Here is a 247,871-nt window from a genome sequence, read left to right as displayed (position 1 = left end):
TTGTTCAGTTTTACCCAAGTTTAAGTACATATTTGTGACTCCCAAAATTGAAAGTTATATTTGTCAGCTGACGTGAAGTTAAGAATCATATTTATATATTATATCGCAAAAGATTCATCTAAATTACATTATATATAAAAACTAAATTTACGTATACGCGTTATATTTTGAATCCTCTATGCTTCTTCGCTTGTTTAAATTTTTTAGTGAAAATCTCGACTCCGCCTATTTTTTTTTCCCTTCTTCTTAAACCTCACGTATCATACTCCCACGCGTCTCTCTACCATTCCCCCTACTAACCCCCACCCCACAACCAACCCCCATCTCTCATTGCTTATATATCTCTCACCTTCTCCTTCCATTATTTCCATATACAATCTTCTTCTCATTCTTCCATTACTCAATTCACAAACCTCTACATCTATTACAAACCAAATTCACTCCAAAAAATCAACAATCATAATTTGTACATATTATCATTCAATTCATCTTTGTTAAAAAAAAAATGACGAGAAAAAATAATAGTATGGGAGCGATGTTGCTACAGAAAGAAAGCTTTCGAAGAACAAAATTCGGTACCCTTTTGTACTCCGATCCAATCAGTGACCACGAAGAAAGCAGTAACAATTCCGCTCGCAGCAGCAATGCTTCTTCTGCACCCAGTCCACCTAGAACGTCGTCGTTTAACGGCACAAACACTACTGCTAACAATTCCCCAAATTACTTCATGTCTCCATGGAACCAATCTGGTTCGCCTTATGTAAAATCTCCATGGATTCACCAACCATTACTCGATTCCTCCGAAGAATCAGAATCCAGCGACTTCAAAAATGGTCTAATCGGATCTCTTGTTAGAGAAGAAGGTCATATATATTCATTAGCCGCATCTGGAGATTTGCTGTATACCGGATCAGACAGCAAAAACATTCGAGTATGGAAGAACTTGAAGGAATATTCCGGGTTCAAATGTCAAAGCGGATTAGTAAAAGCCATTGTTGTATACGGAGACAAAATATTCACCGGTCATCAAGATGGTAAAATTCGTGTATGGAAATTTTTAGGGAAAAAAAGAAAAGCATATAAACGTGTTGGTAGTTTACCTACCGTTAGAGATTATTTAAAGAGTTCAATTAATCCTAAAGCATATGTTGAAGTAAGACGAAATCGGAATGTTCCTTGGATTAAACATTTTGATGCGGTTTCTTGTATGAGTTTGGATAAAGAGAGAGGATTGCTTTATTCTGGATCTTGGGATAAAACACTAAAAGTTTGGAGATTATCAGATTCGAAATGTATTGAATCAATTAATGCTCATCAAGATGCAATTAATTCAGTGGTCGTTGGATTCGACGGGTTGGTTTTCACTGGATCAGCTGATGGAACAGTTAAAGCTTGGAGAAGGGAATTAGTTGGGAATAACGCAAAGCATGTTCTTGTGGAAACACTGTTGAAACAGGACAATGCTGTGACATCACTGGCCGTAAACGCTGCAGCAGCGACGGTAAGAGCACACTTTTATTTATTTAGTTAATTAAAAAGTTTTATGTTATTAAACAGAACACACGTCTAATTATTTTATGTGTGAAACAGGTGTATGCCGGATCCTCCAATGGACTAGCGAATTTCTGGGAGAGGCAAAAGCATTTTTTGGAGTACGGAGGTGCGCTGAGAGGTCATAAATTAGCTGTGCTGTGCGTGGCGGTTGCTGGTAGTTTGGTATTGAGTGGATCAGCTGATAAATCTATATGCGTGTGGAGAAGGGAAGAAGGTGGTATCCACAGCTGCTTAACGGTGTTAACAGGACACAACGGCCCCGTTAAGTGTTTGACCGTTGAAGAAGATTCAAATGGCAGCGACAATGACAGCGAAGATGAAGCTCCGGTGGAGAAGAGAAGTGACAAATATTGGAGAGTGTATAGCGGGAGTTTGGACAATTCCGTGAAGGTTTGGAGACTATCGGAGAACAGCTTTAGTGGTTTCGAGGAAATATAAAAAAAAATTAATACAATTTGAAAGGCAAATTCAGAATTAAAAATTTAATTAGCCCGCGGAGGAAGTGGTGGGAACGAGCTGCCGAGTAGGAAGTTGAGTTATTGGTGGTGACACATAAAAACAGTTTTCCGTTTCACACGAAGAAAAAACTGTTTTTTTGTGCCGTTAAAAAAACTGTAGGTGGGGGACCAATGAGCATAAATCTTCATTACTAAGGAACGTTAATATTGAAGCAGAGAGGAACTAACATTATTCTAAATACATTTTGGTTAATATTAACGTTTTGTTTTTCTCGTTTCCCATATTTTGGTTGTAAGTTGTCTTGTATAAGTTGTATATTCTAAGTAATTATGTGTTTGAAAGTTCTCAATCATCCAATGGAACATTTTGTTTATTAATGAATAAATTTTTACTTCTTGCATATAATTTTTTTTGTTATCTATTATGTTCAATATTTGGTAAATTATTTCGAATTCGTAAGAATTTTGCGGGATAGAATGTTAAAAGTATTTTGCTAAATTAGAGATGATTCTACTTTTAAGGTTTTGCCGCTACATGTTAATGTGTAAAGCAAAGCCAAGAAAAAGAGTCTTTTTTGTTAGGTTCAAAATCTTTCCAAAAGATATGATAAGCAAACATCAGTAAATGTTTGTCGCCATTCTCTTAGGAATTCTCTAACGTTTGCGCATATTTCATTGAACATCTTAGTATTAAATCAGACATGATGTTACTTGTGACGAACATGTTTTTTTAATTCGTTAATGTATAGTATAAGTTAAACTCTAAAATATATAGGTATGGTTTGTTTCTAATTCCTGCATTTACAAGTCTAATCGATGGAGAACCACCTAGAGTTGGGTGAGCCTATAAATTAAAGATGCGGCACACACAAAAAGCAAAAGAATTGCTCAATATTTGAAAAGAATAAGTTGAAAGTCGTACTTTCTGGTTCTTTAGAGTAATTTATAGTTCAATATGGCCTAACATAATACTAATCAATATTAAAAAAATAGTTGGGTCATGATAAGAAATACTTAGAAAATGTGACAAATATTTTACAAGGAATAGTTCAAAGCAAAAGAAGAAAGGAGGAATGAGATATTGTCAACTATAAGCTTTAATTAATTAGCCGGTGAAAAGGGCCGGTGGGCATCATTAAGATGTTTGAAGAAAATGATCACTTTTACCTTGTTCATACTGAATTTATTTGGTGTGAATTAAGAAATTATATTAGTAAATTTTAAATTCGATAGATAATTTGTTTTAAAATAATTAAATTACTAGTATAAAAACAACTCTAATAATAGTTCGTTGTATGATTGGTTGGCTGGCCGATGAATTCCCATTGCATAATGGCCCCAAAGCTAACTTTAATGGCAGAAAAGTCGCAATGTACACCTAACATAGAGAATCAAGTACGCAACAAAATTATTTAATACATACAAATTGAAATTATTTATCTTGTTTATGAATTATTGTTAATTCTCTCTCCCTTTCCTATTTAGTATTAGATATTATCCCACATCTTATGTTAAAGTTTACACCAATTTTGATTATATCGTTTAAATTCTTCATATGTTATCAGGGTCATAATTTAGATTTTATACTGTAAGATTTATGTAAGTTATACTACAAATATTGATTGGAAAGTGAGGACCCTCTTAGGCTTGGGCTTCAATTTCATGTCTTTCACAAGCCCTCTATTTCGGATCCTTTTAGTCTTGGGCCTACTGTCCTTTTTGTATTGGGCTTTGTTTGAGATTCCTTTTGGTTGGCCTTCAATTATGCTAGGCTAATTTCCTTGTTTAATATCAAACTCGATCATTTGAACGGATAAGTGTAGACAAATAGTAATCAAATTGATACTTGAATGACGAAATTATAATTGAAGCAATGAAAATAAGATAGTTAGGAACACTAGACTAGAGAAGTAGGAGATGATATACTTGAACATAGCACAAAGATGAGAGGATAACAGACTTTGCAAGTTACGTTGTTAACCCGTTGTTATTTTTAACTAGTACGTCTGAATCCTAATTTAACCGTTTTAAAGGCTTTCTAGCCCTATGGTTTCTTGTTGGCCCAATATCTATTTGTGTGGCATTCTTGTTGACATCCATATTGAGTTGGGATCAATCCATGGCTAAAGTTTTTAAGTAATTTGTTTTAATTGTCTTAAATTAAAAAAAATTAAATAGATTTTGCTGTACTTGACCCAAGTCGAGCTAAATTAAAGTTTGGCTAAATTAATCCATAAAATCATAATTCGTTCAAATAATTCAAGTCTGATCGATTATTGACTCGTTTATTTATTAACTCAATTCATTTCAATTGAATATCTAACTCAAATTGCTCAATGATAAATCTTGTAAAGATATTTTTAAAAAGACTTTTTTTTTTGAAAAAAAAAAATTGATATGTTATCTATAATCATAAGAAAAAAATTAGCTTTATTAGGTACTAAAAATTAAAAAAAAAAATTAACAAATAAAATTACTAAAAAATTTAGTAAGAAATGGCCAAATCAAATTTTTATCCACAATTTAGTTCATTTCATCCGAATAACTTTTAAACGAATTAATAACTGCTTTATTTATTAATACAACTCAACTAAATCAATCCATCCACTCATTTAACACCTCTAATCTGTAAATCCAATGTAACCTTTGAGGATCTTTGTTGTTGATTTGGTATTTGTCATTTACAGCTAGAGAGAGAGGTTGAGAAAAGGTTAATTAGTGTGTCTAATAAAATGACACGAAAAATACGACAATTCGTTTACTTGACCCAATTTGTTTTTGATGGACATTGTTATGTACTTTTTTTTTCTCCCGTTGGTGTGAAGTTTAATGAAGCAAGTTATTTTTTTTTTAAGAAAAAAATATTTATGATTTAAGACGAGGCAAATATTTCCGTAGCTATATATATTTTATTAAAAATAATTGTATTAAGTTAAGTTATTTAATAGAATATGAAAATATGTCATATTTTTTTTTTAAACATCTTGGATTAAAAAAAATTCTACACATCAAAATTATTCGTACACTAGCTGTGGTTTTGGTGGAATTTACTTCAATTTTTTTTATGTTAACTCGATTGAATTAGAATTAGCTTGTATATGATCAGAGTGTTAATCAATCAAGCTGAACTTTTATCTATAGAAGATGAAAGTAATAAAAATGAAAATACCGCAATGTATGTGTAAGCATACCCATATGTCTTAGCAAGCGTGTTAGAATGGAGAGTGAAGATTAAACATGACATAATACACCTGCAACTTACCGAAGACATGATCCTAAATGTAATGATATGTATTTGAAGATTAGGATAGATATTGAATAGGTAGTTGAGCATCGACTAGTTATTATTACTCTCCTACAACTTATTTCATGTTTTTTTTAATTACTTTCTACTTAAATTATCACATTATTATTCTTTTCTTCATTATTTTCAGCATGACTTCTTTATTACGACATTTCTTTTTCATATCTTCTTTTTTATGCGATTACCTGGACAACTATCCTTCGGATACTAGATGAGTATCATGTTGTTATTTGACCTCGAAGGAACTTAGGATTAACTCAAGAAAAATAAAGAAAAAGACTCAAGACTTGTGGTTCCTAATTAATCGCCGGGTCAACAACGTGATTGCTGTTTGATTAACATTCAAACAACAATAAACTGAACAACTTTACTAATAAAAGAAAAAAAATGATAAATATACCCTTGAACTATCGTAAATGACATACACGTGTCACAATTTTATTTATTGATCCGACTTTTATCAACAAATAAGATTGCACCACGTGTCCCTATTTAGTGTTCCATTAGAGCGAATGACATATATGCTTTAGTTTTTTTGACGATTGGGACACCAATGTGTCAAAAGTATGACGGAGGGTATCTGCATATTATTTACGATTGTTCGAAGGTATATTTATTCTTTTTCCCTTAATAAAACACACTTATCATTGAGATTAATTATTTTCAACTTTGATTAGTAAAAATATTAAGAAAGATGGACTTCACCTAATCAAGGATAACTCAGATCCCAATTTTCCAATTCTTGTTCACATGCAAACTGATTTGCTGATACTATGCAAACAGCAACAGCGCCAAAATTTGAAATCAATTGTCAGAAATACCCCTCACATTCCTACCCTCATTGTCCAAAAAAATTAAAAAATTAAAAAATTAAAAAATTCAATGTTTTGGACCAATTCAAAGTTCAAAAATGAGGCAACCATCCATCAGCCTCAGTAATAGTTGATCATTTTTTTATACATTATTTCTTGGAAATGTTTACTAAACGCGTTGATCAATAATAATAAAAAAAGAGTACAACTTTGATGAATTGAGAAGTTGAAATGGTCTACGCAAAAAGAATTGGAAGACTTCTTTTGTGGTCTCCAGTCTTGAAGTTCTACTGGTAAGAGTTATGACTGAAGTTTGAAGACCAGAAGAACACATTATATACTCCAGTCTTTGTTCTCTACCGCCCAAAACTGTAAAGAATCAAAAAAAAGTTCAAATTTTGGCGTTTGGGTATTATCAAGAATCAGGTTTTTAGGCTTGTAATCATCAGTTGACACAACTTTCAAGAACCCTTTTTGGATTCTTGGAAATTTTTACTGGTAAGGTTCAAGTTCAAGGCCAAATACTCCTTATATTGTAATCACTGTATTTTTTAGTTTCTATTTCTAAGCTTTTATTTATCCCTTTTCCCCAAAACAGGAAGGAGCAAAGGGGTTTACATTTTGGATTCTGGTTATATCAAGAAACAGGTTTTTTTCTGGGGTGTAAATCATCAGTTGATTACCCTTTTTTAGGTAGAAGCCTAGGAGTAAAGTAAGTTTCTATCTTTTAATCAAATTGTGGTTAATGGGGTTTTGAGATTAGGACTTAGTTAACAAGTATGGCTGCAATCTTGAAAAGTCTTTTCCCTGTTTCTTCCTCAAAAAAGGAGGATAATCATGAGGAGTTTGATGTAGAATACTCCTTTGCTGAGGAGTATTCTGGTCCTCCTGTTGGTTATGACATTCCTCAGGTGGTTCCGGTTGATGTACACCGGATTCCAACTGCCTCAGTAGTTGCTACTGCAGCTATGTTTAGTAGAAACTTGTCACTACCAGTTATTGAACCAATTGTCAAGAGTGATTCCAAATTAATCAAGAATCAGAAGTCAAAGGAGACGGATTTAGAATCAGAATATGTTGAGAATGATCATGCCTATAGACGATCAGATGGAATTGAAAGTTCTGGTACCTTAGGATTTTCTGACAGTCATGATAACTCCCGAGAACTGTCAGGAAGTTCGGATGTTGAGGACTTAGTAGATGAATGCAAGGAAGAAGTAAGATTTGTGAGTCATCCGAATTCTGTTGCCTTAGAATCTGAGGAATCAATTTTGAGCTCTCCAGATGTTGCCTTAGAAGTATTGTCTTGTGAAGAGGCGGAGGATTATGCTGATGAAATTGCTGGCAACCAAGGTTGCAGAAATGTTGTAACTTTCTGTGAAACTCAATCAAGTGATGTTTCTACCGACAGTGATGAAGAGGAGCCAGGAATGTTTCCTGAAAAACCAATAGTAAGCAGTGATTCCAAGAAGTGTTTCCGATGTCATAAAGGGAAACGATTCACTGAGAGAGAAGTATGCATAGCTTGTGGTGCAAAGTATTGTATCGATTGTGTGTTGAGAGCAATGGGGGCAATGCCGGAAGGAAGAAAGTGTATTACTTGCATTGGTTACCGTATTAATGAATCAAAGCGAAATTCTTTAGGCAAGTGTTCTGCAATGCTTAAGAGGCTGTTAAGTAAATGGCAAATTGATGAGATTATGGAATTGGAGAAGTTATGTCAAGCTAATCAGCTTCCACCCCATCTTGTGAGCGTGAATGGTAAACGTCTTTCCCTTAGAGAGTTGTTCGACTTGCAAAGCTGTGCATATCCACCAAAGAAGTTGAGACCAGGGAAGTACTGGTATGACAAGGTGTCTGGATTATGGGGAAAGGTAAGTGTTAATTAGATCCTACTTTCATTGTTTGGCATTGAAATTAATATTGTTGTTTGCCTGATATTTTTTTTTTTTGGTTTGGCTTAATAAAACAGGAGGGACATAAGCCCTGCCAGATAATTTCTCCCCAACTAGCTGTTGGTGATACAATTAAGAAAGATGCTAGCAAGGGAAACACAAATATTATGATAAACAATCGAGAAATTACTCAATTAGAGCTGTATATGTTGAAGGTTTGACTTCTGAACTACTTAAGCCTTCTGAAATTATGAATGCTTGCGGTTGGAGTTCTTAGCATGTTGTCAAATCATTTCAGCTGGCAGGAATAAACTGTGAAGGAAACGTTTGTTTTTGGCTCAGTGCTGACGGATCCTGCCAGGAAGAGGGCATGAACAATGTAGTTGGAAAAATATGGGACAAGGTTGGTTTTTGTTCATCCATTCATTTCTTTTGACCAGTTTACCTACTTTTTCTCACATTCTCTGATAATCGTGATCTTTTTACAGACTACACACAAGATGCTTTGCCATGCTTTGAGATTGCCTATTCCTCCTGTGTCTGCAAATTCTTCTGGTGAAGAAGTTGGAAGTGGATTGGAGGCAGGTGACCCTTGCAGCACAGTTAGCAAAAAACTAAATAAACTACTTCTTGCTGGTTGTGATCAATCGGGAACAAGTACTCTGTTCAAACAGGTACAGTATGGGTGGAACATTTCACTTAAAAGGAAGACATTTCTCTATGTTTCTTTGGGTTCTCCGTTGATAGCCAGCTTAACTAAATCTGTGTGGTTTATTCATCGGAATCACTTGTATAAGCTGGTTACTTACATAGTTATGCTAGATCGCAAATAGAATGCATGATGTGGTTACTAATGAAGTCAAAACTGCAACTGTTGGGTTGTTACCATCCTGGCTTATGCTAATAAGAACCCAAATAATCGATTTGATCACATAATTAATTAATAATATTCTGAATCAAGATGTATGTATTCTGATTAAGTGCATTTATATCACCTAAAATGTATAGAGGATGAGTGATTCTTGATAACATATGTTGCTAAGACAGACATTTATTTCTACTTCAGGCCAAAATTGCATATCACGTTCCTTTCTCAGAAGAAGAGCATCAGAACATTACATACACGATTCAAAGAAATTTGTATAGATATATTGCTATACTCCTCGAAGGACGTGAAAGATTTGAAGAGGAGTACCGTGTTGAAATGAGGAAAAAACGGCTTGATGAACCTGGCCCTTCAGGTATAGAATTTTATAGTTCTTCCTGACCTCCGTATGAACTGAGCTTTCTGTTACCTTTTGTCTCTACCTCTTTAGAAATGCAACGTCACGTGTTCCTCAGAACCCTCCTTTTGTCCGCTTAAGTCTGCATCGCCTTAAATATTAACTTTGAGCAATTGAGCAGTATAAAGACTGATATATAGAATCCTAAAGATGTAGATGTCAACGATCTAAAGACTGTTGATATGTGGATCTAGTGCTGTTATAGTTATGTTATTTACTAGTTTGAGTTCTTTCGCTTCTGAGATACAAATCATAAACATGATTTTCACAAGTATTGTATTTTTTTCACAGAGAGTACAAAGAGTTTTAAGTTTTCTCATGAAGTATACTGTAAAATTTTTGTTTCAAATCACTTGTATCTGTGAAATCATTTTATCCTATCAAGCATTAGTATCTGAGTATCATCTTTACTAACAGCGCTTCCAGACCTGATTGAAGAAGAGATTGAAGGAGAGAATGTCTATTCCATCAGCCCTAGACTGAAAAACTTTTCAGATTGGCTTCTTCAAGCTATGATGTTAGGAAATTTGGAGGTCATTTTTCCTGCTGCCACTCGAGAGTACTCAGCCGTAGTTGAGGAGTTATGGAAGCATAAAGCATTTCAGGCCACATATCAGCGGAGAAATGAGCTAGAAATGCTTCCTAGAGTGGCCAATTATTTCTTAGACCATGTAAGTTACTGTCTTATGCCTCATTCTCAGTTAGGGATTGATAGGACACTCACTTTTCTGTTCTTTGTTTCCATCTACAACTTACATGATTGTTTTCTTTCGTAGGCTGTTGAGATTTCTAAGGTAGACTACAACCCTTCTGATATGGATAAGTTATACGCTGAAGGAATTACTTCATCCAATGGTGTAGCATCCATGGAATTTTCGTTCCCTAATCCAACTCAGGATAGTTACATGGAGACAGTTGATCAACATTCGTCCTCAATGAAGTCAGCTCTCTCTCTCCCTCTCCAAGTTACAAGTTTCATAAGAGCACTTGCGAGCTCTCTTCCATCAACTCATCCTTTTTCTAATGTAGGTACCAACTAATAAGAGTACACGCGAGCTGCATAGGGAAAAACTGCAAGTGGTTGGAGATGTTTGAAGATGTTGACCTTGTCATCTTTTGTGTTTCCTTGACGGAGTACAGCGAATATCTAGAGGATTACAATGGATTTTGCACAAACAAGATGATGGAAAGCAAGAGGCTCTTTGAGAACATCGTCAGTCATCCAGCTTTTGCCCCAAAACACTGCCTCTTACTATTGAACAAGTTTGACATACTGGAGGAAATAATTGAAGAATTTCCCCTTTCTGAATGTGAGTGGTTTCAGGACTTCAATCCAGTGATCAGTCGTCATCCCAACAGCAAAACCAACAACAACAACCCCTCGTTGGCTCAACGTGCTTATCATTACGTAGCTGTGAAGTTTAAACGCCTATATAATTCCATCACAAAGCGAAAACTGTTTGTTTCACAGCTAACTGCTTTAGAGGCTGAAAGTGTTGATGGAGCTCTTAAATACACCAGGGAAATTCTTAAATGGGACGAAGAAAGGCGTAAAGTTATGCGCGATTGGACAACAGAAAGCCCTGAGGCTAGCACAACACTGGAGGCTAGCACAACTACATAGGAACTATCATTCTTTTGTTGAGTACACTTCTCCTTTTGGCTGTACATAGTTTACAACATAGCAGGAAGTCACTTTACTAAAAATGTTTAGTTTTGAGTCTTCTCTTCTGCATTTTGCAGATACAATCTTGTAATACATTCTTTTTAGCTTTTACTAATAGGCTCTCGTTTCGACTTTGAGGACTCATTTGGTTCAAGGTATAATGTATAATAAATCTGAGCGATATGATTGGAGGTATTAGGCAAGTCCTCAAGTTATTTATCCCACCATTTATATCCCATATAAATCCATGGTGAAATAACTTATCCTGGAATTATATATAACTAGTTCTCAATCAAACAACCCCTCATTGTTATAGTCATGATCGAGTCGCAGACAAAAAAATTTAATATATATAAGAAAAGAAAATCTTACATATACATATACAACAACATTTATACATACAACTAGTATAAAACAATGTAAGAAAAACTATAAATACTACAATTTGGGTACTTGATGGTATCAACAAGGTGCAAATCGATCCATTAGCAAAAACATAGTTGCTTCACACATTGTGTTATCATTTTTGCTCTCTGCCATTTCTGAAGCAGAAGAAAATTTCTGCCTTTTTTTGCTTTCTTCAACATTTTCCCCTGTTTTTTTCTTCTTCAACAACAAAAAATGACTTTTGGCTCTAACCTTTTCACTTATCTTTGTAATCTCACAAACACAAGCATCAACTACTGTTGCCATTTTTCTTTTCTTGAAAAAAAAAAAAAAGAGTTCCTCTCTTTTTCTCTTTCTTTCTTGCTTTTGTATTCTTGAAAATATTTAAAACTGAGATGTGAAATTGGAAAGTGAAAAAGGGCCTACTTATAAAGTATGAAATCAGTGGAATGGTCCTGCTGGTATTGAGTGGTTTTAGCATCTGCCCACCAGTTTGGTATATTATATTTTACTAGAATATTCTCAAATTTTATACCTTAGTTTGAGAGTATATGCAATAATTTTATGAATATTCATACTCAATTTGTAACTTGGCTTCAAGTCTAAATGAATTGCATGGCTCATTTCTAGGCAGGGCTTTAACTTGATTTAGGTCTCACCGCAATTCATCTTAGATAAATTTCTAGATATCGATTGAATAGTCGATTTTCTTAAACTAAAATCTACGGATCTGGAAGGTACATGAGCAACCAGTTCCAGTATTTTGTCATTAAAAAGAAACATTTGAATAATATTTTCATATAATATGTGAAAAAAATAAATAGAAGGGAAGATAATTACAAATGATAAAATAAAATAAAAAGAAAAAAAAGGAGGAAGAAAATGACTAGGTTGTCAGTTTGTTAGATTAGGACCACAAATGAAATTATACTTTTTTTCACTCTATTACGCAGAAAGTTGTGGAATAATTGACAAAATAGTGTTCCATAACGCTACGCCTCTTCAATTTACAATTTTTGCGATAGTAATACCTCATTATTATATACTACAAGCCATCTGATCCATTAAATTATTGAGAGGACACATGTAATCATTTTAAAGAGTTAATTGAGTGATCCCCTACAGGAGGATAGCTAAATAAATATCGTGATTGGTGGCGTTTTTATTCGATATACGATTTATCATTCACTCAAAAGAATTAATAATTGAAATTTATGAAAAAAATTGTACATATACTCTTTCTTTTTAATTATTTGTTTAATTTTTTTGATTGTTCCTAATTACTTGTCCGACAAATTAATAAAAGATAAAAAAAATCTATGATACTCTTAATTTTACTACTTTAAAAAATGTAAAACAATTTTAAAAATTTATAGATTTTAGTTCATTCACTTTATAATTAATAAAAATAAAATAACAAAATTTACTATATTAATTTTTTTTTAATATATATATCTATATCAATTTAAAAATGAATAAATAATTAAAAACATAAAAGTATATTCATTTTTAGCTACATGGAAAAAAGTAAATGTACACAAGATGAGTTCAACACAAGAACAAAGAAGATGGATAAAGAAGTCGTTGAATTAATCATCTCGTAATTAGTTATTTTATTGTATATATAAATTAATTCATCACATCACTATAATATAAATGATTTGATAAGTTATTTTTAACGTATCAATCAAATAATATATCAAAATTTTATTTCATGATAATTCATTATTGTTCCTCACGAAACAACCGCTAAGACTTCTAGAATATAATAAACTATTGAGGCGACTTTCTAGAGTTTGAGATTAAAAATAGGTTTAAGGTATGAAATCTCGATCGAATTCAATATAATGGAAGCATGAGTTTGATTTGATTGAATTGAATAATATTAAGATCTAAACAAGAAGCTAAATGATATATAAAAAAAAAAGAACAGAAATTCATATTTATACATACCATATACAAGAAAATTTACATTTATACATAGTACTAGGTAGGTGCAAAACGATCCATAAGCAAAAACAAAGTTGCTTCACACATTATGTTGTTATCATTTTTGCTCTCTCTCATCATTTCTAAAGAAGAAGAATTATTCTGAGTTTCTTCAACTTTTTCCCCTTTTTTTTCCTTCTTCAACAAGAAAAGGCTTTTGGCTTTAACCTTTTCACTTATTTTTGTAATCTCAAAAACACAAGCATCAACAACTGCTGCCATTATCTTTCTTGCAAATTCTTTTTTTTTTTTTTTGAAAAATAATCCTCTCTTTTTTCTTGCTTTTGGTTTCTTCAAAGTATTTAAAACTCACATATGAAAATTGAAAAGTGAAAAGCGTTACTTATATAGTATCAAATTATAAGGGTGGGGTGGGGTACGGAGGGGGTGGGGTTGTCCTGGTGGAATTGAGTGGTTTTAGAAGCAAAATATTTTATTTTACTTTAAAAAAAAATCTCCTCGTTACACGGATTAGTAGGATATTCCCATGGGTATAATTTTTGAACTTTGAGTTCACACCTTTTTTATTTTTTATTTTAATGAATTAGTCAACTTTATTGAGAATCATCAGGTTTTTTTTATTTAATTTATAAATTTGAAATAAAATGATGTCATCCATTGATTTTAATTATGATAATAATTAGATTTATCTAATATCTACGATAATAGAAAAATAATGAATTCAATGATACAAATTTCGCTAAAACACACTGTCATTTATTTTTAAAAAAATGCCAATATTTGAAGTATCCATAGTCAAAAGTTTTGGGCATTGTCCTAAAATTTTCATTTCTTAGCATCTGGAAGATAAATAATTAAGTATATTATATATTGCAATTTCTTGTCATTTTGAGAAATATTTGAAAAATAGTGATATGAGAAGAAATTGAGAAAAGTATGAATAAACTGACAAGTTTGGACCACAAGTAAATTCCAAAAAATCATTTATTTCTACTAATTTGTAATAATATTATTACTTTACTACGTAGAAAGTTCTAAATAATTGACAAAACACTGTTCAATTTCTACGGGCGGTGTCGCTAATAAAGGCCTTCCACCACGTGATTGGTCATCTTTAATTCTTCTTCTTTTTTTTATTCACTTTCTATTTTATTTAATTAAAATCTATTTATTTGAATCTTCAAAAATAAAAATAAACTTACTATGATATACACACAATGTGTGAAAGACATTTCTATACTTTCTTTCACACGTCAATTTAGTGATCTGATTTTAGCTTCAAAGTAAAGCTGTAATAAATCAAAAAAATTTCGATGCATACAATATTTTGTTTAAGCACATATAATTTTTCGTGATTTTATTAGTGAGTTATTATTTGTAAAAATAAAGATATTTATCTAAAAGATCAATTTTCAATGGTTCTCTTCATAATTGCTCATCCTTTTTAAAATCAATTACCCTTACATAGTTGTTGATGTTTGAAAATTAATAAAAATTCAATTCTAATTTAAAAATAAGATAATAAATATTTTTAATTTTAAATTTTAAAATTGTAAGTTTAAGTAAAAAAAAAGAAATCCGAAATTTGACGTGTAGGCATGATTCATAAATAATTGTTTATGATCTTATCCAAAGCTCATTCCAATAATGTATATGAAATTATTGCATTCCAAGTCATTACAAAGAGTATTGATTGAGGTGACTTTTCAGACTTGTTTGCTAAGAATTATCTATTTGCCTAACTTTTTATTTTTGTTATTTATGACTCTTTTCGTTCAAAATTATTTGTCATAATTTCTATTTTAAAGTTAAATTATAAAAATTTTGACTAACATTTAAAGATGTAATTTTTTCATTATATTAATATGCAAAAAATTGCAATTTATAGTACTTTTCATATAGAATTAAAATATTTTTTTTTAAAAAAAATGTCGAATTAATATGATCTAATTTAACTTTAAATCAGTTAAATTGACTTTTAAAAAGCATAACATGACAAATAATTCCAGTCGACTGAAGCAGTAAATTTTCATCTATTAATTTGCCTAATAATTGCTGTCTGCTGAGCTGTGATGATAAGAAACTTCAATTATTTATTGTAAAATAAAGCAACTCATATTTGCTACTTTTAAACTAAAGTTTATGAAAAAATTTATTAAAATATCTTTTAATCTTTTGATATTAGATATATGAAATTACAAGTTGAAATTAAAGAGTTGTGGGAAAAAGAAATACACATTCTTTTTAAAATGAACTAAAGAATAGAAAAAAAGACAAACTAATTAATAAACATTATAGAACACGAATAAATATTAATTCTCAAATTTTATACTTATTAATTAAAAAATTGTTGGAACAAATTCTATTCATCCGGCAAATAAGGCGTACATAGTATAAATATGGTATTTATGAGAGAAATTAAAATAACGTAGGGGGGTGTAGCTCATATGGTAGAGCGCTCGCTTCGCATGCGAGAGGCACGGGGTTCGATTCCCCGCACCTCCATAATCATTTTTTTTAGGTATTGAGTTATTATTAACTAAAAATTCTAAATTCGTCTGGTTAATTACGGTAAAAATAATATTCTAGATTCGTCTGGTTAATTTGAGAAAACGGGTTAAACAGCTACAATTTGAGCCCTATTGCGTGACTAACTTGGCATACTCATAAATATCACATTCTTCTTCTTGTCTTTATTTTCCTTTCTAAAACCTCACATCACAAGAGAAAATTGCATAGATATTTTTATTCGAATATCTCATGTCACTGTTCATATATATCATTGAATGTGATGGAAAGCAAAAAAGACTGTAAAGTGAGTCTTTTTCTTTGAGCTTTGTTAGTTCGTTATACAGATTCACAAATATCTGTGCGAATCAACCCCAGTTTAACACATTGTCTAATTTACAAACTTGACATGCAATCTGAGCTCCTGTAAAGCTGACTGTTATCTTTCTATGAGCTCTTGTAATCTATTAAATTACTTACTTCCATTTATACAATACTTGAAGGGCCATTTGGATTCCACATAAATTATGAGCTGCTGTAATCTATGAACATGGATCTATACCACTCAACTTCCAAGTTGTTGCCTTTATCTTATTCCTAGTTTGCCTTGCCCCAAAAGGCCACTCTGTGTCCACTAGACCCAAGCAACCTCCCAGAGACTTGAAACAGTGTATTTATGTCTTTCCTATCTCGTCCCTGGGAGCATCCAGTGGCCAATGACAGGATGATCGAGAGATGGACGATGGTGGCAGGCACGGATCAGGTTTGTTCCAGCCACTTGCTCCAATATGGTTGTGTAGGAATATCTCTTGAACTAGTCAGCATTTACAATCATTACAGATATTTACAGGATACCAAGTGCTTTATGGTAAAGCCAGACCCCAACTAGCAAACAGCAGGAGCTAATAATGTACCCACATTGGATCTCTCACTGCCTCAATCAAAAGTCAAATTTCTCATGACATGTGAATGGCATTAGCCAACCCTCGTAAAAGTCTATAAGCAGCTGTTGTAAGTGCACATTGCTTCGTCAAGTGACCAATAGAACCTATCAAACAAATAAACAAGAGGCAGGGTCAGAACAAAAACTTGCACAAACAATTGAAGAGTAGTGTAACAAGTCTTAAAGAGTATGGCATACATATCCATGCATAAGTACATCTAAATTTAAGCTAACACCTACACGTTGAAAGGTCATTCCAGACAGTTCCAAAAGCTATTCAAACATTTACTCATTGATAAATGCTACACAATCATACAAAGGAATACTTGAGAGAAACCACAGCTCGACATCCACATTTTCATCTTACCAGATGATACTTTGAAAAGGTTATTATTGCCAATTAGTGGATATGGATGGATCATGCTACCCTTCGAAGCAACATTATATTGTCTTCCAACTGTGTTTGTACCATGATCAAAGTGCTGCGAATTGTAGATTTGAAGTTCCAGTATTGCACATATGCAGATTCAAATAAGGAACATGCAGCAGTTTCTCAAAAGGCATCATAAAAAGGAAGAACATGCAGATGGAGAAGATGAGAGCGCTCTACCTCAGCCTTCAAATTGGATCCTCAGATTCGCTTGCACAGACTGCATCAGAAAACTACCAATCCTCCTAGTTAGTTACAAGGAGATGGAGGATGTATAAACAAAATTATCTAGGTATACCTAGAAAAAGCATTAAACAAAATTAATAAAATATTTTTCACCTATGTTTGCTTGCCAATTGCCACGTCTCTTCAAATGAGGAAGTTAAAGTTCCAACATGCATCTTGTGGTTCAGGAGACTAAGCTCCAACATACCTCAGAGCTTCTTCAATGTATCGCAGAATATCATAAAAAGAGCTCTCGTATTGAAAAAAGAATAATGTTCACCAGCTCAAATCCAAGGTGTCCAACCCTCATACATGTTGCAAAGATTATCTACACTTGTTGCTTGCTTGAGCAGATAATCCACTTGTTCTGCAACACTAATTGCCCTGAGGAGAAATATAAACCAACATGGTCATTCACATTTACTACAAGATACTCATCTAAAGTTTCCATGGGAAGGATATACCTGTTATCAGCTACATCTCGACCATCTAACTTCATCTCCACTCTCCTTAAAATTGATAGTGCATATGAATTTTTACCTAGGAGAACAAAACCATATATTTACTATATGAAATGTCACCATTCATGAAATGTTATTGAATAATCAAAAACTATATGGACAATTAAAGAGCCAGAGAATAAATACAACCAATTACTAAGACTGTTTTAGCACACTGTCGGCTAGTACTTCGGTATTTTGATATGGCAAAAAAAGGGAAATTTTTTTATCATTAAGATAGCACCATGAAGTACCTAACAGCAGGAGTTTATCAATACTTCCTTAGTTGTTCAAGTTTAAGCAACAAGTCAACAACAACATACCCAATGGAATCCCACAAGTGAGATCTGGGAGGGTAGAGTATATACAGACCTTACCCCTATCTCATGATTTTAGAGACTGGATCCGATATACCATCGGTCAAGTCAAGCATCTCAAAGCAGTTTGAGAAAGAGAATACGGAAATGGAAGCAGTAACAACAACAAAAAGACGTAAATGGCTAATGAAGAAAATGCAGTCGGCTGTTGGAACTAATACGAAATAAGTATATAAACCACTTCTCGTGACTGGTAACTACTCATTCAGATGTGTAAGCCTATATCATGATAGGACAATCTGTTGATTGATTATGCCACAGAAGTGGTTTTTAAGTTGCATTATGTTCATTCAGTAAGAATAGGAAAGAAACAGTTGATAAATCCTCACCTCTGGTTGTTCTGTTGGCAGCCTCTACATTGATAAGTGAAGTTTCATGAGCAGCCTCCTCAACCCTGTCTTTGCTTGCCAAGGGTTCTTCATTTCCAAGAGAGAGTTTCATCTCAAACGTCTCCTGATCCAATCAATAACAGTATCAATAACGGGTGGAATTCAGACTGTCACATTGTGCAAATACAGAAACAAAACCTGTGTCTTTTCAGATTCCAACTGGGGCAATCCTGGGAGTGCATTTCCAACTGAGGAAAAATTATTAGAATATTCTCTTCTTTCTGTGTCATCAGAACAATATGGAGTAATTGGATCAATTAAGTCTGGCCCATCGGAACTATTTGCAAGACTAACTTGAGATGATGTAGCTGCAGATTCTGAACTGCCACTGGTCATGCTATCAGGAGCAGACATCCATCCTTTATCTTGCAAAGACAGTCCATTCACATCAAGAATATCCATGCTGCTTTCTCTGTCTGATTGGGAGAAGATCTCATTCTTGCTATCATATTGATCGGCAAGATCTGGCCTATACGAGTTGAGATCCTCTGACCTTGCTTCCTGACTTTCTCCTAACCCCTCAAGAGCCTACATCAAATAACAATTTGATTAGAATCTTAGAAAGAGCACCGTGAAATGCATGTTTATTCTCTTTACAACCTTATGCAGATTCCCTGCATGCAGACTTGCAGATTGGGCTAGCCTGGTCAACATTGAATAAAGTCCCTCAACAGAGATTGTGAGAGATTGAACCAAGGGCTTAAAAACTTCATAAGTTTTTTCAACTTTAACATGATAAGACTGGAATATAGCTTGTCCATGAACAGGAGATATCTCCATCGTTGCCTCTCTTTCCTTTGCCATAGCTTCAGTCATGGTAGCAACATCCTTGCATAACAAAGATTCAAGTGGAAGTAGGATGCCATTTGCCTGTCCATCGAGAAAATAAAATAAGTGGTTTTCTTAAATGAGAAGGTTCCTAGGGAAAAAATTCCACTCTAATGAGACCCTGAAATCATCTCTCTATCTAGTATCTACACCTGCCTCGACGTATCATTCCCCAATAAGAAAGTAATCCTTTAAAGGGAAATCACTGTTAAACTACATGCTATGTTCCCAATATGATGGAAATTATTTGGTCGGAAACTGTAGGAAAGACCCGAGTAAATTAACAAGGAAATTGAACATGAATAGGAAAGGGAACAGATACAGGAAACATCATCCCTTTCTGTTACTGTCACTACACAATTTTATCTTACCTCATTTTTTTCAGTGACAGACCACAAGGTAAAAAATGACACCTATAACTTTCATAATATGCAGTATCAGAAATCAGAACTAGGGTCTGCTCGGAATAAGGACAAATTACAAACGAAACAATGTAACTACACTCTGCTGGGATCTTTTCTTGAACCCTTGCGGTGTCAAATGGGCTATGCCTCGGGATATTAGGAGCCTACTGGACAGCTGGCTAGGCAAAAGACAGCAAAGATCTAGAAGCAACTCTGGAGGACCCATCCCTTTCTGCATTTTCTGGACCATTTGGAGAGAAAGGAACAGTGCTTGTTTTAAGAATAAAAAGAACCACAGTTCAAAAGTCAAAAAACTTTTATCATCACAATCTGTTATTTTGGTGTAAGAGGAGTAATAGAGAGTATGGATCAGTATATGGAATTTTTTAATTTGCTAGGAAAAATATAACTGGATGTTCTTGCAGGTGCTTGTCTGTTTTTGTTGTACATATATGTACCGTATTGGTAGTTCTATTAATAAACTTTACCTTAGCAAGAAAACAAGATAAATCTGCCTCCTGCTCCCCCACCTCTCAACCCCCCACCCATTTAAAGATGAAAGAAAGGAAGATAAACAAATGAGAGTAGAGTAAAATAAAAAAACGAAACCTTTGATAGATCTTCCATTAGAGACAAGTGCAAAGCAGTAGCCTCTTTTGCTATACTGTGAACATCATGCACACCTTCTGTTACTGCCAGAACCTTTAGGAAAGGATAAATTATTAAAAACAAGAAAAACTATAAGATAGCTGACACAAAACATCAATAATGTTAGGTGATTTCATCTGGATACTGCAGGTACAAAAACTCTTTAATCATATAAAATGACTCTTTATTTTCTTTTGAAAGCGAATACAATGCCTCTTTTTCATGTATGCTTGCCCAAGATAAATTATTTATACATGTGATCAACAATACTCAAAAAAGGTCAACCTAGAGAAAGTTTGACCACGATTCACATCAAGAGTGACATCCAGAACGATGCTATAACAAAACGACAACATTATGGCAAGGTAAGAGAATCTAGGATATTATTGTATGGCCAAAAAATACATTTAGAAGGAGAAATCCTGCAAAAGCAACTTTCATAGTTGTGAAAGGTGAGACAACTTGCTTAGTTTGGCCTAACTTGTATAAAGTTATTCTGTGATTTTTACAGGTATAATCTTCAAATTTTCTGGAATTACTTACTGAAACCTTCAAGATGCAACCCTTGGTCTATGGCATTGCTACCGATTCGTTTTCTTAGGTGTATTCAAATCTACTCTTGCTCCTTTATTAGGAGAATAAGCTATGCAGATGAAATTAAGCATGCATGTTCTGCTTCAAAAAGGTATATATGTAGGTTAGGAGAAAAGGCTTAGCAGATGAAGTCAAATATTCATGTAGCTGAACAAGCCAATTTGGACACCATTTGATTGAAAGCACCGACATAAATGAACCTTCATAAGAACTTCAATTTAGTTGTGAGCATCCTACCTCTTCAAGCATCGAACCACATTCAGATGTCAAAGCAGTACGCCCCCTTGTAATGGACCCAAATGCAGATAGTGCTACACTTAATTCATAGGAACAATCCCTCATTGCAAGCAAGGTGCTTTGCATATCCCCTTGGAGAAGAGAAAAGTCAATGGCATTAAGAAAATAGGGGAAAGACAACTCTAAAAACATCTTGCTCCAGTTAGTTATATATTAAGAAAACATTAAAGAAAACTATGTTATAGATTACAGGACTGCGGACTAGTAATATGTGCATCCCCTGTTATAGATAAAAAGATGAATGAAATTGAGTGGTTTATTGAACATAGGTACTGTGGAATAAATATATAAAATCATGCAACAACCATTTCAACTTATGGTAGGCCGAAACTCCATCTCTTGCTTTTAGCAGAGAAAATTCAAAGTTTTCGTTTCACAGTGACCAATTGTAACTATAGTTCCACGAGCTTGGTAAAACTAATAAAAAGCCCCAGCAGCACATGTAAGAAGTAGACCATCAAGTTAAAGAGCTTGATTCTAACACAATTAATCAGCTTAAGATTTAAGGTAGGCACACACTGAACTAGCTACATAAATACCATCATAAAGTCATCCTTACCTGATGCTGACTTAGCTTTAACAGAAGCAACACAGAGTTCGTTGGTTGCAGAGAATAAAGCACTTGAAGCCGCCTCCATGTTGGTCTGTGCAAGTTTCCATTCTTGTTCAGTATCTGATGCATAAAAGACAAAAAGACGATTTTTGCCAATGAGAAGCATGCAACACCGATAGCAATGCACTCTTGTCATTTATAAAATAGAGAACATACAGATCTGAGCCTTCATTATTTTTAAAAATTCAATTACCCAGATTAAGGTCATGTGGAGACTTACGATTAAAGGAATGATAAGTAACGTCCAAGTTTGTCAGAGCATTTAAGTAAGCTTGCTGCCAGGTCCTGCCATCTGCCATGCTCCTAGATGGATAAAATTCTTCTGAAGTTTGGAAAAATCCATCTCTCGATAATTCAAACTTCAATATGGAGATGCAAAGTTTCATCACATCTGATGCCTTTTCTCGAACTTCACATATTAACTGTTGGCGCCTCCTTAGATGATCATGGAATTCCTGAGGTATTCCTGGATTCCTTGCCAAAGCACTTCCAGCAGAAGTTGAACTTGCACCTCCACAAGCCCAGTTCATAGCTCTCTCAAGCTGCCCTTCTGCTGTGACAGAAGTTTTCTCACAAGCTTGCAGGCCATCTAGAGCCCTATCTATTTTTGCAATTGATGATTGAAAATTTTCAAGCAATTGAGGTCTGCTGATGTTTAGAAGAACTGGAAGGAGTCTAGCATCACTTGGAAGATACTTGTGAGAAATCAGCCTTCTCTTTTGCAGAATATTAGCATTTATATCATGCATCCATTCAATCTGAACAATTTCAAGGGTGGTCTTAAAAAGAGCCTCCTTCAACTCACTCACCTGCCTCTTCATGAGGGAAGCAGCTGATTTTGCTGCTCTGACAGTTTCATGTGCATTGCAGTACTCCTCAAGCATGATTTGCACATTTCTTACAGCTGCAAAGTTGTTATTTCCTTGATCACAAGTAAGATCTTCTGTTGACTCCGTCACTTGTTTCAAATATTCACTTTCTTTTTCTAACCTTGTTATTAAAACAGGCACAACTTTCTCTTTCAAGTACTGCTCAACATTTTCTTGAAGCTGAGATTCAAGTTTTTTCTTCACTATATTTACAAGTTGATCAAATCCCAAACTTTGATCAGCTTGTAAAGCTATATTTTGCGTGCATGAATCAAGGAAAGAGTCCACTATATAAACCTTCCACACAAAGAAGGCATGATTGCTCCATATGCCAGGAAACTTCCAAATATATTCCGATAGCGGGCATCCTGAATTAAATAAATTCTTTAGGTGAGAAATCCTAGTTGAACCAGATTCAACAGGTGCCCCAAGCAACGATAATTCTTGATCAACTGCTTCCAACTCAGAGAAAGGCTGCATTAGTGCAGCCATAAGAGCTCTGCTTCTGAAAAGATGTAGTTCCTCATCATGTTCATGAGAGATCATAGATTGCAGATCCTGTTCCAAAGAAACCAGAGAACTTCTAATGGCCGTTTCTTTCTGTATAAGAGATGAAAACCGGAAGTCCTTCTGGTTCCAACTTTGGTGGAGCTTGTCAAGTTGGGCTCTACATGCTTCTTCTTGAGAGGCTAATTCCTCAGCCTCTTCCCAAGATAAGTGGTCTCTACCCTTAACAGCAGCTTCTTCAAGAGCCAACTGCTGTTCAGTGATGTGACCAACCTTAACAAAGTAACTCTGCTCAAGCTCAGCTAAAGAAACTCTCTCTAATTCAACCTCAATAAGCTGCTCTAATGCTGTATCTATGGATCTCCTGATTTGCGAGAGTGATGCAAACACATCCATGATTTCCGTATTGAACAAAATCACCGATCTGATGACCTCTGGTAGAACAACTTCAACCATTTGGCTAACCAAATTTTTACAGGAAAGCAAACAGGTTTTAAAAATTGAAGTCCAATTACTATCAAATAATGATTCAGACGTGTCAACAACTGTATCAATACTCCTATAATCCATGCGGACATACTGCTGAAGCTCATTCAGAAACTTTGCTACTAGCATGCATTTTTCTACTTGCTCCTCAAATTCAGAGAAAGAAGTTCCAAGATCAGAGCACAATATCATGTCCGTGTGTCTTCTCGTAGTGAAACGACTCAAGTTATTGAGTATTTTATGTTTAATGTCATTATAAAGAGCACTGAAAGCTGCTTTCAAAACTGATAGAACTTTTTCCTTGGTCTCTTGAAAGTTTCCATGCAAACCAGCATCCTCTTTCCTCTCAATACCAGCAGACTCCATGTAGTTCTTGAAAGAAGAGAATAGACTATTTCTAGCTCTTAATTCAGTTTCAGGACCAATTGAGTTAACGAGCTCTGCACACTCTTCTTCTATTCTCTCTATTTCTGCTGCATACTGACCCACTTTTAGGCAAAGATCATCATATCTACTTTTAACAGAATCAATACCATCAGCATGCGCCTTTCCAATAAGTTCAGCAGCCTGTCTTCGGCTGAGCGATAGAATGTCAGAGGACAGCGTATTTATTGCAAGCTGAAGAACTTGAGCCCAACCATGGACTGGACTGGAGGTGTGGTAGTTGATTGGCAAGATCCGTTGCAAAGACAAAGAATATGTTTGGATTGTTGATATTGCTGAAGAAAGTCCATGATCCAGCTCAGCTACCAAGTGAGAAACTTCTCTATCTATATCATTGCACTGAGCTTGGGTGGGTTCAGGGACAACTGTCAAAGGAACACCAGCTACTAGAACAGCAGATACAAGAGATAGAGATTCCTCTTTACCAGTTAGTTGCATGCAGGCTCTAATATCTGGGATCGAACTGCTTCTTAGAGCATCAAGGGTCCTTCCATGCTGTTCAATCCAAGTTGTTGCTTCTTGAGCTTTCTCCATTACCACAGCTTGAGCTTGTGCTAATTCTCGAGCTTGCATTTCAAGAGAAGCCCGGATACTCTCTGAAGTAGAAGTAGCGTCAGCAACAAGTGACTTCGCAGATGTCTCACGTAGAACAAGGCTAGATCTCTCTTGATCAGCACGACGGTAAAGACCAGAGACAACTTCATATTGATTCAAGATGTTTATGAATCTCTGCAAATCAGTATAAAAAGCATTAAACTAAGTTCATTTTAACTAGAAACTAAATTTCATCACTAGCAGAAGGAAGTTGACAACATACCTCAAGACCAGATTCAACAGCTGGTAAGGTAGATAGTAGAAGGTCATGATGCTCCTAGATAAATTTAGTAAACAAAAGAAAAATCATTAATTACCGTTTCATGTAACACTCTGATTGCATCATCTTGCATGTATTTACGGTTTGGTTTGCCTTACACTTAACATCATAATGAGAAGGCAAAAAGAGATCACACAGTTAAACATCAATCTATTATATTAAATGATGTACATTCTGAGTGTTCTGCACTTCTTATTAAGATATAAAACTTAGATTTAGTTTACCACTTAAATGACCAAGATATTAGTGCAAAATATGGAATTCTTATGTGATTTTTTTCTAACGAATTTATACCACTTGACAGGGTGTCTAGCAACATTTTATTAATACAAGTAAAAAATCCTCAATGGAAAAGTATAAGCAAGGGGAGTTAGACCTCACCTTACCAACCCTAATGAGATAACAGACCTCTATTAATTAACAAGCATGCAAAAATAATACTCCCTCCATTTCAATTTGTTAGCCTGATTTTGACTTGACACGGAGTTTAAGAAACTAAAGAAGACTTCTGAAATTTTGTGGTCTTAACTAAAGATATGTTGAATTTACCAAAATGTCCTTCAATCTAGTGCTCTTTAATATGCCAAGTGGAAAGTACGAACTAAAGTGTTGCAAGAAAAGGAAAGAGACATTTTTTTAAACGACACAAACAAATTTAAATGAAGTAATAATTTGGACCATTTATATGATTAAATTCCAATATTCCTAAACAAAATTGAAGTAATATATAAGAAACACAAAAACATCCAAAATCTCCGTAGCAAGGAGAAGAGTACAAAGGGGTGAAGCTTTTTAGTTTTTCCTTTGGTAATATGTTTAACTCATCGAATGTTCATTCTGTCTTAATTTTTTTTGTTTTGATCTTTTTACCTGGATTATGTCTGTCTGCCCCAATATGGATTATCTTCACCATCCTTGTCCATTAAAAAATAGAACGCACATCACTTTACCGATGTTCAAAAAAATAAAAAATAGAACACACATTACTTACATTTTTTTTTTGAGAATGGTAAAGTTGTATTCATCGACAATGGGTATGTTGGCAAACCAAACAAAAAATTCCTAGGCAAAGTAGTCATGATTCCAAAGCACATCACTTACATTTATACGCGTTAATTGACTATTGTCCATATACTTATTTCATACAACACGAATTTTGAAAAAAATATAGATTTTTGTGTGGAAGAGAGCGTAAATCATTTAATCTAATTCTAACACTCAAATTATAGTACCTGCAGTTCCTTGATTCAAATATTTAAAATACGGAATCTTATGTAATAACTATCAATTTTTATCTTACCAATTAAAATAATATACTCCCTCCGTTTTAAAAAGAATGACCTCCTTTCTTTTTTAGTCTGTTTCAAAAAGAATGACCTCTTTCTTTTTTTATAACATTTTAATTTCAACTTTCCACGTGGCATGTTTAAGGCCACAAGATCAAAGGGCAATTTTGTACATTTGACCTAACTTTAATTTAGAACCACAAGATTCAAAAGTCTTTACTCTTAAACTCCGTGCCAAGTCAAACCAGGTCATTCTTTGTCAAACGGAGGGAGTAACAAAACCTCCAGAACATTGATAGCTTATTCCGTGAAAATAAAAAGATCAGTTTTTTTTCTCATGATGAATGATTCCTGAATATTTACTCTTTAATTTATCTACTTGGTTTTCATTTGGATTATGGATTGCTCTCCCAGATCTGGGTTGTTGTCATCATTTATCCATTAAAAAGAGACAGAAGAACAACCTTTATCACAATGTACAAATTTCTCTGCATTCTTTTTTTTTTGAGACAGAAATTTCTCTGCATTCTCTTAGTGTCATATCGAATACAATACCTTAAACTATCTTGAAAGAAGAAAAAACAACTCAAGGAAAGTAGCTGAAGAGTGAAGACAGCCTAGAGAGCAATGGCTAAAAGAAGGGGCTGTGAACAGGTAAGACTTTTCATTGAGTAGCAGCAACAAATCCACTATGTAGAGAGGATAGAAGTGGGGGAAGCAATATACTGGGAGAAAGAGGTTAAATGGGCAATAGTAAAGGAAGATAGTAGAAATGGAACTAGGGGATGTGGTCAAGAGTTGTGCCTAAGATGAAGCATCGGGGCACGATAGATTTAACTATGGTTTTTTCCAACGCGTGGTGGTACAGGATAAAAAATGACGTGGTGGAGACAGCAAGAGCTATAGGATATACTCTGGAATTAAAAAGAGCCTTGTTTATAGCATTTCCTTCAAGGAAGGAAAGAACAACTAACATCAAAGAGTAGATACCCATAAGTCTAATTGAAAGAACTTGCAAGATTATAACAAATGCAATTATTTCTAACAGAAAGTACCTGCAGGGGAATACGGATTTCTTGCATGCGGGAGGCAAACAGACTCAAACTGACAGCGAGATCCATACCCTTTCTTTCCTCCCCAAAAATTGCTGCATCATCATGGAAGTCTCCACGTGTCCATTCCACTAGGGGATCCCACACAAAGACCTCAAGTAACATCAAGATTATGTCCTTGTTCTTCTTTAGAACGCCAAGAACGGCTTCACAATTAGCTCTGAATGTACCCTCTACGCCAGTTAACCCTAGAGCTGCTTCAATTGTCTGGGTTAGGCGAAAAGGAACTATTTCTGGGATCTTTAATCTTTGCCCTTTATCAAAGCAGACATTGTAATCAATATGCACAATATCCCCAGAGCAAAAATCCATAAGAATATTATCCAAATGGCGATCCCCAAGGCCTAAAACGTGGCCAATGATACTCATGGCTGCCACACTACCTGAATATCTGCAAGCAGATAAAATTCAATTATTTTAAAAGCCACCAAGCCAAGATCCACCGACAGCCTTGCTATAAAATGGAAACTGCATTGACACGAAAAACTACTCTCGCTAGGATGACAACAGTTGACCAATTTCCTTTGCAGAAAATCTTCTAGGACACAGTAAAACTCATATCGGATGCATTGCATTTACAGAAGACTATTGCAGGTAAATAAGGAGAAAAACGTTACCTCTTTAGTTTCGAGCTGAAGGCCTTGAATCCCTCACTCGCACACCAAAGTTCCTGGTAAAGAAGTTTCTTAGGAGCTTCCTTCATGAGATCCAAAAGTACCTTTCGTTTAACTTCATGAGGCCAATCTCTTCTTGATATTACTCTTCTTATTCCTTTCTCCTTAAGTGCAGGTATGATCTTACCATAAAACATGTCCATTGGCCGAGGAACAGGTGGAGGAACTGTCTGTTTTGCATTAGCACCTAGCGCAGAAAGTTGTGCCAGCTGAACCCGACTCTGCCATGCCTTAAAGACACTGTAAATACTTACTACATTATCCACCCACTGGATGAGACCAGCTCGACCACTAATAGGTGTGACGGAGTAGAAGCGTACACAGACAGACTGACTCTGTACTGCAGATGATGAATGCAGAAAATTGTTAACTGCTTGTAGCAGCTGCATTATTCTGGCATCCAGCCGCAGATCTTCACGCCCTTTCAACAGATATGTGTACTTCACCCCATCAGAGCCTACTATAATGATCTTTTTAGGCTTTGTCTTGGTAGATAATATTGCCACCTGTTCACAGAAAGAAGCAATTGTGACAATTCCACTGGAAGAAGTATTAAGTCCCCCTTCTGATTCCGAAACCATAATTTGCTTCTCAAGACCAGGCATTGGAGCATCAGATGACGAAAGGAGAGCCAGTTGTGGTGCAACTTCTCTTAGTGATACTGCGGATTTCCTTTGATAAGATGCCAAGGATGCAGCCACATTATCAAATGGTCGCCAAACATCCCCAAGAGCCACAGCAGATGCAGGAGGGTTCTTGAAAGTTATGATAGCAGATTTTATTTGTTCCTTGTACACCTCATGAAACCAAATTTCATGAGGAGTTTCAGGTTTACGAGAAGTAGAAGCAAAACGACGCTCTAGGACAACAACAATAGGAGCCATCATGGCTGAGTACTTAGCAGCATTTATCTTGTTCTTCTCTCCATGGCTAAGAGTTGGGTTTTCTGCAATTCGTGCAGCCTCCTCTTTCAGCAAAATTATGCGCCTCATTACATCTGGTAAATTATATATCAATGTAGAAAACAAGAAGAGGTAAGACAATTGCACTAAATTTACTGCTCTCCTTCCCAATTGAATGCTCATTGACTTGGAACAAGTACTGCGGTACATCTAAGTATTGATAGTTTATTTCATAATCAAGAAGTTAAGATAATGCTACTTTTTTATTTACCATGAACTAAAACAAAATGTTGAGGAAGTTAACCATCACAATTTTTCAACTTGTCTTAATATTGAGAAAACCAATTATTCACCCTCAGAGTTTTCTTATGCTTCTCTTACGAGGTGAGCTTTGACTTCTATTTAACCTTTATGGACTTCAAAGATATGAAGCACCCATCCCTTCGTTTTTTATATTCAGAAAAAGGTAAACCTCACTTAATGGGGAACCCCAGAACCAAAAACAGTTCATGGCTAAATAAAAGAGCAACAGTTACCTGCATGAAGATCTTGAAGTGTGCTGAGCCATAATTCCTCCCAGAGGACTGTTACATTTTCAAGCTCTGTTATCATCAACTGGACATCCTGAACTAACTTAGGATACAGCTCATTCTGCAAATCATATAAAGATCTAATTATTTTTTCGTTTCCAAAACATACTTAAGTCGATATAACCAAATCTGGAATGATTGTATCTGCATAAACCTAACAAACTAATGCATCAAAGGAGAGAAGAAGAAGATAGTATCATTTAGGTCTTACCGTCTTAGTGAGATTGAGGGACAAACTATTTCAAAAAATATGTCTAAGATTGCAAATCGGAGATTAAAGTAGGAGACCAACAGAAAAAAAAAAAGAAGGCGGAAAAAAAGGCACTCTGCAGCTAGCACAATATTTATTTATTTATCCTTAGGGGGGATATCATTTCGCAGAAAGTTGTATTGGTCACCTAGCTTTAGTTCAGGTACAAAGCTGATCCACTACATTTGGGCAATAGGACATAATAAACCACTATAAGTGGACTCGAATTTGCATCAATTTATCCTTTTAGCTTACAAGTAGAAAGGACTTTCTCTCATAACCTACCGATAATTTTTTTATTTTGGAAGTTGGGAAGAATAATTCCAGAAAGATATCATAGTTCAATGAGATACTTTAACAGGTGAAGAGTTTATCTACCAGAAGAAGTGACGGAAATTGTCAGGATTGCACAAAAGGTAAAATAAGTCCAAATACTTCCATTTAGAATCCAAATGACAACAAAGACTAGATCAATGTAATGCTGGAAAATCCCTTGGAACATTTTCCAGTTAGCTACAGAAGTATCACTTCACGAAAGCAGACTGAAATCCCAGATGCAGAACCACAATTAACTACAGGAAATTAACTCAATTTAAAAAGCTATGATGTCAGATTGCCTTCTGACAATAATTGAATCGAAAACACATTTGCATGAAAAAATTCTCTCATCATAAAGACAATTAGTTAGATACAACGCAAAGAAGGATTTTACCAAACAAGCCAGTATTTTCTGAAGCTCCTCAGAAGGTTCTCTTTCGTAAGAATTTGCATCAACTAGAGTTGGATAGACAACAGATCTAGGAGATAGCTTAGCCAGCTTTACTATTAAGGTCTCCAATTGTTTTCTAACCGCTTGTTCAGGGTGGGAACTTAGACGAGCAAACAGCTGAGGTATTATCTCCTACAAAAGGAAGATATCATTAAAATATGACAAAGCAGTCAAAACCAAACCATAAGTAGAAAGTGAACCTACCTGCCATGGTAGCAAGGGAACTGCGGAAAGTGCAGGTTCAAGTGTGTCTTTCAGCTCAATCCCATAGTTGAGAAGAATATGTAACACATAAAGTGTGGATCTAAGTGTATAGTTCAGAGACTTATATTTTGACTCCTCACTACAGCTGGTTAATTGTCCATCTAAAGATCTGGAAGATGCACATGAAAGAAAATTCACAAAAGCTTGGGCCGCATGGCCAAAGAGAGAGACCCTTCTACGCCGCAAAGACCACCAGATATTAACCAAATCAGTAACTAAGGATTTGACACTTGTTTCTTCTAGAACAACATTTGCTTTAACTAAGCATTGCTGCAACTTAGAAGTCAAAGTATTGGGGAAGAATTCACCATTATAATCTTCTACTCCAGGGGCTCCAGCTTCAGCTTCGATAGTATCTACTACCTCCTGCAACAGAGAGCTAGCAGTGCCATCACTTTGAATGCTTTCAGAATTTCCAGAGCAGAAAACATCAGATTCTCCATCTTCATTCAATACTTCACCACTCGCAAGAAGCTTTGAGATAATATCTTTCACTTTCACAACTTCTTCCTCAGTTAACTTATATCTTGCTGGTTGGATTTCAGAATCAAGAACAGCAGAAAATGAGCAAGAAAAAAGGGTAGCTTCACAAGGGGCACACAACGATAACCTAGCTTGATTATAACACCAAGAAGCATATGAAATCCAAGATTTTCCTAAAGTGGGACAGAGTTGGGACGACAACTTTGTTGCAGTGCCCACAAGTTCCTCAATAATAGCATTCACATTCTCCTTAGAAGTCAGATTATCAAGAATGAAACTAGATTCCTCTCTGCCGGATGAGGTGTTGAAATCACATCTTATTTTGAGAATAATGTCTTTCATCCATGAATTTGAATAATCTTCTTGCAACCAATTAGATAGTTTCAGGCATGCCTTCGCCTTAAGAACTTTATCAGTAGTGTCAGATGCTATAAATGAAGATGAGATCATCGAAGGTCGGATAAATGACCAAAGACTAGTTAAAGCATCTTCAAATTTGTCTTCAGCATGCATCAACAGTACTCGCTCATACTCCAAGCCAAGAGTTACATGATCACGGATACCTCCATCAGGGAAACTAGAAAGATGATCTTTGAGATAATTGTCAAGATGATTTGCCAAACGGAAGTTCTTTTGCTTACGAGCTAGACTCATCAAATTCCTGCAAAGTTTGAGAGTCATGGATGATGAGGGGTAAGCCCTTTGATATATTCGTAGGACCTTTAACCATATATTGCAATCTTGACAATCTTTGATAATGGGAGACTTCATCACTTGCATATGAGAACTTAATAGTGATGGAAAATGCTTGTCCAGGCTTACATTGAGATTATAACACTCTTCAAATGCAGAGATGCAGTATAATTGGTTGACATGTGATGCTGCCTCTACAAGTCCATCCAAAGGCAAGACAGACAATGGTTCCATCAGCATTCCCTTGGCCTTCTGCAATTCCTCTGACACCTTCTCTGGTCTTCCCTCAACTTGATGAAGCATAGCTTGCAACAACATTTGTTCACTTCTTTGCAAGGCCAACTTGGGATCCAGAGTGAGTTCGCTGCTACTTTTAGGGGTCAAATCAAGACAAGCCCAAGCTGCCTGAAATTCACCCTCATCAAAGCGTGCCAACGCTTGAACGGAATTTACTTCATTGCCAGCAATTGTTAAAGCACCAGAATAACTTTTTCCAGCATGCTTAGCACGAAGTGTTTGCAGTTCCAACAGCCAGGATTCCAAGGACTTCCAATCAGAAACTGCTGAGTAACTCTCAATAATACGTGCAATTGAAAACTGTACACCATCAGAACCCATAAAAGTGAGTGAATCCTCAGTCTGTAACAGATGAATAAAGTGAGCTGCAGCTTTTTCATGCTGACCTTTAGTTTGATACACAAGCCCAGTAATCCATGAAAAATGTCCAATTATTCCACTATCATCTAAACTTTGGTTTTCATCAGTAAACAAAGGAGAGAATACTACTGTTGCCCAATTTTGGATTCCAATTAATGCCTCTGGCTCATGCGCTTTACAAAAAGCCAAACACATGTGCCGCAAAACCCTCAAGATATCTGCAGCATACCTGGCTCTGACATTGTGGATATTTTCAGTCAGTTGCACTCTAGGCTTGTCTTTAATAGCTGAAGCCACAAGGCTCCTCAGCTCCTGCAAGCGCAATGCGCAATAATATATTGTAGCATCATGACATTGGAGCGCCAATCCTGCATTCATCATAGGCTCACTTATCCGAGAAAACCACTCCTCACAAACCTTCCTATTTGCTCGAAAGAACAAGGAACTTTGCCGAGAAGCACCGGGTAAAACAGTTGACCCTTCATATGCATTGTATACATTTTTCTTAAGAGCCTCAACAAAATCAAGCAACAATCTCATAGGTAACAAGTGAGCATAAGAAGAACCAATAATATTTAAGTTTCCATCACTTTGATCAGCATCAAGCTGCAGGACATGAGCAACATCAAGAAGCATGCGCTCCAATGCTGCAAAAGTTTGAGTTGGACCACCAAGGTTTGTTCGAAGGCGAGTGGTAATACAATATCGGGCAGCTTCATGTATTGCCCACCATGCACCAGCAAGGGTGTTAACAGAGCAAATTCTCTCAAGAATATCTTCATCAACTTTGATATCCCACAACAGCCCATTTGAGCTAGAATTAGAAGTTTCCTCAGGCTGAATCAAAGCGACATTTTTGGTACGCCCACAGCCACAAATGAGCCTCTGGATCCATGAAGAAAGAGGAACTTTCCATCTCTGTGCAATGTAACTAAGTATGGTAACAAGTTGCTGTGAATGAAGTTGCTGAGGCAGTTGCTTAAGTGCAAAAAGTTGCTTCCAATGCAAGTTCGATCTATTGTTAAATCTAAGAACACCCGGCCAGCATGCAGTAGCCAGTCCATTGTCACGGAGACCACATGCATACACTGTAATAGGTAGCACATTAGAGAGCAACCTGACAAATGCATTCCGTATACCTTCATCAGGATCACCAAGTTTTTCAAGAACTGCTTGAGTAGTAATTATAAAGTGTGTAGGATGAATAAGCTTTGCTTGTAGAAGCTTCTGAAGGACTAATGCTACAAGAGATCTCAATTTTGGTTCTCTGTCTGATGCAACATCCAGAACTGAGAACAGCAAATCCTGGACAACATCTGCATATCCAAGTACTTCATATGGAAAATATAATGCTTCCTCATTCTCATATATGTCAACAACTTTTCGACAGAATTCATGTATCCACTGTAGTGCTACTGTTTTAACTGCCAGAGGAGAAGCGACATGAAGAGCTCTTATGAGAAGGATAGCGTACATTTTCAGATGCTGTAAGACTAGCCCAGGAAGTTCAATCCTCCCACTCTCAACCTTTTCGAGTTTCTCAGGTGTTGCTTGCTGCGAAATTGTGGCACTAACTTGTTTGCTTAGAGAGCATTTGCTTAAGAATTCAAATGCAGCTAGTCTTTCTAACGTCTTGAGAACTGTGACTTGCAATTCTACATGCCCAAGGACAGGTAACTCAAAAGGGTTGAAATTGCCAATAATGCTTGATATTAACTTTCCAGACCTGTTAAGATACAGAGTGTAGATTTCTGCTTGGCCAATCATGCTAGTAGCTCCACTGCCTAAAGAAACACAACTAAGTAAGACCGCCAAATCAAACTGAACCAATGCAAATAGCTCAGATCTCGAGTAAGATTTAAGAATTTTGACATCATATCCCAGATTCTGCAGGTCTGATTTTTGTCTGAGCATACACCTCAACAAATCCAGCTCCTCAAGCAGTACAATTACTGATTTTTCAACAACCTCAAAGTTCCCATGTTGAAGCAAAAATATGTAAGTAGCTGCTGAACTTCCGGGTACTAAGTGGTTGGGATGCAAACGCAGCTGAGATATAGGCGCATCAAATTGTAATATCTTGTGCACAGATGATGGAGAAAGGCCAAGCTTTTGCAGGGACAACAATTGCAAATTGGTTTTAAGAACTCCATGAACCTGAAAGGAATCAAGCCTCTTCATCCTCATAGACTGGTCTTTACATTCCATAACCAAGCTCTGAAACAAGATATCAACTGCAATAGGGTAATATGTTGCAAATCGTGCACTCAAAATTTCAGCAAGCAAAGTCAAGCATCTCCAAGAATCATCAATCCATTTTGACCACCCAAACTTCTTTCCTATCATAGACATGCATCCTAATAGAATAGGAACCATTTTACAAAGAGGTTCACTGATCTGCTCAAGCATATTCATCTCTAGCAAACCTGATGCCGTGGACTGTAACACTGTAGAAAAACAAGACAATAATGCAAGTAATCTTTGGAACTGCTGGGAGCTACCAGGACTTGCATCCTGAAGCAGCACGTCCATATCACCTAGAAACTTTGAGAGCAATCCCAACGGGAACTGCATATTGTTCACCCAATATTTCTGAAACTGCAGGAAACTATCCATAATAACGCGCCTATCAGACTCTGCAAGGTCTGGTACCATCGCCCACCCAAGGAGGAGATCGACAACATCAACAAAATGGGGCTGAAAGCATCTAAAAAACTTCAAGGATATAAGTGTTAAAACAGCGAGAAGTCTGCGCAGTAAGCTCAAGGAGGTTCTTTCATCCTCAAGAAGCTCTTGGCAAGCCTTGAGAATTGGCAATGCAAATCTCTCAACTGCAGAAACATCCCCAATATTAAGAAATTCACGCAAGCCCTCCAATGCAAGATCAGTTGTCCCATCCACTACAGTGCTAAGCAATGGCAATGCCCAACCAATGAACCGATCAACCAAACTGACAAGAATGACATGGTTCTGCCTTCCATTTGGAGCTATCGAGATTAAACATAGTACAGAACACAACGCACCATAAGCAGTGGCTGCTGCCTGGCGCACTGAATATGACCTGAGCAGCAGTTTTTACGCCAAACAAAAATCTTCATCAGATGATTTTATAATTTATAGTACAAATTATTTAAAAAGTTGATGTGGAAACACATTAGTAGGCTGTCAATTTGATGGTATCTAATCAAAACACCTGTATGGCAGCTTCTTCACAATTGATTGTGTAATATGATTCCTCACAAGCAACTAACAGAATTGTGCTAATAGCACCAAGTCCCAGGAACCCGATGTAAATCCAAAAAGAAAAAAAACTACAATACAAAAAATTTCTTCCGAGACTTGTCCGAATATATGGAGGAAGGTGATTATTTTTTTATTTTTTTAATGACAAGGAAAACCCGCAACCGCCACCCTTTGGATGCGCATAGGGTAAAATTTCCGCTCCTATGCAATAGCTAGCAAACCCCGTAGGAGAGGTAACCTGCACTAGGCAAACCCGGTGCGACAAGCTCAACCCATTCGCGAGCAATTGGTTTCGAACTTGAGACCTCTACATGGAAGTCCCGAGTGTAACTCCAGTTATGTGATCTTCAAGCGGTCAAGCCCCAATAAAGGAGTGGGCTAATTTTATAACCTAAACACTTCTGATTATGGACAGAAATTCCATCATGCTTCTTACTTCCCAGTCATTACCTTCTGAACTTGACGCTCTATGTATCTGCTAAACTAAGTTAATTCACAGCAGCTACAGGGCTATTCACAAAACTAAATATTCCTTGATGCCTTTTTCAATTCAATAACTTATTTCATCAAAAAAGAAAAAAACTAATATATCTAAAAACTCCTCCTTCAGTGTTGTGTTGCGCACCTATTTGTCCAGACAGAGTAGTGTGGTCTCCCCATCACCTATTTTAATTTGAATGTTGCTGCTAAATGTTTGCCATAGTTTTACTAAAACCTATGTGTTTTGAAGGAAACACCCCATGAGGACCCGGTATTGTCCTGGTGCACCAAAAACTGTTTCCACTGTTTTACCTTCACAGCCTTCCTCCAGAAGGCATTCACTTCAGTTCTATATCTTCTTAATCATTTCATAAGTAGGCTTTGCCATGCATTGTCAGATACCTTAATCCCAATCTCCTTTATCCTTGGGTAAATATAAACCTTCCCATTACGCCAAATGAAACTTGTGATGAGTATTTTTGTCTTCCTACACCTATGTCCTAATCTCAAATTAGGGTCAGTTGAGTAAATCCTCATTATTGATTCGGCTTTGTTGAACCAGTTTTATCTGAATACTTAACAATTTATGTTTTGGGGGAAACTAGAGGTTCTCAAACACCAGAGGTTCTTTACATTTTCTATTAGCACAGAAATCTTTAAATAAACTAAAAAACTATTAGCAAAGTGTATTGACACGACAAGCTGAATCTGAATTAATCTGTATTTCATCTATATAGGTATTTTCCATTGTGTACTGGATTTCAAGAGATTGCAAGCTCTTTATGACAATTTCCTTCATGCGACTTAGGTTTATTTACCTTAAACATAACAATGATACACCAATTACATCAAGGCAAAATGGATTAAAATGTTCAACTACTTGCTGTATCTACCATTTTGTAGTTTGTTAGCATGGTCATGAGTACTTCACATTAAATCTTCAAATAGTGTCAGACCTTGCTAAATATGAACACACTCATGTAAGATCTATGCCCGTAATGCATACTCATTGTTAAACAACTACCATAAAAGTTAAACCAAGAAAATGTATGCGGAGTATCTTAAACAACTTATCCGTGACAAGTCCTTCCTCCACTACCCTATAGACCATTCAGGTAGCAATAATGATGGCAAAGAGCAAATTAACTTTCTCCGAAACAGTGACTACAAAAAATCCATTACCAAATTGTAAAGCCTATTCAAGAATAACCAACCCCTCCATCACAAAACTAGCATTTACCAATGAGCCTATTTTATTAGGGGACATTGGTCGAAAACATGGCGTGCATATATAAGAACAAGTGAGAGAAAAAGACATACTTGTCGGAGAGTAGCTGAGAGAAGCCCTGGGCAAGAAAAGAAGCGGAGTGAGTTATGAGGAGAGAGTTTGGAGGGTACAGAATGGCGCGTTGTAGGGAAGTTATAGCGGCAACACGAGAAGAGTCGTCATCTTCAGTAACAGAAGTTGAAGTGGATTTGGAAGGATCGTCTTTGGGTAAAGCGACGGTGAGAAGTGCCGCTAATTGCTGCTGCTGGTGATGAAGCCCTTGCATCATCCCTTATTCTGATGATGAATTCTTCATTGTCTTCTTCGGCACTTCTTGAAATTCCGTTCTCCGGCGACCAACCTTTCAATTTCAACAAACGTCGTAATTGTTAATGTATAAAATAAAATAAAAAAATGAAAATGCACCAGCCCGGCCTCTAAAGATTTTTTATTATTCATATTACGCCCCACAACTTTCCTTATATACATTTACAAGTAGAATATTTGGAGAAAATGATCTGTTATGTTTGGGGTAGATATAAAATGGTTCTTCCTATTTTTTTTTTATATTAGATATTTTAACTTAAAGAGGTTAGGTTTATATTATGAAATATCTATTAGGAAAATAAGTTAAATTTCAACGAGTAGTAAAACTTCATATTTGTTCCAATTAATGTTGATGTGAATAATTAACTGTTAATTAGATACTAAAGATATATGCGTAAATTTTTTCAAAATATGAGTCAGAAGCATTTAATAGAAATAACTTTTATTATGAGTTCAATTGAATACTTTTATAGTTCAAATATCTAAATAAAATTTACTGATAAATTTAAAATTCATTCACATATTTAACCTTCATAATACATGCTAAGATCCTGTAAAGTGTGTGTTGATCATCAGTATAACCCTGACTCGTTAATCACTCGATTGTGAAATTCTTGCTCTTGGAATTCAGGTACTTGATCAGAGCTGGGACTTAGCCACAAGACCAACTTGGTTAGTTCCCTGGTAGATTGGTGAAGTGACCATATCTAGAAACTGTTCCTCTGTTAAATTGTCCAGAAAACAGCTGTTCTTGGTGCACTTCTATAATTACTCAAGTTGCAGACAACCTTCGAAGCATTATAACTAAACACAGCTACATTTTTCAACTTCAGCATGAACGGAGAAAGTAGATCATAACAACAACATAATCTGTAATCTAAACGCAAACCTTATGTTCAAGAAAAACACAAGATGCTTCCTAATAATATAGTTTGAAGAAGCGCAACACTTGAAAAAATTGCACAAATTTAGTAAAACAATTACCAGATAAACAGCTCCATAATAATATGTCAAAGTTCAACATAATTGTTTGCTAGGAATATATCATACAATAATTTATCGCAATTCCAATAGTATTCAGAGGACACACTTTAAACAAAACCATAAATTCCTTTCTTTTCCAAAATTGCAAAATTTCAGGCAGTTAATGCCACTTCAAATCACTAGGTATTACAATATGATACCAAATTCATGAAAGAAAAAAAAGAAGCACTCAGCGTGAACCTCAAGCGACAGCAACTGGCTGTTGTTTCGAGGGCTCGACGGGTTTCTTGGAATCTCCGAGGAAATCTTCGAGATTATAAATAACGGTGATATAAAGGGAACAACTAGGGCATCGAGCGATCTCTTCCCCAATCTTCAGTTCTTCCTTCGTGATTTGAAACAAGTCACCGCACGGACAAGGATAAGTATAAGATTGGAGCTCATCGTTCCACTCCATATCCTCAATCTCCACGTCGTCGTAAGACATCCTTGGTGATTTATTTCTTCCTTTTCTTGGAGATTAGGGTTTTTGGCTCGGCAATTTGGTCGAGGTTATAAAGTCCGGTCGTCGAAGTTGATTGGGTTTTAAAGAAAAATGAAATTGCACCTCAAGTCCTTTTAATAACTTTTAAAAAAATGTACAATATGACCCCCAAACATTAGTAAATTACCACTTCAGCATGACCAAGTAAAATGCTCCCACTCTCGTTTAAAAAAGATTGTCTCTATTTCTTTTTTAGTTTGTTTAAAAAAGAATGTCTATTTATTTTCTTTTTTTGCCAACATTTTAATTTTAACTTTGTAGATCACACAAGATTAAAGAATGTTTTGATACATTTGACGTAACTTTAATTTAGAATTACAAAAAAAAATCTTTTTTTAAACTCCGTTTCAAATTAAATTAGATGTTTTTTTAAAAAATTATATTATTAGTAGTAAATGTACAATAAGACCCTAAACATTAGTAATTTACCACTTCACCCCACCGTCCGTATACAGCGCCGGCGGCAGCGTCAGCGACATGAGAAGTGTGGAACTACTCCGTTCGCTTTCACTCCGGCGTTTCTCTACACTTGGTCTATCCAAATCTACTTCTCCTACCATTCCGATTACTGCCGAAGTTCTGCGAGAATCAGTTACTTCTTCTCAGTGGCATTTTATCAAACATGTTACGGGAGAACTAAACCCCACCTTGATTTCAGCTACTCTTCCAGAGCTTCGTTCATCTCCTGACCGAGTACTCACTTTCATCGAAAATCTCGGTCCTGATTGCTTAGACATATCCTGTTATTGTCTTGCCATTTCCATACTCTCTCGTCTCCCCTCGCCTAAACAAGCCACTCACCTTCTCAAGCAAGTGATCAGTTCTCGCTTTGCTTCGCCTAATGAGATTTTTTATGGGCTTGTGAGTGCTCGGGAGAAGCTGGTGGTGAAGAGTTCAATTGTGTTGGATTTGCTTGTAAGGGCGTATTGTGAATTGAAGAAGGGGGAGGATGCATTAAAGTGCTTTTATTTGATGAAACAGAAGGGAATTTTGCCAAAGGTAGAGACTTGTAATGATTTGTTGAGTCTTTTTCTTAAATTGAATAGGACCCATTTGGCTTGGATTGTGTATGCCGAGATGTTTAGGATGAAAATGAGTTCTACTGTATGTACGTTTAATATAATGATCAATGTTTTGTGTAGAGAAGGAAAGTTGAAGAAGGCAAAAGAGTTCATTGAACACATGCAGTGTTCAGGGGTTAAGCCGAATTTAATATCTTTTAATACTGTGATTCATGGTTATTGTCTGAGAGGGGATATTGAAGGAGCAAATAAGATTTTTGAGGCGATGACAGCAAAAGGAATTGAGCCTGATTCGTATACGTTCAATTCTCTAGTTAGAGGGATGGTGAAAGAGGGGAGGGAAAAGGAGGTCTCTTCCTTGTTAGAGAAAATGAAACCGTTTGGGTTGATCCCTACAGCTGTGACTTACAACACTCTGATAGATTCATGCTGCAGTAAAGGGGACCTAGAAAAAGCATTTTTTTACCGAGATGAGATGGTTAAGATAGGCATCGTGCCGAGTGTTGCTACCTATAACTTGTTGATCCATGCATTGTTTCTTGATGGCAGAATGGTAGAAACTGATGATTTGCTGAAAGATATGTCGGAGAAGAGAGTACTTCCTGATGGTATTACATACAACATATTGATCAACGGCTATTGCAGGGTGGGAAATGCAAAGAAGGCATTTAAGTTCTATGATGAATTGTTGAGTAGGGGTCTCCAACCAACTATTGTCACTTATACATCTCTAATCAAAGTCTTGGGCAAAAGGAATAGGATGAAAGAAGCAGATGATTTAGTTGTTGAAATATTGCGGAAAGGGATATTTCCAGATCTGATTATGTTCAATGCATTAATTGATGGCCATTGTGCCAATGACAACGTTGAGCGTGCTTTTGATACACTGAACGGGATGAATAAAATGAATGTTCAGCCTGATGAAGTTACCTACAATACTCTGATGCAAGGGTATTGTAAGAAGGGTAAAGTTGAAGAAGCTTGTATGCTTCTCGAAGAGATGAAGGGAAGAGGAATTAAACCTGATCATATCAGCTATAACACTCTAATCAGTGGGTATAGTAGAAGAGGCGACATGCATGATGCATTCAGAATTCGTGATGACATGTTAAGTGCAGGGTTTAACCCCACTCTTCTCACTTACAATGCTCTCATACAAGGTTTATGCAAAAAGCAGGAAGGTGTACTTGCTGAGGAACTTCTCAAAGAAATGGTTAGTAAAGGCATTACTCCTGATGATAGCACTTATCTTGCTTTGATTGAAGGGATTGGTGATGTTGATAGTTTCTTGGGGAGAAAAGACATTTCATAAGGTATCTGTCATGGTGTTTGTTTATACATACAGATACAGATAGAGAACTCCGAGGACGGTGTCTATTGTGGTTAATGATGGTTATAAGGGAAATAGGAAAGACATCTGCGCATGCTGATAGTTGTCATTTCCATAATGCTGACAACTCCTTGGTGATTCTTTGGATAAAAGGGGACTCGCGTGGCTTGAAGTACCTGCTGAAACTGAAAGATTCACACTGTTATGGTTCATCCTTTCCAAGTGGCTTGCATCTTCAGATTTTTTCTGATCAGATCGACATGACTGTCTGACTACATAGCCAGTTACGCATTGCTTCATTGCCTCATAGCTTTTGGCCGGAAAGAGACTGTTTTCCATGTGTATTTTGCAATAATTATATCCATGTTTAGCTTCTTTAACCTGTTGTGCCTCCAATGACAACTGGCTGATCAAAAGAGAAAGGAACTTATGGGCTTCCCTCAATTTTTGGTTTAGTGAGACACTTCAAGTTCTCTGTAATCCTAATCACTGGAGTTGCATATGTTCTTGATCCTAAATCCACACACAACAAACAATAAATGATCTATTGATCCAGATTCCAGCTGCTACCTTAATTACGTCTTTTTCTCGAAAGTGAAGTTTGGATCATTAATAGAAACCTGCTGTTAAATAATTGTAGAAATTGGTTCTTTCTTAAGATGTCTCGTTTGACTGAACACAATATTCAAGAAAAAGAAATTTTTTGAATCTTACTTCTAAAATAAGTAAATAGACATTTTTGTAGCTACAAACTAATCTTTTTTCAAAAAAAAAAAGAACTAAAGATAAAATTAAATTATTTTCAAAAAAAAAGATTCAATTTTTCTGAAACCAGCTTTTAGAAAAAAGGATTTTAAGTTGACACTACAATCCACTCAAAAAATAATTGCTTTCCGGCCAAACTTACGAAAAAGCAAATGAAGCCCAATAAGCATTTTTAGTGCGCAAATACCTAGATCCCATTTGACCATAAGATTTTCAAAAGAAAATTTTGAAAACAATGTTTGTTTAAGAAATTTGGCAAGTTCATACAAATATTTCCCTAGTTAGTCAACTTCAAATTTCACAAACTCATTTTTCCAAATTTCAACTAAAATCTACAGCCAAAAGTACAAGTCGCCATTAACAAAGTTCAAGGTGAACAGAGAATGAAGATAGCAGAATCAATAAAATATTTAGCTTCAAGTTGTTTTTGTCTCGAGATCCAGGAAATACATTAAACAACTTCACTTCTGTTTTAGCCCCAACTTTACTCCAATGTTTTTTTCTCTTCTGATACAACAACTCAGATAGATAGTTTCTGACCACTAACTCCAATCCCCATGGCTAGATTTTCATCAAGAAACAGATGTTCATATCCTTTACTGGTTTGTATCTTGGTGGGGTTCTTGATTTTGCTTCATTTCTCATCTTTGGGTAGTTATAGAGGTATTCAAAAAGGGCAGATTCAAGAAAGATATGAAGAGTTGGAGGAGATCCAAATTCCTCAATCAAGTGGAAGCCAATCCTCAGAAGCCAACATGCTAATTGATGAATTCCTTGATAAGTCTTCTAAACTCAGGCACATTTTCTTTCCTGACATGACGACTAGCATAGACCCTAGAAAGAATACTAAAGATGACACCTTTTACTATTACCCTGGGAGAATTTGGTTAGATACTGATGGGCATCCTATTCAAGCTCATGGAGGTGGGATTCTTTATGATGAAAGATCAAGAATGTATTTTTGGTATGGAGAGTACAAGAATGGTCCTACTTATCAAGCTCGCGGGAAGAATGTAGCTCGAGTAGACATCATTGGTGTTGGCTGCTACTCTTCTAAAGATTTGTGGACTTGGAAGAATGAGGGTATTGTACTAGCTGCGGATGAACATGACGAGGATCATGACCTTCACAAGTCTAAAGTATTGGAGAGGCCTAAAGTAATCTACAATGAGAAGACAGGTAAATATGTAATGTGGATGCACGTTGATGATTCAAATTATACCAAAGCCTCTGTTGGAATTGCCATAAGCAATTCCCCTACTGGTCCTTTTCGATATCTATACAGTAAAAGGCCTCATGGTTTTGAAAGCAGGGACATGACTTTGTTCAAAGATGATGATGGTAAGGCATATGTTATTTACTCCTCTGTACACAACAGGGAGCTTCATATTGGTCTTCTTGATCAAGATTATGTAGATGTTACTAATGTTATGACAAGGGTTCTCGTGGGGCAGTATAGAGAGGCCCCGGCCTTGTTCAAGTACCAAGGAACTTACTACATGATCACATCAGGATGCAGTGGTTGGGCACCAAATGAGGCACTGGCTCATGTGGCTGAATCAATTATGGGTCCATGGGAGACTATAGGCAACCCATGTATAGGAGCTAACAAAGTTTTTCGAGTCACCACATTCTTTGCTCAGAGCACATATGTGCTCCCCATTTTTCCTGGTTCATTTATTTTCATGGCAGATCGCTGGAATCCAGATGATTTGGGTGATTCTAGATATATATGGCTTCCTTTAACTGTGGAGGAAGTAGCAGGCAGTCAACGACCAAGAGTATCTATCTTTTGGCACAAAAGATGGAAGCTCTTTAAAAGTCCAGTATAGAAGAATGAATGCTTATAGTTTTCTCATCATAGAGCAAGTTGCTAGCTTTTTGTGGATTATTAGAACTAATGTGAAGTGATTACAAGAACATCTATTAGAATAACTTTTACCTAATTGGAACTTGCATTACACACAATTTTATGCCATGTATATCAAGATGTATGATTGCAGCTTCTTATTTATGCATTTTCAAGCAACCAAAAACTATCTCCAACTCAAGGAGACAGAAAAGACTTAATTTTTTTCATCAGTTTTGCGACACACAACCAAATTGTAACCTCCAATCAACTTGCAATTTGGTGAGCTTTTCAAAGTCATTTTTTCCAATTTTCCTTAATCTTGAAGTAAGACTAGAGTTTCATCCCATGACAGGGAATTCAATTACATTCTTACAATGAATGAGTAAGCTAGATAGATGGTATTGCTTATATGGTCAGAGCCCTACAGGTGAAAATCTTGCCAGGCAACACATAACATTTAGAAAGAAGTGTATACAATAAGAGGGTTAGAGTTTCTGGAAGAACTCATAGTTTATAAGTTTAACATATATATCCAAAACAAATCAATTCTACCTCAGAACAGAGGATTATAGGAATTAGAAAGAGAGTGAATCTTGATGCAGGAAAAAAGAAAATGTTTTAACAGACCAAAGTTTCATTCAGATTCCTCTACAGCAGTTTCAATTCGGAGGAGGACGAATCCAACAGCAACTCCAACAAGAACCAAGCCAGGAATAATGGAAGCAATCCTGAAAATCTCAAGAGCAGCATTGCAGGTAGAGGACAAAGCTCCACCTTTGGCTTGTGATGATGGGGTTTTCAATGAGCTAACAATCTTTGCAAAAGATTGTTCAGTGGACATAGGGAGGCCTAATGAGGCAACATGGTTGTTTGCCTTTAGCCCTTCAAATGAATTCAAACCACTAATGTACTTCACTTTGGTTACTTTCTGGGAAGAGCTTCTGCCTGTGCCTATAGTGGCTGCTGAACTTACTGTTGCTGCAGAGAATGTTGTCATTGTTGCCATTGTTTTCTGACCACCAACCTATACACAATAAATAAATAAATTGAAGTTGTAATAAGTTTATACAAAATCTTTGAAAAGAAAGAACTAAAAAGATTGTGTTTTTACCTGGTTGTGATGGCTTGTGGAGTGCTTTAAGTTTGCCAAAGTAGAGAGATAATAAAAGGGTGAACATGGGATATTATTTTTTGTGAGGTGAATATGAGAGCAATGGATAAGGGGAGTGTTGAGATGGTTGGCTCACAAAGAAAATTGGATGAGGCATCTTATAGCTCATCAACTTGTAACACTGGCCAGGAAAGTGGGTGGGCCATGGTACTTTTGTCCAAATTTAGCCTAAAGAAGCAGCGTAATGGACTCCTTTCTCCTTTATTTTCTTAATGGAGATATTTCCAAAGTTGCACAAATGATATGTAAGCATTTAAAACAGAAGAAAATCAAATAATAGATGAACATTCAATTCAAATGTATATAAACCAGACTTTAGTTTTAACACCAATTTAACAGACTTTTAATTGTCAGAGCTTTCAATACAAACTAGATAAATCCTAAATATTTGACAACAAACAACACTACTTGTTACAAGTTCACTACTTGGAAACTAATACTTCATGGCAAATAAAGGCTTTTTTTGCCTTTTCCTCTCACAATCACAAATGCATCTGTCATCTTTTTCCACAAGATTCCACCTGCATAAACTGCGCCATCCGCCAGCTAGCCATATTCTACCATCCTTCCAATTTTTGAGTTTCGTCTCAAATTCTCTGTCAGCAGAATCGCGAATTATCATTCTTGAAGGGAGTTCAAGTTTGTAATCTCTCACCACATCAATTGAAATGTACTGGAATTAGGAAAAACGACTTTGTTAAATGAGAATGCTAGAATATTAAATTATAAAATCATTCACTAGAATATTTAGTTATAGGTTTTTCGCTACCAGTTGATCTCTCCTTTTTGCTCGTATTTTCGCTACAAAGTAAGGATTTTTTGGCTGAGTTGCGCATCCACTTTTGAATATATCTGCACCATATTGGTCGGGGATATCCCTCACCTTGCAAGCAGTGTCTCTTTTGCATCCAACTGAATCAAGAAAGTTAACAAGTCAGATTCACAAATAAAAATTTCATGCAAACTCAGTGATACACCATCCGTTTCATTTTACATGGTGGTATCTTATTGAACATGAACTTGAGAATGAAAGACGACTTTTGACACATATCAGAAGTGTTGATGTTTAACTTTATTCTTCCCTGCTGTTCCAAAAACTAACAAACAGTGCCCTTAGGCTCGTTTTGTCAATGAACCAAGCAACCAAACCTTTTAAATTCTTTTTAGCACTTGTAATCCTAAACATTTTATGGCATTTATATGACTACAAGATATCATGTATAAATATACAAAGATGTAGTTTTGTAGTAACATACTAACAAAAAGAAAAATTGAATTGTGTAGAAGATGAAATAGACGAGTAAATATAAAGATCTTTGATTTGTGTCGACCTTCTGAACGTGACACATTTTTCTTAAATGTACCAGTCCTTTCATCCTCTTCAGTTTCTTCCTCCTCTTCATCATCATTATCTTCGTCTTCGTCTTCCATGTGTCTGGCCACATCAACAACGTGTTTAAATAAAATTTCAGAACAAGATTGTTATGGATATATTTCCAATACTTGATGACTATAAACAACACGCAAATGATATATAAGCATTTAGATCAAACTTTACCCCCCCTGAGCATTTAAAACAGAAGAAAACCAAATAATGTTTGAACATTTAAATGTAAATTTACCAGACTTTAGTCTTAACAATAGTTAATAGACTTAATAGACAGAACTTATTAATACAAATTAAACTAGAACTTTTATCATCAAACAACAGTACGTAGTCTTAAAACCTACCAACTTATAACAGCACTTAAAGCCATAAAAATTTGAAATTCTATGTTAAGTAGCAATAAACAATTTTCTTATACCTCGTGTTGGAGTTGGAAACTGATCCTTCGTGAAGAACTTGAACTTGCAAGTAGAGGACTTTATTGCCTTTTCCTTTCACAAATTCGCAAATACACTTGACATCTTTCTCCACAAGGTTCCACCTGCATAACTTTGCCATCCTTCAGTTAGCCATATTCTACCATCCTTCCAATTCTTGAGTTTTGTCTCAAATTCTCTGCCAGTAGAGTCGCGAATGGTCATGCTCGATGGGAGATCAAAATTGAAGGCTTTAACCACAACAGTTGGAACGTACTGCAATTAGAATAATTTTTTTGTTAAGTGAGAATGCTATAAGATTGAACTACAAAATCATTCTCTAGAATAGTTATAGGCTTTTAATTACTAGTTGGTCTCTCCTTTTTGCCTGTAATTTCGCTATAAAGTAAGGATTTTTTGGCTGCGTTGTATGTCCACGTTTGAATATATCTGCCCCAAATTGGCCATGGCTGTGCCTCACCTTGCGAGCAGTGGCTCTTTGGTATCCAGCTGAATCAAATAAGTTAACTGGTCAGGTTCACAAACAGAGATCGCATGAAAACTCAGAGATACTTCATCCGTTGTATTTCATTGAACATGAACTTTAAAAAAGAAAGAAGATTTTTGGAACATATCAAAAATGTTAGGCTCATTTTGTTAACAAACTATATCTTTTAGAAACTTGTAGTCTTAAACATTTCAAGACATGAATATGACTACAAGATCATGTCCAAGTATACATAAAAGATGTCATTTTTTTACAGTAACATACTAACAAGAAAAGAACTGAATTGCATATAAAATGAAGCAGGGTGTAAATATAACGATCTTTAATTTGTGTCTACCCCTTTGAACATGACTCATTTTTCTTAACTATGCCAGCCCACTCATTCCATTATTTTCAGAATTTTCATAGTTTCCTTACTTAGTTATCATATAGCAATGAAGAATGAAGATAAGATGCAAAATTTAATACCAAGAAAAGCATGAAGATGGAAAATTTTCCTAAAAGAAGATTAAAGGAAAAACGGAAAAGGCCTAAAATACCCTCGAAGTATTGAAAATGATACACAATTACCCTCCATCCACCTATTGGCCCCCAAATACCCTTCACATCCACCTTTGGGTCCAAATTTACCCCTTCATTAACAGACCAAAATTAAAAATAATTAAATAATAATTTTTAATGACGTGGCACTCAACCATTGGTTATAATTTAATTATTTAAAATAATTTTAAACCCACCCATTACCCACCCATTTTAACTAAACCCACCCATTTTAACTAAACCCACCTATTACTTTTTAAGTCAATATACTAGTGTTTATACTAATGGCTTTGATCTCAAGCTTCTGCATCTTTTTTTTGGTAGCACATTTTGCCACACCGATTGTGTGTATTCGCAACCCTATTAATCAAACACCTGCCCTTTTCGTGTTCGGTGATTCAGTTTTCGATCCTGGAAATAATAATTACATCAACACCACTACTAACTTCCAAGAAAATTATTTGCCGTATGGAGAATCATTCTTCAAGTATCCTACAGGCAGGAACTCCGATGGACGCCTAATTCCTGATTTTATCGGTATATTTATTAGCGTTTTCCCCAATTGTTTGAAAAGTTTTAACTGTGGTAGACCTGAACATAATTGTTGGTTGTATTTTGCAGCTGAATATGCTAAATTACCATTTATTCCGCCGTATTTTGAAATTGGGAAGAAGCATTTGGTACATGGAGTAAACTTTGCATCAGGTGGTTCGGGTTGTTTGGCTGAAACCGCTCGTGGCTTTGTAAGTCACAATATTTCCTTTTAAACTTATTCTCTTACTTTTATGTAATTATTGTTTGAATTTGATAGTTAGATCAACTTTTTTATGAAATGTTTGTTTCCATTTGACAAGTTATAGATCTTCAAACTCAGTTGAAATATTTCTAAAATGTGGGAAAACTGTTGCAGAAGAAAGTGGGTGAAACAGAGTCGAAACAGATCCTCTCCAATGCTGTATATATTTTTAGCACTTTCAATAAGGATATGGTTGCCCCTTTATTTGCAAATTCATCTTTTCCATATTCCGATACAGAATATTTACAGATGATTATGGGCAACTTAACTTCTGTTTTAAAGGTAATATTGATCTTTTCTATTTCTTTCGATTTAATTTACTCGTTGTAGTTTTTATCAAATGAACAAGTTATGGTAACTATTTGTACTCTGTTTACAGGGAATTTACAAGGAAGGAGGGAGAAAGTAATAGTTTTTATCAAATGACCAGTAGTATGTTGACTTAAAAGTAATAGGTGGATTTAGTTAAAATGATGGGTTTAAAATTATTTTAAATAATTAAATTACAACCAATGGTTGAGTGTCACGTCATTAATAATTATTATTTAATTATTTTTAATTTTGGTCTGTTAATAAAGGGGTAAATTTGGTGGATGTGAAGGGTATTTGGGAGCCAATAGGTGGATGGAGTGTAATTGTGTACCATTTTCAATACTTCAAGGTATTTTAGGCCCTTTTCCGAAGGAAAAAAATAGAGCAAGAAGTTAATACTGTTTCTTTTTTACAAAATTTGGAAGGTGGGACAAGACCACCATAATAATACTCCCTTGGTCCGAAATTGTTTGTTGAAAATTAATTTGATTAATTTTTAAAGCTAAATTAGATCATATAAATTTGATATTTTAAATCAAAAAATTAGATATTTTAAAACTATATAAAAAATACTATAAATTATAATATTTTGTATATTAATATGATCAAAAAATACATCTTAAATTGTTAGTCAAAATTTTTATGATTTAACTCTAAAAATAAAAACTATGACAAATAATATCGAACGAAGAGAGTAATAATGAAAGCAGCTAAAAATAGCGCCTGCAATACATAAAAGGATTGACAAATGAGCAAACTATACAGGGCAAACCACAGATTTTTATGGCGTTCAAATGTGATAAACTAAAATGCAAGACATTATGTTTCCTCCTTTTGAATATTAACTCTATATATAGTTAAATTGTGTGATTTAATATAAAAATATAAATATCGGAGTACGTATTATTTGCAAACATTATAATCATATTATATTTTTAAATGCAACTTATATATATATGGTTAATGTACATGATTTTATGATACCAGAACAGTTTTGTATTTGTCATTTCGTGCTTGATATCGATAATGACATATAATTAACTTTTAAGTGATATTAAAAAGACATAAAATTTCAACATCCTTTTTATCACCAACAATTTTATTGGTTCAATATCAAGTAATTTAGCATTGATTATCAATTAAGGAGTCATGTCAATGCTAAAATTAATCATCTCAGTAGCGGCTAGATCAAATATGTGTCTATTGCAGACATAAATCCCTTACTACTCACTTCCAAACTTTTAATAAATGTATAATCACTGTAAATTAATGTAAAATAATATTTATTGTATATGAAATACAATCGATATAAAATAAAGAACAAATTATAAAAATCACAGATCTTTAAGGTAAAATTATAATTTATCTCTTAAAAGTTTATAATTACAGAAATCCCTCAAACGAATACAATAATATAAATGCCGATGCATTAAAAAGAGGGTCGGGTACATTAATAGCCAAAAATCAAAACGTTGATATATTAAAAAGAGGGTTGGATACATGCACCGATACATTAAAAAGAGGGTTGGATACATGCACCGATACATTAAAAAGAGGATCGAATACATTAATGGCCCAAAAAATCAAAGCGCTGATACATTAAAAAGAGGGTCGAATACATTAATAGCCAAAAATCAAAATATTGATACATTAAAAAGAGGGTCGGATACGTTAATAGCCAAAACTCAAAATGTTGATATATTAAAAAGAGGACCGGATACATGCATCGATACATTAAAAAGAGGATCGGATACATTAATGGCCCAAAAAATCAAAGCGCTGATACATTAAAAAGAGGGTCGAATACATTAATAGCCAAAAATCAAAATGTTGATATATTAAAAAGAGGGTCAGATACATGTGCATGTGCCGATACATTAAAAAGAGGATCAGATATATTATTGGCCCAAAAAATCAAAGCGCTGATACATTAAAAAGAGGGTCGGATACATGATACATTAAAAAGAGGGTTGGATACACTAATGACATTTTTTACTTAAGAGAAAAATAAGGGATTTTGGAGATTTGTAAAACTTATAGGGGATAATGGTAATAAGTAAACTAAAAGGTGAGATTTTTGTAATTATTTTAAAAATGAATATGTAATATAATTTAAAATAAATACAAATTACAATTCTTTGTCACCCTCTCTTGATCTCGCTCACCTTTCTCCCCTATCTCTTGAGACCTCGCTTACCTCTCTACTTCTTCTCTCGATCTCACTCGTCTCTCTCCTCTTAATATGTATTCATTTCGATACAAACTAGTTTGTATTTGTATTTTTTACCCTCCAAAATTCATGAAATACACTTTCTCCTCTCTCGATCTCATATTTTGCTCGCTGTTCTCATCCTTCATCTCCTAACATTGCTATTATTCATAGTTAAGCGAGCTATAACTACAGAGCCCTATTTAAGGTCTAAATGTTTGCTATTTTGAAAAAAATCTCTAAATAAAAACGATACTAATTATGTTTATAGCAATTCAATAAACATAAGAAGCATATTTTAATACAAGTCCTAACCTCACCTTAACATTTCATCACAATCACTTAATGTAATTGGCAACAAGCTAAACACTAGAACAATAAGATCAATAAAAACTTTGTTTGTGAAGCTCTCACTTTTAGTATAGTTTGGTGAGTAAGATTAAATCAAATTTGCTCAATTCTTTTATCAGAATAATAACACTGATAAAAACATGAATTTTATGGGGGGAAAAAAAAAGCTTTTAGCATTATACAAAAAGTATTGGAAAAAAATATTGACAAAAATGAAGATTATTTTAGTCAATATTATTGTTATGATAAAAGAATTAATAAAATTTCCATTTAATCTTACTCATCATGCTGAACTAAAATAAGGAGCTCCAAAAGTAAAGTTTCTTCCTATTCTACTATTTAATTTGTTCGCTAAATTTTATTAAGTGATTATGACAAAATAATTCGGTGAGGTTAAGATTTGTATTAAAGTTCACTTCTCATGTTTATTGAATTGTTATAAACATAATTAACATGTTTTTTTATTTATGAATTTTAACTAGTTTTATTATTTTTTTCTGTTTATCGTTATAATATATATATATATATATATATATATATATATATATATATATATATATATATATATATATATACTGGAATTAAAGTGATCAATTTCATTTTCTTAACATTCTTTAATTTTTTTAGAAAGATATCTATTTCTTTAATTTTTCTCAGTTATTTAATTCTTAGTTAAAGGAAACATATAAGACTATGATAAATAAGAATTGTTTGAAACTTTAATAAGTTGAAATAAATAAAGAAATTTGCCATAATTATTTTGACCTAATTAATAAAGTAGTTTTTTTTTTTTGTAAGAAAAATATATGGAAAAAGATGTTGTAGAAAGCCGATGAACTACCTATGTGGGCGACCTCTTCTTCTTCTGAATCCAGTCATGACGACGGAATCCGGCCACGACGACGGTAAAATGATCGAGTCTTACTCCCGTGCGACGGTAAAAAAAGATTGAATCTAAGGATTTTTAGGTTACTAATTTTTCTTGTTTCTTTAACTGGTCATTCCTTGTTCTTGAGTTGTTGAATTAATGTTTTGCTGATAATCGTACTCCCTTTCTTTTTATGTTAAAGCTCGGTAAGATGTCCATGATTCTTGAATTCTTGATTGAAGTTTCCGGTTCTTTACTTCTTGAATTGATGTTCCTTAATTCGTTTTCTTCCCATTGTTTTACTTGCTTGTTCACATGGTTGTGGCCAGATCATTTCAGGTTATGCACATTGTAGTTTTTAGAGAATCCTAGTCAATTTTCTTTGGCATGTATCAGAAGAATCATCTCATTCTAAAGTGTCTTTCTAGGAGGCACTTAGAATGTGAAACTACTATGTGATGGAAGGGGGCTTGCTTTTCTTTCATCAGCATTGCATTCAGCTTTACAAATATCTGCTAGTATGTTTCTGCACTTCTTTTATATCTATTTGTGCCTTCTGGTTGCTTTAAATGTTCTTTCTCTATCAGGATCTCTTGTCAATTGCCAATGTGGCTGAGCAACATGAATGTGGGATTTCTTAGGGCCTCTTCAAGGTATATATTTCTTGAAGTTCGTTACGTCTTATACCATCATTTCATATAGATCTAGGCTGTTTTAACCCTAACTAATACCTGATTTATGTCTATGAAGAACTACTCTTTTGGAAAATCTTCTTCAGTGATTTTTCCAGCCAACATGTTTGTTTTCTTTATCTATGTGATGAGTCTGGTATTTACATTACCTCTATATACTCGTATACATGGAATGTGGTAAAAGGGTAGTCCTGTTGATGACTGCAATAAATAAATCTCCATTTAATGGCCAGAATAACTTGTACCGAGTTTCTTTGCATAGGATGCAGCGTGGGTATCTGATTCCAACTCCAGATAATGCTTAATTCTTGAAGTGAGTTGGGAAGTCTGCTTTGCTAAATTATAAAGCTTAAGTTTGAACAAAGTATTGTACTATTAAATCACAATCTGAGGCGACACACTTTGTTACTTTTCTTCACATCATATAATCTGCAGTCATGAACTTTAAGTAGTGTGCTTATTTAATTGTGTTATAATAGAGTTAAATTCTTAATTCACATATTGTTCCGTGTTGGAGAAGTACCATATGTATTATATTTGAAACCTATAAATAAATAGGCGTGTTGTATTCACTGGATTGTCAAGTTATCAATATGTTTTTTCTTGTCTCATTCTCTCACATGATATCTGAGTCCACCTTTGTAGGGTTTCCTCGTACTGATAAGTCCACATTCAAATACATGAGTGAACCCCAAAAGTTGTTACACATGTGGAAGGTTGTTGAGTTATATAAAAGTGGCGTATAAGGTCTTGACAACTTTATTTTTTTCTTAAGGTTTGCTCAAACTTTCACATGGCATCAGAACTCCTAGATCTTCATAGACCTCAACAGGGCAGTCTTATGCTGGTTTTCAGTCTAAGTTCCTTTTCTTTTCATAATTGTCATTTTCTTGTCCTTTCTTGGCACCACCACTTCTTTCATAATTGTCATTTTCATAATTGCCATTTTCTTGTCCTTTCAAGGTTACTGACTAGGAAAAATTATTGTCTGTTCTTGGCAGGGATTAAGTAGAATAATTGTTTAATTGTTCTCCTTTCTGGTGTATTTATGCATAAGAATCCTTAATGGCACATTCGATCTGTCAGCGTAGTGAATAACTACGTAAGATGATTATTTTTTTTCCTTAATATACTTTTACGTCTTTCTCTGATTGCTTAAAAATGAACATAATGAGTGAGTGACATGGTATATGGTAGTTACTTAATTTGTTGTAATCTGATTGAACTCATCCTTTGTGACAGTTAACGTGGATGATTCTGTGGATGATATTGTGCGTCAATTTCGAGGCGTTTCTGATAGCTTGATGCGTAAAGTTTTCGGCTATCCTTCATATTCTTCTTATGAACCTACTACCTCTACTTCAGACATAAATTTGTTTTGGAATGTGGAGAAATACATAAACTGGCTTTAACACAAAGCAACTCTGAGTCAGTTAATAGCTTCTCTTACAATGATAACGGTGAAAAGATGGAAGCCACGGGGATGAGGAAGTAGGACCTAGTTCAGAAGACAATGGGTGGCATTCGGACAATGAGTTGAATTCAAAAGGATTTACCCCTTAGGTGGTTTAACGTGACGTAGAGCCAATAAGTTCTGCGGTGGACTTGAAGAATGGTTCTGTGCTCCAGCGTGAATTCTTCAGTTCTGGAGGATTCCCTGGAGACAAGTTTGGTAGTAGCTCCCAGTTAACAAGAGGTCCAGTTAACAAGGTATCTCTTACTTCTTCCCCTGTTTCTACTTCTTTTGAATGGTATATCTTCATCGGAAATTTATTCTGCTGAATACATGAAGGATGACCAATAGACGTACTACAAGACATCTGAACTAAGAAATTGTTTCTTATCAGAGGGCTGCTAGTAAATATATATGAGCTCATCTTTCTTCTGCATATTCGGATATTTTACTTGTATGAAGGAGTCGATTAACATGCTTTATTAAGGTTCATATTATGTGTCAGTCTGGTCTAATCTCATGTCTGGAATGCTCCCAGTTGGATTACTTATACGGTAGGGCCAGGGTTTACCCGAGGATAACTTTCGCTTCAGATATGGGGCAATGAAAGGGTGTTAAAGTGATTTCAGTTTTAGCATGAGATATTTACAAGTTAGGTTCTTGTCAGCCTTCTGAACAAATGATATCTACTGTATTTTATCTTATCTGATATATTTCAGTAGGGATGGCAATGGGGCTGGTTGAGTCTTAACCTGCTAAAATTCAACCTGCCCCACCCACCCTACATAGCTTTTTTTTCTATCTTCAACCCACTCGCTTCACCATGCCCTATTTTAGTATCTGTCATTTTTTTCTTCGTTTTGTTACTTTGCTAAAAAGACAAGTTTACAAATTATATATCCGGGCAGGGGAATTCTTGTACGATTGGGTAGAAAGGGGTAGATCATCATTAAGAACATGATTTTAAGCAAGAAAGTCTTACTTTGGTCGTGTCATTTATTGTATTTGGAATATAATTGATACAAGATTAATACATAATACAATGTAAAAAAAATGCAAAATACAATTCTCTCTCCACCCTCTCATTACCTCTCCTCTCTCCTTCCTCTGTAGATTTCGCTCGCCTCTCTCCTCTTAATATGTATTCGTTTTAATACAAAATCAGTTTGTATTTGTATTTTTTCTCCAAAATTCGTAAAAAGATACACTTTCTCCTTCTCTCCTAGGTTTTGCTCACCTCTCTCATCCCTGCTCCCCTAACATTTTGTTATTATTCATAAATAAGCAAAGTATAACTATAAAGTCTTATTTAACGCTTAATATTTGCTATTTTTGAAGGTTTCCTGTTGCTAATTATGTTTATAGCAATTCAATAAATATAAGAAGCAGACTTCAATGCAAGTCCTAACCTCACCTAACATTTCACCAATAATCACTTAATGTAGCATAACAATAAGATTAAAGTAACTTTTGAAGCCAACTTTTAGTATAGTATGATGAGTAAGATCAAATAAAACATTCTCAATTCTTTTATTAGAACAATAATACTAACTAAAACAACCTTCATTTCTTTTCAACAAACAACAATATTTTTAGTCTTCAAAATTTGTCAATAAACAACAATGCTTATTTTCATCAAATCTGTCAACACATAATAATACTTAAGCCCTAAAAATTAAAATGCTATGATAAATAGTAATAAACTATTTTATTTATTTATTGTTGCGATGAGAATTTGATCCTTCATAGAGAACTTGAATTTGCAATTAAAGGACTCTGCCACATTTTTCCCTCACAAATTCACTAATACACCTGTCATCTTTTTCCACAAGATTCCACCAACATAAATTGCGCCATCCGCCTACCAGCCATGTTGTTCCATTGCTCCAATTATTGGCTTTTGTCTCAAACTCAATTCCAACAGAGTCGCGAATGATCATTGTTGGAGAGAGTAAGTTTGTAGTCTCTCACCACATCAATTGGACATACTAATTATGAACAAAGACTTTGTTAAATTAAAATGTTACATAAATTATTCTCTAGATCAATATATAGTTATATAGCTTTTAGTTACCAGTTGATTTTTCATTTTTGCTCGCATCTTTGCTACAAAGTAAGAATTTTTTGACTGAGTTGTGCGTCCACTTCTGAATATATCTGCACCATATTTGTCATGCACATTCCTTACCTTGCAAGTAATAGCTTTTCAACGTCCAGCTGAATGAAGGAAATTAAGATCAAGTTTACAAATAGATATCCCATGAGAACTCACAAATACTTCATTTGTTTCATTGTACGTGGTGATACTTTATTGAACATGAATTCTATGAAAAAAGAAAACTTTTGGCATTATACCAAAAGTGTTAGAAAATGGTATTTAAATATATTCTTCTCTAGTATTCAATAAAACCTAGCAAAATATTCCCTTAAGCTCGTTATGGTAATGAAACAAAAAACCAAACCTATTTTAAATCTTTTAAAACTTATAGACTAAAACATTTCATGTCATTTATAAGATTACAAAATCATATCCAAATATACAAATACGTTATTTTTGCAGCAATGTACTAACATTTATAGAATTGATTTACATATAAAATCTAACAGATAATTAGATCTAAATATTTAATTGTATTTACCTTTTGAAGATTACGTGTCTTCTCCATCTATTTCATTCTCCTTCCTCTCCACCACTTCCTCTTCCGTTTCATCCTCTTTCCCTTTATCCACCTCCTCCTCTGTTTCTTTCTCCTCCCCCTTCTGTTCATTATTTTCTAACTCTTCCTTTTCCACCTCTTCTTCATCATTATCCTCTTCTTCTACCATATAGTTATCAGTGCTATCATCATCAAATGAGATATTGTTGTTATCTCTAGTCTTGTTTTTCTCTTTTGGTTCTATACTTTGTCGATGTTCAACATTTACTTCTTCCTTCTTGTTGTCACATTTTAGCTCCATTTTTTATACATCCATTTGGTCCAAGTAATTTTATGTCAACTATTTCATTGCCATCATAATCGAATATTATAATGTTTCCAAACTCTAGACTGTTGTCCTCGATATATTTCTCCCATCCATTCAGAAAATACAAATCTTTTTCTATTTTGATTGCTCTTACAGGCCACCACATATTGCTAAACTGATTCCTAAGGAAAACCTTCCTATGTTGCTTTCCATTCTTGTAATTTGTATATGCTGTGGGAATTTTCTGTGAAGAAAAAACATATTTTCGAAAAAAAGGGTAAAAACAATATTAATTTCTTTAAATTAGATTTATCGTATCATAAAAAGCAACAAATATGAGTAGAAAAAGTAATTTAAATAAACTCAAAGTTAGGGCTTTTTGATGTTAGAAATATTAAAGAAATAGAATACTTGTATGTGCATATCTAAATTTTCTCTCCGTATTCATTGCCCAATCTTCATAAAGTGTTTAATTTACACAAAAAATAATTAAAAATGGAGTTAGCAAAAATAATAAATCAAATACTTGTATTTGCAAATCTAAATTTCACCAAGACTTTTCATCTTTTCATATCCATTGCGCACATTTTCAAAAGAAATAAATTCAAGAAACTAAGTCTCAAAAATCTATTACCACAAGGAGAAAGTGTATTTACCATCCGTTTAGCATTAGTTTGAGGATTGAAAGCCTTGAGAAAACCCTTTCCCATGTTCACTTTTGTTGTCAAGCAATTAGAGAATAGAAGAACTTGCCACACAACCTAATTCCTATAAGCGCCTTTATATGTTGAAGTAGTGTCATTACTCAAGCATATATATATATATATATATATATATATATATATATATATATATAAATTGATGTCAGACCTAAAAGGTGTATTTATGTCATTTATGTAATGACATAATTATATATGAGTTTTTCACATATTTCACGTGGATATATCAAATAATAAGTCACAAAATTTTACGGTATATTTGTACATTCACCTTTATTTTATTGTTACAAGCGTTAAAAGTCTTTAAGCTTCAAGCAAAAGATCATATTTTTTGGATCCATGCAAAAGTTCGCACTTTCAACACAATTTCTAACACTTTTATCTTTTTTGGATCCATGTAAATGTTCACACTTTCAAACCAACTTTTGACACTGTCACGTTTATCTTTTTGGATCAATGCGAAATTTCACGCTTCCAACACATCTGATACCAACAATTTATCGTTTACTGTCACGTTTATCTTTTTTGGTCCATGTAAAAGTTCACACTTCAACATAACTTTTGACACCAACAATTTTAACTTTTTCTGTTACGTTTATCTTTTTTTGGATCCATGCAAAAGTTCACACTTTCAACTCAAGTTCTGAAACTGTTGGTGTCAGAAGTTTGTGTTGAAATTGTGAACTTTTGCATGGATCCAAAAAAGATAAACGTAACAGAAAAAGTTAAAATTGTTGGTGTCAAAAGTTGTGTTGAAGTATGAACTTTTACATAGACCAAAAAAGATAAACGTGACAGAAAACGATAAAATTGTTGGTATCAGAAGTTGTGTTGGAAGCGTGAACTTTTGCAAGGATCCAAAAAAGATAAACGTGACAGTGTCAAAAATTGTGAATATTCGCATGGATCCAAAAAAGATAAACGTGACAGTGTTAAAAATTGTGTTGAAAGTGTGAACTTTTGCATGGATCCAAAAAAGAGCTTAATAAGTCATAATGTCATATGATCTTTTGCGTGGAGCTTAAAGACTTTTTATGCTTGCAACAATAAAATAAAGGCGAATGTACAAATATACCGTAAAATTTTGTGACTTAGTATTTGATATATCCACGTGAAATATGTGAAAAACTCATGTATAATCATGTCATTACATAAATGACATAAATACACCTTTTAGGTCTGACATCAATTTATATATATATATATATGCTTGAGTAATGACACTACTTTAACATATAAAGGCGCTTATAGGATTTAGGTTGTGTGGCAAGTTCTTCTATTCTCTAATTGCTTGACAACAAAAGTGAACATGGGAAAGGTTTTCTCAAGGCTTTCAATCCTCAAACTAGTGCTAAACGGATGGTAAATACACTTTCTCCTTGTGGTAATAGATTTTTAAGACTTAGTTTCTTGAATTTATTTCTTTTGAAAATGTGCGCAATGGATATGAAAAGATGAAAAGTCTTGGTGAAATTTAGATTTGCAAATACAAGTATTTGATTTATTATTTTTGCTAACTCCATTTTTAATTATTTTTTGTGTAAATTAAACACTTTTTGAAGATTGGGCAATGAATAAGGGGAGGAAATTTAGATATGCAAATACAAGTATTCTATTTTGTTGTTTCTCAAATAGTTATAAATATTTTTAACATCAAAAAGTCCTAACTTTGAGTTTATTTAAATTACTTTTTCTACTCATATTTGTTGCTTTTTATGATACGATAAATCTAATTTAAAGAAATTAATATTGTTTTACCCTTTTTTTTCGAAAATATGTTTTTTCTTCACAGAAAATTCCCACAGCATATACAAATTACAGGAATGGAAAGCTACCTAGGAAGGTTTTCCGTAGGAATCAGTTTAGCAATATGTGGTGGCCTGTAAGATTGATCAAAATAGAAAAAGATTTGTATTTTCTGAATGGATAAGAGAAACTTATCGAGGACAACAGTCTAAAGTTTGGAAACATTATAATATTCGATTATGATAGAATTGAAATAGTTGACATAAAATTACTTGGACCAAATGGATGTATAAAGAATGAAGCTAAAATGTGACAACAAGAAGGAAGAAGTGAATATTGAACATCGACAGAGTATAGAACCAAAAGAGAAAAATAAGACTAGAGATAACAACAATAGCTCATTTGATGATGATAGCACTGATAACTAACTATATGGTAGAAGAAGAAGATAATGATGAAGAAGAGGTGGAAGAAGATAATGAACAAGAGGGGGAGGAGAAAGAAACAGAGGTGGATGAAGGGAAAGAGGAGGAAGGAGAATGAAATAGATGGAGAAGACACGTCAGCTTCAAAAGGTAAATACAGTTAAATATTTAGATCTAATTATCTGTTAGATTTTATATGTAAATCAATTCTTTAAATGTTAGTACATTACTGCAAAAATAAAATATTTGGATATGATTTTGTAATCTTATAAATAACATGAAATGTTTAAGTCTTTAAGATTTAAAATAGGTTTGTTTCATTAACAAAACGAGCTTAAGAGAATATTTTGCTAGGTTTTATTGAATACTAGAGAAGAGTATATTCAAATACCATTTCTTGACACTTTTGGTATAATGTCAGAAGTCTTCTTTTTTCATAAAGTTCTTGTTCAATAAAGTATCACCACGTACAATGAAACAGCTTGAATATTTGTGAGTTTTCATGGGATTTTTATTTGTAAACTCTTATCTTAATTTCCTTTATTCAGCTGGACGTCGAAAAGCTATTACTTGCAAGGTGAGGAATGTGCATGACAAATATGGTGCATATATATTCAGAAGTGGACGCGCAACTCAGCCCAAAAAATCCTTACTTTGTAGCAAAAATGAGAAATCAACTGGTAACTAAAAACAATTATTATATATTGATCTAGAGAATAATTTTATGTAACTTTCTAATTTAACAAAGTCTTTGTTCATAATTACAGTATGTTCCAATTGATGTGGCGAGAGACTACAAACTTAAACTCCATCCAACCATGATCATTCGCGACTCTGTTGGAAGAGAGTTTGAGACAAAAGTCAATAATTGGAGTAATGGAACAACATGGCTGGTAGGCGGATGGTGCAATTTATGGTGGTGGAATCTTGTGGAAAAAGATGACAGGTGTATTTGTGAATTTGTGAGGGAAAAATGTGGCAGAGTCCTTTAATTGCAAATTCAAGTTCTCTATGAAAGATCAAATTCTCATTGCAACAATAAATAAAAGAAATAGTTTATTACTATTTATCATAGCATTTTAATTTTTATGGCCTTAAGTATTATTATTATGTATTGACAAATTTGATGACTATAAGCATTGTTGTTTGTTGACAAATTTTGAAGACTCAAAATATTGTTGTTTGTTGAAATGAAATGAAGGTTGTTTTAGTTAGTATTATTGATCTTATAAAAGAATTGAGAATGTTTTATTTGATCTTACTCATCATACTATACTAAAAGTGGGCTTCAAAAGTAAAGTTTTACTTTGATCTTATTGTTCTGCTATTTAGTTTGTTTACTAAATTACATAAAGAGTCTGTTTGGTATGAAGGAAAACATTTTCTGTGTTTTCCAATGTTCCCATGTTTGATTGGGACAAAAGTTTCGAAAAATGTTTTTCAAATCAACTCATTTTTTCCTCAAAAATAAGGAAAATGATTTCCTTCAAAAATTAAGAAAAATATTTTTCATAACTCTCCGCCAATTTTAAATTATATTTTTTTGGGGAAAAACATCAATTTAAATAAATATTTTCAATTTCAAAATTTTATTTTTTCACCTGATCCTTGACCCTTCCCCCACCGGCCAGCCCCCCCCCCCCCCCCAAAAAAAAAAACCTCCCCAAAAAATTAATTTTGTTTTTTAAAAATATTTTCAACTTCAGATTTTTATTTTTAAACTCCTCCCTCTCTCCCCCCGGCCAGCCCCCCACAAGTATTTGATATATTATTTTTTCTAACTCCGTTTTTTAATTATTTTTTTTTGTTAAATTAACACTATTTGAAGATTGGGCTATGAATAAGGGGAGGAAATTTAGATCTGCAAATACAAGTATTTTGTTTTGTATTTTTTCAAATAGTTACATTCTTAAATATTTCTAACATCAAAAAGTTCAAACTTTGAGTTTATTTAAATTAATTTTTCTACTCATATTTGTTGCTTTTTATGATTTGATAAATCTGATTTAAAGAAATTAATATTGTTTTTACCTTTCCGAAATTTTTTTTTTTCTTCACAGAAAATTCCCACAGCATATACAAATTACAAGAATGGAAAGCTACCTAGGAAGGTTTTCCTTAGGGATCAGTTTAATATTGTGTACTTTCACCAACATCATTTTATCAGAATTCGTAGGTCAATTTATTCAATCAAGTATTAGTTAATGTAAGTATGAACGTTAGCCAGCTATATAATAGTTGATGAATCATCCGTCGATACCATTCTTCTGTTCCTTGACGTGAACCTTTCAAAGTGCACATTAGTGCGCGTAACATTTCAATCTGTCGGATTAAAAAACTTTCTGCAACTACAAATTTCTAAGCACAAAATAGTCTCCATAGGGAAATTTGACTTTAAATAAGTTCCTTCACATTTGCGTCGTCACATTGTTACCCTTTACCTACCAGTTCCTAGCCCATACCCCTGAGATTTCTTATCAATGACAGTGTTGTTGCCGGATAATGTATCAAAGTTTGACTTCCTTATGGAAGTATGCTCCTCTATTCATTTTGTTTTTGGTTCGCTTCTTCACATAGGTTGCGTAAATGATGTGTTCATAACCAACTTTGTTCTGCTGTGAATTAAATTATAAATTATTGACATCTGCTTTCCCCATGGTGAATGTGATTTCAATGCTGGTTGTTTGTGCAATGTATCAAAGTCTGCCATTGCTTCATCTTCATATTGATTTTAGAGAATCATTCCATATTGTCTCATAAACTCTTTGAGCCTGATTTTCTTATGAATGTACTTGTCAAAGGAGGCTTATACTCTCCGACCGTTGAGTTGTAGACCTTCCAGCCATAAAACTGCCTGTCATGTAAGCTAGAATTCACTTTTTGCGGATCTCATACAGTGTCTGAATCCAGTCGTTCTTTTGCTGATAAAATCGGCTAACCATCTTCGACCCTGTTAAACCAAATTTCTCATCGGTTGCCAACTTAAATATACACTTGCTGAATTTTTTCATGAAATTCTCATGCAACTTTTCTAGATCAACGGGTATTTTTTCCAGCACATGCCAAACCACAAAACAGTGACTTGAACATGGAAAAACTTCTTCAAGAGCGAATCTGAGTGACTTATCTTGATCAGTGATTATCACTTTTGGAGCCTGTTCTAAGCCACGTCTTCATTAACCTCACACATCACTAGGCATATACTAATGTCAGTGTGTATAGCTTAAAGCCGTTATATAATATGAGAGGAAGATAGATTGATGGAACATACCAAATTATATTAGTCAGAGGTGGTTCCTCCATTAGCTTTGTATTTGGGGAAGGGCACCATACCATTGTCAATAAAGAAAAGATCACTCACAAGGATTTCATCTCAGGGGGTGACTGGAAAGAAGGGTGGGATATGTAGCGAAGTCCTGGACGATCTCAAACCTGGTGTTGAAAGGACAGATATCATGAATACTGCACCTCCAGATTTGTTCAAGTCAATAGAAACTAAAGACATTACATCTTTGAGGGAAAATGATAACCTGGAGAAGGATGAGGATGGCTCCCTATTTGAAAGCTCATCAGATTCCTTCATCAACATCATTTTACAAGTACACTCAAACCTTATATCGAAGAACAATCAACTATCCTGTTATTTTTTATTGCCCTCATGAAACTAGCGTAAGTGCTATGCCAATTATAATACACATATCTTTATTATGTAACACACTAGTATCCCTCAATAATTTTATCAGACTATAGTTGGATGCTTATTTAATCAAATTTGTATTATTTTCAGTTTCAACGCTAAATGTCTATAAAACATGTTTTTGAGACATCTTTAAAGATATCTTCCAATCTCAGAATTCAGCAAAAGTGGTGATGTAACCATTCAACCTTAACTTTAACATTTGTTTGCCAAAAATATCATCTGTTATCGCATCTTAAAACACTCTAAAATTGCAATTACAAAATTGTATGCTTAAAAAAGGTTACCTGGCCGACTCCAACTTAAAGTAAGATCATCAGCATGTATAAAATGTGTATAATCAAAGTTCATTAATTTATAAATATCAAACAAAACAGAGTATTAATTAAAAAAAAATTGCACGCTAAATCTCATAATTAAAAACTTCATTTTTATGTGGTCTGAGGCTGAATCATTAAACTATAGAAATTTAATCCATCATATTAGTGAAGTGTTTTCCCAACTTTTGACAGCGGCTATTTAGTTTAGAGGCAAGACAATTTCATGGACAATTTACGTAGCACCCAGTTTTTCCCTCCCTCTACCTGTAATTAGATTTATTTTAGAATAAAAAGTTAACAAATAAAAGGTTTTCCCCTTTAAGTTCAATCTACTCCAAGACACCCATTCACGTTAACCCCTCTCTGCCTTCCTTTTCAAACAAATAATTGATCTTTGTCTAACCATATGGCCTAAGTATACTCAAACGTTAGAGAGCACCAAAAAATGGAATGATGATGACTGAAAAGGGAACCACATTATAACACTTAAAAAACAGGTCAAATAATGCCGCATTATACAAAACTTCCAAAATTCAACACATTATATAGTCTAATATCACCCACCTAAGGCCCATGCAAAGAGCAGGTGGATTCCCTAGTATATAATATATAGGAAAAATAACTTAAATACACAACTATAATTTTTACATTCTCCAATTTTCCCTACTTTTTTTAAATATTACATAATTTTTTTTTTAATTTTAGTGTAAGTTTTTAAATACATTACATTCTCTCTCTTATAATACACATTTATCCATTTTAATGTCTATTTTTTCTCCATTAAAACACTCAACCTCTTAATTAAATCAGTTTTTGAATTTTAAATTTTATCCATTTAAATACTCAACCTTTTAATCAGCTTTTTGATTTTGAATTTTTAAATTTAATTAATTTTAATTAAAAGACTAAATTTTGAAATTTTGAATTTCAAAATTAAAAAAAAATGAAATTTAAAAAAGTAAAAATATCAGGAAGCACGACAACTTCCATTAACTTCTACCGTCTTCTTCTTACTCCATCAAGTTTCAGTTCTTTTTTTTCCTTAATCATCTTCATTCATCTTAACCCATTACATTTTTTTCTTTTCTTCTTTTTATTCATAATCCATCATCGTCTATTTCTTCCTAATCTGTAATAGTTTGAACCCAGCATCTTTTTATTATTAATCCATCATCAATTCGTATATTCTTCCCTTTTTTGTTTTTGTTAATTGTTCTATTACATCATAGTAATGGATCTGTTAATTAATAGAAGGATATATGATTCCGACGATAAAAATTGGAAAGAAAATAGGAAAAAGTCTTTGCATGATCCTATCAATCTTCAGAAGGATTCAAACAAAGACTCTGGCGAAACATCAAAATCAAAGGTTGTCAAAATACAACAAAAAAGGAAAAAAAAGCAACAAACATTATTGTTAGGCCTACATTGTCTCGGGTTAGTATTTTGGCAAAACCAAATGATACATATATACCAAACACACACTAAAAATAACTGATACATTGGCTAAACCGTATGTATCATGTACAATATGTTACCCTATAATCCTTAAATTTTACATGATATTTAGGTAAATTGAATAGCATATTCATATGAATTGGTATTATTTTTTAAAAGTAAAATTATTTACAGTATATTTCAAGAAAAGCATAACAAAAAAAGCATTACACAAGTTAAATTATATAAATTCACATGATACATGATTTATAGTCATTGTAAAGTACACAATAACCTCAATAATATTTTTGTATTTTTTATCTAATGGAGATGTATCATTGTGCAAACCAATGATACACACTAAAAAGTACATGATACATTAGATAAACAATGTGTACCAAAAACACACAATAAAAGTACATGATACACTAGATAAACCATATGTATCATGTACATTATGTTACCTAATAATTCTTAAATTTATATATCTTACTGTAGCATAAGATTTATAAAATTTTATATATTTAAAACAAACATTGACACAAGTATATTTATCAACACCAATAATAACAAAGTATTTATAATCAAAAGCACGACTTCAAATTTAATTACCACATGTTTGTAAGTTTATTTATCTAAACACAAAGTGTTCAATTTGCAGTTGTAATGAAAATTGAAATTCATTAAAATGTTTACGTTATAAATTATTCTTGATATCATAGAAACATTACGACTAATTCACTTCTCTTTTGGGTAGAAAGTACAAGTTCTTCTGTTGTGCCCTTCTTGTCCACATTGTCCACAACAGTTTGTGTTCACCGAAATCTTTTCATCTGCATTCTTTTTTCTTCTTTTTCTTGGTCGTCCAGATGATATAATCTTTGATATTTAGGTAAATTGAATAGCATATTCAAAATAGATGATATAATCTTTGATTTTCAAATTTTGAAATTAATATCCAATTAAGTGTTGATTTAATGCTGATTAATGATCTGTTACCACAGATTAAACTGTTTTAGTAACAACATTAACTTTACCGTTTTTCTCCCCTATTTTTTCTTAACAGTTTTAAATTACCATGTATCATTTATCATGTATCACTACAGTCTAAAGTATCACGGCTCAACAAATTTAAGGTAATTTTTGTAATTAGTAAACTTGTCGGGGCAGAATGTAATTATTGAATTACACTATGAGATTCCTTAAATTTATACTAATATATATACAAAATACAATTCTTTGTCACCCTCTCTCGATCTCGCTCGCCTTTCTCCTCTCTCTCTAGACTTCACTTACCTCTCTACTTCCTCTCGCGATCTTGCTCGTCTCTCTCCTGTTAATATGTATTCATTTTGATATAAACCAATTTGTTTTTTTTCCCTCCAAAATTCATGAAAATACACTTTCTCCTCTCTCAATCTCATATCTCACTCGCCATTCTCATCCCTCATCTCCTAACATTTTGCTATTGTTCACAGTTAATCAAGCTATAACTATATAACCATATTTAAGGCCTAATGTTTGCTATTTAAAAAAATCTATAAATAAAAAACGATACTAATGTTTATAGCAATTCAATAAATATAAGATGCAGATTTTAATACAAGTCCTAACCTCACCTTAACATTTCATCACAATCACTTAATGTAATTTAGCGAACAAGCTAAACAACAGAACAATAAGATTCTTCTTGCTCTTAGCTGCTTTCTCCGCGTCACCTGATATGGCAAGCGGACCTGAAAGACCGAAAAGAACTGTTTAAAAGTCTCTTGCAAGACTTTTTCAAAATAAAGTCTTTCTATTCTACTATTTAGGGCTCGTTTGGATGAGCTTAATAAAAGCAGCTTTTAAAAAGTACTTTTGAAAGTGCTGAAACTTATTTTTAAAATACGCAGTTATGCGTTTGGATAAAAGTGCTGAAGTTAAAAAAAAGAGTTGTTGATGTGTTTGACAAATAAGTGCTGATAAACAGCTTTTTAAATCAAAATGTCTGAAATACCCTTAAAAGCTGTTAACATAATAAAAGTTAATTAATTTATATTTTACAACCATAAATAATTATATTTTGCTATCATTCACATATTTCTTTCTCATCACGAATTATTTATAAGAGGAATATAAACTTATTATAGATTTTAAAGATATATAATTTGAATATATTAAAGAACGATTTAAGATTTTATTTTAGTTTCATCCATAGGTAGTAATAATTGTCTATCATTCACATATTTCTTTGTTATCACAAATTATTTATAAGAGGAATATAAATTTTTATTTAAGTTATATGTGCAACTTATTTTACATTTTAAAAATATATAATTTGAATAGATCACTTGAAAGATTTAAGATTTATTTTATTTTCATTCATTAGTAATAGTAATTGTCTATCATCCACACGTGAAAAGGGAAAAATAGAAGAAATAGATGTTAGGGTTATGTGGGTAATTTAGAGATTGTATAAAAATATTAAGGGCAAAAAGGTAAAAATGTGGTCAACTTAAAACAGCTTATAAGCTGGAAAAAAAAAATACCTCTACCCCAGCTTTTAACTTTTGGCTTAAAATAAGTTATTTTGAGTATTGTCAAACAGCTAAATAAGTCAAAAACCAGCTTTTAAGTCAGTTTGACCAGCTTTTAAGTTGAGCCAAACAGACTCTTAATTTGTCCGCTAAAATTTAGTGATTATGGCGAAATGATTCGGTGAGGTTAGGACCTGTAGTAAAGTCCACTTCTCATATTTATTGAATTGCTATAAACATTACTAACATGTTCTTTTATTTATGAATTTTGATATATTAATTCGAACATTCTCTTTTGTGGTAAGGATCTCTAATTCCTTAATTTTCTCATATATTTAACTAGTAAAATAACTCGCCTTTCGCGCAAGAATTTATTATCTTGGAATTTATAATATAATACTTTTTATGTCGTAATTTTACTATATTTAGAAAAATTACTTTTGAAATGTTCTATGTATAAAAATATTTTTTTTTAAAAAAAATACTTAGAAAAGAGTGGCCGCTTAATTTTTTAAAGAAATTAAGAAACTCAATTTAAAAAGATTTTAACAGATAAACCTTTGAAAATTTAGAGAAAAGAGTAAGAGGTTCTTATTTCTACTTTAAGAATGTATTAGTACTTAAAGTAGCCACAAACACGTGGTTATCCAACGACTTAGGTTAAATATATTTTGACTATTTTCTAGAAAATGATTAATTTGAGAAAATAATTATGCAGAAAATAATTTTTAATTTCTAAGAAAAGAGGATATTGATTGAAATATTTGAATTAAATTGTAGAATTTTACGAAATTAGATTGATTAAAACTTATTTAATTATTTTTTTAAAATAATAATTTGAACCAATTTTAGTTAATTAAAGTATGAAAACTATGAAAATTAATTATGAAAAAGAAATTGACTATAGATTTTCAAATAAAATACACGACTTGATAAAATAATTTACTAATATGAAGAATATAGTCATCTTTTTGGGAATAATAATTCTAAAGTTAGAGTTAATAAACAAAACAATAAATAATCATAATTAAGAGCGGGGGGGGGGGGGGGGGGAGTTGAATTTGGACTCCCTTTTTGGGCCAATTTCATCGAAATTTTTAGGTTTTAACCTAATTCCCATTTTTGTATACACTTGTCGTGTATCGAGTGTATATAACCTATTTTTCTGCTTTCTAAGATCTGTTTCAGTTTCCAATTTCTCCGGACATCGAGGAGGCTAACTCAAGAGGAATTCAACTCAACGAAATGCAGGGATGGAATCCGAAATGGACTCAGATGGAGTTTTCACATGCAAATAAAGAGTAATAAGATTAGAATTATTATAATCAATAATTAAATGAGAAACCAATAAACTATAAATTAATACTAAAATCTAAGAAACAAAATAAAAATGATGTCATTAAATAAATAAGCAAAACTAATTAAGGAAATTTACTATATTTTATGGAAAACAAGTATACAAAACACATTCTTTAATAAAAGAGTCTATGTGGAGCAAGTTGGATCATTATAGGAAAATAACTATTTCTTGTCAATCAACATGCCAACACATAATGAAAGTAAAGTCACATGTGAATGTCAATTCATGATGAAAGTAAAGTCAAGTTAAAGGAAAGAGTGGAGCATGCACTTTGCATAAGAACTCTTTAACAGTCTAGGAAAAATTAAAAAAAAAATAATAATAAAAAGTTAACCCAATTAGCTCAACTAGATAGTGAAACACATACACACAGAGAAAATCGTATTTGAAATGACAATACATGACCATGGATGTTAAAGCAAAAATCAAGATGAATACATAGTGTGGGTTCTCGAAAATAGGATAAGAAGAATTTTAAACAATTACTCATACTTAAATGGTAAGAAAATCACATCTTTGCAATAAGGGATGTAACCCATTTAAACATTCATACTAAAAATTAACAAAGGAAAAAAAAAAAGAACTAGAACTCAAAATGACGAGCAAAGAGCTCAATGTTAAATAATCAACATTATAAACCTTGAGATGTTGAAAACAACATGTTTTAATATAAAAGATGGGAAGAACATTTATAAAAGAGGACGCGTTACATTTTTCGGGCAGCGACTGGGACAAACGAGCTGAGCGAATTCAACTTCGGCCACTAACAGGTGAGCAAAATAACTTGAAAGAAAAATAAAAAATTTGAAGCTCAAACCTTCATGGGTTTGATTTCACAAAACACTATATGCTCTAACCTTCTAAATCCTATTCCCTCTCTGTCTTTTTTTTTTTTCCGTTCCTCTAAATGGTATCAATACCATGTATTTATAGCAAAAATAAAGGCTTTAATTCAAAATGATCGTTTTTAGGGGTAGATGAGAGATTGATAGAAATAATAGAGGAGAAAATGAGTAAGAGAAAAACATGCCCCAAAAATTCATATTTGATGTGATATCTTCCGATTCAGATTAAACTAGGACAAGATTTTATTTAAGCCAAAGTCAACAAATCTAACCCGAAGTCTACAATCTTAGAAATTTAGAGAGGGGCTGACAAAAGTAAAATTGCTTAGATGAAGATATTAGGGTTTTTTGCTTGACTTTTACGTCTTTGGGAAGAAAAGTGAGAGGAGTGTGTCTTTGTTTAGAGGGTTAATTTAGAAAAGGAAAAGAGATAGGAGAGTGTGTTATTGTTTATGCATGCAAATGTGCAAGAAAAAGAATGACCATTATATTTAAAATTTTACCCGTTTAGTTTCTATTCTAATCAAATTAAATTTAAATATAGCCAAATTGAGTCAAATAACTAATTCGGCCTAAATTAAAATAAGATAAATAATCATCAATTAATTATTTGAGCTTCTTAATTCAAACAAAACAAAATAATTATCAACACTTATTCATCACTTAAAATATAGAATTAATTATACAAAATAATAAATTTCACCAATTCAAAGAAATAAATGTGTAATTATGTTAAACACTATTTTAGGCTATTTATTAAATATTCTTATAAAATATGTAAATTGTAAAAACCAATATGTAAAATAATATAGTTAATTATGATAAATACTAACCAGAATTTATTAGAAAAAGATTTTAAAAAATATAAATATTTTAAAAAAATTTCCAAGACAATTATTTCAAATTGTTTGAAATTTGAAGAAGTTTGATAGTAGACTCGAATTGCATAGGTCAAAATTGGGTGTCAACAGTCCCGTGCGACAATAGAAAAGATTGAGTATGAGGATTTTTAGGTTACTACTTGTTCCTGATTCTTGAACTGGTCATTCCTGGTTCTTAAATTAATGTTTTGCTGATAATTGTACTTCCTTTTTATGTTAATGTCCATGGTTCTTGAATTCTTGAATTGAAGTTACCGGTTCTTTAATTCTTGAATTGATGTTCCTTCTTTCGTCTTCTTCCCATTGTTTTTCCTTATTTGTTCACATGGTTGTAGCAAGATCAATTTTAGGTTATATGCATATTATAGTTAAATTTTATTGTTTTTAAATTGACGTTCATGGTTTCTTGAATTGTTTTCGATTTAGGTTACTACTTTTTCATATTTATGTTTCTGGTTCTTAAATTGATTTACCTAGTTATTCAATTCTTGAATTCATCGTTCATGAATTAACTTACCTGGTTATTGAATTCTTGAATTCATGTCCTGCATTTAATGTTAATGTTCAATTGGTAACTTCTTTTTAGTAAAAGTTCGGGGATATGTTCCTAGTTCTTGAATTCTCGAATTGAAGTTCCCGGTTCTTTAATTCTTGATTAAAGTCCCGGGTTCTTTAATTCTTGAATTGATGTTCCTTAATTCGTTTTCTTCCCATTGTTTTACTTATTTGTACACATGGTTGTGGCCAGATCATTTCAGGTTATGCACATTGTAATTTTTAGAGAATCCTAGTCAATTTTCTTTGGCATATATCAGAAGAATCATCTCATAAAGTCACTCTAAAGTGTCTTTCGAGAGGCACTTAGAATGTGAAACTACTATGTGATGAAAGGAGGCTTGCTTTACATAGGTTGGAAGAAATTTCAGGAAAATTACCAAGTAGAATATGTGGACTTTCTCATGTTTAGGTAGAATGACACTACTATTTACAGTAAGAATTTTCAGCAATATTGACTTGAGAGAAGTATGAAGTTAAAACCATGGAAAAAAATCAACAAGCTTCGATATATGATGAGTGAAGGAAGCGAAGAAAGCAAGCAAAATAACCTTACAGTTCTAAATTCCCTAGTCAGACATGTGACGGCACAGGTTTATGAGCAAAGATGGTGGATCCATTATATCAGAATTCTGTAGTGCAGATTTTAGGAATGCAGTACTTAGCACTATGAGTGCTTCGGACATGGTGATTCATGGTGAGAGACATCATCGTCCAAAGCTTGAAGTGCATGGTTTGTGAGTTCTCCTTAATCGTTCCCTCATACTCCAAAATATGTCCCAAGAACTCAAGCTGGCAACCATAAGAAAGAAAAACTTGTGCGGTGTTGTATAAACAATTCATGATCTATGGTCTCAAATTTTGATTGTTTTACACACAATTACCTGTGACTTATGTCTTCTAAGATTCTTGTTTCTCAATACTGTTTCCTCCTGCCCCAAGTGTGCACATTTTGAGAAGCTGGGCTCAAAATCTTTTTCTGTATATTCAATTGCAGTTACTGATGCCAATAGCAATTTTTTTCTCATATTCCTCTGGCTCTGTTTAGCTGATATCCTATTGGGTGCCGTTTAAGCAGATGCAGGAACTTCGAGAGATTGCATAGTCACCTGAAGGATATTCCTATTTACACATTGCATTTGCTTCCTAAGAGGATATTTTCGTCTCTTACAGAAGATACATTCTTTCATCAGCATTGCATTCAGCTTCATAAATATCTGCAAGTATGTTTCTGCACTGCTTTTATATCTATTTGGGATATTTGTGCCTTTTGGTTGCTTTAAATGTTCTTTCTCTATCAGGATCTCTTGTCAATTGCCTATGTGGCTGAGCAACATAAAATGTGGGTTTTCTTAGGGCCTCTTCCAAGGTATATATATCTTGAAGTTCATTAGGTTTTATACCATCATTTCATTTAGGTCTAGGCTGTTTTAACCCTAACTAATACCTGATTTATGTCTATGAAGAACTACTCCTTTGATAAATCTTCTTCAGTGATTTTTCCAGCCAACATGTTTGTGTTCTTTATCTATGTGATGAGTCTGGTGTTTACATTGGATATTTTTACATCTATATACTCGTATACATGGAATGTGGTAAAAGGGTAGTTCTGTTGATGACTGCAATAATAAATCTCCATTTAATGGCCAGAATAACTTGTACCGAGTTTCTTTGCATAGGATGCAGTGTGGGTATCTGATTCCAACTTCAGATAATGCTTAATTCTTGAAGTGAGTTGTGAAGTCTGCTTTGCTAAATTGTAAAGCTAAAGTTTGAACGAAGTATTGTACTATTATATCACAATCTGAGGCGACACACTTTGTTAGTTTTCTTCACATCATATAATCTGCAGTCACGAACTTTAAGTAGTATGTTTATTTAATTGTGTTATAACAGAGTTAATTCTTAATTCACATATTGTTCCGTGTTGGAGAAGTACCATATGTATTATATTTGAAACCTATAAATAAATAGGCGTGTTGTATTCACTGGATTGTCAAGTTATCAATATGTTTTTTCTTGTCTCGTTCTCTCACATGATATCTGAGTCCACCTATGTAGGGTTTCCTCATACTGATAAGTCCACATTCAAATACATGAGTGAACCCCAGAAGTGGTTACACATGTGGAAGGTTGTTGAGTTATATAAAAGTGGTGTATAAGGTCTTTGACAACTTTATTTTTCTCTCAAGGTTTGCTCAAACTTTCACATGGTATCTGAACTCCTACGATCTTCATAGATCTGAACAGGCAGTCTTATGCTGGTTTCATTCTAAGTTCCCCTTCTTTTCATAATTGTCATCTTCTTGTCCTTTCTTGGCACCACCACTTCTTTCATGCAAAAAAATAACGGCATAATACATATATTAGACCCTAAACTTGGCGTCAAATTTTAACTTTGACGTCCAACTTTCATAATGCACAAACAAGCACTTTAACTATCCAATTTTTAAATAAATAAACACATGAGTCCTACATGACACAATACACGTAGGACAAAAAATGACATGTAGGATGACATGTGTGTCTATTTGTTCAACTTTATATAAGTTTAAGTGTCTACTTGTGCACACCCAAAGTTGAAAGGCATAAATGTGATTCGAATACAAGTTAAAGGGAACATTTATGTATTATAATAAGGTGGAGGATGGATTATGTTCAAGGCTATTGACTAGGTAAAACTATTGACTGTTCTTGGCAGGGATTTGAGTAGAAAAATTGTTAAATTGTTCTCATTTGTGGTGTATCAATACATAAGAATCCTTAATGGCACATTCAATCTGTCAGCGTAGTGAATAACTACATAAGATTATTTTTTTTCCTTAATATACTTCCACTTCTTTTTCTGATTGTTTAAAAATGAACATAATGAGTGAGTAACATGGTATATGGTAGTAACTTAATTTGTTATAATCTGATTGAACTCATCCTTTGTGACAGTTAACGTGGATGATTCTGTGGATGATATTGTGCGTCAATTTCAAGGTGTTTCTGATGGCTTGATGCGTAAAGTTTTCGGCTCTCCTTCATCTTCTTCTTATGAACCTACTACCTCTACTTCAGACATAAATTTGTTTTAGAACGTGGAGGAATACATAAACTGGCTTCAACACAAAGCTACTCTGAGTCAGTTAATAGCTTCTCTGACAATGATAACGGTGATAAAGATGGAAGCCACAGGGATGAGGAAGTAGGACCTAGTTCAGAAGACAATGGGTGGCATTTGGACAATGAGTTGAATTCAAAAGGATTTACCCCTTGGTGGTTAAACGTGACGTAGAGCCGATAAGCTCCGCGGTGGACTTGAAGAATGGTTCTGTGCTCCAGCGTGAATCTTTCAGTTCTGGAGGATTCCCTGGAGACAAGTTTGGTAGTAGTTCCCAGTTAACTAGAGGATCCAGTTGGAGTGCCACCAGAGGTATCTGTTACTTCTTCCCCCTTTTCTACTTTTTGTGAATGGTATATCTTCATCGGAAATTTATTCTGCTGAATACATGAAGGAAGACCAATAGACATGCTACAAGACATCTGAACTTAGGAATCGTTTCTTATCAGAGGGCTGCAAGTGAATGTATATGAGCTCATCTTTTTTCTTCATATTCGGATATTTTACTTGTATCAAGGAGTAGATTAACATGCTTTATTAAGGTTCATATTAGGTGAGATAAAATCAGTCTGGTAGTCTCATGTCTGGAATGCTCCCCCAGTTGGATTACTTATACTGTAGGGCACTAGGGCCAGGGTTACCTGAGGATATGTTTCGCTTCAGTTATGGGGCAATGAAAGGGTGTTAAAGTGATTTCAGTTTTAGCATGTGAGATATCTACAAGTAAGGTTCTTGTCAGCCTTCTGATCAAATGATATCTACTGTATTTTATCTGATATATTTCAGTAGGGATGGCAACGGGGCTGGTTGAGTCTTAACCTGCTAAAATTTTAACCTGCCCCACCCACCCTACATAGCCTTCTTTTTCTATCTTCAACCGACTCGCCTTACCATGCCCTATTTTAGTATCTGTCATTTGTTTTCTTATTTTTACAAATGGAGACTTTATATTGCTTTATCAAAAGTTCAATGCTACTGTAAGTAAAATTATAAATCCAAAAATTTCTGAACACATAGTAAATAGTTCTCCATTACGTTCATTAGTATTTACTATTTAGTAATATAGTTTTGCTAACCAGTCTAAACTATATGGCTCTTTTTATGTATTGTACGACATGATTCACTAAAAAATATAAGAGAACTATAGAAAGAAAAAAACCCAGCTGTAACATAGAAGGAAGTAAAATCCTCCCAGGCACGTTCCGAAAACTCTTTTCTCTCCTACTTTTTAGGGGTGCAGAACACCTTTTCTGGTGACTCTTCAGCCGGATAAAGATCCTTTATTTGTCTAATTTCTCTAAGCTACCACCTTCGTGGTAACTTCCCGCCTTTCACTCCGTCAACCAGCCAAAGGGATTACAAATTATATATCCGGGCAGCGGATAAATCATATGACATTGTTGAGAGCTATTCTTCTTCAGAATTCTGGTACGATTGGGTAGAAAGGGGTAGATCATCATTAAGAACATGATTTTAAGCAAGAAAGTCTTACTTTGATCATGTCATTTAATGCGTTTGGCGTCCAAAGCCAATGGTAACAGAATCAATAGATGGAGGATGAAGGATCACCCTTCCAACTACTTTTGCTCTCAGAATTTAATAGGGTAGGGGGGTTCATCAGCATCATAGCAGTCCAAGGTCAACGGAGGTATGTCATTATTATACCAGAGTCTGTATTTAATGGGGGTTGAGAGATGTTGGCACAGAAAATTGAAGTATTCATTAATAGGAGGGGTCCCCCAATACTGAAGGAAATTTTACTTCAACCAAAGAGGAGCTCAACCTTTGCAGAATCTATTACAAGAAACCGATGGCAGTCAAAAAATGGGAATCTGGAAGTTTCAAACAATGAAAACAGATGTATCGAGATTAGTGGTTTTTCTGGTCTTTCGGAGAAGGACATACTCAACAGATGTTTTCTGGAGATTGCTATCCTGTCCCCGGGGTGTCAAGCAAATGGGGTATAACACAGTTGGTGTCTTCGACATGAACGGGTTTCAATTTCTTTTCGAATTCCCCTCTCGATCTTTAGCAGAGAAAGTCAAGCTTGGCCAGTGGAGTATGCAGCAAGCTACACTTGACCTTTCATGGTGGACTGAATTCTAGTTTATTTATATTCGAGTGTCAACCATTATCTGGTCTACTTCTGTAACAAATGCTATGTTTGGTTGGAAAACTTGGAATGACCATGAGTTCACTTGCAAAACACTGAATTGTTTATGGATTTCTCTGTTCATCCTATATATTTGAATTAAATCTAGCTTTATAGATTTGGTGTTAAAGACAAGGCAAACTGCTATTGTGATGTGGAAAAAGCCTTCTAAAAGAGCAATCTTTGTCAAGAGGTTTCATTCTACAGTCACTAGTGAACTGGTAATATTCTGCTTCTGTTCATCATTTACAAGCTTATAAGTGAAACCCAGCTCATTTTCGTGCTGTTTTTTCCTTTTCTATTGACTCTCTTAATTTGTAGAGGACCATATGATTTCTTTGGCATATATCAGAAAATTTACCTGATAAAGCCACTCTGAAGTGTCTTTCTGGAGGCACTTGGAACGTGAAATTACAATGTGATGGAAGAGGGTTGCTTATACACAATGGTTGGAAGAAACTTCAGAAAAATAACCAACAACAAAATGGGGAATATCTCGTTTCAAGGTAAGACGGTGCTCTGCAATTCACAATAAGAATTTTCAGCAAGAAAGGACTTGGAAAGACAGGTGAAGTCAACAAACATGGTAAAAACCAAAAAGCTCCAATATATGGAGGCAGCAAGCGTAAAAGGCCAAAAAAATACCCTCACACTTCAAAATTCCCTAAACAGACTCGTGCTAACAGTGGAAATGGCGCAGGTATGATGATTTAACTCCTACCCTTCCAATTCTTCTTGCTGTTGTTGAAAGTTAGCATAAAATGCAGTGATAGCGATCAAATTTAAACTTTCATCAACTGGAATTTCCTTTGCAGAAGACCTATTTTAACATGTGATGTACTAATGGACTACTATGTTGTATTCCCTTAGAAAAAGAGCTGCACTTGAGAAAGAAGACGACCATCTCACAGGTCTCACTCCAAATATTCCACAATTTGTGAAATGCTTGAAAGGCTATAATGTGAAAAAGTCCTGGTGCTTCCTGGTAAGTGTTATCTTGAAGTAAAACTAGTTCATGCTTATTAGTCTCTGTCACCATTAATCTATGAAATGTGAATGTATGTAAACCAAATACTAAAAACTTCTAATGCAGTATGTTATTTCCGTGTGTAGCCAGATACATTTGTCAATAAATCTATGTTCATGTTGATGATTTCTAGACTGGTAAACTGTTTTTTTATGTGAACGAGACTGTCAAGGTGATTTCTTGAGTGAAAAGAACTGCTAAAATGATTTTTGGTGTGAACTTTGGCTTCATCATTCTATCGGCTATTGATAAGCTTGACAAAAAACGATAAAATTGTTGGTGCCAAAAGTTTTGCTGAAAGAACCAAAAAAGAGTTTACTAAGTCATACGAACGTTTGAATTGAGCCTAAAGACTTTTATGCTTGCAACAAAAAAAGAAAGGAGAATGTGGAAATATACCTAAATTTTGTGATTTATTGTTGATATATACCCTCATTAAAAATGTGGCCGACTCATTTGTAGCCATTCTATTACATAAATGGCACAAATATACTTTTTTCGTCTTATACCAGTTTATCTATATGTATACACACACGCTTATAGTTAATGAAACTCCTTCAACATTAACGACACTTGTAGAGTTTAGGTTGTGTGGTGAATTCTTCAACTCGCGAGGGGTGATCTTTGAAATTATCCCTAAAGAATACGATGAAAAATAAATGCAAAATACAATTATTTTATTTGGAGTGCAATTGATACAAGAAAAATGCAAAACCAAATTTATTGTATTTGGAATATAATTGATACAAGATAAATACATAATACAATGTAAAATAAATGCAAAATACAATTCTCTCTCCACCCTCTCTTTACCTCTCCTCTCTCCTTCCTCTGTAGATCTTGCTCGCCTCTCTCCTTTTATATGTATTCGTTTCGATACAAAATCAATTTGTATTTGTATTTTTTCTCCAAAGTTCGTTAATAGATGCACTTTCTCCTCTCCCTAGATCTCTCTCACCTCTCTCATCCCTCCTCCCCTAACATTTTGTTATTATTCATAATTAACAAAGTATAACTATAAAATCTTATTTAAGGCTTAATATTTGCTATTTTTGAAAGTTTCCTTTTGCTAATTATGTTTATAGCAACTCAATAAATATAAGAAGCAGACTTCAATGCAAGTCCTACCCTCACCTAACATTTCACGAATAATCACTTTGGGTGTGTTTGGTATGGAGTAAAATATTTTCCATGGAAAATGTTTTCCTAGAATATGTTTTCTTGGAAAACAAGTAGATTTTGGACTTATTTTCTCATGTTTAGTTGGTGAGTAGAAAATATTTTCTGGAAATGATTTTTAGTGTTTGATTTATGAATGAAAAATGTTTTTGAGAGACATCTTTTATTTTTACTCGAGTAAAAAATAATTTATGACATTGAAAATATTTTTTGAAGCCCACTTTTAGTATAGTATGATGAGTAAGATCAAATAAAACATTCTCAATTATTTTATAAGATCAATAATACTAACTAAAACAACCTTCATTTCTTTTCAACAAACAACAATATTTTGAGTCTTCAAAATTTGTCAACAAACAACAATGCTTATAGTCATCAAATCTGTCAATACATAATAATACTTAAGGCCATAAAAATTAAAATGCTAGATAAATAGTAATAAACTATTTTTTTATTTATTGTTGCGATGAGAATTTGATCCTTCATAGAGAACTTGAATTTGCAAGTAAAGGACTCTGCCACATTTTCCCCTCACAAATTCACAAATACACCTGTCATCTTTTTCCACAAGATTCCACCTACATAAATTGCGCCATCCGCCTACCAGCCATGTTGTTCCATTGCTCCATTTATTGACTTTTGTCTCAAACTCTCTTCCAACAGAGTCGCGAATGATCATGGTTGGAGGGAGTTCAAGTTTGTAGTCTCTCACCACATCAATTGGAACATACTGTAATTATGAACAAAGACTTTGTTAAATTAGAATGTTACATAAAATTATTCTCTAGATCAATATATAATAATAACTTTTAGTTACCAGTTGATTTCTCATTTTTGCTCGCATCTTTGCTACAAAGTAAGGATTTTTTGGCTGAGTTGCGCGTCCACTTCTAAATATATCTGCACCATATTTGTCATGCACATTCCTCACCTTGCAAGTAATAGCTTTTCGGCGTCCAGCTGAATAAAGGAAATTAAGATAAAGTTTACAAATAAAAATCCCACGAAAACTCACAAATACTCAAGTTGTTTCATTGTACGTGGTGATACTTTATTGAACATGAACTTTATGAAAAAAGAAGACTTCTGACGTTATATTAAAAGTGTTAGGAAATGGTATTTGAATATATTCTTCTCTAGTATTCAATAAAACCTAGCAAAATATTCTCTTAAGCTCGTTTTGTTAATGAAACAAAAAACCAAATATACAAATATGTTATTTTTGCAGCAATGTACTAACATTTAAAGAATTGATTAACATATAAAATCTAACAGATAATTAGATCTAAATATTTAACTGTATTTACCTTTTGAAGCTGACGTGTCTTCTCCATCTGTTTCATTCTCTTTCCTCTCCACCACTTCCTCCTCTGTTTCATCCTCTTCTCCTTCATCCACCTCCTCCTCTGTTTCTTTCTCCTCCCCCTTTTGTTCATTATCTTCTTCCTCTTCATTTTCCACCTCTTCTTCATCATTATCTTCTTCTTCTACCATATAGTTATCAGTGCTATCATCATCAAATGAGCTATTGTTGTTATCTCTAGTCTTGTTTTTCTCTTTTGGTTCTATACTCTGTTGATGTTCAACATTCACTTCTTCCTTCTTGTTGTCACATTTAGCTCCATTCTTTATACATCCATTTGGTTCAAGTAATTTTATATCAAATATTTCATTTCCATCATAATCGAATATTATAATGTTTCCAAACTCTAGATTGTTGTCCTCGATAAATTTCTCCCATCCATTTAGAAAATACAAATCTTTTTCTATTTTGATCACTCTTACAGGCCAAGACATATTACTAAATTGATTCCTAAGGAAAACCTTCCTAGGTAGCTTTCCATTCTTGTAATTTGTATATGCTGTGGGAATTTTCTGTGAAGAAAAAACATATTTTCGAAAAAAAGGGTAAAAACAATATTAATTTCTTTAAATTAAATTTATCGTATCATAAAAAGCAACAAATATGAGTAGAAAAAGTAATTTAAATAAACTCAAGTTAGGACTTTTTGATGCTAGAAATATTTAAGAATGTAACTATTTGAGAAACTACAAAATAGAATACTTGTATTTGCAGATCTAAATTTTCTCCCTTATTCATTGCCCAATCTTCAAAAAGTGTTAATTTATATATAAAAAAAAATTAAAAATGGAGTTAGCAAAAATAATAAATCAAATACTTGTATTTGCAAATCTAAGTTTCATCAAGGTTTTTCACCTTTTCATGTCCATCGCCCACATTTTCAAAAGAAGAAGAAAAATAATCAAGAAACAAAGTTCGAAAAATCTATTACCAGAAGGAGAAAGTGTATTTACCATCCGTTTCGCACTAGTTTGAGGATTGAAAGCCTTGAAAAAGCCCTTTTCCATGTTCACTTTTGTTGTCAAGCAATTAGAGAATAGAAGAACTCGCCACACAACCTAAATCCTATAAGCGCCTTTTGATGTTGAAGAAGTGTCAATACTCAAACATGTGTATATATATATAAATTGATGTCATACCTAAAAGGTATATATTCGTAAGTTCACTTTTCTTTTATTGTTGCAAGCATAAAAAGAGAATGGAAGAATACGCCGCACACCTTAAACCCTATAAGCGGCTTGAATGTTAAAAGAGTGTCAAATACTCATGAGCGTGTATATGTATATAAGAGAAGGGGAGATTATAAGAATCTTAAGATGTTCTCATGCATAGTGCATTCTAGTTTTTGGTGTTCTATTATTTATAAGTACTCGAAAATATCAATTTCCATATTTTTTTTATAGTATCACGTAAAAATTGATGTATGACGGAAAAGGTATATTTGCACATCCCCTCTTCTTTTTTCGTTGCAAAAGTTCACATGACTTAGGTGAACTCTCTTTTTGGCTCCATTCACACTTTAAACACAACTTTTACCATCACCAAATTTGTCGTTTCTGTCACGTTTACCAATAGCCTACAGAACGATTACCAATCTTCTTCACACAAGAAACACCTTACCAACCATTGATGTGGCTATAACCATGTGAACATATAAAGGAACAAAAACTAGAAAGAAAAAAAAACAAATGAAGGAACATGTCTAACATGGGAAGCTAAATGAATGTTACTGAACCTACATCACGACAAGATGTAGCGCAAAGTATGCGTCAGCACTTAAAAGATACTAAGTATGAAAATAGAAGAAAGTTGAATAAAACATATAACTGAATAAAGCGATAAAGCAATGATATAATCTAAACATGATAATAATAATGAAACATACTGAATATTGAGCTAATTGAATGCAATGACCAAGTACATAATACGCAGAGACTGAATACTAACTATACTGATAACCTGGTCAATGCACTAGAACTTCACAGTGGGATCTATTGTTAACCGTTATAAAACCACAAGAAATATCCGTGGAGTCTGATGTATCGCCCCATCGAGAGGACCCAATATACCTTGCCAAAGGTATAAAGGCACGACTGACGTGTTCACTGAATATGTTGCCAACATAGGGAACTTATCCTAGGGGGAACGTAGTTCTAGGACTGAGGATGACTGACCCTTAGTCCACTCGGTATTAAGTCTACTCTCAACTGATTGTATAAATAACACAGTATGACTGAATAGCTTAAAATACTGACATGTTAACTCTGAAAATGCAACATTAATATACTGATAATGAAATATTCTTAACTTAGGCATGTATATTAGAATAAACTGATTTAGCAAAGTGTAATTCATGAATTAAATGAATCTACACAACTAGGATTCTGAATTTCATGCAACGAACTAAGCAACAATTCCACGAAAACTTGATAATCTGATTTGTATTAGTCTAACAACTAAATCTCAACATAAACTTTAAAGTTCTAGAATCCCCAGGTCTAGCATGATATAAAGAATCAAGAATGTGACCGAATACTAGGTACCTAATGGGTGAAAGGAACCTAGTAGTGAAATCCACATACCTGGTGACGAAATTCATGGAGAAATCTTCCAATTTCGAGGATAAAACTGAAGGAAACTTGATGCGTTCTTGGGGAAGTCTAAGTGGACTTTTTCTCGTTCTTTTCGTTCAACTTGATGAATTTTTGGAGATTGAGTTGACTAGGGTAAGTTCTAATTAAGTTACTAGGCCAAAACTAATTAAAACTACGTAGTTTAGGAGTCGCATAAAGAATAGACCAGTGTTTTGGACGGCGAGAGGCGACAAGGGCCTGCCTCGCCACGCGGCGAGGCGCTAGCCTTTTTGACTCGAGGCGCCAATTAATACCAAAAATAAAAAAATATTTAATTGCACATATAATATTCAAAATTTCAATAGCAATTACATATATTACAAATACTATAATAATTACTATAGAAAGAATTAGGTCGCCATGGGCCGCCTTTTGCATACCGCCTCACCTCAGTGGGGAATGGCGAGGAGGCCTCGCCTCGCCTCTCGCCAAAGGCGATGAGGCGCTCGCCATTCACAACACTGGAATAGACCAAACGACCCCTGACTTAAAAGTTGTCGGGGCCAACCGGTGGTCCGTGGACTGACCCGCGGTTCGTTCAGTCAACCGTCGAAGGGCAGTGAAGTTGAATTGGGGTCTGAACCATGACCTGGACCCATAGGTGCTGGCGTGGGTAGACCCTTAGACAAATTCTCTGGACTTCTCTTGGAAGGTCTTTCCCGCCTACAGTCCGTGAGTCAGTCTACAGTCCGTGGGTGGTGCCCGTCGAGCACGTGCAACTTGTGAAATCTCCATTCTGGTCTTTCTAAGATACGGGGTGTTTCAGAAAATTGGTGGTGGAGAAGATAGAGGTGATGCCATTTTTGAGTTGTGTGGAGCTTGGTGGATATTGGGGATTGAAATGGTTGTTGATGCAAAATGGGGATTTGAAATTGTTGTTGATGCGAATTGGGGAATTGAAATTGTTGTTGAATGCAAATTCGGTGTGTTGGGGAGTATATGTCATGTAGAAGATTAAAGAGATGAGTTTGAGATTTATTTTGGTACGACTTCATTTGGTTAAGTGGGTCGAGTTTGGGTAAAAACATGAAATTGGATAATTTTTAGTTGATTTGAGACTTAACGTCCAATTGAAGGGTATGAATGATAAGTATAGTAACAACATGGGTAACAATTACTTTACTTTAATGTAAGGGTAAAGTCAGCTAATAATTAAAGTTGAAGGGTATTTTTGACCCTTTCCCCGCTATATAACCATGTGAACAAATAAAGAACAACAACTAGAAATGGGAAGCTAAATGAAATGTTGAATTTCATGATGTAAATCTCTTACTTGCTCCCAAACTTTTACTTTCATTTGCACTTGTGAATCAAGCAAAAATGGGATCAGTTCCCTTAAGTGCAGAACATCGATTCAAAAACCAGGTGACACAGTTAAATAACTATGACTCATAATAATAAGCCATGTACAAACATCACACAGTGCATGAATTTTCATATGTGGGATCGTTGTTTCACTTATGTACGCAAATTGAAATGTTCAATTACTAATTATGAAGAATTATATAGGTCTCTTATGTGCTGCACCCATTGGCTTCTGATTCTTAATTTGGGATCCACTTCAGGGACGGAGCCACCAGTCAAGATACGGATTTTGCAACCATTACACTTTTGGGTTCAGATGAAACCGTAGACTATATGGTACATCCACCACTGACTATAAGACAGTTTAAATACATTTATTGGTATTTGCACCAGATAACTCTAGGTGAATCTGTTCTCTGGAAAAGTTTTCTAGACATTTTGTGCATCCTATTCAATTATATTCAACATTACTACATCTCTTATTGTAAGCTGTAGGCAAAGTATTGTAAGCTTCATTTCAGCTGTAACATAAAGAAGTTAAACAACTCTAATTACTCAGATACAGAAAAAGGAAAATGAAAACAAGGTTGTCCATGTTAGGCAGATCAGAGTTCAAATTCCAAAATAATATCAAATTGTAGCAGTTCAAAACTAAAAATTTATCATCTTTGTGCAGCAAGTTTCAACAGAGATTCTGAAGTATCATCGAAAACAGAAACCTTCAGCTCATTTGCATTGACAAGCTGACAAACATCCTTCCTTATTCTTATTATAACTCACAAACTGTTTTCATCCTCCACAAAACGCGCGATATCCATTGTGTTATACAATTCACGTTCCACCTTTTTCCTTCTGAATTACGGAGGACAACTGTTGTCTTATTGTCTGATTTTGGAAGTTGTTCACAGAAGGATTTTGGAACATACTGCATGACAAGTATTAAGTATTTGGTTTACATACATTTGACACACTTCATAGCTTATTGGTGACAGAAACTAATAAGCATGAACTTGTTTTACGTCAAGAAAACACTTACTAGGAAACAGGACTTTTACACATTGTAGCCTTTCAAGCATTTCACAAATTGAGGAATATTTGGAGTAAGATCTGTGAGAAGGTCTCTTCTTTCTCAAGTGCAGCTCTTTTTCTTGGAGTTGCATGTTCTAAGGAAACACTACATAGTAGTCCATCACATGTTAAGATAGGTCTTCTGCAAATGAAATTTTGGTTGATGAAAGTCTAAATTTGATCACTATTACTGCATTTTATGCCAACTTTCAACAACAGCTAAAAGAATTGGAAAGGTATGAGTTAAAAATCATCATACCTGTGTCGCTTTCACCGTTAGCAAGAGTCTGTTCAGGGAATTTTGAAGTGTAAGGGTATTTTTCTGGCCTTTTACACTGCTGCCTCTATCATATATTGAAGCTTGTTGATTTTTGATCATGTCTGTTGACTTCACTTGTCTTTCCAGTCCGTTGTTGCTGAAAATTCTTGTTGTGAATTGCAGACTGCCATATCACATTAGCAGTTGCACTTGTGTTTGACACCAAATCTTTAAGGCTAGATCTAATTCACATATATAGGATGAACAGACAAAAACATAAACAGTTCAGTGTTTTGCAAGTGAAGCCATGATCATTTAAAGTTCTCCAACCAAGCTTAGCAATTGTCACACAAGTTGACCCGATAAGGGTTTGACATTCAAATGTAATTAAACTAAACTTCAGAACTTGTAGTCTTATACATTTATATGACTACAAGATCGATCGTGTTGAGATATACAAGTATGTCATTTTTTTCTTGCTCCTCCACAGCCGATTTTGAACCTTCAACTCATTGTCCTCTTTAGCGATGATCATACAGTCCATGCTTGACTGATTCTACCATAGCTTGATGGTTAATGATTTTGCTTGTGTATCTGCAATTTATCAAGTTAGCTCTCAATAAGATGCAGATAAATTTTCAAACTTGCAATATTTTGTTGGATAAAAAAACTAGCCGGTCTTGCAATTGGTTTTATTTGAAGATACAACCAAATATTATCATCATGTTTGTATCTAAATTTATTTAATTATATTAAAGAAAAATCATATGAAGCAATATGTAGAAGAAGAAGAAAAAAAGACAAGAATACATGCTTTATAAAAAGAAAAAGAAACAATGTAGTACTTGCCAAGACAGAGAAAAAAAATTATATCGTTCCTCCCCTAATATTTTGCTATCATTCATAATTAAGCAAATTATACCTACAGAGTCCTATTTGAGGCGTAATGTTTGCTATTTTCGAACTTTTCCTAAAATATGTCAATTATGTTTATAGCAATTCAATAAACATGAGAAGCAGACCGAAATAACTTGTATGTTTACACCAAGTCAATGTAATACGTGATTTAATGAGGTAAAACACATGTAAATTAATTATGGTTAAGTACAATGAACTATTAATTTAAACACATAGCATGTATGTATTGACTTGATGTTAACAATCAGTGTGGCTAAATTTTACACCATAATTACTTAATATGATTTAGCGAACAAACTAAATAGCAGAGCCGTAAGATCAAATCAAAACTTTACGTTTGAAGCTTCCACTTTTAGTATGGCATGATGAGTAAGTTCAAATAAAAACTTCATCAATTCTTTTATAAGAACAATAGGACTTACTAAAGCAATCTTAATTATTTCATCAACGAACAACGATAATTGAAGTCTTGAAAAACAAACAATAATATTTATAGTCTTCAAAATTTGTCAACATGAAATAATACTTAAACATTAAAATGTTATGGTAAATAGTAATAAACTAATCTCTTTTATTTATTATTGGGATGGGAATTTGATCCTTCTTGGAGAACACGAACTTGTAAGAAGGAGATTTTGCCACATTGTTCTCTCACAAATTCACAGATGAACCTGTCATTTTTCTCCACAAGGTTCCACCGACATATACTGCGCCATCCGCCTACCAACCATATTCGGCCGTCTTTCCAATATTTGACTTTTGTCTCAAATTCTCTGCCAGCTGAGTCGCGAATGATCATGCTAGGAGGGAGTTCAAGTTTGTAGTCTCTCACCACATCAATTGGAACATACTATCATCAAGAATAAAGAGTTTGTTAAATTAGAATGTTGCATACAATCATTCTCAAGATCAATATATAATAATAGGCTTTATTACCTGTTGATTTCTCCTTTTTGCTATTATCTTTGCTACAAAGTATGGATTTTTTGGCTTAGTTGCGCTTCCACTTCTGAATATATCTATACCATGTCGGTCGATCATATTCCTGACCTTGCAAGTAATGGCTTTTCTGCGTCCAGCTAAATCAAGAAAGCTATGATCAGATTCACAAATAGAAATCTCATGAATACTCACAAATACTCCATTCTTTTCATTTTATGTGCTGATACTTTATTGAACATGAACTTTATGAAAGGAAAAAATACTTTTGACAATAAACCAAAGGTTTTATTATAAAATGACATTTGAATGTATTCTCTCTGATATTCAATAAATACTAACAGAATGGGCCCCTAGGCTAGTTTTATCAATGAACCAAACAACCAAACCTATATTAAAACTTATAGTCCTAAACATTTCATAACATCTATAAGATTAAGACTATAAAGTCATGACCAAATATACAAACATAATCATATAAAATGAATAAGCTGAGTAGAACAAAATATTTAATAATTGTTTGTACCTTTTGAACCTGACCTCCTTTTCTTGAATGTTTGAGTCGTTTCAATCTCTTCTTCATCTTCTTCCTCCTCAGCTTCATCCTCCACTTCCTCCATAGTTTCTTTCTCCTCCCTGTCTTCTTCCTCTTCCTTTTCCACCTCTTCTTTAACGTTACTTTCTTCTTCTTCTATCATGTAGTTATTAGCATTATCATCATCAGATGAACTATCATTATTATCTCCAATCCTGTTTTTTTCTTTTGGCTCTACACTCTTTCGATGTTCAACATACACTTCCTTTTTCTTTTCACATTTAGCTCCTTCTTTTACACATCCGCTCATTTCAAGTACTTTGAAGTCAAATGTTTCATTTCCATCATAATCAAATATCATAAAGTCTCCGTACTCTAGAGTGTTGTTATCCTCAATAAATTTCTTCCATCCATTTTCAAAATACAAAGCTCCTTCTATTTTGGTCACTCCCATAGGCCACATATTATTAAATCGATCCCTAAAAAAAACATTCCTAGGTAACTTTCCATTCTTGTAGGTTGCATAACTTGAGGGAATTTTCTGTGAAGAAATTTTGTGAAAGAACATCAATTTATTTAAATCAGACTGATTATATCATAAAAATAATTAATATCGAAAGAAAAAATATTTTAAAATATTCAACAATGTGGGTATTTGAGAAACTACAACATAGAATGTAAGGCATTCTCGTAGTTCTATTGCAAAATTACACTATCAACACAAAGTAATATGATCATTTGGAAATGATAGATACAATTTTATGACATCAATTGATTGAATAATTAATCATACACAATGCCAGTATAGATCTAGAAAATTTCAACATATATAAGTACTATGATATAATAATTACTTGCACCACACAAAAACATTGTCCTCCCCTTATTCATAGCCCAAGCTTCAAACGTATACAAGACAATAGTCACATAGAAAATGAATTAATGAGAGGGAAAGTAAAACTTTAAACAACTGTAAAGGGTCATGATTTCTAAGTTTTGCAGATCTAAAATTTCACCAAGGCCTTTAAATTCTCATATCTGTTGCCCACATTTCCAAAAGAAGAAGAAAAAAAAAATGAAGAAACTTACCATTCGTTTTGCACTGGATTCAGGATTGAAAATCCTGAAGAAACCCTTTTCCATTTTCGCTTTTATCGTCAAACTATAAGAGAATGGAAGAATACGGCGCACAACTTAAACCCTATAAGCGGCTTTAATGTTAAAAGAGTGTCAAATACTCATGAGCGTGTGTGTATATATATAAGAGAAGGGGAGATTATAAGAATCTTAAGATAGAAGGGGAGATTATAAGAATCTTAAGATGTTCTCATGCATAGTGCATTGTAGTTTTTGGTGTTGTAATATTTTTTAAGTACTCAAAAATATCAATTTCCATAGTTTGCTATTTTATTTTTATTTTTCATAGTATCATGTAAAAATTGATGTATGACGGAAAAGGTATATTTGCACATTCCCTCTTCTTTTTTTGTTCACATGATAAGCTTAGGTGAACTCTCTTTTTGGCTCCATTCAGACTTTCAACACAACTTTTACCATCACCAAATTTGTCGTTTCTGTCACGTTTACCAATAGCCTACAGAACGGTTACCAATCTTCTTCACACAAGAAACACCTTACCAACCTTTGATGTGGCTATAACCATGTGAACATATAAAGGAACAAAAACTAGAAAGGAAAAAACAAATGAAGGAACATCTCTGATTACTCAAATACAGAAAAAGGAAAATGAAAACACGGTTGTTCATGTGAAGCAGCTACAGAGTTCAGATTCCAACATAATGACATCAAATCGTAGCAGTTCAAAACTAAGATTTATCATCTTTGTGCAGCAAGTTTCAACAGAGATTCCGAAGGATCGTTGAAAACAGAAACCTTTAGTTCATTTGCATTGACAAGCTGAAAAACACAGACCTGTCCTTCCTTAAGATTGTTATCACTCACAAACTGTTTCCATCCCCCACAGAAAGCATGATATCCATTTTGTGTTATACAATTCACTTTCCACCCTTTTCCTTCTGAATTACGGAGGACAGCTGCTCTCTTATTGCCTGATGTCGAAAGTTGTTCAGAGAACCATCTTGGAACGTACTGCATTAGAAATATTAATTATTTGGTTTACATACATTTTACACATTTAGTATCTTACCAGTCACATAAACTTGTTTTAGTTCAAGAAAACACTTACCAAGAAACAAGACTTTTTCACATTGTAGCCTTTCAAACATTTCACAAATTGAGGAATATTTGGAGTGAGAAGGTCCTCTTCTGTCACAAGTGCAGCTCTTTTTCTTCGAGTTTCATGTTCTAAGGAAACACAACATACATCTTCTGCAAGGGAAAAATCTAAATTTGATCACTTTTACTCCATTTTATGCTAACTTTCAACAACAAGAAGAAGAATTGGAAATGTATCATTATACCTGTTTCATTTTCACCGTTAGCACAAGTCTTTTTAGGGAATTTTTCTGGCCTTTTACGCTTGCTGCCTCCATCTATTGAAGCTTGTTGATTTTCTACCATGTTTGTTGATTTCACTTGCCTCTCCAGTCCATTCTTGCTGAAAATTCTTATTGTGAATTGCAGAGCGCCATCGTACCTAAACACGAGATATTCCCCATTTTCTAATTGATTATTTTTTTGAAATTTCTTCCAACCCTTTTGTATAAGCAAACCATCTTCATCACACTGTAGTTTCACATTCCAAGTGCCTCCAGAAAGACACTTGAGGGTGGCTTTATCAGGTGATTCTTCTGATACATGCCTGAGAAAATGGGCTGGGATTCTCTACAAATTAAAACATCAAGTATGTTCAAATTAAAGCAGAACAATGTAAGATTGCTTGTAAAATGATGAACAGAAGCAGAGAATTACCAGTTCATTAGTGATTGAGGGACAGAAAACCTTGTAGAAAATTGCTCTTTTGTCTATCTTCAACAACGAGTTTTCCATCATATCACAATTCAATTGATTTGAAAAGATGGGAAGATGGAGTGTATTTATGAGCTATTTTCGGGGCCTTTTCCGTTTAGCATACGCGAAAAAGGAAGTAACATGTTGAAAAATTTACTAGTGCAATAATGTCCTCTTGAAAACATTCAAAATTCAGAGTTTCCTTATTAAGTCACCTGAATAACGAAGATAAGATGCAAAATTAATTACCGAGATGAGTGTGAAGATGGAGAATTTTCCCAAAAAAAGTTGTACAAGAAGTCGATAGTGCCTTACCTATTTTGAAACAAAATTTGAAAGGTGGGACAGGACCACATAGGAAAACAGCTAAAATTAGTGTCTGCAGTACATTACAAAATTGAAGAATTTGTGAACTATAAAAAGCAACTATTTTAATGCAAAACATATGGAGTCATTATACTTTTGAATGTAACAGATCAATTGTATTATAATAGGCCTTTAGCCATTTGCCAATCCATGCTTCATCTTCTTTGCTTATCAAGTGTCATGTAAAAGTATTTTATATAATGAACATATAAAAGTTAAACACACTTAAAACTCGATGATAAAAGTCACTAAAAATTAATTGCAAGTGTACATATCTACATTGAGCATGGTACGTGTGATAGTCTTCATGTTTTTAATCAACAGTACATACATAGAAAAAATAAATAAAACATAAAACTTCACGAACTCTCAATGACAACAACATACCGAGTTTAATCCCACTGAGGGTAAAGTGTACATAAATCAAGTCTCAATGGCAAGAGCAAAATTGGATTCATCGTAAAACTGCATTTAGTCACTAGTCTGACTAGTTATATTATGAAGTGGTAGTTTCAAATGAATATACAAGACTGCACACCAAAAACGATAACTATACAAATTTCAATGCACACTTTGTACAATGAGAAGCAAAAGTAGAGCATTTGCTGCTACCTTGGCATTCCATAAAGAATTTACGGCACCTCAAGATCCTAGATGGGAAAAAAATGAAGATGACAAAATCAAGTCACAAAGATTCGCTCTCCTTCCCAGCTTTTCATGAGAATTTTGGATCTACAGGCAGAGTCGAGTCAAAAGAGCTCATTGACGTAGTCACTGAAAAAAGAGAGGCACCTATACAGGTTGAGTGTGTGCCTTCTCATGGATATCCTTCACAAGATCCCTCAGTTCAGGGAAGATTGATATAAGTACAAGTTCGAGGACACCATATGTAAGCTGCTTTAAGCAGATAGTAGACTGCACATTACAAGACAATTTTTGTTGTTAATTTAGCAGAAAACATGTAATAGGAAACCAATGTTCTCACAGAGAGGTCTTACCTGAAGGAAATAATACAAATCCCTAGCACAACGTCTGTACTGCTTGTGCCCAATTAAGCTGACCAAAGTGGCGGGAGCACCATCTAAGAATTTAAAGAGGAACCAGTTAATAATATCATCCATGGCCCTCTCAAGGCAGGGTTGCTATAAACCCTACCTGTATCTAAGAATTTAAAGAGGAACTAAATGTAGAGTGGCAGGGCAACATAAAGCACAGGGTCAAATTGGTTTGGTGAAATTGAACAGATAACCCAACCTAAACGAACATGAACCACCCCCAGTGCAAGCATGGAAATTGTGTGTGAATCAATACTGTAAGCGATCTACTCCACAAAAAATAATACCCTCTATACAACTGTTACAGGCCCGGGAAACTGGCTAGCTGAAGCAAGAGTAGTACAGTTTGAAAACAGTTTAAAATGAAGCAACAATGAGACATGAATTTTTCTGACTTTTGCACAGTCCAAATCCATAAATGAACAATAGAAAAATCAAGAAAAACATCTTATTTTAAGGAACTTCCATTTCATAAAATAGGCAAAATCGAGAGCCACACTTACCATAGAGCATCTTTTTCACATCACTTGCCCTACGAGTAGCCTCAAGCTGCTCCTCAAAAGATCCTGCCTTAGAGACCTTACTTCCTCCAGATTGTTTCGTGCTATGAACAGATCCTTGATTTGGTTCATTGCTGCTTTCAACAATATTTCTTAATTTTATGAAGAAAATGCCATTGGGCCAGAGAACCTAGGAATGCAATCAGCAACAGAACCAAAAAGTCACTTCCAAATAATCCTTCTGCATAATTTCCTCATTTTATAATCTTAAAGTAGCACAATGTTGACACACAAGGAAGTCGGGAGACAGCCCACAACCAAAGAAATCAAGATGATATTAGTCAAATTCCATACATTATGAGTATGGTATGCTCCCTAATATTAGTTGACTAAATCATATTAAACTTAATTCTCAAACAAAGAAAAAAGAAACTACCTTCTATAAACCAACGACGTATATAAAAGTGCATACAAATTAACATTTTATGTTGCAGCACAAATTAACATTCTTTCCCCCGACACTAATTTCCAAATGCTAATGTCTTCCTATCTATTTCACATATGCCACATCAAGTTCAAAATAAATATAATGTAAAGAAATACTATCTACATAAGTGCAGTATTGTAGATGGCAGACTTTGAAATCTAATAAGGAATTAGCTGAAGTGTCATGCTAAATGAATCATATTGAAATAATTAAATTTATTACATCAATGATCAAAGATTGAATTATGGAATATTGATGAATTGCCACATGCATTAATTTTATGAAGAACTCTCAAGGAGGAATCTAGCGTTGTAAAAAATATTAGAGGCATAACATGTCAACTCCTAAAAAAGGAACCTGCACTAAAGTTTGCTAAGAAGGGACTCTACACCATTGTCCTTTTTTGTAATTCCAAACTATTTCTCTCCACCAATCAAGAGTTTTTTTTCCCATTTGTCATCTAGTTAATGCAATCTGTAAATACTGTAAGTCCAGAAGCAGAAGCCAAGAAAAAATTGCTTCAAAGGTAAGCAAGTAAGATGGAAAAGTTACAATAAGAAAACTAAATGCTTACATCTTGAATCCATTTAATTCCCAAAGCAATAATATCATCTCTCCGTAGCCAATGAATTTGCCTTAACAGCCAATCATCAATAGCATCCTCCATCATTAACTGCATAATTTCCTTTGATATCCAAAATACCTGTCTTCTGCGCTAACAAAAATGGCTTTGTTAGATGCTCGCTAATGATGCCATGCCATGGGAATAATATACATACAATATACCATCTGTGCAGGGTTTCGCTAACCTACTGCATAGGTGTGTTACACCTCCCATTTTCTAATTTCCGTAGAGATCTTAATATTAGTCTTTTAGGGGCTTTTTTTGCCTCACATAAATCCCCCAATTCACCTAAATGTCCATACTTTTATTATTTTCCAGATCGATAGTTTCATTCCTTTCTCTTCATTCTTTGGTATTCCTCAAACAACCACAAGAAAGGAGTTTGTCAATAATTTGGTAATTTCTGAGTTCAGAGTAAAACCATGAACAATGAGCAATAGGATCCACCAAGATAAAGATTTTATTCAATTTAACACTTCTTTTATACATTCATTGAATTCAGGTCACTGGAAACTAAAACTTTGAGTCCATCAATCAGAAGGCAAGAACAAACAGAAAGGCAAAAATGCAAATCTATAAATGGAAATTCTTACTCTGGTCGCAGGGCATAAACACTTTTTTAAAGGCAAATAGTATATTTACCCATAATCTGATCAACAAAATTGAAGCATATTAATTCTTACCTCCATTGATGGCACTGTAAATGTTGAAAGAAGACAAGATGCAAAAGGAAAAAAACTTGAAATTTTAAAGAACCATGGCTGCTCTTTCCCTTTTCTCACTAGTGAACAAAGATTGGGTGATGTAGGGGAGGGAAGAAAAAATTGGGAATTGTGGATTTACGGTGAAAGTACCAAAATAAAGCCCCAACAAGGACCAATCTTTAATGAGGTGGCGAGGACATTTACATATTGTTACAATTTTGTTGAAAACCATGTCTAATTTGTGAAATCCTGGATCATCTCCTTCTCTCCTTCATGTATTTCCATGCGAAGCATGTGCATACTTTAGTAGTTCAGCTTTACAGGATGACAATTTGTAGGTTTGGCATAATTTCAAATCATATATTATATCGACCCTTCTAACTCATTTTTAGGAACCAAATTAAGCATGAAGATGTTAAACATGGATGATAAAACTGATCCAATAATGAAAATATGAAAGAGAAGTTAAATGTAGGAAAACAACTCTCAATTTGATACCAGGAGGGGAGGGGAGGGGAAGTAGAGAAGTACAAAACATGTTGTTGTCACCTTAGCCAGCCTCTTCTATTCAGCTGAAAAATCTTGTCCACCAAATTTAAGATAGGTACACTTAAGTTGGGCGGCGTCCACTGAAAGGAAAAAACCCAAATGAGAATGAGTAAGCAAAACAGAAGCACGTGATATTAAGGAGGAAAAAAAGCAGCCCAGCACAAAATCAAGAACCAGTAGCCGACTGGGGGGAGAAATAATCAGGGTGGCAATGAGGCTGAAATGGGAGGGTTTAAACCGATGTGTGGCGGGGTGGGATGAACCAGTTTTAAAAAACTTGGTGGGGTGGAGTGGGGCAGGTTGCAGACTTCCAGGCGAAATTTCTGCTTCCGAGCATATTCATTGTAGCGTTTCTCTAAAAAAAAAAATCCACTTCACTGCTATCTCTAATCTATAACTGTTTCTTTTTCACTTGCTACTTCAAAATCACTTTTGATTTTCTTTTACCATTTATTGAAGAATAATTGAGTTGCTACAGATAAAAATACCGATTTATTACGAGCAATATGTTTATTCTAAAGATAGTTTTCTTTCTTTATCTTTAAAATAGAATTATTTGATAATTCAAGTTGATAACAGAGATAGTGGATAACATTGTAATTATTTCTTTCTATAGTTTTCTTAGATTTTTTAGTGAAGCATGTCATATATAATTAGGTAAAAAGAGTCGTCCAGTTTGAATGCTTAGCAAAAATAAATTAGCATAAAATCAATGAACGTGATGGAGAACTATTTACTATGTCATTCAAGAAATTTTTGGATCTGTTATTTTACTTACAGTAGCATTGGACTTTTGCTAAAGCAATATAAAGAGCCCATTTTAAAAAATAAAATTATAAACTTCCCTATTTTAACACAGTAACGGAAGGAAGAAAAAAATGAAAGAAAAACTAAAATAGGCTAGGGTAAGGCAAGTAGGTTGAAAGTAGAAAAAAATGTTTAGTGGGGTGGGGCAGGTTGAAATTTTAGCAGGTTAGAAGACTCAACCCGCCCCATTGCCATCCCAACTGAAATATATCAGATGACATACAGTTGATATCATTTGATCAGAAAGTTAACAAGAACCCAACTTGTAAAGATATCACATGCTGAATCTCAAATAATAGCCTGCATCCAAGCACCCCAGTGAGCTAAACAGGCATCAAGCAATTAAACAGGCATCAAGCAATTATTACTCTCTAGTTCCTACCAAATTAAATGCTCATAATCATTTTCAGTTGCTTCACAGTTATATGCCTTTCCCAATTTTTTATTGGATAAAGTAATAAGGTTTTCATACATGTTTGGGCAAAAACATGCTAGTATATGATAAGTGTACCAACCCTTCCCTGAAAAAGAAACTTTAACCCCCTTCAATTGCCCCATAACTGACGGGAAAGTTGTCCTCTGGTATGGCCCTTTTGTATAAGTAATCCAATTGAGAGCATTCCAGACATGGGATTAGACCAGACTGTTTTTATCTCACCTAATATGAACCTTAATAAAGTATGATAATCACTCCTCGATACAAATAGCACAATCCAAATATGCAGAAAAAAGATGAGGTCATGCACATCACTTGCATCCCACTGATAAGACATGATTCCTAAGTTCAGATGTCTGTTAGTGCCTCTATTGGTCTTCATTCATGTTTCCAGCAGAATAAATTTCCAAAGAGGATCAGAACCTCTATATGTTCTCCCACTGGATATCCCGTTCACTAGAAGTAGAAAAGGAAGAAGAAAGGGATACCTCTGGTGGCACTCCAACTAGATCCTCTTGTTGACTTGGAACTACTGCCAAACTTGTCTCTGAAAATCCTCCAGAACTGACTGATTTACGTTGTAGCCCAGAACCATTCTTCAAATCAGCCACTGAGTTTACCATCTCTTCGTCATGTTTAACCACCCGAGGGGGAAATCCTTTTGAATTCAACTCATTGTCTGAATGCCACCCATTGTCTTCTGAACTAGGTCCTACTTCCTCATGCCCGTGGCTTCCATCTTTATCACCGTCATCATTGTCAGAGAAACTATTAACTGACTCAGAGTTACTTTGTGTTAAAGCCAGTTTATGTATTTCCTCCACGTTCCAAGACAAATTCCTGTCTGAAGTAGAGGTAGTAGGTTCATAAGAAGAAGATGAAGGAGAGCCAACAACTTTACGCATCAAGCCATCAGAAACGCCTTTAAATTGACGCACAATATCATCCACAGCATCATCCACGTTAACTGTCACAAAGGTTGAGTTCAATCAGACTATAACGAAAAAAGTAACTATCATATACCAGGTAACTCACTCATTAAGTTCTTTCCTAAGCAATCAGAGAAAGATGTACAAGTATATTAAGAAAAATAGCAATCATCTTTCACAGTTATTTAGCTGACTGATTGAATGTGACATTAAAGCTTCTTAAGCATTGGTAAACCCCAAAGCATTCATTACTGAACATTTTAACTAGTACTCACTTAAATCCCTGCCAAGAACAGCCAATCTTTTTCCTAATTGATAGCCTTGAACAAAATCCATCCGACATTATTTTGTTTTTTTGCATGAAAATTTTGGACTCAAGAAGAAGTGGTGGTGCCAAAATGGTCAAAGAAAGGACAAGATGAAAACTATGAAAGAAAAGAAACCCCAGCCAAAAAAGGGCATAGACTTGCCTGTTGAGGTATCAAGATCGTAGGAGTTCTGATACCATGTGAAAGTTTGAGCATCTAACCAAAACCTTAAGATAAAATTGAAGTTGTCAAAGACCTTATAAACCTAATTGGATGTTGTTATATACTCGAACTGAGACATTATTATATAACTCGACAACCTTCCACATGTGTAACCAACTCTAGGGATCACTCATGTATTTGAATGTGGACTATTGAGTGCAAGAGTGACCTACAAAGGTAGGCTCAGATATCATGTGAGAGAATGAGATAAGAAAACACATTAATAACTTGACAATTCAGTGAATACAAGACACCTATATATAGGTGTTGAATATAATACACATAGTACTTGTCCAATACGGAGCAATATGTACCTTAAGAACTTAACTCTATTCTAACACAATTAAATAAGCAAACTATTTGAAGTTCATGATTGTAGATACTAGATAATATTATGTGAAGAGAAGTAGCACAGTGTTTCGCCTCACATTGTGATTTAACAGTATAATACTCTGTTCAAACTTTAGCTTTATAGTTTAGCAAAGCAGACTCCACAACTCACTACAAGAATCAAGCATTATCTGAAGTTGGAAGCAGATACCCACACTACATACTATGTGAAGAAACTTGGTACAAGTTATTCTGGCCTTCAAATGGAAATGTAATATTGCAGTCATCAACAGGACTACCCTTACCACATTCCATGTATCCGAGTATATAGACGTAAAATATCCAGAGGAAACACCAGAGTCATCACATAAATAGAGAACACAAACATGTTGGTTGGAAGAAGTGGAGTACCTGCCAGCGTTCTCATCACTGAAGAAGATTTTCCAAAGGAGTAGTTCTTCATAGACATAAAAAAAGTATTAGTTAGGGTTAAAACAAGCCTATAGATCTATATGACATGATGGTAAATAACCTAACAAACTTCAAGAAATAAATACCTTGGAAGAGGCACTGAGAAAATCCCACACTTCATGTTGCTCAGCCACATTGGCAATTGTCAAGAGATCCTGTTAGGGAAGACCTTTTAAAGCAACCAGAAGGCACAAATATTCCAAATAGATATAAAAGTAATGATGTGACATACTTGCAGATATTTGTCGAGCTGAATGCAACGCTGATGAACGAATGCATCTTCTGTACTAGATGAAAATATCCTCTTAGGAGGCAAATGCAATGTGTAATTAGGAATATCTTTCAGGTGTCTATGCAATCTCTCAAAGTTCCTGTATCTGCTTAAACGGCACCCAATAGGAAGACATCAGCTAAGCAGAGCCAGCGAAAGTTGAGAAAAGAACTTGTTCAGTGTTCAAAGGGATTTCTTTAATTGCAATACCAAAAAATTCTGAACACAGTAACATTCAAATGAAGATGTTTTTGGATGATAGGGCACCATTATATAGTTAAAATATATATATATATATACATGAAAACAATACCTTCTCTTTACAAACCAAGTACAGTTATTGGCATCTGTAACCGCGATTGAATATACAGCAAAAGATTTTGAGCCCAGCTTCTCAAAATATGCACCCAAAACCTGGGGCAGGATGAAACACTATTGAGCAACGAGAATCTTTGAAGACAGAAGTCAAAGGTAAAATAATCAAAATTTGAGACCATAGCTCATAAGATATGAGCCAGCTTGACTTCTTGGGACACATTTTTGAGTATGAGGGAAAGATTGAGGAGAATTCACATACCCTGCACTTCAGCTTTGGTAGATGATGTCCCTCACCACGAATCACAATGTCTGAAGCACTCATAGTGCTAGGTACTGCATTCTTAAATTCTGTACTATAGAATTCTGATATAATGGATCCTCCATCTTTGCTCATAAACAAATCTTCAGTATTTTGTTGGATGATTAAATCAGATGTACTATTTGATTTTTTAAGCTTACTCTTAGTCTCATATGCAACAATGGCAGAAGCACTGTCAACATCATAGAGAACTCCTCCCTTGGACGAAGCATCCTTTATCAGATCTTGAGACAAATGCAAAGGGTGACTTCTCTGATCATGTGGTTCACCTTCCATTATCACGGCCACTTCAGATTTTTGAGTTGGCAACTCTTTCCCCGCATCTTTTCCACTGCTTGCTGTAATCTTTACTCTAGGAACCGGAACTCCTGTGGAAGAATTCGTTTGGAGTTTTTTCTTATAATTTCTGCCAATAGTCCACATGTTCTCAAGATTTTCAGGCATCAGAACTTCAGTTCTTCTCTGGGAAGCTGCTTCAAGGACACGAGCCCAGTCAGCGGGCCGTGGATGGCTAGCCTCGTCTTGAATCGAACCAGAAATTGAACTTCCTGCACTAGCTGTTGATAATTCTCTTCGATGGTCATATTGGCAAATTGAGAGATCAGTCCCTTGACTCTTGGTAGGTGTTTTCTGTTTGTGATCAGATTCTGAACAAGTGTCTGACGGAGAACCCTGATTGCGACTATGACTTTCTACTTTAGTCGATTTACCATCGCCAGACTCCTTACACCCCTCATCATTATATGCAAGGAAAATATATTCAATCAATTCATTAATATACCTGCAAGAAAATATATCAAGTAAACTAGCAAATGAGTAACAAGTTAATACGGAATGGGTAGCTACACAAATTGAAATGGAGCAGGCTAGATTGATCAATCAAAAATGTGAATTAACTGTGAAATTCTTACTGCCATTTGTACAGTGATCATAAACAGTGAAAGAACAGTCTATCCATATCAGCAGTTAAATCTTGGGAAGCTCCAAGAGCACCTTAGATAGTGAGGAAAAAGCAGCACTGACTTACAACCAAAAGGCCATAATTACTAATGTAGACCACTAATTTCTCGCCAGCAAATACCCCACACATGAATCTAATAGTCTTAACGCTTTTACGGCAAACCAAAGGTCAAACCACGGGTCATTAAGAATTCTTTTACTTATTTTCATTAATGAGCAAAGCACAACCAAGATAATAAGTGGCCCCAATTACCCCAACACCAACCACCTCCCGCAAAACAGGAAGGGGAAATGACTATATTTATATTATTGGTCTCCCTCCCATAGACAAACTCATGCAAGTTCATCATCTTCTACTAAAGACTAATATGCTAAAAACTTAATGAACTGCAAGAAACTTCAATTTACACAAATTAAGGAAGTGTTCTATGTGTAGAGGGGGGAGATGTACCTAGGATAAGATAATCCTCAATTCACATTAAAGAGCATCGAACACCAAGGTGATCTCAACTTTTTACTGAACATCTTCAACATGTATGCGGGATTATAAAGGGATAATACTACAAGTAACATTTGTTCCGGAGATCTGAAAGGAACTCTCATTTGTCTTTCAGACTGATAAGAAAGTCCATCCAGGACAAAGATCTGTGATTCAAATGACTTTGAAGCAATAATTTCCAAGATAGACAAAGTTACTGGTTAAGTAACCATTAGACCTTTTAAGTTCATCTCCATGAGGATAACATAAAATTGTGCTGTAAAAGTTTTACAAACGGTAACATTTCTTCATCAGCTTAAAGACTATGCTGACAGCAATATTAACAAAAAGGCCCCGGTATGCTTTACAAGGCTTCCAAAAATTGCATAATGGATTCAGCATCCCCGACAAAAAGCTCTTTACACCAAAAAATAAATTGTAAATACAGTTCATTTTAACTACTTAGACTAGAAAATAGTTCGGTAAATTTGAGCATTATCTCATTGTTTCAATTCAAATAACTTTTCTGTATTAGCTGAAAACATATACAGTGTGCTGTGTGCCTATCTTCGGTCATCAGACACCAGGTGCAATAACAAAAATGGAAAAAGAAAACAAAAACGAAAACAAAGCAAAAATCAAAAATATGATGAGGCAGGAGGGAGGAAAGGTGAGGAGAAGAAAAGTTACTTTCCACAGTAAGCATACTTCTTCTATAGAAGAAATCATTTTTCCTCCCTCTCCCAGCGCTCTTCCTTAACCTTTTTTTTTCCCCAGGTGTTTGGGTGGAGGGGATCAAGATCATCTTTCTTGTTTCTTTCCAATCATCTCAGTACTCAAAAGAAACTAACAAATGGAATCACGAACAGGGAAAAAAGAATCATCAAGCACGCTCTTTACCATACAGAATCACCAAAGAACAATCTAAGCTTTGGACTAGCTGTCTTAGACTCTTAGTTGTTCAAGTGCAATGTATTGATGACATCCTAAACATAAATACTCAAATTTCATAGGTATGCAGACCTTAATATCACAACCAAAAACAACTACGCTGAATCTAATATATTCCACATGAGAAAACAAAAAATATACTCAATATCCCTAACTGTGGAGGCAGCACAATGAGTCTTCCGGAGGCAGCACGATGAGTCTGAGTCTTAGTTCTCACTGGTAACATTTACTGAACAGTAAGGCGGTAATCAACAGCTTTAGACCCTTACAACCAATTAGCAGCTATACTACAGGGCTCTTTCTTCTCAAAGTAACGCATACACAAACATACAACTTTCTAATTCCATGGTATAAACCTAGTCAGTGAAAGAACACAGATATAGACGAAGTTATGTATATTGAGAAAACAATTTTTTAATGGTTCACATTTGTAAGAGATTAACTTACACAGGGCTTGCAAAATTCAGAAGAGGCTGTATCACTAAAGAAGTTAATAGTTCTCTGGCAATACATCGAACTAAGGGGCTTTGCGCTTCTCTGGGTCTTAGCACAACAGCTAAGATTCCACCCATGAGCCGTTGAAGTACCTATAAAATAAGCATTAGATAGCATGCAAAGAATGTCAATTGAGAAAGAGTCGATTTTTCCATCAGAACACTCCACTCACACCTTGTACTCACTCTCAGCTGATATCAAAGCAGGATGGAGTTCTTTAGAGACCAAGAGATGGTGCTTCAACCTTTCATCCCTTTCTTCCGAAGACAATGTACCCATGACGTCCACGCCAATAGCTGTCTGGTTCCTGCGGAAAAGGTCAAGGTGATCTCCTACCAGGTCCACGACATCCCTAAAAATTAAATAACTTGGTTCAATTGCTGGTGACTCAAAACCAATACAGCAGACATAAAGTGAGAAACAACAGATAGAATAACAAAGAAAGATTTGCGTTTAAGAATAGCAATGGGAGTGGTAATCAAGGAAATGCCCCACTTTGCCCTAGTAGAGTGGCGAGAGGGGGTCATAAGTGGGAAATTGGGAACAAACTGTATGTATTCTTTCATGACTAAGTTATTGCCAATTGATAGTATAGTTTAGTACTAGGATTACGAGCAACAGTGAGAATAGTCATTAATTAGCTAAAAGTATTGAGTCTCAGACCACTTCATATTTCTCTCTGTAAGGGGTCGTTTGGTGTAAAGGTTAACACTAAATAGTCCTGGGACTTAATTATAGTACCACTTAATTTGTTGTTGGTTGGCAAGTACGGGACAACTTATCCTGGGATTAATAATTAATACCCCTTGGGTGGTATAGTAATCCCGGGATAAAATAGGAAAATGACATGATATCCCTTTAAACCCTTTTTATACATCACTTTTCACATTCATGAAGGGTATATTTGTAAACACATAACTTGTTCTTGAAATTTATGCCATGCATATTATTTTGAATGCAATAAACCAAACAACCAATAAAAATGATCTCAACATAACTAATCCCAACATAACTTATCTCATCATAACTATACCATCACAACTTTTATTCAAACCAAAAGACTCCTAAATTGTTTCACTACAGAGAACTTCTTCCTTTAAATTCAACTATTGCAGGCACTACAACGTCTATTAGATGTGAGAAGAAGTAACCAATAAGGAAGGGAGGGCATGGCAGGGAAGGGGAATGTGTTTCTTTAACAGATAATGCATATATTGATAGAAAAAAAGAAAATAAAAATCTTGCGGTAAGTTGGTGCAAGTACATTTACATAGACAGAACCCACCTATGAAAAAACAAAAAGAAAGGTTCCATCCGTAAATTCATATCCCTGTAAGTAAGTTGGGGATATGGGTTTCCTGCCCCATTGCGTCATCTCTATTTAAGTCAGAGGGATGACTGGGAAATAAAATACCTTGTCAACAGCTCTACGAGGTTAATTCCTTTCACTCTTCCAGATATTTCACCAAGGACATCCATGATTATTTCATGTATCAGCTCTGGTGCCTCTTTGTCAGGCGTAATATCAGAGTACCACAAATCTATCACAAAATCATGCAACACCTTGTCAATGAACTCCTCGGCTGCTGCCTCTACGAGTGGAGAACCGATTTTTCTCTTCCATTTCAGTGTGGGCGGTGAGGTAGAAAGTCGGCTATCATTCATAGATAGCTGCTTCTTTTCTAAGTGCGCCAAGTATGTTGGTGGTCGGACATTCCGAACTTTCCAGCGGAACTCCACTTCATTAAACAATATACGTGATCCAGAAACCAAGAGTAAAGCTATAGGCAGGTTCATCCACATTGATGTACTGGTGTCTGCAATCAAGAGTTGAATCCAAAAACAACCATGATGCAACAATAGAAAAGCAAATTGACAGTTGTGACAAACAACTCACCACAAAAATTGCATAAAAACTCAGAAGTATGATAATTTACTCAAAGAAAGCATGTTGTTGAAGTACGAAGGTTGTAACAAACGTGCAAAACTATCCACAATTTTTTTTCCTTTTCCTCTTCCCTTTGTCTCCTGGAAACTTTAAGAAAGCTACTTCATTTGTTGAAGTACAAAACAAATTTGAAGTAGCTGAAGTGGTCAATGAAACCACCCAAGAGAAGACCACTGACATCATACCAAAACAAAAGGGGCAAACAATTAATAATTTTGAGAGTTTTTCTTTTAAATCCAATCTCACCTAATTTTCACAGCTGCGGTTGAAGTTTCTCTGGTAGAGATGAAGGAACAAGACCAACAAAATGAATGCATGTTTCAGTATTTTATACTGACATCAAATTATAGTGCAAAGACACCCCAATGTAAAGGTACAACAAACTCAGTAACCAATTATTTTAATTTTTTTTATTAAGTTAAGGTATTTCACCCACAGAAGGGCATCAAGAAGATGCATAGTTACGACTTACAATAAAAGGGAAGTTGACAAAAGAAATTTAGATAAAAAAAAGGAAGTAACCAATGTTTTAATCTTCATTCCAAAAACAACACTCAAGAAATCTCACCAAAAACCTCAAGAAAATGAGTCTTGCAACATCCATTGATCAAAAGAATGCCAAAAACATACACAATTATTGTAATGAAACACTGTAAGTAATGCTACAACTTCAAACCTGATGCATGTTTAAGCATTCTAATACTAACATCAAATTATACTTCCAAAACTTAGTAACCAATGTTTTAATCTTCATTCCAAAAACAATACTCAAGAAATCTCACCAAAGAACCTCAAGAAATGAGTCTTGCAACATCCATTGATCAAAAGAATGGCAAAAAATTATTGTAATCAAAACACTGTAAGTAACCCCACAACTTCAAACCTAATGCATATTTTAAGCATTCTGATACTAACATCAAACCATAGTTCCAAAACATAGTAAACCCATGTTTCAATCTTCATTCCAAAAACAATACTCAAGAAACCCCACCAAAAAACCTAAAGAAAATGAGTCCTTTTACGGCCATTAATCAAAAGAATGCCAAAAACACTGCAATAACTTCATATAAAGAAATTTGAATAGCACTTACGTGTTAAAAAGTAACAAACAGCAAATATACACAAACCCCACCAAACCGCTCGAACTTTTACTTCTTCGATCAGATCTTGAAGGGTCTCCATTGCCTTCATTGTGACCCCTCAAACCCTAGAATTCTTCCAAGAATTTGAAACCCAATCAAATCCCTAATGATAAAAAAACAATAATTTGTTATCTACAGTATCAAAATCATTGATTCATCAAGAATCTTGGTTACTAGTCAACAAGAATCGATAAATTCTGAACCAAAGAAAATTCTGGATTCCTCTGCTTTTGGCTGCTGCGGTGGAAGAGAGAGAAAAGTAGAATAAAACGTGGGAAAAAGAGAGGTGAAATCGTCGTTGCCGGTTGAAAAACACGTTAGAGCCACCTTCGTTTTGGAGCTGGACAAGCTATTGAATATTATGTTGGATTCTAAATTCCACCATTGTCGGGGAAGGAGAGTTTTGACGATTTTACCCTCTACGACATGCTACACCATAATTTAAACTAAATTATTATTTTTTTACAGGAATAGTTAGTGGTACTACTAATTTATAATAGTGAACAGTGATCGACTTTTTTTTGTTTTAATATTATTATTATTATTTTATTTCAATAATTTATAACCATATTTACCATCTCAAAAAAGGATTTATGCCGAATATTATTTCGTCTTTAGATTAAGTTATTTATAATCATGATTTTATGACCATGAAGAATATAGTACTCATCTTCTTATCTTATCTTCCAAAAACAAAAAAGGGAGAGATAATATTGTTGCATATGTGTGGGACCTAGTCCAACTAAGCTGAGAAAAAAAAAAGTGTTTCTCTAAACATCGAAAAAAATTGAAAGCGTAAGTTTCATACTTAAATTATCACTTTTTAATTTAAATACACACTTCAATTATGTGTGTAATGCACTTTCTTTTATATTTGAAAAACATTGATTCACGATATTTTACATAGATAAAATATTTTACCTACATATATAAATTAAATAATAAAATATTAATATTAATTAAAAATTAAAGATAAAGTTTTACTAATTATTTTTCTTACCCCACTCCACCACCTCCCCACGTACCCCCTCCCCCGACAACCCCCATGTTTTTTTAAAAGAAAAAAGTCATTTATAAAATATTTCTAAAAGATTTCATACTTTATTTTTCCCTCGCCTTCCCAAAAAAAAAACACTCATTCACTCCCATAAAAATTGATATTATTTTATTTTAAAAAAATAAAATTCTACTTCATCCTATTTAATCCTTCGCTCCTAATTTTTATTTTTTTACGTTTTTCTCATTTTATGAACGTATTATATTTTTAGAAAAAAAATTCACTAGTGTACCGAATATAACATAAATAACTAAAAAATTTAAAAAGTCTTGTGACGGCAAGTAAAAATATTTTTGATATGTATATCTAAACACTAAAAAAATTGAAAACAAAGGGTTAAGTGGGATAGGTAGGATCATTTTTTCAAAGAAAATAAAATAATATATAATAAGTATTTGCGGAGGGGGAGGAGATGGAGTAAAAAAAATTGAAATACTTCTATAAACGAAATTTAAACAAAATAAAAAACTTTAAAAAATGGTAGGGGGGGTGAGAGGAAGTGATGGCGAGGGGTAAGAAAAATATTACATTTTATTTTATAAAGAAAATATTATTTTTTATAATAGTTTTTAATTTTTAATTTTAACTAATAGTAATAATTTATTTATTTTTTGTCAACATTAAATGTTTTGTCTATGTGGAGTGTGATGTGATATTTTTTAAAAATAAAAGAGAGAGTGTATCACACATACCATGATGAGAGTGGTATAAAAGAAATATGTGTGTTTCTCAAACTAAAAAGTGATAGTTTAGGTATGAAACTCAAACTTTTAATAATTTAGGTATGAAACTCAAAGAGAAAAAAGAAGTACAGTTTAGCTGTGTTTTTAACACTTGTCTCTTCTTCTTTTTCTCCGAAATGACTTATTTTGAATAGTGATACTTCTTTATTATCTCAATTTATATGAACTTATTTGATTAGTCATGCAATCTAAAAATGAAAATAAAGTTTTTAAAGCTTGTGAGTCAAACAAATTATAAATATTTATGTGGACTTGTTTAGCTAGACTAGTTTATTTATTGGAAACTTTCACATATAGCTACTTAAAAATAGTCTAATTACACTCGATAGTTATAGTTTGATAATTACATTTCGTGGTTACATGTTATATGGAGGAGAGAGGCATGAGAGAGGGAGAAAAAAGTGGGAGAAATGTGAATTGTATATGTATATTGGTTAATTAGATAATTGTATATCATACACATATACGCAAGAGAGATTAGGAGAGGAAGGTGAATTGTATTTGTATATAGTTGTAGATTATACATATTTATTTATATATATGGCAAGCGAGATTGGGAGAGGGAGTAGAGAGGCGAGCGAGAGAGTGGGAAAGAGGTGAACTCTGTGTGTGTGTATATATATATATATGTGTGTGTGTGTGTTAAATAATTGTATGTTATACATATGTATTTGTATATTCTGGCGAATTATACATATACAAACCTGACTAATTATATAAACTCAAAGTTCGCCCACGTAATTAATGTACAACGTTAGTCGCGAATGATAATTATAGCAAACTATAGCTACGATGGATAACATTGGCGGATGCACATTCAAGTGCATGGGTGCTTGAGCACCCATTACATTTGGAGACAACACTAATATACTTTGTATGAATATGTAAATTGAGCACCCATTTTGGTACCAACTTCAAATTACAAATAGTTAAGCATCCATAACTAAGAAATTTTGGATCCGCCACTAATGAGTAATTAAATAGTATAAGTTTGTTTAACCGCGTAATTTTCTCTTATTCGAGAAAATAAATCGAGTTAAAAATATATATTTTACATAAGCTTTAAAATATAAGTTTAACTCCTAACAAATAACAGATTTAATTAAGCAGTCAACTTTGATATGTTTTTCAAAATGTACATTTTTAGCTATGTATACACACACACTTGAGTGTGTTAGAAAAATACTCTATTAAAAATATTTTAATATAGTATGTTATATTTTTTTAAAAAAAAATTCAGTTATTAATTTTTGATTGAAAATAGAATTATAAAGTAAGGAATTAAACTTTTATCCAAATAAAAATTTAAATATTTCATCAATTGAGGTATTAATTTTTATTTTTATTTTTTGTACCAACAAGTACTTTTTCATCTTCTTTTTGTTTTTACCTTTTTATCGTTGATTTATGTTCATATGGATAGATAATTTATAGTAAAATAACATAACATATCAATCATATTTATAGACTATATTTTCTTATAAATTGAGCATGAAGAGGGTAGGTATACATGAATTTGATAAGGTAGAAAAATCGTTTTTAATAAATTTATCTGTAAAAATGATTTGAATCACGTGCAATAATAGCAAGACGTATGATTAAAAAAATAAAGAAAAAAATATCAACAATGCAACAATTAAAGATGATAAAAAATAGATGAAATAACAGTAGTAATTGACCTGAAGTATAAGATAACGTTAGTATATGAACAATAATACTTGAAGTATAAGATAACGTTAGTCTCCACAAATTTTCACTTTTTGAACATGCAAGTTTTGTCTAATTAAAATTTTACATTAAACTACAAAATCTATCAAACAATCGCTCTATATGAATTATTTTTAATTCTCAGCTATATGTTTTATGCAATAAAATACGGCGTTAAACCTTTATTTCATACATTTTATTTCAATAAATTATGAGATCAAATTCTTGATCTCTCAATTTTATCTTAAACTAGTAAATTTAGTTGTACTTCGTGCGAATATAAATAACTCATTTAATTTGTCAAAAAAAGAACTAAAATAGTATTGATAAAAGTTTTGTGAAGGTTCTCTGTTGTGTTTAATTCAAATATATCATATTTGAAGTCTTAATCAAATTTAAATATAATTTAAATTTTTGTAACGGTTATAATTTTAAATCGCTTAAGCTAAGAGTTCACATTCAATGATCTCAACCTATAATTTCATTGGATATGTGTATGCCATGCTTTTATAATTTTATACAATTTTTTTTAAATCTATCTTTTATTCTTTTTTTTTGTTTGTATCTTTCTCGCAAAATTAAAGAATTTAAATCCAAATAAACTTGTAAATTTTGAAAGCTCAGAACATCAAAATGTCATTATCCTCCTTGTTCGTCAAATCAAAATAATTTTTAAATATTTATTATGGTTCAAGAAGATCAATTATAATTTTATAAAATTACTTTTTTCCTCCAAATATTGCAGTCTTTTACTATTTTCTTTTTAATGTTCATATTCTTCAAAAGTTATCCTTTCTTCAGTAATGATGAATCAACTCTCTTTTCATCTTTCAAGTCTTAGATTAATTTTTACTACAATGTAACATACTTATAAATTTATATAAAAAGAATATATTGAAAGATATAAAAACCTCAATTACACAATAACTGTAAAGTATTTGAAAAAATTAATTATTTGAAATAATCTCTTAAATGCATATAATAAATTTGAGAAAAACTTTTTAAAAAAACTTTATCAAAATCCCCATAGCAAGAAAGTTGAGTCCTTTTTTATACCTTTTTTTTTACGAAAAAAGCTTATTATTGTAGCATATGCATACAAATTATATTATTTATTTTGAGATAAGGAAAATATCAAATTTTATTGACTTTTATGCATTCAAAGCACGAAGATAATTATACTTTATCAATTTCCTTTTATTTTTTCAATTTGTAAATTAAATATGAATTTAGTATGTCATTATTATTTCTATTAAAGTTAGGATATTATCCTGACAAATAAAATGTGAGATTACTATATTTGAATTAATATTATAACCATCAATTTTATACTAGTTTGAAAGAGTAAAAGAGAATAGTAACAAAATTAGCGTATGTTAATGATGATAGTTTGTTCATCAAACTTGAACTTAAATCTCAAATATTGTCATATGTTCATCTTATCTTTCACCATACACAATAAAAACGATTCACATAAAATATGAAGGATAAAAAGAAAGGAAAAATCACCAACAATAGTGAAGAAAATAACACATACAAGAAATATAGAAGGAAAAACACTATAAATAAGAGACATCAACTAAACTAAAATAAAACAATATCACCTTTTTTCTTTTCTTTTTTTGGTATTTTGAATTTGAATTCTCACAAACAACATAGACATATGTTCATCCTATCTTTCATATAGTAAACAAAAAAAAGTTAATCACATCTAAACATTATAAAATTAGGCATAACAGAGTGATGTACTTAAGTGTAAATATAATCAAAAAAGAAAGAAATTCTTACCATTGGCGAGGATGATATACTTTAGTATTTATAGTAATCAATAAATTTGTAACTTAATTAAATAATATGAATTAAAAAAATAATATAGTAATAAATAAAATTGTAACGTACATTGGTATTAATTATCTTAATTGTAATATAATAAATAAAAATAACACCTTATACACATTTAGGGCAATATATATCGAATTATAAACATACTTTTTAAAAATAAATCACTTATAGCAGATTATTATCGAGTTATAGCATATCGTTTAAAATAAGTAATTATTTAAATACTAATTAATATGTTTAAGTATTTATTTTTATTTTTACAATTACCTTTTTTAAAACAAACTCTTTAAATTTTTAAACAAATTATAAGTATTAATAGTTTACATTTACATTTTTAAAATAAATAATAAATTAATATTAATAGTATAGTTATCTTTTTGAAATCAAAAACTAAATTTTAGATATTTGATTTTAATCAACTTCCTACTTTACCGTTGCCCAATAATAACACACACCCATCACAACCTATACACGATCACTATTCATTTTCCCAACACGCCTCACAGATCACTTTCTTCTCCAAAATCACAACTCAAAGATCTACAATTACTTTTCCTCAACACGATTCAACAATATTTTACGTTTTTAAAACTTCATAAAGTATTTTGTGTTAAGTTCGTATATAATGTCGAAGAAAATTAGTGGAACACCCTGTAAAAGTCGAAGACTAGTTGAGGAGTCATCATCTGATGATTTTCATGTTCCTTTGTTAATATTTTGACTCAAACTCTACCGCACAAATTCACTAAAAAAGAGACGGTAGCTATGTTAAATCTAAGCTTCAAAAAAATCAAAAAAACGAAACAAAGGAAAGAGGGTCTCCAAAGAAAGGGAAGAAGAGGAAAGGAAAATATATTTGAACATCTTCAGAATTTGATTTTGACTTTGTTGATGAAATAAAAAGTAAAAAATCAAAAAAATCAACAGATAATCAAAAAAGGAGTCAGAGATACAAACTACAAAGAAAGCCAAAGAAGTTATTAAGGTCGCTAAAATGATTAATATAAAATTTTGGTTAAAATGTTATGTGTTAGGTCATTTTGTTTGACAATTGAAATTTGTATAAGTTATGTATGAATTTTCTATGAATTGATCTTTTAGTTTTGTATGCGAATACTTTATGAGTTTCATAGTCACATTGTAGAATTTTGACAATTATAATATGTATTACCATTGTATAGTTTATATATGAATTGATGTATTAGTTTTGTATGAGTATTGTTTTGTGGTTTGAAAGTCACAGATTAGTTTTTTAACAATTGTAATATGTATTAAGGGGCCGTTTGATTACGGTATAAGAAGGCGTATTATTCATGTATAAATCATTGCATTAGTTTACTATGTTTGGTAAAAATTTTTGATTAGGTTGAAAAGTCAACGTGACTTATACAATGTTTGGTTGCATTTTTATAGTTCTACATAATTAATAATAACATAACTTATGAGGAAATCTATGTATAAAGTTATGTAGGGTAGAATGTGGAATAATTATGTGGGTATTAGTTATACATGTAATAAAGTGATAAATTACATATTTACCCTGTTAATTTTATTTTATTATTTTTAATTGAAAACTTTATTGTTTTTCAGTATATAGGTTTGTTGTTTTTATTTCTTTTTATATTTAGACCATTTTTATTTTATTTTTTTAAATTGGAAACTATATTGTTTTCTATCAACATGTGTCGTTTTTATTTTTTTTTATTTTTATTATTTTTATTTCTTTTTATACTTACCGTTTTGATTGATTTATGCAAATATAAATATTTTTTAATATTAGAAATTGATTGTATATTTTAAACGATACATATGCAAATCAAATATTAGCATTATATATTATTCAATATATTTCACATTTTATTAGCATGTATTATTATTTTGTAAATAATATATATTAATAATTTACAACAAGTATAATATCTAATAGTTAATAACTCATGTATTATAATCTTTACGTACCTAAATAATATCTACAAAACTAATATCCACATAGCTAATACCCGCATAACAAAAACCAACATAACTAAACTTGCATAACTAAACCTTGCATAATTAATACATGCATAACTAAACCCTGCATAACTAATACCTGCATAACTAAATCCTGCATAACTAAATCCTGCATAACTAATACCTCTATAACTAAACCCTGCATAATTAATACCTACATAACTAATACCTGCATAGTTAATACCTGCATAACTCTAACCAGTAACCAAACAACCCCTAATATTGTATGAATTTTAGTGGATTGATGTATTAGTTTGTATGACTTTGTGTATAAATGTTATAAGAATTGATATATACATTGATGTATTACTGTTACATGAACTGATTTGGTTGTTCATTTATATGGCAGGGTTTGAATGATGTTTGAATTGATATATAAGTTGATGTAATATTGTTGTATGATTTGTGTATGAAAGTACCTTATAATTTCATTTCATTCTTTTCTGTATGAATTGATTTGTTTGTACATTCACATGGCAGTGTATGAATAATGTTTATATAAAATTATATATTCCGTTAAACGTCTTAATTTAGTATTATCAATTTGATTGTGGCCCGCTAATTTAAAAAAATGAAAGACTTGTTTTTATACAAACATATTCCCGATCTTTTTTCTCCTAATTTCTATCGATTTCTCCTCAAATCCATTATCTTTTAAAAATTGGTTAGGGCCCACATATTTTAAGAAACGGAAGATTTATTATTTTTATACAAATCCTTTCCTATTTTTTCTCTTTCAGTTTCTTTTGATTTTTCCTAAAATCTCTCTTCAAATCAATTTTTTTAAAAAAAATAAATTATGTATGATTTCCACTAATATAGATTTTTGATTATATACTTATTACGCTAGTAGAAAATCATATCTATATACTTCACTTAAAACCTATACAGATATGCATATACAATTGACAAGTCTAATACAAATAACATATACATATACTATTAATAGTTAATACAAAATTTTATTTATATATAAATTCCATATATGTAAACTGTGGATATTCAATAATAGATAGTTATATATACATACACATATGCATATTTGTATTTAAATACGTATAATAACATATACATATACAACTGAAAATCACCACGAAAAAATATATACTTATACAACTTACAACCAAGTAAGTTTCTTATTTGTATATAGATTTCAAATATATACTTATACAACTGGAATGAATACCAAAGTATACAGATTAATAATCGTTCTATACACTTATAATTATATAATACAAATATTTCTATGCCCAAGTCTCTTTTGCCATTCTCTCTTTCTCGTTTGTACAAATTCAAATAATATATAATTTCTATCTTTCTCGTTTTATACAATTCGTTTCAATTGTATATGTATAGCAAATTAATTACACATATATATGTTTCTTATGTAGCGCAATTAAGCAAACTTTGTTATAACATACAAATATGAATTTTGTGTTTGTTATATGTGAAAGTTGCCCTTTAAGAAAAGGTGATAAATGGTAATGGTAGTGGACTGAGTTTTTAACGTAACTGTTGGGCTGCAAACGACGGATTAATTGCTCTTATTTACTGTGATGTTTTAACTCATTTAGACATTCTATACATTTTTTAGGGAGAAAAATCAGAATATTTTTTTTTAAAAAAAAAGAGAAAACATATAATTGCAAATGCTGATCATTGGAGGGTGCCACATCAATAATTTTAAATTCAACTTTATATTATTATACATATTATCAACTCCATATATATTAAAACTCTCTCTTTTAAGGATGACTTGTGTATCAAAAATAACTTCTTCATCAATCTTTCGTAATACGACATTAAACTCATACTTATCTGAAGTCTAGTTAATCTTTTATTAGCTTATTAATTTTCTTTTTGATACAATTAACAAATACGAAACTTTTTTAGTTTCGTCATACTTATCTTTTTAATCTATTTTAGTAGAAATGTTTATTTTTCTTTAGTTTTAATTTCTAAATACAAGATAAGTATCTAGAAAAAAAAAACCATGTACGAAAAAGACCGGTGATAAGAAATTTCTTTGTTTTGGATTAACACAAATTAAAAAGTTGGAAAAAACGGAAAAAAGTAGAAAAAGAAACTTGTGGGCTCATTAAAAATATCTTAAAAATTTCCAGCAATAAAAAAATCCTATAACAGGCCGCCGCATCCTACGTTTCCCCTTATACGACCGCCAATCTGATCAAAATCACACACATAACACAATTCATCAACGGCCAGGATTCATCTGTTATGAATCCAATCATCACTGGCTAGTAACATTATCTCTCTTTTTGTACAGAAAATATCTCATCACCTTATCCATTCCCAATTCCTTCTGACTTCTTCTTCTCTATTATAAAATATCCTTAAATTTTCATAATTTGTTATCTGTTTCTTTTTTTACAGAAACGATGATGTTACAATCAATGGCTCTCAATTCCTTATCTTCTACTTCTCTCGTTGGAGTTAATAATGAGCTTCATTCTTCAAGATTTCAAGTAAATTCGTCGACAATTCGTTGTTGTTCAAGAAGTCATGCTTACATACCAAAGCTCGAGCCTTTTAGCAGAACCAAGTTTGATAGAGTTTTTAAAGATCCCCCTTTGATCGAAAAATCTGAAAATGAACTTGCCGGTATTTCCCAGATCTTCTTTATTTCTTCATCGTTACGTTTCCTTTGTGTCTATTTTCTTGGATTTATCATCAGACACGAATTCAAGATTTGAAGTTCATGGGTTCTTGATTATTCATGAATCTTTTAACGAGAAAAAAAAATGTCCTTGTGTTAGTAAAAACAGGAACTGTAATTGGGGTTTAATACAATAATTACGTAGCTAGTGTAAATTTCACAAGTGCGGGCGGTTCAGGGAGGGTTGGAGTATATGCTGAAGATAGTGAGGCTGTTTCCCCTATGTTTAAAAAATTGTTAAAGATGATTAATTAATTAAATTTCTGATTTATTCTAGTTTCTGTAGTTGTTAAACGATTTTAATTTATGTACATATTGGTATTCCCACCAAAAATTGGGATGGAGTAATTATCTACTAATTGAGCTTGCTTTTTTTGTTGTCGAAAGTATTAAGCTTTATCTGCTTTGTTGAATTACTAATGGATTCTGTGTATGGTTATGTGTAGATTATTGTTCTGTTCTAGAAGGTGATGATTCTTATAGCTGCTGGCAAGCCTATTTTGAACTCAAAGATCTTGAAGTAAGTTCTTTATCAGCACGTTCTTCAAATAAAAATTATGTAGCATTCTTATTTGGCCGTGACATGCTACTGTATTATTATGTGTTGTTAGATAATAGGGTTTTCCAGTTTCAGACCTCACTTGCGAGATTACACTGAATATGTTGTTGTAGATGAATTAATTAACCTTTGGACGTTATTAGTACAGAAAACTTAAAACTCGAGGTTCAATATTTCCTTGGAACTATGAGGTAGAAGTTGATGAAAAAGAGCTAACAAAAATGTGTTTTCATTGTGTGTGTATGACAACCACATATAGTAAGCTAACAATTACATCTGAATTGTATACTTAAGTTAGAAATGTCCATATAAACAATAGCACTAGGTGATTTCTTCTTGTCTACCCAAGTCTTGGTTAACATAGTTACTTGACAGCTGCGCCTGAGGAATTTCAAATTGACCTGGACATCACAGTTATTAAAGAAAAAGTTCATCAAGCCAATTATTTGTTGTATTTTTTGTAAATCCAGTTTAAGTGATCTATTGTCCAGATATTGTAATGATCTTAAGCTATATTATGCGTAGCACCTTCCTACTGTGTTATTGAAAGGGATTTTGATTTTCTTTCTTTCCAGAAAGAAGCACCTAAGGAGGAGGTAGAGAGGCTAATACTTCAAGCAGGGGGAGTGAAAACTCTCATTGGCTGCTTACATGGAGTTTCAGACATGCACAAAGCCAAAAAGGAAAGCAAAGAATCAGCCAAACCTGTCAATCTTGATGCACAACGGGCAGGAGGACTGTGTCCTATACCAGATGGATTGCCAAAGTCGAGAGAAGAGCTCGAGGAAGAGGAGAAAGCTAGAATGCCAGATTCACCCTATACTAAACTGCTCAGAGCCAAAGGAACACACCCTGTTTGGTACTGATTACACTTGACTACTGGTATGGAGCTTCATAAAAAGCACGCTCTTTTGGAGCTTCAGATAATCAGGTCAAACAATGGAATTGAATAGTATTTTCTTGGCCAATGTGGTAAAAATTATCTGGTGATGTAATATTAAGCCTGTGGGGATGTTATCACGTATTTTTGTTAGTGTTAGCATAAAATAGTGTGCTTTGTCGGTAGGTTATAGGAGTTGCCATTTGTTCTGAATGTAAATATGGTTTGTTTTTGAAAATTATAATAGCAGTGAAGTTTCTAAATACCCTTATGCTCTTTTCTAGATGGTGTTAAACTGATGCCCTTTTCCTTCAGTTTCCTTGAAGTACATACACAAAATACATCACAATAAAAGAGCTTGGTGCACGAAGCATCTTACATATTCCGTAGAGTTTGGTAAAGTAAAGTATCTCACTCGGAGGGATATGATGTGTATGCAATTATGTAAGTATCAGTGCTGACTGACTTCCTCCAAATCCCTATTTTTTCTGGTAAATCAGTTGCAATTACGGCCATAATTTCTTTGAATAGCATAAGCCTTATCTTTATGTTTACTTTGATTACTGTCCAAACGTGAATACATCCACTTTCCACTGTCACTGGCATCATGCCTAACTGTATCACAAAAGCCATTACAAATATTTCCCTTTCTCGATTCCTATTTCATAGGTACAATGTTTGAATCAATAGATTATCTTTTTTCTACCTGAACTGATATTATTCGATTAGTAGTTTGTGTCATTTTAACTGTGAATTTAAGAATAAACAAGAGTAAGTCACTTGGAACCTTAATAATGGAAAAATCAACCAATTATTTACTAGCTTAAAGAAAAACAAAGCATGTTTATGAAATAATGTCCGTCTGTTTTAGACGGTAAATGAACTTGTGCAACTGGTGATTTTCCATTCTAATAGGTAAAAGATGGATCAAGAATTAACTCTGTTCACTCAAATTTTTAATTCTAAGAAACTCAACAAACCGCTAAAATTTGTTTCAAGTTTATTTTGACCCTCCAAATTCTATGGTTCTCAAAATTCATGACAGCTTATCAACCATTTAATTTCCTTCCTTTGCCTACATATATAATGCCCCCCATTTTGCTTTGAAAAATATATTGCAATAAGCAGCCTTGGGCCTTACCCACAGGTGGACTTACAAACATGGTGGCCTTGGGTTGCTTTCTCTTTTTCCTTGTATCTTTCTGTTCTTTTTCTCCATCATATTTTGCATTATCTGATATCGAAGCTGCTTCTATTGCCCGTCGCCAACTTTTAAGTAACAATGGCCAGCTTTCAAATACATACGAGTCTGAAATGACCATTAACATGAAATTTGAAAATGCCAGGTTGAAGAAAGCTTATGTTGCTCTTCAGGCATGGAAGAAGTCTATTTACTCTGATCCAACAAACTTCACAGCTAATTGGGAGGGTAGCAATGTTTGTGCCTATAACGGTGTCTTTTGTGACAATGCTCTTGATGATCCCAACATCTCTGTTGTTGCTGGGATTGATCTTAACCATGCAGACATAGCTGGACATCTCCCTGTGGAGCTTGGCCTCTTGGCTGATGTGAGTCTCATCCACATTAATTCTAACAGATTTTGTGGAATCATTCCCAAGAGCATTACAAATCTTACCCTTTTGGATGAGATTGATTTCAGCAACAACCGTTTCGTGGGGCCATTCCCTGATGTTGTGCTTGAGTTGCCTAAGCTCAACTATCTTGATCTTAGGTTCAACGACTTTGAAGGTCAAGTACCTTCCGCCCTATTTGAGAAGAATCTTGATGCAATATTGATCAACAATAACCGATTCCATTCCACCATCCCTGAAAGCTTGGGCAATTCCAATGCTTCCGTGGTGGTATTGGCCAATAACAAGTTCTATGGTTGCATCCCGAGCAGTATAGGTAAAATGGGCAACTCATTAGATGAGCTTGTATTCACCAACAACGAGCTCTCTGGTTGTTTGCCTGAAGAGATTACTAAGCTCACGAGCCTAACACTGCTTGATATTAGTGGAAATAAGTTTGTTGGATCGTTGCCTCAGGATTTGAAATCGATGCAGAAAGTTGAAATCTTTGACATTGCGTCGAACAAGTTCATGGGAAATGTTCCAAAGAACCTTTGCACGTTGCCTAGTTTGAAGAATTTCACATTCTCAAAGAACTACTTTGAGAGCATGGATGAAACATGTAGGCCATCAGAGTCGAAGCAAGTTAAGATAGATGGTAATGAGAACTGTTTGGGAGGAAGATCAGAGCAGAGGACGGAGAAAGAGTGTTTCCCAGTAGTGAGCAAGCCTGTTGATTGCAGTAAAGGTCATTGCGGAGTTTCAAGGGAAGGGCAGAGTCCAAAAGATCCACCTAAAACCGTGACTCCTTCAAAACCTTCAACACCAACCACGCCAAAACCAAATCCATCTCCACCACCACCAAAAACCTTGCCTCCACCACCACCAAAAACCTCGCCTCCACCTCCTGTCCACTCACCACCACCACCACCGGTAGCATCACCTCCCCCTCCCGTGCACTCACCACCACCACCAGTAGCATCACCTCCACCTCCCGTCCACTCACCACCACCACCACCAGTAGCATCACCTCCACCTCCTGTCCACTCACCACCACCACCGGTAGCATCACCTCCCCCTCCCGTCCACTCACCACCACCTCCAGTCCACTCACCACCACCACCAGTAGCATCACCTCCACCTCCAGTCCACTCACCACCACCTCCCGTCCACTCACCTCCACCTCCAGTCCACTCACCTCCACCTCCTGTCCACTCACCACCACCTCCCGTTCACTCACCACCACCACCGGTAGCATCACCTCCACCTCCAGTCCACTCACCACCACCACCGGTAGCCTCACCTCCCCCACCAGTCCACTCACCTCCACCTCCTGTCCACTCACCACCACCTCCCGTCCACTCACCACCACCACCAGTGGCCTCACCTCCACCTCCCGTCCACTCACCACCACCACCACCACCAGTAGCATCACCTCCACCTCCTGTCCACTCACCACCACCACCAGTGGCCTCACCTCCACCTCCCGTCCACTCACCACCACCACCGGTAGCATCACCTCCACCTCCAGTCCACTCACCACCACCACCAGTCCATTCACCACCACCACCAGTCCACTCACCTCCACCACCAGTCGCCTCACCTCCACCTGCTCTGGTATTCTCTCCTCCACCGCCAGTCCACTCTCCACCACCACCAGCTCCCGTAATGTCTCCACCTCCACCCACTTTTGAGGATGTCGCTCTTCCCCCAACATTGGGCTCGCTATACGCCTCACCACCACCACCAATTTTCCAAGGTTATTAAGAGGATCGCCATTCTGATTTCAATGGCACAAAAACTACATAAAAAATGTGTACCAATCAATCTGTAAACACACATATCAACTGAAAAAACAAACATTTACATTATCAATTGTACACTGAAAAATTGGAAATTTGCTATTAGATGGTGCTGATCATTCTACAGTTTCAACATATTTCAGTATTTAAATCCTATCAATTATCTTCATTCAAAATAAGGCTGAAAGTCTGCATCACATTTCATTTGTTGGTTACAAACTTCCGCTAAAAACATTGTAGGACCGCATTATCCTTTCTGTATTGTGTTACTCCCTTGTCGTGTTACAGTTATCGAAAGTTAATTTGACTAATTTTTAAAGATAAATTAGATTACTTTAATTTAATATTTTAAATAAAAAAATTAGATATTCTAAAATACATGAAAAGTATTATAAAATATAATTTTTGCATATTAATATGATAAAAAAATAAATCTGTTAAAATTTTTATTATTTAACTTTAAAAATAGAAACTATGACAAATAATTTTAAACAGAGAAAATATTTTAAAAATAATCACACCATCTTATACGTTCAAATTTCGGCTAAAACAATCAATATAAATTACTAATTTTGATGATGTAGTTTTGACTAATAAAATTATCTCATATTTGTTGTTGATACGAATGATTAAATATTGTGAATTTTAGTGCAAGAACTGCCGAGAAAATCACGGATATCATTTTTTAAAAAAAATTAATTTTGTCAAAACAAAAAGTACCAGACAGTGGTAACCTAATTTTTGTGAGACCAAATACAACGCCGGGTCGGGTCAGCAGTGCGGTGTAATAGTAATACGACGTCGCTTCAGAAGCACGTTTGAACTTTCACAACTAGATCGCGAACATTATCAATTTGGTTATTCGGTGAAAATCAATAGCTACATCGACGCTACGATTTTCTCAGATGGTGGACGACACGACGAAGCCTCCGACTGAAGCGATTGTTGAAAAGCAAGAAGAAGCTCAGCCACCTCCGGTACCAGAAGTCGCTGGCGGTGGTGGAGGATGGGGAGGATGGGGATTTTCTGCGTTTTCTTATATCTCGGACATTCAGAAAGCTGCTACCACCGCTGCCGAAGAGATCTCCCGCAATGTACTCGTCTTTCCTAGCATTTCTTAACTTCAATTTTCTCCTTTTATTTTTGCATTTATAATGTAGATTGTAGCTGTTTTTCTTATCTCGTTGATCTTGCTAATTAGATTTCTTTACTTTGTTTTAATAGTCGTTTTTAATGTAAGAAACCTTTTTGATCTTGTTTGCTGTATTTCTTTTGGGTACTAATGAGATGTGATGATTGTTAGGCGCAACTTCACCAGTTATGTGAATGAACTATGAGTAATTTCACCTTCATTTTTTTCTTCAAATTTGTGAAAAAACAGTGTCTACTGGCTCTACCATCCGATCTAGAAATTAGACAATTGGACTCCCCTTTCAGTAATTGCTACATATCACAATTTTTGCAATGTCTCTACTGAAAGATAGATGCCTAAGATTGCTGTATGATATCAGTGATAGTTGAGCATTCGGAGTATTTTGTGTTGAGGCTGCAGTTGGATAAATCCTCTAGGGGAGCATGTGTAGTTCTACATCATTGCTACAAATTACTGTGATATGTTTCTGCAATGGTCGTCAGCAACACTATAGTTGAAATTTGGTCTTTTTGTACTTGGAAAGTGTCATAGTGATGCAGAAACCCAAAGGAAATCTTCTATATTTGGATACTGGTAAGCATGTAGCTAATTTGTTGTACTATTTTCTCTGATGCACACCTGTGGCTGGTTTGCCTGTTTATTTAAGCAAAGTGAATTAGTGATATGATCCCTTCAAATTTCTGTAATGAAAGGGATTTAATTATGTATTGGTGCTTGAGAGTAGTATCGTAACTTGATGTAATCCAAACACCAAGTCCTATCACTAGATTGCATGCCATTTGAATTTAGTTATTTCTTTTCCTTTCACCTACACGTTAATTGAGCGTTAGAACTTAAAATGAGTTGAGGCCCTCAGATTAATAAACTCTTGGTTGACAATTCTTGGTACTTTTTCTTTGTTTTTATGGCAGGATTGCACACTTAAATATACACCTTGAATGTCTCCATGCATTATATTTATATGCCTTTTCACTTTTGCAGGCCGTTGAAGCTGCTAAATCAGCTGCAAAGAGCCTTGCAGATGTGCAAAATTCTCTGGAAGACACCGAATCCTTGAAAGAGGATGAACGAGAAGTATTGGTTGAAGAGGAGAGTGAAGATGAGAATGATAAAAAACGTAAGGCTGCTCTTGAAAAATTAGAGAAAGCTAGTGAAGACTCGTTGCTTGGCCAGGCAAGTGCTACCAAATTAGTTGTGCTGCTTACTTGACTCAATAGGGGATCCAATTTTTATTTTTTAGACGTTCTTCTTGAGCATTGATATCCCTTCCACAATCGACCCCCATTTTTTGCTAATTTGTACAAAAGTATCTTAAGGTTAGAAGTAGATATGCCATAATTGTTTGGTATGGTCATGTTTTTCACCTTCCAAAATGTGCAGGGTTTGAGAGTTATTGACCATTCTGTCGAGAATTTCGCTTCAGGAGCTTGGCAAGCATTAGGAAATGCATTCAAAGGAAGTTCTGATTTAGTCCACAAGTATGTCTTCTTGTGTATGATTGCGACGTGATAGTTGAATAAAACTAAACTTTACTTGATCAAAAGAAAAAAAAACTGATTGCAACACGAATGTTATTTTTCTTACTCCCGTTCGCTGGAACCTTCACCAAACAGGGGTGTCTGCCCAGCTACTTCATAGCATGTTTTTAGATTTACTTTAAGCAGTTGCTCATCTTGTGTTTGAAAAGAATTGCTGTATTTAATGGAGCTGATTGTTGTGGGACAAAATGGGAGTTTGTTTTTGTTGACTTTTATAGTTCATTTTGCTTAGTTTTATGATTTTGACACATGAATTGGTGAATATTTCCTCTGGCAAATTAGGTGAAAAAATGACCTGGCATAAAAGAAATTTTATGTTTGCATATCTCTGGACTAGAGAAGTAGTCACAAACTACAACTGTCTGGAAACATGAAAATAAGAACCTCCCCATTAACATGAGAACTTTGGGCTCCTGCAATGTTAGTTTTGGAGTCCTCGTAAGTACGAAAGGACAGTAGGACTGACTGATCTTCTTTTGTAAATTTGGACCAAGTAGAATTTTATGCTGACGAATCTACTGTTACCAATTTCTGTTATCTGCTTATTCCTTCGTTGAGTAATGCCAAAGTTTCCAAGCAAATGTCATTTTGCCTTTTGTTTTCAGGCTTGAAAATTCGGCTGCAAGTATTGCTGAATCAGTTCAGCATGGTGGCTTACCTGCCACAACTGGTTCTGTTGCACCATCCATACTAGAGGTTTGCATAAGATTTAATTTCATTATTTTTGGGCAGGTGGAGTGTGTTTTAGCCGCTATTTTTATTGTGCACAATTTCTTGCAGACTGGGAAAGCTTTTACTGCTAAAGGAATGCATGTGCTTGAGCTACTTGGAAAAGAAACTATGGATCTTCTGATCTCAGAAACTGGTATTAGAGTTGATTCAGGCTCCAAAGAAGGGGGAGGAGAAACAGATGAAGATCAGTTTTATGAAGAAGTTACATTTGATAGATGCTTTTATATTTATGGAGGTCCCGAGCAATTGGAGGTCAGGTCCTACTCATATTGATCTTTGTACTTGGTTGAGTTTGTTCTGGAAATTCAGTGTCTTATCATGTGAATTACACGCAGGAGTTGGAGGCATTGTCCAACCATTATGCTTTGTTGTTCAACAGAAGAAAAGCGAAGATTCCATCTGATCAAAGGTCTTCGTATGATGGAAAATTTAAAGAGGTTCAAGAGATTTTTGACTTGAGTTCTGAAGCATATGAAAGTGGTAAAGAGTCGGGAAAAGGAAAGGAAGTTGAAACTGGCATTGCAGACAGCACAGATGAGGTGAAGAATTTGCATGATTCTAGTGTGGACAAGGCTGCAGAATTGGCAGCAGGGTAAATATTTAACTTTAATATGCTTTACCTTTTAGTTAATTTTCTTCTACTTTAATATGTTCTGGAGAAATATATGGGAACAAAAGAAAATGCGATTGAGATGTTGACAGTTCATGAATCCAAGCACTAAAGGGCCTGTTTGGATGGACTTGTAAAAATTAACTGATAAGTCAGAAGTCACAATTACATGGTACCCTACTTTTGACTTATTTTTTAAAAAAATTTGGCCTAAAAGTGGATGCTTAAAATACTTTATAACCTTTCCAAACACCTCCAAAACTAAAAAACTACTTAAAAGTCAAAAGCACCTAAAAGTAAGTTTATCCAAACGGGCACTAAATTCTTGTGCTTAGTAGAGTGATTATCTTTGAGTTTGTGTCTAGTTGGTAAAAACTGGGATACTGGTGTTAATTTCTGGATTTCATTGAATTGCAGATTTACAAATGTTTTGGTTGGACTAGCTCCTAATGACATGGTTCAAAGGACTGCTCGAAGACTGGATACTCTTCATTCAGAGGGTGTTCATGTATGTAAATTTTTAGTTAGTCTGCAACCTTTTTTTTTAATCAAAGAAACTAGCTTCTTCTTCTTGGGAGTAATGAATTAACTTGACTTCTCACTGATTGTTCTTATGTACATAGAGACTTTCAGAGTTGTGTTGTTTTGCTGCGACTCAACTTGTAATGCTTGGGAAATCAATCATTTCAACTGCAAATAAAGTTGGGGACCAAGATGCAAATGTGGAAATTCTGAAAATGGAATGGCCGGAGGATTCAATTGAAAGAGCTAAGGTAATCCGATCAAAGGCATGTTCAATGACTCGATGTGTTGAAACAGTTTCTTCCAGCTTCATTACAGGTAGATCTTTGTCAAACATATACTTCTATGCATTTATGACTTTTATATTGTTTCTTTATTCCCTTCCTAGTAATTTCATCTGTAGTTCATTGTTTCTGCATCTAATATTGATAGATGACCAACCCATGTATGATCTCTAGTTTGAAAAGATCATCAAACGAAGATCAGAAGCACATGGGTAGGAATTCGAGGATTATTTACAAATAAAGTAGTTTTTATGATTTACGGTACTTTTTGTTTTGCATTTGTTACGGTAATTTAGTTTTTTTAGGTGTTCTCGTAAATATTTTGGAATATAACTATGAGAACTGCGCTGTTTAGTGATTGTTAATTCAACTGATGATGGGGTTTTCTGCTCACGAATTCAAAATTACTGGTCTGATAATGTTGAAATGAGGTGATTGAATTTGTAGAAAGGTTTGCCTTCCTTGAGACTGTTTTGTCTACCCGTGGTATGGATAACACGTTAAGGAACAGTTCAGCTGATTTTTCCTATGGAACATGTTTCCTCATGATATATCTTGTTCTTGGTGTAAAAAGGTTGGGTTAAGTGGATGACGTCTATCTCTCTTAATTAGCTTCGTTATGCCTTTGCAGGGATATCTGAAGTGTCTGAAGCGTATTTAGCAGCAGTGAAGAGTGTATCTGCTGATTCACATGAGGTTCCACAGAAATCAATCCAGGAGAAGGCCAATGCATATGCTGAGAATCTTCGTGCTGCTCATAGCACAGCCATGGGCAAAATTCAGGACGGCCTTCAATATTTACCCTATGTGGTCATCTCAACCTCAATGCCTGCTGCTTGAAGAATTTCTCAATGCAAAATTTCACACTTAGTCCTTCCTCCTTTTAGCTTTCCTTTTGCTCTCGCCCCGCCCTCCTCTCTTTCGTGTAAATAACTGTACTTGGTTAGTTTCCATATCCCTTTATCCCTTTGAGACTTGTAAAATCTGGGAGTGCTGACTTGTGTGATAGACTGATATCTCTATTAACTCTTAGCTACAGAGAGTATACTTTCCTTTCTGTTTTTATCTAAAGGAAATAAATAAATTTTATTTTATTGAAGAATTCAAGCCTTAGCCTTTGATACATCAAACATGAACCTTCTTATTTTTGGCTCTCTTTTGTGAGACGCGTGGACCTATTGCTTTAGTAATAAGTAATTAGAACAGTCGACTAATAAGTAATTAAAATCAAATTTGCAATGCTAAAGAAACAAATGTCTCAAAGTTAAAAGAAGTTGAAAAAATGTCAAATATCAACATATGTCTATATTCAATGTAGCCATTCATCCGTATCGCTATATATCATGTGACAAATTTCACAACACAATTCTCCTCTCACTTGTAACAAAAAAAAAAAGAAGAAGAAGAAAGTGAAATATCTATCATGGAAAATATGGATGAATCCTTTTTTCAAGAAACAGAGCACAGGCCAAAACAGAGTACAATTGAGGCAGAAGACATACCCATAATTGATCTCTCTCCCATTCTGACCTCTGATTCTTCAGAAATTACAAATCTTGTTGCACAAATTGGTGATGCATGCAAGAAATGGGGTTTCTTTCAAGTAATCAACCATGGAGTTCCATCTACCTGTCGCCAAAAAATAGAGAGAGCATCAAAGGAATTCTTCTTGCTTCCTACTGAAGAGAAGAGGAAAGTGAGTAGAGATGAAGATAACCCTATGGGGTTTTATGATACAGAGCATACCAAGAATGTTAGGGATTGGAAAGAAGTTTTTGATTTTGTTGTGGAGAATCCAACTCTCTTGCCTGCTTCTCATGAACCCCATGATACGGAGCTCAGGGAACTGAAGAATCAATGGCCTGATTTCCCTAACAATTTCAGGTATTTTGACTGGGCATGGAATTTATGAATCTAGTGGAAAACTTACTAGGGTTAATTTTATTTTCTCCTCATCAATTTTTGTTCCAAACTTACTGGGTGTGCCCCATTTTCCCCCTTTTCAGTTTTTGAGACATCATAGATTGTATCGTATCAATAGGTGCTTTTAGAATTGATTCTATGATCTAATGGAGTAGTTTGGAATTTACAGGGAGGCGTGTGAAGAATATGCTCGAGGCATTGAGAAATTGTCCTACAAGTTGCTAGAATTAATTGCTCTAAGCTTAGGCCTGTCATCCAAAAGGCTGAACAACTACTTTAAGGACCAAACAAGTTTTATGCGATTAAATTACTATCCGCTATGCCCAATTCATCATTTGGCTTTGGGAGTTGGGCGGCACAAGGATCCTGGTGCCCTGACTGTTCTTGCACAAGATGATGTTGGAGGCCTCGAGGTGAAACGCAAGGCAGATGGAGAGTGGATACAAGTGAAACCAACTCCAGATGCTTATATTATCAATGTTGGTGACATAATTCAGGTATGACTACTGTAACAATTCTTGATAGAAAAGCAAAATACTTCCAACTGAGCCAAAAACTTTTCACAGGTTTGGAGCAATGACAGATATGAAAGTGTCGAACATAGGGTGATAGCAAGCTCCAACAAAGAGAGATTCTCCGTTCCATTTTTCTTCAACCCGTCTCACTATGTAATGGTTGAGCCTCTGGAAGAGCTTACGAATGAAGAAAGTCCAGCAAAATACAAGGCTTACAACTGGGGAAAATTTTTCACTACAAGAAACCTTAGCAATTTCAAGAAACTTAATGTTGAGAACATTCAAATATATCACTTTAGAAATGGTGACCTGTAATGACAAATGTAGTGTATGGGAAGTATTATTAAGGTGTTATTTTCAGCTGGAAGGAAATAAAGTGGTGGATTTTTTTCTTGTAAATGATTTGCTTATGTTTCGATAAATTTATCTCTCAGTTTGTCGACTTTCAAACAATACTGGCAATCTCTTTCATCCTTTAGATTGGCGTTACAAACTTAAGTATGTTTTTACCCAAATCTTCTTCTGTTTTTCTCAGTTCGTCTTCCGCTTCTTCTGTTCCCTTTAAAATGCTCTGAATTTGATGGCTTCTGACAGAAGATTAAATTTTCAATGAAATAAATTAATGTTGCGTTCATGAAGTAATTTTTGTGTAGTTGGGAAGTCATGACAACAACTCATTAGCAAGTTCATAACAGTTATCTTCTGCTGTCAACTTTATACCTGAACAAATGACTAATCGCTGCTTCATCAACTTTTCCGTCCCTTGTGAGTGTCGTAAGTACCTCAAATTTTCTCTAAAGAAGATTGTTGTAACAGCCTGCAGGGTCAGCAGCCTGTTCATCATCAGCACCTTAGAGAGTTTGGTTCAAGTGCGGACCCAAACTGTATATACAGGCTAGCCAGTCGACAAGATTCAGAGACATCCCCAGACGTGGTCACAGGTACCTTAAATGTTTTCTCGCATGATCTATACAATTTGATAGACCAGGAGCTATTCTCTCATATATTGATTCACTTGTAACTAAAAAAACATTGAAATACAGTCCAGTAGGAGAGTCTCTCATATTGTGTAGTGACAATATATCACTGAGATACCTAAATAACTTGATTGAACTGGAGAGTGCAAGTATTCGCAACCTGTTTATCTGTACACACAGGTGACTGAGTTGAACAATCAGTCAGAATAATATTCATGTGTTGAAGGGGAAAGAACACACTTGTGCAGCTTTGTTTTCCAGTCATTGTAATATAGTAACGGTAATAAGGGAGATTGATTTTGGTATGGCATTTAGAGTGCCAAACAAAACATTCCATCGCGGTAATGAAAAATCTCCAATCGTCCCAACGAGCGTGTGCCCACTTTGTTAACATCAATTTGTTCTTTGGAACTAATTGATAACAATGACTTTTTTGTGCATCTCTTCTTGTTCTTCAGTCAGACTTTTAAGTCCATACATCCTTACCCTTTATATAATGATTCAACTCATATATTACTTGTTTCCTACATACTTACTTGGCAGCTTTTTTGTTTCCAAAAATAAAGCCAGTTTTACTGATTTTTTTTTTATTTTGGAAAATTAAAAAAAAAAAAACAGTTTTTTTCCCTATGCCAACATAATGGTTTTGTTAGCATTCCTATTACATTTTATTAATATTATAATCAATTATTTTTACAACATTTCATTTTTCGTATTTTATTATATCAAAATAAGTGAATTGTAAATATCAGATTCTGTAATTGAAGAAAATGTAATGGGACGATAAAGTGTTAAAGTAGCCTTATTAAGAAGGCAAACATGCAAATATTAATATGATGAAAATTCAATTTTATATTGAGTTTTGAAGTGCATATCAATGACAAATAGTTTAAGTGATTTACCATTCTCATGTAGTGATTACATTTTACTATTTATTCTTAAATATTTTTTCCCTTAAATATTTTATAGGAGTCATTGTTTAGTATTTGATAAGACTACATTAATAAATTAAACACTTTGAAAGTCTGAATTATTCTCCTAATTTATTATTTAGCCATTATTATAATTAAAGTAAATGATGCATCAACCTGAAAAACATACTAATCTACAAATAAAACTGCTAAGATATTGTTAGAAATTAAAATTAAAAAATTATCTATAATTTTAATTCATCTGAAAATTTTATAGTGATAATTCCAATTTTATATTTAACCATATATTTTATAACATTCAATTTGATATAGAGACAAAATAATAATCCAATTGGAGAATTAGAGTAAGCATTATGAGGAGCATTAAAATAGAAATTCAACTAATTATCAAATTAAAAATTTATGGAGCAGAAAATTAAATAACATGCCGAGAAAAAAAGTGCTACTAACTTATTGTTTAATTAATATTAACAGGAAGAAAAAGAAATTACAACAAATACTTATTATATAATTAATATAATATTTAACTATAGTATATTGACAAACAACAAAATAGTAATCCAGATTTAAGGTTTTGATCTTCCCATTTTTTATTATAAGAATTGTTTTAGATTGAAAGGCAAAATGACTGTTCATTCAACTTCTCAACTTTGGCTATTTAATGTTTAATTAATTAGATATTTATCAATCACAATTTGTTTCTTATATATAAGAAATAAGTATAAGGATTAGAGTGCTGTAAAAAAATAAACATATATTTGTTATTAGAAAAATTATTGAATCACACCTTGTTTTGATGGGTTCGAATGATATTTAGTCATTTTTTATCCATCTTTTCACATATTAATTAATGAAAATATATGAATTTAATGCATTCTCTATTTCATATACAATATTTTACTACTTACTTCTTGTCCTTTTTTCTTTTGCATTCTTACTTCAAGCTCTTTACATCGATATATTAATCAACACAATTTAGCTAGAATAATTTATATGGTAAAAAGTTGTGGACTTATAGAGAAATCGATAACTAACTTACCATCTCCCTCATCATTCTTGCAAGTCGTGAAAAGCTTCAAAGTTCAATCACATAGATATAAATTAATCGTAAATTTGTGGAAGGAAGAAAATCAAATAGATTTTTAGAGTGTGATGATAAGAAAAAGAAGAAAAAACACATAAAGTCAATCAAAAATCAACATTGAATAGTGATATTGACAATTAAAAAGTATAACAAACATATTATCAAAGTAACGATTAATTGCAACAAATAAATTCTTACAAACGAATAGTCTATACAAAAGAGATACAACTACAAACACGTCAAATAACTAAATAGATTGCCTAAGAAAGGAAGGGGTGAAAAAGTTGGAGAAACTTATAAAGAAAAAAAACTTCCCTTCTGATACGTGTAAGACTTCTTATCACCATTTTCAAAAGTTCTATTCCTGAACAGTAGATCGTCTTTAAAACATTTTTCTACTAGACTAACTAAATTTAGATACACTAACATGTGGTTTCAAACACTTGTGCGTTCGACTCTTAATAAAAAACCAAGAGAAGTGCTGAAAATATCTTTAAATTTGACGAGATTTAGGGTGTATTTCACTCTTATTACAAAATCGGAGTGTACTAAAGTTCAATTAGTCGAAGAAGAAAATGGTTTTAACGCGATCATTAGTTCAAAGTTGAAACTAATAATTCACGCCAAATTTAAGAGTGTTTTTATTACTTCTTTTAAAATTTACTTTTCTTAAGATTAAATTTGTGAAAGACTACAAAATCAAATTAAACAAAATTAAGTTCTTTTCTTTTTTCCAAATAATCTCTTGACCATTTAAACAAAATAAAAAGAGCTTTTCATATTTCTAATAATAAAGTTAAAATCAAATTTGCAATGCTAAAGAAATAAATGTCTCAAAGTTAAAAACAACTTGAAAAAATGCCAAATATCAAATATGTCTATATTCAATGTAGCCATTCAGTCTTATCGCTACATACTAGTTCTGAAAACATGCCTTGCACATTTGATCTATGCTATTATTATAATTTATATAGACTCAAGATATAAAATTGCTCGACATTGTCTGAACTACTCCTATATTTTTTTTCGTGCATATAAAATAATTTTTTTTTAGTGTTTACTTTTTGCCTATAACTTAAATATCAACAATTTTTTTGGTGTATGATGAACAACTTGAAAGGCTAGAACTGAGCCCCAAGGCTGAAATTTCTTGGATATAAATATTCTAACAATCATTAAAAATAAAAAAATGAATGAAGGACACAACCAATAAGAAAAATGGTGATCAATAAAAAAATATTACAAGAACTATTAGATTATGTGTTTCTTCAACAACCATGAAAATAAAAAATTAACGACATCACAAATCAATAAACTAAAATAGTGACCAATAAAAAGATACTCCTTACAGAAGAACTATTAGATGATGAAAACAAAGTGTGGCGGATTAATATTATTCAATTTATAAAGGGAGAAATTAAGTACACGAAAGGTTTGTCCATGAATGTATTTAATGGTAGAAGCTAAAAAGTATTAACAATCAAAGTCATTAAGAAATGGAAAATGATAAGTTCTAACATCTAATCATGTATTTAGTCTAGTTTAATTGTCATTATTGATTTAATTTTAAAAATTAGTAAAAAAAAATTAATTTTAAAAATTAGCGAAGGACATTTTCGTAATCTAATTGTGAAAGACTACAAAATCAAATTGAACAAAACTAAGTTCTTTTTTTTCCAAATAATTTCTTTGACCATTTAAATAGGAAAAAAAATGAGTTTTTCATATTTCTAATAATAAAATTAAAATCAATTTGCAATGCTAAAGAAACAAATGTCTCAAAGTTAAAAACAACTTGAAAAAATGCCAAATATCAAAATATGTCTATATTCAATGTAGCCATTCAGTCTTATCGCTATATACTAGTTCTGAAAACGTGTCTTGCACATTTGATCTATGTTATTGTTATAATTTATATAGACTCAAGATATAAAATTGCTCGACATTGTCTGAAATACTCTTATATTTTTTTGTGCATATAAAATAAATTTTTTTAGTGTTTACTTTTTGCCTAGAACTTAAATATCAACAATTTTTTTGGTGAATGATGAGCAACTTGGAAGACTAGAACTGAGCCCCAAGGTTGAAATTTCTTGGGATATAAATACTCTAACAATCATTAAAAATAAAAAAAATGAATGAATGACATAAACCAATAAGAAAAATAGTGATCAATAAAAAAATATTACAAGAACTATTAGATTATGTGTTTCTCCAACAATCATGAAAATAAAAAATTAACGACAGCACAAATCAATAAAAAAATAGTGACCAATAAAAAAATACTCCTTACAGAAGAACTATTAGATGATGAAAACAAAGTGTGGTGGATTAATATTATTCAATTTATAAAGGGAGAAATTAAGTACATGAAAGGTTTGTGCATAAATGTATTTAATAGTAGAAGCTAAAAAGTTTTAACAATCAAAGTCATTAAGAAATGAAAAATGATAAGTTCTAACATCTAATCATGTGTTTAGTCTAGTTTAATTGTCATTATTGATTTAATTTTAAAAATTAGTAAAAAAAAATTTAATTTAAAAAATTAGCGAAGGGCATTTTCGTTATATAATTGTGAAAGACTACAAAATCAAAATGAACAAAATTAAGTTCTTTTCTTTTTTCCAAATAATTTCTTTGACCATTTAAATAGAAAAAAAATGAGTTTTTCATATTTCTAATAATAAAATTAAAATCAAATTTGCAATGCTAAAGAAACAAATGTCTCAAAGTTAAAAACAACTTGAAAAAAATTCAAATATCAACATATGTCTATATTCAATGTCGCCATTCAGTCTTATCGCTATATACTAGTCTGAAAACGTGTCTTGCACATTTGATTTATGTTATTGTTATAATTTATATAGACTCAAGATATAAAATTGTTCGACATTGTCTGAAATACTCCTATATTTTTTTTTATGCATATAAAATAAACTTTTTTTAGTGTTTACTTTTTGCCTAGAACTTAAATATCAACAATTTTTTTGGTGAATGATGAGCAACTTGAAGCTAGAACTGAGCCCCAAGGCTGAAATTTCTTGCGATATAAATATTCTAACAATCATTAAAAATAAAAAAAAATGAATGAAGGACACAAACCAATAAGAAAAATAGTGATCAATAAAAAATTATTGCAAGAACTATTAGATTATGTGTTTTTCCAACAACCATGAAAATAAAAAATTAACGACAGCACAAACCAATAAAAAAAAATAGTGACCAATAAAAAAATACTCCTTACAGAAGAACTATTAGATGAGAAAACAAAGTGTGGTGGATTAATATTATTCAATTTATAAAGGGAGAAATTAAGTACATGAAAGATTTGTGCATGACTGTATTTAATGGTAGAAGCTAAAAAGTTTTAACAATCAAAGTCATTAAGAAATGGAAAATGATAAGTTCTAACATCTAATCATGTATTTAGTCTAGTTTAATTGTCATTATTGGTTTAATTTTAAAAATTAGTAAAAAAAAATTAATTTAAAAAATTATCGAAGGGCATTTTCGTAATCTAATTGTGAAAGACTACAAAATCAAATTGAACAAAATTAAGTTCTTTTCTTTTTTCCAAATAATTTCATTGACCATTTAAATAGAAAAAAAATGAGTTTTTCGTATTTCTAATAATAAAATTAAAATCAAATTTGCAATGCTAAAGAAACAAATGTCTCAAAGTTAAAAACAACTTGAAAAAATTTCAAATATCAAATTATGTCTATATTCAATGTAGCCATTCAGTCTTATTGCTATATACTAGTTCTGAAAACATGTTTTGCATATTTGATCAATGTTATTGTTATAATTTATATAGACTCAAGATATAAGATTGTTCGACATTGTCTGAAATACTCCTATATTTTTTTTTGTGCATATAAAATAATTTTTTTTAGTGTTTACTTTTTGCCTAGAACTTAAATATCAACAATTTTTTTGGTAAATAATGAGCAACTTGGAAGACTAGAACTGAGCCCCAAGGCTGAAATTTCTTGGGATATAAATACTCTAACAATCACTAAAAATAAAAAAATGAATGAAGGACACAATGAAGGACACAAACCAATAAGAAAAATAGTGACCAATAAAAAAATATTACAAGAACTATTAGATTATGTGTTTCTCCAACAACCATGAAAATAAAAAATTAACGACAGTACAAATCAATAAAAAAAAAATAGTGACCAATAAAAAGATATTACAAGAACTATTAGATTATGTGTTTCTCCAACAACCATGAAAATAAAAATGAACGAAAGCACAAATCAATAAAAAAAAATAGTGACCAATAAAAAGATACTCCTTACACAAGAACTATTAGATGATGAAAACAAAGTGTGGTGGATTAATATTATTCAATTTATAAATGGAGAAATTAAGTATATGAAAAGTTTGTGCATGAATGTGTTTAATGGTAGAAGCTAAAAAGTTTTAACAATCAAATTCATTAAGAAATGGAAAATGATAAGTTGTAACATCTAATCATATATTTGGTCTAGTTTAATTATCATTATTGATTTAATTTTAAAAATTAGTAAAAAAATTTTTAATTAAATATCACAGGTTTGGAGCAATGACAGATATGAAAGTGCGGAACATAGGGTGATAGCAAGCTCCAAGAAAGAGAGATTCTCCATTGCATTTTTCTTCAACCCGTCTCACTATGTAATGGTTGAGCCTCTGGAGGAACTGACAAATGAAGAAAGTCCAGCAAAATACAGGGCTTACAACTGGGGAAAATTTCGCACTACAAGAAACCTTAGTAATTTAAAGAAACTTAATGTCGACAACGTTCAAATATATCATTTTAGAAATGGGTGATGTGTAATGACAAATCATGTAGTGTATGAGAAGTATTATTAAGGTGTTGTTTTCAGCTGGAGGGAAATAAAGTGGTAGTCTTTTTCTTGTAAATGATTTGCTCATCTTTCTATAATCTCAAGGCTTTATTTAGAATTACAAGTTTATGATCATCTGTAAATCAAACCAGCTTAAAGATGCATGCAAGAAGTGGGGATGCCAAATCAATCTTTTTTACTGCACTCTAAGGACACTCCCCATGATTTATTACTCGGAAGAATCCCAGTTCTGGCATATTGGACGGAAGTCAGTTAACGAAACTTATATTTTTTTATTAATCAATTACTCATTTTTGGGATTATCGAAATAAAATAAAATTTTTTAAAAAAGTGTTTAAATTTAATTTAAGGTTGCTATAGTTATTTGTGAATTTTTGGCGTTAATTTTATATTTTTTCATATTCTTCCAATTTTTTTTATAATCAATTACTCATTTTCGAAATTTATTGAAAAAAATAAAAATTAAATAAAATTATTGAAAATTAATCGGATAATTTATTTAAAATGGGGTTGATATATGAGTCAGATTAAATGTTTATGAGTCTGAATATTTTTCCATTTTCATATAAATGTCATGTGATAAGGTCAAAATGACATGACAATTCTATGTGACATTTAAAGAAATGAAAAATAAGTTGAATATGTCCAACATGGCAACTAACGCCCATAAGGGCATATTTGGATCAAAAGTTGGACAGCGAAAGCATGAGTGAACCAAACTTTAAACGGAGGTTATATCTAGACCTTTTCGAATAGTTTAAGGGCATATTTGACTCTTTCCCCTTTATTCAATGCCAAGCTCCCTTACCAGCTCTATTCTATATCTTTTTTTCTGCGAGTCATTAAAGTTGTTTACTCTATCCAATTAAATCGAATCTCTTCCTCTCGTTATTTAAGATATAATTATTGTATATAGTGGAAGAAGTAATTCAATTCCGAAATCTCCTCATCTTCCCTTATTTAAGACTCATAAATCATACTTTAATCATTTTGATTAGGAAAATCTTTTTAAAATTAAGATTTTATTGAATACATAAAAAAGTTAAAAAAATCTTTTAAAAAAAAAAGAAAAGAAAAACATATATAGATGCTGAGTTTTGGAGGTGTGAAATCACCATTTTCATTTCCCAACTATATAGTTATATATAGATTTTCTAAACTAAATTTCGAGTAATATTAGAATTACACGATAGGTAATTTTTTTCTAAAAACAAATAAATAGAATGAAGTTGAAGCAAAAAACCGTAAATTAAATTTTAATGAAATGATAATAATGAGAAAAGTTTTTGGATATAAATGTTAATGGTGTGCCAAATTTATAGTAATTCCTTAATTGTTTAGTTTATAAAGAGTAAAAATGCACTTGCCACTTTTTTTTTTATTATTATTATTATTTAATTTTTAATTCATTAGATATAATTATAACAATATGATATGATTTACTTAATATTTAATTAATTACATGTTATATATATATATATACATACATACATATATATACATACACTGTTTTCATTAAATTTATTAAAATATTTTAATTTATAAAAAGATAAAATCATAATTCAACTTTTAACTGAAATATATATATATATATATATATATATATATATATCTTTTAGTTTAAGTCATAAAAAATTATTTTAAAAAATAACTTTGAATCTATCTCAAGTATAAAAGGATAGTTAAATATATTTTGCTTTAGCCACTAATTAGTTTGAGCGGCCACTGAGACTCTGTCGCCTCCGTAAAGACAACAATTTCAAGTGTCGCGTCTGCCACTCTAGTTTTGCTGCTGGAGTGGATCTGGCTAAAGACAAGAAGAGAACCACTAATCGGTGGAAATACATGAAGGATGGATGATACACGAAGGAGGTGAAGGAATGAAGAAGTTACTTTCTATTTGTTTAGTCTAATGTATCATGTTAAATCAAGTCTTCTGCTACTTTCTCTATCCTGTTGTCTATTGTTCTACTGTTCTTTTGCTAATTCGCCACAGCACCAGATGAATTGGAACTGATCCAGGGTCACCGTGATGTCGAAGCCCAATCATCTTTCACAAGACATAATACATATATTAAAAGTTGGCTTCAAATTTTAACTTTGACCTCCAAATTTCATAATGCACAAATATACACTTTAACTATTTAACTTAAAATAACTAAACACATCAGTCCTACTTGTCAAATACACGTAGGACAAAAAATGACATGTAGGATGATATGTAGGACATGCATGTCTATTTGTTCAACTTAATAAAAATTTAAGTGTCTACTTATGCACACCCAAAGTCTAATAGCTGTTAATTAAGGTGTAAGGCTGATTATAAAACTTCAGTTAATTCACATATCTGATGCATTTACATGGCGATCCCAGTTCTTTCATGGAAGTTCTATTAGCGAGCTAGTTGATTTCTTTCATGGAAGTTCTATTAGCGAGCTAGTTAATTTGATATTACACCTATTCTCTTTCAGATATTGTTTCCTTTCATTGAACTCTATTTTCGATAATCAATTGATGAATGACTTGCTTGATCTTAGGACTTGAAGAAGCAATGATTAATATAAATTGAAGGATCAGAATAAGGTCCCGATATTATTAACATTCATAATTAAACATGTACATTACTTATTTCAAGTAGTTAGTTAGTTAGTTACTTTCCATTTTATAGTTAGTGGTGTCATAGTTAGTTATGTAACTAATTAGTTTGTTAGTTTGTTAGATTGTTAAGTTGTTAGTTACTCTTTTCTTTCTCCACTAGATTGACAATCTCACATGTATATATACACCTCTTGGGTGATCAATGCAATCAATCAATCATCTTCTACAATACAATCTCAAGAGTATACTTTGATATTCTCCTTATGGAACTTCACAGCCTCATCAATGGCTGCTCAAGTTCAGCTTGAAGGTTTCGATATGGTATCAGAGCACAGTGAATTGCTCTCTTCTTTTTGGTTTAGTTACGTGTCTTAGCAATCGATAGTAGATCCTGAAGTTACTCTGTTGATTACATTTGTTTTCCAGAGATTTTTCATCTCTGTTCATCTTCGTTTGCATCTCTGTTTCTCTTCTTCTTTTGCTCATCGAACAGCTTAGTTGTGATGGCTGTTGAAGCTGTGGCATCCACATCTGAAGGATCTGTCACATCTGGAAACGATACAAATGGTGTTCTGTATGTACATCCCTCGGATAATCCAGGGATGATGCTTGTTCCTGTCCAATTTGATGGAACAGGATATAGGTCTTGGAGAAGAGGTGTAATGAGGGCCTTGTCAGTGAAAAATAAGTTGGGTTTCATTGATGGAAGTTGTGAGAAACCAAACAACAATCCATCTCAATTACGTCAATGGCAAAGATGTGATGATATGGTGACATCTTGGATACTAAACTCTTTAATCAAAGAAATTTCAGATAGTGTGGAATATGTTACCAATTCTGCTGAGTTATGGAAGGAGTTGGAAGATAAGTATGATCAAACCAATGGAGCAAAATTGTATCAAATCCAAAAGGAGATCAATGATCTCACACAAGGAGTTTTGGACATCACTGTCTACTACACAAGAATGAAGAAGTTGTGGGAAGACTTAAACACTTTGAATGTGAAGAACCATTGTAGTTGTGTGTGTGTATGTGGTGCGAAAGATGGTATGTACAAGGCTGAGCAAGATAGGCGGTTAATTCATTTTCTTATGGGATTAAATGAAGTGTACACAGTGATAAGAGGAAACATTCTCATGATGAATCCTCTTCCATCCATGGGGCAGGCTTTCTCATTACTAATTGAAGAGGAAAAGCAAAGAGAGCTCAAGCCTGTTGGTAGAACAGATTCTGTTTCCCTGAATGTTAAAGCTGTTGATAACAAAGGCCATGGAGGAAGACCTTTTAGAACAAATTTTCAAGGGAATAACTATGTAAATGGCTATGGAAATCATAGTGATACTAACAGTAACTCAGGAGGGAGTTCTTATCCAAACAACAGGAATGTCATAGTATGTGACTACTGTAAGAGGACTGGGCACATCAAAGATAAATGCTACAAGCTGCATGGGTATCCCCAAAGCAACAATAATCAAAATAATAGATCAGGAAATTACAGTGGTGGTCAGAGTTCTAGACAGCAAGGCTCAAATTACAAAGGAAGAAGAGTGGTAGCAAATGTACATGGTACTACAGGTGATGTGGTGTCTGGTAATGGAGAGGAACAATCACAATCTCAAGGTGACAACTCAAGGAATGTTAACTTCACAAGAGAACAATATGGACAGATCATGAATTTATTGCAACATTTCCAAAATGGGAATATGGGAGAAGAGACTGGGGCTAATAATACTTCTGGTGTGGCTGCTGGATCAATGAACTTTGCAGGTACTGTGTTTTGTTCTTCCTCTACTGTTGTTGACAATCCATCTTGCAAATGTTTCGAATCAAGTGCTAATTTGTGGATCATTGACTCAGGAGCTTCAAACCATATAACCTTTAGTAGAAACTCTCTAAGGAACATTAAAACCTTACCTTTTCCTATACTTGTTTCTCTTCCAAATGGATATAAAGTCAAAGTAACAGAGTTTGGGGAAGTACCAGTCACACCTAGCATCATTTTACATCAAGTTTTATATGTGCCTTCTTTTAAGTATAATCTAGTTTCAGTTCAATCCCTAACTGCTACAATGAAGTGCATAGTCTTGTTCACTAATGCATTGTGTCTATTGCAGGCCCTTTTAGTGAAGAGGCCTCAGGTTCTTGGTAATTGTAGAGATGGGCTTTACTTCTTGTGCACAAAGTGTTTGAAGGCTTCTAATAAAGTCAATACATGTCAGATATGCTGTTGTTTTTCCAATAATAAACCTTTGTCTAGTTCCATTAAGAATGATACATGTAATTCTTTTTCTGCTAGTCCTTGTTTTCCAGATCAGTTCAAAGTGTTGGTTTCTAATTTTGTTCCTCTTAAGTGTAAACTTTCTCCTAATAATATGAATGTTCTGGATGATCACAACTCTTGTAGTATTGCAGGAGATAATGTAGATTTGTTATGGCACAATAGACTTGGCCATGTACCGTTTGCTAAGATGAAAAGTATTACTGACTTACTAGCTGTTTTCTCTCCCAAACAACCTTTTTCCTGCAACATTTGTCCAATGTCAAGACAACAAAGGCTACCTTTTAACCATAGTAACAGCCAAACCAAATCCATTTTTGAGCTACTACACATTGACTTATGGGGACCTTATCATGCACCTACATATGACAACTACAGATACTTCATTACATTGGTGGATGATTATAGTAGATCAACTTGGACACAACTTTTAAGTACCAAGAGTAATGCATTACAAGTTTTAAAGAATTTTACAGTCATGGTGGAGAATCAGTTTAATACCACAGTGAAAAGCATTAGAACAGATAATGGACTAGAGTTTGTTAATAATGAAACACACCAATTTCTTCTGTCCAAAGGGATTATCCACCAAAAAAACTTGTCCTTACACACATCAACAAAACAGTATAGTGGAAAGAAAACATAAATACTTGTTGGAAACAGCTAGAGCACTTCTATTTCAATCTAAACTGTCTATAAGATACTGGGGAGAGTGTGTGTTAACAGCTACACATCTTATTAACAGACTTCCATCAAGTTATTTGAAAAATAAGTGTCCATATGAAGTGTTATACAATAAGAAACCAAACTATAGTCAGCTTAGATTCTTTGGTTGTCTTTGTTACCCCACTATTCCAAAGGTACTTAGAGACAAGTTTGAACCAAAAACCACACCACACATTTTCTTAGGATATATTTTTGGAACCAAAGGTTATAAGGTGATGAGTCTGGCTACAAAGAAGATACATATCTCCAGAGATGTGATTTTCCATGAACATGTTTTTCCTTTTGCTTTGTCAACTGAAAATCCTTCTTTTCCTTCTGTTTTAAAGTCTTTTTCATCCTCTGATTATGCTGATTTAGATTCATATAAAGGCTGTGTAAATGATTGTGACAATGTGACTGATACAACTCCTCCTCATATATCTTCTCACATTAGTCAAAATCCCAGTATATCTTCCAGTGCTCCCATTACCTCTTCAACATCATCCCAACACAATCCTCCCACAATAGTACAGAGAAGATCTCATAGAGAAAACAAAATACCATCACATTTGAAAGATTATGTTATCAATATCCCAAAACTAAAATCAGTCAATTCCAACACACAAAACACAGAGATCAACAATAATCTATCCCTTACTGCATTGTTTACCAAACACCACCATATATCTCCTGAAGTCATTGCATCTACTAGTCAGTCACTTGTTGAGAACATTTGTCATGATAGTGAGCCATCATCATATGAGGAAGCATCACTGAATCTTGCATGGCAAAAGGCCATGATACAAGAGTTTGAAGCACTGTATGATAATGACACTTGGGATCTTGTTACTTTACCACCAAACAAATAAGCAGTTGGATGTAGGTGGGTATACAAAGTAAAACACAAAGCATATGGGAGCATAGAAAGGTTCAAGGCACGATTGGTTGTGAAGCGGTATACACAACAGGCTGGAATTGATTACACTGAAGCTTATTCACCTGTAGTCAAGATGACCACAGTGAGAACTTTGATAGCATGTGCAGTAAAGAAGGGTTGGAGTATGTTTCAACTTGATGTAAATAATGCATTCCTTCATGGAGATCTTCATGAAGAGGTTTACATGAAATTACCTCCAGGACTTGAAGTACCTAATTCAGAGCTAGTTTGTAAGCTGAAAAAGTCTCTTTATGGCCTCAAACAAGCAAGTAGGCAGTGGTATTCTAAGCTAACTGAGGCATTATCATCTAGAGGCTACTCACATTCACAATTTGATCATTCTTTGTTTTACAGAAAAGAAGGTTCTTTGGCTGTATTTGTTGCAGTATATGTAGATGATGTTATTTTAACAGGGACAGACACAACTGAGATTGCACAGCTCAAAGTATATTTAGACAACACCTTTAAGATCAAAGATCTTGGAAGACTTCACTATTTTCTGGGCCTGGAGATTCTTGATACAACAGATGGAGTACTAATTTCTCAGAGGAAATTTACTCTAGACTTACTCAAAGAATATGATTGTTTCAACTATACACCTCTATCATCTCCTTTGGATCCCACTGTGAAGTTGAAAGCCAAGGAAGGAGTTCCTTTACCTGATCCCACTTTCTACAGAAAATTGATAGGAAAGTTGAATTTCTTGACTAATACTAGATTGGACATAGCTTTTAGTGTTCAACATTTAAGCCAATTCATGCAGGATCCACGAGCTCCACACTTACAAGCAGCTTATCATCTACTTAGATACCTCAAACAAGATACTACTTTAGGAGTTCAGTTATCCAAGAATCCTGATTGTACAGTCCAAGCATTTTGTGATTCAGATTGGGCATCATGTTCAGATTCAAGGAAGTCAGTCAGTGGGTACTTGGTGTTGCTTGGTAACAGTCCTATTAGCTGGAAATCTAAGAAACAAGAGACAGTTTCACTATCTTCAGCAGAAGCAGAGTATAGGTCACTCAGAAAAGTTGTAGGAGAATTAACTTGGCTTCACAGATTGATCACTGAGCTAACTGTCTCCATTTCCTCTCCTATTAGTGTCTACTGTGACAGTCAATCTGCAATCCATATTGCTCGCAATCCTGTGTTTCATGAGAGAACTAAACACATTGAAGTGGATTGTCATTTCGTACGTAATAAGCTTCAGGAGGAGTTGATTTCTTTGCATCATGTGTCTACCTCTAATCAACTTGCTGACATTCTTACTAAGGCCCTCACTGGCATCAAGCATTCAGCCATTTTGCGCAAGTTGGCTGCGAAATCATCACCTCCAACTTGAGGAGGGGTATTAACATTCATAATTAAACATGCACATTACTTATTTCAAGTAGTTAGTTAGTTAGTTACTTTCCATTTTATAGTTAGTGGTGTCATAGTTAGTTATGTAACTAATTAGTTTGTTAGTTTGTTAGATTGTTAAGTTGTTAGTTACTCTTTTCTTTCTCCACTAGATTGACAATCTCACATGTATATATACACCTCTTGGGTGATCAATGCAATCAATCAATCATCTTCTACAATACAATCTCAAGAGTATACTTTGATATTCTCCTTATGGAACTTCACAGCCTCATCAATGGCTGCTCAAGTTCAGCTTGAAGGTTTCGATAGATATCAAGTCAATTGAACTTTTCGAGTATTTATTTCTCTTCTTTTATTTGATGGTGAATGATTAAACTTTGGTTTAGTTGACCGAAAGATGCAAGAAGAGAAATGACAAATGTAGTCTATGAGAAGTATTGTATTATTATGCTAGTGGGAATAAGGTGGGTAGTTTTTTTCTTGTAAATGGTTTGTTATATTGATAACCTTCAATCATTTTTGAGAAACTACAAATTTCATGAAGTGGGAAAGGTACTAATTACCTACTTTCATAATTTAATCATCTAAAGTTGTTGCAAGAATATGCAAACAAAACTCCCTCCAATGATTGTAATAAAGAAATGTAGCAGGTAAAGGTATCTTTGGCACGGAGTATGTGCTTGAGCCATCGTGGTGATTATAAAACTCCAGTAACTTGAATCAATTTTTTGTATGACAATTGTGATCCTCTTAAGCAAATAATTGAGCAATGGTAGAAGTCCATCCAGCAATCATCCAAGATGTCGAACACAGGCCAGATCTCACCAAAAGTACTGAAGCAGAGGGCATTCCAGTGATTGATCTCTCAATACTGAATTCTCCAGACACATCGACTGACGCGGAGTTATCAAGTCTAGTTGGTGAAATAAGAAATGCATGCAAGGAGTGGGGATTCTTCCAAGTGATCAATCATGGGGTGTCCTTAGAGTGCAGGGAAAAGATAGAATTGGCATCAAGAAAGTTCTTTGCTTTACCTAAAGAGGAAAAGATGAAAGTGAAAAGAAATGAGGTGAACTTCATTGGATATTATGATGCTGAGCTAACCAAAAAGATCAGGGACTGGAAAGAAGTCTTTGATTTTACTGTTGAGAAGACAGCTATGGTCCCACTTTCTCAAGATCCTAATGACAAGGACCTCAGGGACTTTCAGAACCAATGGCCTCAGTACCCTCCAGGATTAAGGTAATTAATACTATTCTACCATCAAAAAAATATCTTAGGGAAGAAAATTTATTCCTGAATATGAAAAACACCAAAAAGCTGTTTTTACTCCAAAATGATTTTTTAAATGTCAAGGGTATAATTGATCCCAAAGTACAACGGAATATTTCGCGATTTACTTATGATTGGATTTTCAGGGAGGTGTGTGCAGAGTATATTCAAGAAATGCAAAAGTTGGCTAACAAGTTAGCAGAACTGATATCACTCAGCTTAAGCTTGCCAGCAAAAAGGCTGAATGAGTTCTTTGAAGACCAAATTGTTTTTGGAAGGATAAATCATTATCCTCCTTGTCCTGTCCCTCATCTGGCTTTAGGAGTTGGTAGACACAAAGATGCTGGTTTATTCACCATTTTGTGTCAAGATGATACCGGAGGGCTTGAAATAAAGAGGAAAACTGATGGAGAATGGATAGGAGTTAAACCTACTCCTGATGCATACATTGTAAATCTTGGTGACGCTACACAGGTACGTCTTATCAAAGAAAATAATGTATTGTTGATTTATATATATATATATTATATAAATGATCGATCACCAGGTGTATAGCAATGATGAATATGAGAGTGTGGAACATCGCGTTGTGCTGAACACTGAAAGGAGTAGATATTCAATTCCTTTCTTTGTCAATCCATCGCATAGTACTTGGATACAACCCTTGGAGGAGAAGGTCAATGAGAAGAACCCTGCAAAGTATAAGCCCTATAACTGGGGAATGCTTTTCACTCATCGCAGAAAACACGATCCCAAGACGCGTGATGAGGAAAACCTTACACTTGATCATTTCATGGCTTGAAACAAATCAATTTTATGTTTATGTCTTCTTCAAGTAAATGTGTCATGTAATATAAATAATAACATCTTTATTAGTGTCTATGTCTACTTAATTTCCTATATGTGTAATCCCAGCAAAATGTGTCAATGTAATCGTTTTCATCCCATCTTATATTATAATGCTTAATGTGATCTTATCTTTGGCTTAACATATCATATCCAAGAATAGTTCTGTGACTGATGTCCATGAAGAACAGGAAAAACTTACTGTCAGACTGATTTCCTCGCAGTCTTAGATATTCGTATGACTCTAAATTTCATAATTTAATTAAGGATAAAAAGAGAATATTAATGTTATGTTGTTTTTTAATTATACAAGGATAACATTTTTTTGGGAATGAATTGTAAAAGAAAAGTGTGTCAAATAAATTTATTGTATCTAAATGAGCGTTTTTCTTCTTAATCTTGTATTATAATGTCATTTAGGTAGAATTTTCATTTCATAATAATTTTAGAGGAAAATAGAGAAAAAAATATGAATTTGCTATGGAGCGCACAATTATGCAAACTTTGCTATAGCATACAAATATGAATTTTTTATTTGCTATACGTGCAAATTCCCCTAAATAAAATTATACTAGTTTCTTGGTAAAAATATCTTGCTACAGTAAATTTCTTCCCTAAATTTATTATTAATATTTGATTTAACCAAAATCCAACCATTAAATTACCATCCATAAAAAAGGGCAGAATTAGCGTATTCTTTCTTCATGAGTCAAACTTACCATTTGGAACTCTCATAATTTTTTTTCAATAAATTCATAAAGAAAGCAAACAAAAATTCCACATTCTTAAACATTTGTTGAACACAATGAATTTGAACACATTTGTGTGTTTCTTTTTACTCTTTTCGAATGTTGTGTCTGTTTACTCTCAGGGCAGTGCTGCTACAGATGCTGCAGTGATGCAAGAATTCAAGAAACAAATAATAAATCCTAATCCACTTAACTGGAACGATCCAGATCCGTGTAAATGGGATAAAGTTCAATGTAGTAAGGATGGTCGCGTAATTAGGATTCAAGTAGGGGATCAAGGCCTAAAAGGAACTCTCCCATCAAACATTAATACCCTTACTGAATTGCAAGTTTTTGAAGTTCAAAGAAATACATTCACTGGTCCGCTCCCGAGTTTTTCTGGATTAAACTCATTGCAGACCATTCTTCTTAATGGCAATGGGTTCACTTCAATTCCTAATGAATTTTTTCAAGGTATGACTAATTTGCAAAGTGTTTACTTGGATTCAAATCCCTTTTCATCATGGACTGTACCAGAAAGCCTGAAAAGTGCGACTGCTCTTCAAATATTCTCCGCTTATTCTGCTAATATTACTGGTAAAATCCCTGATTTATTTGGTGGAAATACATTCTCTAGTTTAACAACTTTGCATTTGTCCTTTAATAATTTGGAGGGTCCTCTGCCCTCGAGCTTTTCGGGTTCTTCTATCCAATCGTTGTGGTTAAATAGTATTAGAGGTAAGTTAAATGGCTCAATAGATGTGATACAGAACATGACCAGATTAACCCAACTCTGGTTTTCAGGCAATCAGTTTACAGGCCCTTTGCCTGATTTTTCGGGGTTAACTCAGCTGGAAGATTGTAATTTGAGAGATAATAGCTTCACTGGTCTAGTCCCAGACTCTTTGGTCAATCTTCCTTCATTAAAAGTGGTTAATTTGACAAACAACATTTTGCAAGGGCCTACGCCACAATTTCCATCTTCAGTGCGAGTGGATATGTTGGATAATACCAATAGTTTTTGTTTGTCACAACCTGGTCCTTGTGACTCGCGGGTTAGTACACTGTTGGATGTGCTTAAGGACGTAAGGTATCCCACGAAGTTTGCTGAGAATTGGAAAGGGAATGATCCGTGTTCGCGTTGGCTTGGCATAACTTGCGATGGTGAAAACATTACAGTACTCAATTTTCAGAAAAGTGGACTTACTGGGATCATCTCTTCAAACTTGTCGTCTATTACGTCAATACAGAGGCTGATCCTAGCAGACAATTCTCTTACAGGGACTATCCCAAATGAGCTCACATTGCTGCCAAAATTAACGGAATTGGATGTTTCTAACAATCAACTGTATGGAAAAATCCCACAATTTAAGAGCAGTGTAGTGGTTAAAACTGAAGGCAACGTCAATATTGGGAAAGATAAGCCACCTACATCTGCACCTTGAACGCGTTCTGATAAATGTATTAGCAAATGTAATAATCTATAAGAAGATTTGTACTATATATTAAGCTATTTAGATATGATTCTCGTTTCTTCGAGATAATATTTCTTATAGTCATTCAACTAGTATGATATTTTCTCAGACTTAATTTTGATATCAAAACTCACTATAACTGAAGGGGCATCTCAATGGTTGAACCTCAGTATGTATTGAAAAAATAATATTCAAAAAGAAAGAATCGAATCAATGAACAAAAAAACAATGGACATAGGAATATTAACAATATCACGTACCAAAACCTATTTATTTCTTTTGTGTTTTTTTTCTTTTGGGCAAAAAATTATATAAGTTGATACATTTTAATAAATAATTACAGATTTTAGCTATACTTTTTATTTATTATCATTTATAGCAATACTATGTATGCAATTTATATGAATTATAATTGTTTTTGAAATATATTATGTTTGTTTGATAAAAATTTGACATATTTAAAACTTGTATTATATGTAAATGATAAATTGTTCTTTCTAATATGTATTAAACTTGTGTTAAAAATGAATTAAAAGTGATTAAATGAAAAAAAAAATATTATTGCTATAAATGATAAATATTTTTTATTAGTAGTATATTTATGTAAATTTCCCAATTTTAAAATACAAAAAATTCACCTAAATATTAAAGATATTCACATCTAATTATTTCTTTATCAATGGTCATATTTAATTTAGTTTATCATTAAATGTTATTATTTTCTTTTCCTTAATATTTCTCATTTCCTTTGTTTTCGTATTTTCATTTCTTCCCTATTTCTTTAAATCACCTTTTCCCCCTTTTCAGTTTCTTTTTATTTATTTTTTAATTTATCCAATTCAAGAAACTTGTATTTCTATATAATATATAAAGTCTTCTTTTTGAAAAAAAATAAAAATATAATTTTGTTCCCTAAATCTCATCACTTATGATATTTATAGCATCTTCTTAAGTCACGTCTTCCTTTCTTATACTTTTTTACTTTTTATTTACTTATTCACGTCAAGAAATTTATGTCTTTATTTAGTATAAAGGTTTCTTTTATCTTCTTTTTTTTCCTTCTTTAGTTATTTTTAAAACCATAACTTATATCTATTGAACTTCTATTTTAACAATAAAATTAATTTCATGACTTTTAAATTTACACATTCACAACTTCTAACTATGAAATTATAAAATTTAAGATACTTTACGATGTTTCTCCATTTTTGTCAATATAAATGCATAATTTTTTGTTTTATTGTTCTTTGTAGTGTTATTCTATCATCAAATCCATGTGTTAACTTGACACGATGAACAAGACTCTTGAATGTTGATTAATTTGATAAAAAAAGTGGGCACTTATTTTGTTTTCTTATTTTTCTCTATTTTCTTATGATAAAGATTACAAGGAAGATATGTGTGTTTATGTTTTTTTTATGTAACTTCTTTTAGTTTGAATTTGTATAATTTTTTTACTATTGCAAGTTTATATTTTTGTTTAGATGCAAACAAGTTATTGTAACTTTGTGTGTAATAATATTAACTACTAACCAATGTTCAACAATATTATTGTACGAAAAATTATTTTAAGTTTTTAAAAAAAGATTCATCTATTTTTTTCATATAAAATCATAATTTTTTATTTCATGAAAGTCCTACTCAAGATTAATCTTTTTATTTCATATTTGAAGTCGTGTTTTCCAAATTTTGTTACTGTAGTAAAGGTAGACTCAATAAAGAGGACTCTTAGATGTTGATCAGTTAGTCAGAGGAAGTGTTGATAAGAGTTCAAAAATTTATACGTCATACGTGAATGCACACTTATCGTTTTGATTATGGAATTAGAACGACTTCTCCTTCCTTGTATCAAAAGGAGGGCAAGATCAACTTAAACTTAGCATTCGGGCTTTGGTTTTCTGCGCTCTAGGCTAAAAAATTCATCCTTGACTTAGCTAGCGTTTGGTCATAGATTTTTAAATATTTTTGACAAATATTATTTGAGTGAAAATTTGATGACATTTCACCATGTGTTTGGTCATAGGATTTGAAAAATATATTTCACCTTTTTAGAAAAATATGATTTATACCCATAAGTTTTAAAAACTATCAGAACTAACTATAAGTTTGTATTACAAGTCAACTGGATGTTCGTTACAACAATAACAAATAGTGTCCATGACACTAGAGTAATATGGTAATTTGGAGTGAGTGCAACAAACATCATTGCATACATCATGAAGTCTACAAAGCACGTGACTTTGTTACCTTGAGTCAATTTTTCATCATTTTCATCAACAATCAAATCATTATTTAATATTCAGTAAATATTTCATCACTATTTTGGTGTTCCACGTAAAAAATTATGTAATACAACGCAAACAACTATTATAGAGGGTGTTTTTGTAAAATATAAAAGTTTGGAATAAAAATTCAATTTTCAAAAGATTCCAAATATTAAGATTTGGTCCAATTATTAGAAAAACTAGTATTTAGAAATTTGGGATATTTACTAAAAATATTTACTAAATAATGACAAATTGTATAAATAAATATTATTTTGCCAAATTTTTTTCAATATTATTTGAGAAATCTCATGGCCAAACAGGCCCTTAGTGAAATGTTGTCTGAGTGAGAATGATTGAACCAACACAAGTCGTAATTAATTACTAAAATAATGTGATTAGTTATTCCATGAAAGATGGAATAGCTAATTTTATAATATATATTTGTCTGTCCAATTTTAACCAGAAAAGGACACTGAAATTGCAGTGATTTAATTTTATGTTTAGGTAACAGTTGACTTTGATAGTAACTGGTATCCATTCTTCTCATAGAAACAGACTAATCAATCTAATGAGTTAATCAACGAAAAATTGCACAAATATCTCCTTAATTTATATTTGAAATTTCAGATACACATTTATATTATATTAAAATTTTATTATTGGACTCACGAAATAGTGTTACGTAAGCAGAAAAAAATAAAAAATTATTAATAAAATAAATTTGAGATAATAAAACCTTAGTATAATATAAGTGTGTCTTTAAAATTTCGGATGATTATACATTATCCCTATTTGAAATAATGAATCATCAAACGTCCAAATATTTTAATAAATGTAATTGGAAAAAATAACACACATATTCAATATAAAATTCCCAACAAACAATACCTGGCAGCAGGGAATTAAGTTAGAAGGTCAAACACCTAGAGTATCTATCAAGTTGACGTTATAATGGACCATACAAAATTGAATAGCGGTGCAGTTGGGTTAAGCTTCCACAAAAATAATAATAAGAATATAATGACTGAATTATATTTTGATGACCTTTGGTCAATTTAGTATAGGTGTATAATTAATTTATTAATTACATTATTGATGTATGTGATAATTGATAGAAGAATTTTCAATTTAGGTGAAAAACTAATTTGAGATAAAGAAGAATTTTAGTTACCCTTTACTTTGTTGTTGTCTGCTACTGTAACGGTTGAAACAACTTTCACAATAATGAATTTATGAAATTTTAGATGATTGCATATATAGTACCTTAAGTAGAAAAAAAATGTTTCTTACTATTTAATTGATCTATTCTAAAATATTTTAGGAGATGAAACCTTGTTGAATATAATTGTTAGTAATATATTTAAGTTATATTTTTAATTTCTTCATGGTCGGATGCTTGTCTTTAAGCAGCTGGCTTTCACGTAGCTGCAGCTGTAGAGGATAGTCTAAAAGCTAACTTTGAAACAAGGTAATAGGAGAAACTAAATAATAATCGAGTGAAGATTTTTTGTCTTTCTTATGTTAGTTTCGAACTATACGAGTGCTGATTTTATTTTAAAATTTATAATTTAGTAATTTACAATTGGTTGATTTGGTTTTAATTTTTTTTAATACACCTGGTCATTGGAGATATTTTTTTTATGTCTGAATATTATTTGTGGAATTTCTAAGTATGACACTATATTACCGTACGTATATGATTGATATTTCTACGTAAATAAACCAAAACAATTTTATCTCGTTATCGTTACTTAATTTGTATTTTCTGTTCCTTTCTTCTTCTTTTTTTTGGCTTGTCATTTTGCTGTTGTGTTCAAATTTTCTCCCCACACACTGAAATATGAGACCACCAATAATACATCCAACAGAAATAATTAGGAACTATTTTATGCTCTTCCTAGAAAGAATATCTCGAGGTTTAATTTTTATTAAATATTTTTTTGATTGAATTTCTTTATATGTTTATTAAAAATTTTAGTTATTAATTATTATAATTTATATTATTTTTACGTAATTTTTAATTATTTATAAATTTTCTTTCAAAAAAAAATTAAATTTTTTTAAATTAAATTCACGATTAAAGTTTCCAAATTCAAATCTAAAAAATTTGAACTTTCAGCATAAATAAATTAGAACATGTGCTGCTCCGAAGAACGGTGAATTTGTCCGAAGACTTACGTATTCCAGTTTATTAGGGGTGAATATGATAAAGACATGATTATGTGATTTAATGACAATTACATAAGTTTGGTTTTCTAACCAGATTTTATTCATTCTTAATCAGATGTATCTAGCGTTTTAACTATTATAAATGAAATTTTTCAACGTAAATTTAAATTTAATCAGATCTTAATAAAGTCAAATGAAAAATAAGAAAATACTCTCTCCGATATTATTTGTCATGATTTCTATTTTTAAAGTCAAACTATAAAAATTTTGACTAACATTTTAAGATATATTTTTTTTATCATATCAATATGCAAAAAAAAAAAAGTAATTTATAGTACTTTTTATATAGTTTTAAAATATCTATTTTTTTTGTTTTCGAATTAATGTAATCTAATTTACCTTTAAAAATTAGTCAAATTGACTTTCAATAAATGCAACATGATAAACAATTTCGAACAGGGAGAATATATAATTGAGACTTAAAGAATTTTTAGTAAAATTTAAAATTTAATCGTACTTTAATATCAAAATCGAACGCATGATGAGAAAAGAAAACTAGGTATATGGTTGGCTTCATTAAATACGAAAAACGGCGAGCTTCCTGAATACCAAAAGGAAGCATTGAAAGCTAACTATAGCAGTACTGAAGTAATTAAGATGATGCATTCATAATGATTTAACTAATTTTCGGAGCTGCATTCCCAAATTATTATTGTTGTCTTGAAGAAATTTTAGACTAAAAACGGTCATCACTGATATCAGTATGTATGAAACTTCGTCGAAAAATTATACAATATATATGTTAAATAACAACCTATAACATAATAACAAAGATATGCGTGAAGATCTCTAGCATAATGGAAAAGGCCTATATAGGGTATGCATGAAATTATAAAGATATAATATATAAATACGATTCTTAATTTGACGCCAGTTCATAATTATGACCGTTAACTTTGGATATGCACAAGTAGATACTTAAATTGTATAAAATTAAATAAATATACACATTCATTCTACATGACACTCTACTAGATAATTTTATGTCCTACGTGGCATCTTACGTCATGTAAGACACGTGTGTCGATTTGTTCAATTTTATACAATTTAAACACCTATTTGTGCACACTCAAATTTGGAGGACATAATTTTTCGCTAAAACTAAGTTAAAGACTATGTTTATGTATTATGTCAATACTATACGAAACTTATACGACACTCAGGTTTAATTATTATTTCAATTTGATAATTAATCAGTCTCCTAGATGGGAAGTGTGTAGGATCCCTCTTTTTGCCCAAGTTACCATCATTCTTGTACCTCTGCGGTTAGGTCTTTCACCTATTTAAATAGGCAAGACAAAGGTCATTTTACCAAACCTAACATCAAGGCATTTTACGTTGATGATGACAATTTTATTTTTTTTTAAAAATATATACCGCAACGACATATGCCTTATAAGAGCGATTATTGATCCACTTGTTTTTAGTTAAATTTCATCTAATATTTAATATTCGTATTAAAATTTAATTAAATTTATAAATGAAAAAATCTCAATTATGCTCTATTCTAACACGACATTGCTGTCATCTCCAAATATTAATAAGATTGATCTCCTTGTAATAATTAAAGTAAATTGGCCAAATTATAACTTGTGATGTTGATGATAAATAGTTTAAAAATACTATTAAAACAAAATAAACATAATATTAATTAGAATTATCCTAAAAATGAATCAAGCATGTCCACATTAAGACCAAAGTGGGGACCCCACGCGCAAGTGACAGCTGTATTCATTTATTTTTTTCTCTCACTTCATTACCCACAAGAGACTTCTCCTTTTTATAGAAAGCTTAACAACTCCCATATTTATCATCCCTTTACCTTTTGCACCCCTAATATATCCACTATTTTGCATGTTCTAAAACCACTTTTTAAATAACTTTTTTTTTAGTGATGCAAAACTACATTTCACCTCAAATAAAATCATTTTAAAATAAATTGATAATAAAGAATTTATTTAAATAAATTTATTTTATAAAATTATTCTTATTACTTATATTACGAAAATCTAAGTTTGACTATTGATAATTTATGTTGATATTCAATAATAAAAATAATATACTTGTTGACCTTTCGCTTTTCTTAATAACTTATTCACTACTCTTCTAAATAATTTTTATTCATCATATATTGAAAATCTAATTTAATTATTGATACTTGGTATACATAATCAATAATAAATTTTTTAATTAAAATAAAATTACCTAATTTTTTTTTAGGACAAAATAGAATGGAGGTGATGACAAATTTGTAAAAATAAAATAAATTTAGCAGCACGGGGTTAAAGTGGAAAAAAGTTATATTTATAGGTATCGAAAATGCAAAAATATATATATATGTGTGTCCTCCCCACTCCTACTCACTTGACTTTTTTATCCACTCTATAAAGAAAGCAAACAAAAATTCCAAATTCCCAACTTTTTTCCTCCCCTTTCTTCCCACAGTCTCCGCCGTTCAATCTGCACAACTTTTTCATTGTCACACTCTGCGATTCTTCTTTATACCCAACTGGAAGAAAACCCTAACACACTTCTCTTTAAGGAAAAAAAGTTAAAAGTTTTCGAGTCATTCTGTAGAATTTTCTTGAACAAAATGAAGTTGAAGAAACCCCATCTGGGTTTTGTGTGTTTCTTGATATTATTGTCGTTTGTCGTCTCTGTATACTCTCAGGGCAGTGCAGCAACGGATGCTGCAGTGATGCAAGAGTTGAAGAAGGGAATCAGCCCACCGAGTTCACTAAAATGGGACGATCCAAACCCCTGTAAATGGGGTAAAGTTCAGTGTACTAAAGATGGTCGTGTAACTAGGATTCAAGTAGGGAATCAAGGGCTAAAAGGTTCTCTACCACCGAGCATGAATAACTTGACGGAATTGCAGGTGTTTGAAGTTCAAAATAATGCACTTACTGGGCCGATTCCGAGTTTTGCTGGGATGAATTCGTTGCAGACCATTCTTCTTGACAACAATGGGTTCACTTCAATTCCTGTCGACTTTTTTGAGGGTATGACTAATTTACAAACTGTTAACTTGGATACCAATTCCTTTTCGCCATGGTCTGTACCAGAGAGTTTGAAAGATGCTACTTCTCTTCAAAGTTTCTCTGCTAACTCTGCTAATATTACTGGTAAAGTCCCTGATTTCTTTGGTGGAGATACCTTTGTTAGTTTAACAGATTTGCATATGGCCTTTAATAATTTTGAGGGTCCCCTGCCCTCGAATTTTTCGGGTTCTTCTATCCAAACGTTGTGGTTAAATGGTATCCATGGTAAGTTGAATGGTTCAATAGATGTGGTACAGAACATGACCGCATTAACCCAACTCTGGTTTTCAGGCAATCAGTTTACAGGCCCTTTGCCTGATTTTTCGGGCTTGACTCAGTTGAGAGAGTGCAATTTGAGAGACAATAGCTTCACTGGTCCAGTGCCAGACTCATTGGTTAATCTTCCTTCATTAAAGATGGTTAATTTGACAAACAACTTTTTTCAAGGGCCTACGCCAAAATTTCCATCTTCAGTGCTAGTGGATATGTTGGATAATACCAATAGTTTTTGTTTGTCACAGCCGGGTCCTTGTAACTCACAAGTTAATGCGCTGTTGGCTGTGGCTAAGGATGTGGGGTATCCCACGGGGTTTGCGGAGAATTGGAAGGGGAATGATCCTTGTTCGTCTTGGATGGGCATAACTTGTGATGGTGGGAATATTACAGTGCTGAATTTTCAGAAAATGGGACTTACAGGGACAATCTCTCCCAACTACTCGTCCATTACGTCGTTACAAAAGTTGATCCTAGCAAATAATTTTCTTACTGGAACTATTCCGAATGAGCTCGTTTCGCTGCCAAACCTAAAGGAATTTGATATTTCTAACAATCTAATTTATGGGAAAATCCCACCATTTAAGAGCAATGTATTGGTTAAATATGATGGCAATGTCAATATTGGGAAAGATAATCCACCTCCTTTTGCACCTTCCGGGAGCACTCCTAGTTCACCCGATGGAGGTGGACAAACTCATGGGAATGGTAATAAAAAATCTTCAACTGGAGTTGTTGTGGGCTCAGTGATAGGTGGTGTTTGTGGTGCCGTTGCGATTGCTGGATTATTTGTGTTTTGTCTTTACAGGACTAAGCGTATGCGGTCCGGTAGAGTTCAGAGTCCACACACAGTTGTTATTCATCCTCATCATTCAGGATCTGACCAAGATGCTGTTAAGATCACAGTTGCTGGTTCAAGTGTCAATGGAGGGACAACTGAAACGCACAGTTGTGGAAGCAGTGCACCTGGGGACTTGCACATTGTTGAGGCTGGTAACATGGTGATTTCCATCCAAGTTTTGAGGAATGTCACGAACAACTTCAGCGAGGAGAATATATTGGGGAGAGGTGGATTTGGAACTGTTTACAAGGGGGAGTTGCATGATGGAACTAAAATTGCTGTTAAGAGAATGGAATCTGGTGTTATGAGCGAGAAGGGGTTGGATGAGTTCACGTCTGAGATTGCGGTGCTTACTAAGGTCCGCCACAGGCATTTGGTGGCACTGCTAGGATATTGCTTGGATGGAAATGAGAGGTTACTTGTATATGAATATATGCCACAAGGGACAGTCAGCAGGTATCTTTTCAACTGGAAGGAAGAAGGGATAAAGCCCCTCGAATGGACAAGGAGGCTAATCATTGCACTTGATGTTGCAAGGGGTGTTGAATATCTTCATGGTTTAGCTCAACAGAGCTTCATTCATAGAGATCTGAAGCCATCTAACATTCTTTTGGGAGATGATATGAGGGCTAAAGTTGCAGATTTTGGACTTGTTCGCCTTGCTCCTGAGGGAAAAACTTCATTGGTTACTAGGTTGGCTGGAACTTTTGGCTATCTTGCACCAGAGTATGCAGGTAAACTTCATCATATGACCTGTTAATTTTAGTTATATTTTTGCATATATTTGATTGCATTAATGGACTTATGTTAGTGTATTTAAGGCCAATAATATTAGATTAATAGGCTTAACAGGAGACGGTGGAAGTAGGAACTGCTTCCTCTCTTGTTTTGGTCTGCATCTACAGACCATCAGGGAAGCCTATTTTAGCCGGATCTTTGATGTTTTGAATGGGTCTCAACTTGAAATCACTCTCTAAAATCCAATACGTAGTTATTTGTTTAGCTGGATTTTGTCCTTTAAATATTGTTGACACTTTTTTTGGATTTTGTAAGCTCTTTGATTTTAGCTAGGTTCTTGTACTGGAGCTAACTCTCTTGTACACTTTTGCTAATATCATCTCCCTGATACAGTGGAAGTAAAACCAACAGAGAGTTGGGAACATTACCTTTATCAAAAATATGAATCAATTCCTATAGAGAGTTAGAGAAGTTTCTATGGTGAGAACCTGAAAATAAGCAATATGCCTCTAATCAAGGCAAATTCAAATACTTCTTAGAAATGCTTGACAGTCAAAACCTAAATCTACTTCTTCAATAAGATGTAGGAATTCCTGGTAACCTTTCTCTTATCTCCACAAGTTAGTTATGTTACCGCCATTTAGGTGTTGTGCTCTTGTGTTGAATGATGATTTTTTCCATATTACGGAAAAACACTTGCCTTTCTGATTGTATATTTTCTTCCTTGATGATAAAGCTGTGTTGCTATTGTTCATTTCCTTTAGGCTCAGATCAAGTGCAGTTTATCTCCTTTTGGCATTGATCGGGTTCTTTCATTTGGTTTCTTGTTTACATTTTATTCTCCCTATCCAACTAAAATTCAATTAAATAGCTCTCATCTTGAATTGCATCATTAGTATGAAAGAAACTGTTAATACTTGACTATCTTGTTTCATTGGGCAGTTACGGGCCGAGTAACCACAAAGATTGATGTGTTTAGCTTTGGTGTAATCTTGATGGAGCTAATTACTGGAAGAAGAGCTCTGGATGAATCTCAGCCCGAGGAGAGCATGCATCTGGTCCCATGGTTCCGCAGAATGCATATAAATAAGGAGACATTCCGTAAGGCCATTGACCACACAATCGATCTTGATGAAGATACTCTGGCCAGTGTCAGCAAAGTTGCTGAGTTGGCTGGTCACTGCTGTGCTAGGGAACCCCATCAGAGACCAGACATGGGTCATGCTGTCAACGTGCTTTCCTCCCTGGCTGAGCTCTGGAAGCCAGCAGAAGTGGACGAGGATGAAATATATGGTATCGATTATGACATGACGCTACCTCAAGCAGTTAAGAAGTGGCAGGCTCTCGAGGGAATGAGTGGCATTGACGGCTCTTCTTCATATATTGGAAGCAGTGAAAATACACAAACAAGTATACCCACTCGGCCATCTGGATTCGCCGATTCATTTACGTCAGTGGATGGACGATAATTTGATTGTCCAACTATACTGGTGGTGTATTGCCCTTTAAAGGGTTGGTTTGTTCATTCCTTGTGCTCATCCATCTTTGCCTTCTTTTTCTCCCCGTCTCGGTTTCTTACAGGTTTTGTTAAAAGATTTTTAGTGACAATATGAAGTTGCTTTCATCTGATTCTTCTTGAACTTTTACTACCCTGCCTGTGCCTTCTCTCTAGGAGTTATCCAATGTGCAAAAATCTCTAATTTCATATTGGATATTTTATGATCTCATTTGAAAGCCTTTTCTCTGGTGTCTAGATTATAAGTCATCAAGAGATTCTAATATGGGAATATCAACACTTGGCCTTGCAAATATAGATTCTCTTGTAACCTTTATGTAATGAAATATGTCATCTTATTAATGGCTGATGATATGGATCCCACGTTTGGCTACAAAACAAAAATAAAGGTGGGGCTGCAGATATTTTTGTCATGATTTGCAGAGATTTAAGTCAACCACATCCATTAAAAATGCTGTGAAAAGAGACGTGGAGGAATTATTACTTGTTAATTAGTGTCATGTGATGTAAATATTAAACTAATGCAAAGTTCCATTTAAGATTGGGATAATTAATGGATATGATTACCCTTTTGTCCAGTTGTAATGAAACACTGAATCTCCTGTCAGATCAGCCTTGTCGAGGTAAAAGTTCCACGTGTTGCACCAAAATTGCCAAGTGCAAGACCATAGATGTAGTTGAGCAGAATAGAGAATTCAAAATTCAAGACTTCTTTTTTAAAAAAATAATTCAGGCGCAGTGTCACAGCAGAAACGGAACTCTTCTAAAAATCAAGTGCCTCAAATAATAGCCAAATATAATTTAGCTTGCTTAAGCAGAAACCAGCCTTCTCCAACTATAAAGCTGCCATGTAATGTTCCATATTGTGTGCTCATGGAGAAAAGCAAGTTTTTAACAAGTCTAGTAGTTCTTATACTTCTGTTGCCTTGTGCTAATTCAACATCTAAGAAGCACTTTGTACTAGTGCATACGGAGCCTGGACCTGGTACAAGATTGTGGCATTGATGACATCTTCAGGGCATAATGTAACAGCTCTGGACTTGGGTGCTTCAGGGATCAACCCCAAACAGGCCCTTGAAATCCCACATTTTTCTGATTACTTGAGTCCACTAATGGGCTTCACTCCCTGCTGATAAAAAAGTACTTCTTCTAGGTCATAGCTTTGGTGGACTCGGCATTTCTAGAGCCATGGAAGATGTTTCTAAGGAGATAGTTCTTTCAAGCAAAAGATATGGATCAGTTAGGCGAGTGTTCATTGTTGCTGCTAAAGATAAATTTCAAAAGAAGGAATTTCGCCTACAAATGATTGAAAAGAATCCGCCTGATGAAGTGAAAGAGATACAGGGCTCTGACCACAGGACCATCATGTCTAAGCCCCAACAACTTTACATCACTCTTCTGAGCATTGCCAACAAGTATAACAAATTTACCTAGCTAGTTAAATTTGACATTTAAATAATTTTGTTTGATTGTAATTTTAGTTTTTGGAATTGACCTCAATAAGCAACCTCTATTTCATGAAATTACTGAATTTTAGTTCAACTCTGTTAAATCTCATCGACTGGAAGAGGAAATAGACATTGATGCTGAAGAATTAGAACTATATGAATAAATATTGCAGGAAATGGTCATAGTAGTAGATGGCAAATATATGATAAGTTATTCAGAATGTAAGGAGTTCATGTGAGCCAAAACATTAAAATTATAGCCATTCTCATGACTCCCTCCCTGGACCCTTTTCTCTTAAAGCTCTTACTTTTCTCAACAATTAAATCATTTAAATTGAACGGAGACTCGTGATTAGAACAACTGTAGGACAAGGTAAGTCAAGTTCCTTTTTACTTTTTATTTATCACCATTACTGTTTATTATGCACGAAATCATAAAGTATGAAACCGATTAGTGAACTGATCTACTGGTCCAAGCATGACTACTAATAGTGACCAGACTTGCACCAGCTTCTACTACATTGCTTGCCCACTTCCTCAAATAATAGCCAACTTTAGGTTGCTTCTACGTGTAAGTGAAGAAACCAAACTCCTCCAACTAAAAAGCTGCCATGTAATGTTTCAAATTATGTGCTCATTTTTCAGAAGAAGGAAAAAAATATATGGAGAAAAGCAAGTTTCAAACAAGTCTAGTAGTTCTAATACTTTTGTTGCCTTATGCTAAATCAACCTTGTCAGGGCCTAAATCTAAGAAGCACTTTGTACTAGTGCATACTGCAGGCCACGGAGCCTGGACCTGGTACAAGAGTGTGGCATTGATGAGATCTTCTGGGCATAATGTCACAGCTTTGGACTTGGGCGCTTCAGGGATCAACCCCAAACAGGCTCTTGAAATCCCAAATTTTTCTGATTATTTGAGTCCGCTAATGGAATTTATGGCTTCACTTCCTGCTGATAAAAAAGTAGTTCTTGTAGGCCATAGCTTTGGTGGACTCGCCATTTCTAAAGCCATGGAAACCTTTCCAGAAAAGATTTCGGTTGCTGTATTCGTCACTGCTCATATGCCTGGTCCAAATATCAATGTTGCCACAATCTACACTGAGGTAGCAATGTTCCATATTTCCCATAATTAGCAATGAGATGATCTGTTATGTTTATGCAGCTAGCTTTTACATGTTTGAAACTAAAAATACTTTGTTACAGTTATTCAAGTCAATATCTCAACCTGATAATCGTATTATATACGATAATGGGCCTACAAATCCTCCAACCACCTACATCCTAGGTCCAAAGTACATGGAAACTGATGTTTACCAGCGGAGCCCAACTCAGGTAAGCAAAGCATAATTCAAATGTAGTATATAGCCAATAAGTTTCGTTATTCTGGTCATGAGAATGGCCCTAAAGTGACTCCTTTCGCCAAAAAGTTACTGATCTAGTATTCAGGTACTTAATGGCGACAATAACTTAGAGCTGCATGGTTTAATATATAATCGGGGTTTTTTCCTTGTTGGTGTTAGGATTTGGCGTTGGCCTCCACACTAGTAAGGCCAATAAACTTCTACAGTCTGGAAGATGTTTCTAAGGAGATAGTTATTACAAGCAAAAGGTATGGATCAGTTTGGCGAGCGTTCATTGTTGCGGTTGAAGATAAACTTTTGAAGAAGGAATTTCAACATTTGATGATTGAAAAGAATCCACCAGATGAAGTGAAATAGATCCAAGGCTCTGACACAATGATCATGAGGTCTAAGCCGCAACAACTTTTTACTACTCTTGTGAGCATTGCTAACAAGTATACCTAAGATCGAGCTGTTGATTAAGAAGAGTAAGTGTGAGAATAAAACTTCAGTCAGTTCACATATATGATGCATTTATATGACTATCTTAATTCTTCCATATAAGTTCTACAGAGCTAGTTAATTTGATATTACAGTTGTTATTTCCTTTCATTGTAATTTCGGTATTTGGAATTGACATCAATAAACAACCTTTATGTCCTGTAACTACTCGATTTGGTTCAAGAGCAAACAGTAATTAAAATCACATCAATGGGAAGGAGGACGTAATTATCATACCAACTGAGTAATCCAAGTAAATCTTTTAGAAGAGTACAATTTTATTTTGATTGGGAACAATGAGAAGAACACTAATGGTAAATAAAAGTTTGTTACAGGAAATACCAAATTTTGAAAGTTCATTCCAAATAAACACTAAATTTGCAAACAAACGATTAACTTAAAGCATAAAAAACTGTAACTCCATCACTAAATATATTTTTTTAACTAAGGGCCAGATTTGGTCATAAAATTTTTACAGTAATGGAAAAAATTAGGAATATCCACAATTTGAAAGATTTAAAGAATCTAGAATGGGGAGCATGAACCAGGACGGCCGGACCCCCCTATGAATATAAATAGCCAATGCCTCAGTCCTCAAATAATAGCCAACGTGGGGTTTGCTTGTGCAAGGAAGTAAGTAAGCAGAAACCAAACTCCTTGAATTATAAAGCTACCTTTGTAATATTCCATATTATGTGCTCATACTTTTAAAAGAAAGGAAAAAAAGATATGGAACATGCAAATGCTATTGTCTTAGAGCCTAAAGCTAAGAAGCATTTTGTGCTTGTTCATTCAGCATGTCATGGAGCCTGGTGCTGGTACAAGATTGTGTCATTGATGACATCTTCAGGGCATAATGTCACAGCTCTTGACTTGGGTGCTTCAGGGATCAACCCCAAACAGGCACTCGAAATCCCACATTTTTCTGATTACTTGAGTCCGCTAATGGAGTTCATGACTTCACTTCCTGCTGATGAAAAAGTAGTTGTTGTAGGCCATAGCCTTGGTGGACTCGCCATTTCTAAAGCCATGGAAACATTCCCAGAAAAGATTTCAGTTGCTGTATTTCTCAGTGGTCTAATGCCTGGTCCAAGTATCAACGCATCCAATGTCTACACTGAGGTACTCATTTTTCATATTCCCAACTTTAAATCTGTTCATTTTTATTTAAAATCTTTCATATTTGAAACTAAATATACTTTATTATAGGCACTCAATGCAATAATACCTCAACTTGATAATCGCGTTACATATGACAATGGACCTACGAATCCTCCAACCACTCTTATTCTAGGTCCCAAGTTCTTGGCTGCTAGTGTTTACCATCTGAGCTCAATTAAGGTAAGCAAATTATAATACTGTCATTGAAATTGACTTCTGTCATTATCAGAATGGCCCAAATTAATGTGACTTCTTTTGTCTAGAATAGTTTATCCAAAATTACCAATCTATTCGATTAATATTAGGCTTAAGTAATTGATAACCTCTTAAAGTTGTTCATATAATTCACTTGAACATCTTAACTAGGAGTTGTACCTATTTGAACACCTAAATTGTTTAAAACATGTATCTATTAAACACAAAACGTTGATATAAAAAAAATTGTGTTTTTCACTTACCTGAAGCACAACACGTGAAAGATTCAAAACAATTGTTTTTTTTTCTTTCATTTTTTTTATTGACACTTGCACTATAATTAACTTAAAAACATTTTTTCTTCATTCATTTACACTTTTTTCAAAAAAGAAAAAAGCTCCACACCCGTACCACTCATCTTCTTCAGAGTTTAGTTTGCAAAACTTTGTTCATTTAGCTCTAACATTGTTTTTCTTTATTTTTTTATATAAAAAAAGTATTATTTCTTCCTGAAGATAAATGAAAATCAACTATGAAGAAATCATACAATTCAGAAATCATACAATTCAGATTTGAAAGAAAAATTTTCTTTTCTATGATTTATTTCGAATCTCATAAAAATAATGAAACAAATATGAAGAAAAATAAAAAAGATGAATAATTTTTACGTATATAGATTGATATTTGTTTATCACAATTTTCGAACAAGTATTTTTACTGAAATACAAATATAAACTCATTAAATTTATCAAAAATAATATTTGAAAATTTGAATGAATTAATTTTTAAGCTATTAGTTTTTTTTTTTTTGTCATCGATGTAGATTTTCTTTCTTCTTCACTCTTAGTATGAAAATATATATCTTTTTAGAAAAGTTAATCTTCAAGTTATTTGAAAAGAAATTAGGTTTTGTGATTTGACAAAAAAAATTATTTTGGGAAGAAGATGAAGTTTGAAGGGGGTTGGGAAGGGGTAGGTAACAGTACAATAGATTGACATTTTTTAAAAAAAAATAAATATATAAAATGTGTTTGAAATTATTTTAAACATATTTGGGAAAAATGTCTAATATACCCCTCAACTTTGTCATTTAGAGCTTATACATCCCTCGTTATAAAAGTGGCTCATATATGCCCTTACCGTTATACAAACGGCTCACATATACCCCTGCCGTTATAAAATGACTCACATATACCCTTCATTTAACGGAAGTTAAAAAATTAATTTTAAATTTATATTTATTACTTCTAATTTTTTTTTAAAATTATTTAGGGATATATATGATTCTTCTATCAAAGTTCAACGTATATTTTAATATTTTTCATACATAAATTATTTTTTGACTTCTTTTATTATAATTATTTGAGTTTCTTATTCTTATTTTGTTTTTTCTTTCATTCCTTAGTTTAAAGTAAAAAAATTAAACTATTTTTTTTACTGTATATTGTAATTTAATTTCGTATTCGAAGAAAAAATTTGGTTATCTACAACAAGTTTTACAAGAATATTAGTGAAACATAAATAAATTTGATTATCAAAATAATAATTATAAATTAGTCATTGAAACAAAAAAAAAGTCAAAAAAATTTGTTTGACGATGATTATATTTTTTAGAAAAAAATAATAAAAATTTAGAGTAAAATTATTTTTTTTCATTTCCGTTAGAGGAAAAGGGTATATGTGAGCCATTTGTTTACAAATAGGGGTATATATGAACCACTTTCATAACAAGGGGTATATCAGCTCTAAATGAGAAAGTTAAGGGGTATATCAGACTCTTCTCCCAACATATTTTTATAATTTTGGAGACCATTGTCACATGTTATTTTTCTATTAGCCGTTTTTGCCATGTCAGCCAAGTGTATCACACATTGTTGAAATCAAAAAATGCCTAATAGGAATAATTTTTGAATAGGTTAAAGTGTTCAATTGGTACTAATCTCAGTTAAGGTGTCTAAGTAAAATATGCAGACAACTTTCAGAGACCATCAATGACTTAAGTCATTAACATAACTTAAATCACAAGATCAACTTGCAATTATTGGAACTGATCTAAATCGGGGTTTTCCCTTAAATCTTGGCGTTAGGATTTGGCGTTGGCCACTACACTAGTAAGGCCATTTTATTTATACCGCGTGGAAGATGTTACTAAGGAGATAGTTCTTTCAAGGGAAAGGTATGGATCAGTTAGACGAGTGTTCATTGTAACTGCTGAAAATAAAAGTCTGAAAAAAGACTTCCAACAGTTGTTGATTGAAAAGAATCCACCTGATGAAGTGGAAGAGATCGATGGCTCTGACCACATGCCCATGATGTCTAAGCCCCAACAACTTTTTACCATTCTTCTGGGCATTGCCAACAAGTATACCTAATTAGAGCTGTTGATGATGAAGAATAAGGGGTCATTTGTAAGGCTGAGAACAGAGCTTCAGTCAATTAACATATATGTGATGCATTTTATATATGGCCATCTTAGTTTTTTCATGGGAATTCTAAAACCTTGCTAGTTAATTTGATATTTCAATCATTTTCTTTTGATTGTTAATTTCTTTCATTGTAATTTCAGTGTTTGGCTCCATCAATAAACAGCCTCTATTTCCTGAAATTACTGAATTTTAGTTTCAATTTGAATAAATCTCATAAATGGGAAGAGGATACACAGATGTTGATACTGAAGAATCAGAACAATATGAATGAAAAATATGATGTAGATGGACAAGAATTTATTGAGGCCATTTGGTAAGAAAAAGAAGTATGTAGTACTAGTGGACTTTGGAGCAACACACAACATTATAGATGAAAGAGAAAAAAATTAGAGCAAAAGTATTATTTAGTACTGCACAATCTATCCTTGTGCTTGAGGTTTGACATCTCTATTCAATGGCAAGTATCATGTACTAATTTTACGATACTAATTTATTTGGTGAACCACGTCGTAATGATATTAATACTGTTTTAATAGTCATTGACACCTTCATTATGATCTAGAGAACAGAGGGCCACATGCTTCAGAGTATTGCATGATCTTAAGAAGTCAATTTTAAAGCTTGGCAATTGCATATTGAGGCAAATTTGATCTTGGAGGCAGCTTTAGGTCTTCCCAATCTTCATCATCTACCTTGGAGAAGTAACGATCAACATCATCATCTCTAATTAGCTCCAGTTTGGAGGGCTCCCACTGAAAATATGAGCACAAGAATGAAAGAAGCTCTTGATATGTAAATTCAGGATTATCCATGATCAAATGAACAGAACGCACCTTAGGATTTCTATCCCTGTCGATCAATATGGCTCTGTGACCCTGCAGTAAAAGTGTCAGTCTTGTAATGCAGTAAAATGGGTGGCTGAAAGATGGCATGTTCTACCTCAAAAAGATCCTTGCTAAATTCTCCCCTGAACACATGACAAGCCATCCGATACTCACGGACAAGGCAACTACCAACACTTTGAAGCCTCCCTTCTCTTATCTGGAACAGAAAAAGGAAACAAATGACCAATCTGCAGATACACTAGAACTCTCCAAAAATGTTGTGGCCAAATCAAGGCAATAGGACCGTGCAGAAAGAGATTCAAGATGTGGTTGTGAGCAAGACTTCATCATATTTTTATTTGAAGAACTTGTGTCACCAGCAATACTAGTATAGTATCAAATTTTAAAAATTCAAAATACATAATCTTAATCCGACAGTGAAATCCAAATTATCTTTCTGAGGTAACGGTTACAAAAAAAAATGAGCCCCAAGGGTCACCATTTTAGATAAGTTAGCCAAGTCAGCTTGGTCTAAGAAAGGAACTTTTCGGTCATAATTTAAAGGTTTTTAGTTCCTCAGGGACAGCGACAAAGCCAACAGAGGTGAATATGAAAAGGTTTAGCCAGGAAAAGAGTGGACATATATTGTGGCTTACCAATGCCGTTATTATGGTACCATCTCATAAGATTGCAAAATCTGTATGGATATATGATAATATGAATAAGAAATATGATTTTGGTATTCATCTATCAACTCTTTCCATTAGGCACAAAAATTCAACAGCAGGACACATAAATACTTACAGTTCCTAGGATTATGCTGAAAATAATACCTACTATCCTTAATGGATGAATGATAGCATAAAAGAACCACATTAAAACAATACACATCACGGTTAATTATATGTATTAACCTCCCTATATCAAACCAAGCTAAGTATCTTTTTCCGTATTTCATCCTACATGACCAATTTCTGATCAACCTGAAGAAAGAATGGTACAGAAGTTTAGGTGACAAAGTAATGGTATCACAAGGTATTGATTGACTTACTGATCTCAAGGAAATTTTAAGGCTTGTAGGGGATGCTTTCTTCAGCGATTGAATAGTTGAAGAGATCCATTCATCTTTCTTGTCCAAAGCCTCACTTTCCTATAAAAAAATTCATGCATAGTTCTTACACAGTATTTTAGTAACTAATATTATTAGAACTTTACAAAGTAATTTCACCACAGCAAAAAAGAGGATCAAACGACCATCCATCTCCCAAACTTACAAGAGTAGATATGATTTCTTCAATTGTCCTTCGAGAGAAACAGTGATTAATAATCTTCATCCTACATGCATAAAATTGCAGAAAGTAAAACTGGTGCACAGTTGAGAAAGAGGTAATGAAAATCCAAAGACTAAAGATTTATTCTAATTGAACAATATTTTTCCTAGAGACATGGGAACTTTGGAATGCTATCCCTCGTCTTAAGCTTCTACTGGTGATATAAAGTAGAGGAAAGTAGTCCTAAAACAACAGGAAGATAAAATAATATGTGAGCAAAACAAAAATAAAGGGCATAGACAATGACTTTTGTGATATGCCATCAATATAATGTTCTTTAATAAGTTCAAACAATCACCTCTAGGCTCTGGGACTGTGTTTAGAAGGTAAGCTTCCAATAAATTAGCAGGAAAAAGCACATCATAATAGAGATACTAAATGAACTCACTTGTGATAAGGACTTTCTTCTTTCAAGTTTGGTGTGTGGGAGAAGCAACTTATGATAGCAGATATAGCATCTGGATCACTCGAATTGACTTGAACTAGTGCTTGTTCTAAAAGTGGCAATTTCTGTGAACAGAAGGAAGAGATAAAGGATTGAAATTAGATCAGATAAATAAATATTACGCAATCTGATGTATATCGAGAGCAATGAACCACATTTTAGATATGCCAATACAATACACAAAGGCCTTCTACACCCCCAAATGCAAATATAGCTCAAATATCTACTAGTGGCTAAAAGAAGATCTCCAAAAATCCATCTAAGAACACCATTTCAAGCATGGCTGACAAAATCCGAATTCCAACAAGCATGCTTAGCTTGGAACTGCAGGGAATATTTTTCCAAGTACTTTGACTTCATATTTATTGGTACAAAGGGCATATCAGTGTTGCCTTTTGTGATAACATACTCACCAGTTTACACATAATAGTAACAGAAACCTACTTGATTTCCTATAGAAGCAATTGTAAATGGGAAGAACAAGCTGAAAATTAAGGATGGAGAGTATACATCCGATGATACAAAGTGGGTTGCAAGACCACAAGCAAGCATTTCAGCTCCATCCAACCTAGAACCAGTAAGACCAGCATATTCCCCTGCCAAAGAGTATCAAAATTAGCTAATATTTGTATGTACAAATTCCTTGGGCATCATTGACAGCGTAGAAATGATCTTCCAAAATAATAGCAACATAATCAGAATAAATGAATTCAGGGAAAGAATCATATTTCTAAATAAAATCGGGTATAATTCATTAAAACACGTCAGTGATTTTATTAAAAACCCCAATTTTCAAATATCCTTGTAGAGAAGATTCTATGCATGTCTTCAAAGGATATTTTACATTTGTAATGATTTAAAGAAATTCAGGGATCACCATGAGAAGTTTAAAACCAAGGCTGATTTCTATAATAACTAAAACTTCAAAATTCAGCATAACTGTGAAAACTAAGGTTCAGTATCTGTAGGGAGAAAATTTTATAGACACTTCTATGTGAAAAGGATTGACCTTAGTTTGTTGATGAGGAAACAAGATCAATGAATGGCAAATGGTGAAAAGTAGATAATAATGTCCAGAAACTCAGAATATAAGGCCTATCTCTCGAACATAATTGCTGCTGCTTTTAAATGGGGCACGTACAGCAAGCTTTTGAACAACTTCTACAGGAGCAAAAGACCTATCTTCTGCTTTTAGCTCTTTAGATTAATTTTTATTGTAAAGATATCGTGGATGAAGAAGCACAATAAATGCAAAGTATCTGAGCTAACATTTGTCTTGAGATATCCTCAACTAGTGGAGCTCGAGGAACCAGGTAGTGACTTGAATTTCAAACAATGAAAAGTAGCAGAGAACTCCACAATGAAACTTGAGTGTATTACAGTACTAGCAGTAATTTTCTTTATAATTATGAACAATATAATGTGGTAGTGAAATTACCGAAGAATCCTGGAAGTCTTGATAAAAAGTAAGAGGCGCCTACATCAGGAAAGTGTCCCAAAACTGTTTCAGGCATAGCAAATACCTACAGAGAAACATACACAAATATTACATTGGACATGAAGTTTCTGGCATCCAATTACACAAAGCAACCAGTATGAATAAGCTACATATTACTTTCTAAGAAAAAATAAACCCTCAAGGCAAATCCAAGGTACAAACTAGAACTCATGAAGATTTACAGTTTGTACGGTTTTCCTCTAACTTTGCTCTAGTTATGCCAGAGCCTCTTTGTATGAAGATAAATAAAAATTAATAAATTATTGAAGGCTCTGAGACATAGTACGAAAAGTTCTGCTGGATATATCCTTCAATTCCAAACTGCAAGAATTTCAAGAGCTATTTTGCTACAGCTATTCCACATGAACATCCGTATATTGGCTTAATCCCTAAAAGAGAAGATATAAATAGACAAATCTGAAGCAAACCACAAAGAATGTGGCAAAGATCAAATACAAAAGGGTAAACAAGATAACGAGATTAATCTACTACTCGAGTAGAGGCAATACCGACTTTTCTGTTGCAACTCGAAATCTACCATGTATAGAAGCACCAGCTCCGCCTCCCATGACAATTCCATTAAGGATGGAAACCTTCAATGGGTAGTCCAAACAAGATAAAGGATAATCTCAACGAAAGTTATATCACAGAACCAAAATTAGACATCAATTTAATTTAACCTGGGTTTTGCTATACGTTGCCATCACATAGTTCAAGGTGTACTGCTTTAGGAAAAAATTAGCACCGATTTTCCAGTTACCTGATAAGCATGAGTAAATAAATATGTTTGAGAAGTCATCAAGAGTTAGTGAGACAAGGTTCAAAACTCTGTGGATAATGGGTCTGCAGCAAAGGTTTGAATCTGTGACATGTGCCTAACCCACACGACATGTTTTGTGCGCTTAGCACTAGACTAAAGTTTAAGGGGTCATTTGTGGTGATATTTTGAAGTTTTCTTGATTTTGGGATACCTGGAAAGAAAAGGCCTACTAATTTTTGCCTCCCCTTTGAACTTGAACCGCAGACCTCGTTATTCTCCTCTCATTTCATTGACCACTAGATCACACCCATGAGTGGACATTAACTGTTACTATATATTGATTGCTAAAAAACTAATCTCTCAAGAAACTGTGAAACAAGATGGGAGTTGCCACCTATCAATCGTATTTGACAAGATACTACCAATTTAGCAAATACTTACGAAGACTCGGTAGAATAAGTGAAAGATCACCACCAACACAAAAAGCCCTTCCTTGTCCCTGGAAAATATTGATACAAGAAAAGTAGTGACAAGAAAAGCACTATATACAGGTGAATTGATAGAACTTTGAAGCACACAACCAGGGCTTGTGACTAAAACCATAAAACATAAAACTGCATACACTACTAAAAAATCACTATTCTCCCATTGAAGTTCCCCAAATAAAAATGCTCGGTGGTTATTACCACAAGATATTTGATTAATCGGTGGAAAAGAAAAAACAGTAGATTTTTCATATGGAAAAATTAGGAAGCTTTCCAATATTTCAGCAAGAATCTATTTTCACCATGCATTTTCCCAGTGAGTTGGTTCGATGAGAAAATCATGCTCTATAACAAAAATTTCCATTGATTCGCAATGGGAAAAAACTCTAGCTATAGTGGTGAAAAAATAAGATACATGATATTAAGGCAATAATAACTATTTAATACAATTTCTAACAGATTCTTGATTTAATTTCAACAAAATCATTTTGGTAAACAGTTTTTTTTTTATATTGTGGACTGTTCCGAGTGTCAAGAAACATAAGCCTAATATATGCCGAGTTTAAAGCCAAACACTAGATTGATCAGAACCAGTGAGATATCAACTCAAAATCAATGCAACTCTGCCTGCATGTAGTCTCTAAATATTTTTGTGGGCAAAATCCATCATCAGGTCACCAAGTTACCCTCATGTTAAGCTATGACAGGAAACTTGATTATCACAGAAGATCCCGAAAATACCTTTAATATTATCATCTTCACATTGGGATCTTCTTCACTGGCATAGAAAAGTTCTGTAAGCCGATGTATCTGGACAAACAAACAGCTATGACTTATATCATGTCATCATATGTTAAATCAATTTCAATTTCAATTTCATTAAGAAACCAGATATTTATTCAAATATCCTGTGAAACGGGGATTGTATGAGTACAAAGCTCACATGTTCATCAAGTAAATATAATAAGAATAACCTGTTCATTATAATTGAATGAGAATACTAAACAAGAATCGAATATCAAATTAGTGTTCTAGCTATCATTATCATGAGCAAACAACAGATTCATGCTTGCTTTTCAAGTTCCAGTGATTCAATTTCATTAGATACCTTTTTTTTTTGTAATTATAAAAATATGGTTTATAGGCGAAACCGAAAAGCAGAACATCATTAGACCAGTTTAATAAAGATTATATAACAAAGTTGCATGTTAGTACATCCTTTAACTAGTACGGTGAATAAAAAACATCTTAAAGTATTTAAAATATTTTTATATCTTGTGATCTGTTTAATTAGATTTGTCAAATTACGAAAGAGTATTGTTTTTCTAAAATAAAAAAAATATAAATATTTTATTACATATGAAAAAAATCCATATAGGCCATTAACCAATATAGGAAATAATTTGTTCTATTTATCATATTAACTAGTTTTAGAGGACGTGCTTCGCACGTGTATTCTATGTGAATTTTTATAGATATGTTAAACGATAAAAATTTTATGGAAATATATATGTAAATTAATGAATAATATAATGTAACAATTACAAAATAAGAATAAAGACTTACGCAATAAAATATTCATAAAAAAACTAAATTAAGAATCTGATGGTGATAAAAAAAAAGACAACAAAAAGAAACAGATTTAAGAAAGATCTAATGTAAACATTGTTCTTATAATACTGATGTATGTATAGATGAAAAAATAAGTATAAATTAGTACATAACTCTCTGAGTTCTTATCGACTCCTTTCATATCCTATCAAAATTCAAGAGGTTTCTTCATCTACTTTAACTATAGAATGAAAATGATAGCCTAATAATCTTGGTAGGGATTTCATGTGATTAAAAAAGTTGAATTTATATAGATAGAATAGAAGGAATATCAAAAGATATATTAAAGTTTTAATTTAAATATTTGAAGGTTATGAATATGAAAAGATGAGAGTTATGAATATTAAGAGTATAAAGTTGAATAAGTAATTAACAAATAATAATAAATAAATGAAGAATATGAAAAAAGAAGTTAAAATTAGCAAACCATGTAGAAAGAACAACTAAAGGTCTTATCACGTAATTAAGCGTTAATGAATTTAAATTTGTGAAGATAGAGTCATTCTTTAATAATAATCGAGAGGACATTATCAACGTGTGTCTCCATTTTGCATATTTGCACCCTTTATATTATTAAATTCGTTATTTATCATAAAGGATAATACTTTATCCACATAAATTATATTATTCATGAGAGGGGTTAAAGAAAAAGTTATAAGAAAGAGGAAAAATATAGCAATTTAGTAAAGACTTTTTTTTTTAAAAAAAAGATTATAATTATTATATACATATATATTATAGATGATAAATATTAATTGGACATTTAATTAGAAATCAATCTTTAGAAGTCTAAAAGTCATTTACCTTTTAATTAAATTTATACAATCAAATATTTAAATATTTTATAACAATTTAATTTATAAAAGGGGTAAAATTGTAATTCAACTTTCAACTTCTTTTGTTCATGCTTTTAGCAATATATGATGTTTATGAAAATAAAGGCATTATTTTATTTGTTACATTATATTTATTTTTATTGACGGCGCTAAACGCAATAAATTAACTAATTTTTATAATAGAACAACAAAGACATAAAAAAATATAATTTGACATACCATTTGGGAAGAAAGTGCATTCAACATCTTTGGCCTATTTAATATGAATGTTCTAACGCTTCCAGTCTCCTCCACCAAAATCTGAAAATAAAAAATAACAGTTGCTATTATTTTTGTGATTTGGTATATGTGGGGTGTAACAATTTCTAAAATAAAAGGGGAAAAATGCATTATTTATTAGATCAATTCCCTTGTAATTCCAAGAGATTCAAAAAGTTAAATGAGATTACACCTCATTGGTTCCTCCATTGTTGGAAGAGGCCATGATGGGTTTTGAGCTTCTTTGGAAATGAGAGAGAAGATGAGTTTGTTGTCCTAATGTTTATAAGCTATATATAGATAGCTATATATACATATATCTATATTACATAATTAAATTAAATTTTAATTACTCTAAAATATAATACTCTGTTTATCCACTCTTGTTTCTCAAAATGTTAATTTGTTTAATTTTTAAAGTGAAATTATATTACGTTATTAAAGTAAAAATAATAAAAATAAGTCATAAGTTAGAAATCTGGCTTTTGGCTTTTAATCCAAACAGCCCCTAACATAAGACTTTTGGCTAATTTTTGTTATTTTGACTTTAAAATAAGTATTTGTTTTTAAAATTTATCCAAACATTTCAAAACTGCTTTAAAGTTATTTTGACTTAAAAATATTTAAAATAAGTCAATCCAAACAGGCACGTAAAAACTATTTTTTTAAGTCAATCCAAATAGACCCTAAAATTTTTTACTGTAAAAAAAATTAAAGCATATATCTCATTTCATAAGGTTGATAATTTTTGTTTAACTGATATTAAATATATATTGTATTAATATCATAATCATTGATACTTATTAGGATTTTGTCCTGATTTTCTTACTATATTTGAGCTTCTAATTTTCCCTCAAAGAAAAATTTAAGCATTACCATAATTGATTTTACTTTTTTCGAAAAGAAAATATAATTATTTTTCATATTTTATTCATTCTTTCTTTATATGAAAAGTTTGGAGGTCTATGAATTGAAGATCCATATTCTAATAGCAAAATACAATATAATCCATAATATGATCGTTCAGAGAGTTTTGTTTATGGAGAGATTTTTTCTCTGACTTTTTATTTATTTATATTATGTAGGCCAGTTGTCGTACCATATAATAATATTATGTGTTTTAATATAGTTTGTGTATCGTCTAATTTATCAATTATAATATTATGTGTTTTAATATAGTTTGTGTATCGTCTAATTTATCAATTATATTATTCGCAATCGTAAGCTATCGCATAACGCTCTAATTATTTTCAAACCCAACAATAATTTTGCTTAATTAATAATAAATCAGTATATAATTAAATTTCTTGTTCAGAAATTACTTATTAGTCAATAATACTATAAAAATATATGTATATTATTGTGATATCATTAATGTTTCTTGAAATTACTAATTACAATAATAAATTAGAGCAATATGAATAAAAAGATGTTTATCACTTGAACAACCCTCTCTTCTGAATTATTCATTATATTTGTATGCTCCAAATAAATTACGATGAATTCCAACTGGGCACATCCTATTATTAGTTGTCCACGTTCATTTTACATCTATGGTCAAATCAAGAGTTAATTATTTTGTCGACATGATTAAATAAGAAAATCTAAAAGCATTATAATAGTTTATCACACATTTAAATTAAAAGAAAAAAATGTTATGATTATTAATATATCAGATGAATGGTAATCAGTTTCTTTAGATCGATCCATTAAACAATTTTGAAAAAGAAAATAATACTTCACGCTTAAAGAAAAGAGAAGATATCAGAAACAAAAGAAAAAATAACATCATTTATTTTTTTAAGATTGATATTAAACAAGTTTACACTTTCCTTGAGATTCAAAAATTGAATTTAGAGCAAATTATTTAATTCGTGAATTTTGTTCCGCTACAATAATCAAAGAAGGATAAATCTTACACCGAATGTTGTTTCAATCTTTTAAATTTTGTTCTATGGGGGAATGAGTTTGAGTATGTAGTACTAGTGGACTTTGGAGCAACACACAACATTATAGATGAAAGAGAAAAAAATTAGAGCAAAAGTATTATTTAGTACTGCACAATCTATCCTTGTGCTTGAGGTTTGACATCTCTATTCAATGGCAAGTATCATGTACTAATTTTACGATACTAATTTATTTGGTGAACCACGTCGTAATGATATTAATACTGTTTTAATAGTCATTGAAACCTTCATAATGATGTGGTGAACAGAGGACAACATAATGTAGAATATTGCATGATTTTAAAGCTTGACAATTGCATATGGAGACATATTTGATCTTGGAGGCAGCTTTAGGTCTTCCCAATCTTCATCATCTATCTTGGAGAAGTAATGATCGACATCATCATCTCTAATTATTTCCAGTCTGGAGGGCTCCCACTGAATATATATGAAAAGATAAGCACAAGAATGAATGAATCTCGAAATCTAAATTCAGGAAATCCATGATCAAATGAATATAACGCACCTTAGGATTTCTATCCCTGTCGATCAATATGGCTCTGCATCCCTGCAGTAAAAGTGTCAGTCTTGTAATGCAGTAAAATGGATGCTGAAAGACGGCATATTCTACCTCAAAAAATCCTTGCAAAATTCTCCCCTCAACAAATGAATAATCTTAATCCAAGAGTAAAATCCAAATGCTCTTTCTGAGGTAGTTGTTACAAAATAAAAAAAAAATTGAGGCCCAAGGGTCACCATTTTTCATAACAAGGTATTGATTTGACTTACTGATCTCAAGGAAATTTTAAGACTTGTAGGGGGTGCTTTTTTCAGCGATTGAATGGTTGAAGAGATCCAGTCATCCTTCTTGTCCAAAACCTCACTTTCCTATTAAAAAATCATGCAAAGTTCTTACACAGTATTTTAGTAACTTACATTATCAGAATTTAACAGAGTAATTTCACCACAGAAAAAGGGAGGACATATCAAACGACCATCCATCTCCCAAACTTACAAGAGTAGATATGAACATCGATTAATAATCTTCATCCTACATACATAAATACCATTGGAAAGAGGTCATGAAATTCCAAGAATACAGGTTTGTTTTAATTGAACATTTTTTCCAAGAGACAATGGACACTTTGAAATGCTATCCATCATCTTAAGCTTCTAATAACGAAATAAAGTAGAGGAATAATAGTCTTACAACAACAGGAAGAAAAATAACATGAGAACAAAAAAAAAATAAACGGCATAGATGATGACTTCTGGAGGATGTTTGGATCTTTCAAGGTTGTATTGACTGGGTGCTTTGGCTTGTCGATTGGAGGAGCTGGGTTGCAAGGTATTTTGTTGAGCTATCCATTGAACTTTCTTCTTCTTGCCCTTTCCAGTGTTATTATTTTGATGATTTGGAGTCCCATTGAGGATTTTGGTTGGACTTGTTTTGCTCAGTTGTTGTCTGTGTGAGTCAAATTTGGATTCTTGGTGTCTGTCAGGAAAATTCCAGAAATCCATCTCAAGCACGGCAGAATAAATCCAAATTCAATACAAGCATGTTTAGCTTGGAACTGCAGGGAAGGTAATTAGAAATCACAGAATAATTCATATTTGTTGGTACCGTAAAGGGGCATATCAGTGTTGCCGTTATGTTAACCTACTGACCAGTTTACACATAATAGTAACAGAAAGCTAATTGATTTCCTATAGAAGCAATTGTAAATGGGAAGAACAAGCTGAAAATTGAGGATGGAGAGTATACATCCGATGATACAAAGTGGGTTGCAAGACCACGAGCAAGCATTTCAGCTCCATCCAACCTAGAACCAGTAAGACCAGCATATTCCCCTGCCAAAGAGTATCAAAATAAGCTAATGGAAAAGAACACCGTACAAATTCTCTGAGCATCACTCACAACGTAGGAAATGGTCTTCCAACAGAATCAGAATAAATAAATTCACAAAAGCAAAGGAAGGATCATATTTTTAAATAAAATTGGCTATAATTCATTCAAACATTTCAGAGATTTATTATAAATCCCAATTTTAAAATATCCCGTAGAGAGATACAACATGTTTTCAAAGTATATTTTACATTTGTGATGATTAAAGAAATTCAGGAATCATCATGAGAAGTTGAAAACTAAGGCAGATATCCTATAATAACTTAAACTTAAAAATTCAGCATAACTATGAAAAAGTTTTGTAGACAACACTTCTATGTGAGAAGGATCGACCTTAGTTTGTTTAAAGAGTGCAATATTACTTTTAATGGGATAACATGATCAGTGGATGGAAAATAGTGAAAAATATAAATCCTCAATGCAAATCCAAGGTACAAACTAATGATCATGAAGATTTACAGTTTGTATGGGTTTCCTCTAACTATGCTCTGGTTATGCTAGAGCCTCTTTTTATGAAGAAAGGTAAAAATAAATATACATTTACATTGAATATGATAAACAAAATCGAAGATTCAATGAGCTGACACCCAAATTTTGATCTTTTCCGATAATAATCAATTTTCAAGTTTCTCAAATTTTCAGACGGTTTGAAATGATTAGTTCCATACAATTTAAATAGTTCAAGGGTTATTTTAAATACTTCTCGTCATGTTCTTTATAATCTTTAAGTAATATTCTTATATGACTAGTATTTCTTTTAGTATTTCGAATGCCGTCTCAAAAATATTTTAATTTTTAGTAAATATTTCAATTCGTTCCTGCAAAATTTTATAGTTTTATATATATATATATATATATATGAATTAACTAATTTATTTCGTCCAAGTTTCCTTAATTAATTTATAGAAATTCATCCTGTTTGCGTGTTTGACCAAATCCACCATCTAAATTCTTCTCAGAACCCAAACTGGTTATTATGGCAATTTAAGCGTGATCTTTTCAAACATTTGCAAGACCCAAATTGGGACCAATTAAATTCAGCCCAAACCTTCTTCCAAATTTGATCCATCCTCAAATTCGCTGAACCTAACCCATACTGACGGCTCTGCTTACAGGTGACACGTCGATAATCAAGGACAAAAGATCAATCGGTATCATTCCCGTCTTTTTCAAAATTTTGGGATTTGCTGAAATTTGAAGATAAGAAAATTATGGAGGAACTTTTTCTTCTTGTCTATTCATCTGTGTAGTATTCTTCTTTATATAACTCTATGTATACAGAAATAAATAATAAAAGAAAAGTAATATTTACACTTGTCCATTTGTCATTTGTCTAAGGCTGACAAAATGTAACTAATTATATTCTTTCTTCTGCCTTATCAAGTGTTCTATTATAGCTGGAATTGGAATTATCTAAAGGGTGGATATCATGTCCAACACATAATTGATCAACGATCCTTAAAGCTCCACGTGTCTTAGCTTTATGTGAATTAAGAACTGAATCATTTTGTTGTTGATTGTGTATTATGAACATAGATAAAGGTAGGTATTAAATCTACATCTTGACTTGGAGCATGTCTAAGCCATTTCTGTTTGTCCTGCAATTGCTTCACTTTTAGTGTCACACAACCTGTCTTTCATCCTCTCAAGCATGAAAATTTAGACGTGCATCTTTCATCTTGTTCGAAGTTTTTTTTTTTTTTTTTTTTTTTTTAAAGAAAAGAATTGGGCATGGGCATCACTTTATGATAAATCAAATGTCTAGTTAAAATTCGCCAAACCCCTGCGAGGCGCTACTTTGATTTTAACGACTTAACCAAATCAAGCAAATCACTTGAAAATAAAATTTCATAAATTGAAATTAACTTAAATAGTAAATTAAATACTTCATCTTTTCAAATAATTTTTTATAACTTTTATCTCAAAAAATACATGTTAACCAATTTTTAGCTAAATGAGTTAGTTGCTGAAAAATCACATTAGTGGGTATTTTAGGTGCATTAAACACCTTCCTAAATATAAATATGAATTCTCAAACTCTTTTAATGTTTTCAAATCAATTTTTTGTTTAATTCTTTGAAAATTAAGTTTTTTTTTATTTTTCTTTAAAAATTAAGTAGTGACTCCTAAAATCAAGTCCAAAAAAACATAAAATAAATATATTTTCTTTTCGAAATTGTAAAACATATATTAGGGTTCTGTATCGATTTCATAAATATAAACATGATACATTACATAATAACGAAAATTATTGTAGCAGTGGAGTATCAAATCAGTGATAACACTAAAAAAAACTGATTTAATATATTAGAAAGTACAAACGAATGCATTAAACATAAATTTATTAATCAAAATCAACTAGATACATAAAAAAAATCTGAATTTTAGATAGAGAAGGGTGTTGAAACAAAGAAATTACAGATTAATTATGAATCAAAATCAAAGATACATTGAAAATATGAAGCCGGGTAGAGAAGAGTGTTTAGTAACATGTTCTACTTCCCCCCCTTTTTTTCGGAATATTTCTCAATGTGTAATTTAGAACTTGAAATACATGTTTAATCGATTTCGAATCACAAACACGAGGGATGAGAACTTCCATTTGTATACCTAATCGGGTAAGACCAATATTAAACGATGGATCGGAATTCATATGTAACTTTTCATTGTCGTGTGACAAAATAATCGATTCATCTTTTCTCTTCCGTTCTTTTTACTTTGTTTTGTTCCATGTTCTTTCTGAAGATTGCCTGTTCATATCTTATCCATATGGCTAAGAAATTTATAGATGAAAATGCTAAAAAGAATTTGAAAATTGATAATTGATGAATTAGAAAGAAAAAAAGTGGATGAAGAAGAAGATACTCGAAAAAACAAAAAAGAAAAGATATGAAATATGAAGAAGAAGATTGATGAGCTGGAAAAGAAAAAGAAAAGATTTGAAATTCAGAAATTGAGTGATGAAGATAATTAGTGATACCATGAGTAATTTTAGGCGTGAAAAAAAGGAAAAAAATCGTGAGAGTGATTGTTTAGAGTGATGTATCTGAAAAAGTGAAACAAATTGAAGAAAGGAGGAATTTTTGTAATTTTTCAAAAATAATATGGAATGATAGAAAATAAGGTTAAAAAAGGTGTTTAGTTAGATAATTTATCCTAATTTGTATATTAATCCATTTTTTGCTCCCATAAATAGGACCCTATTTTTTATATTTAGAAATGGAGTTAAATTTTATTAAGGAATTACTACACTCTCTATCCATTTTTAATTGTTATGATTTCTTTTTTATCTCCAAAAAATAAGAATCTTGGCCAATAATTTACAGTATATTTTTTCATCATAATTCATACTCTATCCGTCCCATTTTATGTGACACTTTTTGAATTTTGAGTTTAAACAAGTCTATCTTTGACCGTAAGTTTTTCATAGACCCTTTTAATATTTTGAATTATCAATTATTGTGACTTGTAATACTCTTTACATAGTTTACAAATATATAAATTTTATTTCAAAAAATGTGAAGATTCCATACGCAAATGTCCGGTCAAAGTTAAACTGTTTGATTTTCGAAAAATAAAAAGTGTCATATAAAATGGGACTGAGGGAGTATTTGATATGTAAAAAAATTGAACCTTATAATACTTTCCGTATAATTTTTGTATATCTAAATTTTTTATTTAAAATATCGAATTAATGTAATTTTACTTTAAAAATTATAATATTTTCTGTATAATTTTTAAATATTTAACTTTCTTTTTTAAAAAAAAATATCAAACTAATATCATTTCACTTTTTAAAAAGGTAGTCAAATTAACTTTAAAAAACGCATGACAATTAAAATGGATGGCTAGAGAGTACTGTGGTAAATGACTAAATGTTGTTGTGCTCTCTCTTTCTTTGCATGTCAATCCAACAGACACGTGATTTACTCCAAGTTAGGGGTGATCTTGAGATACTTATATGCACATCAAATATGCTGATTAATATTATCTCCATTATTGATTCTAATCATTTTTCCACCATACACATGAATGAAAGTGATGTGATATACAGGAGTGCGGAGTTAAAAGGGTAAAAAAAATTGTTAAAAATTTCAAAAGGGCATATTAATTTCTTTTAAAACTAAAACGGTAAAAACGCTAGCGACTTGTACCTTCTGAAAAAGCGAAATCGCTGCCATAACAGCGATTTCTTAAAATTGCCTTTTTTTTTAAAAAAATAAAATTAAACAAATCGCTCCACACGGAGCGATTTTCAAAATTAAAAAAAAATATATTATTTTTTTCTATAAGTCGCTGCTTCTGCAGCGACTTCCATCAAATTTTTTATTTTTTTTTTGCTTTATTTAAAAGAAAAATTGATTCAATTTTTTTTTAAAAAAAATCATTGGCAGCGATTTTTAATTAGTTTTTTTTTTATAAAAATCAAATCGCTGTAAAGGCATCGATTTACACTAAATTTATATTTTTTTTAAAAAAAAATCAATTAAATCGCTACAAAAAAAATTAGCCGATTAAATTAAGTTTTCAAAAAAAAATAAAATTTAAGTGTAAAGCAAAAAATGTGTTAATTAAGAATTCATTTTATGTAATGTATTCTTAACTAACACATTTTTTGCTTTACACTTAAATTTTAATTTTTTTGAAAACTTAATTTAATCGGTTAATTTTTTATAGCATTTAATTGATTTTTTTTAAAAAAAACTAATTAAAAATCGTTGCCAATGATTTTTTTTTATTTAAAAATTGAATCAATTTTTCTTTTAAATAAAGCAAAAAATTAAAAAAAAAATAAAAATTTGATGGAAGTCGCTGCTTCTGCAGCGACTTATAGAATATTTTTTTTATTTTGAAAATCGCTCCGTGTGGAGCAATTTGTTTAATTTTTTTTTAAAAAAAGAAAAGGCAAATTTAAGAAATCGCTGCTATTGCAACGATTTCGCTTTTTCAAAAGGTACAAGTCGCTACATCGTGAACGATTTTACCGTTTTAATTTTTAAAAAAAATTGATATACCCTTTTGGAATTTTTGATAATTTTTTTTTACCCTTTTAACTCCACACTCTGATATATAGTGCACTAATGAGAATTAATCACATATATAGTGCACTAAATCCCAATTAAAAACACCAATTCCAAAAGAAGTAAGGTTTATTCAAACTTTGTGGTAGTTGTTCAAAAATGGAGAAAAGCACGTCGCCATTTGTTAAGAAGCACTTTGTGCTAGTTCATACTGCATTCCACGGAGCGTGGTGCTGGTACAAGATTGTGGCATTGATGAGATCTTCAGGCCATAATGTAACAGCTCTTGACTTGGGCGCTTCAGGGATCAACCCCAAACAGGCCCTTGAAATCCCAAATTTTTCTGATTACTCGAGTCCGCTAATGGAGTTCATGGCTTCACTCCCTGCAAATGAAAAACTAATTCTCGTAGGTCATGCCTTAGGTGGACTCGCCATTTCTAAAGCCATGGAAACCTTTCCAGAAAAGATTTCAGTTGCTGTATTTCTCAGTGGTCTAATGCCTGGTCCAAATATCGATGCAACCACCGTCTACACTAAGGTACCAATTTTTTTTCCATATACATTCACAACCATCGTTTCGTTTGAAACTAATTAAATAAATATACTTCATTTTAGGCAGCTAGTGCAGTGATAGGTCAACTGGATAATTGTGTTACATACGAAAATGGACCAACGAATCCTCCAACCACTCTCATCGCAGGTCCCAAGTTCTTGGCAACTAATGTTTATCATCTGAGCCCAATTGAGGTAGCAAATATCATAATACAAACATAATTGCAGTTGAAATAGCTCATCACTGACTGAACTAATTTAAATCTCTTTTTTTTTTATTCTTCTTGGTGTTAGGATTTGGCGCTGGCCACTGCACTAGTGAGGCCATTTTATTTATATCTCGCGGAAGATATTTCTAAGGAGATAGTTCTTTCAAGCAAAAGATATGGATCCGTTAAGCGAGTGTTCATTGTTGCTACTGAAAGTGATGCCTTCAAGAAGGAATTTCTAGAATTGATGATTGAAAAGAATCCACCTGATGAAGTGAAAGAGATCGAGGGGTCTGACCACGTGACCATGATGTCTAAGCCCCAACAACTTTTTACTACTCTTCTTAGCATCGCTAACAAGTATAAATAAAAAGCTATTAGGATCTTCTTCACTGGCATAGAAAAGTTCAGTAAGCCGAGATATCTGGACAAACAAATAAAGTTTGAGGGGACAATTATCACTTATCATATGTCAAATCTATTTCATTAGAAAACAAGATATTTACTCAAATATTGTATGACTAAAAAGCTCACTTGTTCACCCCAGTAAATATAATAAGAATAACCTATTCCTTCTAATTGCGTGAGCAAGCAACCGATTCAAACTTGCTTTTCAAGTTCCATAGTAAATCAATGTCATGAAAATTATATACTATAACAAAGTTGCATGTCAGTACATCCTTTAACTAGTACAGTGAACAAAAAACATTCTTAAAGTATTTAAAATTTCGTAAATTCCATTTTCTGTCAAACCCTGTTAGAAAAATAGCAAACCACATCATGTACAAATCTTGGTACTCCAAAAGCTTTGGTCCCCAGATGATCAGATGAGTCCGATGTGAACGTTCGATAACGCTTTTTAATCTTATGTTCTTGAATATGTAATTAAGATATATGTAGCGTACGTCTACATGTGACTTGGTATGTTAATAAAAATTAAAGATTTGTCAAAATTAGGAAAGAGGGTTGTTTTTTAAACTTAATACAAAAAAATCTAAACAAAGGTCGTTTAAGATATAGAGAGAAAAAAAAATCAAGAAACCACTTATATTCCTAGAAAGTATTTTTCAAGAAAACGTCAACCTTCCTACCGCTTTTGATGAGAAACTGGAAAAAATGATCATACAAAAAAACTAACACAAATCATGTAGTTATAGTCAGACTTAGAGTGTGTTTGATACGTAAAGGAAAATATTTCGTGGAAAATATTTTTTCAATTCTCATGTTTGATTGGATTAAATATTTTTTGAAAAATATTTTCCAAATCAATTCATTTTCTTCAAATTTAAGGAAAATTACTTTCCTTCAAAAATTAAGACAAATATTTTTCAAAATTCACTTTCAACCTCCCTTATCCACCCACCCACCCCTATAGTAAGTTTATTTTTAAAAAAATATTTTCAACTTCAAAATTTTATTCACCTCTACATTTAGTTTATTTTTTAAATAATATTTTCAACTTTAAAATTTCACTCACTCCTGTCACTCCCATCCCAAAAAACCACTAGCCCCCTTAACCCCCCTCCAAAAAAACCATCACCAACTAAACATGAGAAACAACTCAAGAAGAAAAATGAAAAATAAATAATTAACATTTTTAAAAAATAATTTCAATATAATAGAAATAAATTAGAAAAAAAGAAGAAATAAAAATAAAACAAAAAAGGTAGAAAAATTTAAAAGTAACACTTTAATTACATCTTATTTTCGTTTATACGAGATTTTAAAACAAATTTCGAGTTCAATGAAGGAATCGGAGCATTGGGTGCTCTATACGGCCTGATAATAGCCAAAAAGGGGAAACTGAGCTCAAAGATTAGCAGTCGTATACTCGAATTCACGTGAATTCATATTTTTCTTAAGTATATAATAATATTATTATTTTTTATTGATATATTTAAAAGTAATATATATATATATATATGTGTGTGTGTGTGAAATTACGCTCAAAGTATCATAATATGGTTATAGTGATTAGGTGCAACTCTTTAAAAGTGATGTTAGAAATTTAAATCTTATTTCTATCTTTTTCTATTTTTCTTTTCAAAATTAGTCATACACCTTTTGAAATTTTCAAGCATGTCACATTAGATATTTCTATAGAACAAATCATCAGTAATTAAACTATATGAATACTTATGTTTAAAAGCATTATATATAATTAAAAAAGAAATTACATACATGAAAGATTGTAGGATTATACTGAATATGTTGTAGTAATAATAATCATAGATGAACGATTTTAATTGTCACGAGTATAAATGTAACAATATTTTTCACATTATTATTATAATCAAACAAATACAAATTGATTTTTAAAAAATAAAATAAAATAAATTTGTGGGCGACACATGAAACAAAGCTTTTTGTGACTCCTGAAAAGAAAAATTGAATTCTTGTAGAAAACTATTTTAACAATTAATTATACAATCATAAATTTAGAACTTTGCCCATAATAATATTTAAAATTGCAAATTTCCATTGATTGTCCTACTACTTTACTCTTCTATATAATAGAAATATAACACACACATATATATATATATATATATATATTACTTATTTTAATGAGCAACATGGAGTATTGCATATTTGAAAAAGAGATAATAGTACAATGTTTGACAAAAAAAATATTTATCAATTCTAATTAAAAAATAAATGACATGCAATATAAAATAACAAGTCAATGTTACTTAAGCAAATGAATTGGAACAAAAAAATATAGCATAACTTTTTGTTAAAAGAATTAGCATAAGACTCATCAAATTCCAACATGACTTAAGTAAATATAATTTTTTTAATAAAGAGAATTGAAACTTATCTATAGTCAATTCTATTTTGATTCAAGACTAAAATAATAATGTAATTTTATGCTAAACGAGTGGTAAAAAAAAGAAATAGAAAAATACAAACAATTACATTGAATCATAACAAGTTAAGGTTGGTACATGAGAAGAAGAAAAATGAAAAATAAATAATTAACATTTTAAAAAAATAATTTCAATATAATAGAAATAAATTAGGAAAAAGAAAGAAATAAAAATAAAACAAAAAAGGAAGAAAATTTAAAAGTAACACTTTAATTACATCTAATTTTCGTTTATACGAGATTTTAAAACAAATTTATTAGGCAAAGATCTTCGAGTTCAATGAAGAAAATCGTAGCATTGGGTGCTCTATACGGCCTTATAATAGCCAAAAAGGGAAAACTGAGCTCAAATATTAGAAATCGTAGACTTGAGTTCACGTGAATTCATATTTTTTTAAGTACATAGTAATATTTTTTTTATAGATATATTTAAAAATATGTATATGTGAATTCACGCGCAATATATCATAATAGCTTATGATTGGATGTAACTCTTTAAAAGTGATGTTAGAAATTTAAATCTTATATCTATCTTTTTGTTTGCAAAATTAGACATGCACCTATTATAATGAAAGTAAATAACAAGGGAAATTAAAGAAAATGGTTGAAATGTCAAATTGATTAGCATGATAATAAAGACTTCCATGAAAGTACTGAAATCGCCATATAAATGCATTAGACATATGAATTGACTCAAGCTTATTCGCAGCCTTACAATGTCCGCCTTATTTGCCTTAACTAACAGCTATTTGAGGCATTTGAATTTGCTTTTCAAAGGAGTATATTATTTGAAGAATTGGGCAAACAATGTGGTAGGATTGGCAGAGCTAGGTGCCTTCTTGTTTTGGCAAAGTAAATCCTACTACAGGCACTCCACTAAATGCTATTGTCATTATCTCATCTAAAAATTCAAAATAATATTTTTTGTCAAAACTCAAAGATATTGAAATTAGTTGGACTCATTAATAATATGATATATCATTCAGTATATTTAACTTTAATATAGAGTCCGGAGCCTAAAGAGTATAAAATATTAACAAAAATTTTAAAACGATATATAAAATTTTATATTAACTAAAACGGCAAAATCGCTCGAACAATAGCGATTTCCTCCGCCGAAAAAAGTAAAATCGCTGCAGTAAATATAATTTTTTTTTAAAAAAAAGCGATTTTCTTGTTTTTTTTTTTTAAAATGAAAATCGCTGGCAGCGATTTTATTGATTTTTTTTTTAAAAAAAATGAAACGCTCCTATGGGAGAGATTTGTGAGTTTTCAAAAAAAATATTTAAAAAGATAGTGATTTTGTTGCAAAAAATATATTTTTTTTAAAAAAATGCAGCGATTTTGCTTTTCCGGCGGAGGAAATCGCTGTTGTTCCAGCGATTTTGCGTTTTAATTAATATAAAATTTTATATACCATTTTGAAATTTTTGTTAATATTTTATATCCTTTAGCCCCGAACTCCTTTAATATACATATTTGATTTTCTTATATTATAAAAAAATTACTGAATTTTTATTTCATGTCATTACTTAAATTAGGTTTAAAACCAAACAGTTAAATCTCGTCAATGGGAAGGAGGACAGTAGTAATTTAAAATTATTTTTCCACTTCCGCTGGATGAAAATGGTATCTGTGTGGCATTTTTGTAACAATATGGGTATATATGAGAAACTTTAATAACATTTGGGATATATATATGAGTCACCATTACAAAGTTGAGAGAGTATATCCAACTTTTTTCCCTAAAAAATAAAATAGCCCATGTAGTATCTAACATGGGGAGTAATTACTCAGCATGAAAGTAAAGTAATAATTAATTAATTAGCAAATGTGGAACTATATAATTGCATTGTAATGCTTCCTACAGTGTGCTCATTCTTCAAAAGAAGAAGACAAAGAAATGGAGAAAAACAAGTTTCTAACAAGTCTAGTAGTTCTGATACTTGTGTTTCGATATGCAAATGCAACCATGTCAGGGCCTAAACGGCCTAAGGCTAGCAAGCACTTTGTGCTAGTTCATGGGGCGTGTCACGGAGCCTGGTCATGGTACAAGATTGTAGCACTGATAAGATCTTCAGGGCATAATGTAACAGCTCTGGACTTGGGTGCTTCAGGGATCAACCCCAAACAGGTCCTTGAAATCCCACATTTATCAGATTACTTTAGTCCGCTGATGGAGTTCATGGCTTCTCTTCCAGTAGATGCAAAAGTGATTCTTGTTGGACATAGCCTTGGCGGATTCGCCATATCTAAAGCCATGGAAAGTTTTCCTGAGAAGATTTCAGTTGCTATATTTGTCACTGCTCTAATGCCTGGTCCAATTCTCGATGCAGCCACCATCTTCAATGAGGTATCATTTTCAAATTTAGCCATGAGATGATATTCTTTATGTTTGTTGACACCCAATTTTGACCCACATTGGTGTAAATTAATTATCGAGCTTCGAGAATTTTTAAAATTATTTAAGTTAATTAGTTTTATAAATCTTGCAAAAATTTTAAAAAAAAAAAAAAAAAAAAAAAAGAGAAGAAGATTTTAAAAATATATACATGTATATATGTATATGTATATATATATATATACATATATATATATATGTATGTATATAAATTAAAAAATATACATAATGTATGAATTTTATGTTACTTCGAATACGCTTTGACATAATTTTCGATAATATATATATATATATATATATATATATATATATATATTTTACATAATTATGTATATAAGTAGTATATCTTACGATTATTCCACAATCATCAAGATATACATTTGAATGTTTTATTAAACTAGCCTTAGTTCAAATTATAATTATACGTTTGAATCACTTTAATGATTTTATAATTATTATATATAAAGAAGCTCGTTAATTAATTGATACGAATTCATTTTTATTTTGGGGTTGGGCCAACTTGGATATTCATTAAACCAACCCATCCTTAACTTAATTTGTTTTAGTTTGGGCCATTCACACAATCCTCAGCAGCCCCAGGCCCACTCCCTTCTACTCTATTTTTAGATTAAAGGCCCAATTCCTTTACAACCCACCCACAATTTACCCCAGGCCCAATTCTTAATCCCTCAACCCAACCCAATTCCAGCCCCACGACCCGCCACCCGACCCGACCCAGACCCCCTTTCCCCCTTTCTTCTTTCCCCTCACTCACGCTATTCCCAGGAAGAAACAGAACCCAGAAAACGCAGCAATGAACAGAACCCAAAAACGGAAGATGTGTCTTTCCCTCTCGCGTCTCCCTCACGTTCTCCCCTCTCTCCTGCGTCTCCCCCTCACGCGTCTTTCTCTCCCCCCTCCCATCGCGACCTGCAAAGAAAAAGAACAGAGCTGCGCCGAAAACGCAGCAAAGACAGACACCAAAAATGCGGAAGTGCAGTGCTTTCGGCTGTGGCAGACCTGCTCTCTCGTCCTTGCATCGCCGAGATGACTCCACGTAGCTCGCTAGTACCACGATTTCATCTCAACCCTCCACCTCGCCTCAAACTCCCTTCCCGCTCGAAATTTCGGATAAGATTTTGAGATTTTGAATTGAGATGGGCGGAAACTCGTGAAACCCATCCCAATTTCAAAAACCATAGGGATTTTTCTATATAAACCCCCATTCTCGTCAGTTTGGGGGTTGGATTTTTTTTGGAAATTTCTTGGGTTGAAAATTGGGAAATTCTGAAAAAGAAAACCGAGCTACTCTGTTATTGTGAGCTTTGGAAACACTTTGGTTTCTCTACTGTTGGTTTCAGAAGAACCAAGGAAGTCGGATTAGTTTTAGAGAGAAACACTCTGTTTCGTTAACGAGTGTTCGACAGTGGTGTTCCGTCGAAACGTCGTAGCAACCTCGGTGTGTCTGTTTCGTCGAGCGTAGGTGTGTCGTTCCAGCTCAGGTATTCGAGACAGAGGTTGGTTTGAGGTTGCGATAGTGGTGTTTCTCCCTTGCTCGTAGCCCCCAGTTCTGCTGCTTCTCAACAGGTAAAATACTTACGTTATGTAACTTCTTCTCTTCTCGATTTCAGTGTGGCGGAGGGAGTGTTGGAATTTCTTTTCGCGTGTGTCTACTGTTGGTTGATGCTGCTCATTTAGTATGCTGGTCCGCTGTTTCGTTTTTTTGTTTATGTCAAGCATGGTGAAACATTTGAATGATTGAATACATGGCCTGTTTGCTGTGAATATAGGACGCTATATTTGCTGGGTTTGGTTTGATCGAGATTTGTTCTTCAATCTCGACATGAGCCTAGTTAGAGTTTGTCTCGTCTGTCTCTTTCACGTGTCTAAAGATTTCGATTTTTGTATTGGTTATGTTGTGGTATAGGCTGTCGTCTTAGCCATTGTAAGCTGCTTGCTTCATCCTGCATGTTAGCTTGAATATGCTGTAGCCGAGAGATTTGTTCTTTTGTTTATTGCATTCTAGTTAGTTAGACTACCATGCTGTAAGAGAATTCTTCTCTTCCTTAGTTATGAATTTGGTTGTTACTGTTTGGAAACAATCTTGGATGTCATGTCGTATTTTCTCAAGTATGTGGTTTACTATCAAGCATCGTATTGGTTTAATTTGGGGCCATTTCTTCGCTCCGTTCTGTCTTCCTCCACTTTCAAACAAATCTCGAATATTCGAAAGCATGAGAAGCCGTAAACTTTCCTTTAGTCGTCCATTTCTGTCAAGCATGACTTAATACGTTAAAATATTTTTCGCAAGCTTCCATAACGGAATGTATATCTTGAAGTTGTTTTTTTTTAAAAAAAAAAAACCTTAGAAATTGTTAATCTTCTCGATTGTTTCTTTGTATTAGATTTAGCTTGGCATAATAGTTTTTTTTTTTCGGTATTGAAATGGTGACATAATTCATTAAATATGGCATTTTACTTGTGTTAAACCACCGGGTGGTCACTTATATGTCATACCTTTCTTTTATGTATAAGTGTGATTTGCAATATCATTTTTTTTATCATATAGGGTTGTTTGTTATTCTTTATCTTATTGGATAAAATATGTATTGTTATTAAGTTTAGTTTGTTTTCTTACATATGTGTCCGTTGAATCGTATATTAATTCCTTTCGTTTACTTTGTGGCATGTAAATCTGTTCGAGTTCGCCATGAACTCTCCTTCTTTGCATATCGAGAGAGTCGTAAAGACTCACATCTTCCCTATCATCAAGTCAATCCACGGCATGGCAGGAAGACGTTCGAGATTCCATGAAGATCGAAGATAGTCAAAGGCTTTGGATTAGAAAGCCTCTTTATTTTATACCTTTCGTATTTATTTTGTAATGGGCATAAGTCCTTGTTGCTTTCTTTTCTCGTATTTATTTTATATGTTTAGATTAGGACAGGTTGAAACGGGTTAAAACCCAAAAGCAGGTGGGTCCAAAATTCGGTCAAGGCGAACAGAATCCGAATTTGGACCCAAAAATCTCTCTCTCCCTCTCTCTCTCTATCTCTCTTTGCTACTTGTTTACGTTTTATTTTGAATGTCGTTAGCTTAAGATTAGAAAACTCCAAACCCCCTTTGAAGTGCCTTCTATTTTATCAAATCTCAAAACTAAAATGGAATCTCAAAACGATAAATATTTCAACTCGTAAGTTGTTTAAAACTCTAACATGTTCAAAATTCAAATTCTAAGTTAGTTTGAATTTAAAGAGCTTTAAAATCTGAAAATTCGCCTAAGTAAATTTCTCATAAGTTTAATGATTTCAAAATTGTAAAGTTAAAATAAATAATAGTCAAATAAGTTAATCGCCGGATAACCGTAAGTTAGCGGAGTGTCTTAGGTGCCTAACACCTTCCTAAGACATTAATAGGAATCCCGAACCCTTAAAAGTTTTCAAACAATTTTCTGTTTAATTATTTGAAATCAAGTTTTCTTAATTTTCTCAAAATTAAGTGGCGACTCCTAAAAATACTTCTAATAAACAAACTTTTTTCGAAAACCACTTTTTCGATAAAACAGAAATGGCGACTCCGTTGGGGATCTATTTGGAGGATTCTAACCTTAAGACTAACTTGTTTGACTAATTGTGATAATTGTTCACTTGCTTAAATACTTTAGTTTTCGAATAATTGCATTTCATGGCATAACTTCCGCCAAACGGCAAATAGACTGCATTAGGAAACGGAAGTTACGCGGCTTACCGCGACTTCTCTCAGAAATACCTCAAGAAATCATTTGGGAGTATCGAATAAATAGTTGGAATGCGGTCATCCGACGTTATTCGATAACTCCACCCCGATGTTTGTCCGACTCGGGTAACCGTCTATTTGAAAACAATTCTAGAAAAGCCTAAGTTAGAGCGAAACCAAAACCAAAATTAGGCATTAGCCTAGGATGACTTAATACCCAAGGCGTATTAAGTCCATTTTAGTAGAAAACCACCAAAATCGCGTCTAAGGTCTTCGACCTCACGACGCATCATGTTATTTGACATTCGAAAGTGTATGTGTGAAAACCAACTTGGGGGTAGGGGAAAGTCTAACGGGTTTCTGTTTTGCAGGTATGGACCGCTTCCCCAAATTCAACATGGTCATCTCAGCGCCACCCCAACTAACAATGTGGCACAACGACTTAGACGGAGATCATAGGCGGACTCTCAACAAGTATGTAGGGGCCTTAACCGAGCTAGTCAACATGAATGGTTGGCCAGAGTTGATAGAGGTACTCACGGGGTATTGGGACAGCCAAAGAATGGTCTTCCGTTTTGGAACGGCCGAAATCACCCCTACATTAGAAGAGATCAGGGATTGCATAGACACCGTGGGAACGGGCCTAGAAAGGAGAGCCCGAAAACAAGAGGACGTGTTTATTCCCAACAAACCTTCCGTTGAGGACATCTCGGATTGGTTAGGACTAAGAAAAGATTTCACTTATTGGTGTCAAGATTCCCACATAATGTTCAGAGATCTATACGTTAGATTTGGACACGCGAGTTTCTATGCCGTAGCCCCAGTCATATTATCAGACATATATCGCGCTTTGGGTAAGTGCAAAGAGGGACATCGGTACTTCCAGGGCTGTAATCTGCTCCTCCAATGGTGGATTCTCAGCCACTTGGCGAAGCGTGCCGGAACTCGAGAGCTGCACACTCTCGACAACAAGAACACCCTCAAGGACTTGAACGACTTGTTATTCTGGGCAAACATGAACAATCGGAAGACGAGAGGGAAATGGGCCCAAATTTTCTCCGAGTTGAGAGAAGAGGACCTCCAATGGATGCTCGACCGCTTCATATCCAAAGAGGTTGTCGTAGAAAGTCGAAGATGTGTCGTGCTTCCTTTACCTGGTATCCGAGGGATCCGCCCTTACGCGCCGTTTCGAGTCTTGCGACAGTTCGGAAGAGAGCAGACTGTGCCTAGAGAAGCGTATTATGGTGCTTATGTATATGACATTGGGGACGACAGGGTGGACGATGCTACAGAGATGCTCAGAGAATGGAAGAATGCCAAGCGCATGGGCAAAGACAGTATCGCCCCTGACCGATTCAACGCTGGATGTGACGAAGGCTACAAAGCATGGTTGAAGAGGGATATACAAAACATCTCCTTTCAAATTCCGCGTAGCTTTCATAGTGTGACAGACAAAGAGGCCAAAGTAGAGGACGAATTACGAGAATTAAAGGAAGAAGCTAATGAGGTCTACGCCAAATTTGTAGAGAATCAAGACGCACTCGAGAGGACAACTCGAGAGATCGAGAGACTGAAGCAAGGGTATGAAGAGTTCGACAACTGGATCCAGCAGAAAATTGAGAGGATGCGATACGAGAGCCTGGAAGACAAAGGGCGTCTGGGCGAAGGCTTTCTGTTGATGCTGAGGTACATGTTCCAACAGCACAAAAACCAGAAAAACGACGACGGAGCGGGATCGTCCGGAGCAGCATAGTGGATATCGCCCCTACGCGGGTTTTTCCTTGTTGTATTCGCATCGCTTTAGCCCCTGCGTGGGCCCAATGTTATCGCACTTTCTAAATAGCCCCTGCGTGGGTTTGTTTTTCCCTTTTAAAACGTTTCACTCATTGTTAAGTATTATTTTTGGGGGGAATCACTTGACTGGTTTAAATTCACACGTACATCATTCGAATGCGTTAGGCCTACCCTTGGCACAAAGGGTCCCCATGCATGATTAGGACGCGTTACCTATGTGCACTTAAATGCTTATGTGTTACGTTGCTTTGAATGAAGATATTGTAAACCCACTCCAAGCCCAAAACTCTAAAGAGTATACAAAAGCCACTATTAAAATGTCCGACCAAAATTTCTGAGTCTCTAGTTTCTCACGCAAAATCCATCTCCCACCACAAATCCTAAATACCGCTCTATCATCCCAGGGAAGTTGAATCACCGCTATGGACAAAGGCAAGAACATCCAGACGGAGCTCACTGAGGAGGAACTACGAAGAAAGATCGAACGAATCACTCGAAAGATTCAGAGGGTTGAAGAAGAGGGACTCAAAGTAGACGTGACCACGGCGATCTACAAAGCTGCGGTCTCAACCTTGGATGAAGATCTGGCGTCACAGATAAAGAGAAAGAAGGAGGTTGAGATGGAAACCGAAAGCCTAAGGAAAAGGTTGAACCTGCTTCGTTTGGAGATACACGAAGGAAAGGCGAGAGAAGCGAAAATAGATATCGAGACTGCCGTGTCGTTGGCCAGAAGTGCGGCACTCGACGAAGAATTGGCAACCCATAACCACTTAAAAGGCGGAAGACATCCCGCCCGTGAACAGGGAACAGATAACAGTAGCCCCGGCTATGAAGTAATTGAGGAGGACGTTGAAGAAGAAATCGTCTACAAGCCTCCGTTTCCGACTGTCTGAAAGGAAAGGAAAGACGCCACCACAAGACAAGAAATTGCCAAATGTTGTTTTCCAGAAATTTCAATGTTGTTTTCCAATTCCCTTGTAATCATAATGAAAGAATGAATGGAAAATTTTCATCCTAAATTCGAACTACGTTGGGCCTGAATTCTCCTCGTGAGATACGTAGGCAGCCTTTCCCGGCCCGGCCCCTATCACCAAAAATTTTCATTCTCCTCCGTGTTTCGGAGATACGAAGATAAGATCAACGGACGACGAAAAGCAGCTGCAAGAAAACCATAGCTCAACGTGATTCAGCTTTCCCGAGATGACGTCAAAACAAACAAATTCCTGTTTGTTCAAAATATATTTCCGTCCTCATTCGCGGGTTAAGATGTCCTCAAACAAAGTGACTTGTGTGTTTATCTGTTTTATGTGCGATATTATGCATTTTGTACTCCGGATATGCACTAACAAATTTGCCTTTGAGTTGTTTTTACATCACAGGTACCTCTTACTGATCTGTGTCGATAAAGCTGGCAGATCACCACTACTTCACCAGATCAAAAGGTCGCGCAGATTCCTTCCCCAGATCAAACGCAAATACAGACATGGGCGACAACAATGAACAAATCAGCCTCACAGATGTCGTGGTGGCTCAGCCAACTGTGGCAGAGCAGAATGAGCTTATTGCGCAGTTGATGCAGCAAATAGCTGACATGAGGGTAGAGATGCAACGGAGGCAAGACACCCCTCCGCCCGGATTCGGCCCCAACTTTCTCGACGCAAGACCCCCTACATACTTCCCCTCGTCCAGCTCGGATCCTACTCAGCAACGTCCATCGACACCCGTGCATAACCCCTCCAGAATAGATATAACAACCCAAAACCCCCAATACGCGTCAGTCTCCTATCAGACTCCCTCACCACTCCCAGACAATCCTCCACAAATACCATCACACCCCCAAAGCATTCCAATAGCCCCATTACCCCAAGATCAAACCCAAAATCCCGCCGTCTTCAATTCCCAAACACCGCATCCCCACTTTAACCAAAATACCAATCCACAAAATTTTCCGCAAAATTATCAAACCGCACAGAACGTTCCAAGCCCTTCCATAGCTCCACCCCTCCCCTAAAGAACCACTTTTCAAGTCCCAATCCCAGTCGAGCATAAGGTGCACGGCTCCGAGTTGGACCACTATGAGGAGCAAGAAAGAGAGTGGAAGTCGAGGGAAGAAGCAAAGGTAGACATAAAGGAGGAGATCCGGAAGGCAATGAGGGAATTGCAATGTACTCCAGACGTCGCCGGGTTAAGCTACGCAGAACTATGCATCCACCCAGACTTGAACCTGCCTGAAGGGTTCAGGATCCCAAAGTTTGATACCTTCGGTGGGGCGGGCAACCCCATGGCACACCTCAGAGTGTACTGTGACCAACTCGTGGGAGTTGGCAAAGATGAAGCCTTGCTAATGAGGTTATTCAGCCGGAGCCTGTGCGGTGAAGCCCTGGAGTGGTTCACGTCACATGAGACTCGACAGTGGCCCAGTTGGAGTGCACTGGCTAAGGAGTTCATCGACAGATTCGCGTACAACGTCGAAATAGTCCCTGATCGGTACTCCTTGGAGAAGATGAAGCAGAAGCCCACAGAAAGCTATCGCGAGTTCGCGTACAGATGGAGGAAGGAGGCAGCGAGGGTGAGGCCTCCAATGACAGAGAAGGAGATTGTGGAGGTGTTCGTGCGGGTGCAGGAGCCCGAGTATTATGACAGAGTCATCTTATTAATCGGTGCCAAGTTCGCCGAGATAGTCAAGGTGGGTGAGACTATTGAAGATGGCCTGAAGTCGGGGAAGATAGCCCGAGTGTCTGCATCACCTGGGTCTTCCGGACTGGTAAGGAAGAAAAGAGAAGAGGTTAACGCTATCTCACACGGGGGAAGAAAGGCCCCCAGAAACTTACCACGTCCCCAAGGCCGCCCTTACCCTCCATCACAGCCTCATCAAGCCTACCGTCCAAACTCAAATCATTCCAGCCACTACAAAGCCGGCCCCACTTATCCAGAAGCCCATATTGCGTCGTATCAGAATCCACCCCCGATTCCCCAAAATTTTCCAAACTACCTCCAAGCCTATCAAGTCCCTCTCCACTACCAGAATATCGCTCCCAGCTGCGCTAATGTACAGCCAAGCTATCAAGCGCCATTCCCCGCATATCAAATACAAACCCCAGCATATCAAAGCCCCCATCCAAATTACCAAGCCCCAAGGCCAAACCACCAAACAAATCCCTACCCCAGAACCCAAGCTCCACGACCAAACGCCCGCAATTACCAACAAGTCCCTCCCCCACAGCAGGGCGGGTATGATCCCCTTCGCCCCAGGTCTGAGAAGAAGCCCTCCAGAAGCTTCACAGTGTTGGCTGAAAGTAGAACTAAATTGTTCGAAAGGTTATCCGCGGCCGGATACATCCACCCTGTGGGCCCCAAGCCCGTGGATGTCCATTCCAGATTCTACAGACCGGAGCAGAGATGTGCTTACCATTCCAACAGTGTTGGACATGATACAGAAGATTGTATCAATCTCAAGCACAAGATCCAGGACTTGATTGACCAGGAAGTGGTCTCTCTTCAGCCCGCGGCGCCAAACGTCAACACGAATCCGTTGCCAAATCATGGGGGTGGAAACATCAACATGATAGAAATTGACGATGATGAGCGTGAAGCCAAGAGAATTACTCCTATTGTTCAGGAAGACTTGGAGAGGGCTGTCGCTTCTTTGAGCGTCAGGGAGAAAGGAGAGTTTGTCATTCTGACACCTGCAAAGGCTGTTGCCTTGGTGCCCTCAAGGACTCTCCCCAAACCCAAGTTTGTGATAGAAACGGTCGTGGCTCAAGGCATGACTAGGTCCGGAAGGTGCTACACTCCTGATGAGCTTGCTCTCGGAGGACAGAAGAAGGACCATGCTAAGAGGCCGATAAGCGAGGGGGAAGCAGAAGAGTTCTGGAGAAGGATGCAGCCGAAGGACTATTCCATCGTCAAACATTTAGAGAAGACTCCAGCTCAGATATCTGTATGGGCCCTGCTGATGAGCTCTCAGTCCCACAGGCAGGCCTTAATGAAATCTCTTGATGATACATACGTGCCCTCAGGCACAAGCAGCGACAATGTAGCTGCTATGATTCACCGAGTCATTCAGGGACACCGTATCAGCTTCTGCGATGATGAGTTGCCATCCGAAGGGAGAGCCCACAACAAAGCCCTACACATCACCGTGGTATGCCGCGGAAAGATCGTCAACCGTGTTTTGGTAGACGACGGATCGGGCCTAAACATATGCCCCTTGTCCACGCTGAAGCAGCTGAGGTTTGACCTCGGAAAGTTGGAGAAAAACCAGGTCAATGTGAGAGCATTTGATGGTGTGCAGAGAGAGACGTTAGGAGCGGTGAACTTGATCATCCAAATGGGCCCCGCGGAGTTCGAGGCAAAATTCCAGGTGTTGGATATCGACACCAGCTATAACCTCCTTTTGGGAAGGCCATTTATTCATATGGCTGGAGCCATCCCTTCCACTCTTCACCAAGTGATGAAACTAGTATGGAGAAATGAAGAACTAGTTATTCACGGGGAAAGGAGCCATTCAGGTAAGCAGGTGCCGATCTTGGACGAGACGCCGCAAACTTCGGATTTCTACACAGTGGAGTTGGTAAATGCCACCGATGAGGGCCTGGCACCACAGACTCCCATGCCGGCCGTGTACAAAATGATCGCCACGGTAATGCTGCAGAGCGGATTCGAACCAGGTTTCGGATTAGGAAGGGATGCGCAAGGGATCATCGAGCCAGTTCCGGTCCTTGCTACAGGATCAAGGTATGGTTTGGGGTACATCCCCACAGATGATGATATGAAGATGAAGAGGAAAAGGGATCAAGGGTTGACTAAGCCGATCCCGCATCTCTATCAATCCTTTCCAGTCCGGGAGCGTGCCGAGTCTGCAGACGATGGGGAAGGAATCTGTGACCTGTTCAAGGAGATCAACGCCGTCATCGAGGAGGAGGCTGAGCCTGCAGGCATTCGTGATGCTGAACCAGGGGAGATGCTGCAAAATTGGACGTCCACGCCGATCCTGATGCCCCGAACTCTGTGGTAGAATGGAGTTATTTTGTGCATGCCAAAATCGGTGGTCGTTCGGAAGAGGCCCGAGACCCACCATTTCTGCATTTCTTGATTTTGAATTTTGTTATGATTGTTTAAAGGGCGACACGGCCTTGTGCCATGACCCAAATTTGCATTTTTGATTCAATTTAAATGAAAGCCTCCTTACTTTGACTTTGTTTATTCGATTGCTCGTTATATTTTACTTTTCTAATTTTGTCTGTTTATGATTTCAGTAACGTAAGTTACAAACCTGCCAATGTCACGTCATGTCATGAGCTAAACGAGCAAAATGAGGCAAATGACGACGAGGCTGACGACTACGATGACGAAAGTGGGGAACCAGACTATGTGGTAGAAGAATTTCGGCAGTTCGAGAATCAACATAAGCCGAATCTGGAGGAAACAGAGACGGTGAATTTGGGAGATTCAGAGCGTGTCAAAGAGGTTAAGATCAGCACTCACCTGAATGAAACTCAGAAGGTGAGCCTGGTGCATTTGCTTGCCGAATACAGCGATGTGTTTGTTTGGGAGGTCAGTGACATGCAGGGGCTGAGTACCGATGTCGTATCTCATAAGCTGCCTATCAACCCAGGGTTCGAGCCGGTGAAGCAAAAGACTCGAAAATTCAAGCCTGAATTGAGTCTGAAGATTAAGGAGGAAATCACCAAGCAGATAGAGTCTCGGTTGGTAGAGGTAACACAATATCCCACCAGGTTGGCGAATGTCGTTCCGGTCGCCAAGAAAGATGGAAAAATCAGGATTTGTGTTGATTACAGAGATCTCAACAAGGCTAGTCCAAAGGATAATTTCCCGTTGCCAAATATCCATATTCTGATTGACAACTGTGCCAAACATGAGATGCAGTCATTTGTGGACTGCTACGCGGGTTATCACCAGATTCTGATGGATGAAGAAGACGCGGAGAAAACGGCCTTCATCACGCCTTGGGGGGTATATCACTACAGGGTGATGCCGTTTGGGCTCAAAAACGCCGGTGCCACTTACATGAGAGCCATGACGACTATCTTCCACGACATGATTCACAAGGAAATTGAAGTGTACGTGGACGACGTCATAATTAAATCCCGCGAGAGTTCGGATCATTTGACACACCTGCGAAAATTCTTTGAACGTTTGCGTAGGTACAACTTGAAGCTAAATCCCGCCAAGTGTGCTTTTGGAGTCCCAGCTGGGAAATTGTTAGGGTTTATAGTCAGCAGAAGAGGTATTGAGCTCGACCCTTCCAAGATTAAAGCAATTCAGGAGTTACCTCCGCCGAAGACGAGAAAAGAGGTGATGAGCTTCTTAGGGAGATTAAACTATATCAGCCGGTTTATAGCACAATCGACGGTGGTATGTGAGCCTATCTTCAAGTTGCTGAAGAAAGATGCCCCAACTAAGTGGACTGAGGAGTGCCAGACCGCTTTCGACGCTATCAAGAGCTACTTGTCTAACCCACCAGTATTGGTTCCTCCGCGAGAAGGGAGTCCTTTGTTGCTATATTTGTCTGTCTCGGATAACGCCTTTGGATGTGTACTTGGTCAACACGACGAGACAGGGAAGAAGGAAAAGGCTATCTACTACATCAGCAAGAAGTTTACTCCGTACGAGTCTCGTTACACTTTGCTGGAAAGAACATGCTGTGCTCTGACATGGCTTGCCCAGAAGCTGAGGCACTACCTGTCGTCGTATACTACATATCTTATCTCCAGGATGGATCCGTTAAAGTATATTTTCCAGAAAGCGATGCCGACCGGGAAGCTGGCTAAATGGCAAATGCTGTTGAGTGAGTTTGACATCGTGTACGTGACTCAGAAGGCAATAAAAGCACAAGCTTTGGCTGATCATCTTGCGGAAAATCCCGTGGATGAAGAGTATGAACCTCTCAAGACATATTTTCACGATGAAGAAGTGTCATTTGTGGGTGAAGATATCTCTGAAGCTTATTCAGGTTGGAGATTATTCTTCGATGGAGCGGTGAACCACCAGGGTAAAGGTGTTGGAGCAGTCTTGGTATTAGAATCTGGTCAGCACTATCCTATAGCGGCTAAACTACGATTCAACTGCACAAACAACATGGCTGAGTATGAAGCTTGCATTCTCGGTTTGAAAATGGCCGTTGACATGAATGTCTACGAGTTACTGGTTATTGGAGATTCAGACCTCTTGATTCATCAGGTTCAGGGAGAATGGGCTGTGAAGAACCCGAAGATTGTACCTTACGTACAATATGTGCAAAATCTGTGTAAAAGGTTTCGCCAGATCGAGTTCAGACATACTCCCAGAATACAGAATGAATTAGCTGATGCTCTTGCCACCATCGCGTCAATGATCAAACATCCGGATACTGATTACATCGACCCGTTGGATATAGACTTGAAGGAACATCCAGTCCATTGTTCACATGTTGAATCAGAACCAGATGGTTTGCCCTGGTATTTCGACATAAAGAGGTACTTGGAGTCTGGGACATATCCAGAAGACGCCGCATCTAATCAAAAGAAGTCGATACGACGTATGGCTCTCAATTTCTTTTTGAATGGAGAAGTCCTTTACAGGAGGACTCCAGATTTGGGCCTTTTGAGATGCGTGGATGCTACTGAAGCCGTGAGGCTTATTGAACAGATACATGCTGGAGTCTGTGGCACACATATGAACGGGCTTACCTTGGCAAGAAAAGTCCTTCGAGCCGGTTATTTCTGGATGACTATGGAGCATGACTGCTGCAAATTCGTGCAAAAATGCCACAAATGTCAAGTGCACGGCGATCTGATACGGGTGCCACCTCACGAACTTAATGCTATGAGTTCGCCTTGGCCATTTGTAGCTTGGGGAATGGATGTCATCGGTCCTATAGAGCCAGCCGCTTCTAATGGACACAGATTCATTTTGGTTGCCATCGATTATTTCACCAAGTGGGTGGAAGCAGCCTCTTACAAATCGGTAACCAAGAAAGTGGTGGCCGACTTTGTCCGCAACAATCTGATATGCCGATTTGGAGTTCCAGAATCCATCATCACGGATAACGGTGCAAATCTCAACAGTCATCTGATGAAAGAGATATGTGGAAAATTTAAGATTGTTCACCGAAGGTCCACTGCTTATCGCCCTCAAATGAACGGAGCTGTAGAGGCCGCCAACAAGAACATCAAGAAGATTCTGAGGAAAATGATTGACAAGCAGCGGGGTTGGCATGAAATGTTGCCATATGCTCTACTGGGTTATCGAACGACGGTCAGAACATCAACTGGAGCTACTCCATACTTGCTAGTATACGGAACAGAAGCAGTCGTACCTGTTGAAGTCGAGATACCGTCACTGAGGATCATCCAAGAAGCTGAGCTAAGTAATGCTGAGTGGGCTAGCAAACGGATTGATCAACTAGCTTTGATTGATGAGAAGAGGATGGTTGCTATTTGCCATGGCCAGTTGTATAGACAAAGAATGACTCGCGCTTTTCACAAAAGAGTAAGAGCCAGAAATTTTGAAGTTGGTCAGTTAGTTCTTAAGCGTATTTTTCCTCATCAAGACGAGCACAAAGGAAAGTTCGCACCGAACTGGCAAGGTCCTTACATGGTTCACAAAGTACTATCTGGAGGTGCTTTAGTCTTGTCAGAGATGGATGGCGCTGTATGGCCCAAGCCTATCAACTCAGATGCTGTCAAGAGATATTACGCGTGAAGTTCGTTTTGCATTTCCCATCATTTACTTGTAATCTTCTGTTTGCTTGCATTTGTTCGAATTCGAATTCTTATCCCTCTTGTAACGAACTACGTCTGACCTGAATTCTCGAGAACGAGATACGTAGGCGGCCCATGTCGGCTTCGGTCACCCCATTTATCCCCTTAATCATTTCTTTGTAACGAACTACGTCTGACCTGAATTCTCGAGAACGAGATACGTAGGCGGCCCATGTCGGCTTCGGTCACCCCATTTATCCCCTTAATCATTTCTTTGCAACGAACTACGTCCGACCTGAATTCTCAAGAATGAGATACGTAGGCGGCCTATGTCGGCCTCGGTCGTTTCATTATCAAAACTTCCTATTTTGGTTAACCGTTGAGAGGGGAACTACGCTTGACCTGATTCCTGCCGCAACGGGATACGTAGGCGCCACAAGGGCTCGGTCATATCTGTCGAAAATTCTATTTCCCCTTCTACAATAGAAACTGGGACAGAATTTTGAGAGGGACTCAAAAATTCTCCAGAAGGAACCTTCTCCTCAGCGGATCAAACTAAAGACATTTCGAATTTGCGACTGGGACAGAATTTTTGAGAAGATCTCAAAAATTCCGAGATCTGTGCGATTGCAATGGAAAGAGGAGCAAGATACTAAACTGGGACAGAAATTTTGAGGATAGCCTCAAAATTTCGTCATGGGACTTCCCTACAAGTCCGGAATGCCTCTGAAATTCATTCGACAAGCGTCGGACTCAAAGAAGCTCGTTAAGCCTGACATGACATGACTTGGCATTGACTTTTCGAGATACTATTTCTTAAAAAATTTCTTACTTCTCTTAAAAATTTTCCTTTTATATTTCATCTGTTTTGGCATAAGATATTTTCTTATCTATCAAGAGTCGGGAAATCGGGAAATCAACCGGAGACATCAAGACAAGGAGCAAACAACCGAAGGGATCGACACAGATCAGTATGTTTAAAACTGACAATTTTTCTGTGGATGCAGGTTATAGCTTCGCTTCAAAATCGGCCGAATTCTTCCGACTTATGAATACGGAGAAGGAGAAAACTATCTCCAAAACCAGTGATTTTATTGAAAGCGGGAATATCGTTTGCGTCAGGATGCTTATGAATGTGTTTGTTTATTTCAAACCATTCTCAACAATGGGAAATTTACAAAATATCCAGTCAGATTCAAAGGTGAATCAAACGGGAATCTCAGCGAAGATTTCGTGATTTCTATAGATAGCGCTATTTGCATTGCGTTATCAAAGCAAGATGATTATTGTCGATCAAGGCCATGCATTACCTCAGAAGAGACGGTTATGCAATTATTATTTTATTATTATCGATCAAGTCGACGTATTATTTGGAGATCATCTTATCGTTACTATTCACGGGGGCGATATAAATATTCATGCATCACGAATTTATACACTGAAGAATCATGCATCGCGGAATCATGCATAGCGGAATCATGCATCGCGGGAATCATGCATAGCGGAATCATGCATAGCGGAATTCATGCATCGCGGAATCATGCATCGCGAGTCAATAATCATGCATGACGAGAAGATTTCATGCCTCGTCGAAATTTATACATCGCGAGAAGAATTTATGCCTCGCTGGAATTCATGCATCGCGGAATCATGCATCGCGGAAATCATGCATCGCGAGTCAATAATTATGCATGACGAGAAGATTTCATGCCTCGTCAAAATTTATACATCGCGAGAAGAATTTATGCCTCGCTGGAATTCATGCATCGCGGAATCATGCATCGCGAGTCAATAATCATGCATGACGAGAAGATTTCATGCCTCGTCGAAATTTATACATCGCGAGAAGAATTTATGCCTCGCTGGAATTCATGCATCGCGGAATCATGCATCGCGGAAATCATGCATCGCGAGTCAATAATTATGCACGACGAGAAGATTTCGTGCCTCGTCAAAATTTATGCACGACGAGAAGAATTCATGCCTCGTCAAAATTTGCACATCGCAAGAAGATTTTATTCTTCGCTGAAAGTTATGCATCGCGAGAAGATTCATATCTCGCAGGAATTTACGTATCGCGGGAAGATATTCATGACCCGCAAGAAGACGTACTTAGATAAAGAAAGAGCAATACTTATCCATTGGCCTCGACTGCATTATGTTATTTCTTATAAAAATAAACATCATGGAGAGCATCGAAGATGACAACAAAAGAAACATCAATATCGCATCAGCATTTATTTATTTATTTCGACATCAAGTATGGAATACATTGAAGATGATATTGCAAAACACAAGGCATAAGCTTTATTTGCTGGACGTCAGACCGATCGAGTCGACGTCGAACATGGAGGAGAACAATGAAGTGTCGACATGGTAAAAGACACTGTCTCCCATCCTAATTGCATTTTTTAAGCTGACGAGTTTTATCTCAGTCTTTGTCGAGAGCATCCAAAAGGATGAATTCTCCAAAAACCACAGGTGCGGACGACATCAAAAAGGATGCAGCACAACGTGGAACTTTTTCTTAGCAGCGAACTGGGACACAGTCCAAAGAGGAGTGTCAAACTCTTAGGACGCGAGCAGAGGAGCGACTTCCACCACAATCGAACCACCCTCTCGAGGCTTACGGGTTTTCTCTAGTTCTGTCAGTTTTTGTCTCGCTTCCGAAAGTTTTGTTTTATCGGAAGCAAGTTTCCAATCTGAGTGACAATACGCCAAAAGATTTGGAAATTATGTCCGTGTAAGTTCTTAATTATGGGTGTGAAGCGCGCCACATTCATGGCTAAGAGGTTACAAGCCTCTTTTTCATACTCGTTTAATGTGTCACTCGTCCAAAACCGAAGGTTAGCCAGCATAATAGTTTTCCTTTTCCAACGATCGAGTCGAACTACACACAGCCTGATTCCGAAGGTTTAAGGGTATGTAGGCGGATTCAATGTTGAAAACTCGGCTGTATTCCAACATTCGCTCTCGAATTCTATTCTCGAGCATTTCGATACCTTCATAATTCGGTGTCGAGATGGCTTTTGATTCTTTGAAATCGTGCGGTAAATCAGCTTATCGAACTACAAGTGGCCTGAATTCTCACATAGCCTGAGATATGTAGGAAAACCGTTCGCGAGGGTTCGGCCATAACTCATAAATCCTATGTCAAATCCTTTCTTTAAAATGAATGGAGTTGGTCAAAATTGGTTTGGTCAATTTCATTTTCCTTGAGTTGCTTGCATCAACCCAAGAAAAATGAGGGACAGTTGTTGACACCCAATTTTGACCCACATTGGTGTAAATTAATTATCGAGCTTCGAGAATTTTTAAAATTATTTAAGTTAATTAGTTTTATAAATCTTGCAAAAATTTTTTAAAAAAAAAAAAAAAAAAAAAGAGAAGAAGATTTTAAAAATATATACATGTATATATGTATATGTATATATATATATATACATATATATATATATGTATGTATATATATGTATATAAATTAAAAAATATACATAATGTATGAATTTTATGTTACTTCGAATACGCTTTGACATAATTTTCGATAATATATATATATATATATATATTTTACATAATTATGTATATAAGTAGTATATCTTACGATTATTCCACAATCATCAAGATATACATTTGAATGTTTTATTAAACTAGCCTTAGTTCAAATTATAATTATACGTTTGAATCACTTTAATGATTTTATAATTATTATATATAAAGAAGCTCGTTAATTAATTGATACGAATTCATTTTTATTTTGGGGTTGGGCCAACTTGGATATTCATTAAACCAACCCATCCTTAACTTAATTTGTTTTAGTTTGGGCCATTCACACAATCCTCAGCAGCCCCAGGCCCACTCCCTTCTACTCTATTTTTAGATTAAAGGCCCAATTCCTTTACAACCCACCCACAATTTACCCCAGGCCCAATTCTTAATCCCCCAGGCCCAATTCTTAATCCCTCAACCCAACCCAATTCCAGCCCCACGACCCGCCACCCGACCCGACCCAGACCCTCTTTCCCCCTTTCTTCTTTCCCCTCACTCACGCTATTCCCAGGAAGAAACAGAACCCAGAAAACGCAGCAATGAACAGAACCCAAAAACGGAAGATGTGTCTTTCCCTCTCGCGTCTCCCTCACGTTCTCCCCTCTCTCCTGCGTCTCCCCCTCACGCGTCTTTCTCTCCCCCCTCCCATCGCGACCTGCAAAGAAAAAGAACAGAGCTGCGCCGAAAACGCAGCAAAGACAGACACCAAAAATGCGGAAGTGCAGTGCTTTCAGCTGTGGCAGACCTGCTCTCTCGTCCTTGCATCGCCGAGATGACTCCACGTAGCTCGCTAGTACCACGATTTCATCTCAACCCTCCACCTCGCCTCAAACTCCCTTCCCGCTCGAAATTTCGGATAAGATTTTGAGATTTTGAATTGAGATGGGCGGAAACTCGTGAAACCCATCCCAATTTCAAAAACCATAGGGATTTTTCTATATAAACCCCCATTCTCGTCAGTTTGGGGGTTGGATTTTTTTTGGAAATTTCTTGGGTTGAAAATTGGGAAATTCTGAAAAAGAAAACCGAGCTACTCTGTTATTGTGAGCTTTGGAAACACTTTGGTTTCTCTACTGTTGGTTTCAGAAGAACCAAGGAAGTCGGATTAGTTTTAGAGAGAAACACTCTGTTTCGTTAACGAGTGTTCGACAGTGGTGTTCCGTCGAAACGTCGTAGCAACCTCGGTGTGTCTGTTTCGTCGAGCGTAGGTGTGTCATTCCAGCTCAGGTATTCGAGACAGAGGTTGGTTTGAGGTTGCGATAGTGGTGTTTCTCCCTTGCTCGTAGCCCCCAGTTCTGCTGCTTCTCAACAGGTAAAATACTTACGTTATGTAACTTCTTCTCTTCTCGATTTCAGTGTGGCGGAGGGAGTGTTGGAATTTCTTTTCGCGTGTGTCTACTGTTGGTTGATGCTGCTCATTTAGTATGCTGGTCCGCTGTTTCGTTTTTTTGTTTATGTCAAGCATGGTGAAACATTTGAATGATTGAATACATGGCCTGTTTGCTGTGAATATAGGACGCTATATTTGCTGGGTTTGGTTTGATCGAGATTTGTTCTTCAATCTCGACATGAGCCTAGTTAGAGTTTGTCTCGTCTGTCTCTTTCACGTGTCTAAAGATTTCGATTTTTGTATTGGTTATGTTGTGGTATAGGCTGTCGTCTTAGCCATTGTAAGCTGCTTGCTTCATCCTGCATGTTAGCTTGAATATGCTGTAGCCGAGAGATTTGTTCTTTTGTTTATTGCATTCTAGTTAGTTAGACTACCATGCTGTAAGAGAATTCTTCTCTTCCTTAGTTATGAATTTGGTTGTTACTGTTTGGAAACAATCTTGGATGTCATGTCGTATTTTCTCAAGTATGTGGTTTACTATCAAGCATCGTATTGGTTTAATTTGGGGCCATTTCTTCGCTCCGTTCTGTCTTCCTCCACTTTCAAACAAATCTCGAATATTCGAAAGCATGAGAAGCCGTAAACTTTCCTTTAGTCGTCCATTTCTGTCAAGCATGACTTAATACGTTAAAATATTTTTCGCAAGCTTCCATAACGGAATGTATATCTTGAAGTTGTTTTTTTTTAAAAAAAAAAACCTTAGAAATTGTTAATCTTCTCGATTGTTTCTTTGTATTAGATTTAGCTTGGCATAATAGTTTTTTTTTTTCGGTATTGAAATGGTGACATAATTCATTAAATATGGCATTTTACTTGTGTTAAACCACCGGGTGGTCACTTATATGTCATACCTTTCTTTTATGTATAAGTGTGATTTGCAATATCATTTTTTTTATCATATAGGGTTGTTTGTTATTCTTTATCTTATTGGATAAAATATGTATTGTTATTAAGTTTAGTTTGTTTTCTTACATATGTGTCCGTTGAATCGTATATTAATTCCTTTCGTTTACTTTGTGGCATGTAAATCTGTTCGAGTTCGCCATGAACTCTCCTTCTTTGCATATCGAGAGAGTCGTAAAGACTCACATCTTCCCTATCATCAAGTCAATCCACGGCATGGCAGGAAGACGTTCGAGATTCCATGAAGATCGAAGATAGTCAAAGGCTTTGGATTAGAAAGCCTCTTTATTTTATACCTTTCGTATTTATTTTGTAATGGGCATAAGTCCTTGTTGCTTTCTTTTCTCGTATTTATTTTATATGTTTAGATTAGGACAGGTTGAAACGGGTTAAAACCCAAAAGCAGGTGGGTCCAAAATTCGGTCAAGGCGAACAGAATCCGAATTTGGACCCAAAAATCTCTCTCTCCCTCTCTCTCTCTATCTCTCTTTGCTACTTGTTTACGTTTTATTTTGAATGTCGTTAGCTTAAGATTAGAAAACTCCAAACCCCCTTTGAAGTGCCTTCTATTTTATCAAATCTCAAAACTAAAATGGAATCTCAAAACGATAAATATTTCAACTCGTAAGTTGTTTAAAACTCTAACATGTTCAAAATTCAAATTCTAAGTTAGTTTGAATTTAAAGAGCTTTAAAATCTGAAAATTCGCCTAAGTAAATTTCTCATAAGTTTAATGATTTCAAAATTGTAAAGTTAAAATAAATAATAGTCAAATAAGTTAATCGCCGGATAACCGTAAGTTAGCGGAGTGTCTTAGGTGCCTAACACCTTCCTAAGACATTAATAGGAATCCCGAACCCTTAAAAGTTTTCAAACAATTTTCTGTTTAATTATTTGAAATCAAGTTTTCTTAATTTTCTCAAAATTAAGTGGCGACTCCTAAAAATACTTCTAATAAACAAACTTTTTTCGAAAACCACTTTTTCGATAAAACAATGTTTTTCATATTTGAAATTATTATAATTTACTACAGTCATCCAGGGGAGTAGTATTTAAACTTGATAATCGTGTTACATTCGATAATGGACTTGCCAATCCTCCAACAACCTTCATCTATGGTCCAAAGTACTTGGCGAGTTATCTTTATCCACTGAGCCCAATTCAGGTAAGCGAAGCATACAGTAAAAGATATGAAATTGAAATAGCTGAGTACTGGTAATCTTGATAATGAGAATGGCCGTGATAAGTGACTTTTTTTTTTCCTTGGTGGTTTAGGACTGGGCACTGGCTACTACATTAGTAAGGCCGATTTATTTTTTCAGTTTGAATGACGTATCAAAGGAGATAGTTCTTTCAAACAAAAAGTATGGATCAGTTAGGAGAGCGTATATTGTGGCAGCTGAAGATGAAGTTCTAAAGAAGGAATTTCAACAGTTAATGATTAAAAAGAATCCGCCAAATGAAGTGGAAGAGATTTCAGGATCTGATCACATGCCCATGATGTCTAAGCCCCTTCAACTTTTTACTCATCTTACTCGTATTTCCAACAGGTATAGCTAAGAGCTATTAATTACGAAGAATAAGTGTAAGGCTGAGGATAAAATTACTTCACATATCTGATGCATTGATATGGAGATCTCAGTTCTTTCACAAAAGTCCTAATTAATTTGATATTTCAATCATTGTATTTGGAATTGACATCAATACACAACCTCTATTTTCCTAATTACTGATTTTTTGTTCAAGACCAAACAGTTAAATCTCATCAACGGAGAGGATATAGATATTAATATTGAAGAAGTGTTGGAAGTCATAGAAGTTGTATCTATATTTAAAAGCAATACTAATGATAACAAAACTTTGCAGAAACAGTAAAATTCCAAAGTTTAAATCATATAGTGAAATAACAAAAATTAATTAACTGGGAGTTATTATGCACAAATGAAAGTCAATAGTAGCAGATGGGAAATATATGATTAGTGATACAGAGGGTAAGGAATCCATGCGCAGTCGAAATCGTAAAAATTATAGTCACCCTTACCCTCTCCCAAAACGCTCTCTCTCTCTCTTTAAGCTCCTACTTTTCTCATCAATTAAATCATTCAAGTTGAATGGGAACTCAAAAATTGAAGGGAAATGTAGTGGATACGGAGAAAAACAAGTTTCTATCAAAGTGAAGTAGTTCTAATCATTATGTTGCTATATGCAAATGTAACATTGTCAGGGCACAAAGTTAAGAAACACTTTGTCCCAGTTTAACTTTGCCAACAATTTGACAAATTAAAATTCTAATATTTTTAGGCCATTAGCCGATGAAAGATGGTAGTCGAACCAAGCCAATGATTTACAAATCTGTTCAAGATGTGTTATGTTCTTGTGAAAGACTCTAAAATGTTGTTAAAAATTTCTATATCAGTTCATTATTTCTCTAACAGCCAAGATGATCACATAGTTTAACACTAGTAACCGTAATAGGATGTGCTTAGCCAAACCAACAAGGCACCTAACTGGTCGAGGCACGGATACTAATAGAGACAGCCATAACACCCAGGCTTGCACCAACCCCTACTACATTGCTTGCCCACTTCTTCAAATAATAGGTAGCCAACTTGAACCATAAGCTAGCAGAACTCAAACTCCTTTAAAAAGCAAATGCCTCAAACAATAGATGCTAATTAAGTAGAATAAGGCGGATATGTGTAAGGCTGAGACTACAACTCCAATCAATTCACTTATCTGATGCATTTATAAGGTGATCTCGGTACTTTCAAGTAAGTCTTTATTATCATTCTAGTTAGTTTGCCATTTCAACCATTTTCTTTCCGTTGTTAATTAGTTCCTTTCATTATAATTTCAGTTTTTGGAATTAACATACCTCTATTTCATGTAATTACATAATTAATTAGGTTCAAGACCAAAGAATTAAATCTCATCAGTGTGAAAATCATTTATACTCCTATGTAAGTAGGTAAACCAAAGGACCAAATTGAACCAAATTTGTGCGGATCAATCTTAATCAATTACTTGACTTGCCCAAAGGCTACTTGGTTGAGATAAGCTTGATCAAGATGAACTAATCGATAGGTTGTCATACCCCTACTACATTGCTTGCCCACTTTTCAAATAATAGCCAACTTGAACCTAAATTAAGTAAGCTTGCTAGCAGAAGTCAAAACTTCTTTAAAAGGAAATGCCTTAAATAATAGTCATTTGATGTGGCATTTGTTTCTGCATGAAACTAAGTTAACAGAAGCGGAACTCCTCTAACTATAAAGCTTCCTTATTGTGATGGTTCATATTATGTGCTCTTTCGTCAACAGAAGGGAAAAAGGATATGGAGAAAAGCAAGTTTTTAACAAGTCTAGCTAGTAGTTGTAATAGTTGTGTTGCCATATGCAAATGCAACCTTCTCACGGACTAAAGTTAAGAAACACTCTGTGCTTGTTCATACTGGATGTCATGGAGCCTGGTCTTGGTACAAGATTGTGGCGTTAATGACATCTTCAGGGAATAATGTCACAGATATTGACTTGGGTTCTTCAGGAATCAACCCGAAACTTGAAATCCCACATTTTTCTGATTACTTGAGTCTGCTAGCTTCTCCTCCTACTAAAAAAAGTAGTTCTTGTAGGCCATAGCCTTGGTGGACTTCCCATTTCTAAAGCCATGGAAATACTCCCCCAAAAGATTTCAGTTGCTGTATTTGTCACTGCTCTAATGCCTGGTCCAACTCTCAATGCAGTCATCCTCTACACTCAGCTGGTACCAATTTTCCATATTCCCAACTTAAGCCATGAGATAATCTGTTATGTTTGTTTAAACCTTTACATGTTTGAAACCAACTATACTTCGTTATAGACATTCAGTGCAGTGATCGATAGGTCAACTTGATAATCGTGTTACATATGATAATGGACTTACGAACCCTCCAACCACCTTGATCCTATGCTCAAAGTACTTGGCAACTAATATCTACCAGCTGAGCCCTAATAGGTAAGAAAATTATAATAAGAATGAAATATACTCTGTAGCTGAAGGCATCACCTACTTGAAGATTTTAATAGTTTGATTGTCCAAATTACTGATCTATTCAATTACTTAATCGCAACATAACTTGTAACTGATTTAAATTGTTTTTGTTTCCTTCTTGGTGTTAAGATTTGGCATAGGCCACAACACTAATAAGGCCATATTATTTATACCATGTGGAAGATATTTCTAAGGATATAGTTCTTTCAAGAACAAGGTATGAATCAGTTAGGAGAGTATTCATTGAAAAGAATCCACCAGATGAAGTGGAAGTGATCCAAGACTCTGATCACATGACCATGATGTCTAAACCCCTTCAACTTTTTACTACTCTTCTCAACATTGCCAACAAGTATAACTAAGAGATATTAATTAAGAACAATAAGGGGGACTTGTGTGAGGCTGAGAATAAATATCTGATGCATTGATATGGGGATCTCAGTTCTTTCATACAAGTCCTAGTCAATTTGATATTGTTATTTCCTTCATTGTAATTTCAGTGTTTCGAATTGATATCAATAAGCTACCTTTATGAACTATAATTACTGAATTTTAGTTCATTTGGATCAAGACCGAACAAATAAATCATGTCAACGGGGAGGAGCACATAGAAGTTGACAAAGTGTTGTAAATCCTACGGAAAATTCTTAAGTCACAAAACATGTAGAGAATTCTTTATAGCTTGAGGCGTGTCAATGACACTGTGTTTCATAAAACTAGGAGCACAAAAACCGACAAGATCCATTAAAGAAAGAAAACCCAACACTCTATAATATGTAGGAGGATTTTGTGTGGATCTCTGCAGCCAAAGAAGAATTACTTACGGACTTGAAAATATATTGATCAAGAAAACATCCACTCTGAATGGTTAAGGTCTGATCATATATAACCGACCAGACAATAGCAGGCATATACATCTGAATAATGATTGTTAGTCATTAGGACTATTCAAAGTTATATTGAATGGTACTGATCGAAGAATTGTACTATCAGCTAATGAATAATAGGTAACAAAGATTGATAGCTAATTAAGAAGATTAATAGCAGTGGTGGAGCCAGAAATCTCACCAAGGGTGTTTTACTAAAATTATACCGTATATATATACAAGCTCCTACTTTTCTCAACAATTAAATCATTCAAGATGAAATTAAAGGAAACTCAACAATCGAAAAGGAAAATAGTAGATATGGAGAAAAACTAGTTTCTAAACAAGTCTTGTAGTTATAAAACATATGTTGCTAATATGCAAATGCAACCTTGTCAGGGCCATGTAGCATGGTCATGGTACAAGATTGTAGCATTGATGATGTAATGTCAAACTGGAAGAGAAGCCCTAAAGATCTCATCGATGCCACAATATTTTACCAGGTTCAGGCTCAGGCTCCATGAACTAGCTAGCTCGAAGTGTTTCTTAGCTTCAGGCCCTGATAAGGTTTAGTATTAGAACTACTAGACTTGTTAGTCTTTTTTTCCTTCTTTCTAAGAATGTGCACATAATATGAATCATAACAAGACGCTTTGTAATTAGAGGAGTTCTGTTTTGTGCTAACTTACTTCCATGCACAAGCAACCCCACATTGGTTATTATTTGAGGCATTTGATTTTTATATATTAGTTTTGACTTCTGATAACTTACTTCCATGCATAAGCAACCCCATGTTGGCTATTATTTGGTGCATTTAAATTTTAAGTTTAAGATTCAATTCCATACTCGATCTATTTCTTGTAAGTATCATCATTCACCAAATTAACTAATGGAAGAGAGAATAACCAATTAAAAGTTTCGACAGACTTAACATCATGAGCTTAAATGCATGTTCAGTTAATGAGTCATTAGTTGATTTAGAACCTACAGAATATTCTACCCGTACCCATAAAGTTCAAAACTGAAACCGTCTTATGAATATAAAAAATCTAAATAGCCAATTTGGGTTGCTTCAGCATGGAAGTAAGTTAGCAGAAAACAGAACCCCTGATTGAAAAGAATCCACCTAATGAAGTGAAAGAGATCGAGGGCTCTGACCATATGGTCATGATGTCGAAGCCCCTTCAACTTTTTACTCTTATTATGAGCATTGCTCACAAATGACCACACAGCTTTTCATTACATATCCAAGAATGAATCTTCATTGAAATAATTTAACCTACACGTGAATGCATAACCGAGGAGGGAAGCAGCAATTCACATATATATGATGCATTTTGTATCGCGATCTCATGAATTCTTTCATGGAAGCCCCAATGTCGAGTTAGTTAATTAGACATCTCAATCATTTTCTTTCAGCTGTTATGTTTCGTTGTACAGTGTTTGGAACTGACATTAATAAACAACCTCTATTTAATTCCTCTAATTGCATATCAATATTACTATCTTGGTTCAATTGGTGTCTTACAAGCGGTACCACAACACTTGCCTTATCTCGTGGGTTAAACAACTACGTTGGAAAGTACGTGATTGAAGACGCAAGACGAAAGATTGAGCAAACGCAAAGGAAAAGATGGGAGAGAAACAGTCAAGGATTTGACTTAAAACTCTCACAGACTTGTGTCAAAAATAAAACTCACAGAATCAATTTTGTTGATTCCTTAGCAAGTCCATCCGCAACTTATTTGGTCTCTCTACAATAATGATTGTTAGACTGGGTTATAGTTTCACTGGGGCACAGATGGGTGGTCTGCTTACATACACTTGGATAATTCTGTCGTATCTTTAAATGGTATCAGAAAGGTAAATACGTGAATGAAATTTTTGAATCTGGAATTAGCTGCTGTCAACGACCAGCTTACCCCGATCTACAAGAACCCCAGAAGCCAGTTTCAGAGGAGAAGTGCGTGAATCACACACTCCGTTAAAGCTGGCGGAGACGACCCAGTTCGAAGCGCGTGCGGAGGCGCGTGAGAGTACAAATCTTGGTCCGGAATCATGTACGCATCGGTTTGGCATCTCCGGTTGACTAGTGGTGGTCTCCTTATCATAGAGCCATTTTTCCTAGAAGAAAAATCCTCCAAACAGAATCTGTAAGCCCTCTTTGGTCAGGTTTGAGACGACTCTGTTTATTGCTAATTTTTTTCTTGATTCTGGAAACTGCGTAACCGAACTAGCCAATACAGTTGGTAAAGAGTCTCAATATCAGAAATTATTGAAGTAACACACTTTTGCCAGGTTAGATAGAACATTTATGTTTCAAAAGTGGCTCGCATATCTTTATTGTTATACAAGTGACCCAAATGTACCCATCCAATATGAAAATAAAATGGTGAATGATTTCATTCCAATTATCTGGTGAAATCAGAAATTTTACTTGTTTATTCTCTTTTGACGAATGATTGAACTACCAACAAACACATCCAATAAAAAAATAAAATGCACCTATAGCACCTAACATGGGGTTACTTCAGCATGAAAGTAAGTAAATTAATTAACAAATGTCAAACTCCTGGAATTATATAATTGCCTTGTAATGCTTCATACAATGTGCTCATTCTTCAAAGGAAGAAGAAAAATCTATGGAGGAAAACAAGTTTCTATCAAGTCTAGTAATTCTAATACTTCTGTTGTCATGTGCAAATGCAACCATGTCAGGGCCTAAACGGCCTAAAACTCACAAGCACTTCGTGCTAGTTCATGGGGCTTGCCATGGAGCCTGGTCTTGGTACAAAATTATGGCGTCAATAAAAACTTCAGGGCATAATGTAACAGCTCTGGACTTGGGTGCTTCAGGGGTCAACCCGAAACAGGTCCTTGAAATCCCACATTTATCAGATTACTTTAGTCCGCTAATGGAGTTCATGGCTTCTCTTCCAGTAGATGAAAAAGTTATTCTTGTTGGACATAGCCTTGGCGGATTCGCCATATCTAAAGCCATGGAAAGCTTTCCTGAAAAGATTTCAGTTGCTATATTTGTCACTGCTCTAATGCCTGGTCTAATTCTCGATGCAGCCACCGTCTTTAATGAGGTATCATTTTCAAATTCAGCCATGAGATGATTTTCTTTATGTTAGCTCATATTCATGTTTGAAATTATTTTATTTTTCTGCAGTCGTCCAGTGGAGCAATATCTAAACTTGATAATCGTCTAACATTCGATAATGGACTTGCCAATCCTCCAACAACCTTCATCTTTGGTCCGAAATACTTGGCGAGTTATCTTTATCCACTGAGCCCAATTCAGGTAAGCAGACTGCAGAGCATAGTAAAAATATAAATTGAAATAGCTGAGTACTAGTACTCTTGATATAAAGAGAATGGCCGTGATAAACGCTTTTCTTTTCCTTCTTGGTGTTAGGACTGGGCACTGGCTACTACATTAGTAAGGCCAATTTATTTTCACAGTTTGGATGAAATATCAAAGGAGATAGTTCTTTCAAACAAAAATTATGGATCAGTTAGACGAGCGTACATTGTGGCAGCTGAAGATAAAATTCTAAAGAAGGAATTTCAACAGTTAATGATTGAAAAGAATCCGCCTGATCAAGTGGAAGAGATTTTAGGATCTGATCACATGCCCATGGTGTCTAAGCCCCTTCAACTTTTTACTCTTCTTATGCGTATTGCCAATAAATGACAAACTATCTTCATAGCTTAAACTAGCTTGTATTACATATTCATGAATAATGCATAGTTCAAATAAAAATTAGATTACCCTTTTGTGTAGTGATTCCCTTGCTGTTCCCCACAAAAACATCTTGGAAATGTTCAACATAAGCAAGTTGCAAATTTTGGCCTTATCACTTGGCGTCAGGGATTTGGTGAAATCGTGCCTTTCTAATTACATCTCCAATACATGAGCATTTCACAAAATAATTTAACTTTAAGGATCCAAGTAACGCCATTTTGCAATTATTTTCATCAGATCATAGATTCCAAAAGTCGATGTACATATGTTATGTTTGGACTTATAACTCTAGCCCCAACTTACCTTTGACTTACTAGAACGTCGAAGGAACAAAATTCGTGCACTCAAGATTTTCACACTACTCGAATTGAGTTGCTGTTTTTGTTACTGAAGTGATGATGTCTGGACTAACTCTGAGCGTTTCTACCCTCACGAAACAGTTCAAATTTCCCTTTCTTATTTTCATTCTATTTGTTGAACATATTTGGTTTAGTTTAATGCAAAGAATGATACGTAAATTCCAGTGATTTCATGAGATTTAAGCACCCTGTGTTTAATTTGATTATTTCCCCTCACTTAACAATTTCCTTCTGCTGTATGAAATCACTCGGGCAATAGAGTCCTCTGTTAGATAGCACGTATAATCATCTATGACCTTTATGATCATGTCCCCTGAAATTTTATGTCAAAAAATTGTTGTGACTTTGTTTGAAAATGTCCTCATTTATCCTGCATAGTGTACAAAAACTTCTGAGAGATTTTTAGGTTCATTCAGCAGTTGACATTGATCTTTGTTATCCTTTCTTTTATCAGTGATACTGACAATCAAACTATTCTATGCAACTTCAGCCTGAATAATCTAATAATCTATTCTCTTCCTCTAGTTGACTTAGTGAATGATAAAATTCCCAACAAATAATATTTGATATAGGATTGCTTCAGCAGGGAAGTAAGTTAGAAGGTCAAACACCTTGAATATCTATAATAATTGTCTTGTAATGGTTCATACTATGAGTTCAAAAGAAGAGAAGAAAGTAAATGGAGAATAACAAGTTTCTAGTAAGTATAGTACTGATAGTTTTGTTGCCATATGTAAATTCAACGACATCAGGGCATAAAACTATCAAGCATTTTGTGCTAGTTCATGGCGCGTGTCATGGAGCCTGGTCTTGGTACAAGATTGTGGCACTGATAAGATCTTCAGGGAATAATGTCACATCTCTTGACTTAGGTGCTTCAGGGATCAACAAGAATCAGGTTCTCGAAATCCCACATTTATCTGATTACTTTAGTCCGCTAATGGAGTTCATGGCTTCTCTACCTACACATGAGAAAGTTATTCTTGTAGGCCATAGCTTTGGTGGATGGGCCATATCTAACGCCATGGAAAGATTTCCAGAAAAAATTTCAGTTGCTGTATTTGTTACTGCTCTTATGCCTGGTCCAACTCTAAATGCGACCACTCTCTTAACCAAGGTATATATAATTCACCAACTTTGCCTTTGCTATGATCTGTTGAGTTACCTACTAACATTTTTTCATGTTTGAAACTATTATTTAGTTACAATCTTTCAATGGAAATGTATCTCAACTTGATAATCGTTTAACGTATGATAATGGACCAACCAATCCTCCAACAACCTTCATCTTTGGTCCAAAGTACTTGGCAAGAAATGTTTATCAGCTGAGCCCAATTCAGGTAAGCAAAGACATAATGGTCATGAGGATGGCTCTAATGTTGCATGTTTTCGCCTGTTGATTCGAGTAGAACATCAACATCATTGAACTAATAAAGTTTCCTCTTCTTTTTTTTTTTTCCCTTTTGTTGTTAGGACTTGGCGCTGGCCACTACAGTAGTAAGGCCTCTATACTTGTACAGTGTGGAAGATTTTGCTAAAGGGATAGTTGTTTCAAGCAAAAGGTATGGAACAATTAGGCGAGTATTCATTGTGGCTGTTGAAGATAAAACTCTACCCAAGGAATTTCAACATTGGATGATTGAAAATAATCCACCAGATGAAGTGAAAAAGATTTTAGGCTCTGATCACATGGCCATGATGTCTAAGCCCCTAAAACTTTTTACTCTTCTTCTACGTATTGCTCACATGGGACGAGCTTATTGATCTTCGATTAAATATTCAATAATAAAGTAAACTGAGATAAATTTTAAAAATTGTACTTCAACTTTCCCTTGTATTCTGATGTTTCTTTTTTCATAATTTATGAGATGTGCTTACTATTCAATCGTATATGATATACTCTCATAAAGTAATATTGCAGAAATCCATCTCGCTACAATCTATTGCATCAATAATTCAATTGATCTTCCTCTAGTTGACTTGAATAGCGGTCCTCCAATCGGCTATTTGTTTACTTACCTTTCTCAAAGACAAATCGAAAGCAAAAACGTAACTTTGGCTCAACATATATAACTAAATGCGCAAGCAAAAGACATTTCAATCATTTTCAGTTGCATTTGACAAACTTCTGCAACCCCACCTAAACCCTGATCTAGTAAAATGTCGAATTTGAAAGAAGAAAAAATCAAAATTCACTCAAATAATTAATCACGTGGACAAGGTTAATTATCAAGTTCAACACTAGAAAAGAGAAAAAAAAAATATTATGAAGAAAATCAAGTTTCTAATAATTTTAGTACTGATACTTTTGTTGCCATATGTAAATTCAACAACATCAGGGCCTAAATGGCCTAACGCTAACAAACACTTTTGTGCTAGTTCATGGCGCGTGTCATGGAGCCTGGCCTTGGTACAAGGTTGTGGCACTGATGAGGTCTTCAGGGCATAATGTCACGGCTATTGACTTGGGTGCTTCAGGGATCAACCCGGAGCAGGTCCTTGAAGTCCCACGTTTGTCTGATTACTTGAGTCCGCTAACACAGTTCATGGCTTCTCTTCCTACACATGAAAAAAGTGGTTCTTGTAGGCCACAGCTTTGGTGGATTCGCGAGTTCTAAAGCCATGGAAAGCTTTCCAGAAAAGATTTCAGTTGCTCGATGCTTCAATGCCTGGTCCAACTCTCAACGTGACCACACTCTACACTCAGGTATTACGATTATTTGGCACAACTACTTCTTGTTACATACTACTATTCTGTTATTTTGTTACAGATTGGTAGCGGAATGATATTTGAACTTGATAATCGTGTTACATACAACAATGGACCCAACAACCTTCAACTTTGGTCCAAAGTACTTTGCAAGTCATCTTTATCAGCTGAGCCCAATTCAGGTAAGCTAAGCCCCAATTGGACTTTGGGCAACTCTTTTTTAATTTTCTGTGATCAAGTAAGGTACAAGATTCATTTATTTTCAGAACGAAATATATTTCCCTTATCTTCTCTTTTCATACATTTACAGTGTTTTTGCAAGGAAAAATAGAGGAGGGATTTTGTACGATATCAATTAATTCTTTTTTCTTAATAATTGTCTTGCTTACTTATTGCATCAATATTAGTTCAATAGTTTCTTTATTGATAGTCTAATATTAATAATCATAAGAAATCGATTGGTCTAATATTTGGAAGGGATGATTACTTAGGCTAGAAAAAGATCTCATATGATTTATTCACAAATTTTGAAATTGAAATGATACAAGACATGCTCCAAATTATTCAAAGTCTTCCTCGTGTTTTTTTTCTTTGGTTTAAAAAAGTATTGTCTATGTATAAAATAAAAGAGAAAGAAAAGAGAAAATCATATATATTTCAAGTGAAGGTATGTATAAAATATATCTATACATTTTAATAGTGGAAATTTGAATAATGAATGAGGCATGTAAAAAGTGCTTCAGAGTAAGGAATTATAAAACATTACCAACAATAACGTTTTATGTTTATTTACTCTGTCAAATTTTTATCTTTTTATTATTTAATTTTTTTAAATAAAATATTACCTAAAACATTACTGAATAAAATATTTTTTAAAATAAAATATTACATAAACAAGCCTATTATATGTAATATACATAAAAATAAAAATAAAAATAAAATTGACTGCGCATATATATATATAATTTTTCAGCTAAGAAAATTTAGATTAATACCGAAAAGTTAAATTTTGACTTCTGTAATAAAAATCTCACCTTATGTAGAATTTCTGTGTAAAATCCAGAAAAACGATCTTGGTCAATTGGCTAAATGTTGAGCTTATAAAACATTCACTCCGTTTAGTGCTCCATTAATTTGCTAATTCTTGTTTATTCTTTCGTTATAAAACTATAGAAATATATTTGTTAATCTTGCCGCCAGACCAACCAGCAATTAAACCTCGAAGTCTTTGTGTTTAATGTTAAATTAATAACGCAATTATCAACAAATGTATGATGTTTAATTTCTTGGAATTTAATAATCTTAAAGGAAACTATCAAAGGACGTATTATGCTTCTTTAAAGCAATGATTGGAACTCTACATAATGACAGAATATTATATAATTTCTTTATTCTAGCTTCTTCTAGTATATATATATATATATATAGTTACATACAGGGACAGAGCTACAGCTAACGAAGGGTGCACAAGTGAACATCCTTCCTCGGAAAGTTATATCGTACCTACGAGACAAGTTTATGATATTTTTAATATATATTGAGGTTTGCACACATTTAAGTAATTATAGGAGCTGGCTCAATGGTAAAATGAGTGTTAGGAAGTGCAAAGCGGAAGGTTGAGGATTTGATTTTTGGTCCCTTCAAGTGTTTTTAAATATATTTATTAGTCAAAATTCACATCAGATCAGTTTCAAAAAATTTTTGCGGTAAATAATTAAATAAGGAGTATTTTTTAAAATTATGCACTCTTTACAAAATGACTGGCTCCGCCATTGATTAAATATTCCATTTCTATCAGAAAAATAATTTAAATATATGTTTCGTTATACTTTCAATTTAAATATACATCTCTTAGTTAAACTTTTAGCTCAAATATTTTTTTTCCATTATATTTTGACTCAAATTATCTTATAATTTTGACGAAAAATATGTGTTAGGCTCAAAATCAAATAATTTGTCCCCAATTTTTTAAGAAATCAATCTGTTTAATCCAGTCCGGCGTATTTTTATTTATATTTTCTTTTTCTTATTCTTTTCAATACCTGAAATTATTATTTGAGATCAATAGAGACATTTATATCAAGAAATAACATGTAGTGTATTATATGTATAGCTATAAGAAACTTTTTCTTAGAAAAAGTCATTTCCCGAACCTTCTTTTCAATTTTACAGGTGTTCCATTGATAATAATTCTACTAAGAAAATACATTATATGTACATTATTTCCAAAAAGAAAATAATTTAAAGGCATGAAAATAATTTAAAGGCATGATGCATAAACATAATTATTTATTAATATTGATTGGCGATTGTAATTTTTTAATATATACAAATAAATAATTAAACTTGTATAGAACAGAAAGGAATGTGGTCCATAATTTAGACCAAATTTAAAAAAAAAAAAGACAAATGGAAATAAAATATTGAAAAATATTTTTTTATGAGGGATTATATTTTATCATATATAGAAAAAAATGCGGCAATTTCTGATAGGCTTGCAATGCAGATATCATGATATGAAATGGAAAAAGTCAGAAAACATGCTGATCGCATGTTTAAGAAATAAAAAAGTGTTAATCATGTAGATTTATTAATAGTTATGTATTGCAACTTGGAACTATAATAGATGTACTATTTAATTAACTAAAACTAATATTGAAAAATATGAAAATATCATCAGAATTATCTCTTCCTTTGAATAAGGGAAAGACGAATCCACATGATGTTTGACATTTTCATTTTTTATTTTTCCAATATCTTTTGAATATTATTGAAGAATTTCATGTGACCATTTTCCTCCAAAAGACTTTTATCAACTAATTGAAATTAAGGGTTAATGTAGCATGTTTAGTCCCTTAATTATTGATATAATCGGGCTCAATTCTTATGATATTTGGTTAAAGCATATTTAATTTTCAATTGCTTGAAATGTGAGGTTTTGATTACTTTGAGAATGAATAGACTATTTTATATTTTTATTTGATCATCATATATCATGATTAAATTGTATCGATATCTTATTTGTGAGGATGATGTACTTTTAAAAACATAAAAGGGTTAAAAGACACATATTTTAATTAATTAAAGATTAAACTTATTGAATCATAAATGTTAAAATCAAAATTTTACTCATAAATGAAGGACCAAACATTACAACAAAAATAATTTTGAACGGTATTAAATATTGATATTAATAAAAAGTGTTAAAATCTTTACCGACTTTAGTTAAGTGTCATTAGAATCAATGTCGCTAAAGGTTTTAGGGACATATATAAAAAGTATCAATTACCGTGAAAAATATATATTTAATGACAATTAAAAATAAATTATCGCTAATAATCATTTTTATTGTAGTGAAAAATGCATCCTTGAAATTATCGTTTTCCTTTCGATGGAATACTTCTTTTTCTATCAAGAAAAATAATAATTCTACTATCTCTATTGTTTTGGACACATCTATGGATGGGTTTCCTCTATGGATTATTTTTAGAATATCCAAAAATCTGTTAATCAAATTAATTGAGGATTGCGATTAAAGAGTGGCTTGTAGTAAAAAAAATATAATTATGAGTTTAGTAAGATTTGAATACGTATTACCAAAAAAGGTATTTTATACCTTAATTTTTAAACGAAATTTTTGAGTTGTGTCAAGAAGTGTCAACATATATATATATAATTACAAATTAAAAGTTGATCTTTATATACAATACTTCCTTCATTTTATATTAAGTTAAGTTTTAGATATTTTTCATTTTTCACGTTAACTTAATTGTTCAATTTTCAAGACTATTTTCAATTTTATCTTTCATTAGTTAGTATTGGAACTAATAATTAATTAATATGTAGCTAGTTTAATTATAAATTTAATAATAATTAATAAAGATAAAAATGAAAAATTCAATTCAATTTATATCTTAATCTATTATTCTTAAAAAGTATAAAACACCTAAAAAATTCATTTAACATAATTTTTCGATGAAGGAATATCGGTTGGAAACCTTGGTGGGTAAGCTGCCCTGAATTAATGCCAACTCATTATGTTTGCTGCACCATAATTTTGACAATATGTCAACATTATAGTACTAATCTTTTCGTCTTCTTTTTCTTCTTCGTTCATAAACGTGATTTGATTGTAAAACTTAGCAATGATCTACCAACATTATTGTAGTGTTTAAATAAAACTGAAAAAGATACTTTTTTTGTACAATTGTCGATTTCTTATTTGTTTATACAAGGGATAAGAAAGGCTGGACATATATCTACCAACAATCCTTAATTAACAATCAATTGGTCGACTAGTTAATTAGTTAAATTTATAGGATTATCAAAATAATCAACCGAATATAACACTAATTAGCTAAGATAAAATACCATCCAGTTTTTTTTTTACAACGTTAAAACTTAGAACACATAGTAATTTTTCTTGGAATTATAATTTTAGGAAGTTATTTGCTATTACAACTCAAGTTATACTGTAATCAGGTAATATTTAAAAAAACAAAAATAAATAAATATACCAATATTCAAGAAATATAAATATCTGCATAATTGCCACTTCAATATAGTACGGACAAAAAGCTAAGACCTACTGTTTTTCATATCCAAAATCAGGTATTTTCCATAAAATTAATATTTGTTTTTAAAATTTTTAATTAATTGTTATTCAACTGAATTTGGATAAATCCACAAAACTTCGCCTAAAGAATTCTAAAACACACACACCAAAAAAAAGTATAATTGACATATATAAAACTAGATTAAATAACAATAAGTAACCAAAAATTACAAAAAAAAAAAAAAAAAAAAACAATGAAACGATAAACTCTAACACCTAACCTATCCCAAGGAAGCTCTTTTGAATCTGATTTTATACTTTACAAAGACTTCTCAGTGAAAGAAAAAAAAAATTATAAATGTAATAATTGCCATGCGCCTTCCATGCATTTAGTCGGATCAGTAAATTTTAAATATATTCGATCACGGAAGAAGGCCGATGTAGGGGACTGCAGCAACATAGTTCCTTCCAGCAGGAAATGTATCATTTTGTGAGAAAACAGTACCAACAGCTTCGATAAAAACAATAACGAACTCAAACACCAATTCCATAATTCCTATACACATTTCCAACCTTTGAATCACCATAAATATAAATTATATTCACAATCGAACATATGTTATATTCTTCTCTCCTCTTTCTATTTTCCGCGTTTTTCGCTATCTCTTTCGTTCAATTATATATATGTACGTGTTGTTCTATTTATAGTTTCCAAAGATACAACGATGATTATATTCGTCGAAGATATTAATTAACAAAATATGGCTTTTGGAAACCCCCAAGAGTCGGGGAATATAAAATTAAATAATAATAATAATATCTGCTTGTAGCAATAATGAGATGGAACAACCATCGATTTTGTTTTTCTCTTCTCTCACACTCAAATTATTACATACGAAAATTTTCACATTTTGTTCCTTAAATAATTAACATATTTTGATTTTGGTCCTTGTAGTTCCTGACTAAGCTAATTTAACTTTTATTTAGTTAAAATGTGTATTTTTGATTTATTTTACTTGCGCATCTTCGCAAATTTCATTAAAATTTAAGTATTGAACCACGGAATTATTGATGTGTTATGTTAAATTTATATTGTTACTCTAGATTTAAAGATAATATAAGTTTAAGAAATAGTTTAAATACACATATTTTCTATCATGGGACCAAAAAGTACATTTTAGTAAGTTAGGGGTGTGCTTAGCTCAATTAATATTTTAAAGTTGGCATATATAAAAGGTGCAATTAGAATATCAAGGCTCGTTTGGTATAAGATACTCAATAATTAATTTCGTGATTAATTTTAAGATGAGTTTATTTCATATTTGGTTGGAATAAAGTCCTGAAATAATTTATTTTGAGATTAATTATTCTGAAATTTTAATATCATATTGAAAAATTATATATAATAGCAAACATTTAAATCAAAATAAATATTATAGCTATTCTTTCATTTATTTTTAGTTCGCGACAAATATTACTTGATTTTTGCCATTTAATTGTGGCCCGCTAATTTTAAAAAATGGAAAACTTATTTTTATACAAATACCTTCCCTATCTTTTCTCTCCTAGTCTCTGTTGATTTCTCCTCAAATCAATTTTTTAAAAAAAAAAATTGGTTGGGCCCACATATTTTAAAAAACGAAAAATTTATTATTTTTATACAAATCCTTTCTATTCCAGTTTCTTTTGATTTCTCCTAATCTCTTCAAATCAATTTTTTATAAAAAAAAATAAATAAATTATGTATGATTTCCACTAACATGGATTTTTAATTATATACATATTGCACTAGTACAAAATCATATATATATAGATTTCACTTATACATAAATGCATATACAATTGACAAAGACTAATACAAAGAACACATACACATACTATTAATAGCTAATACAAAAATTTATTTATATAAAAATTTCATAAATATAAACCGTGAAATATACAATAATATAGTTATATATACATATACATATACAAAATTATATTTAAATACATATAATCACATATACATATACAACTGAAAATCACCACCAAAAAAACATATACAACTTACAGGTAAGTAAGTTTCTTATTTGTATACAAATTTCAAATATATACTTATACAATTGGAACGAATACCAAAATATACAAATTAATAATCCTTCTATACACTTATAATTATACAATACAAATTTTTCCTGTCTAAGTCTCTTTTGTCTTTCTCTCTTTCTCGTTTTATACAAATTCAAGTTATATATAATTTCTCTCTTTCTCATTTTATACAATTCGCTTCAATTGTATATGTATAGCGAATTATACATATATATGTTTGCTATGGAGCGCAATTATGCAAAATTTGTTATAACATACAAATATTAATTTTGTATTTGCTATATGTGAAAGTTGTCCTACCTATATTAAGGATATAATAACAATATTGAAATAATTGGTCCAAAAATAATTAATCTCAAAATAACTTATTCTCCGTACCCAAACGAGCCATGGATCAAAGTGCAATTATATTCTAATGCATATGTATAGATTGAGGAGAGATGAGATTTGAATGGTTTCAACTTGCCGATATGAATGAGATTGACGCCCTTCTCTATTATTATTTTATACATTGACAACCTTATCCATGTATCGTGTTGGCATTGAGATAACGATATATAATTATAAATTAGCATTAAAAGGGCTTTTTATATATTAGAAGAAAAAAAAAAACAGCCGTATACACATCAACAGTGGTCTACGTTAAATAATGAAATTGACCGTTAGTTTTAAGTTTGGACAATGAAATATTGTCATAAATGAACTAATTGTTGTTGGACAATTATATATGCATAAATTTACGATTTGATATTATTAATTTAAAATTTAGTGATCGTTCATGCATATATATTTAATTACAATTTGTACATAAATAATGTATTCAATTGGGTCGTTTGAAACTAAAGTAACATGTACCTCTGAACAATTGGATTAGTAGAAGATTCTCAATGATTGAGTTAGGTAGTTGACAAGCATATTGATTAATTTTTACTTAACTAATCTGAAGTTTTAATTAGAATTTACTACATGTTGGCATTAGTTTAAGTTATTTTTGGTGAAGAGACACTAATTCGTTGTGGGATATACTATAGTATGTCTCTTCAAAGGTTGCAAGTAATTTGATGCAATTTTTAAGAACATTTTATTTGATCCTTGGAATCTTTTTTAGATTAACACTGCTTGCTGATTAAGATTAATGAAAGGGACAAGAGAGATTAATATAATAGTACCAAACTAGCATGTTCAAGAAAAATCCAAATTAATTGCGATGAGGAATTCACATTAATTAATTAAATTTAGAGAAGCCGACCGATAATTGGTTACTTTATTTGTATCTGTTTACTGTAATGTGGAATTATCGATAAACCATCGTTAATTCCTTGCTAAAAGAATTTCTAACTAATTGATTTTTTTTTAATCTGTTGCGTACATTAAAAATGATTTTTAGGATCACTTAATTAATGATAATAGCTTGATTGTCATTAAACATATATTTTTAGTAGGAATTATATTTTTTTTAAATGTTCCTGAAGTATTTAGCAACATTGGATCACAACTAATTTCAATAAAAATTTTAATATTTTTTATAAATGTATATATTTATTATCGTAATTTTTTTTATAGTAATGCTAAATATAAGTTTAGCGTGAAATATTTGTCATTCAATTATAAAATTTTATTTGTCTCGGAAATAGGGATAAGCAATCCGCATTGGGTTCGAGTTTCTCAGATTTCAGATTTGGTAATTCGATAATTTGTTGTTTAAATTAGATACCAAACACAAAATTTTTAAATTTCTGTTTGGTAAATTGGGAAACGGTAAATTAAGTTTCGGTTAGGAACGATGTTCGATAATACCGTATTGAAGTTAAAATCGATTGTAGTACAAAGTTAATATTATTTCTTCAGTTATTTATAATTTTTTTTATGTGGAGGCACGATATACTAAAAGATTAACAAGTAAGAAGACATCAAGGAAGTAAATTGACACAATTAAAAATCATGTATTTTGATTGTTCATGTTTAGGGTATAACTTTCTCTTTGGACTTGTACTAATGAGTAATGAATATGTAGATATATGACCTTTATTAAGTAGATAATTTGATATTTGAGAAATATTGAATACTAAATGATACTATTGTTTTATACTAAATCCAAACGCGAATACCATAATTCTAAAATATTACTCCCGAATACCATACCAAATACCAATGACTGACTTATAACAGTAATTGAGATAAAAGACAACTTGAGATTATTCTCTCTCCATTTAAAAAAGAATGGTCTAGTTTCCTTTTTAGTCTGTTGGTCTAGTTTCTTTTTTTAGTTTGTTTAAAAAAATGACTCTTTTTTTCTGTTAGGCAACACTTTAACTTCAACTTTTTATGTGACATGTTATGAGCGACAAAATTAAAAAATATTTTGATACATTTTAATATAATTTTAATTTAAAATCATGAGATTAAAAGCCTTCTTTCTTTTTCTTAGACTCAATTTCAAGTTAAACTAAATCTTTATTTTATTTTTATTTTTTTGGAAGGGAGGAAGTATTACACCGGTGCTTCATGAGGTACGGTCCTTATTCCTAGCTAGGCCCGTCTTGCTGTATGCAGCACATGAGTAAATACAGTTTACTATTTTATGGCTGAATTATTCGAATCTAACAAAATTTTATGATATTTTAATTAATTCATTACTAAATATAACAATTAATAAATTTTAAATTTTATTATTTAGCTATTATCAAATTTTTTTAAATAGTGATTATTGGTGAATGGATATGATTATATTTTGACAATGAGTGTTTAAGGTAGAAGAAGATAAGAGGGCATAAGTTGGATAGGCCTACATAATTTTTCTAAAAAACTATTGAAAATTATTTCTACGTTATAATTATATGTGATTTCTTTTTCATATGAACTTATAATTAAAAATTATATTTGCACAATCAAGAAAATGAAAGAAATTTAATGGTAGAACATTGGATATTTGAATGTGGTCGAAGGTCTAGACCAAGTTCAATCATTAATGTTATTTGGGGGGTGAAGAAATAAATATTAAAAATTGCTTGGAGAGGGACTTATTAATAATAATAATAATAATAATAATAATAAAAAACATGGCAATTTGCAACATGCAGATCACATGTTCAAGTTTTGTGGACAGAAGCTAATTATATGAAATAAAAGAGATCTTATTTCTTTTTTGGTTTAAAAATAAAATAAAATAAAATCTTAATCATGTCCACCTATTTATAACGTTGGTAACTAGTTTCTCTATCACAAATTATCTTTCGTAATTTTTCTTAAATAATATTTCAAATTATTTATCATTTTAAAAGCTTAAAAGAAGATCTTATTTTATCTTTAGTAATAGTTGTTCTTAAAACTACAAATACATCAACAAAGTATAATTGTACAAAATGTATATCTTACAATATAAATAAGAGTGAAATAATAATTTTTTTAAAAAAAACAACAGATAATGTTTCTGAACGTGTATGTAAAAGGAAAATACAACAAATATTAATAAATTCACTATAAATTACATTAAATATAAATAATTTATTCAAAAGAATAAAAGTAACGAACGAAAAACTGTACTTTTTCATGCATTAATAACTTTTGATCGATTCAATAAATATCGAATACATAGTGAATTTGTTTCAGGGAAGAAGGCCGATGTAGGGGGTTATGGCATCATAGTTCCTGTTGACTAGAGAAGATGAATCACTTTGTGAGATAACAGTACCAACAGCTTCCACAAACACAACAACAAACTCAAACACCAATTTCATCATTTCAATACACATTTCCAACCTTTGAATCACCATTATTGTATTATTATTTTTTGTTTTCTCCTTTTACTATTTTCCGCGTCTTTATTTAATTTTATCTTTTCTCTAATTCCAGTATGTGTTCTATTTATAGTTTACACAGCCATAACTTAAAAGAACAAATATATCTTCACTTAAACTTGGCTTTTGGAATCACCCAAAAGACAGATAGTCTATAGTAGTAGTAGTATAATAGTGACATGGAACTACTTTATATTTCTCTCTCAAATCATACATGGAAAAATTTTCACTTTTAGTCCCTTCAATTTTTAGTAACAAATTTTAATTGTGGTCCTCATAGTTTTTGGATAAAGGCATTAAAGACCCGTTTGGTAGGAAGTATTAATCAAAATAATCCATGGATTAAAATATAGTCCAAACAAAAACATTGTTTGGTTACTTTATTTAACCTAATCCATGGATTACTAATACCTCATACATGGTCTTATTTTATCCCTAGGAAAGGGAGGGGTAGCTAATCCAAGGTTTAGCAATCCTTGGATAAGACCCCTAATGACTAAATTATCCTCAAATCTTTTTTCCTATTTTTTTTTTGTAATTCATGTTCTTTTTTTATTTATATGAGAATATTTATAATTGTTCATTTAATTCTCCAAATTTATTCCATGTAATTTGATGATTTCACAAACTAATATTTTTTTCTCCATGTTTGAGTTGTTATATTGGGTTGATTTTTTGTTTTTTTGTTTTTAAATGTAGTTCGTCAATTGACCACGTAAACTATTTTTTTCAATTTTTAAAATAAGCTAAGCGTATTTGAACAATTTAAGTAGCCTTAAATTCATGTTAAGTTCAAGGTATATTTGACCAACAAAAAATTAGAAATATACTATGTGACATATCACACCTCAAAATTAATAATATTTTTATATTTTTTTTTAATATTTAACTTGACTAGTTAAATGAAACATAATCTCACAATAACTAAAGGGTATAATAGGAAATAATCTTTTTCTAAAATTTTAAACCAAACATAAGACTAGGTAGGAAATAATGAACCAAACACTTGCTAAAAAATAATCCCTACATTACTAAACTCTACATTAATAATTCACGCATACTAATCCATGCATTAATAATCCTACATTATGCATATTTGTACCAAATGACCCTAAATGTGTTAGTTACAAGTGATATAGTGATGAAGTTCATTAGGGACTTATTTTTGTTAGTTATGGGCGGAATTGCAATGAAGTTTGTTCTAATTATTCAATAGTAAATATAGTTCAAATATCATATATTTATATATGAAAGAGACCAAAAACTACATGTTTAAGTTAACTGTTGGATGTGCACTGCAGGAGCAGACCCACATGGTGTTCGTCGGGTGCTCGAGCACCCATTATATATATCTATATAGAAATTGATAGGTATTTGTATAAAATTAACATAGAGCACCCAATGAATAAATGATATAGTTGGAGCAATGGTTCTTGGATGGGTAATTAAGACTCTATTAGCGTAACCAAGGTTCAAATCTCATTGTTAATATATATTTTTTACATTTTCACTTCAGAGCACCCACAATCTTAAAATCCTAGATCTGCCACTGGTGCACTGTGCTTGCTCAAATTAATTAATATGATAGAGATTAAACTCATTTACTCATATAAATTGAAGGATCAAAATGCAATTATTCAAATATGTTAAGGGTCAAAAGAGCAATTATTTTAATATATATATCAAGGACAATTTTGGAAGATAGATTGATGAGATTTGAATGGTTAACTAGTCGATGAATGTGATCGATATCCTTCACTATTATTATTCACACAACCTTATCCATCTATCATGCATGTTGGCAATCAAATTAATAAATAAAGATAGGTAATAAACCGACTTAGCATTATATATATATATGTTAGATGCGATTTAAAATTTTAATTTGACGATTATAAATTTTTATCGTTAATTGTATCGATTTACGCATTGTACTTTTGCCATCACTTGTCCAAAATTTGATATTTGTCGAAACTAATTAAAGTTCATATTCTCTGATCACTGGATTAGTAGAAAATACTAATTGATTGAGGTAGCTAGTAGACAAATTAGTGATTAATTTTCACCAAATCTCTGAACTTTTAAACTACACGTTGGCATTGTTTAAGTTGTTTTTTTTTTTTTTTTTTTTTGGTGAGGATGCAATATTTCTATCTGGATATACTATGTCTCTTCAAAGGTTGCAACTTCGAAGTCTTTGAGTTTAATTTTTTTTTTTTATATACAATTTTAACTTTAGAATCTTTTTAGATTATATTACTTATCATTAACTAAGGCGAGGGCCACGGGATTAATATAATGCTTCATTTGTAGCACCTAGAAATGAAAGGGGAAAGCTACACATTTTATATCTTTTAGCATATATATATGAATTTATGTATATACAAAGGTGTCACAAGTTTATCTGAATGTTAATCAACTTCAATCGAATACTTCTGAAGTTCTTAAAATAGTTAAATTTGCAAAAGAAATTAACTTGAGATACAATTAATTGACTATTTCAGAATTAGGTATTTGTGCACTTCCTCTATATAAGAGGCGGAGTAAGTTCCCCTCCTTTCTAGACCAGGCGATGGAAATATAAATTTCTATGAAATATTTTATAATAGTAGAAGCACAATCAATAATAAATGTGTAAATACATTATTAATTATTTTATACTTGAAATTTGAATGTGAATGTGAAGATTAGAAAAATTGAATTCTAACAATAATAATATTACGATATTATTATTATCATTATAATAATAATAATAATAATAATAATAATAATAATAACAACAACAACAATAATAATAATAGAATTAATTGTATGGAACTGATTAATTCTTGAAGAATAAATTAAACATTTTAAATTTTAATACAAAAGACTAAAATTATGCGTTGTGACCGGCCTCACCCCATATAAATTTTTTGAAAATGTTTATGAATATGTCGCTCCTGCCCTGTAATTTCTGCCCGTTGTAAATCCTATTTTTAAATATGGTTATGTTGGAAAAAAGTATCTATAATTTAAAAATAAAATCAGAACAAAAAAATAATCTTAATCAGGTAATATGCTAAAATAAATTAGTTTGTATTTTGAATTTATTTGATTCTATCGAAAGATATTGAACAGTTTTTAAGTGTTTAAGTCATTCTATCATAGAATGTGTTTATCTGCACTTTTAAATTAAAGGTATTAATTATTTAATTATGTCTTGAGAATTGGACATTTGTTATGACTAAAAAAATAAGAAATGAAAGAAAAAGGGGTGAATAGAAGAGAACTGATGAACAACACGTAAAAAGTAAAGAGATATATTTTAATTAATTAAATCTTATTCATTAACTCTAATCTATGTCACATTGTTATTAATCAAGACTAAAATTTGAAGAAAATAAAAATAACGAAAATGGAAAGGAGTCGGATCCTCCAAAACCTACCTAATATGTATATTTCTCAGAGAAAATGCTTTATGACTTATGAGTATAATACAATATGACAAAGTTTAATTATTTTTACCAGCACTGACTTTAAAAGTGTGCTTCATCAAACAAATTGTTTCTACCATAAATAAATGTAAAATATTTTTTAAGAAAATAGGCAATGTAGTATTATAGTAAGTACTTAATAATCTCCAAATGCATGTTTCCATAATCTTTTTTAGCAAATTGAGAATATCATGCATTATATCACAGAGCTAATTAAACATTGAAAATCTAACTATATTTAACACTTTCGTAGTTTTACCTAAAGAAAAAAAGAACCACTATGTTATAAACTACCGATAATTGTATAATTATTGGGATAATAATATAGAATGATAAATTAATAATATAAAATAAATACAGTAGTTATCGTTTGATTTATTTGTGTTTCATAGCAAAATGTTTGTCAGTCGCCTCTCTCCCTCATATTCTCGTTCGCCACTTTCCCTCTCTTGCTCGCTCATTGTTGCTAGCCTCTCTCGCATAATACAATAGAAATATATAAATTGTGTTTCTGTTTATATAAAGCGAGAGAAAATTGTATATACGTGTGCAAATACATATATCCCCGTCCTATACACTTATAATTATACTATACAAATATTTCCCTGCCCAAATCTCTTTTGCCTTTCTCTCTTTCTCATTTTATACAAAATTAAATTGTATATAATTTCTCTCTTTCTTGTTTTATACAAAATTGAATTGTATATAATTTCTCTCTTTCTCGTTTTATACAATTTGATTCAATTGTATATTCTCTATCCAAGTCTATTTTGCCTTTCTTTCTTTCTCGTTTTATACAAATTCAAATTGTATATAATTTCTCTCTTTTTTCGTTTTATACAATTTGATTAATTGTATACAAATACAAATTTTATACAACTTTACAAACATATACAACTGAATTGAGAGGTTAACAACGATTTATACAAATGAAAGGCTAACAACAATTTATACAAATGGTCTGTCAGTGAAATTATATAAATCTGAAGAGGAGTCAACGAATTATACAATTGTTTTTTTTGTGTATATACATAGCGAAATAGACATAACTTTCAGTTTTATATATATATATATATATATATATATATATATAGCAAATTGTATAATATTTGCTATGGAGCACAACTATATATACTTTATTATAACATATAAATTTAAATTTTATATTTGTTATATATGAAAATTGCCTATTATTATTTAGCTACGTTTCAATCTTACAATAAGAAGCTTGAAGGAATCACATTAAATTAAAATAACTAAATGTTGGTTACTTAGCATTTTAAATTAATAAAACTCATCATTTGCAAAGCCACTATGTCTTTAAGTGGCAGTTTCTTACAGATTGTTCTAAGTGACATGTGACATTATTATTCTCTCTTTATATAATTTTTTTTATTTATCTATTTAAGAGTGATGCTTCTAACATATTTTTTATTTGGACTTAATTGCTCAATCATTTTGGTGTAAATAAACGTTGTTGAGAACGTCGGTGGACTTGTCGTGGGCTGCTATTTGTTGTCCGTTGTTGACATTAGTGATTACTTTCACTGGTTAGGTAACCTCAAGACCATTTAGTTTTACTATTTATTATTATATTATTTTTCTGTTCATTGCTATGAAGACTTCTTCGTACTGTTTTAAACATAAGGGCATAAAGTAAATCAAAAAGAGAGTTTTATTTAATTAAAAAAATATATTTTTTTTGTGAAGCTTCAGACTCAATTATTGTCCAGAGTTTGTTGAGTTACACTTTGTCATTAGACTGTGCGTGTATTCTGAAGGTGACAAATCAAGAAATATTAGTGTTGGACCGATGAAAATATTTATTGCACTGAACTTGAATCTCAGAGAGCAAGATATTCACACCTCAGTCAAATTTCTTTTTTAATTTCTTTCATTTTATTTTCAATTATACTCAACAAAAATGACAACACAGAAAAGGAACTCTAACACGTCTCTCTCCCAAAGAAAGCTCTTTTTTAACATTTTACATAGAGTCTCACGATGGAGGAAAAAAAAAAATCTAAAGTGCATGCAGTTATCACAGTAAATATATATAAAAAAAAAAGTAGAGAACTTATGGCAGAAGGCCGATGTAAGGCGTTTGAGCAACGTAATTCCTCTCTTCTTCTTCAGCGGAGATGACGCTTCCAACAGCTTTCACAAACACCGCAACAAACTCAAACGCCAATTTCACCATTCCAATACATATTTCCAACCTTTGAATCACCATTTTTATTCTTTCTATTTTTCGCGTCTTTATTTTCAACATATATGTTTATGATTTGTACAACACATATATAAAAAAACTTTAAGCTAAATATGGCTTTTGAAAACCCTCCAAGAGGCGGGGATTATATTAATACATGGAACAATGTAACGTTGTGAATGGTTTCAACTTGTGGGTGATGTTTGCAATAATAATTTATCGACAACCTTATCCTATGTATATCGTGTTGGCATTAAAATAACAATGTATATTAATTACAAGGACAAAAAAAAAAAGCACTTTTGATTAGAAAAATAAATTAGCCGTACACGTATCAACGTTGGTCTATGTTAAAACAGTGGCATTGTTTCATTGTGTATTTTGGGATAGCAGAATCCTTGCTATTAGCAGAGGCGGACGGACTTAAAATTAAAATTTATAGAGTTTAATATTTTTGCACTAATAGTAAAGGTGGATTTAAAATTTAAAATTTAATAATATTTTTTAGTTATAATTTTAATGATATATTTATACTTATATGTATAACGTATTTGATTCAGTTAAAGCTAAAATTGATACGTAGAAGATTCTCATTGATTGAGTTAGCTAGAGGACAAACTTAGTGACTAATTTCACCTAATATGAGCTTTTTAAAATTTAAAAGTGATTATAAATAAATGATGACAATGTTTTAAGTTACTTCCTAGTACCAATAAAAGAAAAATTGTTTAAGTTACTTTTCGGTGAAGAGGCATATTGTATGTCTCTTCAAAGGTTGCAAGTGTTTTAATTTGACACAATTTCTAAGAACAAAAATTGTTAATAGTTATTTTTGAACTCGGATAATTCAGATTCGCGTACAACAAAAATATCACTTTTATCTCATTTTTCTTTGTGTTTCTTTATCTCATGACAGCACTATTTAGCTATTAAAAAAAGTTGAAAGAACATAGTGTAGTAATAATTACGTGGAAAAGTGGATATATAATATTAATATATTTTGGTTGTAGTAAGTGAGAAAAGTGTCATGGTGACAATGAAATACTTTTATTATAGGACTTGATTTGTGACTGATTAAGACATTTTTAAAAGTTTAATATGTTCGTTCAAAAGTAAAAAAGGGATAAGATTGATATACCAAATTCATTATGAATCGAATATTTTTTGAATACTTTCAGAATAGTAATATCTTTTATCCTAATTTACAACGATAGAATTTAAGAAGCCATTAATTAGAGTATGATATCAAAGAAAATATTATTCACAAAGTTTCTTAGAATACATCTCTTCAAAATAATAACTAATTATTTAATATATTTATAAATTTTCGAACACCAAATGGGAACAGGGTTAGCAACGAGAGGGTGGTGGGAAATTGGGCTACAGAGGATGCAGGGAGATCAGCTGGTAGACATTATGAGTTATTCGATCGTGGAATGAGATAGATAAAATATTTTGAAAGGCTAGTTATTTTATTTTTTATGTGCGATAGTTAATTTTGTTATTTAGTATGTGTGGTAGGATAAATTATAATAATGAGATATATAACTACAACATGTATTGGAAACAAATTGAAGAATGGGTCGCATGTACATGTATCGGTATTGTATAAATGTTGTATATCATATATATCTAATATATAAACAGAATATATTATGCATACATAGTACATTAATATTGTATAAATAGTGTATACCTATGAATATTTGAAAAAGATTTAGTAATTAATGAAATCTTTGAATTCTAACTGTTTTATCGGGAAAAAAAAAGTTGATTTTCGAAAAGAGTTTGTTTTAAAGGGTATTTTCGACTTTTAGGAGTCGCCACTTAATTTTTAAGAAAAATCAAGAAAACTTCGTTTCTAAACAACTTAAACAGAAAAATTGTTTTGAAACATTTTAAGGGTTCGGGATTCTTATTAGTGTCTTAGGAAGGTGTAAGGCACCTAAGACACTCCGTTAAATACGGTTTTCCGACGATTAACTTATTTGACTACTTTGTTATATCTTTGCAATTTGTAAACTTATGAGAAATTTACTTAGGCGAATTTTCAGATTTTAAAGCTCTTTAAATTCAAACGAACTTAGAATTTGAATTTTGAACCTATTAGAGTTTTAAACAAACTTACGGGTTGAAATATTTATCTTTTGAGATTCCATTAAAGTTAAACCTTTTAAACTTAAGTCTAAGCGACTTTCAAATTCGAACATCTTTAAAGTTCCAATTTTTAGTTTCGAGTTTTGATAAAGCAAAAGGCGTTCAATGAGGGTTTGGAGTTCTTCCAACTCTAAAACTAAACGATATTCAAGCACGCAACCAATTAATAAAGAGAGAGAGAGAGAGATTTTGGGTCCAGACTCGGGTTCCGTCCGCCTTGACCGAGTTTTGGACCCACCTGTTTTTGGGTTTTTAACCCATCTTCACCTGTCCTAGTCTAAGCATATAAAATAGTTGAAAGAAAGGTAAAAATAACGAGGGCTTATACCCAAAATAAATACAACTTAATAAACATGAATGAAAATCTTCCAATTCGCTTTCTTCAAGTTCCTTCAATCTTCATGAAAACTTGGATTGTGTATGACTGCCTCGACTCGATAACGGAATTGAGCCTAGTCGGCTCTTCCGCAATGCAAGGGTAAGATGAAGTCCCGTAATGGACTCGGAGCGGGTTCATATGTCAACGAAAAAGGAAAGAATGAGCATTCGAAATAAGGAAATAATCAAGACATGATCTTAATTTACGAGGAGGCAAGCTGGACAATTCTAAACAACATAAAAGATTTCTACTAATGAACTTAATAGATTTTCAACCAAATACAAAACTCAGAAAGAAGAAGAAAAGACACACTTGACAAAAAGAAACCGCACTTTACTAGAGCTAAACAACAAGGTAGCACCAGTTCCTATCATTTTAGAAAGACATCTCGTAGCTAAACATTCTAAAGGTAATATTAGACAAATATCAACAAAGTATATCAAATAAGGCTCCATAGTATGGCATGTTTAGAATATAATAAAAAATGTATGAAATTCAAACCAATATGGGTCATTTGCTACATTAATCAAATAATAAACAATCTGCAGCAAGGCAGTAAGCCAATTAGACAAGATCAATATTCCAGTAAAAGGGACAATAACACTTAATAACAACACAATCTTACACAATGATTTACACAGTCTCATTTTCACATTACTAGAATGCAATCAACATAAGCGAACCTTGTCCATTTCAAAACGAAAGCCATAAATACAACACATCAAAGCCACGAGAAACACGTAGGGAAGCTGAATATTCAGCAAGTCATACAATGAGAAGCTAACACCAAAGAAATAATCACTTCAAATGTTTTTGAACGCTAAACTCCAACAAAAAACAAAAACAATTCGGAAAATAAAACAAGAAACTTGGACTTTATATCGACTCAACTTGCAAATATAAGCATTCCGACTGAGACTCGAATAACATTAAGATAAAGCTTGATTATGCAAGTCACATTAGCCAGTAAGACCACAAAGGCATTTTTTTTTAAAAAAAAGGAGCTAAAACTGAGTTGTTAAAATAAGGATGCTATTGCACTACTGTGTTTAGCGAAATCAATTACTCTCGAAATTCAAACAAGTCACAAATCCGAATTCATTCGTATAGCTAAGACCAATAGCAAATAGAAATGATCAACATGAAAACTTAAGCAATAACTAGACTATATACTCAAAGCAATAAGATTGAAACAAAGAAGAACCAAGGATGAAACCAATGAAACTTCTTATAAATAGTTTTAATACGTAACACTAGGATTCAAAAAAAAAAAAGTGAGAGAGGGGGAAGTTTTACCTATTTCGGGGCAACTGAACTGAGACGGGACGAGCAGAATGGCAGCAGCTACCTCCACACACACAAATATCGAGAACTCCAGCGAGTAGCAAGAATGACTCGGAAAAACTCGGCACCAACTATAACACTTGTTCGAAAGTTTGTGACCCCCGGAAATCTATGGGTTTTGTGTGCCTTTACTTTCTCCTATCTTAAGTGCTTATTCTCTTTACTTCTCGTCTTCTTTAACAAACAGAAAGGAACAGAATGTTTGTGAAAGTCCGTCTCCCCCTTTGTGATAAAACTTTCCCAATTTTCAGGCAAAGAAGAATCCAACCAAAATTTCTAACCCCCCAAAACTCTAACGATTTCCAATTCCAAAATAAACTCCTTTCTTCTCCTCGAAGGAAGCTGGGTTATATTTTTTATATATCGGATGTCAGCCAAAAACAACAACAAAAACCACAACAGCCAACGAAATAAACAGCCAAGTCGAAAGATTTTTCGAGAAAATTTCCTACCCAAAATCTCCAACCTAAAATCGCTAACCGTTCTTCGTGTTGAAAATTCTATCTCCGAAAATCCCCCCTTTTTGGATGAAGAGAAATGGGTTTTTATAGAGGAGAGGAATTAGCCCCTCCCCTTTGAATTCGAAATTTGAATCCCATTTCGGTCAAACTTCACATGGCACAGGCGTGTTGGAGAGGATGAAATTGACACCTCGCAGACCTACTTGACAGCGTATGGGTCTCTGCGCTTCCGTCTGGTTCACGCGAAGAGGAAGATGGAAGGAGAAGAGCGTGGAGTTGTTGGCGTTTGCAGGAGTCGGTCTGTTTTTCTGGGTTTCTGTCGAGAGGGGAAGGAGAGAGCGAGCGTGGGGGAGACGCGGGAGAGAGGGAAGGAGAGGAGAGAGGACGTGAGGGAGACGCGGGGAGAGACGCAATGGGGTTGCTGGCGTTTCTCTGTTTTTCGCGTGATTTCTGGGGAATTATGGGTTTCTGTTTTCTTTCTGGGAATTAGGTGAGCGTTTGGGAAGAAGAAAGGGAAAGGGTCGTCTGGGTCGAGTCGGGTGGCGGGTCAGCGGGTGGGTTATTTAAGTTTGGTGTTGGGTTGGATGAGGAATGGAGTTGGATTGGGTTGTTGTTTAAAAGCAATGAAGTGGGCTGTTAAGAGTTTGGGCTTGGAAATTAACTAATTGTCTGAAATTGGGAGTGGGCTTGACAGTGTTGAGTTGAAAGGAATTAAGTTAATGTTGGGTTGAGGGGTAATTGGGCCTGGGAATAAGAGTGGGCTGATGGGTTGCTTGAAAGGGTGGGCTGCTGAAGAAAGGGAGATTGGGCCTGGGCGTTGGGTTGAAGGGAATTTGGGTTTGGATTAAGAGAGGAGAGGTGTGGGCTGGGAATTAGGAATATTTAAGATATACACATATACATATATGTATATACATATATGTATATATACCTATATTTTATTTTCACAAGATTTATAAAACTAATTAACTTATACCGACGCGGATCAAAAATTGGGTGTCAACACTAACTAACTCAAAGTCATATTTAAATAGTCTAAAAGTTAGATATGAGCACATTTGGATGCTTCGAGTTTTCATTTTATTCGATCTGTGAAATGAGATATACAAAAGTATATTTTATGAAATTATCTATTTAATATTTTTACTTGATAATTAATTTCATTATTTTATAATATAAATAGCGAGATAAAATAAATTTGATATTAATTAATATTTTTAACCAAATACAAAATATATTTTTTATTTTATTTTGAAATTATTATTTTTTCGATCCACCGACCATGCAACCTCTATGAATATAGTGTGCATTGTTGAAATTTTAAGGTAGGAATGAAAAATAAGAAGAAAAAAAACTTTTAATTATTTGAGTGAATCATTTTTAAAAAATAATTACTTATTTTAGCTATATTTTTTAATTATTATTATTTATATCGATATAAAATAATATTATATATTATTGTTAGATTTTTTTTTTCTCGCTCGCTCTTTTTCTTTTTTCTTTGCCAACTTTTTTCTTTTTGTTTCTCTTTCTCTCTTACTATTTTTTTTTTGTTTTTGTTTTCTTTTGTTTTGCTTCCTTTTTACGTGCACTCCCTCTCTTTGATCTGTTACTTTTTTTTCTTTAGTTTCTCTCTTTACTTTATTTCGTAGAGTAGTCAATAATTCGTAAAATGAATAAAATTTATATTAATATTAATTAATTAAACAAATAATTTAATCGTAACAAATGAAGACACATAATAAATTGAAAAACGAATTAAATTTGAATTAAAAATGTATCTCACACATATTAAAGTTGAATTAAAAATACACACAATGATCTATAGAGTATATTAAACTTGTATTAATAATGAATTAAATAAGTAAATTCAATAATAATAAATAAATCAAAGTTGCAAAATAAATTAAATTGCTTTAAAATTGTATTACACAATATTAAAGTTGAATTAGAAGAGAATTCAGAATGAATAAAAAAATTATTACACACATAATAAATTATCAAATGAATTAAACTTGGATAAAAAATGTTACACACATATCAAAGTTGAATGAGAAGCAAATTAAACATGAATGCAAAATGTAGCAAATGAAAGAGTATTATGTGATTTGTAAATTAAATAAAACTTGTATCAATAATGAATTAAAGATGTAATTCAATCTTAACAAATCAACCAATAAAATGCAAAATGAATTAACTTGTCTTAAAAGTCCATACACAAATATTAAATTAAAGTTGAACTAAGCAAATTGTAACCAATGAAACACAAGACAATGATCTATAGAGTTAATTAAACTTATATCAATAATGAATTATACAAGTAATCTAACAATAACAAATAATAAACTACAAAATAAATTAAATTTGCATTAAAAGTGTGTTAAACAATATTAAAGTTGATAGAAGAGAAAAATAATAATAAATGAAAAACATAAGTAACGAAAGACAAGACAATAATCTATAGATTGAACTAAACTTGTATTATTCATGAATAAGTTATAAACTTAACCAAAATCAATTATAAACTTAACCAAACCTTGGTATATAAACTACAATCGACATTTCACTTATTTATAGGAACAATCTATCCAAACTCAAATTCGTAAAATTGAATCTTTATAATGACCACCGATGATAAACTCTTGTTTCTATAATTTTAAAACTCTTATTTGAGAACATCATATTGTACAATTTTTTATTTTTTCTATTTCTTTTCTTGTCGTGTTTTTGAATAAAAATAGTGAAATATGAGAAAAAAACTAATTTTACAATAATTATTTAAATGAAAATTTCAAAAGAAAAAAGAACAAAAAAAAAAAAAAGAGGAGGAAGAGAGATTGACACAGAAAGGAAAAAAAAGGAGTAAAAGAAAATAGGCAGAGAAAGAACGAAGAAAGATTAACTGTACAATTTCTTGTTGGATTTAAAAAAGGTGTGAATGGAAAATGAAGAGTTGCGACTTTTATGAAGAGTTGTGACTTTTGTGAAATGTTGCGACTTTGATGAAAAGTCGTGACTTTTATTAAAAGTTGCATTTTTTATGAAAAGTTGTGACTTTTATGGAAAGTTGTGACTTTTATGAAAGATGACGACCATTCTGAAAGATTGTGACTTTTCCAAAGGTTTGTGACCTTTTCGGTAAGGCACAATAAGAACCTTTTCGCACCACCCTTTGTTTTCTATAAATTGAGGGATTTTCTCTCATTTTAATATAGAATTCATGGACTTCTTCTTCAACTACTAAATCTAGTATTCTAAGTGTACTTTACTGCCGTTGAGTGGTTCACTGACACTGGAGTTTTTGGTATCTATACTCTGATGATTGAGATCATTTTACATATTCCAAATCAAACCTCGGATACTAGAGGGGAATAATTTCCTTAAGGGGACACTGTGAATTCAGTGGACTTGATCTTTTTCCTATTAAAAATTTCCAGATTCTGGTACGTGTTTTACAAATTTTAGATTAGTGAATTAATTTCAGTTCTTCTATTCTTCTGTTCTTCACTGGTTCATTAAACTCGGTAACTTCGTGTTTCTGCAAAGTTTGTTGGAATCAATAAGATTCTTTAGACACATATTAACAACAATTCCTCTTTAAGAACAATATTTCGTATATTTTTTTTTAAATCTGTTTCTGATTCTAGTTTCGCTACTAGTTTTAATTTTCTAGTTGTGAAAATGTTCTTAAACTTTGTTTTCTTACAAAGATGTTTAAAGTTTTGTTCTAAGTATGTTTGAAATACCAGATGAACAACATTTCTTAATTCTTAAAAATTATTATATTTAGTTAAAAAAATTATATTAACATAAATGGTAAATATTTTTTTAATATGGTACATTTCTTTGATTTACCAAAAAAAAAAATACATTTGAATTGCACTTAAAAGCACATCAAAGATACGCTGAAGCACCGAATTTTGGGATTTTTTTTTGAAAAAATTTACCCTCGGGTGTTTATATCAAGTCAATGCAATTTTTATTATTACGTGATTTAATGAAGTAAAATTAACTATTTTGAAGATAAAATCCTTGTTGTATTTTTATTTTATTGTATCACCCGATTTGAATGTATAAAAATTTCATTATTTTATCAGATCGGATTGAACAAAAGACGATAACAAGATTAAAAAGAAATTGATTCTATCATTTTATTAATTGTCTTTATTAAGTAATAAAATATTTTCAAATTAAGAATTTCAATTTATTTACAACATAAACAAGTAATCTTTTAAAAATTTATTACAGAATATATGATATGTTCATGATTTGTAGATCATAGAACAATTGTTTTATATATATATATATATATATTTCTCTCTCAAATAACATAGGAGTGTTAACTGTTAAGGACTCTGCTCAACTTTTCTATTATTATTATAAAAATTAAACCAATGTACGTAGTATTAGAAAGAAAAATAATAATAAAAGGCATCATGTTATTTTAATTATAAAACTTAGCCGTTTACTCATCAACGTTAGGTCGTCTATACATTAAATAATGAAATTGATTGTTAAATTAGTATGTGGTTTAGAACAATGAAACACCATATGCATTACAGGTTCAACATTTGATATTTATTAGAATTTTAGGAATTTATCGTATGTCTATTCCGATTCCCTATAAAAAATACCACTAGATCTAATCATTGAAACTAAAGTGCATATTTTTCACTGACATTATTGGATTAGGGCGGGTTTATAATTCTGCTAAAAATCAATTCAAATGGAAAAATTGAATTAAATTGATAAAATAAATCAAAATTATTTAGATTTGATTTGATTTTAGATTTTTAAAGATTATTAGTATTTTATTTGGTTATAATTTTATTCGAAAAAATCAAAAAAACAATCAAATCGGATCGATAAATTATATACATATATTTTTATTAATATACATGCTTAATATATTGTTTTTATAAATAATTGTAAAGATCTTATATATATATATTTATTAAAATTTCTTTACAATTGACTTGTTGAAAGCAAAGATGTCTAACATTTATCTTATTGATTTCATTTATATGAATGTTTATGACAATTCTTTATAGAGCTGAAAATATTATTGTTTCTTCCTTATAGGCCAAAATAGTGAATTTTAAAGCTTTATTCATGTAAATTCAGTGATTGAAAATTCAATAATGTCAGTTATTTTAAATATTTATTTTTGTTTTGAATGAATTATTGTCTCTTTTTTCACATTTTGAATGAATTATTTCTTATTATTTTTGTGTATGGTTAATAACCGACTCAAACCAAATTGAAATAAAAAAATATACATTAATTAATTTGATTTTTAATTTTAATAATTTTAAAATCGATTAAATCGATTTAGTTTTGAATTTACCCAATACTGATCTAACCAACATGTGAACACCCAACTAAATTTAATATATAGAAGATTCTCATTGATTGAATTAGCTGGCTGACCAAACATGATTAATCTTTGCCTAATATGAGATTTTAAGTTTAAACACATGTTGGCATTAGTTTTAGTTTATGTTTT

General features: G+C 33.4%; 25 protein-coding genes, 2 long non-coding RNA genes, 1 other non-coding gene and 3 pseudogenes across 53 annotated transcripts; 22 read left to right on the top strand and 9 right to left on the bottom strand.

The window, feature by feature from the left end:
* The first annotated feature begins 274 nt into the window (after positions 1 to 274).
* Positions 275 to 2,418, top strand: LOC101258501 (protein JINGUBANG). Its single transcript, XM_004230793.5, has 2 exons — positions 275 to 1,501; positions 1,591 to 2,418. The coding sequence occupies exons 1-2, from the start codon at positions 506 to 508 to the stop codon at positions 1,990 to 1,992; spliced, it is 1,398 nt and encodes a 465-aa protein (XP_004230841.2). The 5' UTR covers positions 275 to 505; the 3' UTR covers positions 1,993 to 2,418.
* Positions 2,419 to 6,200: 3,782 nt separating this feature from the next.
* On the top strand, positions 6,201 to 11,167 carry LOC101258203 (extra-large guanine nucleotide-binding protein 1-like). The gene is made up of 9 exons (XM_004230792.5): positions 6,201 to 6,626; positions 6,727 to 8,002; positions 8,101 to 8,238; positions 8,322 to 8,426; positions 8,512 to 8,697; positions 9,090 to 9,264; positions 9,724 to 9,977; positions 10,083 to 10,246; positions 10,336 to 11,167. The coding sequence occupies exons 2-9, from the start codon at positions 6,908 to 6,910 to the stop codon at positions 10,928 to 10,930; spliced, it is 2,712 nt and encodes a 903-aa protein (XP_004230840.2). The 5' UTR covers positions 6,201 to 6,626; positions 6,727 to 6,907; the 3' UTR covers positions 10,931 to 11,167.
* A 4,574-nt stretch (positions 11,168 to 15,741) lies between these two features.
* On the top strand, positions 15,742 to 15,814 carry TRNAA-CGC (transfer RNA alanine (anticodon CGC)). Its single transcript has one exon. It is a non-coding gene; the product is annotated as a tRNA-Ala (tRNA).
* Positions 15,815 to 16,051: 237 nt separating this feature from the next.
* Positions 16,052 to 38,368, bottom strand: LOC101268042 (uncharacterized). 7 transcript variants are annotated; one of them, XM_010316980.4, is made up of 19 exons: positions 37,969 to 38,368; positions 31,033 to 35,986; positions 30,772 to 30,960; positions 29,756 to 29,870; positions 28,261 to 29,314; positions 27,587 to 28,034; positions 25,189 to 25,242; positions 22,286 to 25,100; positions 22,012 to 22,125; positions 21,393 to 21,523; positions 20,523 to 20,615; positions 19,282 to 19,551; positions 18,820 to 19,209; positions 18,622 to 18,745; positions 17,880 to 17,955; positions 17,530 to 17,799; positions 17,371 to 17,423; positions 17,128 to 17,242; positions 16,052 to 16,865 (listed from the first exon to the last, which is right to left on the bottom strand). In XM_010316980.4, exons 1-16 carry the CDS (start codon positions 38,202 to 38,204, stop codon positions 17,700 to 17,702), a joined length of 11,163 nt encoding a protein of 3,720 aa, XP_010315282.1. In that variant the 5' UTR covers positions 38,205 to 38,368; the 3' UTR covers positions 16,052 to 16,865; positions 17,128 to 17,242; positions 17,371 to 17,423; positions 17,530 to 17,699. The 7 variants fall into 7 exon arrangements, with proteins under 7 accessions (XP_010315282.1, XP_010315287.1, XP_010315283.1 ...); XM_010316985.4 differs by having other exon boundaries at positions 17,371 to 17,410; XM_010316981.4 differs by lacking the exon at positions 17,128 to 17,242 and having other exon boundaries at positions 17,371 to 17,435.
* Positions 38,369 to 39,332: 964 nt separating this feature from the next.
* On the bottom strand, positions 39,333 to 39,797 carry LOC101257312 (diphthamide biosynthesis protein 3). The gene has a single exon (XM_004230791.5). The coding sequence runs from the start codon at positions 39,711 to 39,713 to the stop codon at positions 39,468 to 39,470; it is 246 nt and encodes an 81-aa protein (XP_004230839.1). The 5' UTR covers positions 39,714 to 39,797; the 3' UTR covers positions 39,333 to 39,467.
* Positions 39,798 to 39,849: 52 nt separating this feature from the next.
* Positions 39,850 to 42,677, top strand: LOC101257022 (pentatricopeptide repeat-containing protein At2g15630, mitochondrial). The gene has a single exon (XM_004230790.5). It carries the CDS (start codon positions 40,248 to 40,250, stop codon positions 42,102 to 42,104), a length of 1,857 nt encoding a protein of 618 aa, XP_004230838.1. The 5' UTR covers positions 39,850 to 40,247; the 3' UTR covers positions 42,105 to 42,677.
* Positions 42,678 to 43,018: 341 nt separating this feature from the next.
* On the top strand, positions 43,019 to 44,833 carry LOC101256721 (uncharacterized). Its single transcript, XM_004230789.5, has one exon. It carries the CDS (start codon positions 43,445 to 43,447, stop codon positions 44,717 to 44,719), a length of 1,275 nt encoding a protein of 424 aa, XP_004230837.1. The 5' UTR covers positions 43,019 to 43,444; the 3' UTR covers positions 44,720 to 44,833.
* Positions 44,834 to 45,195: 362 nt separating this feature from the next.
* On the bottom strand, positions 45,196 to 45,745 carry LOC101256427 (uncharacterized). Its single transcript, XM_004230788.5, has one exon. The coding sequence runs from the start codon at positions 45,743 to 45,745 to the stop codon at positions 45,374 to 45,376; it is 372 nt and encodes a 123-aa protein (XP_004230836.1). The 3' UTR covers positions 45,196 to 45,373.
* Positions 45,746 to 46,343: 598 nt separating this feature from the next.
* On the bottom strand, positions 46,344 to 47,341 carry LOC104645476 (B3 domain-containing protein At5g60140-like). Its single transcript, XM_010317201.1, has 3 exons — positions 47,275 to 47,341; positions 46,680 to 46,822; positions 46,344 to 46,583 (listed from the first exon to the last, which is right to left on the bottom strand). The coding sequence occupies exons 1-3, from the start codon at positions 47,339 to 47,341 to the stop codon at positions 46,344 to 46,346; spliced, it is 450 nt and encodes a 149-aa protein (XP_010315503.1).
* A 1,704-nt stretch (positions 47,342 to 49,045) lies between these two features.
* LOC101267750 (GDSL lipase) lies at positions 49,046 to 50,151 on the top strand. The gene is made up of 4 exons (XM_019212936.3): positions 49,046 to 49,298; positions 49,383 to 49,504; positions 49,672 to 49,839; positions 49,937 to 50,151. The coding sequence occupies exons 1-4, from the start codon at positions 49,046 to 49,048 to the stop codon at positions 49,964 to 49,966; spliced, it is 573 nt and encodes a 190-aa protein (XP_019068481.2). The 3' UTR covers positions 49,967 to 50,151.
* A 2,870-nt stretch (positions 50,152 to 53,021) lies between these two features.
* LOC101256137 (uncharacterized) lies at positions 53,022 to 65,134 on the top strand. Of its 11 annotated transcripts, XR_003244615.2 has the most exons (6): positions 53,022 to 53,815; positions 53,885 to 53,950; positions 55,232 to 55,699; positions 60,918 to 61,446; positions 61,845 to 61,976; positions 62,064 to 62,510. It is a non-coding gene; the product is annotated as an uncharacterized lncRNA (long non-coding RNA). The 11 variants fall into 11 exon arrangements; XR_003244616.2 differs by lacking the exon at positions 60,918 to 61,446; XR_011212055.1 differs by lacking the exons at positions 60,918 to 61,446; positions 61,845 to 61,976; positions 62,064 to 62,510 and adding exons at positions 54,252 to 54,302; positions 54,991 to 55,091 and having other exon boundaries at positions 55,232 to 56,250.
* A 15,585-nt stretch (positions 65,135 to 80,719) lies between these two features.
* LOC101267170 (B3 domain-containing protein Os12g0591400-like) lies at positions 80,720 to 92,619 on the bottom strand. Its single transcript, XM_069295328.1, has 12 exons — positions 92,287 to 92,619; positions 91,836 to 92,199; positions 91,601 to 91,743; positions 91,327 to 91,503; positions 89,386 to 89,935; positions 88,857 to 88,999; positions 88,496 to 88,770; positions 87,540 to 87,596; positions 87,003 to 87,186; positions 81,682 to 82,249; positions 81,192 to 81,334; positions 80,720 to 81,104 (listed from the first exon to the last, which is right to left on the bottom strand). Exons 1-12 carry the CDS (start codon positions 92,365 to 92,367, stop codon positions 80,826 to 80,828), a joined length of 2,964 nt encoding a protein of 987 aa, XP_069151429.1. The 5' UTR covers positions 92,368 to 92,619; the 3' UTR covers positions 80,720 to 80,825.
* A 502-nt stretch (positions 92,620 to 93,121) lies between these two features.
* On the bottom strand, positions 93,122 to 107,462 carry LOC101255541 (uncharacterized). Its single transcript, XM_010316977.4, has 16 exons — positions 107,200 to 107,462; positions 106,946 to 107,099; positions 105,321 to 105,723; positions 104,081 to 104,258; positions 103,859 to 103,998; positions 100,963 to 101,803; positions 100,699 to 100,799; positions 100,347 to 100,491; positions 100,201 to 100,269; positions 100,055 to 100,100; positions 98,343 to 98,821; positions 96,612 to 96,691; positions 95,308 to 95,443; positions 94,250 to 94,436; positions 93,690 to 93,772; positions 93,122 to 93,606 (listed from the first exon to the last, which is right to left on the bottom strand). The coding sequence occupies exons 2-16, from the start codon at positions 107,043 to 107,045 to the stop codon at positions 93,484 to 93,486; spliced, it is 3,111 nt and encodes a 1,036-aa protein (XP_010315279.1). The 5' UTR covers positions 107,046 to 107,099; positions 107,200 to 107,462; the 3' UTR covers positions 93,122 to 93,483.
* Positions 107,463 to 114,045: 6,583 nt separating this feature from the next.
* On the top strand, positions 114,046 to 118,734 carry LOC101255248 (CCG-binding protein 1). The gene is made up of 3 exons (XM_004230785.5): positions 114,046 to 116,977; positions 117,479 to 117,552; positions 118,167 to 118,734. The coding sequence occupies exons 1-3, from the start codon at positions 116,755 to 116,757 to the stop codon at positions 118,455 to 118,457; spliced, it is 588 nt and encodes a 195-aa protein (XP_004230833.1). The 5' UTR covers positions 114,046 to 116,754; the 3' UTR covers positions 118,458 to 118,734.
* A 543-nt stretch (positions 118,735 to 119,277) lies between these two features.
* LOC101254739 (pollen-specific leucine-rich repeat extensin-like protein 3) lies at positions 119,278 to 121,980 on the top strand. The gene has a single exon (XM_004230783.5). It carries the CDS (start codon positions 119,633 to 119,635, stop codon positions 121,808 to 121,810), a length of 2,178 nt encoding a protein of 725 aa, XP_004230831.1. The 5' UTR covers positions 119,278 to 119,632; the 3' UTR covers positions 121,811 to 121,980.
* A 530-nt stretch (positions 121,981 to 122,510) lies between these two features.
* On the top strand, positions 122,511 to 127,786 carry LOC101254429 (uncharacterized). Its single transcript, XM_004230782.4, has 9 exons — positions 122,511 to 122,939; positions 123,980 to 124,171; positions 124,379 to 124,476; positions 125,142 to 125,232; positions 125,317 to 125,520; positions 125,604 to 125,860; positions 126,296 to 126,386; positions 126,502 to 126,718; positions 127,316 to 127,786. Exons 1-9 carry the CDS (start codon positions 122,751 to 122,753, stop codon positions 127,522 to 127,524), a joined length of 1,548 nt encoding a protein of 515 aa, XP_004230830.1. The 5' UTR covers positions 122,511 to 122,750; the 3' UTR covers positions 127,525 to 127,786.
* A 181-nt stretch (positions 127,787 to 127,967) lies between these two features.
* Positions 127,968 to 133,555, bottom strand: LOC112940430 (uncharacterized). Its single transcript, XR_003244610.2, has 2 exons — positions 129,843 to 133,555; positions 127,968 to 129,709 (listed from the first exon to the last, which is right to left on the bottom strand). It is a non-coding gene; the product is annotated as an uncharacterized lncRNA (long non-coding RNA).
* On the top strand, positions 128,108 to 129,521 carry LOC101254137 (protein DMR6-LIKE OXYGENASE 2). Its single transcript, XM_004230781.5, has 3 exons — positions 128,108 to 128,568; positions 128,777 to 129,104; positions 129,174 to 129,521. Exons 1-3 carry the CDS (start codon positions 128,108 to 128,110, stop codon positions 129,435 to 129,437), a joined length of 1,053 nt encoding a protein of 350 aa, XP_004230829.1. The 3' UTR covers positions 129,438 to 129,521.
* A 2,642-nt stretch (positions 133,556 to 136,197) lies between the features above and the next one.
* LOC101253836 (protein DMR6-LIKE OXYGENASE 2) lies at positions 136,198 to 147,118 on the top strand. Of its 2 annotated transcripts, XM_069292975.1 has the most exons (4): positions 136,198 to 139,893; positions 145,167 to 146,099; positions 146,276 to 146,603; positions 146,677 to 147,118. In XM_069292975.1, exons 2-4 carry the CDS (start codon positions 145,627 to 145,629, stop codon positions 146,929 to 146,931), a joined length of 1,056 nt encoding a protein of 351 aa, XP_069149076.1. In that variant the 5' UTR covers positions 136,198 to 139,893; positions 145,167 to 145,626; the 3' UTR covers positions 146,932 to 147,118. The 2 variants fall into 2 exon arrangements, with proteins under 2 accessions (XP_069149076.1, XP_004230828.1); XM_004230780.5 differs by lacking the exon at positions 136,198 to 139,893 and having other exon boundaries at positions 145,062 to 146,099.
* Positions 147,119 to 147,765: 647 nt separating this feature from the next.
* LOC101253535 (receptor protein kinase TMK1-like) lies at positions 147,766 to 160,432 on the top strand. Of its 2 annotated transcripts, XM_010316974.4 has the most exons (4): positions 147,766 to 149,082; positions 157,132 to 157,168; positions 157,688 to 158,563; positions 159,510 to 160,432. In XM_010316974.4, exons 1-4 carry the CDS (start codon positions 147,781 to 147,783, stop codon positions 160,034 to 160,036), a joined length of 2,742 nt encoding a protein of 913 aa, XP_010315276.1. In that variant the 5' UTR covers positions 147,766 to 147,780; the 3' UTR covers positions 160,037 to 160,432. The 2 variants fall into 2 exon arrangements, with proteins under 2 accessions (XP_010315276.1, XP_004230827.1); XM_004230779.5 differs by lacking the exon at positions 147,766 to 149,082 and having other exon boundaries at positions 156,038 to 158,563.
* Positions 162,194 to 163,336, top strand: MKS1c (methylketone synthase Ic; annotated as a pseudogene).
* On the top strand, positions 164,102 to 167,100 carry MKS1b (methylketone synthase Ib). The gene is made up of 3 exons (NM_001346417.1): positions 164,102 to 164,494; positions 164,582 to 164,713; positions 166,816 to 167,100. The coding sequence occupies exons 1-3, from the start codon at positions 164,102 to 164,104 to the stop codon at positions 167,098 to 167,100; spliced, it is 810 nt and encodes a 269-aa protein (NP_001333346.1).
* Positions 167,101 to 167,499: 399 nt separating this feature from the next.
* LOC101252928 (3-hydroxyisobutyryl-CoA hydrolase 1-like) lies at positions 167,500 to 175,479 on the bottom strand. The gene is made up of 14 exons (XM_010316973.4): positions 175,396 to 175,479; positions 175,164 to 175,244; positions 173,239 to 173,307; positions 172,454 to 172,511; positions 171,933 to 172,012; positions 171,762 to 171,845; positions 171,193 to 171,277; positions 170,265 to 170,350; positions 169,698 to 169,819; positions 169,253 to 169,313; positions 169,030 to 169,128; positions 168,094 to 168,195; positions 167,988 to 168,029; positions 167,500 to 167,906 (listed from the first exon to the last, which is right to left on the bottom strand). The coding sequence occupies exons 1-14, from the start codon at positions 175,426 to 175,428 to the stop codon at positions 167,769 to 167,771; spliced, it is 1,140 nt and encodes a 379-aa protein (XP_010315275.1). The 5' UTR covers positions 175,429 to 175,479; the 3' UTR covers positions 167,500 to 167,768.
* A 1,733-nt stretch (positions 175,480 to 177,212) lies between these two features.
* LOC104645419 (probable 3-hydroxyisobutyryl-CoA hydrolase 2) lies at positions 177,213 to 182,192 on the bottom strand. Of its 6 annotated transcripts, XM_069292977.1 has the most exons (6): positions 179,593 to 182,187; positions 178,914 to 178,999; positions 178,164 to 178,643; positions 177,938 to 178,036; positions 177,675 to 177,716; positions 177,213 to 177,586 (listed from the first exon to the last, which is right to left on the bottom strand). In XM_069292977.1, the coding sequence occupies exons 3-6, from the start codon at positions 178,179 to 178,181 to the stop codon at positions 177,449 to 177,451; spliced, it is 297 nt and encodes a 98-aa protein (XP_069149078.1). In that variant the 5' UTR covers positions 178,182 to 178,643; positions 178,914 to 178,999; positions 179,593 to 182,187; the 3' UTR covers positions 177,213 to 177,448. The 6 variants fall into 6 exon arrangements, with proteins under 6 accessions (XP_069149078.1, XP_025884391.1, XP_025884390.1 ...); XM_026028606.2 differs by lacking the exon at positions 178,164 to 178,643 and having other exon boundaries at positions 179,593 to 182,192; XM_026028605.2 differs by lacking the exon at positions 178,164 to 178,643 and having other exon boundaries at positions 179,599 to 182,192.
* Positions 182,193 to 184,234: 2,042 nt separating this feature from the next.
* On the top strand, positions 184,235 to 185,208 carry MKS1a (methylketone synthase 1a). Its single transcript, NM_001346411.1, has 3 exons — positions 184,235 to 184,615; positions 184,693 to 184,824; positions 184,924 to 185,208. Exons 1-3 carry the CDS (start codon positions 184,235 to 184,237, stop codon positions 185,206 to 185,208), a joined length of 798 nt encoding a protein of 265 aa, NP_001333340.1.
* Positions 185,209 to 189,528: 4,320 nt separating this feature from the next.
* LOC138339032 (methyl jasmonate esterase 1-like) lies at positions 189,529 to 190,211 on the top strand. The gene has a single exon (XM_069290329.1). The coding sequence runs from the start codon at positions 189,611 to 189,613 to the stop codon at positions 190,088 to 190,090; it is 480 nt and encodes a 159-aa protein (XP_069146430.1). The 5' UTR covers positions 189,529 to 189,610; the 3' UTR covers positions 190,091 to 190,211.
* A 6,909-nt stretch (positions 190,212 to 197,120) lies between these two features.
* LOC112940694 (uncharacterized) lies at positions 197,121 to 204,830 on the top strand. Its single transcript, XM_069295319.1, has 4 exons — positions 197,121 to 197,346; positions 197,677 to 200,650; positions 200,896 to 203,087; positions 203,142 to 204,830. Exons 1-4 carry the CDS (start codon positions 197,121 to 197,123, stop codon positions 204,341 to 204,343), a joined length of 6,594 nt encoding a protein of 2,197 aa, XP_069151420.1. The 3' UTR covers positions 204,344 to 204,830.
* Positions 204,831 to 212,660: 7,830 nt separating this feature from the next.
* LOC109119829 (methyl jasmonate esterase 1-like) lies at positions 212,661 to 217,518 on the top strand (annotated as a pseudogene).
* On the top strand, positions 216,575 to 218,862 carry LOC101252633 (methyl jasmonate esterase 1-like). Of its 3 annotated transcripts, none has more exons than XM_026028591.2 (4): positions 216,614 to 217,232; positions 217,798 to 218,171; positions 218,255 to 218,386; positions 218,501 to 218,862. In XM_026028591.2, exons 2-4 carry the CDS (start codon positions 217,878 to 217,880, stop codon positions 218,777 to 218,779), a joined length of 705 nt encoding a protein of 234 aa, XP_025884376.1. In that variant the 5' UTR covers positions 216,614 to 217,232; positions 217,798 to 217,877; the 3' UTR covers positions 218,780 to 218,862. The 3 variants fall into 3 exon arrangements, with proteins under 3 accessions (XP_010315273.1, XP_025884376.1, XP_025884374.1); XM_026028589.2 differs by having other exon boundaries at positions 216,614 to 217,251; XM_010316971.4 differs by having other exon boundaries at positions 216,575 to 218,171.
* A 131-nt stretch (positions 218,863 to 218,993) lies between these two features.
* On the top strand, positions 218,994 to 221,079 carry LOC101265080 (methyl jasmonate esterase 1-like). The gene is made up of 3 exons (XM_004231364.4): positions 218,994 to 220,306; positions 220,392 to 220,529; positions 220,663 to 221,079. Exons 1-3 carry the CDS (start codon positions 219,869 to 219,871, stop codon positions 220,951 to 220,953), a joined length of 867 nt encoding a protein of 288 aa, XP_004231412.1. The 5' UTR covers positions 218,994 to 219,868; the 3' UTR covers positions 220,954 to 221,079.
* A 434-nt stretch (positions 221,080 to 221,513) lies between these two features.
* On the top strand, positions 221,514 to 223,581 carry LOC101264771 (methyl jasmonate esterase 1-like; annotated as a pseudogene).
* The last annotated feature ends 24,290 nt before the right edge of the window (positions 223,582 to 247,871 follow it).

Source organism: Solanum lycopersicum, chromosome 1 (genome assembly GCF_036512215.1).
Source record: "Solanum lycopersicum chromosome 1, SLM_r2.1".
Classification (NCBI taxonomy): Eukaryota; Viridiplantae; Streptophyta; class Magnoliopsida; order Solanales; family Solanaceae; genus Solanum; species Solanum lycopersicum.
This window is presented reverse-complemented; position numbering and strand designations above follow the sequence as displayed.

Bases quoted from the DNA above. Each gene is read 5' to 3' on its own strand.
- LOC101254137 (XM_004230781.5), top strand. From the start codon at position 128,108: ATGGAAAATATGGATGAATCCTTTTTTCAAGAAACAGAGCACAGGCCA. The intron at 128,569-128,776 runs GTATTTTGACTG...TGGAATTTACAG, and splicing joins GATTTCCCTAACAATTTCAG to GGAGGCGTGTGAAGAATATG. The intron at 129,105-129,173 runs GTATGACTACTG...AACTTTTCACAG, and splicing joins ATGTTGGTGACATAATTCAG to GTTTGGAGCAATGACAGATA.
- LOC104645419 (XM_026028606.2), bottom strand. From the start codon at position 178,955: ATGCTTGCTCGTGGTCTTGCAACCCACTTTGTATCATCGGAT. The intron at 178,037-178,913 runs GTATACTCTCCA...ATTTTTTAATAG, and splicing joins CCCACTTTGTATCATCGGAT to GAAAGTGAGGTTTTGGACAA. The intron at 177,587-177,674 runs GTGCGTTATATT...ATATATATTCAG, and splicing joins ACAGGGATAGAAATCCTAAG to TGGGAGCCCTCCAGACTGGA.
- LOC101255541 (XM_010316977.4), bottom strand. From the start codon at position 107,045: ATGAAGGCAATGGAGACCCTTCAAGATCTGATCGAAGAAGTAAAAGTT. The intron at 103,999-104,080 runs GTGTGAGTGGAG...CTTATTTTATAG, and splicing joins CAGCTGAGAGTGAGTACAAG to GTACTTCAACGGCTCATGGG. The intron at 98,822-100,054 runs GTACTCCACTTC...CCTTTGTGACAG, and splicing joins AGTGATGAGAACGCTGGCAG to TTAACGTGGATGATGCTGTG.
- LOC101268042 (XM_010316981.4), bottom strand. From the start codon at position 38,204: ATGATGCAAGGGCTTCATCACCAGCAGCAGCAATTAGCGGCACTTCTC. The intron at 25,243-27,586 runs GTACTTTCTGTT...AAATTTATCTAG, and splicing joins AAATCCGTATTCCCCTGCAG to GAGCATCATGACCTTCTACT. The intron at 17,800-17,879 runs GTATATCCTTCC...ATTTCTCCTCAG, and splicing joins CGAGATGTAGCTGATAACAG to GGCAATTAGTGTTGCAGAAC.
- LOC101252633 (XM_010316971.4), top strand. From the start codon at position 217,722: ATGGAGGAAAACAAGTTTCTATCAAGTCTAGTAATTCTAATACTTCTG. The intron at 218,172-218,254 runs GTATCATTTTCA...ATTTTTCTGCAG, and splicing joins CAGCCACCGTCTTTAATGAG to TCGTCCAGTGGAGCAATATC. The intron at 218,387-218,500 runs GTAAGCAGACTG...TCTTGGTGTTAG, and splicing joins ATCCACTGAGCCCAATTCAG to GACTGGGCACTGGCTACTAC.
- LOC101265080 (XM_004231364.4), top strand. From the start codon at position 219,869: ATGGAGAATAACAAGTTTCTAGTAAGTATAGTACTGATAGTTTTGTTG. The intron at 220,307-220,391 runs GTATATATAATT...ACTATTATTTAG, and splicing joins CGACCACTCTCTTAACCAAG to TTACAATCTTTCAATGGAAA. The intron at 220,530-220,662 runs GTAAGCAAAGAC...TTTTGTTGTTAG, and splicing joins ATCAGCTGAGCCCAATTCAG to GACTTGGCGCTGGCCACTAC.
- LOC101255248 (XM_004230785.5), top strand. From the start codon at position 116,755: ATGATGTTACAATCAATGGCTCTCAATTCCTTATCTTCTACTTCTCTC. The intron at 116,978-117,478 runs GTATTTCCCAGA...GGTTATGTGTAG, and splicing joins ATCTGAAAATGAACTTGCCG to ATTATTGTTCTGTTCTAGAA. The intron at 117,553-118,166 runs GTAAGTTCTTTA...CTTTCTTTCCAG, and splicing joins TTGAACTCAAAGATCTTGAA to AAAGAAGCACCTAAGGAGGA.
- LOC101253836 (XM_069292975.1), top strand. From the start codon at position 145,627: ATGGTAGAAGTCCATCCAGCAATCATCCAAGATGTCGAACACAGGCCA. The intron at 146,100-146,275 runs GTAATTAATACT...TTGGATTTTCAG, and splicing joins CAGTACCCTCCAGGATTAAG to GGAGGTGTGTGCAGAGTATA. The intron at 146,604-146,676 runs GTACGTCTTATC...ATCGATCACCAG, and splicing joins ATCTTGGTGACGCTACACAG to GTGTATAGCAATGATGAATA.
- LOC101254739 (XM_004230783.5), top strand. From the start codon at position 119,633: ATGGTGGCCTTGGGTTGCTTTCTCTTTTTCCTTGTATCTTTCTGTTCT.
- LOC104645476 (XM_010317201.1), bottom strand. From the start codon at position 47,341: ATGGAAGACGAAGACGAAGATAATGATGATGAAGAGGAGGAAGAAACT. The intron at 46,823-47,274 runs GTACATTTAAGA...TTCTTGATTCAG, and splicing joins TGAAGAGGATGAAAGGACTG to TTGGATGCAAAAGAGACACT. The intron at 46,584-46,679 runs GTAGCGAAAAAC...TCCTAATTCCAG, and splicing joins CAAAAAGGAGAGATCAACTG to TACATTTCAATTGATGTGGT.
- LOC101257022 (XM_004230790.5), top strand. From the start codon at position 40,248: ATGAGAAGTGTGGAACTACTCCGTTCGCTTTCACTCCGGCGTTTCTCT.
- LOC101253535 (XM_004230779.5), top strand. From the start codon at position 156,268: ATGAAGTTGAAGAAACCCCATCTGGGTTTTGTGTGTTTCTTGATATTA. The intron at 158,564-159,509 runs GTAAACTTCATC...TTCATTGGGCAG, and splicing joins TCTTGCACCAGAGTATGCAG to TTACGGGCCGAGTAACCACA.
- LOC101258203 (XM_004230792.5), top strand. From the start codon at position 6,908: ATGGCTGCAATCTTGAAAAGTCTTTTCCCTGTTTCTTCCTCAAAAAAG. The intron at 8,239-8,321 runs GTTTGACTTCTG...AAATCATTTCAG, and splicing joins TAGAGCTGTATATGTTGAAG to CTGGCAGGAATAAACTGTGA. The intron at 10,247-10,335 runs GTCAGCTCTCTC...TTTCTAATGTAG, and splicing joins CAACATTCGTCCTCAATGAA to GTACCAACTAATAAGAGTAC.
- LOC101254429 (XM_004230782.4), top strand. From the start codon at position 122,751: ATGGTGGACGACACGACGAAGCCTCCGACTGAAGCGATTGTTGAAAAG. The intron at 126,387-126,501 runs GTATGTAAATTT...TTATGTACATAG, and splicing joins TTCATTCAGAGGGTGTTCAT to AGACTTTCAGAGTTGTGTTG. The intron at 126,719-127,315 runs GTAGATCTTTGT...ATGCCTTTGCAG, and splicing joins TTCTTCCAGCTTCATTACAG to GGATATCTGAAGTGTCTGAA.
- LOC112940694 (XM_069295319.1), top strand. From the start codon at position 197,121: ATGGGCGACAACAATGAACAAATCAGCCTCACAGATGTCGTGGTGGCT. The intron at 197,347-197,676 runs GTCCATCGACAC...TCCCAATCCCAG, and splicing joins CTCGGATCCTACTCAGCAAC to TCGAGCATAAGGTGCACGGC. The intron at 203,088-203,141 runs GTTTGCCCTGGT...GGACATATCCAG, and splicing joins TGTTGAATCAGAACCAGATG to AAGACGCCGCATCTAATCAA.
- MKS1a (NM_001346411.1), top strand. From the start codon at position 184,235: ATGGAGAAAAGCACGTCGCCATTTGTTAAGAAGCACTTTGTGCTAGTT. The intron at 184,616-184,692 runs GTACCAATTTTT...ACTTCATTTTAG, and splicing joins CAACCACCGTCTACACTAAG to GCAGCTAGTGCAGTGATAGG. The intron at 184,825-184,923 runs GTAGCAAATATC...TCTTGGTGTTAG, and splicing joins ATCATCTGAGCCCAATTGAG to GATTTGGCGCTGGCCACTGC.
- MKS1b (NM_001346417.1), top strand. From the start codon at position 164,102: ATGGAACATGCAAATGCTATTGTCTTAGAGCCTAAAGCTAAGAAGCAT. The intron at 164,495-164,581 runs GTACTCATTTTT...ACTTTATTATAG, and splicing joins CATCCAATGTCTACACTGAG to GCACTCAATGCAATAATACC. The intron at 164,714-166,815 runs GTAAGCAAATTA...TCTTGGCGTTAG, and splicing joins ACCATCTGAGCTCAATTAAG to GATTTGGCGTTGGCCACTAC.
- LOC101267750 (XM_019212936.3), top strand. From the start codon at position 49,046: ATGGCTTTGATCTCAAGCTTCTGCATCTTTTTTTTGGTAGCACATTTT. The intron at 49,505-49,671 runs GTAAGTCACAAT...AAACTGTTGCAG, and splicing joins CTGAAACCGCTCGTGGCTTT to AAGAAAGTGGGTGAAACAGA. The intron at 49,840-49,936 runs GTAATATTGATC...CTCTGTTTACAG, and splicing joins ACTTAACTTCTGTTTTAAAG to GGAATTTACAAGGAAGGAGG.
- LOC101252928 (XM_010316973.4), bottom strand. From the start codon at position 175,428: ATGGCCTCTTCCAACAATGGAGGAACCAATGAG. The intron at 168,196-169,029 runs GTAAGTCAATCA...TTTCTGTTCCAG, and splicing joins TTAAAATTTCCTTGAGATCA to ATAAGAGAAGGGAGGCTTCA. The intron at 168,030-168,093 runs GTAGAACATGCC...CTTTTACTGCAG, and splicing joins TTAGCAAGGATCTTTTTGAG to GGTCACAGAGCCATATTGAT.
- LOC101267170 (XM_069295328.1), bottom strand. From the start codon at position 92,367: ATGATGGAAAACTCGTTGTTGAAGATAGACAAAAGAGCAATTTTCTAC. The intron at 91,744-91,835 runs GTATAATGATAC...TTTCCCTTGCAG, and splicing joins TAACGGTGAAAATGAAACAG to AAGATGTATGTTGTGTTTCC. The intron at 89,000-89,385 runs GTACAAACAATT...TTCTTGATTTAG, and splicing joins AAGGAGGTCAGGTTCAAAAG to CTGGACGCAGAAAAGCCATT.
- LOC101256721 (XM_004230789.5), top strand. From the start codon at position 43,445: ATGGCTAGATTTTCATCAAGAAACAGATGTTCATATCCTTTACTGGTT.
- LOC101257312 (XM_004230791.5), bottom strand. From the start codon at position 39,713: ATGTCTTACGACGACGTGGAGATTGAGGATATGGAGTGGAACGATGAG.
- LOC101256427 (XM_004230788.5), bottom strand. From the start codon at position 45,745: ATGGCAACAATGACAACATTCTCTGCAGCAACAGTAAGTTCAGCAGCC.
- LOC101258501 (XM_004230793.5), top strand. From the start codon at position 506: ATGACGAGAAAAAATAATAGTATGGGAGCGATGTTGCTACAGAAAGAA. The intron at 1,502-1,590 runs GTAAGAGCACAC...TGTGTGAAACAG, and splicing joins TAAACGCTGCAGCAGCGACG to GTGTATGCCGGATCCTCCAA.
- LOC138339032 (XM_069290329.1), top strand. From the start codon at position 189,611: ATGGAGAAAAACAAGTTTCTAACAAGTCTAGTAGTTCTGATACTTGTG.